At 49.2% G+C, this 204855-nt stretch overlaps 2 protein-coding genes across 7 annotated transcripts; one reads left to right on the top strand and one right to left on the bottom strand.

Moving 5' to 3' along the window:
• Positions 1–4897: 4897 nt before the first annotated feature.
• ZBTB21 (zinc finger and BTB domain containing 21) lies at positions 4898–28221 on the bottom strand. 3 transcript variants are annotated; one of them, XM_005548630.5, is made up of 3 exons: positions 28103–28221; positions 10555–12170; positions 4898–9951 (listed from the first exon to the last, which is right to left on the bottom strand). In XM_005548630.5, the coding sequence occupies exons 2-3, from the start codon at positions 12155–12157 to the stop codon at positions 8957–8959; spliced, it is 2598 nt and encodes an 865-aa protein (XP_005548687.2). In that variant the 5' UTR covers positions 12158–12170; positions 28103–28221; the 3' UTR covers positions 4898–8956. The 3 variants fall into 3 exon arrangements, with proteins under 3 accessions (XP_005548687.2, XP_005548684.2, XP_073890077.1); XM_005548627.5 differs by having other exon boundaries at positions 4898–12170; XM_074033976.1 differs by lacking the exon at positions 28103–28221 and adding an exon at positions 20225–20334 and having other exon boundaries at positions 4898–12170.
• UMODL1 (uromodulin like 1) lies at positions 27100–165310 on the top strand. 4 transcript variants are annotated; one of them, XM_074033974.1, is made up of 22 exons: positions 27100–27419; positions 99377–99619; positions 106039–106200; positions 107327–107448; positions 110347–110533; positions 112335–112475; positions 121245–121499; positions 124727–124839; positions 126455–126674; positions 130907–131044; positions 132209–133174; positions 135734–135991; positions 138295–138407; positions 141675–141888; positions 143617–143754; positions 145399–145718; positions 148969–149114; positions 149633–149869; positions 150179–150338; positions 152223–152307; positions 159597–159799; positions 164417–165310. In XM_074033974.1, the coding sequence occupies exons 3-21, from the start codon at positions 106182–106184 to the stop codon at positions 159776–159778; spliced, it is 4014 nt and encodes a 1337-aa protein (XP_073890075.1). In that variant the 5' UTR covers positions 27100–27419; positions 99377–99619; positions 106039–106181; the 3' UTR covers positions 159779–159799; positions 164417–165310. The 4 variants fall into 4 exon arrangements, 3 of the variants coding, with proteins under 3 accessions (XP_073890075.1, XP_015302307.3, XP_073890076.1); XM_015446821.4 differs by lacking the exon at positions 27100–27419 and adding an exon at positions 94784–94859; XR_012431973.1 differs by lacking the exon at positions 152223–152307.
• The last annotated feature ends 39545 nt before the right edge of the window (positions 165311–204855 follow it).

The following is a 204855-nucleotide window of genomic DNA, read 5'->3' as shown; positions in this document are numbered from 1 at the left end:
GTTTTTCACTGTGAATGAATAAAATAGGCAGATTTACTGTGAAGCTGAAGCTCCAGGTGCCTCAGCTGTCAGGACATTTCCAGGTCATAAATATCTCATTATTTTATAATTTGTAATATTTTATGGCTTTGTAAAACTGTGACCATGCTTATACCAAACAGGAGAGAGATGCCTGTCTCTTTCCATCCTGATCTTCTCTCCCATAATTCCTTTCATGATGGTTGCTGCTGAAGTGACCATAGGCTTTTTCAGACCTGACTAAAGGCTCCGGAGCTGAGGAGGAGATAAAGTTAGTCTGAATTTAGTGAGACGTGTGTAATTTTTTTTTGTTAAGTTTGAGAAAATCTCTACTGAGTTCTTTCGTAAATGAGCTGCTTAGAATTTGGGAGAATTTTCCACTGGCAAACTTTTGGCATAGCATCCCCAGACATACAGGCCTAGGTGCTTTAGACCATATTTGCTAACTTATCCATAACAAAGTAACAAGTTCAGTTCCACTTCTGGGCAAGATGAAATCATAGAGACTTGATTTTCCATCTTGCATGAAATGACTAAATTGCAGACAAAGCATATGAAAGAGTGATTTTCAAAACATTGAACATAAGGCAACAAAGAACAGTGATCACTGGGAGATGAGAAAGAGATGAGATAAAGCAGCAGTGTTCCTGAGTTGAGGGGATGGAGCTGGGAGCCCAGGGAGGGAAAGGCGGCTAGGGCTCTAAGCACAGTGTGCTGGAGAAGAGAAAGCCTGAGAACGAGCAAGCGAGCGAGCGAGCGCACGAATGAATAAGAACTAACTCTGGAGGTCTGCAGAGAGGTCCCTTGACTCTTCAACATGTAAGGAAACATCTTGAAGCTGGTCAAAAAAAAAAAAAAAAAAAAAAAAATCAAAGAAAAAAAACTCAACAAAACACATAAGCATTAGAAGGAACAATCCCTGGAGTTCATACAGTGCTTGAAGTAATTCAAGGGCATTGAGTACAGGGGGTGTACTTGCCTCAGTAATGGAACAAAATCAGCCCTCATCTAAATTCTGCTCTGATCCCATTTAATACCATTTAAAAGCAAAACCTGGATAAAATGGTTTCCAAGTAAGTTAATTACATCCCCCCAATAAAGCTCCAGAATATTTCTAGAAATACAAAAATAACCAGCACCATGGGGTAAAGTTCACAATGTCTGCAATTCAACAAAACATTACCAGACACGCCAAGAGGAAACAAAAAGTCACCCATAATGAGGAGAAAAATACATCAATTTAAAACAAACCCAGAAATGGAGTAGATGATAGAATTAGTAGACAAGGACATTATAAAGGTGTTCTAACTGTATCCCATATGTTAAAGAAGCCAGAGGAAAGATGGAATGTGTTAAGTAGAGACGTAGAATATATACAAAAGATTCAAATCAAACTTCTAGAGATGAAAACTACACGTCTGAAATGAAAAATACACCAGATGGGGTTAGTGGCAGATTAGACATTGCAGAAGGTTAGTGAACTAGAAGACATAACAATAGAAACTCTCCAGAATGAAACATAGAGAGAAAAAAGAGAACAATGCAACAGAACAATAGTGATTTCTGAGACAATTTCAAATGGCCTAATATAAGGTTATGCATCATAATCAAATTGCAATAAAACTGGTAATAAACTGGTTTAAAAAGCAGCCAGAGTAAAAAAGACACACTGTATACAGAGGAACAAAGGTAAGGACAGTAGGATTTCTCACTGGAAATAAAGCTAGAAACAGGGAGTAACGCATTTTAAGCACCACAAGAAAAAAAAAAGCTATCTAGAATTCCATGCCCATCAAAAATAGCTTTCAAGGTTGGCAAAATAAATATTTTTTAGATATACACGAGCTGAAAGAATTCAACATCAGTAGACCTACACTGAAAGAAATGTTAATGTCTTTTGAGCAGAAGTAAAACGGTATCATAGGAAACTTGAATCTGCAGGCAAAATAATGAGTACCAGAAATGGAAACTTAAATAGGTAACTATAAAGACTTTTTTTTTAATTAATTAAATATCTTTAAAAGACAATTGGCTATTTAAAGCAAAAATAATAACGATGTATTTTGGAGCTTATTACATATGCAAAAATAAAATGGCTGGTTTCAGGGCTCTGGCAGGGAAAGAGGGAGATGAGTCTGGAACATCTTGTTGTAGCAGAAATTAAGAAAAAAACTCAAGCTCTTTGAGCATTTTTCTTACTTTGCCGAGAGGACATGTCAAACTTTGCCAAGAGGACATGTCAAAGCTTGCAGCAGCCTGGTTTGAAATTCCTACTACTAAATTTAGGAAAATTTGAACATCAAAAAAAAAATGAAAAAGGTGGGAACTGATTAGAAAACAATGAACAGAATAGGAATCTATGAATCCACAACACATATACATGTAAATGAGTAAGTTAATGGGACTTACAGAATTTTTTTTTTTCTTGCAGTAGAAAGCCCACAAATAAATGAAGAGGGAATGATGGCACGAGAAAACCTCCATTTGGCAACAACTGCAAAAATAAATTAATTCAGGCAAGGAACATCAAGAGATGCTAAAGTTAGCGGGTAGAACTGAGATGAGGAGAACTTTACATAGTCTCAAAATATCTCCCCACGAAATACTTATTAACTACAAATGGGGGCAAACATAGTGAAGTTGGCAGAAGTCCACCTTAGTCAAAGGATTAAAATGAATGCCATCAGCAACAGGGCATACAGGCATCAGATGCCATCCATAGGTTGAAATGAAGAGAATACAGATTCTGCATATTTTGACCGCAAAATGCATAGTGATGGTTCAGCCACGAGAAAGCATGGGACAAACTCCAATTAAGCAACACTCGACAAAATGACTGGTTCACAGTCTTCCAAATGATCAAGGCCATAAAAGCCAGAGAGAGAATAAGGAATATTCCAGACTGCAGGAGACTGGGATACCTGAGAATGGGGAATCGGAGTAAAAAGTTAAGAAAAACAAGTCTGTTAATGGTTTACAAATACCACCACATGCCTGTACAGTGCTTCACACACAATAAGCACTCAGAATTAGTTACTATTCCTTTTCTTAGGTTTACTGATGAGTTTGTTAGGCAACTGTCCACACTCGGGTGTCGTAAGGGGGGACCTTGGCAGTGCCAGTGATGCACATGGATTGTCACACATCCAAAACAATCATGGCAGCACAGAGCGCCTGGGATTCATAAAGTTCCAGGAACTTGTCAATCTAACACCAGCCATTCGAACATTTTCATTTTCCCTTGAGCATACTGAGGATCATATGAAAATTAAAATACGCTATGGGTCTCTCACTGTGTAGGTGAATCAAACTCTGGAGATTATTTGCAGAGATCTTCACTAACTTTCCCGTATCAGCTAAAAACAAATTGGTTGACTGCTGCCTTGGACAAAATTTCTTTGCTGTATTTGTTTATCAAATACTTAATAGGCACCTTCCCTTTGCCAGGTCCTGGAAACGCAAGGAATAGCCCCTATCCTTGGGTCCCTCCTAGTCCAGCAGGATAAACCACATGCGGATGAAATAGAAAGTAGCAAGTCAAATGACAGGCTGATATCAGGGTGTTATGGGCAACACTTAGGAGGAGCAACTGCTGTGGGCTGGGGTGAAGAGCACCTGGAAAGGGGCCAGGAAGTATTTTCTGGAGGAAATGATGCCAACCACAAGGGGGTTTTAAGACACTGCACAAAAGGCAGACTTGCATTATCATGAGGGGGATGAACTGACCAAGGACTCTCCTGTGGAGGACACGGACTGATGATCAATAGCATGATACCCAAATTAATGCTGCAGCAGTGTTTCCCTGTGCTGCATTTGTAAAGTGCCTCTATGACAATATGGCAAATCTTCACACATACACCATGTATGAGGAACACCTGCCACTCAACTTTCCAAGTTCATAGAGCTCACGTTCGTAAGAACTGAGCCAAGATCTTGCCTCTGGCTGGGGAAAATATTAAACACTGGGGACATGATTTTGCTACCACACTATTTGCTGTCTTGAGTATGTGCCAAAGATTAAGAGGATGCAAAGGAGTGCAGCAATCCCAAATCTCATAAAGCCTGTTATTGCTAAAAAATAAAAAAAACAAAAAAGGTTAAAGCAGATGATTAAAATATATGTGTGTATATATATGTGTGTGTGTGTATGTGTGTATATATATAATTTGTTCCTGGTACAGTGTGTTCAAGACACTGTGGGCAGAGGCTCCCGAGAAAGGCTAGTTTAGGATATCAGTAAAGGAAAACAGAACCATCAGAAGCCAAGAAGTGCGAGTCCAAGCAGGTGAGAAGCAGCACTGATCAACCCACTGTGGGGCTCTGTACCTTCTCTCTAATTCCTTATTTTCCAGTCAGCTTGGTGGCATTAATTTGATTATCTACAGTTCAGCTGTTCACGTTACAGGGAGAGCTAATAAAACTTAAAAAATGATATACCCCAGTTTTACAGAAAAGCCTCATTACAATGGGAAAAAAAAAGCTATGACATTAAATTCTTTAGATTATCAAATAAAACTGGTTTATCAATTGCTATGCAGAAATATTAATGCAGGGTACTTAAAAATGTTCTTTTTCTGCATTTACCCCCCTGCCCCATCACCTTAAAAACTACTAGTGTGAATAGTAAAGGAAATGGCAGATGAGCAAAGATGGTTGCCTATCTGGTTTTAACCATCATATATTTGTGGTGCCCAAATAACTAAAGCTTTAATACAACCTTAATTCGATAAGCAACCTGGAATGGGGGAAAATTTAATCTCTCACAACTCATAAGTGGCTACTCACATTACCCAAATAAGAAGATTTTAACTTTACTTTCATAAATGTAAATGCTACACATGGTTACTATCAAAGTACAGAGCATACCATTGAGACTGACTCAAAGCAAAATACAGTACAAATTTATTGACTCCAATCATTCTTAGTCAACATTTAAGCAAAGTAAACAGACAAAAGAATTGAATACAAATAAGCAATGGATTAACATTAGATAGAAATCCTACTTTACCATGAATTTTCAGTTCGAAAAAGCTTATTCCTAAGTAAAACTGAAAAATGACTTACTCTGCTAAGGCATATGACAAAATATACAGAATTATAAAACCATTCATTTGTTTTTCTTTTAACCATAAGCATATATTCAACGGAAAATTTGAAATAGCCTTGGACTAATGTTCTGAAAATTAGTAATAACTGAGTATAACTGTGTGAAAAATCTGGACAGCACTAACAAATGATGAAAGAGCACTGAATTCTGTTATTTTAAAGATTTACAGTAAAATGCTTTGGTTCCCAAAAGACTGTCTCTAAAAGGAATTTTTAAAAACACCTGACATTGTAACTCATTTTTTCTCCTCCAGAATCTAAACACCGACTTTGTCTTCCCCCGAGTCACATGGGAATGCCATAAGCTGGAGTACCTGCTGAGATGCACTGAAAGAGCATATTAAAAATTACAAAAATCAAACTTCTTAAAGTGCTAAAACCACAAAAAGCCATAAATGAAAACCTATTTTTTAAAACTTAAAGTTTAGTAGTCAGTGTTAAAGAACACTTTTAAAATGTGTTAGCATTATTTAAATCAATAATGCATTTCACAATTATTGCAGAAACATCACTGAGACATCGTAAATTGACAAACTGACTTGTAATCCAGTTAGATAAAATTTATACAGAAATCTATTGGAATTATACCTAATTACTTTTTACTAAGAAATTTCAAATAATTTTACTTCTTAAAGTTCCAGATTACAGTTGTATATACGCACACATGCACGTGTGTACAAACCCAATTTGAGGCAACAAAGGCCAACTTTAGATCTGTTAATTCTCACATCTCTCCCTCACCTTGATCAGACAGTTGGCTTTGTAGATGCAGCCACACTGCACCTCCGTGAACAGACACATTTTATTCCTGTTTCACAGCAGCTACTCTCATTAGCACCATGGGACTACATATGGATTCAAACGGTCACTAATTAAGTGCTGGGGCATATTTTTACTGGCAAGGCTATAAACATTCCATTCCAAACCAGAATACCAAGAACATCACATATCTCCCCACAAATGTAAAGAACATCACTGTTGAATTGTTAGTTGTATATTCTGGTAAAATTATAAATGCATACTAACTAGTTTTAAAGGTGAATATTCTACAAATCTTCAAATATTACTGTTAAAATGCACAATATTTGTTACCTCCATTGCTTACTTTGAGTGATAAAAACACGTTTTGTTACTCCCTCCTTCTCCCACATAAAGAAAATGATTCAATATCAAGTTCTCAGATTAACAAAGAATATATTAAAACATTTTACATTCTTTCCACAACTGCATAAAAAAGCAGGCATCCTGCATACTTACATGGAATAAAGAGCTTTCTACATTTTCAAAATTAATTACAATCCTAAAAGATATTTACATGAATATCTTCACTAGCTAATGAGTTGCAACAATTTAAGACCAACTTGTTTTACACCAAGTATTTGCCTACTGGCTGAGATAAACATTCTTAAAAAACTTTACTGAATAAAGTAATTAACATATCTTTCATTATTTTACTTCTTAACATTTAAAATAGTTACATGAGTGGAAGCATATTTTTTTTGACCACCAAAATAAACTCTTTCAGCCTAATGCTTTTAAAGTACAGTATAAAAAGTAATAGAAAAACCAGAACGGCATTATAAATGTTTTTGGTTCAAAATTTTATTTGAAATCTTATATTCCTTGCTTAGACAAAAATGTGAAGACAAAACACCAGTCATTTTTAAAATCTAACAGATATGCAGAACCTATGTTTAGATCAAAAATATTTTTTTTCTTTTTTTTACTGATTAACAATATTATTTTTTAAAAATCTTCAAAAATGTAGCATAAAGGTTCAAGTCCTGGGATACTGAATTTATAATGCCAAGATACTCTGTATCATGGAATTATCACCAATAGATACTCTAATGGCCATGTAGGTGATGATCACTCAGGGAAACTGTCTTCTTCTGAAGTGACAGCTACTAAGATGGTCAGAGTAAGAAATACCACATTATACGGGGAATGAATTCAATGTACAATAATCCATCCTGATGTTTCATGTAAAGCCATATGCTTTAGTTTTATCCTTAAAATGCATAGATTTCTTTAGGAAAACAAAGATGGCAAGAATCAATAACTGCAATTTATTTTCCCTTCTCCATCAAATTTAAGAAAGAATAGGAAGTAACTACTAAAATGTGGAATTTTGGAGTTTTTTCAAGTGAAAGAATACAAGGCAAAATTTCATATATAATATTTATAATGTACAAAGTCAATCAGTATTTTATAAAAATGTCTGGTTCAATAAAAAAATGAGAATTCTCTTTCCTCCCAGTGGGATGGAATGTTGGCAATAAGACTGATGGGTACGGAGTTATTTCTTAATGATAGTAGTTGACTTTTTAAAAAATTTTGAAAGAATACCTTGTAACACAAACTAGAGTCTAAATTGGTATTACTTTCTTAAAAGGATTTTATAGTTTCATTTTTTTAAATACATCTAATTCCCACCCCTACAAGTAAAAATTTTCCCTTTTGAAACACCACACTGAACTTTGGATATCCTATTGAAAGGCTTTCAATTACAAATTATACATAGTATTCTCTGAAAAGCCCAAAACCCACAGACCAAAATAAGTAGCGAAAACTAATTTTGGACCACTGATAGTGCTTTAATATCTATTTCTGAAATATTAAGCAATGATGTAGAGAATGGCCTTGCTGATTTTAACCACCAGACCACCAAAAAATTCTAACAGAAACTGTCACAAAAGAGAGGCAGGAAAATGTAAATGTTGTATATATTGTTTTTGAAAAGAATGTTGAAACTGCAGTGAGATGTTTCTCCTCTGCTCTGAATTATCTAGAAGTAAATGGTAATTTAGAATTTTAGATCAGCTGTGCTAACTCTTGAGTATCTGGGATCTATTTAAATATATGTCCCGACCTTATTTTTTAGACTAATGTTAAAATCAAAATTAGTGCCATATGGTTAGCTTTGTTTTTGGTCCTAACTACACTCAGATTTTCAATTTGTGACAGCATAAATCAGAGGAAATGAAACATCTGCAGTCCTTCAAATGCTGGTCTGAATTTAGACTGTGGTGCAGTGTACATGTAACATGGTACAAGTTTTTATCACAATGTCTATCACTACTGAAACCCTTATAAACTGACTGTAGGGGACTTCCATAAATTGCATTCATTTCCCAGGTCTTCCTTAGAGTTTATCGTTTATTATATTGACTGAAAGCAAGTTTTTGTTAGTTTATAAAGATCTAAGTGTTACTATTGCTGATTTAAATTTCTCACAATTGTCATACAAAAAGAAGTTCTACATGACCACAAAATACCAAATATTTATTTTTATCAAGTGTCAGGATAACTTATCAAAGTTGAGATTTATCTTTTATTGCTAAAGTAGTCTAAGATACAAATCAATACAGAAAACTACTCCACTTCTTCCTGATATATTTTGGACTTAAGAACATGGTTAAGATTTAACTAGAACTCAAGTGTCTAAAATAATCAAAAGAAGGAATACTTTGATAGTATTCCACTAATTACAAATCAGTAAAAAACCAAAAACCTCAATTAAATGATTATATTGACACCATGGAATGAGGAACCATGCACACAATCAAGACTAATCCAATTTCAACATTAACGAAATCAAACCATCTTGTTCTTGTAAGGTCCAGAATCACAATATTTTAAAAGGTGTATTTCTAAAGTTGATTAAGGACTTTACTAAGTAATTATCAATTTGTCTCAAACTTCATTTCAAGCGTAACAATCTCCAACCTTTATTATTCTTGTTTAAAAAATATTTTGTTTCTTATGACACATTTCACAATTCCGGTTGAAATCTGGGGACTGCCTCCCATAGGTAAAAAGTGTTGGTCTTTCAATTGTGTGTTTGTTCGTGACTCCAAAGACTAAATGCAGTCTTGAATGTCCTGTGGCAAAGTTTACACATAAACTGTCTTTTAAATGTGATTGCTGAAAGGGGTGGGGCATGGTAAAAAAGGGTGTCTGATTCTTGGGGCACAAACAGTTTTTCTGTGGCTGGAGTTGGGTTTTCGGACAGGCCTGTGGGGCTGTCAGGCTCCAGAGGCTGGATCTTGGGCAGTGGCGGTGGCGGTGGCAGAGGTGGTGGAGAGGGAGAGTTTGTGGGAACAGGGCACACCTCAGATTCCTTATGTGCCGATTCCTCTGAAGCCTGAGACATGTGCGACTGGAAGTGACTCCAGAGTCTAAAATTAGTGCGAAAAGCTTTGTTGCACACGTGACAAATAAATGGTTTCACAGAGCACAGAAGCTCCTGGTGACGCTCCAGCTGCTTGTGCACTGTGAACATCTTCCCACACTTCTCGCAGGGCCACAGGCTGGCTTCTTTGCTAGGACCCGCTTCTTTGGGGGCTGTGCTGGCCTCGGGTGCCTCTTCCTCAGCCTCCTCCACAGGCTCCTCTTTGACTTGGATTTTCAGTTGCTTGGAAAGACTAAGATCTTCAGGGAGACAAGAGGAATCTTCCGAGTCGAAGTTAACTTGTTCTGAAGAATCACTGAACACGTTATCATCTTTTGTGGTGACGATGTGGTTTACTTTATTGGGCTCAGGGTGGGACTGGGGCCTTGAAGAACCAGTTACATCACCATTGTGGTCCAAAACGGGCAAAGAAAAGTTTTCGGTGGGTGCCATGTTGTTCTGATTATGGACTTCAACCTGGTGCCGCCAGATGCTGAAAGAGGACTTGAAGGTGCGCATGCACTCGAGGCAGGTCAGCTTCTTATACTCACACTTGCTCTCGTGTTCTTGCTTCAGCTCGGGCGAGAAAAACCTGAGGCTGCAGTAAGGGCAGACGGCCGCGTTCCGGCACAGCCGCTCGTGGCTTCCTTGCTCTAGGAGAGAAGAGAGCTTAGCATTACAGAGACGGCACTGGTAAACCTCCTTGTTTTCTACTGGACTTGCAAGAGGAGCATGCTCTTTTGGTTTAGCAACTTTATTTACTCCAAGGGGTTTTTCTCCTGGATGCATTTTTATGTGCTGCTTAAATTGAGAGAGAAAGCGGTACGCTTTTCCACAGTAAGTACAAATGTAAGCTCCTTTGGCTCGAGATCTCAAGTTCCTCTTGATGACTTGCTGCGCTTGGGAGCTACTCTGTCCCTGAAAACCAGGCTTGCCGCGCCTTAACTTAATGATCAGGGCCTTCTTAATTTCTCTCTCTCTCACTATGTCAATCAGCTTTCTTTGGAATTTTTCATCCAAAACAGCATGTGAACTAGAGGCTGGTGATGGGTTCTTCACTATGCCATGTTGGGTCTGACAGTGTGTCCACACTTTGAAGTTGGTGTGAAACCTCTTGTGACAGATGTCACAAGCGTAGGGCTTTTCTGGGTTATGGTACATGTTAACATGACGGTGAAGACCTGCTGTTGATCTAAAGATCTTAAGGCAATGTTTGCATTTAAATTTTTTGTTTGGTCTCGTCCCCTCCAACTCACCAAATTCGTCTTTATTCAAATCAGAATCTGGAAAATCTGCATCAAGGATAGTAGGGCTTGAGCCTTCCTCAAAATTATCTTCTGACACAGGAGACCCATGCTCATTCACCTTTAACTTCTTAAACGGCAACCTTCGGTCCGCTTGGAACCTCCTTTTTGCTGGGAGTCTGCTCATGTCTTTTTGGTCATCTTCTGTTTTCAGAGACAGGTCTCTTGTGACCGATGAAGATGAGGCAGCTGCTGTTGCTGCCGCATCTCCCACAGTGACGCGGATGATGTCCGAGGGGTCCGACAGCGGGCTGCTGGGCTCGGTCTTTATGCGCACCTCAGTCACAGGGGAGGCTCCCTCCCTGTCTGTTGACTGAGAAGCACTAAAGGACCTGAGGCGATGCGGTTGTAGCACTTGAGGCCTGTCATCTAGGGCTGTTTTTTCACTACAATCTTTTAAAGATGACTTTTGAGATAAAGCACACAACACATTCCCTGGTGCATCACTGGACACCGAAGATGATCCCTGGGAAGATTTCAAATCTATGGAAGGTGAATAGACAGGAACCTGGCTATCCATCGACAAAGACCGTCTGAGGAGACTCTTAACAAGTGGGCCACTCCTGTCAATGCTTTGGTTTCCAGAACCAGATCCACTGGATGGGATCACTAAGCCTAACTTTGAATAATACAACAAGTTTCTATCTTCACCTTGACCATTTCCTTTGTTAGTTTCTTTTAATACATAGGGAGTCTCTGATGAGCTACAAAGAGACAAAACAGGTGGCCGTGGTCTCTTCAAAGCCAGCTCTAGAGCTTTTCCTTTTGGAAGCTGACCACTCACACCTGGTTTATCATCCATAGCTTCTCTGTCTTGCAGAGGCTTTGAAGGCAATACTGCATTTCTTTTCACCAAACTGATTCTATTAGGATCATCCAAAGATCCAGAATGCTCAAGAGACTTTGCATATCCCACAGAACTATCTTTCGGCCAACTCTTTTCAGTTAATGACAAACTATGAAGCGGTTCAATTGGTTTTGGGACATGTGGCTTATTGGTATTAGCCTTGACTGCAATGCTAGGAGAGGGCCGGGAAGTATGGCTTACATCAGGTTGATTTTGACTAACAGTTTTTCCTTGTGCTTCGTTTCTACTTTGACAAACAATGACACTTCTCTTTTGAGAACTGTTTTCATCATCTTCTACAAACACTTTTTTTCTATTAGGACACGCTGGAAAGGGGGCTTGAGGTGTTTTAGAAACGATGTTTGTCAGAAAGGAAATCCCAAGACTATAGCCAAGTTCTTGCACAGCAGCAAGGCTGCTCTTCTCAACAAATAGAGAGGAAGAATAAATGTAGTTTAAAACATTATCAAAAGCATCTGGCTCACAGAAGTCAAGCTGAAATACAGCTTGTGACTCATTTTCCTTATTTGTGAATAAACTCTGAAAGTATTCGCTGCTGGCAGCCAAGACATTTTTATGAGCTCGGAACTTTTGGTCTCCAACAATCAGCAGCACATCGCACAGCTGTCCTTTGAGACGCTCCTCATTCAGGGCACTTAGGAGAGAAATGGCGTGTGCGGGGTTGATGTAATGCAGTAATCCCTCCATGGCTTGAGTTTATCTAAAAGACAAAATGTAAAATTACTACAGATATTGCAGTGAAAAGTTCCCTTGGAATGAAGGGCTCCTCAAGAGCAGGGAACATCAGCTGTCTTTGCAAAGGTACCAATATTTAGCAGACCGTAGGCTGACAGAAGCTTTATGAATGAACAATCTTATTTAAATAATGGTGAAAATGTAAAATAAGTCTCGTGGTTTAAGTAGGTCCTCATTAAAACAGAAGAATTGCAGGAACTATAACATAGGCATTTGTATACCATCAAAAAGGCTGCCAGAACTTGGCAGGTGGATATGGAAGCAATATTTGAAAATAAAGGTTTATTATTTAGGGTCCTTATCCATTTGATGCTTGGCACTATTCCTTATCAATTCAGAAAACAAGTATGAATTATCAAAACCCCTGAAGTCTATAATTTTGACAGAAAATCAGCTTTATTACTACATATACTTAAACATAATGTGAACTGTTAACAATTGGTTGCAAAGCAGGTCTTGTGAGACCCTTATTTTTTATTTTGAGATAGGGTATCTCTCTGTCACCCAGGCTGGAGTGCAGTGGCACCATGATGGCTCACTGCAGCCTCAACCTCCTGGGCTCAAGCAATCCTCCCACTCAGCCTCCTGAGTAGCTGGGACCACAAGCATATGCCACCTCGCCAGGTGATACGGTTTGGTGGTGTCCCCACCCAAATCTCCTTTTGAATTGTAACTCCCACAATTCCCACATGTCATGGGAGGGACCCAGTGGGAGGTAACTGAATCATGGTTTCTTTCTTTTCTCTTTCTCGTGCTCTTCTCATGATAGCACAAGTTCTCTCTTCCCTGCTGCCATGTGAGATGTGACTTGCTCCTCCTTGCCTTCCATCATTACAAGGCCTCCCCAACCACGTGGAACTGTGAGTCCACTGAACCTCTTTTTCTTGTAAGTTACCCAGTCTTGGGTATGTCTTCATTAGAAGTGTGAAAATGTACTAATACAGTAAATTGATACCAATAGACTGGGGCACTGCTGAAAAGATACCCAAAAATGTGGAAGCAACTTTGGAACTGGGTTTCCGGCAGAGGCTGGAGCAGTTCAGAGGACTCAGAAGAAGACAGGAAAATGAGGGAAAGTCTGGAACTCCCTAGAGACTTGCTGAATGGCTTTGACCATAATGCTGATAATGATATGGACAATGAAATCCAGGCTGAGGTGGTCTCAGATGGAGATGAGGAATTTGTGGGGAACTGAAGCTAAGGTGACTCTTGTTATGTTTTAGCAAAGAGACTGGTGGCATTTTGCCCCTGCCCTAGAGATCTATGGAACTTTTAACTTGAGAGAGATTATTCAGGGTATCTGGCAGAAGGAATTTCTAAGCAGCAAAGCATTCAAGAGGTGACTCAGGTGCTGTTAGAGGCATTCAGTTTTATAGGGAAGTAGAGAATAAAAGTTTGGAGAAGTTGCCGCCTAACAGTAAAAAGAAAAGAAAATCCCATTTTCTGAGGAGAAATTCAAACTGGCTGCAGGAATTTGCCTAAGTAACGAGGAGCCGAATGTTAATCACCAAGACAATGGGGAAAATGTCTCTAGGACATGCCAGAGACCTTTGCAGCAGCCCCTCCCATCACAGGCCCAGAGGTCTAGGAGGAAAAAATGGTTTCGTGGGCCAGGCCCAGGGACCCCTTTCTGTGTGCAGCCTAGGAACTTGGTGCCCTGTGTCCCAGGTGCTCTAGCCGTGGCTGAAAGGGGCCAAGGTACAGCTTGGGCCATGGCTTCAGATGGTGCAAGCTCCAAGCATTGACAGTTTCCATGTGGACACCTGTATGTCCAGGAAGAAGTTTGCTGCAGGGCTGTGTCCCTTCCATGAGGGACAGGGCCCTCATGGAGCAACTTCTGCTAGGGCAATGCAGAAGGGAAATGTGGGGTTGAAGCCCCCATATAGAGTCCCCACTGGGGCACTGCCTAGTGGAGCTGTGAGAAGAGGGCCACCATCCTCCAGAACCCAGAATGGTAGATACACTGACAGCTGGCACTGTGTGCCTGCAAAACCCATCGACACTCAATGCCAGCCCATAAAAGCAGCCAGGAGCGGGGGATATACCCTGCAAAGTCACAGGGGCGGAGCGGCCCAAGACCATGGGAGCTCACCTCTTACATCAGCTTGACCTGGATGTGAGACAGAGTCCAAGATAATTTTGGGGCTTTGAAATTTGACTGCCCTGCTGGATTTTGGCCTTGCATGGGGCCTGTAAGCCTCTTTGTTTTGGCCAATTTCTCCCATTTGGAACGGCTGTAGTTACCCAATTCCTGTACCCCCACTGTATCTGGGAAGTAACTAACTTGTTTTTGACTTTGCAGGCTCATAGGTGGAAGGGACTTGCTTTGTCTCAGATGAGACTTTGGTCTGTGGACTTTTGAGTTAATGCTGAAATTAGTTAAGACTTTGGGGGACTGTTGGGAATGCATGATTGGTTTTGAAATGTGAAGATGTGAGATTCAGGAGGGGCCAGGATGGAATGATATATTTTGGCTGTGTCCCCAGTAAAATCTCATTTTGAACTGTAGCTCCCACAGTTCCTCACATCTGGGAGGGACCCAGTGGGAAGCAACTGAATCATGGGGGCAGGTCTTTCTTATGCTGTTCTTGAGATAATGCATAAATCTCAGGAGAGCTGATGGTTTTATAAAGAGGAGTTCCCCTGCACAAGTTCTCTCTTCCCTGCCACCATGTGAGATGTGCCCGGCACTCGCCTTCTGCCATAATTACACGGCTTCCCCAGTCACGTGGAACTGTGAGTTCACTGAACCTCTTTTTGTTAGTTACCCAGCCTCAGGTATGTCTTTATTAGCATTATGAAAATGGACTAATTACACCCGGGAAATTTTTTTTATTTAGAAATGGGGCCTCACTATGTTGCTCAGGCTGGTCTCCAACTTGTGGGCTCAAGAGATCCTCCCGCTTCAGCCTCCCCAAGTGTTGGGATTATAGGCATGAGCCACTGAGCTTGGCCAAGAGACCTTTAAAAATAGATAAGAATTTGGAAAGAGAAAAATTATTTGCTAATTACTAACGAAAGTGTTTATGCCGGGCATGGTGGCTCACACTTGTAATCCCAGCACTTTGGGAGGCCAAAGCGGGCAGGTCACTTGAGGTCAGGAGTTCGAGACAAGCCCGGCCAACATGGTGAAACCCCATCTCTACTGAAAATACAAAAATTAGCCAGGGATGGAGGCATGCGCCTGTAATCCCAGCTACTCAGGAGACTGAAGCATGAGAATCACTTAAGCCTAGGAGGTGGAGGTTGTAGTGAGCCAAGACTGTGCCACTGCACTCCAGCCTGGGTGACAGAGCAGGACACTGTCTCAAAAAAAAAAAAAAAAAAAAAGATTGTAAGTGTTAAAGAATAAAAGAAGTTTGTTTTCTTTCTTAATGCTATTTGCCTTGCAATCTCATGAATACTATTTTCTTACCAAATCACATTTTCAACAATAGCACAAAGGAAACTTTAGCCCAGTTCTAAATTTAATTAAAGAGTTTAAACTGAGATTTCACTGAAATGCTCTTCAAATCTAAACATGAAAAGAGGAGGCCAAGTGGTAGAGTGCAAGCTCTGGTGCCAGACACTTGGGTTGAGATGCCAGCTCCTTGCAGGCTGGTTGATTGTCCTTGGGTGTTTCTGTTAGCCTCTCGGTGTGGCAGGTCCCTCACGTGAGATGGGAATGACAACTGTGCCCTCCTCTTGCAGGGTTGTTGCAAAGAGTTCATCTAAAGAAAACTCAACAAATTAACTTGCAGAAATTGCAGGATTAATAGGCATCTATTTGGTATCAAAGAAATAGGGCAGATTAACCCCACCATATTCTCGATGCAGACAAAGCCATTTCATGCGGAGACAATGCCTGACTCTGTGTATCTGACCCTTTATTTAGGCTTCTGTTCCTCTAACACCTCATCCTTTTCATTTTTTCTTTTAGACGGGGTATCGCTCTGTTGCCCAGGCTGGAGTGCAATGGCTCAATCTTGGCTCACTGTAACCTCTGCCTCCTGGGTTCCAGTGATTCTCCTGCCTCAGCCTCCTGAGTAGCTGGGATTACAGGCGTGCCCCACAACGCCCAGCTAACTTTTGTATTTTTAGTATAGATGGGGTTTCACCATATTGGCTAGACTGGTCCCGAACTCCTGACCTCACGTGATCTGCCTGCCTCAGCCTCCCAAAGTGCTGGGATTACAGGCGTGAGCCAATGCACCTGGCTCATCCCTTTCATTTTATAATGCCGTATTTTCTTTCAAATATTAAGACATTTATTTCTAAGACTAAATGTATCCCAAGTAACTAAGAATATTTGTGACGGTTTTATCTTTCTCTAGAGGGCAAACTGTAGATGAACCAAACTTGACCCCAGCACATTTGTACGTTCTCTTTTGGCCTTTGCTGGTTACCCCAGCCACCAGGCTCTTCAGAAGAGCCCAGAGTCTCCTAGGCTGTCAACCTGGGAGTGGCCACATGCAGTATACAATTCCTTCTGACTCCCTGATAAGATGCGACTCAATTTAACTGACTGCAACACAGGACTTTGCTTCTAGAGATGATGCCTTTAGCCTGTCCACAAACAACTGCTTTGGTCAGACTGTACCAAGTTTCTGTCCATTCCCGCCTACCATCCTTTCAAAGTAAATGGTAAATTTTAATTCTTCTATTTTTAAAAAATTATTCTATTTGTGACTACTTGATAGAGATAATTTCCCTTCCTCTTTCTTCTGTTAGTCATTCAAATTTTCCTTATTCCTACCAGACGTTCTTTACATCTATCTGTATAAAGAAACCCTTATCATATTTTACAGAGGTCAGCAGAAAAAGACATAAGCTTATAATGTTACATGTATTACTCAGCTGGGTACTGAGGAGTTTTTAGCACTAATAATTTTTGACAAAGCTAGTTCAGATGTTGCCACAGGGAAAAGCTGTAACACAGAATTAACGATACAGAATTAAAGGCTTGGATAGTCTCTGTCAAAAGGGGTTCTTAAACTCAATTTGGTGGTTTAAAATTAGCATTTAAAAAATAAATGACTAGGACAGAGCAGAAAATATCAGAATGCATCAAATGTCTTAAGGTTAATTACGAGCTTGAGAAACTTTTGTTTCTATTATATATATGTACATATTCACATAAGCAAGCACGGACTGGATTGAGATATAAAATGTATTCCTTCCTGTGGGTCAGTCAAAATATTTTGAGAGCCAGTGTTCTAGGCTAACCAACCTCTTTGAGCCTCAGTTTACCTTGCTATAAAATAAGGATAATGCAGCTACCACATAATGCTATTGTGGGAATTAAATAAGATAATAGTTGCTACCATTTATATAGCACCTAACTATACAAGAACCTACACTATAAAATGTACCAGGAACTTCTCATGTCATTTACTCATCAAAATGGGATCAGAGAAGGTATGAAGGAGGCGAGGGATGAGCCATGGAGATAAATGGAGGAAGAACATCACAACAAAAGGAGAAGCTAAGGCAACAGAAGGGCTGGAGCAGTGTGTGCTGGGAACCATGCAAGATGACATCTGAGAGGCAAGAAGAAGAAAGACTGTCAAGGGCTGGGAGACCTCCAGAAGAACTTTCTTTCTTACTATGGATGAAATGGACAGCCACTGAAGATTCTGAGCAGAGGAATGACAAAGACCTGAATTATGCTTCCAAAGGATTGCTCTGGCTCTGTTGTTGAGAGTAGACAACAGAGGGTAGGTTAGGATGGAAGCTGCGGGCCGGCTTGCAGTCCACTGTAATGACTCAGATGAGAGAGGATAGTGGCTGGGACTAGGGTGGTAGCAATGGAGGTAAAGGCAGAGTCATTAGGATTTCTAGTGGACAGACTGCAGGAGAAAACAGAAGGTGTGGAGTTAAGCATTCTGCCAAAATAACTGGAAGGGCATCCTTAGGAGAGACGAGGTTTGACAGAAAAAACAGGAGTTTTGATTTTTTTTAAGAATTCAGTTTTGATATCCTACATGTGAGCAGCAAACCTGTTCATCAGTGTACCCTTTATGAGCCTCCATCTCTGCCTTACTGTCCCTACTTCCTTTCTTGTGCTTCCTGGGATCACTTCCCAAATAAACATCTAAATCTGAATCTTTATCTTAGGGTCTACTTTTGGGGGAATCCAAACTAAGACACAAACAGAACTTGAAGCACAGGTAAAGGCTAACCACTTCAAACCTCCCTTCCAAGGGCTTGTCCTGGCTCTTTAGTGTGAAGACTAAACCAAGGGGAGTTTTCTACATCCCTGGACCTGAAGCAAATGATATTCCACAGACCGTATGCATCCTGTTGCCAAAAAAGCAGTATTTGTGTCCCTGTTCTTTGTTTAGAAAGGTTTCCTTCTTTATGCATTATTCAAAGTATCATGATCCCTATTTCTGCTCTAAGTCACTGCTTCAAATTTCTTGGATCACAGACTTCTATCTTCTTTGAATGAAAACATCTATGAACTAGGGGACAATAATAAAGTCACTCAGAGTTAAGTTGTAAGAGAAATACTCACTGTCCCTGAAAATTATTGGGGACTTAAAACTTAACTTTCCTATAACCTCCATTTAGAGCCATCACACCAGCCTGAAAAGTGCCTTGGGATGTCCAAATTCCTGATACACAACTGCAGGACAACTTTACAGAGTATTTACTTTCCATTCCATTCAGTAGAACAGTAACTAGGTACTTAATAACAACTAAAATTTGCTGTTTATTCTGTCACATACACAAAAGTAAACACTTTTTATGTACTAACTCCATATTTACATCAACCACAGGAGGTAGGTACTATTATCCCCATTTTACAATGAGAAAAACTAAGGCACAGAAGGTCAAGTAACATGCTCAACGTCATAGAGATAATAAGTAGCAGAGCAGGATTCGCATCAGCTGGCTTGGCTCCAGAGGCTAAGCTCTTAACCCCTACATGACACTGCCTCTAGTTTCCTCTTCCAATTCTCGTATCATCCTCTGAACTAGAGTGTCATCAATCCTTTTTACAAATGAGAAAACTGAGGCATTGAGAGGTCAAGTCATTTGCCTAAGGTTACCCAGACAGTTATAGACTTATGGCTAGCATCTGTCTAGGGTGTGCTAGAACCCTTCTAGACATGGAAGATACCAATTTAACAAGTACGGCCCTGCCTTATGGAGCTTAAGGTCTTGCGCAGGAAGAGGACAGGTCAATTCATCAGCCTAGTCCAGTATGCTAAGCAGCAGATAGGATGTTTGTAGAGGTAGAGATGCAGTATGGATGACAGGCATCAGAGCCAGGTGAGATGGAGACCAGGAAGGGCGTTATACGAAGAAAGTTTTATAGGGAATGCGGGGAAGAGATAGGCAGGAAGGATGAAGGGCATTTCAAGGGATAAGTATTTATTTTTCATTCCATTCAGAAGAACAGTAATTAGGTACTTAATAACAGCTATAATTTGGGTGCTTATTCTGCCATATACACAAAAGTAAACACTTTTTATGTATCAACCCAATATTGACATCAACCCTAGGAATTAGGTACTATTATTATCTCCATTCTACAGATGAGAAAACTGAGGCACAGAAGGTTAAGTAACATGCTCAATGTCAGACAGATAATAAGTAGCAGGGCAGGATTCATATCAGCTGGCTGGGCTGCAGTACACGCACCACCACAGAGACAAGACAGAGCAGGAGGAATCCAAGGGAACCACAGGTGGCTTTGTCTGGTGAAAGGTAAAGGTACACATGGGGGAGGAAACGCCCATGAGGCTGGAGGAAGAGGGAGGCATTAGTGCCTTGGGGGCTAAAATATGTTATCTGAGGATCTTGCACAGGAAAGCAACATTGTCCATTCTCCCCAGTACCCCAGGATCTGGAGACTCTAGATGTCTAGAACGAGATGCAGATCCCTCACCTTTATATTAAGGCCCTTGCTTTTTTTACATTTTAATTCAATTAAGCTTTGAAAACAACGTACCCTTTCCTACTCTGGCTGCAAACAGACAACATACTGAATTTTTGTGTTTTAATGACAGTATATTTGAGTTTAACAATTACCTAAAAATACAAAATGCTCCATCAAGAATGTAAGTAAAAGGGGGAAAATCACAACTGCTGACAATCACGAGATAATCCAGCAAGACTGTTTGTGGCTGGTGGCTGTGTAGACCGAATCCTCAAAAACTTTTGATTTCTCTGCTCTTGTGCTGTCAGATAAGGCGAACTTTGTTGCTGGGTGTACTTTCTCCTCAGTGTATTTTTTCAGATCTAGACCGGTAAGTTTGCTGGCACATCACTCCAAATTTCCATGCAGGTTTTCATTATGAGTAATCAGGGCCTCCGACTTACAGAAGCAGTGCATCTTACATATAAACATGCACTGCTGCCACCATCATCTACGCCCCTCCTTTCCACGGCTCATCTCCACCTGACTCATCACGGCAGAAGTTCTGCCACTTCAGTCATGGCGGAAAAACCTTGGAGCTCTTAAAAGACAAGTGGGTGAAATTTGGAAGAAAAGGTCTATTTATGAGCAACAGAAAAAGCTAAAAGGAAAACCCCCCAGGAAAACCAGTTTCTGAAACAGGGCCAGCTTGCTTACCAATTTGATCCTCGCACACAAATAGGTTCCCAAAGCCTGCCTGGATTGTTTCTACTTCATGTCTTCTGAAATTTCAAAATGAGAGAATCTTTATGGTTAACAATTCACGGAGGACCTTACAGTTCCATGGAAAAGCCTTTCAAATCAGTCTATTTGTCTCAAATCCTGGCTCTGCCACCTAGTAGGCATGTAACCTTCTAAAGATGACTCAATCTTTCTGACTAGTTTCCTTACCTGTTAAACATGGCTAACACTACCCACCACATAGGATTTTTATGAAAGATAGAAGAGGCAACATGTTCGAAAGCCCCAGTACGTTCAGCACTTCCCATGTGGCACATGCACATCTTCCTTCCTTTTCCTCTTCCCCTCACAGATGCTTGTGTGGGCCTGCTACCCACCATGTATCACAACAGGTGCTGGTGATGGGAAGATGAGTAACTGGCCTGCTTCTTGTTCTCCTGTAGTTCACATTTCCATGGTAGGACAGACAACAATTAATGAAGGATGTGAAGAATGCTATGGGGATACGGATTCCAGGAAGCAATTAATTTGGCCAGGGGGTAGGATGGTGGATGAGTGAATAGTGGGAACTACTCACTATTAACTATGAGTGAATAGTCCTAAGGAAGGCTTAGGACTCATCACTCCTTTGACAATTATAATACAAGCTGAATATCTCTAGTCCAAAAACCCAAAACTACTTTCTGAGCAATGACATGATGCACAAAGGAAAGGCTCATTAGAGCATTTTGGATTTTTGGATTAGGTATACTGAATCACCGGGTATAATGCGAATACTTCAAAATCCCAATCAATCTGGAATCTGAAACACCTCTGGTCCCAAGCATTTCAGAAAGGAATAGTCAACCTATAATACTAAAGGTTCCATTCTTTACATTTCTACCATAGACACTTTTCAGAAATGCTCATCGGCCTTGCTGGAGCTTAAAACCTTGCAAGGGCTTGCCTTGGCCTCAACTTCCAATTCCCTAGAATGGCTACAAAACCCTTCAGAACTGGATTCCAGAAGATTATTTCATACCATCACTTCAAATTCCTCAGGTAATAAATGCTAAGGGGGTGGGGGACTCATATCTCACATCTTTTTTTTTTTCTTTCTTTTTTTTTTTTTTTTTTGAGATGGAGTCTCACTCTGTTACCCAGGCTGGAGTGCAGTGGCACGATCTTGGCTCACTGCAACCTCTGCCTCCTGGGTTCAAGCAATTCTCCTGTCTCAGCCTCCTGAGTAGCTGGGACCCCAGCCACCAGGCCTGGCTAATTTTTGTATTTTTAGTAGAGACAGGGTTTCACTATGTTGGTCAGGCTGGTCTCGAACTCCTGACCCCAGGTGATCCGCCCATCTCGGTCTCCCACAGTGCTGGGATTACAGGTGTGAGCCACCACGCCCAGCCTCATATCTTAACATAAATTAATTCAATGCAAATACTTTCCTCTATAGAGTGTTAAATCAGTCGTATGGAAAAGATTTTTGAGGGAGGGGGAAGGTAGGCAATTTTGAATATAGAGCATTCTAGTGATAGAAGCAGAAGACAGCAAAGCATGAGCTGGCACTCAGAAGGGTACCAGGGGGTGAGTGAGGGGTTGAGAGAGAGAGATGGAAAGGGATCAAAATAGTCTCACCTACTACTTGGACTAGTGTCGTAGCTAAAGGTACATTATAAATTAAGTTGGCTCCCAGACTAGCCACAAAACTGCTACTACCAGTTCTACAGGAAAATGTCTCTTTACATCCAGCATCAACCTACAATTCAACTCTGGGAACATGGGTCCTTTGGATATTGGGGATTGCTTCTATAGTCCTAACCATGATACTAGAAAAGAGAGGGAATGCACGTAACACAAGGCAAACACCTAGTTAAAAAAACAAAGCATCTACATTTGACTCTGGAATATAAACACACACACAGACTGCTTATCCCCAAACCCTAACCTCAGGATTTAGCCATAACACCTACCAATGGATTTTACTATTCGATGGTGATAGGAAGCTGCCTCTGAGTTTCAGTCTTATCATCACTCACTTGGTGACAATGCAAATATCCTCAGATTTCAAACCTAGACTAGCTTATCCAATCCTTCAAGAAGAGTTATGTTATTATCTTGTATTCCATTTCACCACACTTTCAGTCTCTACCAAGGGGGTTTGATTTTGGTTTGATGGTTTGTTCTCTGCCACATTCAGCAGAATGATCCTACTCTAACATAGTTCAAGCTCCTTTGCACCTTAGCAGACTCTGGTCACAGCCTTGGCTGTTTTCTTCCAGCCACTACACAGCCATTCCATCCCGTTAACAGCCCCATGATTTTGCTATAGAAGAACTGCTCTTGTCCCACTGTGTGCTACAGCCTGATGTGCTACACAGCCTGATGTGCTCCTCTCCCCTAGCTCTGGGCTAACCATACAACCAAAGCCAAATCAATCAGAAACTTTGTCCTTGGAATATGAATCCTGAGAAGAATGACAAAGGCAATAAATAAATGAAGCTGATTTATCTCAGCGGAGGCCTGAAAATGCAACCTTGCTAGTGCCTGCTACATAGATTCCTGGAGTTAGCTTGGTTTTTGTCCTTCTTCCTGGCCCAGTTTTTAGCTCTTAAGTCCTGTATCTTTACAATAAACTACTTTTTCCATTCAAGCCAGCCATTTTCTGTTCTTGTTATTAAAGAACCCTAATATATTTCCACGTGGTATTCACTGTTCCTGTCATGCCTTCCAAACCCATCCTAATACAGCTGCTAGCCTGAGCTTCTTAGAACAAAGCTTTGATCGTTCACCCAACATACACATTAAATACTCCTATTATTAATTCAATTTATTTACTGAATTCCAATTCTGTACAAGGCATGGTTAGATTTATCTGAAATATAGGGGTGCACCAAACAGACAAGACCCCCACTTTCTAGTGAGATAAATCAGATGCTAAATAAGGAAACAAATAAAAAAGATAACCTCAGATTCTGCTAAGTGTTATGGTAGAAATAAACAAGGTGCTATCGCTGGATGCAGTGCCTCGAGAGGATGGTCAGAAAATACCTTGATGGAATATTTCAGCTGAGATCTAAGATCTGAATGAAGAGAACCAGCTTTGATCCTGTTTAAAAATAAAATAATAAAAACAATTGTTCTCCATTAGGCTAAAATATTTAAAACAATGACTACAGGGCTCTATAAAATCTGGTTTCAAATGACTTCTAAAATTTTCTGAGCCGGGCGCAGTGACTCATGCCTGTAATCCTAGCACTTTGGGAAGCCAAGGTGGGTGGATCACCTGAGATCAAGAGTTTGAGACCAGCCTGGCCAACATGGTAAAACCCCGTCTCTACCAAAAATACGAAAATTAGCTGGGTGTGGTGACGGGTGCCTGTAATCCCAGCTACTAGAGAGGCTGAGGCAGGAGAATCGCTTGAACCTGGGAGGTGAAGGATGCAGTGAGCCAGGATCGTGCCACTGCACTCCAGTCACCACTGGGTGACGGCTGAGCCTGAGTGAAATTCCATCTCAAAAAAAAAAAAAAAAAAAAATTTTTTTTTCTTTCCCTTAGTTATTCCCTAGTGATACCTTCCTGCTCCAGATACTCTGTCTCTGAGACCTAACCTGCACATCTGACTTCTTCCATTCCCCAATCTGGAAAGTCCTAGAACTCACCTAAACCCCCCCCCTCAGCACACTACTCAGAACACGAATCACCTTTCAAAGCTCAGGTCAAGTCCCAGCTCCTCCATAAAATCCTCCATTATGGGTTGAATTGTGTCCCCACTCTTCCCCCCCAAATTTATATGATAAAGACTTACCCTCCAGCACCTGGAGAATGTAACTGTACTTGGAGACATGGTCTCTAAGACGTAATTAAGTTAAAATGAGGGCTTTAGGGTGACCCCTAAACTGATGTAACTGGTGTTCTTACAGATAAGGAAGATTAGCACAAAGACATGAACAGAGGAAGGACGAAGTAGCGACAAGAAGATGTAACCTATAAGCCAAAGAGAAGCCTCAGAAGCAGCCAACCCTGCTGACACCTTGATCTTGGACTTCTAGCTTCCAGAACTGTGAGAAAAGAAATCTGGTAAGTCATCCAGTCTGTAGTACTTTGTTATAGCAGCCCAGGCAAACTAACATACCTTCCTTGACTACTTCAGTTTATAATGGGCAAATACCTCCTTTCAACTTCAGCACCATTTACATGTTTATTCACTGCCTTTATTGTTAGTCATTTGTGTCTCCCCAAGAGGACTGAAAGCTATTTAAAGACTGATAATCTATTTAATATCTTTTGGCATTCTTATCAATGCTCAACACGTTATCTTCCACAACAATAAAGATTTGATTTTTCTGTATTCTTCACTCCAATTAAATGCAGGAGTGAAAATTATGGCTGTTAGTTGTTTTGCTGAAGTAAAGCACATTACATCACTGCCCTGCTTTGGAGTACTGTACTGATTTTTCTATTTCTAAAGAAAATCCAAACTATAGACTGGCATACAAGACTTTTCATACTTTGGTTACAATTCATCTCTCCACCCTTATTGGACACTCCTTACCATCTACTCTACAAACTTGCATATCCAGCTTCTGCCACCCAAGATCTCTCTTCCCTCTCCTTTACTTGGTTAGCTTCTATCGAAAGATCCAGGTGAAATGTAACCGACTCTACAAAGCTTTTGTAGTTGCCCCTAGCCAGCAGCTCAGTCATCTAAACCACAATACTTCATCTCTCTGTAATACCACCACAACTTCTTCAATTGATCTGCTTTTACATGTGTCTCCCTCAAGGGGCTCCCTAAAGAAAGAACCCTTGCTTGCATGCCTGTATCCCTGATGCCCAGCACAAGGCCTAGCAAGCTAGGTATTGGGCAAAGAGAGAAATCATCAAACTTGAGGCTCAAGACCTGGACTAGCTCACCTTTATTTCTCCAGCATCCGTTACTGAGCCCCAACACGGGGCAGTATTCTTTGCTTTTTCTATCAGACCTTGTGACTTTAATCACTACTGGACGGTGACTCCCAAATCTGTATCTCTGCTTAGACTCTTGAGGCTCCACCCTCTCAGGTACCTACTGAACAGTTCCATCACAGTATATCCTCAGGTCCAGCATGGTACTTAAACTCCACACCTCTCGTCCCTGCTCCCACATCTGCTTGTCCTCACATATTCCCGATTTACTTTGGTGTGTTGCCAGCCCCTAAGTTTCCAAAACCAGAAATCTCTTCTCTTTCCCTTATAGCCTACCACTGCGACCTGGTCAAACGTAGCTCTTAAATAGCTTATGATCTGCTCTCTCTACTTCCATTGGCTTTAGGGACAACTAAAATTGTCCCTTCTGCTGGGCGCAGTGGCTCATGCCTGTAATCTCAGCACTTTGGGAGGCCAACTGGGGTGTGGATCACGAAGTCAGGAGATCTCAAGACCATCCTGGCCAACAGGGTGAAACCCCTTCTCTACTAGGAAAAAAAAAAAAATTAGCTGGGTGTGGTGGTGGGTGCCTGTAATTCCAGCTACTCGGGAGACTGAGGCAGAAGAATCGCTTGAACCCAGAAGGCGGAGGTAGCAGCGGGCCGAGATCATGCCATTGTACTCCAGCCTGGGGCAACAAGAGTGAAACTCCGTCACAATAAAAAAAAAAAAAGGAAAAGAAAAAATTGTCCCTTTAATTATCTCATTTCCATCGAGACCTTCTTAATAACCCCAATTTTGTTATTTACAATTTTTCCTTACCAGTGTACACATCTAATATTCCCTCCTAAATAGTGTAAGTTACTAGAGGGCAGGGGTTATATCTTCTTCAATTTCTGTTTCAACAGAATGAAGCACATTATACTTTCAATAGTGTTAAAAAGGAAAAATAAACAAAAAGTTACTTTTAAGTAAACCAGCACTTCAAATTTTGACTTTCTTTTCAACATCGATATTTAGGGGTGCTTAAACTTAATGACTACTAGTCCTTAGAGATCATGATTTACTCCTTCAAGTACATGAGGAAAGCTTTAAAAGATAATTTTCCAAGAGAAATCTTTCTAAAATGGATTAACCCACTTTCTTGTCTTCTTAAACAAGGTATGAGGACCATATGTAAGCTGCTTAATTGAGCGCTCAGGGTCATCATGTGAACAATCGCTGGACTATGCTGTAATACACGCGTGCCCTCGGAGGCTCGGTGCCAGGGCTGCGAGTGCTTGCACGAAAGGAAAAACCCCAGGCCGTGTGAAGTCTAACTTTCCCCCTCCTCTTGCTCAGGCAATCCCACCGGGATACCTGTCGAAACACACCCCGCCTCCGAACGCGCTCTCTGGCGGAATTCTCCTGAACCGCAGAGCCCTCGTGGCTGGAAGCGCATAGCAACCGGGGGCAGAGTGCGAGCCCCCAGGGGTGTGCTAGGATGGAAAGGCAGGAGCCTCTGAGGATGGACTACTGGGCGTGTTCCCGAAAAGCCGGGAAGAGATGTGGCGGCGCTGCCGCAGGGTCTCTAAGGCCGGCACGGGCTGCGTCTTGACTCCCTGCCCCTACAGCCGCAGACTTCGGCCGGGGGAAGGGGCTCCTCCAGCGGGGAGACGGTCGCCGGCCGAGCAGCAGAGCTCCTGGCCAGCGGAGGGTGCTGTGCTCTGCGGGACCGCCGAGAAGTCCCAGACAAGGTCTGCAGGGGGTCTGGAGGGGAAGAAACGCGCAGCGAGGTCCAAGCGTCCGCGGGAGGGGCCGGGCGGGGAGGCGGGCCGGGGGCGGGGAGCGAGCGTCCGGCGGGCACCGAGCGGTCACGCTCCGGCCACTACGCCGAGGACGGGGCGGCGGGGCTGGGTCCCGGACCGTGAAGGGAGCGGCGGGTCGCGGCAGGTGCGGGGTCCCCAAGGCCACCGGCCAGCTTCCGCACGCACCTCGCGGCCCGGACCGCCGGCCCCCAACCCCTGCCCAGAACCGGAGAACGCGCCCTTCTCCACGAGGCATTTCAACCGCTCCGCGCGAGGGGCGCGCGCCTGGGCCAAGCGAGTCCCCTACCCCGGGGCAGCTCGGCCACGGTGACGAGTGAAGCCCGCGAGGGAATGGAGCATGCGCATTCGCGAGGGCGAGGCCAAGTGCGGGCAGGGAGTATGCGCAGTGTGAGGGTACAATCGGCTACGTGGGAACCCGGGGCATGCTCGGTGAGCGCCCAGGCCCCGCGCACGCGCAGAAGCGCTCGGAGCCCGCAACCCGCTGGTGGAGAAAAAAGAGGAGAGAAATCACCTCAGAGTTACGTCAGGAAAGGCCGCGTTTTGCGGGGAGGCTGTAGCCTCCCAGGGGGCCCCGCAGTTCTCCTAGAGCGAGGGGCGTGACAGTTACTCACCGGTCTTCAGCCCCGAGGCAGACGCCGGGCCCCTTTCCGCTCACACTCGGCTCGCGCGCGCCGCAGCCGCCGCTGCCGCTGTGATTCCATCCATCTTGAATTTGACGTCATCCCACACCAGGGATGAGGTCATCGCAGGCAGCGCTCGTCACGTGCGCGGCACTCTGATTGGGCGCCGGGCGCCGGAGGGCGGGGCGGGAGGGGCTCGCGGCGCTGGGGGCCGGGGAGGGCGGGCCTGCCGGCAGCCGCTCGCCGAACGGACGCCTCCGCGCTGCAAGCCCGCGCCCTCGGTCCCTGAGGGGAGCCTGCGGCGGCCCTGAGGGGAGGCGGCTCGGCTGGTGGCCACGGCGAGGAGACCGAGCGCCCCGGCCAGGTGGAGTCCGTCGCGGCGAGTAGCGCGCCGATTCTCAGGGAATTTTGCCGCCTGCCGGAGGCGCCCTTGCCGCGGGGTCGCCCCAGGTCATTCCGCCGCGGTCCTGCCCGGCTGGTCCGCCCCTAGTCCCCGCTTCCGGCGCGGCGGGATGCGTGGCGCGGCCGCTTAGTTCCTCGGAGGGGAGGACGCGCTCCCATGCACCGGTGGACGGTGGGCGACGCCCCGAGCCGACTACCTTGACAGCGATGGGAGCGACGCGCGGCTTCCTGACGGGCGCGGGCGGCGAGCGGGGCCCTGCGGTCCTCGGGTCGGCGGCAGACGGTCCCTGCCCGCGAGGGAAGGCCGCGGGGGGCGGCGCCGGCCTATAGTCGCTCAGAGCGCTTCCATTTTCTTCTCCCGACGCGACCTGGCCACCTGGCCCCTGGGCGGGGACCCGGCGGCCGCTGCCGGGGCGTCCGGGCTCCTTCGCCTCTCAGATGGGGGTCGGTCCGAGGGTGACTCCTGTTGGCCGGCCCTGACCCCCGTCGGGGCGTCCACAGCGGCCGGCAGGCAGCCCGAGACTTTCCATAGTGCCCCGCTCATCGGTGTCTGGGAGGGCTGTGGTCAGTTTTTTTGCAGAAATGTTACAAGTCCACTGATGAGAAAACTCACTTCGCTTTCAGTCAAAACCAGAAATTAGATAACAGAAATGCCACACTGTCAACACCGACCGGGAAGAAAGCCTCGCTGGCGGAGAGCGCTCAACAGAGCCCTTCGTGTATTCTCCCAGCCCGGGTCGCAGGTGGAGGAGTGCCTCCTGCAGGGACGGGTTCTCCCGTAGACACTCAAACTCCGGGATATAAAACCCCTGTTAATAACTGTCAAGAGTGTTACTTCCCAAATACAGTTTTTGAAAGTTGTATGCACTAGGTAAAATAATTTATGTAATGTTTGGAAGTATGTGAAAGAGCATTAGATTGATACAAATTGAAAACTTATTCCCAAATTAACAGCTCTGTTGTCGATTGTTATTAGTTTGACTAATTTTAAGAGGACTGTTAGTCTTCCATAAAGGATCTTGCACCTAAAAATTTTCTCCTACAACCTTAAAAAACTTAAAAATTTTTTTTTTTTTTTTTTTTTTTTTGGGACGGAGTCTCTGTCACCCCTAGGCTGGAGTGCAGTGGCATGATCTCAGCTCACTGCAGCCTCCACTCCCTGGCTCAAGCCATCCTCCCGTCTCAGCCTCCGCAGTAGCTGGGACTATGGATGCATCCACCACACCTAGCTAATTTTTGTATTTTTGATAGAGATGGGGTTTCACCATGTTGCTCAGGCTGGTTTCAAACTCCTGGTCTCAAGCAATCTACCTGCCTCAGCCTCCCAATGTGCAGGGATTACAGGTGTGAGCCACCGTGCCCAGCCTAAAGAGTGTCTATATTTTGAACTGTATGATGGAAAAGCACAGAGTGGCTCTGTTCTGAAAGTAGAAGGCAACAGTGATTATAAGTTTTCAAAGAACCTTGAGTTTTAGGATCCCCTGTGATTAGGCTGGGGGAGTGTGTGCTGCTATCCTAGTTTCATAGGTGAGAAAACTAGTACTCGCTTTACCACATGCTGGAAGCAGCCTCCCTTGAGCGATCCCTTTGTAGCCACTTGCTTAGCTGTTTTTTTGTTTTGTTTTGTTTTTTGTTTTTTCAGCCTTCCTCAGGACGATACGCATTGGTGTCTCTGCTTTGAGCTGTATGATCAGGCTTTCGGCCTCACCATTTCACTGGAATTGACCCAACTGCCAAATCTGGCAGAAACCGTTGCATCTTTCAGTTGCTCTCTTTGATTTGTGACACGCTTCCAATTGCTTCAGCACTGATTGCTTCAGTTACGCCTCATTCCCTGGATTTCCCACCTCTTGGCTGACTGCTCCTCCTGGGCCCGCTGTGTTGGCCCTTCTGCCCCTGCCCATGCTTGCACTGGGTTTCTTGGCACACACACCCTATGCAGTCTCATCCATGCCTGGAACATATGCCCAGTTGCTGGAGCCAGGAATGTGGGCACCATAGTGGGCTCCTCCCTCATTTCCAGTATTGGGTCTATCCCCAAGTCCTGTCTGTCCGACCTCCTGAATGTTTCTCTGGGAATGTAACCACTTCTTCCCCGCCTGAATGGCTTCCTAACTGTTCTCCCAGCCTCCAGGTTTCCCCCTATAATCCACCCTCACATTGCAGCCGAAACGATTTTTCTAAACAGCAAAAGGAATCATGCCACTCCCTTGCTTAGGGTTTAGTGACTCTCCATTGCCTAGGTGAGAGTTCAAACCACAATGCCCAAGTGCCTGAGGACTTGGCCCAGCCTCCACCATCTCTCCCCCACCTCCGCTCTGACATGCATGCCTCTAGTCTTGCTCTGTCTCTTGCCTCTGGGTTTCTGGGCTTCAAGTGTGTTGTCCCCTCTGCCTGAGCTATCGCCCCTACCACTAATACCCTATTTTAACGGGATAATTTTATCTTGATTGGTGCTTCTTCCTCCCGGATTCCACCACCTCCCCACCCCACCCGACTGGCACCTTCTCAGCTGCATCTAGGGTTGGTGCTCCCTCCTCTGTGCTCCCATAGCACCTGGTGTAGGTTTTGTTGACACCACTCGTGTAGGTGATACTGGATTTGCCAGCCAGGACCCTCTCATCCCCCCAACAGGTTTCTTGTTTGCCTGTGCCTGCCCAATGCCTGGCTTTCGGTCTAAATTCCTTGCCGCTTTCAGCTTCTGGTGGTTGCCAGCATTTCTGAGCTTGTGGCTGTATCACTCCAATCTCTTCCTCTGTGTTCACATGGCTACCTTCTGTCTGTCAAATCTCCCTCTACTTCTTTCCTTTTGCCTGGACTATAGGAGGAGCTCCACACATTTTTATTGGTGTTATCCATACACTGAAGCACCCCAAACAGGATCTCTCACACCATAGACACATATGTTCTTTTATACAAAATGCACATTGTTTATGCAGCCACCTCATTAGACACCCTGCAGACAACCCACAGCTGTGCACACAGCAAGCTCACAGTTGGACTTCCTATTGACATTCTATCTGCCTTTGAATCATTTTTTCCATCCTTGACCGTGTCCTACTTAGTTAAAGATGCTGCTGTCTGCCTTGCTACCCAAGCCAGAAACTTGATGGTTATTTCTCAATATCTGCATTCAACTGTCACTAAGTCCTATCAATCTGCCTCTTAAATGCCACTTAAACCTGTCCTTACCAGCCTTACTTCAGCTGTTTCTGGCCTGGAGCATCTCTGTCCAATCTGTAGCCATTGCAACCAAGTTCCTGCCTCAGTTTTGCTTCCTTCTCTTCCCAGTCTAGTCCATTTTCAGTCAAACTCATCTTTCCAAATGCTGATCGGGTTAACTTGCTCTGGTGCTGTATACCCACCCATCCTCCCATGTGGCTTGCAGATGCCTACGGCCTCAGTGCTGGGCATGGCCTGTTCAGTGCTGCCAAGGTGGCTTTGTTTTCTGCTTGCCTTGCCTTTGCCAACCACTCTAGCCATGTAGCCTGGCACAGGCACTTCCTAGGATGGCCTTTTCCTATTCAATTTGCAGGCAAATCCAATTTCAAGTGTCAGACCGAGGCTGCCTCCCTCTGTGCTTCAGTGACTCCACTGTACCATCTATTTCACCTATTCCCATCTGCTCAAAGGCTGGTTTCTCCACTAGTTTGTACACCCCTTGGCACAGAGTCCATGTCTGTTAACTTGTGTATGCCTGGAGCTTTGGGTCTGTTGCTAGGGCTGTGTCCTGGGCCATCTGTTCCCGATAGCTAGAGTTTTCTCTCTGAAACTGTGACAGTGGTAGCTGATTCTCCAGGGTTAATGGTATGACTCAGTTGGTTTGCATTTCTTATAACAAACACAAACAGCCCTTTCGTAATTTGGGGGAGGGAAGTCTATATGGGGTTTAATGTATCTGCTTCTGCATATTTGGAAGTGGGAAGTTTTAATCAGCTGCGATTCTCTTAACCATCACTTCATTGGAATGGATACCTGGCTGTCCAAATTTGCCCAATCTATGGGTTGGGTGGTATCTCTTTAAAAAATTCATTAGTTTCCTGTGGCTGCTGTAATAACTTTCTATAAACTTGGTGGGTTAAAACAATAAAAACTTATTATTTTACAGTTCTGGAGGTCAGAAGTCCGAAATTTGTCTTATGGGATGGAAATCCAGGTGTGAGCAAGGCCACATTTCCTCTGGAGGATATAGAGAAAGTGCCTTGCTTTCCGTCTCTGGTGGCTGCCAGCATTCCTGGGCTTGTGGCTGCATCACTCTGATCTCTGCCTTTGTGTTCACGTGGCCTCTTTTCTGTTTGTCAAATCTCCCTCTACCTGTTTCTTTCTTTTGTTTTGTTTTTGTTTTTGTTTTAGACACCTAGTCTTAGTCTGTTGCCTAGGCTGGAGTATAGTGGTGCACTCTTAGCTCATGTAACCTTGAACTTCTGTGCTTAAGTGATCCTCCAGCCTCAGCCTCCCTTGTAGCTAGGTCTACAGGTGTGCACTACCACACCTCACCTTCTCTGCCTCTTTCATAAAGGGACACTTGGGAAGGCATTTAGGGCCTACCTGGAGAATCCAGGATGATCTCCCCATCTCAAGATATTTTAATTTAATTAGCATCTGCAAGACCCTTTTATCATATAAGGTAATATTGGAGGTTTCAGAGATCAGGACTTGATATCTTTAAGGGTCATTATTCAGCCTACTGCAGATAAGAACAGTATTCCTGTGTGCATGTAGCAGCATGGGAAGGCCTTTGAAAGGTATGTGAAACAGAGAAAGAGAAAAGAGAAGAGAATGGGAAGTGGGGAAAGTGAGGAAATAGGAACACATTGGGTTGCCGTGTAAATGGTTTCCAACAACCACCTTCACAGTGAATATCACTCCGCATACTCAGAACTGGAGTGTCCCGAGTCATAGTGCCTCTTCAGCATAGTTGAAGTTGGGTAGGATTGAGTGTTGATCACACTGGGTTCTCATAATTGAGAAGCCGTCTGTAAACATTAGCATAAAAGAAAAGTGGTACTAAGCTTAAGGATCTCCCAGCCAGAAGCATTAGTGCTGGTTTTCTCCAAAGGGCCTAATTGCCTCTTCCTCTCTCTTCTGGTCACTCCATCCTTGTTCTTAAAGGGCAAATGCCTGGAGGATATCCCTCCAGTTCAGCATACAAATGCCACAAATATTACTTGCATTGCATTAGATCCACACTAGTTTCTAAGAAACCCTTTTGTCTTAAGATTGGGAGAGGGGCCGGGCGCGGTGGCTCAAGCCTGTAATCCCAGCACTTTGGGAGGCCGAGACGGGTGGATCACGAGGTCAGGAGATCGAGACCATCCTGGCTAACATGGTGAAACCCCGTCTCTACTAAAATATACAAAAAACTAGCCGGGCGAGGTGGCGGGCGCCTGTAGTCCCAGCTACTCGGGAGGCTGAGGCAGGAGAATGGCGTGAACCCGGGAGGCGGAGCTTGCAGTGAGCTGAGATCCGGCCACTGCACTCCAGCCTGGGCGGCAGAGCAAGACTCCGTCTCAAAAAAAAAAAAAAAAAAAGATTGGGAGAGGACTGTGTGTGTGTGTGTGTGTGTGTGTGTGTGTGTATAATAACAGTAGTAATTCTATATGATTATAAACTTTGTATGAATTAAGAAAATTCTTATGTGCTATTCCTTAAGTTGCTATCATGAAAGGTAAGGAAGACCGTTGCATTCAGATCTGCACCATGGGCGTCCTTTGGTAAAAAAAAGATGGATTCCACATCCCCAAAACTGTGAAGTGGGGTGAAGAGTGACTGCTTCTGTTGTTACAAGCATCTGCTGCGTGTCCTCGACTGTGATCTCATTTGCACTGGGATCCTGCTTTTTAGGAATAACACCAGGAAAGGGGGCCTCATAAAAGCTGGGAAGTGGAGGAAGGGAAGTTGGAACTATTTGACATCAGTGTCCCTGTCAGTGTCCCTGACCTTCCAAATATAGCCAGCTGCTCTGAAAGCATTTCAGATGTGTATGGTAGAATTTGTTAACTGGTCAGCCCTTTATCTTATTTTTTCCTAAATGGGAAGTGGTGAACGTGGAGCACAGTGCTTTGGTTAGATCATTCGGGAAGGTGAAAGGTTTGTGCAGCTGGGAAGAGGCTGAAAGGAGGCTGGAAGCAGAAGGCTGCATACGCCAAGTCCTGTGTCTGATCACTGAATTTGTTTACGTGTTATTTATTCCATAAAGAGTGAGGTACGTGGGAGGTGGACCACGCCTACCTTTTTACCATCTTTGTCTTGCTCCTCCTGTCTTCATCATTGTTATTCGTGTGTGTCATGGCCCCAGGCTTTGGGACTGTGAAGGTGACTACCAGATGATCTCTACCCTCAAGGAAATGGCACCAGCTCTGTCTCCTGGAAATAGACATGACAGGAACTATCGATACAAGTGGTAAATGCTTGGAGACACGTGTGCGCTCAAGGTTATGAGGCACAGAGGAGGGGAGACTATTCTGCCTCTCCCAGGGACCCAGATCCAGCTGGCCTGAGCCTGCAGATGGTGGTGCCAGTCTTTGGTCCTCTCAGTGCATTGAGCTCCCTCGGCCGGGGCCTGACAAGGACAAGCGCTGGAGTCCATCAGTTACCCCCTTCCATGCAATGGCCACGAAGAAAGCGGAGGCAGCTTTGCCCCAGACAAAGGCTTTGCTGATTCCTGGACAGGCCTGAGCGGGCTGACAGTGGCTGTTCTGGATTCACAGGCTGGGACATCAGATTGTGGGCAATGTGAACTCACCAGAAGGCATTAGTCTAGGTGGCCTTTTCCAAACGGCAGCATGTATGGTGCATCTGCAAGGCAAACGGCGGTGTTTCCTTCCCACAGTGTTCAGGGCAGCCAAGGCCGTTTGTTCAATTTGGACATCAAGCTTCATGGGCCCCTGCACACATAATGCATCAGTGGTGAAAAGTGCTCACTAAATCATCTGATCCGAAAGCTATTAAAAAAACAACAACAACAACAACAAATGGCTGGTTTTTGTTTGTTTTTGTTTTTAAATCTTGGAGAGTTTAGAGCTTTACTCCTTTTGTTAAGAGTCAACCTTGTTGACTCATGAATCACCTTATTGAGAAAGACGTGAATGTGTGTTTAAATTTGATTTAAAAAGCATTTACTGGCCGGGCGCGGTGGCTCAAGCCTGTAATCCCAGCACTTTGGGAGGCCGAGGCGGGCGGATCACAAGGTCAGGAGATCGAGACCACAGTGAAACCCCGTCTCTACTAAAAATACAAAAAATTAGCCGGGCGCGGTGGCGGGCGCCTGTAGTCCCAGCTACTCAGGAGGCTGAGGCAGGAGAATGGCGGGAACCCAGGAGGTGGAGCTTGCAGTGAGCCGAGATCGCGCCACTGCACTCCAGCCTGGGCAACAGCGTGAGACTCCGTCTCAAAAAAAAAAAAAAAAAAAGCATTTACTGTGCTTTTTTATTTCCAAAATCTATTTTTTATATTTGGCATGCTTATATTATACCTTTGATACATTTAAATATCTTAATAAATATATACCCTCAAATTTGAATTAAAACATCCACTTTAGAACTAGATTTAATAAAACATTATAGAACTTATACTTGGTTTGCTTATAAAGCCCTCTCACAAAAACTGGGTCAAATGATTTAATCTGTTTTCTCCATTATAGAGGAGACTTTCTCCCCGTCCCCCAACCCCTCCTTTTAAATGTGACTCAATTGATTTGGTACACTGTCTGCTTCTCTGATATCTGTGAAATTACTATGTCTAAAAATAGAAACTGAGTTCTCTTTATGCTTTCTTTCTGAGGTAGGCCGATTGTTGATGTTGCAGCACTTTAAAAATTGTTAGCTGGTGAAGACCAATGATCAAGAACCACAGTGATGCCTTCTGAGGTTTCACAAAGTTTGCATATTCAATTTGTTTTACATATTGTTGACGATAATAACTCTAGAATTTTCTTTCTTCTCTTTTTTTTTTCCCCAGACAAGGTCTTACTCTGTCACCCAGGCTGGAGGGCAGTGGTGCAAACATGGCTCACTGCAGCCTCCAACTCCTGGGTCAAACAATCCTCCTGCCTCAGTTCTCCAAGAATCTGGGACCCCAGGCGTGCACCACCATGCCTGACTAATTTTTGCATTTTTTGTAGAGACAGGGTTTTGTCATGTTGCCCAGGCTGTTCTTGGATTCCTGAGTTCAAGTGATCCTCCCGTCTTGGCCTCCCAAAGTGCTGGGATTACAGGCATCAGCAACCCCGCTCAGCCTAAGTCTGGAATTTTCAAATGATTCTTGGAAATATTCCCCCAAATTGTGCTTTATAAAAATCAACTAAGTTTGAAAAATGAGATGACTAGGGCATGTGATAAGGGCGATAAGGGAGAACAACATCTGAACATCTCTATGAAATCTGACTTCCTTTTTAACTTTAGTTTTTTCCTTGCAATCAGTGGACTGGAGTGCTTATTTGATTTCATTATGGTGGCATAGTTATCAAGGTAGTATTCTTACTAGACTTTATTATCAGCAATGTAATACTTATTCTAAAATTAAGCCCTGTGTTCTTTCTCCTGGGCTTGAAGTTAGTTCAGCAGAATTCTCTGTTAAAACTAAAATCCCCATTTCTGCATTCACTGTCTTTTACTGGCCAGTACAGTGAGTGGCCTATCCTCGATTCAGGTACCAAAAACAACAACAACCAAAGAAACAACTAGGTGGCCACCATGACAATAAATCTACGGTAAAAAAACACCAATTGTGGCCGGGCGCGGTGGCTCACGCCTGTAATCCCAGCACTTTGGGAGGCCGAGACGGGCGGATCACGAGGTCAGGAGATCGAGACCATCCTGGCTAACCCGGTGAAACCCCGTCTCTACTAAAAAATACAAAAACTAGCCGGGCGCGGTGGCGGGCGCCTGTAGTCCCAGCTACTCGGGAGGCTGAGGCAGGAGAATGGCGGGAACCCGGGAGGTGGAGCTTGCAGTGAGTGGAGATTGCGCCACCGCACTCCAGCCTGGGCGACAGAGGGAGACTCCGTCTCCAAAAAAAAAAAAAAAAAAAAAAAAACACCAATTGTTTTATCAAGTGTAAGCTACCCTTCAGAATAACATTGTTCAGATATTCTGAATAGGACCAAATATGTGCAAAAATGTCAAAAGACCATCAACAAGCAAAAATTACATCAAATATATTATAAAAGACAAAATATCACAGAGCAAAATTGAACTACTGCAAAGCACTTTGAAATTGAAATGCCTTCAGGCCCAAGAATTGATATTAATTGTATTGGAAGTGAAGAAGCTTCACTTGACGCGTCACAGGATCTGAACGGGAGGTTTCCAGTGTCATCCCCACTGTAGATCTGCTCTGTGTTGTCACTGTAGCCCCTTGGAGCACAGGCCCAGCAGCACGTGACTGAAGGCAATCAGCAATACTGAGACGAATTGCTCGAGGCTTCACTGAGTTAACCCCAATGATACTCGCTCAGTTAACAATCTCAAAATCATTTTTGGTCGTGGAAATCATTACTGAATTATAGTGAGGATCTAAAACTTGACCATTGGGTTGTAATAATGGAGGGGAGATGTAGATTCTTTGATAATCAGGAAATTCTAAATTATCTTTCAGAGATTTCTAATATGTTAATGACTCAGAAGGTTTTACATGCAAAATCTAGAACTCTGTGGAAGGATTTTACAGTGTAGAAGACAGACCTTACTGTTGCCCTTCTCTGATCCTCCAGTTGGGCAAGGCAGTTACCACTAGGCAATACTAGAAGTCAGTAACACGCTAGGGCTCCAGCGTTGTCCTATCTCCAGGGCAGGTGGCCTGGAGAACTGCAGCCCATCCTTCTGGGCCACAGGCAAGTGTTACTGCCTTGTAGTTCCCTCTCTGATCCCCTCAACTGGAGCAGCAGCCACCAACACCTGGGGGCCCAGGACACACCTCTGTTAAAGCACTGGGCTGGAATGTTGGCTTATTAGCTGTCTCTACTTCTAGACCGTGAGCTTCTAGGCCAGTGTGCACCTGGCCCCAAGTGAGGGCTCCTGTGGGATTTGCGGGTGGAATGGGATTTGCTTTTGAGGAGAGCAGCAGAGACTTTCTGTGCTTCTCTCTGGGTCATCTCCCTCCCCACAGGCAGTCATGATAGTGACATGGCCAGCCTCCTGCCCTTAGGTAGGTTGTGTGACCAGTGGTGGCTGGTGGATTCTGAGAAGTGACATTGGTCAGCTCCTGATTTCTCATCAACGTGATACCTGCATTTGATGAATATTCACTGAGTATGTACCAAGTGGTGGCTGCACGCTATGCTGGCTGGCAGGGTGCAGAGAGGCATGGGACTCAGGCCCCAACCCGAAGGAGCACACCAGCCAAGGGGCATGCAGACACTTTAAACACAGTGTGCTGAGTTCCCTTCAAGGCCTATGTGTCCCTGTCTGCATCTCACCTCCCGAGTGCCAATCAGTCTTCTGGAGTCTCCACGACTTGTCAGGGTCACCAGTAGCCTCTGTGTGACCAAATCCAGAGTCATGTATTTGTCTTCATTCATTCAATCACTCATGGTTCTGCACCCCCTACACGCACTGTATGCATGGTTCTATCCCTTAGGATACTTCAGTAAGCAGAACAGAGATTCCTGCCCTCATGGAGTCTCCATGCTTGTGGACATCCACAGGTGTTGAGCCATAGAGCAAGCCCTCATTTACCTCCTGCAGGAAGCACCCAGCCCCAGACCATGCCTGTTGTCCCTTTCACCACCTCTAGCTGCACTGTTCTCTGCCTTCCCTCCTGCTCAGGGGCCTTGTGTGGCCTCTTTTCTCCACCTGGGACATCCTTCCTCTTTGTTCTTCTTATGTCTCCTTCTTTCAGTCAGTTCTTCCCATCTTGATCCTGAATTACTCATTGTAGCTCTTACCAATATCTGCTGCGTTCTTGTGTCTTTGTTTACCGTCAGTTACCTCACCCAAATTTCAGTTCCATGGTGTATCCCTGGCACCTAAGATAGGTCCTGGACATGGCAGGTGCTCAGTGAATACTTGAAAGAATGGACATCGGGACGGGAGTTCTAGATGGAAAGCCTGGCATAGGGCTTAGAGGACACTCTGGACCTGAGGGTTTGGGGCCCAGCTGGAGACCTGGTGTGAGGGCTGAGGATGGACAGGTAGGGGCCTCTGTGCACATGTGCCCAGGTCTGGACTCCCCTTGGGTAACAAGAACACTGGGTGGAGTTTCACAATCAGGAGAGACATGTTCAGGTTTTGAGGCTTCCACAAGCCTTCTCCTTGTGGAAGGTCAAAGGAGAGGAAGAGATTAGAAGCGGGGTTGGAGGTGGGGGCCTTCTGCAATGCTTTCAAGAAGGAATTAAAGAGCCTGAACAAGACAGTGGTGATGGTATGGACACCGGCATCCAGGGCAGGCCTGTGGCTCATTGGACTTGGGAGGAGCCTGCAACAATGCTGGTTTGAGGCTGGGGGACCAGGTGTAACCAGAGCCCTACCCTCAGACAGCTGCTTCTTCACCCCCCGCCCATGTTCCTTCTTCGTGCCCTGTGCCTGCCCTGGAGCTCTACGCAGAATCCTGCCCCCAGCCCCACCAAGCCTGCTGTTGAACCCCTGCCACAGCTGCATTAGTCTATCCTGGGTGTTTATCCAAATTATTGGAATGAGGCTCTCCAGGAGATGTCTGCACTCCCACGTTCATTCCCAACAGCTAAGATGTGGAGTCAGCCTGAACGTCCATCTACACGTGAACGAATAAAGAAAGCATGGTGCGTACAGCCAGTGAAATACTATTCGCCCTTACCAAAGACAATTCTGCAAACCACGACAACACGGATGAGTGACACAGGCCAGTCACAGTGGGACAAATCCTGCAGGATTCCACTTATACGAGCTGGCTAACGCAGTGAAACTCATAGAACCAAAGAGTGGGAAGGTGGCTGCCAGGGGCTCAGGGAGGGGAAATGAGAGGCATTAAGTTTTAATTAAGCCAAATGAATGAGCTCTAGAGATCCGCTGCAGAACATCACACCCATAGTCATGATGCTGCAGTGGACACTTAGCATTTTAAGAGGATAGATCTCATGTGTTCTTACTAGAATAGAATAGAATAGAATAGAATAGAATAGAATAGAATAGAATCCTGGAATTAACATCACCAAACAGGCATGATGGGATTTGATTATATTGCAAAGTATGCTAAGAAGGGGTTATTCATCTGTGACAGTGGCACACACCCTGCCATGGTCTCCGGCAGCTGCCCAGAGCACACAGCAGTCCGGGAGATATGCTTTAAATGCTGTACCCAGCACTGCATGGGAAATGTGACTTTTTAAAATGGAGGGTGAATACGTGAATTCACAAGTGTTCCTGGAAATCAGGGATGTGTAGTTGTTCACATGTCACTACTGTGGAGCGCACTGTGTCTGGGGAGGGCCTTTGTTTGAGACAAGACGTAGACTGAGGACAAGAGAGCCAAGGCAAGTCCTGCAAAAGAGGAACAACAGGGCAGGGAGCAGGTGACCAGGCGGCAATGGAACATAGAACCCGGACTTTGCTGTGCAGTGTGTAACGGGCAGGAGCCAGGCTCTGGAAGCCTGGCATTCCAAGCTCCTCCAGGGTCTTTAGTCCCTGGGAGGAAGGGGACAGGGCACAGAACTGTGGGAAGGCCCATACTGGCATGCACCTCAGGCCGATGACAGTGGCAGTGCACAGGGGCACTGCAGGAGGCCGGGGAAGACGAGGTCACAATAGGCACAATAGGGAGTCGTTGCCAGGCAACCTCTCTAGGCTTCTGTTGTGATTCTGCTTTAGTTGGGTCTTAGGGGTCTCTCTGGAGAGTGACTATAAATGCTAGCCTTTGTGCAGGGCAGCAAAGCAAATCATCGGGAATAACCCAGGAGCCTCACAGGGAAACCACTGCACTGTGGAGAGGATGCTTCCAGATACAGAGGACAAATCAAGTGAAGGGATGGAGCAGGTCACACTCAGAGCGGCACAGAGGTGTGCAAGCTGTTCCCACGGTCATCAGAGTCTCTGTTCCAACTGTCCTCCCGCTGGGCTGTCTTGGGTCCCCGGTGCATGGGCTGGAGTGTGGTCCCTGGCGGAGCCCTGGAGGCCGGCTCTGCTTCCTGCGCCCTTCCAGCCTGGAGCAGCCCAAGGGCACAGCATTCCTGGGGCAGGCCTGAGCTCTGTGGTGGGCTGAGTTGAGTCCCCAGAAAGGTAGATGGAAGCCCGAACTCTCTGTATGTGTGAACGTTACCCTATTTGGAAAAACAGTCTTTGCAGATGTATTCAGGTTCAGATGCGGTCATCTTGGATTAGGGTGGGTCCTAAATCTAATGGCTGTGACCTTATAAGTGGGGGATGCACAGGGAAAGGCCGCGTGAAGATGGAGACCAAGACTAGGGCGATGCTGCTCCAAGCCAAGGAGCACCAAGGACTGAAGTCGCCTGAGAGGCGCTGGGCAAGGCGCCTTCCTGGGGGCTTCAGAGGAGGGTGGTCCTGCCCGCACCTCACTTTTGGACTTCTACTCTCCAGAACTTTGAAAGACCATATTTCTGTGGTTTCAGACACCTGGTTTGTTGGCATTTGTTGTGGCAGCCCCAGAAAATGAATATAGGCAGCATCGTTTAGTGCTTAAGAAAAAGCTTGTGCCCAGGTGCTGATGCTCACGCCTAGAATCCAGCACTTTGCGAGGCTGAGACAGGAGGATCGCTTGAGCCCAGGAATTTGAGACCAGCCTGAGCAACAAAGTAAGTTCCTGTCTCTACAAAAAATAAAAACATTAGCACACCTGTGTTTCCAGCTAGATGAGAGATGGAGGTGGGAGGATTGCTTGAGCCCAGGAAGTCAAGGCTGCACTGAGCCATGTTGGCACCACTGCACTCCAGCCTGGGTGACAGAGTGAGACCCTGAAAAAAAAAAAAAAAAAAAAAAAAGCTTGTGGACCCAGATCTCACATCCTGACCCTGCCAGCGATCAACTGTGTGACCTTGAGTGAGTTACTTGAACTCTCTGTGCCTCGGTCTCCCCATGGGTTGTGGAAGAGTTGAGTTAATGAGTGTAAAGTACAAGACAAGAGTGTAAAGCAGACAAGAGCCGGCTGCCCAGCATGATGTAAGCACCGCAAGAGCACTGGGTGTTGTGAAAGGTGCCGTGTTTAAGAATTGGAGTTTCCCAATGGGTTCAGTATTAGTACCTGTTCTTTAAGGCACAGACTTGTTCTCAACTGGAGTGATGATTCAACCCCTTGTTCCACTCCTTTTGTTTGGGGTCTCTGTTAGTTTCCTGTGGCCGATGTAATTAATTACCACGATATAATTAATTACCACAAGCTTAAACATCAGAATGCATTCTTTCACAATCTGGAGACCAGAAATCCAGGTGCAGGATTTTACAGGGCCACGCGGCCTCTGAAGGCACCAGGGTAGGGTCCCTCCTCGCCTCTCCCAGTTTGCTGGCATGCTGGCAAGGCTCAGCGCTCCTTGGCTGGCACCAGCCGTGCTCCAATCACTGCCTGACTTTGCGTGGTCTTCTTCTTGTGTTTCTCTGTATCTCTCCTCGTATAAGGTCCTCAGTCATTGGATTCAGGACCCACCTTACTCCAGCATGACCTCATCGTCACCTAATTACATCTGCAAGATCCCTATTTCCAAAAATGGTGACATTCTTAGGCACTGGGGTTGAGTATCATATCTTTTTGGCAGAATGCAATTCAACTCACAACACTACTTCTCACAAAAATAACTAAAAATGGTCGGGGAGGCATTTTCAAGAACTTTCACTACCACATTTTAGAGAATGGACTTCACTGTAAACCTTGGGCGACCTCTGAAGAATGTGTTGGAACAGGTGCTGAGTCGGCTACTACTGGGTGACATTTTCTTAACGGCTGGAAGAGTGAAGGAGTTAGGGCTGAACGTGTATGCACAAAAACTTCTTCTGTTTTGACTCTATGGGCTTCTTCCATTCATTTGTTCATTTAGTAAACACGTATTGCTGCCTTTTGTCTTCCACGATCTATGAAAGATAAAATGTAGTGTGAGGACATGGCCCAATGCCACCATCGTCTTCCTGGACTCCCTAGGTGGCACCATGCTGGGGGTGCTGCTCTCCTCTGTGTCCCGAACGACTTTGCGCCTCACTTTGTCGAGTTGTGGCTGTGACTCGAAGCCTCACCGAGCTCCCTTTTCCTCTGTCTCCCATTCTCCTCTCCAGGCCAGGGTGGCTTCCCCAGGCCTCCTCCCTGGGTCCTGCCTGTGCGGAGCCTTCTTCCCAGGAGGGAGGTGATACTGACTTGAGATCTTATGGGTGTTTTGTTTGTGACTGGGCCTGACCGACCCTCTCTCCATGGCCTTAGATTGCACTCTAGGTGGACAGGACAGCCGTTCTCAACACTGAGTCTCTTTGGAACATACCCACTGATGGTGGTTCACAAGCTACCCACGCCCACAGGCTGACCCAGATCTCCGTGAAATTAAAACATACTGTGAAAGGAAAAAGAGCCAATGTCATGTGGATAATGGAGTGTCAGCCACTGAAAAATCTAAAAATAATAAACATGGCATGTTTGTCGGGGTTCTCTAGAGAAACAGAAGCAACGTGCGTGTGTGTGTGTGCATGCACACAGAGAAAGAAGGAGGGAGGAAGACTTATTCTAAGGAATCAGCTCATGCAGTTGTGCAGCCTGGCATGTCCACAGTCTGTAGGATGGGCGGGCATGCTGGACACCCAGGAAAGAGCTGCAGTTTGAGTAGGAAGGCTGTGGGCGGGAGAGTTCCTTCCTGTTCAGGGGACCTCAGTCTTTCTCTAGAAGACCTTTGGCTGACTGGATGAGGCTCACCCACACTATGGATGCAAATCAGCTTTACTCAAAGTCTACTGATTTAAACGTTAATCTCATTTACAAAAAGTACCTTCACAAAAACATCTAGAACAATGTTTGACCAAATATCTGGGTACTGTGGCTTAGCCGGGTTGATACATAAAATCAACCATTACCTTATGCTTAATCTACTTTTTAATTTGCTTTTACTTTTTAAACAAGTTAAGTTTTTGTAAGCCTCTAAGTTAAGATTAATGATGTGAGAAAGAGAATCCATAAACTTTCCTGTTGAAAAAATAGCAGATAGATTTTTTCAGGAGGTGGGGACCACATAGGGCTGGCCTGCTATGACGTGGCAGCTGCAGAAGGGTGGCATCTGCAGCAGACAGTCTCATGTCCTCAGCCCTGCCGACGTCCAGATCACTGTGGGGTGTAGCTATTACTCATGCCTTCTTCTTTGATCTTTGCCTGTTTCCTTATTATTTTTTTCCTTGCTGAAGATAAAAATAAAATGGAAGTAATAATAAAACCACAGTTCATAACCTAAAGTGCCACAAGGATTAATGACAAATTGGTGCCCTGGATATGTTGGTCACACAGCCAATGTCCCCGCTCCTCCTGCTCGCCCCTAAGTCCCTGCTGTGGGTGACACTTGGTTCTGCGGCTCCCTGTCCACCCCCACCCCCACGGGCTTAGTGCCATGTGTGCCCTGAGGAAAGCTGGGCCCCCCCATGGAGGACGTCAGTCAGGAAGTGCCTAGGGCAAGGGTTCCAACCTCAGCACTCTTCACACCCTATCAACACCAGGGATGGATATGCCATGGTTGTGGGTGGGAGGGGCAGTCCCGTGCACTGTAGGGTGTTGAGCAGCATCCTTGGCCTTGACCTACAAGATGCTAGCTAGTATCATCTGCTTCTAGTCACAACAACCCGAGATATCTCCAGGCATCGGGGAGGAGGGGAAGCCGGCCCCAGCTGGGAAGCACTGGTCTGGCCCATCTGACTGTGGGCAGCAGCAGCCAGGATGCAAGGAGGTGGGGAGGAGCTGGGGTCATGCTGAGCTCACGTTAGGAGGCTGCACAAAGTGTGCAGGAAAAGACCAAGAACCTGGCAGAGGGCAGCATAGGGCGCCTGTGGACAGGAGCCCCGGAGCGGTACCGCGTGCAGCTGTCACGGAAGGGCCCTGGTGGGAGGCTCCAAGGCTGCTGCCCTCCACGTGGGGTCCAGCCCTGCTCTTCCCATCCACTGCCATGAGTGGACTTGCTGACAAGGTCCCTGTTGCCTTCACAGCCATAAGAACTGTGTTAAGATCCGTCAAATCTGGTCACCTCTCTGGGCCCAGCATCAGGTAGGCCATAGGTTCTGCATGATTCTAAATGTGCCGGCTGTGCGGTCACCACGCTCAGAAAAGCATGCATGGACACATCATGACAGTCACTGGACTACGTCCTCCCCATAACCTCAATGAGAGGGGCATTTATGAACCTCACAGCTGATTAGCACAGAGTGCTAGGAGCTTTCACCCCGAGAGGCCTTTGTAGGATGGCTGTGGTCAAACGGTGTCCTCCAGGGCATCATTAGAGGGCACAGGAAGGAAAGCCGCAGTAACAGACACGTTGGGATGCCTCCCACATAGGCCCCACCCCCACCACTCATCAGCACCGGGTATGAGAATGCGTTTAAGGGTTGGGCTCGACAGATATGTCACCAAAGAAGAGATCAAACAGCACAGAAGAACATGAAAAGGCACTCAGCACCGATGGTCATTAGGGAAACACAAATTCAAATGATAATGAGATACCACGATTAGAATGGCTACATTAAAAATACAAGATCAAATGTCAGCAAAAATGGAGAGCAACTGGAACTCACATACATTGTTGGTGAGAATGTGAAATGATACCGCCACTTTGGGCCACAGTTAAACCTACTGCACAGGAAACTTGCCACGACCCAACACTTTCACTCCCAGGTGATTACCCAAGAGAAAAGAAAACAGCAGCTTTATCACCCACATTGGAAGCAACCCAAAGGGCCCTCCACTGGTGCTTGGATAACAGTGTGATATCCAGCCAATAGAATGCTACTCAGCCATAAACAACTGAGTACTGCTCAGCCACAAACAATTGCTGATACAAGAACATGGATGATCTCAAACGCATTATGCGAAGTGAAAGAAGCCAGATGCTGAAATCTACATTTGGTACAACTGTATTTGTACACCTTTCTGGAAAAGGCAAAACTATAGGGACATAAATTAAGGTTGCTGAGGATGGGGGGAGGTGATTGATGGCCAGGGGAAGGGGAGCTTAGGGGGTGATGGGAATGATCTATATCTTGATTGTGGCGGTGGTCACATGACTGGCTACATTTGTCAACACCTATGGTGTGTGCACCTGAAAAGGATGGATTAAACCGTACATGCATAATGTACCTCAATAAATCTGTCTTAGAGACAAAAATAGAATGCAAAACCTCCAAAAAGTTTGAAAGCTCAACTCACATGGCCCTGCAGCCCTCTGCAATCTTACCGTGCTCCCCAGAGAAGTTCAGAGATAACAAGCTCAGAGCCATCCCCCCCGAATCTTTGTTTCTGGGTTTTCAGTTTTGGGCATAACCCACAACATCTCTTTAGAAATAAGAAGGAATAAAACTTGCCATGACTCTGTGGCAGCTTCCTTCATGCAAGCATCAGCCCCTCTGCAAAGCTTGCCGGGACTCTGTGGCAGCTTCCTTCATGCAAGCATCAGCCCTCTGCTCTTTGCTGAGCCTTTGGTCCAGATGCTTCATTTTTCTATAAACAAGGGTATTAAGAAACAATATTTTTGGCAAGCATTGCTTTCAGAGACTTGTTTTCTTTGGAATATTTCTACAAACAGAAATGTGAAATCAGTCCCTAGTTCGGTATTTTTGAAGTGAAAAGTCAAAACTTTGATCATGATATTTATATGCCCTGCAATAAAATGTTGGTTTGAACACTATATCCATTAGAGAACTCATGTTGAACACGGAGACCTCAGAACAGGGAAAAGGCGAGGTGATTGTGGTTGTGCAGGGCTGGGTGGGCGGCAGGCCCTCGGCCTCCTGAGTCTTCCCCTTGGTCTTTGTCTTGTGCCACGGTCTCCCTGTTTCTGCCCCAGGCCTGGCCACCATGGGAAGAATGGTCACTTTGGTGGGTCCCAGGCATAGTTTGCCAGAGGGCAGGCTACCCGGCCCTGATGGTCAGCGCAGGAGCCTTGAGCCTGATTCTGGCAGGGAACTCACATTGCCTGGGCCCAGAACCATCTCTTGCTACCTTCTAGATATTTCCTTGGGAGGCAGAGCCAGGCTGTCACCTTAGTCAGGTCAGAAGATGCTGTACTGGGCCTTACTCATCTCCCCTTCCCTGCAGATGCTCTTGAACAAGCTGAGTTGGGGTCTGGAAGGAAGTAGGGGGCTCAGGTCAGCCGCCAGGCCTCAATCATGGCCTCCAAACCAGCTTTTGCCAGAGTATCCTGTGTTGGGGACAGATGCCGAGAGCCCCTTTCCCAGGCATGAATACTGCAGCATACTGGCTTCCCCTCTCCAATTTGCGTCTTGTTGCTTGCACATGGCTTCCTCCTGAGGGGGCATTCTGGGTCCTGTCCCTCATAGCACCCCCACTCCATGTGTCCCACCCCATGGGGCACAGGCTGTGGTGGAGTCTGAGATGGGAGCTCCTCAGAGAGTTCCTGGGCCTCCAGTGAAACTGTTCTGCTGTTGCAGCAGGAAAAGCCCTGGGCATTGGGAGAACAGGATGGCCGGGCCACTGTCCCTCTGGAGGGTGCCCAGGCCACTGTCCTCTGGAGGGTGCCCAGGCCATTGTCCCTCTGGAGGGTGCCTGGGCCACAGTCCCTCTGGAGGTCCATGAGGGTGGCTCTGCAGGGTGTTACCCTCGTGCCATCCAGGCTGAGCTTTTTTGTTTTTAGAGAGAGCATCTTAGGTGGAAATTATCTCAAACTGCCAGCAAAAGTTGCAAGCACAGGACGAGTACAGAGAACCCACCCTCTTCACCCCAGCCCACCTGCCGTCCGACTGTGCCCGCTGCCTTCGCCCTTGCTATCCCTGTCTCTCTTGGCACCCCATATACACAGAGCAGGATCATTTCAGAGTCAGTTGCGTACATCAGGACCCTGACCCCTGCCTACTTCAGTGTGTATGTCTTCAGCATCAGAATATGCTCTCACATAAGCACCGGGGCCGATTCTTGGCAATGAGACACTGGTAGAAAGCTTCTCACTTGTTGGAAGAGGTGCTCCTCTCCTTCTCCTTCCAATTATTTCCTCCAGGAGCCATGTCATGTTGCTGCCTGCCTCTTCTGAGGTTGGCTCTGGTTCCTTGTTCTGTGTCTCTAGCCTCTCATCATTGGATGACCCTCCTTGGCCTGTAACCCTGCAGAACTGCCCTGTACTGTTGAGCAGTCTGTGCACTGCATAAAGGCTCCAGGTGAAGGGGCCGCTCTTGCTCTCCTCATGGCTTAGGTGCTCATGGAGCTGCATTTGCCCAGAGCAGAGGCTTTTCCTAATCCCCACAAAGACATCCTGGAAGCCTGGCGTGGCCGGTAAACAAAGGTGTCTTAGGAGGTGGGAGCGATCATGGTGTTCCATGCGGCAGAGTTCAGAAAGAGGCAGACTGAGAGGTGAGTGCTGCACTTATCACAGGCTGTCCTGGGTGACTTTGAGATTTGTTTTGGCGGAGTGGTGGAGGTGACAGCCTGATTAGGGTTGTTTCAAGAATTTGAGGAAGCAGTTAGGACATCAAGAATGTGTGTGTCTTTCTGTGTGTGTGTGTATGTGGGTGTGTAGTGAATAATTTTATGTTGTGCCAGATCCGTTTTGAATGTAAGCTGGACTTTCACCCCGACAGAGTTTCCAGTCCTCTTCCTCCCAGGTTCTCAAGGTGGCCAGTCCAGACATCTGCCTTGCACTACTGCCTCCTGGTGACCCCTCCCCATGGGACAGTTGGACACAACCTGCGCGACTCGCCTTCAGACCCCACACTTCACATGGACTCTGCAGACCTATGCCCCAGTGACCCTTCAGTCACAGTGGGACCCCACGGAGCTCTGGCCTGCTTGCTCCAGACCCACGGATTAGAACTCCCGTGGGAAACCTTCCTGACTAACTCCTTGGTCCCCATAAAGGCGTTGGCCCCTGGGTCTCCCTGTCTTTCCCCCTGCCCGGTGGTTGAGTGTGCATGTCCCCAATGGCTCCCCACTCCTGTCAGCCCTGCGAGGTGGGCTGCCCTCTCCTCTTGCGGCCCTGGGAGACCAGCTGCTTCTGAGCTCATGAACTTTGCAGCACCGCCTTGTGTGTCTCAGCCCCACTCGCTCCTGGTCAGGGCTAGAATTTACAGCCACTCTCAAGAGAGACCTCAGGCCAAATTAGAAAAAAATGAATATTTACAAAACAGTGTGTGTGTATGTGTGGGTGTGGGTGTGTGTGGAGGGCTGTGTGGAGGGCTGTGTGGTGTGTATGTGTATACATGTGTATGTGTGTGGGGTGTAATGTGTATATGTGTGTGGGGTGTAGGGTGTGAGTAGTATAGGGTGTGTGGGGTGTGTGTATGTGTGTGGCTATGTGTGTGGGATGTGAGTGTGGGTGGTGTAGGGTGTGTGTGTGGGGTGAGTGTATATGGTGTGTGTGGGGGGTGGTGTGTGTATATGTGTATAGGTATGTATGTGTGGTGTGTGTATGTGGTGTGTGTATGGTGGGTGTGTGGTATGGGGGGTGTGTGTGGTGTGTGTGTAGGGTGTGTGTGTGGTGTGTGTGCATGTGTATGTGTGGTGTGGTGCATGTGTGGTGTGTGTGCAGGGTGTGTGTGTGTTGTACGATGGGTGTGTAGGGTGTGTATGTGTGATGTGGGGTGTGTATGGGGTATGTGTGGGGGGTGTGTGTGGGGGGTGTGTGTGGTATGTGGGGCGTGTGTGTGTGGTGTGTGGTGCGTTCATGTGTATGTGTGGTGCATGTGTGTGTGGTGTGGTGTGTGTGTGGGTGTGGGGTGTGGGGGGTGTGTGTGTGATGTGTGTAGGGTGTGTGTGTTGTGTGGGGTGTGTGTGTGGCATGTGCGTGGTTTTGTGTGTGTGTGGTGTATGTAGGGTGTGTGTGTTGTGTGGAGTGTGTTGTGTGGGGTGTGTATATGTGTGGCTTGTGTGTGGTTTTGTGTGTGTGATGTGTGGTGTGTGCGTGTGTGTGTGGTGTGGTGTTGCGTGTGTTGTGTGTGGTGTGTGTGGGGTGTGTCACACATATATTGGAATCTGAACCAGGTGCTGTTTGTAATCACCCGGCCTCTGGTACTTCACTGAAGCAGCCCACATGGACGAAGGGGCCCTTCCCAGTGCTGCAGAGTCTTGAGCTAAGAGTTCACAAAGTCCAAGACAAAGCGTATGGGACATGGGACTTTCTCCCCTGCGCTCCTCCTGTCCTCCGCCTCCTTGGTGAGCTGGCCGTGTGGGGAGACCCCAGACCTGGTGCATGGCTGGTTTTGCTCTGCGCCTACACAGACTGGAGATGCCCTTGATGACACCATCTGTTCCTCCCGTGCTTTCAGACATGGTGGGTGCCCTGTACCCAAGTGTGTGTCACGCAGGGGTGCTGGGGTCACTTTCATCTCTATTCCGCATTAAACATCTTTTACCATTTTAACATGCAGGCATTTAGAAACTCTTTTTTCATATAATAATTGTCTGAGCTCAGAAAAGCCAGCAGCGTTACTCACTGTCACCAAAGTCCAGATGGTATTTTTATTCTGCGCTCAAATTGGCTTCCTCGTTTCTTTCCAGGCCCTGTAAGCAGCTTAAAATTTCCATTTTCCAGGTCAAGCTGTTCTTTAATCAACCAGAAAGCGTAGGACACACATATTTCTTAGTTTCTTCCAAACTGAGATAGAGAAAGGAGGATTTTTTAAAGTATGTATAAATTCGTATTCATTTTATGAAGAGGGAAGGAAAGGCCCACTCCGCCAGTGCCCCATTACAGCCCATACACCCTGCAGGTGGCTGGGGCATGCAGAAGCGTTGGGTTGCCTCTGGGTGACAGGGGGCCTAGAGCCCTTGCATCTTGGCTGTGACTGTGGCCTTGGATCGAGCACAGTGGGTGAGGGCCTTCTGAATAAGAAGGGCACTGCCACGCCCTATGAGGCTGATGAGCAAGTCAGTTCTTCTAACACAAACTCTGCGTTCCTTGTAGCTCCCCAGAAAAGTTAGAGGACTTGGGAGATGGAAAGGAACCAGGTCTTCTAGTCCAACTTGCTCACTTTTCAGATGCAGAGTTCAGTTCACCGAGGCCGGGGCAGTATCAGGATCAGAACTCAGACCCTTTGACCCCAGGGCTCTTTGCCCCCAGCATAGGGAGGCTGGAGAGGGCCCTCTGCCTGTCCCCAGTCTTGGGAAAGTCCTCTGTGAGGAGTTGAAACACTCAAAGAGAGGTGAAGGCGGGGCCTCTCTGGGAAGGTGAGCTGGGGTAAGGAGCCTGGGTTGCAAGTTTCCGGGAGTTAGCGGGACCCCGCCGTGCCCTTGGTTTTTCCTCTGTGGCCCTTCTTCAGCTCAGGAGCTCTTCACTATGCTGTTCCTCGTGCCACCTGTCCCAGAGGTTGTGAGCTGGTACCGTGTTCTCCTCTGCCCTCGAATATGACTTCCATCTGTTTCCTCCTCAGTATTTACAATGCGGACAGAGATTGCCTGATTCTGTGTTGCTGCCCTTCCAATCCAGGCTGCCTGGGTCAGCTGCGCGCCTGTTTCTGTAGATTTGGAGGGGCCTCATCTGGGCTGGCTTTGCATAACGAGAACAAACAACAGCTGTCCAAACTGCCGTGGAACCAACTTGCCTTGCCTTGAGAAGAAGCTGGAATTCAAGGTGCTGCCTGAACTTATTTCCAGACAGGTGGTCCTAAATGGGACCTCTTGCATGGATCTCAGAAAATGACAGTCCCTAAAATAAGTCCATTTGTTTTTCCAAAATCACCAAAAACCTGGGAGTGGAACGTGGTCACCTATGAGGCACAGCTTGACTGTGACTGTGGCCTTCGATCGAGCACAGTGAGTGAGGGACTTTTGAATAAGAAGGACACCACCACGCCCTAGAAGGCTGATAAGCAAGTCAGTTCCTCTAAGGCAAACTCTCCTTGTGGCTCCAAAAAAGTCAGAGGACTTTGGAGATGGAAAGGAACCCGGAGGTCTTCTAGTTCAATTTGCTCACTTTTCAGATGCAGAGCTCAGCTCACCAAGGCTGGGGCAGCATCAGGATCAGAACTCAGACCCTGTGATCTCAGACAGGTAGTCCTAAGATTATTATAAGCTCAGTTTATGACAACTTCTGGGAACCAATCATTTGAAGCAGAAGGTAATGTTTCCTGCTCCGGTGAAATGAAGACTAGTTGAAGAAACAGTTTGCAGAAATATTGAAGCATAGCTCTGTTCAGCTCTGTCTTAAATAGAGCTTGTGGCAGCAGTCAGGCCTTGAGGGGCATTAAGGGCTGAATTGCATCCACCCCAAACTCATATGTTAAAGCCCTAACTCCCAATACCTCCCAATGTGACTCTATTTGGAGGTAGAATCTTTAAATAAGTGAATAAATCAGTCACTAGTGTGGGCACTAATTCAATCTGACTGTGTCCTTATCGAAAGAGGAGATGAGGACACAGATACTCACAGAGGGACGGCCACGTAAGGACATGGAGAAGACACCATCTGCAAGCCAAGGAGAGAGGCCTCCCGGGGAACCAGCCCTGCCGATGCATTGATCTCGGACTTCCAGCCCCCAGAACTGCTAGAAAATAAATGTCTGTCATTTTAAGCCACCCAGTCTGTGGTATCTTGTTATGGAAGCCTTTGTAAATCGATACAAGGGACAAGGCAGTCAGAAGTGGCATTTGACTTCCAATTAGAAGTCTTACAAATGCTGTAGGCTCCAAGCCCAGGGTCAACGTAGGAGACTGCATGCACTCGGGAAGTGCTAAACAAATGGCTGGTCACTACTGATTGGTCCACACATGGGGCCATGGGTGCAGAAACTGCCGTTGTTTTTAGCAACACCCTCATAGACCTAGGAAACAATGCTGTCATCACCAACTACAACTCTGCCTCTCTTCACATGTTAACTTTGTTAATAAAGGAAGATAACTTTGATAATGATTGCCTATAAGGACTTTCTTTTGAACAGGATAAATCTCTGTGGCAGAGATCGCTGGTTCCCACCCCCACATCCACCCTCCACCTCCCCTTCCTTCTTAGCAACAGAACTCCGTTTTATGTGTTTAATGTGCCCAGCGAAAAGACCACCTTTCCCAGCCTCTTGTTCCTTTTGGCCCTCATAAGATGTTCTGCCAAAAAGATGTCCATGGAAACGTGCTGTGGGGATTCTGGGAAGTCTTTGTCAAGGGGAGGGGACGCTTCTCTTGGATCCCTCTGCTTCTTTCTTTCTGTTGCCTGGAATATGTATGCCATAGCTGGTGCTCTAGCAGCCATATTGTTCCATGAGTTGCCTCTGAGGAGAGAAAGCCACATGTGGTAGAACACAAAACCAGAAGCAGCCTGGGAGTCTGGTGGCTTCCATATTTTCCTTGGAACACCTGCTTTCACACTTGTTTTATGTATGACAATGAAAACTTTCTGTGTTTAAGCCACCACAGTAAGAGCTTTGCTACGTCCAGCTAAGCATAGTCCTAACATTGTCCGTGTTTCAAGATGAATGAAGGCATCTTAGTCCAAAGAGTTTTTTAAAAGTACCCGAGTATACATTTGGTGACTAGAAGCGCCTCCCTCTTTTCTGGCCCGAAGGGGTGTGAGAACCTCTGGGTTACATGAATCTGGTGCACTCAGATACATGGGGTGTCCTTCTTGTTCCCAGATTGACGACTCTGCTTTCTCTTGGTCCATGATGGAGGAGGAAGCCAAACGCATGCCTCTATCAGCAATGCTGCAGCCCCACACTTGCCACTTGAAGAAAGTGCTTTGAAAACCCAGACAGCCGCATACCATTAGAAACAGCTAAGAGGGCTGCAGCTGGCAAAGGCAATGCGTAGCTTTTTCCTTTCTTTTCACTTGTGTTTTCTTTTCTTGGCTTTAGCTTGATCTTAATCCATGTTAGCATTTCCATGTGTTTTCTCTGTAAAAGGAGTGACTTTGGAGCTTTGCAGATTGGAAAAATACGTGGGGTGAAGGGAGGGTGAGACCTGGGTGAGCCCAGACCCGGTGGTCCAGGATCCAGGCCCTCAGCATGGACTGCCCTTCCCCCAGGCAGGTCCAAGCCCGGGGTTGGGGACCGGGTTCGTGGAAGAGACCCCAAAGACACCCTGGAGAGGCAGCCGTGTGGTTCCTGGCAGCCACAGTGCAGAGACTCACTGCAGGAAACAATGGGGCACCTGGCCCAGTTACAAATGGGATCCGTGGGCACAAACAAGGGCAGAGCCCAGCGAGGAGCCAGCTAGCGCTCTGGAAATAGCGTTGTTGGCTGATTGAAGGCGTTTGTGGTTGAACCAGGTGGCCTATTTCAAAATAGCAACCTGACCAGGCGCAACTGGGCTCTCCTTCCCTCCTTGCAGATGTTGTGAGGACCCAGAGGCAGGGCCAATCCAGTCACTTCCAGAGGCTGCTCTGGTCCATGCCCCAAGGGCAGGAGTTTAAGAGGTGGTCCCAGGAGGCAGTCCTTGGTCTCAGTCTTGCCTGTGGGGGTCCCTGCACTGGCTGAGGCTCAACACTGCAGGGGAAGGCTGACTCCATCTCCAGCCATCCCGGAATTTCCCTTCATAGGCAGCCAATAGCAAGCTGGACCCCACAACTCTCTCGAGTGCTGACCCACGTGGGAGGTGCCGCCCCGTCCTCAGAGGGGCTCAGACAGAGGAGCCTGCCTTTGAGGGAAGCAGGTGCAAGTCCACCTCATTGCAGCCTCTTCTCTGCTCCTGTGTTTTTACCTATATTGCTTAAGACTTGGCCTTTGAAAGCTCATGTTGAAAGCTAGAGTTCCATGAATCATGAGATGTCACTGTTTGCAGAGGTTTTTTGTTTTTTTTTTGTTTTTTTGAAATGGAGTTTTCCCTCTTGTTGCCCAGGCTAGAATGCAGTGGTGCAATCTTGGCTCACTGCAACCTCCACCTCCCAGGTTCAAGTGATTCTCCTGCCTCAGTCTCCCGACTAGCTGGGATTACAGGCATGTGCCACCACGCCTGGCTAATTTTTGTATTTTTAGTAGAGACGGGGTTTCACCATGTTGGCCAGGCTAGTCTCGAACTCCTAACTTCAGGTGATCTGCCCATCTTGGCCTCCCAAAGTGCTGGGATTACACACGTGAGCCGCCGTGCCTGGCCAGGTTGCAGAGTTTAAAAATTTTTTTAAATTATATGCCCAGGTTATTATTGGTCCACTGAGCATTCTCTTGAACAAAGATGAAGCTCAGAAGCCCCTCTGCCCTGCAGAAGGCCCCCTCTGGCCCAAGTTCTGTCTCATCTTGGCTTTTGATCAGGCTTCCCCTGGGAGCCTTCCAAAAGTCCGGTGCCAGGCTGCACCCCAGGCCACTTGGGTCCTGTCTCCTGGGGAGGGTGTGGGTGCTCCCTGCCATCCCAGCATGTGCCGGGGCTGAGGGTTATTGCCAGATGTGGACACAGGGCACAGCCAGGGCCAGGTGGGTGCTGGAGCAAGGCCCTGCTGTCAGCTCAGGAAGCCTGACCTTTCAAGGGGCCCAGCCTTGCCGATGGCAAGTGAGCTTCAGCCTCCGCAACTCAGATTGCTGTGACCTGGGCTACAGTTAGAGACCTGGGCAAGGACGGGTCTTCACTGATTAGCAGCCTTGGGCACATCCTTGCTCTGAGCTGTAGGGCCCTCCTGTGTACCCAGGGATGAAAGCAGCCCCTTGCAGGCTCACTGTGAAGGTGGAGGCGAGAGCAGTGGGGGCCTTGCACAGTACTGGATCCATGCTGCTCCAAGTCTCTTCCACTTGAACAGTGTTCTGAGAACACTCAGATCTGGGTGCTCCCTGGGCTGGCCTCCTCCTTTATCTGCTGATCTTCTGATGGACTTTCCTAGCTCCTGAAGCATGTTTTCTCCTTCAAGAGATTTTCGGCCGGGTGCGGTGCCTTGCGCCTGTAATCCCAGTACTTTGGGAGGCTGAGGCAGGCGGATCACCTGAGGTCAGGAGTTTGAGACCAACCTGACCAACATGGCGAAACCCTGTCTTTACCAAAAATACAAAAATTAGCTGGGCATGGTGGCAGGTGCCTGTAATGGCAGTTACTCAAGAGGCTGAGGCAGGAGAGTTGCTTAAACCCAGGAGGTGGAGGTTACAGTGAGCCGAGATTGCGCCACCACACTCCAGCCTGGGCAACAGAGCGAGACTCCATCTTAAAATAAAATAAAATAAAATAATAAAATAAAAATAAAAAAAGAGATTTTCACTATTTTCTCTGTCCAGTTCCTTTGGGAGCTGTTCGCCTGTTGGGGGAGGTCACTGCCTTTCCCCATGCACTGGTTTGCTCGTATTGGAGACCAGCAGGTGCCTGTGGGTTTTTCCTTCTCTGCTTTATTTCCCCTTCCACTGACATTTCACATTTCCTCAACTTGGCCTTTCTGCTTTCTTTAGGGCCCTCCCCCACTCAATGCTCTGTCCAGGTGAAGTTGTGGGTTAATTATAATAATAACCCTCTGTTTTGTCACTATTTCCTCCCAGAGTGTTCTCTAATCAGCAGAACTTTTCTTCTGCTGGTTCTAAACCTCGGGCTAATCCGACCATGGTTTTCTGAGCGATTTGGTCTGTGTGGCCATGAAATCCCCGCTTGCTTGGCTGGGTCAGTTCACTGAGTACCCTGCCCATGGTTCCTTCTTGTCCTCCTAACCCCAGGGGGTCTTTGACGGCCCAGGCAGACAAGCCAATGCTGCGTGTGCTGGTGTGTGCATGTATGTGTGACGCGTGTGCACGTGCAGGCATCATACATCATAGTCTGTCATTTACGCACAGCGAGTTGCTTCTCCCCTTCCGCTGGTCGCTGTTTCCTTCTTTCCCTTGGGCCTGATGTTGCACAGTTACTTGGCAGAATTCCCGCTCATTTCCCGGCGAGAGAGCAGAAGAAGTAATCAATTAATCTCCGAGGGATTTGGTCTAAGTGAAGAAAGCACGAGTGAGAATTTTACATCACCCTGTGGCGAAAGGTTTTGGTCCAATAATTTTCTAATGACAGTGTTTGGGTGTGGACATCGTGCCCAGCAACGTGAAAACATGATGTTTTGATGAGGGGTTATGAAAACTGATTCTTGGATGTATAGACACTAGCATTCACGAATTGCCAGATTCCATGGTATGGTGACAGGAGGGCCTTACCATCTTGGTTTAAGTGAAACACAGTGTATTAGTTCATTTTCACATTGCTGATAAAGACATACCCGAGGCTGAGCAATTTACAAAAGAAAGGGGTTTCGTTAGACTGACAGTTCCACGTGGCTGAGGAGGCCTCACAATCATGGCAGAAGGCAAGGAGGAGCAAGTCACGTCTTACATGGTTGGTGGCAGCAAAGAGAGAGCTTGTGCAGAGAAACTCCCATTTTTAAAACTATCACGGCTAGGGGCAGTGGCTCACACCTGTAATCCTAGCACTTTGGGAGGCTGAGGTGGGTGGATTGCCTGAACTCAGGAGTTCAAGACCAGCCTGGGCAATATGGTGAAACCCCATCTCTACTAAAAAATACCAAAAATTATCTGGGCATGTTGGCACATGCTTATAATCCCAACTACTGGGGAGGCTGAGGCACAAGAATCACCTGGACCTGGGAGGCAGAGGTTGGAGTGAGCCGAGATAGCGCCACTTCACTCCAGCCTGGGCAACAGAGTGAGGTTCTGTCTAAATAAAATAAAATAAAATAAAATAAAACCATCACATCTTGTGAGACTCATTTACTGTCAGGAGAACAGCACAGGAAAGACCCGCCCCCATGATTTAATCGTCTCCCAACAGGCTGCTCCCACAACACACGGGAGTTATGGGAGCTACAGGATGAGATTTGGGTGGGGACACAGAGCCAAACCATATCACATAGTCATGGGGCTGTGGAGACCCAGGGTGGCTGCCTTTATCCCCACCAGGGCTGCTAGACACCCTCTCCAGGATTTGAACTGATGAACAGCACAGTCAGGGGCAGGACCTGGGTGCAGCTTCCCCCACTCTCGTGCATGTCCTTAGAAGGTACTTGAAGCAAGGCGCTAGCCCCAGGCTCCAAGAGATAAGAGCGCTGGGGTGCCTCATCAGGAACTGTGGTGCCCCTGCAGCTCCTCTCTAGGACGGCAGAGAAGGTACCCATGTCAGCACCTTTCAGCTGGTGCCAGGTCAGACAAAGGCACTGTCTCCACTGCAAACAAACACAATTCTTTTTTGATGAACCAGAAGTCAAGAAACCAGGGCTGCAACACAGTAGTGAAGAGGTAGAAACAGCCCAAAAGTCCAACAACAGCTGCACGGGTAGGCAAAATGCAGGACATCCATACAGTGGAATAGTATTCAGCCATGAAAAGGAATGGAGTACAGGTACATGCTACAGCAAGGGTGAACCTTGGAAAAAGTGTGCTAACAGCAAAAGAAACTATCATCAGAGTGAACAGGCAACCTACAGAATGGAAGAAAATTTTTGCAAGCTACCCATCTGACAAAGTCAAATATCCAGAATCTACAAGGAACTTAACAAATTTACAAGAAAAAAACAAACACTCCCATCAAAAAGTGGGCAAAGGATATGAACAGACACTTCTTAAAAGAAGACATTTATGTGGCAAACAAACATGTGAAAAACAGCTCATCATCACTGGTCATTAGAGAAATGCAAATTGAAGCCACAATGAGATACCATCTCGTGCCAGTTAGAATGGCGATCATTAAAAAGTCAGGAAACAACAGATGCTGGAGAGGGTCTGGAGAAATAGGAACCCTTTTAAACTGTTGGTGGGAGTGTAAATTAGTTCAACTGTTATGGAAGACAGTGTGACAATTCCTCAAGGATCTAGAACCAGAAATGTCATTTGACCCAGCAATCTCATTACTGGTTATATACCCAAAGGATTGTAAATCATTCTACTATAAAGACACATGCACGCATATTTATTGCAGCACTATTTACAATAGCAAAGACTTGGAACCAACTCACATGCTCATTAATGATAGACTGAACAAAGAAAATGTGGCACATACACACTGTGGAATACTATGTAGCCATAAAAAAGAATGAGTTCATGTCCTTTGCAGGGACATGGATGAAGGTGGAAGCCATCTTTCTCAGCAAATTAACACAGGAACAGAAAACCAAACACCGCATATTCTCACTCATAAGTGGGAGTTGAACAATGAGAACATGTGGACACAAGGAGGGGAACATCACACACTGGGGCCTGTTGGAGGGTGAGGGCAAAGGGAGGGAGAGCATTAGGACGAATACCTAATGCATGCGGGGCTTGAAACCTAGATGATGGGTTGATGGGTGCAGCAAACCACCATGGCACATGTATACCTATATAACAAACGGGTATATGCTCTGCACATGTATCCTGGAACTTAAAGTAAAATTTAAAAAAATAAATTCAAAAAGAAAAGAAAATATTGGGTTAAGTAAAAGAAACAGATACAAAAGACCCAAAATTGTATGGCTTAATTTATATGACATGTCCAGAATATGCAAATTCATAGAGACAGAAAGCAGACGAGTGGTTGCTTAGGGCTGAGGGTGACAAGGAGATTGGGAGGATTGAAGAAGTAACAGCTAAAGGGGCTTCTTTTTGGGGGTGATGAAAATGTTCTAAAATGGACGGTGGGGATGGTCACACAACTCCATGCTGAAAAGTGAATTCTACACTTTAAATGGGTGAATTGAATAGCATGTGCGGTATAGCCCAATAAAGCTGTTACAACAGAAAGAATCAAGAAACAAACAAAAGTGGCAGGGTTGGGAGGACGGCTCTGGAGGTAGCAGGGAGGGTCACAGTCCCCAGGGCCCACCTGGGAGCTCTCCCATTCCCCGGAAGACATGCTGCCACGGCCCCTCCCACCAGTTGTCACTTAATCTCTGGAAGAGTCACCACAAATGCCCTGTTGCGATGGCTCTTCCCAGCAGAAGGGGAGAAAAAAGAGGCCCGAGTCCCTGGGAACTGATCAAAGGTCTGAGCTGTGCTGGCAGTGACCATTGTGCAATTGAACAAACACGTGGCAGGAATATAAACAGACTCCACCTTTCAGCATCGAGGTTGGTTAGGAACGTGGCTTGACAGCCAGCTTTGTCTTCCTAAGCTGATGTTAAACTCCATCCATCACTTTCATTCTTTGCATGAATCTTGTTCTTTCCATTTGGAGCCATGTACTCTGGGTCTTAGAGAATGGAAACAGGCCCGAAAGCCTATCAGATGCACTTAGGATAAATGAGAAGTCATTCCGTTTGTCATGGCATTAGGAAGATGACGGTGACCCTGCAGGTAGAGATGGCCTTCCAGAGCATATTGCCTGAATCCTGCCTATATCCAAGCTGGTGAACTCTGGCTGCCTGCCGGCTGAATGATGGGGTCGTTTTCAATTCCACCCAGCTCCTAGCTTGCTGTTCTTTTCCTTCCCACTGGCCTGCAGCTCTCCCTTCCTTGGGTCCCCGGCCCCTGCCCTCAGCCCCACAATCCTGGAGCTGCATTCAAGTCCCTTATGGCCTTCTACACTCCGTGAAGACAAGCACACGAACCACTGTTCATTCTGTGGTAGACTGAATAATGGCCCCCCAAGATATCTGCATGCTAATCCCCAGATATGTGACCCTACAAGGCAAAGGCACTTGGGAGAGGTGACTAAGTGAAGGATCTTGAGCTGGAGAGATTTTCCTGGATATCCAGGTAGGCCCCAAATGTCATCGCAAGGGTCCATGCAGGGAAAGAGGGAGGGCAGGAGGGTCAATGAAGGAAGTAGAGATCAGAGCTGGAGAGAAGTTTGAAGAGGCTGCCCTCTGGCCTTGAAGATGGAGGAGGGGCCACAAGCCAGGGGATGCAGGCAGCATCCAGGAGCTGAAAAGGCAGGAAATGGATTCTCCCCTGAAACTCCAAAAGGAATATGAAGCTGCTGACACCTTGATTTTAGACTTTTGACATCGGGACCTGCAGTGTAACGTGCTATTCTGCCTGGGCTGCTGTGACAAAACACCATAAACTGGGCAGTTTATAAACAACAGATGTGTATTTGTCACAGTTCTGGAGGCTGGGAAGTCCGAGATCAAGGCACTGGCAGATTTAATGTCTGGCGAGGGCTGCTTCCGGTTTATAGCTGGCATCTTCTCACTGTGTCCCCACATGGTGGAAGGGGTGAAAGGTGTCGTTCTAGGGTACCTTTTATAAGGGCATTAATGCCATTCACGAGAGCCTCATCCCTATAAACTAATCACTTCCCAAAGGCTCCACCTCCTAATACCAGCACCTTGGGGGTTAAGATTTCAACACGTGAATTTGGGTGGGACATGCTCTCAGTCTGTGGCAGGTAATAAGCATGTGTCCTCCAAGCCCTTGAGCTTGTGTGCTTTGTTACAGCATTGACGGGAAACTGACACATGGGTTTTCCGCTTGGCAAAGGCAGGGAAACAGGCAAGGTTTCACAAGAAAGGAAGCTGTAAGATCCCAAAAGTCACTAGTTCTGGAGGACACTGTCCTTCACCCAGTATCAACAGGCCCAGGTCTGTTTTCCACAGTTCTTCTCTGACTCTCTGGTTGAAACTTATCCAGGGAGTTTCCCAATTCTTGTGTGTTGGGGGGGTCATTTTGCCCAACCTTGACCAGGCTGGAGCTTGGGCTGGGTGCCCTGGGCAGGCTGCAGGGCAGCTGCTGGGGGTGGCCTGGCCGCTAGTTCTGATGGAGCTCCAGCCTCTCTCCTCACCTGTCATGAACATACCTGCCTCTCCCCATCCTGAGATGCTGGATGCCCACATTTTCTTTTCGCCGCCATTTCAGAGTCTGCTGGGGAGGAGGGTGAACACTTTGCCCGCCCCCCCCCCCCCACCGTTAGGTGGCCCTGCTTATCTCTGCAAGTTGTCTCTGGATGCCTCACAGGAGTCTTTGTGACTCCAGGCCCTGGAGGTTGGCCTGGCCCTTGAAACTTCCCCAGCAGCCCTGGGGCCTCATTGCTGGGTTTCAGTCCTGGGGCCTCATTGCTGGGCTTCAGCCCTGGGGCCTCGTTGCTGGATTTCAGCCTGCCCCACTGTTCCCTGGGGCTCTGGGCTCCTCCCTCCCTGGGGCTCAGTTTGCCTGCAGTCTGCTCAGCAGCTGGAAGAGGAGGCGGTGCTTCCTCACTGAGGCTCTCTGCCTCCCGTATTTTGCCGTCTATGTTCTGAGCTGATGTCTTAACAAAGACTCCCTCCTTGGTCTCGAGTGACAGAGCAGGGGCCAAGCTCCCTGTGTCTGGTGACCTTGAGCCCCTTCTGCCATGCCCAGTGGGCTTCTGTCCCTTTTGCTTCCAAGTTTCTGTTTTCCACTTGATGGTAGCTTTGAGCTCTCTACTCCTTTGAAACTCCGACCCTAATGATGCCGGAGGGAGCCCTCCATGCTCAGAGGACCAGCTGCAGTCATCTCTTCAAATTCCTTTTGACTCATTCTTGGTCATCACTAGATGCGTGGTTGAGTCCTTGCTTGGTAGCAGGGGCTAGGGATTCTGTGGTTATTCCGGCCCTCTAGGAGTTTACAGTGTCATGGAGACTACCAAATACAGAACTATACAAACATCTAATTCCATTGTGATGAGGGGTGTGATAAGAAAGTTCAGGGCAGTGCAGCGGGGCCCATATGATTTCAGGACCAGTGAGGCCATCCATGAGTGTGATGTTTAGGCTGAGAGTGGACATTTGAGCAGCAGGGAAAGGACTGCATCTGTGTGTGTGCAGACGTGTATGTACATTTGCTTACCACAGGGCAGGACGCGGCATTCCAGATATGTTCAAAAGGACGTCCGACTGCTCGTTCACTTATCTGTCTGGGAACTGCTCGTGGAGCACCACGATGCCAGGCCCCGGGCTGGCGCATGAAGCAGTGTGGACTCAAATGGGGAGTGGACGCCAGTGAGTGGTCACTCCCTTCTCTCTGGAGGGAAGGAAGGTAGCAGCTTGGGCAAGAGCGATGGCCAGGAGAGCAGGGAGGCTGCACGGAGAAAGAATGGAGAATGGTCAGAAGGTCCTGGGTGCCCCAGGGCCAGAGGCAGATTGAAAGTGCAGGACAAGGCGCAGGGCAGGCCCCAGGGACCTCTGGTCTCCAGCATGAACAACTGGGGGACCTTGGGGTCCCTTGAAGGAGAGGGGCAGGCAGAGAAGTGATTTGTGGGGGCAAGGGGCTGTGAGCTCCTATTCCCACTTCTCCTGGGGTGAGTGATGGTGGGGAAGCAGGGAGTGCAGCAGAGAGAAGGGGGGCGCCTCAGAGAACCCCATGCAACTGTTCTGTGGCCCTGATGTGACTGTTCCGCAGCCCTGATGTGACTCTTCTGCGGCTCTGATGTGACTGCTCTGCTGCTCTGATGAGACTCTTCTGTGGCCCTGATGCGACTGTTCTGTGGCCCTGATGTGACTGTTCTGCAGCCCTGATGTGACTGTGCTGTGGCCCTGATGTGACTGTTCTGCAGTCCTGATGCAACTGTTCTGTAATCCTGAAGCTACTGTTCTATGGCTCTGATGCGACTGTTCTGCGGCTCTGATGTGACTGTTCTGTGGCTCTGATGCGACTGTTCTGCGGCTCTGATGTGACTGTTCTGTGGCTCTGATGTGACTGTTCTGCGGCTCTGATGCGACTGTTCTGTAACCCTGAAGCTACTGTTCTGTGGCTCTGATGCGACTGTTCTGTAACCCTGAAGCTACTGTTCTGCGGCTCTGATGTGACTGTTCTGTGGCTCTGATGTGACTGTTCTGTGGCTCTGATGCGACTGTTCTGTAACCCTGAAGCTACTGTTCTGCGGCTCTGATGTGACTGTTCTGTGGCTCTGATGTGACTGTTCTGTGGCTCTGATGTGACTGTTCTGCGGCTCTGATGCGACTGTTCTGTAACCCTGAAGCTACTGTTCTGTGGCTCTGATGTGACTGTTCTGTAACCCTGAAGCTACTGTTCTGCGGCTCTGATGTGACTGTTCTGTGGCTCTGATGCGACTGTTCTGCGGCTCTGATGTGACTGTTCTGTGGCTCTGATGTGACTGTTCTGTGGCTCTGATGCGACTGTTCTGTAACCCTGAAGCTACTGTTCTGTGGCTCTGATGCGACTGTTCTGCGGCTCTGATGTGACTGTTCTGCGGCTCTGATGTGACTGTTCTGTGGCTCTGATGTGACTGTTCTGTAACCCTGAAGCTACTGTTCTGTGGCTCTGATGCGACTGTTCTGCGGCTCTGATGTGACTGTTCTGCGGCTCTGATGTGACTGTTCTGTGGCTCTGATGCGACTGTTCTGTAACCCTGAAGCTACTGTTCTGTGGCTCTGATGCGACTGTTCTGCGGCTCTGATGTGACTGTTCTGTGGCTCTGATGCGACTGTTCTGTGGCTCTGATGTGACTGTTCTGCGGCTCTGATGCGACTGTTCTGTGGCTCTGATGCGACTGTGCTGTGGCCCTGATGTGACTGTTCTGTAACCCTGAAGCGACTGTTCTGTGGCTCTGATGTGACTGTTCTGTGACCCTGAGGTGACTGTTCTGTGGCTCTGATGTGACTGTTCTGTGGCTCTGATGCGACTGTTCTGCAGCTCTGATGTGACTGTTCTGTAACCCTGAAGCAACTCTTCTGTGGCTCTGATGTGACTGTTCTGTGGCCCTGATGCAACTGTTCTGTGGCCCTGATGTGACTGTTCTGCAGCTTTGATGTGACTCTTCTGTGGCTCTGATGTGACTCTTCTGTGGCTCTGATGTGACTCTTCTGTGGTTCTGATGTGACTCTTCTGTGGCCCTGATGTGACTGTTCTGTGGCCCTGACGTGACTGTTCTGTGGCCCTGATGCGACTGTTCTGTGGCACCAGCATTCTTCAGAGCCACACTCAGATGGAAGCTTTGCCATGTGCAGGAGATGAAACCAACTGTCATTCATCCTTCTGGAGCGTCTTTCCTAAAGACGTTCTCTCTCTGGCCCTGTTCACAGGGCAGGCTGAAGGACAAAGGACAGGAGGGTAAGGTCCCAGGAGTGACCCCCAGCTGTGGAGGATGAGAGTCGTTGGATAAATGTCCCAGCTCCCTTCTCCCTCCATGGGGCAGTTCTGGGGCATGTTCTGCTCAGACCTCAATGCAGTCCCAGTGGGATGAACCAAAGTTCCCTCCAGCAGGGACCCTCTCTCTAGGGTACTTGCCCTCCTGCCTTCACTGTGCTTCCTGGGATCACCCCCAAAATCAACTGCTTGCCCCCAAATCTTTGTCTTAGAGTTTTCAAGGGAGGGAAGTGAAGCAAAGACACTCGTGAAAGTTCTTCATATATACTATGATCAGCTCTGTCAGTTTAATGGAAAAGTTGGTAATGGTGCGTCATTATTATTATTATTTTGAGACAGGGTCTTACTCTGTCACCCAAGCTGGAGTGCAGTGGTGCAGTCTTAGCTCACTGCAACCTCGACCTCCCAGGCCCAAGCAATCCTCCCTTCTCAGCCTCCCAAGTAGCTGGGGCTACAGGCACATGCCGCCATACCCGGCTAATTTTTTTGTACAGACGAGATTTTGCCATGTTGCCCAGGCTGGTCTTGAACTCCTGAGCTCAAGTGATCCACTTGCTCTGACTTCCCAAAGTGTTGGGATTACAGGCGTGAGCCACTCCATCAGCTGCATAATTTTTTAAAATGAGAAAATATCTTAGGAATAGTGCTCAGTGAAACGTTTTATTGAGTCATAAAGATTCCAGTTTACTTATTTGGAGCTAGATTTTTCTGACATTTAAAAACTTGTGTCTCAATTAATTTGCCCTGTAAAAACAACACGTGGCTGCACACTGCTGTCTCACCCAGGTTAGGTATGAGGAGGAGGAGGGGAGCAATCCTGCAGGCATGGATTTGGAGGCGGGGTGACCTTCCTAACATGTTTTAAATTACACCGTGGAGGCACCTTCAGCTGTGCCTGCATCTGAGGTCAGTTCCAATCCCCACGTCCACCCCCCTACACGCACCTCTTCGCTCCATTCCATCCCGCTCGTCTCCCCTGCAGGGTGAGATCCGAAATAAACAGAAATACTGTGGATGTCAGAAAGCAGGTGTCTAAAGCACCCTGTGCTCTTGAGCCTGTGGTTGCTGCAGGTTTTTAAATTGATAGCAGGGGTGAATCAAGAAGGCAGATGCTTTGCTGTGGCCCTACCCAGAGCCAAGGCCAAGCGGAGGTTCTGCTCACGGTCACCCTTCCTTCTAAGGCTCCAGGTCTGCGATGTAATTACCACCAAAAGCAGAATCAAGCCAAGTTGTCCAATATGACATAATTCATTATATTTCACCTGTAAGTTACTCACTGGTCCATACTTGTTGGGCTGGCTCTGGTGGATGGCAGATTAGTCTCCGTTGGCCCCTTGATGCTCATCTGTGCTGCCTGAGGATGTGGCAGAAGCCCATATTTTGGAGCATCTTTTCACCCTTTTGTTATGGAACGGTTGTCCCATCCCCTGATTCTCCCAGAGATCCCTCGCCTCAGTGCTTGGAACTTGCTTGGTTTAAGAAGTCAGAACAGGAGGGCTGTGATAATCACACACTGAATATTGTGATGCACAAGGGTCGGTGGTCTCTGCCCGAAGGGTGGAGAGGGCAATGTGCGAGCCACAGAGCGCTCACCAACACTGAGGGACGAGGTACAGGGAATTCCAACCTCCCAGCAATGGGCGATCAGCACGGGATCTACTTTCATACCATGAATAGTGTCTCCAGTGACATTACAGTGACAACAGCAACTAAAAGCACGCTCCATTTTACAAAGTATCTCACATCCATGGTCTTGTTTGATCCTGACGATAGCTTGTGAGCGAGGTTTTCTTTAGCCTCATCTCACCCAGGAGGAAGCTGGGGCTCAGAGAAGCTAAGTGTGGCCCACCAGCTAGTAAAGGATAGTGCCGGGGCCCATGGGACCTTCCGAGCCTCATGGCTGGGCTCTGGCTGGGTTTGGTGACAATGGCTCTTCTCTGGACAATTGTGGGTGCACAGGAAGGTGGCCCCTTGGGCCGCCTGGCTGCAGCAGCTCCATCTGTGAGTTCCCATCCAGTCCCCAAGAGCCAAGGGCATCACTTGTCAGACGAGCGACCAAGAGCCACATGAAACCTTGGGCCTTTGCTGGTATCTCTTTAGAGGCTTGAAGATAGCCCACGTGTCTCACTCTTCTTGGCCTGAGGCTGCCAGCCCACCTCATGTATCCCATTCCACGCTCCTCATCACCCAGCCTGCCCCAGCTTAGTGTCTTCTGGGCTCTTCATTCCAGCCTCAGGGCACCTCCCTGCAGCCTCATGCCTGCCTCCTGTTGGCTGTGGCTTTGAGCGCCTGGAATGGGTTTCTTTGGGAGCTGGTGGTCTCCAGCATTGGAGGTAATCCTATAGAAGCTGGACGCCCAACTTCCATCATCACATGGATTCGACGTAGCTGTTTATATCTTTAGCCTGGCAGCCTCAGCATGCGTTTGGTTGAAGGGAGAAGAGAGAAATTGATTTCAAAAGTTGATAATTAAATTTGTATAATTTTCTTATTTTTCTCTTTCTAAGTTTAAGAGGATCTTCTTGGTCACAAACCCTGGACTATTTTATTTTACTTTATTTTTGAGGCAGAGTCTCACTCTGTCAGCTAGGCTGGAGTACAGCAGTGTGATCTCGGCTCACTGCAACCTCAGCCTCCTGAGTTCTAGTGATTCTCATGCCTCAGCCTCCTGAGTAGCTGGGATTACAAGTGCCTGCCACCACGCCCAGCTAATTTTTTGTATTTTTAGTAGAGATGGCATTTCACCATGTTGGTCAGGCTGGTCTTGGGAACTAATAGAGTGAGAACTGCTCACCCTCAGGGAGTGGCATTAGTCCATTTACGAGGAATCTCCCCTCCTTATCCTAACGCTTCCCATTAAGCTCCACCTCCAACACTGAGACCACGTTTTTTTTCCCTCAAATTTCTTTTTTCACTGCAGCCTCAACCTCCCAGGCTCAGGTGATCCTCCCACCTCAGCCTCCCTGACAGCTGGAACTACAGGTGTGCTCCATCATGCCTGGCTAATTTCTGTATTTTTTTGTAGAGGGGGGGGTCTTGCTATGTAGCCCAGTCGAACTCCTGGGCTCAAGCAATTCACTCACCTTGGTCCCCCAAAGTGCTGGGGTTATAGGCTTGAGCCACCATACCCGGCCTAGGAGACCTAATTTCAACATGAGTTTGGAGGGGACAAGTATACAAACCATAGCCCTTGTTTCTTAAAGGATCTGGACCTGGCAGATGACTTTAGGTCACTATGGGAATCCTTTTACTTTTATACAGCTGCAATCTCCATGCCCACCTATGCTTAAACCACATGGAGACCGGCTGCCCAGCAAGTTTGAGAGCAGCACCTTATGAGTTTTCCACTGATCATTCCCCTAAAGCTAAGTACAGCGATCTAAGGTAGTGATTCAAAACCTCTGCTCAGTGCCCACCTGGCTTCCTATGCCCAAGACAAGATGACTTGCTCAGGAAGAAACACCTGCTTCCCCAGCGGCAGCATTGTTGCAGGGCGAGGAGCAGCATCCGCTACTCTTGTCCTTTTTCTCTGTGTCTCTAAATACAAAGGCAAAAGATGGGACATTTCAACAGACTCAAGCCAAGCAGAAGGTGGGAGAATCATAGTCTTTAAAATTTGTTTTGGCCAGGCGTGGTGGCTCAGGCCTGTAATCCCAGCACTTTGGGAGGCTGAGGAGGGTGGATCACGAGGTCAGGAGTTCGAGACCAGCCTGGCCAACATAATGAAACGCTGTCTGTACTAAAAATACAAAAAATAGCTAGGTGTGGTGGCACACACCTGTAGTCCCAGCTACTCGGGAGGCTGAGGCAGGAGAATCGCTTGAACCCGGGAGGCAGAGGTTGCAGTGAGCCGAGACGGCGCCATTGCAGAGTAAGACTCTGTCTCAAAAAAAAAAATGTTTTTAAAACAATAAGGCAGGATTTAGACATTGGCAACTGACTATCCCATGTTTATTTGAAGTACCATGGAATCTTTAGTGGCAGTATTTATTCAAAACCTGTCTCAGTGAGAAAAAAATATTTGGTTTCCCAGAGACTGCGCTGAGGGAGGAAGGATTCCGGGAAGCCACAATTGGGCTTAAGCATCTCTAGTCCAAACAGTTGGGGAGCCATCGGTTTCCATGTCTGTCGGGTAATTGAATGACATCATTGGGCTGACTCCGGGGGCACTGTGCCGCAGGGGCTTTCTGCTTTGAGGGAGAGAGTCTCACCATTTCTTACCTATAGGAAAGATACCCATTGCGCATCTGAGAATTTAGAGGGTAAGTGGTGCCCAACACCAAGCTAGAATATTAGGCCTTGGGGAAATTTATTTTGGCTGAATGGGATTTATTTTAAGATTCTGAAGTCATTACCACTGCGCTTTATTTTCTGAGTAATGTGCCTGTCTTGTAGACTCTCGGGAGGAAATGCTTCACTCCAGCTTTATTTAGGTCATTACCACAAGGCCAAAGTGGAGACCACGTGTGAGGTCACTGCCTAGCTGCTGCCAAGGGCAGGTTTATGACCATGTAGTGGATGCCTTCCCGGCAGCCCCGCCACCAGGCTGGCTGATGCACGTGCCCAGCTCCCGCACGATGCTTTTTAGCCTCCAAGGTGCTGGGCTGTTAAGGGGTGGAGGTTTGGGGAACAGGAGCTATGCCAACGCACAGGTAGACAGGGGCTGGGGGGCTGTTAAGGGGCGGAGATTCGGGGAACAGGAGCTATGCCAATGCACAGGTAGATGGGGCTGGGGAGCTGTTAAGGGGCGGATGTTCGGAGAACAGGAGCTATGCCAACGCACAGGTAGATAGGGGCTGGTCTGCTTCCTGTGAGGCTTCAGGAAAACATTTGAATGTTTCTTTCCCAGTAACAATGAGCAGGTTGCTCTGACCACTTGACGGGGCCATCTAACCGACCTATTCTACGACAGGGATATTAGCTGCTTGTCACGGGTCAGGGACAGATGGAGTGGACGGTAGTAGGAATCTGTATTGGGAATCTGTGTCCGAACTTCCCCTATTGCTTCCTGGGCTTAACAACCTTGATTAAAAAGTTCGTCTCCTGGCTGGGCGCAGTGACTCTTTCCTGTAATCCTAGTATTTTGGGAGACTGAGGCAGGAGGATTGCTGGAGCCCAGGAGTTCGAGATCAGCCTGGGCAACGAGGCAGAACTCCTATCTCTACAAAAATAAAAATAAATTAGCCAGGTGTGGTGGCTTACGTCTATAGCCCAGTTCCTTGGGAGGCTGAGACGGGAAGATCACTTGACCCTCCCACCTGTTTAAGCCCAACCAGGAGGTTGAGGCTGCAATGAGCTATGATCACACAACTGCACTCCAGCCTAGGCGACAGAGCAAGACTCTGTCTCAAAAAAACAAAAACAAAAAAAAAGGCTTCTTTCTTTTTTTTTCCTCATAAAAGGCATATCCTACACCAATTTTTCCTCAAACATGAATAGGCCCAAGAATCACCTGTAGATCTTGTAGAGCTGCAGATTCTGATTCAGTAAGTCTGGGGCAGGGCACAGGAGTCTTGCAAGCTCCTAGGTGACACTGATGTTGCTGGTCTGGCCACCTCTACTGAGATTAGGCAGTGTGTTTCCATAATGATTCACACATTAGCCATTGTGATATATAATTTTAGCTTTAGAAAAAAGTTGTAAGAATAGTACAAAGAAATGTTTTACACTTCAACAAATTCATTAATTGTGAGCATTTTGTCTCATTTGCTAAATATCCTCTCCCTCTAGTATAATCTCTGTATCTTTTCTTATATATAGTATCATCTCTGTCCATGTATGTATCTTTTCATATATATGTGTGTGTATATATGTGCATATACATAGGTGTGTATGCAAATATATGTGTGTATGTGTATATATAAATATATGTGTGTATATGCATATGTATGTGCATGTACATATGTGTGTATATGTGTGTGTTTATATGTGCATATACATATGTGTGTATGTAAATATATGTATGTATATGTGTGTTTGTATATATGTACACACACACATAGATTTTAGGGCAAGAACTATTTAAAGAGATTGCGGACATCAGGTTTCTTCCCCCAAGTGCTTTGGTGTGTATTGCCAAGGATATTCATTCTCTTACATCACTGACATTGCTATAGCCTACCCATGAACCCATCATCCTTATTCAAATATAATGCCCTTTGCAACCACTTTTTTTCCAGTTTTGTATCTTTTCTCAAATCCATGCTACATTTGGCCTCATGATCATGACGATACTGAGGGAAGGATTATTTTCATTTTCTTCAGTAAAGAAAGTGCAAAACTGGAACCAACAACATCAAAGTTGCTCTTATTGAAAGGCTTGGAATCCACAAATCCTTCCCAATTAATCAGCAAAATCCAAAAACCTATCCGCTGGGTGGATCTCCACACGTGCCTGACCTCCGGGGAGCAGGTGGGCGCAGTGGCCTCTTTTCAGGTTTGCAGGGTATGAGGTGAAGCCATCTGGATACTGGCCTCCTCCGAGTCTGTATGACTCAGAAGGCAGCCCCTGGTTCTCCAGTCTTGACTCTGGTTTCAGATGCTGCTCTTGGGTTAAAAAGCAGATTTCTGGCCATGCTCTTTGATCACAAATTTAGTTACAAAATTTGCTCTAACCCCAAAGGAATGAAAACTTACCAGCTAAATGAAAGCTGCAAGTTGCTAGATTTTGACTTGATCAGCCTGTCTTTCTATAACCAAATAATCATGCTTTGTCCTGATGCAATGTTGGTCACCCTCAACCTCAAAGCCCTTTTGTGGGGCACTTTTATCTCTCTGACGGCTTGTGTGATGCAGATAAGGGGAGTGAGAGGCAATGATGTGATTGCTCTTGGCCCTACTCTTAGATCCCGAGCCAGCTGTGGGACTTAGACTATAGCATCCTGACCTGACTTCCAGGCTCTGCTTCCAGCGGGTGAGCTTCCCAGCAGGCTGAGGATACACGCAAAATTAAGATACATTTCCAGGCTGACTTTTATGTTAAAAACCTCAACTTAAAACAATTTTTTTCCATACGTTATTAGGGGGCAGATGGTATTTGGTTACACGAGTAAGTTATTTAGCGGTTCTTTGTAAGATTTTGGTGCACCCATCACCCGTGCAGTATACACTGCCCCATATTTGTAATCTTTTATCCCTCGCCCCCTCCCACTCTTCCCCCCAAGTCCCCAAAGACCATTGTATCATTGTTATGCCTCTGCATCCTCATAGGTTAGCTCCCACATATCAGTGAGAATGTACGATGTTGGGTTTTCCATTCGTGAGTTACAGTACATAGAATAATAGTCTCCAATCTCATCCAGGCTAGGTCACTGCAAATGCTGTTAATTCATTTCTTTTTATGGCCATGTAGTATTTCATTATATCTATATCTGTATCTATCTATATCTATCTATCTCACAGTTTCTTTATCTACTCATTGATTGATGGGCATTTGGGTTGGTTCCACGATTTTGCAATTGTGACTTGTGCTGCTATAAACATGCATGTGCAAGTATCTTTTTTGTATAATGACTTCTTTTCCTCTGGGTAGATACTCAGTAGTGGGATTGCTGGATCAAATGATAGTTCTACTTTTAGTTCTTTAAGGGATCTCCACACTGTTTTCCATGATGGCTGTACTAGTTTACATTCCCACCAGCAGTGTAGAAGTGTTCCCTGATGACCACATCCACGCCAACATCTACTGTTTTTTGATTTTTTGGTTACGGCCATTCTCGCAGGAGTGAGGTGGTATCGCATTGTGGTTTTGATTTGCATTTCCCTGATCATTAGTGATGCTGAGCACTTTTTCATATGCTTGTTGGCCATTTGTGTGTCTTCTTTTGAGACTGTGTATTCATGTCCTTAGCCCACTTTTTGATGGGATTGTTTGTTTTTTCTTACTGATTTGTTCAAGTTTATTGTAGATTCTGGATATTAGTCCTTTGTCAGATCTATCAATTGTGAAGATTTTCTCCCACTCTGTGGGTTATCTGTTTACTCTGCTGACTGTTCCTTTTGCCGTGCGAAAACCCTTTAGTTTAATTAGGTCCCACCTATTTATCTTTGTTTCCTATTGCATTTGCTTTGGGGTTCTTGGTCATGAAATTCTCGCCTAAGCCATTGTCTAGAAGGATTTTTCCAATGTTATCTTCTAGAGTTTTCATAGTTTCAGGTCTTAGATTTAAGTCTTTAATCCATCTTGAGTTGGTTTTTGCATAAGGGGAGAGATGAGGATCCAGTTTCATTCTCCTACATGTGGCTAGCCAATTATCCCAGCACTATTTGTCGAAAAGGGTGTCCTTTCGCCACTTTATATTTTGTTTGCTTTGTCGAAGATCAGTTGGCTGTAAGTATTTGAAAAACCCCAACTTTTAAATGTTCTTTACACATTTTACCTAACAGCAAAATATCCAGAATGCTTTATGGATAAATAGGAGATACTTTAAATGAACTAAACCTATCGCGCCTCTGCACTCCAGCCTGGGCAACAGAGCAAGACTCCGGCTCAAAAAAAAAAAAAAAAAAAAAAAAGAACTAAACCTGGCTTTGGTCACACATTAGATTTTTCCACGTGGGGCTTTGGACTGGTCTTGCCTTTCTAAACGTGCCTGGATGGTGATGATAGAAACAAACGTTTCTAGAACACTTGTTCTTATTTGCAGGAGAGGAGGATGAGGTGCAGAATGTGTAGGAAGCTTGCTCAAGGTGATCCAGCCAGTAAAGGGCAGAGCTAGGCTGTTCCAGAAGCTGCCCCCCAGAGGTCACGTCCCAGAGTTTACCAGCTCAGAGGTCGCCATGCTACAGTGAGGTGGGGCGGGGGGGGGGCGTGCTGGAGTACTCCAGTGAGTGGGGAATCTGTTCCCAGGCACCCCCTGAGTCCATAGTTCTATACAAAGCACCCAGGTCCTTGTAGAGGCAGGGTGGGGAGCAGGAATCAGATGATCTTCGTTCACAGCCTCATTTTCTACCAAGAAACGAGTGCATTAACAGCTGGCCTTCTCAATTCAGGGGGCTGTTTTAAGGATTCATGAGGCCATGCATATAAAAGCACCGAGCACATGGCTTGGATCTTAACAGGTGCCCAGGGAGTGATGAAGCAGCATGTGGGGAGGACACAGGAAGCCCTGTGAGATGTAGAGTGCTCTCCCTGCTAAGGGCTCCTTGCCCTTGACCAGGGAACACAGGTGCTTCCCAGGAGCAAAATTGTATTTGAAACATTGTATTATGAAAATTTTCAAACACACAGAAAAGTGGAAACAATTGTAAAGTAGACACTCTAGGTTCTACAGTGAATATTTGCGGTACTTTGTCACGCATCTACCCACCCATTTATCTCTCATCCATCAACTCTTGGCATCTTGTGTTTAACACATTTCAAAGTAACTTGCAGACCTCCATTTGTTTCCCTAAATATTTCATCTGGCATATCATTAATTAGAGCTTTGTATTTGTTTATAGTCCTTTTTTTGAGGTAAAATTTAGATACAGTGTAATGTGCAAATGCTAAGTGAACATTCATTGAGTTCCGGCAAGTGCATAAGCTTCTTTCAAGGCTTAGAACATCCCCAGAACTCTAGAAGGTTCTCTAATGCCCTTTCCAAGCAATACCCCCTTCACGCTTCAGAAGCAAGCACTGTTCTTATTTTTTCTTCACCATAGATTTGTTTTGCCTGTTCTAGAACTTTATAGAAATGAAGTCATATCGTATGTAGTCAGTTCTATCTGGCTCCTTCCATTCAGTGTGTTTTGTGCAATATTCATGTCATTTGTGATGTGCTGAGGATTCATTTCTTTTTGTTAGTGAGTAGTATTCCATTTTAAAAAGATATCATAATTTGTTTTTACGTTCTCCTCTTAATGGGCTGTTTCTGGGTTTTGGCTATTGTTCATAAAACTGGTGTGAACAAATATTTTTGTGGACATAAATTTTCCTTTATCTTGAGTAAATATCGGATTGAAATGGTTGGGTCTGGGGTAGGTGTATTTTTGGTTTTATAAGAGACTTCCAGGCCCTTTTCCAGATGGTTGCACCACTTTATATCCACCAGCAATGCTTGTGCGTTCCAGTGGCCCCACAGCAGCACTACTAAAACCTTTTTAAAATGTTAGCCATTCCCAAGCGCAGCATGGACAACCTTCCCAAAAATTCAACATCATCTTCTGCTGTGTTTCCATCCATCTGAAGCCTGTTAAAATTTACCCAAATCCAAATCCGTAAACCCAGAGTCAGTTCTCCAAAAACTGTGTGGAAAATCTAAAATTTATCTTTACTACTGCTGGCTGCCCCTTGTTGGCACTTCTGTGCTCTCAGGCACTAGGAATTTGGTAACTTGGTTTCTCATCTCTTCCCTTGTTTTGTTTTGTTGGAGACAGGGTCTCACTCTGTCACCTAGGCTGGAGTGCCGTGGTGCCATCATAGCTCACTCCAGCCTCAACCTCCTGGGCTCAGGTGATCCGCCCACCTCAGCTTCTCAAGTAGCTGGGACTTCAGGTGCACGCCACCACACTCAGCTATTTGTGTGTGTGTGTGTGTGTGTGTGTGTGTGTGTGTGTGTGTGTGTGTATTTTTTTCTACAGACGAGGTTTCGTCATGTTGCCCAGGCTGGTCTCATACTCCTGAGTTAAAGCAATCCACCTGCCTTGGTCACCCAAAGTGCTGGGATTACAGGTGTGAGCTACTGCGTCCAGCCCTCTTCCCTCATTTTCAGGGAAGGATTGGGGTCAGCTGTTCACATCTTGGTACGAATGAGTTTGTCATTGGATCACCTCTCTTGGGAGGAAGTCTTGCCCTGGGGATGTAGGAACAAGAACTAACATGCTCAGTGCCTCCTAACAACCCCACTTTACCTAGTGTGTCAATTCCCCACAGACAGATAAACTGAGGCCCAGGAAGCATCATTGCCTGAGGTTGCAGAGTTGATAAGCCAAGGTCTCAGTCCCCTTGAACTCAGATCCCGGGCTTCTCCCCTGGGACCCTGTAGCCCCACAGGCAGTTATTCCAGCTTCCTTAGCTGTTGGAGGCTTGTATGGAAACTCCTTGCCTCTGTCTCTCACTCAGCCCTTAGAAAACCTCCAAGAGATGGCCACTCCTGCCTGTGGTGCAGAGAACGCCCAGGCGGAAGACCCTTGGAGGCTCAGACAGAGAACTCACTGCACTTTTAGTCATCCTGGGCTTGCTCCCCGGCCCCTCTCACATTATTTATTTATTTATTTATCTATCTATTTATTTATTTATTTATTTATTTTGAGACGGGAGTCTCGCTCTGACCCCCAGGCTGGAGTGCAGTGGCCCGATCTCGGCTCACTGCAAGCTCCGCCTCCTGGGTTCACGCCATCCTCCCGCCTCAGCCTCCAGAGTAGCGAGGCGCCCACCACCATGCCCGGCTAATTTTTTTTTGTATTTTTAGTAGAGACAGGGTTTCACCGTGTTAGCCAGGATGGTCCCCTCTCACATTCTTTATGGCTTTGGCCCAAAGTCTTCTAGATGGATGGAGCTGTGGGCACTGAGTCTGGGAATGTCTCAGCCTACCTTGGCTCCCTTCTTCAGCAGGAGTGGGTGTGTGTGATGTCAATGAGGCCCAGCCTCTCTCTCAGACCCGGTTCTGGGTCCGTGCAGCACCTTCTTCCTGACAGCAGAAGTGGCGGTAAGAGGATGCCTGTGGCCTTTGAATGTTCTCGAGCGATCCAAGTTTGGAGTATACTGTTGCTGTCCTCTGTCCCTGAAGCTTCCCTCCCACTCCTTGGACAAACTCACTTCCCCCCTCAGGGACTTCTTTCATGTAGCAGAGTGTACCCCTGCGCCCCAGCAAGGCGTTCACAATGATCCAAGCCCGGCCTGTTGCTCCAGCTCCTGGAGCCTCCCATGGCCTTCGGTCTACTCGAATCCTCCTGAGGCCAGGTAGCTCATCACTGCCGGAGGACCTGTTGCCACTCACTTCTAGCCACGAGAAACTCCTTCCTGTCCTGAGCAAAACCCACCTTGGAGGAACTACTTTACTCCCTTGTTTAATTTTTGGCTCTTCCAAATAAACATGAATTCCTTCCCTATGACAGACCTCCAAACACTTTCCTCTGCCTGTGTGATGTTAATCAGTGGTGTAGCTGAATCCAGGGGGAGGAGGACCTGCGTTTTAGCTGGTGTTAGCCAGAGTGGAGGGAGGATTAGGAGTGGCCTTCGGGTGGACAGGAGGCATGACAGGCTGCAGATGGTGGACCAAGCCTTGCTGTGCCCCAGACCCAGCTCCACATGCACATGTGGGTGGTTCTGGCTCCCTGGGTGGAAAGAATGGTGGAGTGGGTGGGCATTGTGAGCCTGGCAACCAGACTCCATGGAATAGCAGGGAGGAGGAGGAAGGAGGACCCCCTCCAAGAAACGGTGGCGTGAAACCTTAGCGCCTACTTCACTGCCCATCTGCAGTCTCTCCCTGTTTGCTTCTGGGAAGAGGGTGTTCATTATACCACAAGCACAACCCCGAAATGTGCTGGAGCAGGAAGTTGAGCAGGGCCTCGGTCCCCCGACTTTCTATACACGAGGAATGCAGGGCTGAGCAGGCCAGATGCGGCGGTGGGAGGCATGCCTCCTGCTCCCCTCTCCTGAGTCACTGGGGTTTTGGTCTGCAGGCGGTCAGAAGGTCTCATTTTGGAGGGTTCTCAGCAATAGATGGAGATACAGTAGGAGGGCAAAGTCACAGAAATTCTCTGCTGGAAATCCAAGACACAGGGGCTGGGAGCCGTCTGCAGGGCCAAGACCCAGACTTGGACCAGGATTAAAGGGTGGGGGATGTGGGGTGCCGAATGTGAGGAACAGAACGGAAGTGGAGGAAGACGGCCCGACCTCCAGGAGACACCATCACTCTCGGTATTTCCCTCCCTGTGTTTCTTTCTTCCAAGAAAGGGTATTTCCAAGAGGACGGATTGGATGACCAAAAGGCCACTTTATTTCTACTTTATAAAAATAGATGAAAGGAGATTTGAAATTATTTTGCCTCTTACATCACTGGGTTTGGGTTCTGGAAGGCCCTGGAGGGTGCACCTGTAGCCCAGCCTTGACAGGTAGACATGGAGGTCACGCAGGACACATGGCTGGTTGACACCTGTGAAGCTATGATGGCCAAACCGAATTTTGCCGGGTATCTCTGGTCCTATTCCTCCCCCACTCCCCGGGTCATCTACCTCTTTCCTGGAACTGATTGATTAAGTGCTGTCCCTCCATTTTGTATAACAGACCATGGGAACGATAGGCCAAACAAGAAGAACCTACTTCAACTTACAAGTTAAGCCAGGGTTTCAGGACACCTGGGCTCCAACCTCTGTCCTCACCACCAGCTAGCCCGACAGTGTCCTCATCTGATTTTCTCAAAATAGTTTGGGCGATCTTGAGGGCAAATCCCATTAAATATCTGTACCCAGTCTAGCATCCAGAGTTGTCAGCGTTCGTGAGCAAACAGATCTCAGAGGCATCAGTGTTCGTGAGCAAACAGATCTCACAGTTGTCAGCGTTCGTGAGCAAACAGATCTCAGAGGCGTCAGCGTTCGTGAGCAAACAGATCTCATTCTTAGAGTGCTTCTCCCCTGGAAGCTGTTGGGGAGACGCCCTCCTTGCATCTTCCAGCTGCCAGTGTTACCGGCAAACCGTGGTGCGCCTTGGCTCACAGCCACATCTCTCCAACCTCTGCCTCCTCGGAGTCCTTTTCTGTCGCTTAGAAGGACGCTCTCCCTGGATTTGGGGCAATGCTAGGCCAGGATGATCTCATCTTTGTCCTCACATCTGCAACAGCCCTTTCCAAATAAGGTCCCATCCTAAGATTCTGGGTGGACATGAATTTTGGGGAGACATTATTCGAACATATCTTTGTTACCTCTTCCTTCTCAGGGTGTGTCCCACCCCTCACAGCTTAATCTTTTTCCCTTCAAACACTCTAACCCTTACATGAGGCGGTTTCCCCAGACACCGCATAGATCACTCCTTCCTAACGAGTTCCGCAGGCTCCCTGGAAGTCTCGCTGGAAATGCTCTCTCTTTTTCCTTCTGGGATGGAAAAACGCTCCCCATGGCTCCACCAGTCAGTCGGTGAGACGTTCCAAGCTGGTCTTTCCACCTGGGCTTCCTCATCTGTCTATCTTTTATTTATATAAGCCTCGAACCACTGAACACTGCTTGGTAAACATTCCCTCGTTTACTATGCAAATGCTAGCACGAGGGCCCACGCCCGCCCTTCCCCGGGAAAGCCACTCCAGTGCTGAATGCAGATGGACTTTCTTCACATTCTTTGGGGTTTTCGGAAAGGGTTTGTTTTTCCTAATGTCACTTCAAATGTATTTCTTAACAAAAACCTCTTAACCTTTGGAAAATGGAAAAGAAGTTACTCATCTGGAAGGAAACTGCAAGTTTCTAGGACCTATAACCAAACGGTCACCTCGCCTGCCAGCATGCTAAGAAGGCATTGTCCTGCCGCGGGGCTGGGTTTCTGGCAGCGGTTTCTGCGCATGTTATGTCTGGGTTATGTGTTTGAATTCCTGGCCAGGATTTTCCAGTGGATCTCCCGACCTGCCGTGAAAAGCCCCCCGTGCCGTGCCAGCCCTGCATCGTGGTTCTCACGACCCACGCCTGAGCATTCTGCAGGCCTGGAAAGGCAGAGCAGCTGGGAGGATGAAGGGCCTTCAGCTTCTGAGTCCCTTCTCATCTTTACGGCTCAATATCGAGAGTCTTTTTCTAGGCCAGTGGTTTGTAAAATGGCCAGCTTTAGAGGGAACCACCGCCCTTCTAAGAATTGTAACTATATAATCACACGGCATTTAAATATATTACCAAGACCAAGGGCATCAGTTTCTCAGCTGGGAGTGACTTCCTCTCACTCCTGGATTCTCTTGGCAGGAGGTAGATGAAGAGAGCTGCTGAAAAAGTGAGTTTCCTGGTGTGTGATCTCCATGGGAAAGAACGTGCGACCTGTCTGAGTCTTGAATGTCGGAATGAAGTGTTTTCCTGCTGGTCACGGCTATTCTGGGAAGCATGGCTGTCGGTCTGTGAGACCATGGAAGAGGTCCTTAAAATAAGATGCATGCCCGGGAGGTGGGAGCGATGAGTGGCTATGGGGAGCCCTCTTCTGCCTGCTTCTTCCTGGTCCTCCCCTAATGTGTATGTGGGCTGACCCCAGGCCATTCAACAAGCACTTATTAAGTACCTACTGTATGCCAGACATGGGCTGGGCCCCAGGAGGAAGTAGTCTTAGGTCCTGATTCCTCCTTTTGTTTTTGTTTTGTTTCTGTTTTCGAGTTAGGGCCTTGTTCTGCTGCCCAGGCTGGAGTGCAGTGGCCTCAACATGGCTTATTGTAGCCTCGACCTCCTGGGCTCAAGCGATCCTCCTGCCTCAGCCTCCCGCATAGCTGGGTCTACAGGCACACACAACCATGCCTGGCAACTTTTTTCTTTTGTATTGTTTTGTAGAGACAGGTGTCTCACTATGTTGTCCAGGCTGATCTCAAGCTTTCTTGGTGTGAAGTGATCCTCCTGCCTCAGCCTCCTAAAGTGCTGGGATTACAGGCGTGAGTCACCGCACCAGGCCCTGACTCCTCCCTTTGTGGTGCCCTCACCTATCAGGGCAGGGGAGACCTTCACTCACACTGTCACAGAATAAAGGGACCAGTGACCTCAGAGAGGCAACAGCGAAGTGCTGTTTTGGGTGTCGGGAAGTGGGATGGCGGTGGGCCGAGAACCAAAGGGCCGCAGGGAGGAATGAGAATCTGAATTGGTGCTGAGTGGGATGAGTGTTGGAAACGGCACTGATTGGAATGAGTATTTGGATTGGCACTGACTGGGTTAATATTGGTTCTCCCCTTTTGGGTTGATGCTGATCTGTGGCCCTAGTGTCCCCCTGGGCAGGGCCCCGATTGTGCAGATTGAACGTGGCCTCTGACCCCAGGCTGACGTGGACCCTGGATTTAGTTGCTGCCACTTGGCTCTGCCTCTGTTGCGTTCTGGTTCTGGTCATCTGCTCAGTGGTTCACCCCCTCTGGGGATGGCTCTTGCCATGTTTTGTCCTAGTGTCAGGAGTTTCTGGGTCTGGAGTCAGCCCTGCCACTCCCTGGAAGAGCTTCCTGAGGCCAGCTGCCTAGTCCCCAGCCCCGATCTCCTGTCTGTGGCCCTATGTCATTGTGATCCACACTGTCCTGCCCACCACGCTGTCACCTGCTTGCCTCAACCCTGGCCGGCTACTGCTGAACACCCTTGGAAGCCCTGACCTGGCCCAGGCTGAGTGTCCCCTCCCCTGACCATTCGTGGGGACACCTCCTCCAGTGCCAGCCGGCTCTCATCGGGGTCCACTGGGGGCCACTTCTAGGCTAGGCCCTCACTGCCTGCCTGTCCCTAGAGACCACCAATGGCAAGGAGTCCATCTGGCTAGTGGTTCCATGGACAGTGGACCGTGGACAGTGACAGCAGATTGGACAGTGACTGCGGTGGACATGACGCAGCCCTTTCTAGCAGGGAAGGTTGATTTCAGGGTCACTCTTGCACTTGCTCTTCCTAAACAGGAAGCAAGGAAGCCAGCCTCTCTGAAACGCTGATTGCATCCTGGGGTCCCTGTGCAAGCTGGCTCAGTTGCCATCTTTAGGCATGTACTATTCTTCCATTCGCCGATTCGATACCGGGCCAAGTGTCTTCCAAAGGCCACCTAGAAAACAAACGTCAATGGATCTGGGTTTAGACCTGGCTCTGCAAGGACCCAAAGGCCACGGCAGCCCTCTTCCTCCTCCTCTTCCTCAGCGGTCAGCAGCTCCTGATGTCTCTGTTCCTCAATCGCTGCGTCCTTGTGCCTCAGAGCTGAGATTCTTATCTACCCTCCACTGACGCCGCCCACTCGGGAAGGAGCCTCTCTTGCTCACTCAGGTACGGAGGCTGGAAGGCCCCGTTGGGGACAGACAGGGTGGGTAGGGGAGGGCTGCCTGCCTGGCAGATTCATCCAATGCCAGCATTTCTCATCACAGTGCCTCAGACAAGACAGGCTGGGGCTTAACAGCCCTCATTATCTGACCTAAATTCCTGCTGAAATTGAATCGGCCTCTTCTGATTCTGCCCCAAGTGATCTGGAGGCCTTGGTCACCAGACCCCTGTGAGGGGTCGCACCCTGCTCAGGGGGGACTGATGGTGACCGGGGCCACTTTCACTGATGCCCTGCCTTGATGCCCACTTCTAGAGAGGCAGACCTCTCAGCACCTACATTGTCCTCGGTGCCGGGCAGGCCGGGGCCTGGCGTGTGGCTGGAAGGGTGGAGTGATGGGGTGGTAGAAATGCGTCTTGTGTCCTGTGCTCCGGGGTCCCTGCCCTCTGCATGGGTTCCTGGGTGAGGCCAGCTCCCGGCCCCAGCCTCTCTGGAGGGTCCAACTGACCCTTCTCCCTTCAGGCTTCAGTGTTGGTACCACGGACCCTGTTGTCTAGGCATAATTGGGCATGGGATTATGTTTAACCTACAGGTGCACACCTGTAGTCCCAGCTACTCAGGAGGCTGAGGTGGGAGGATCGGTGCCCAGGAGGTGGAGGCTGCAGTGAGTCTAGATACCGTCATGCACTCCAGCCTTGGTGACAGAGAGAGACCCTGTCTCAACAAAACAAAACAAAACAAAACAAAAACAAAAACAAACAAACAAAACCAGCCAATTACCAAACAAGCAAAAAAGGAGTGAGGGTTGGACATGGTGGTTCGTACCTGTAATCCCAGCACTTTGGGAGACTGAGGTGAGAGGATTATGTTTAACCTGTTTAACCTCTTCCCCATTAGACTCTGTGTGAGTCGGCTTGGGCTGGGAACAAAGCAGTGCCAACTCAGAGCTTAAACAACCGATGCTGATTCCCTCACAGCTCTGGAGGCTGGAAGGTCTAGATCCAGGTGTCTGGGCAGAGCCCTTCTGGCCTGTGCTGGTGCGGGCAGGGGCTGGTGGTCCCTGGTGTGCCCTGGCTGCAGCTGCCTTGCTGTCCCTCCACCTCTGTTGTCTCATGGTACTCCCTCCTCCATTCATCTGCATCCAAATGTCTCTCTTTTTATAACAACATATTAGATTTAGTGTCCACCCTACTCCAGTTTGACCTCAACTTAACTACACCTGCAAAAACCCTGTTCCCAAATACAATCACATTCACCAGTTCAGAGGGGTAGGACTTCAACGTATCTTTCTGGGGGACACAATTTAGCCCACAAGAGACTTGAAGGCTTTTGGAGGCCATGAGCGGGTCCCACTGAGGCCCTGGGGTGGCCTGCAGCAGGCAGGGTGGTGAATATGTGTGGATGGAGTGGGGCAGGGCAGGGGCTGGCTCTCAGACAGGCAGCCGAAGAAAAGCCCAGCACATCCACGGCGAGCTCCTGCTGGTATCTTCTCTCTCTGTTTCCCTCTCCTTTCTTGTACGTTGGGTTCTTCTTAAATGTGAATTTTCTGTATCAGCATCCCTCCCGCTTGCCCACACCTTCCTCCCATCACCCAAGTCTCACTTCCTGTTTTCTGCCTTTCGCCTGAACTGCTTCAGAAGTTGAAACCCCACAGGGCTTGGCCTGCCTCTGCGAGGCGTGTTTTTTTTTTTTTTTTTTTTTTTGGAAGGAGGAAGCGGCGACGGGTTACAGGCTGGAGGCTGTCTCTGTGCTCAGATCCCACACATGTCCCCAGCAAGCCCCAGCACCTGCCCTGCAGGAAGCGGGGTCTTGAACACTGCCCTGTGGGGGCGATGTGGCCTCTGGGCTCTCTCAGCGGCAGGCAAGGCAGTGTCTTCTCGCACCCTCATTTCCTTCCACTTGTCTCCAGGGCAAAATACTACACAGTGGCACCCAGTGGCCGGCCCTGACTTTGATCTTGGGAGCTTTCCTCTCCACCCAAGAGGATCTGAGGTCATTTCTGTATCAGAAAATCAGCAAGACCAGCAGCGGGACAGTGGGGACTGACGGCCTCTGTCATTAGCATCATGGTGAGCACTTGAGCTATGGTTTCCTTAGGATGAATCGGCCTTCCCCACATGAACTCGTGGCAGGCAGAGAATCTGGGTTGGGACCCTGGACTGCACCCCGTCCTGGGCTCCTGGCCTTTTCCCTCTCCGCCCTGCTAAGACCGCTGTGCCAAGCCCTGGGATCGTCCAACAGGGAGAAAGTCCTTGGGACAAAAATGACACGTTCTCAACATCACCCACTGTTGAGGTCACAAGAAGCAGAGAATACGAGAACGTTTCCAAATGAAAGTGGGGGAAAGTTTGCAAAGAAGCAAGTTAGTTAGGGCTGTGCCCATCCAGCACCAGCGCCAACACCAAGCCGTCTCTGCAGAGTAAACGGAAGCAGATGTGGTGAGATACATCCAACCCTGAGCACTACTCTAACCTGCCAGAGGCGGAGGGTTCTCAATGAGATGAAAGCATTACAGATGCGTTAGATCTAAGGGAGGGGCCTACAGAGGCTCAGCTGGCAGAGAAACCAGGGAGGGGCTGAACTGTCAGTCGCAGCTACCAGGGATCTGAATTAGTTCACCAACAGCCTTGGGGACATTCACCTTGGGCTCCACAACCTGTCAGAAATGCCCCCAAGCCCAGAGGCGTCGAGGGAATGGCCAGGTTATTTCAGATTGACACACATCCTAGTGTAAAAGTCAGCCCACACACCCCACGTGCACTGAGCGTCTCTTGTTGTTCACCCCAAATAAACTCTGCTGGAACTGGGGCGGGACTCGCAGGGGTGGAGAAGAGGGGAGATAGGCAGAGGGCAAAAGTGGGTGGTAAGAGGCGATGGAGGGGTCCCACGACAGTGACGAGGCTGCACCCCTAACCAACGTCCTAGGGGTACTGTACAAAAAAGAACCACAGGCTGGGAGGCTGAACAACAGACCTGCACTCTCTCGCAGCTCGGAGGCGGCAGGTCTGAAATCAAGGGGCTGGCAGTGCTGGTTTCCTCTGGAGGCTGCGAGGGAGAAACCGTCCCCTGCCTCTCCCAGGCTCTGGGGTGAGCTCTTCCTTGCATCCCGGGCTCGTTGTCGATGGATCACTCCAATCTCCATGGCTTCTCAGGGCTTCCCTCCCTCCATGCACCTCAAATCTCCCTCTCCTTCCTCTTGTAAGGATGCCAGTCACTGGATTTAGGTTCACTTTAAATCCAGGATGATCTCATCTAAATTACATCTGCAAAAAGACCCTATTTCCAAATAAGTTGACATTCACAGGTACCTGGGGTTAGGACTTGGACGTATCTTTTGCAGGGGGTCCGGGGGTTGCCATTCAGCCCACTGCACAGGATGACCTTGTGTCATTCAGCCCACTGCACAGGGTGACCTTGTGCCATTCAGCCCACTGCACAGGGTGACCTTGTGCCATTCAGCCCACTGCACAGGGTGACCTTGTGCCATTCAGCCCACTGCACAGGGTGACCTTGGCCAAGGGCCCTTTGCTTTCACTTCCTCATTGGTAAGCTGCCCTGTGTTTAGACTGGGTTGAGGTTGTCAACCTTGCTGCTCCTTGGAGTCGCCCCAGGTGTCCCCCAAAGAGATTCTAAGCTGCTTTCCTGGGGCTAGAGGCCAGGCATTGGGATTTTTTAGAGAGCTTCCCAGCAGGTGAGCAGCCCATCCTCGGTATCAGAAGACTTTCCTGGCAAAGGTGGTAAAGGTCCTTCCTCCTGAGCGATGCCTTAGACCCAGGAACCCAGGGAGGCTGCTCACCTGATCGTTAGGGCAGGAGTAGTGGAAACCTCTGGCCTCAGTCCCCCTGGAGGAATCCCCTCCCTCTAAGACTCTGGGGCTGGTGCATGCTGGGAGCCATCATGAACAGTGCTCCCAACTGGCCACTTGCTTGTCCCCTGGCTCCCCTTGTTCCTGGTGGTAGCTTTGCCTGAATTAGAGGGTGTGAGAGCCACCTGTGTCTCAGCACTGCAATTAAAGCAGGAAGCCCTTTCGGAAGCAGCCGTGTGCACCAGCCTCCCATGGGTGGAGCACAGCAAACCACCCACTTCTGCCCTCTGCCCTTCTTCCCTCTTCTCCACACCCTGCGGCCCCCCAGTTTCAGCAGAGTTTATCTGGGGTGAACAACAAGAGACGCCCAATGCCCGTGGGATGTGTGGGCTGACTTGTACATTAGGACTTGCGTCAATCTGAATAACCTAACCATTTTATGGATGCCTTTGGGCTTGGGGGGTTTCTGGCAGTTTGTGGAGCCCAAGGTGAATGTCCCCAAGGCTGCTGGTGAATCAGATCCCTGGTGTTCTCAGTTGACAGTCCAGCCCAACAGTTTCTCTGCCGGCCATGCCTCTGCAGGTCCCTCCTCTGATCTGATTGGATTAATATTTGAATCAATAGACTGAGTCAAGCAGAATGTGGGCCTCGTGCAATCAGCCGAAGGTCTGAAAAGAGCAAAAGGGCTGCTGCCCCTGCCCCCGAGGAGGAGAGTACCCCTCCTGCTGGATGGCCTTCACACTGGAACATCAGCTTTTTGCTGCCTTTGGACTTGAACTGAAACGTTGCCTCTCCCTGGGTCTCGAGTCTGCCTACGTCGGCACAGGAACTACACGTGGGCTCTCCTGGGCCCCAGCTTGCTGACTCACCCTGCAGGTGGTATTGGACTTGTCAACTCCATAACTGTGTGAGACAATTTCTTATAATCACAAATTTCTTTCTTTCTTTTCTGGTTTTTTTTTTGTTCCCCCTTTTGAGACAAAGTTTCGCTTTTTTGCCTGGGCTGGAGTGCAAAGGCACAATCTCGGCTCACTGCAACCCCTGCCTCCAGGTTCAAGCAATTCCCCTGCCTAAACCTCCTGAGCAGCTGGGACTACAGGCGCCTGCCACCCTACACCTGGCTAATTTTTGTATTTTTAGTGGAAATGGGTTTTTGCCATGTTGATTAGACTGATCTCTAACTCCTGACCTCAGGTGATCTGCCTGCCTCGGCCTCCCAAAGTGCTGGGATTACAGGTGTGCGCCAACACCCCTAGCCCACAAATTTCTTTCTTTTCTTCTCTTTTCTTTTTTTCTTTTTTTTTTAAATCAGTTTTCTGTTTCTCTGGAGAATCCTGACAAAGAATCCTGACAAATTATCTGATAATTTAAAAATCATTTATTGGAGCTATTGAATCTATTGTATTCTGTTTTTACTTTTGAAAATCTTTAGGGCTGGGGGAATGTACACCTTCTCTCTTTTCCTCTTAAAAATTAAAGGCTGATTCAAGGTAGAGGCAACTCACTGTTGTGGTGTCCTTTTATCCCAACCTCAGCCCCGGTGGAAAGTCTCCGCACCTTGGGACACTGGTGTTTTCCAGGAGTGACTATCCTGGAGCAGCTGCCTGTTGCGATGAGGACTGGCGGGGAATGGTCCCCTCTGAGTCTGGAGTCACTTATTTGGAATCCTCCAGCAGAAAGCCTTCTAAGATGTCACACTATAAACTCATTCATGTGATTATTGTATTTCAGTTCAGATTCTATTGCTCTTGCTTCATTATTTCAAAGCTGTATGATGATATCCATTACTGGGTGCAGAATGGCCCTGATGGATCTAGAGGCACCATGGTCTGACCCATCCTGAGAAATGATCCAGTCATGAAATGCTGGTGCAGATATGGATCGAGCCAGTTATCTTCACCCTCTGGAATCAAGACCCTGAAATCCAGGTGGCCAAGGACTGCATCAACTCTTTTTTTTTTTTTTTTTTTTTTTTGAGACGGAATCTTGCTCTGTCACACTGACTGGAGTACAGAGGCACGATCTCAGCTCACTGCAACCTCCAACTCACTGGTTCAAGTGATTCTCCTGCCTCAGCCTCCCGAGTAGCTGGGATGACAGGCATGCGCCACCATGCCCAGCTAATTTTTGTATTTTTGGTAGAGATGGGGTTTCACCATGTTGGCCAGGAGGGCCTCGATCTCCTGACCTCATGATCTGGCCACCTCAGCCTCCCCTCCCAAAGTGTTGGGATTACAGGTGTGAGCCGCTGTGTTCAGCCTGCACCAACTCTTACAGACAGGCCAGAGTCCTGTCTAGAAGTCGGGGCACCAGGCCTGGCTGGCACTCTGTTCTCCAGACCACACCGCCCTCCACAGCCAGGTCCCAGGACCAAGACATGGGTGGATTTTTGTTTCTGACTTGCATTCTGTCCTTTATGTGAAATGTGAATTCTTTGTCCTGATGTTACTTGTTAGCACTGACAGCGTTCCTGATCGTGGTACTTAAGCTGCTATCAATAAGCTCCAAAGCTTATCCTTGATGCTAATGATCTCAGAGTTGGAAGAGGCCCTGGCAGGTACCGAGGCCAACCTTGTCTGGTAAGTGCCCTGTGCCCTTGAGACCACCCCATGCCCTTCAAGGACAGAGACAAATTAAAAACAGAGGCTTAATTCTCCTGATTGAAAAGAAGGGAAGAGATTTTTCTCTCCTTTTTCTCTGAGCATGACTCTTTTTTCTTTTTGAGATGGAGTCTCGCTCTGTCACCCAGGCTGGAGTGCAGTGGCGCAATCTCGGTTCACCACAACCTCCACCTCCTGGATTCAAGCGATTCTCCTGCCTCAGCCTCCCGAGTAGCTGGGATTACAGATGTGTGCCACTGTGCCTGGCTAATTTTTTTGTATTTTCAGTAGAGGCAGGGTTTCTCCATGTTGGCCAGGCTGGTCTTGAACTCCTGACCTCAGGCGAGCTGCCCAGCTCGGTCTCCTAAACTGTCTCCTGGCCTCTCTGGTTTCCGAGGGAGGCCAAGAGCCTAACTTAGTCCGTCTTGCTCCAAGCTGCAAAACTACCTCCTGTCATGAAGATAGGAGTTTATTCTTCCTCTGGATACAGGCAATTAACAAACACATGGTAACCCCAATGACCAGGTGGCTCTGGGGTCAATGGTGTGTGACAAATGGCACTGTCAGGGCCTCTTCCTTAAGGACTAGTTATTGTTTATGTTGAAAACACTCATGCAGTGCGTTGTATCTGTTTGGGTCTTTAAAAGGATGAGATCCTTTCTTTGCAATCTCTTCGCCGTTGCTTCTGATGCATATCACCTTCTGGCTTAATGGCTATTCAACAACGGAACTTTTCTCTTCTACCTTTGTGGAGAGGTTTTCTGGATTGGGAGCACACTTTTTTGTTTCTTTTTCTTTTTTTCTTTTCTTTTCTTTTCTTTCTTTTTTTTTTTTTTTAGATGGAGTCTCACTGTATCCTCCAGGGTGGAGTTCAGTGGCACGATCTTGGCTCACTGCAACCTCCGCCTCCTGGGTTCAAGCAATTCCCTGCCTCAGCCTCCCAAGTAGCTGAGATTACAGGCGTGTGCCATCATGCCTGGCTAATTTTTGTATTTTAATAGAGATGGGGTTTCACCATCTTGGCCAGGCTGGTCTTGAACCCCTGACCACGTGATCCACCTGCCTTGGCCTCCCAAAGTGCTGGGATTATAGGCGTGAGCCATTGTGCCTGGCCAGCACATTTTATTTGTAATTATATTTCCCCAGTAATGGCCTTACCTACATTTAATGACAATAAATGATGGATACTTAAAATATTCTCCAGTTCTGGAAGGCATCCCCGTACATTAATTAATTTGGTTTTCATAAAATCAGGAGGCAGTAAAACACCACTAAATTAGAAGGCATCACTATTCCCTTTTGGTAATTTCCCGTTTAGGAAACCGAGGCGCTGAGAGGATAAATGCCACCCAGGGGACCCTGTCCAGCTGTTGGCAGAATGAGGACTGGACCGAGGGTATTTGGCTCCTAATCCAGGGCTTTCCCCAGGTTCCGCTGTGAGGCACACGGGGTTTGAAAACACAGTGGCATGTGCGTGTCCACTGCCCCCCGGTCTTAGATACGCCTTTGCTGTGTTACAGAAGCACCTCTGAGGGCCTGGGCACCTCTTCTGGGAGTTTCTTGTGTCTCTTCGCCTTCCGCTCTGCTCTGGCTTCACCACGAGAAAGCGGCATGCCCGCGCTGCTCCTAGGGGCCTGCAGACAATGTCCCGACCCCAGGCCGCACCCTCACTTTCCATCCAACCCCGCAACTGTTGCCCATGGAGGGCCACAGTCTCCGAAGTGGAATGTGAAAAAGGAAAAGTCATTTGGGCTGTGATAAGAAAGCTGAGCTTCTGCAAAGGCAAACAGAAACAGCAACAAACAGAAACAAAGACAAGGGCATGTGTCTGTATGAGTGAGGGAGAGAGAGATGGGGGAGGGGAGCAAAACAGAGGTGGCCCGGAGAACTCTCCAGAAGGGTCCGAAGGCTGCCACATGGAGGAGTGGCACTCACTGTCCAGTGTGAGGGTGGACCAGGCTCCCCGGGTGTGGTCGTTCCAGTGGGAAGGCCAACCGTGATTCCACATCGGGAGGAATTTTCTGGCAGAGCCATCTGTCCACAGAAGGGTCCATCCCATGGATTCATGGCCTGGTGTTCAGGAGGACGGAGTCCCATCCTCAAGGCTGTGTGAGCACCGAGTCACCGGGATGCCGGGGGCCCATGCTCCAGTGCCTGAGTGAGCGACGGGCAAGGCTGGGAGCCTGCATTTTCTATAGGTCCCCTCCCCATGCAGGTGGTCCCCAGCCACACCCCGAGAAAGAGGGTGTTACGTCACGGCCACTGTCAGAGAGCCACCTGGATGGGCTGGATGCTGGGCTGGGTGACTCAAGGTCTCCTCCAAGTCCAAAACATTTTTCGATTGCATGACTCTCCTCCCTAGCTCTTCCTCACATTCTCCAACACAACCAGCTTTCCCTGAAAATAAGCCCACCTGGCCACCACTTGGAGATGAGGGCTTCTCCCGCTCTGCCTCTTTCTGCCACGCACCTGCCTGGCAGCCGTTGCCATGGCTGCCTGTCGTGGGGATACGAAGAGGAGGCTGTGAACGTTTTGGCCGTAGGGTAATGACAGACATGCGATTTTGCAGTGTGACTTGTTGAGCCTCTGTGAGCTTGCAAACATAGGGTCCTAGAAGTCTGACCTGAGATGAGAAAGGCCCCTTGGAGGCCGTTGAGTTCAAATCGCTCCCTCTAGAGATGGAGAAAACAGGGCAACTGCCGGCCCAGGCGCCACTGCTGAAGACAGGAGGTGTAGCACACGCCCAGGGAGAGGCTGCATCCCGGGATGGGAAGCACTTCCTTGGTTCCCGCGTTGTGCATGTGAGAGTGGGCAGCTGTGTGTGTGCGAGTACATGAGTGTGAATGTGATTGCGAGTATGAGCATGTGTGTGGGTGTGCAGATTCAAGAGTGAATGTGAGTGTGTGCGAGTGTGAGGGCGAGAATGTGTGTGTGTGTGAATGCCCATATGCTTATGGGTGTGAATATGTGCACATGTGTTAGTGTGGGCATGTGTGAATGAGCATGCATGAGTGAGTGATGTGGCATATGAGTTTGTGTTTGTAAGTGTAAGTGTGAACGTGTGTCAGTATGTGTGTGGACTTGTGTGAGTGTGTCTGTATGTGTCGGTGCACATGTGAGTGTGGATGTGTCTGTGTTTATGCCCAGTGTGAGTGCATGTATGTCAGTGTGAGAGGGTGTGAATGCCTGGGCATGTGTGCCCTGAAAGCCAGCACGGCACACCAGTGGCCTCCATTGGCTCTCCAGCCCTTGGATGCTGTGTGGGGGATGCTGGCCTTTCCGCACAGAGGCCCTGAGCGAATTTGGGGCTCTCTGCTGGATGGACTGTGGAAGACACACCCCGGCAGCGTCAGACCTCTAGTGCTCGAGAATTCTCTCCCTGTTGGGTTACAGTATGGGGTTGTTTTTCTCCTCAGAGTGTTTACATGGACAGTGCAAACGTGCAAAATCCCTCTGGCCATCATGCAGAAAAACATGCATAAAGGATAACTGCAGAAAAATTCCTTCTGTGGACAAAACACAGACAGAAACACACACATACACACACACACACACACACACACACACACACACACGGCAGAGGTATCTTTCTTTGTGCCTCAATGAAAGGGAGGTTGAAGGAGAGACCAAGCTAGAAACAGACTGTTAATTTTGAGACTTTTTTCTTTAATCATTTAATATAAAGAGACAGCATGTTACAATGACATTTTATGGACGATTGTAAATTATGATGAAGTCCTCAATTGGTAAAATGTCTTGACTTTTTTCCCCTGTCTTGGGGTCTGTGGTTAAATCATGACAGACCAGCAGTGGAGTGGAGTGTGAAGAACTGCGGCTTGAGGCTTGGACAAGTCTGGGTTTAATCTCTTGTTTACTGGCTGTGTGGCCTTTCTGAACCTGTTTTCTCACCTATTTAATAGGGACAAATGACCTATTTCATAGAGTAATCGTGAAGATGAGAGACAATGGTGCACCAGACAAATTGGGTTTTAACCTGTAACATTATCCCTGATTAACCTTAATATTTTATAGAGACATTCATACATTATAGTAGCAAACATTGAGATGGTATATACAATATAATACACATTCGTCTTGCATTTTAAAGTGTTCAGATTTACTTGTAATACTTTTAATTTATTCTTTTAGTGTTGATCAAATTTCACATTTTTGAGTATTATACAATAGCTTTAACAGTTATTCTTTTCCTATGAAACCTTTTTTTTTTTTTTTTTTTGAGACGGAGTCTAGCTCTGTCGCCCAGGCTGGAGTGCAGTGGCGCCATCTGGGCTCACTGCAAGCTCCGCCTCCCGGGTTCACGCCATTCTCCTGCCTCAGCTTCCTGAGTAGCTGGGACTACAGGCGCACGCCACCACGCCCAGCTAGTTTTTTGTATTTTAGGTAGAGACGGGGTTTCACCGTATTAGCCAGGATGGTCTCAATCTCCTGACCTCGTGATCCACCCGCCTCGGCCTCCCAAAGTGCTGGGATTACAGGCGAGAGCCACCGCGCCCAGCTGAAAACTTTTTGTAATGAGCCGATTCTGCGTGAAGCTTTTGGTTTTCTATAAAAGCTGCTGTGTTCCAAGGACACCCGTGGTACGCAGCCCCTTTGCTGTGTGATCATTTCCGTGTGTGATCATTTTTGTATTCTTGTTATAGCATCTGACTTTTAGTCATTAGCCAAGCAAATGCAGCAGTTCATCATCTCAGAGATTAATCTACGGAGAATAAAAGAGGTAGCGTCATCAGTGCGGGAGTCAGGCGAGAAGTTCCCTTCTGGAGGAATTGTTTTGTATCTAGAACACCAAGGAATTATGCTCCTGAAACATACAGCCAGGATGAATCTTTGTTAACTCATCAGAATGTTTCCTCAGTAAAATCCACAAGATCTTCTTCATCCAGTGTTAAAAACTGGGCAGCTGAGGCAGGAGAATGGCGTTAACCCAGGAGGCGGCGGAGCTTGCAGTAAGCGGAGATCGCGCCACTGCACTCCAGTCTGGGTGACAGAGCCAGACTCCATCTCAAAAAAAAAAAAAAAATTGAGCTTCAGCAGTCAACACCAAGCAATAAGAGGCAATCAGCAGTGCGATATGAAAACATCATGAGCTTGAAAGAACTTAACATGAAATTTAGAAATCTATGTCACATATACCATGATGGTTACTGAAATAAAACATCAATCACCCGTATTCTTATCACTCCTCAAAATGTTTTCTTCCCATCCCATGGCCCTTTCTGGAGTTTTCTCCATGCTTATATAACTGTACAGAGTTGTCACTTTCATGGAGATGAAATTGCATGCGTTGCTGTTTTGGCTTCACATTGTTGAGTATTTTTTTATGCTACTAAAACTTCATGGTGAGCATTTCAACACCCGTGTAATGCTGCATCCAGATGCTCTGTAATAATTACACTCCCGTTCTCCTGTGGCTGTTCAATTACGTAATTTTCCACTTGAAGTCATAATAAGTAATGCACATCCCCGTGACCACAGCTTCGTGCTCTCAGCCCAAGCTCCAGGAGGAGAGGACTGGGTCAAAGCACCTGGACATTTTTGTGACTTTTGAACTGCATTGTGGAACCGTGTGAAGGACACTTTTCTCAACGTGATGTACCACTTTGATTTGACGCTGTTTTCTCCTGCCAGTTCAGAATGATAGGGTAAGAGAATACCCTGTGTTGATGGAGAGACTCAGATTTGGGTCTCAAATGTGTTTTCTGCGTAACAACGAGATGGGATCCAGTGATGCGGTCTGGGCTGTTGGGTACTCACTTTTCCTAAAAGATGCCATCTGCTTGGAGCAGAATAGGCTGTGACACGCAGGAGCCCCCAGGGAAACGGCCACGGCAGTGGTGGGTGTTAACGTGCAGGCATAAGGGACTGCTCCCAGCGGTGCTGCCTCTGAAGCCATTGCCACCTGCAGCAGCACAGGAGACAGAAAGGCCCTTTCTCCGGGTCCAGGCGGCTCAGGCCCCTATGTGCCCTGGTGTAGGAGAGACCCAGGCTTCTTGGTAGAGGCCCAGAGCCCTGCGCTGCCACCACTGCTGGATGATGCTCAGGACCTCGGGGCTGGCCCTGCTGGCTCTGGTCTGTGCTGTGGGCTCAAGCCAGGCCAGCGGCTTCACAGGTGAGGGATCTGGGCTTGGCATGGGCAGTTCTTGAGGAGGGAGGCTCCCTGGCATGGATCTCATGAGGACAGCCTCCTGCTGAGACCTAGGTGGGTAAGGATGCCTCTGCTTGAAGAGGCGACATCTGTTCCTTGGTGGACAAGCTTTTCCGTAAGCGCACATGGTAGCAGCTGTGGAGGTGGGGCAGGCGTGCCGGGTAGGGTTTTGGGAAGAGGACTCCCTAGTGGGAACCTGTTGCTGAATCACCGGGGCGTTCATGGGGGTAAAATGCAGATTCTTAGCCAGCAGGTCTGGGGTGCAAGGCCTGGAACTCTGCATGTCTGTGGGTGATGCAGATGCTGTGGGTCCTCAGATCCCACTGAGAACAGTGAGCTCCTACAAATGCAGAAGAAAGGTCTCCTGAACCTTGGTGCATTCAAGTCCTCACTTAGAGATAAAAAAAAAAAAAAAAGGAGACCTAGTCTGGGCAACATCATGAGACCCCATCTCTACCAAAAAAAAAAGAAAAAAAGCCAGGCATGGTGGTGCACACTTGTGGTCCCAGCTACACAGGAGGCCGGGATGGGAGGATCGCTTAAGCTTGGGAGGTCGAGGCTGCAGTAAGCTGAGACTGCTCCACTGCACTCCAGCCTGGGCAGCAGAGCAAAACCCCCCTGATAAACAAAGAAAAGCCACAATACAAAAACAAAAAAGAAAGGGAGACCCAGAATGGATCAGGGACTCGCCCAGGCCACACAGCTCACAGGGCAGAGTCACCGCAGGAACCAGCGGCTGCACCAGGGCTCTGTCTGGAGTCTTCAGGCATGCAGAGAGCAGAGCAGCTGCTAAAAAACACATGGGGGTTCTGAAACCCCGGAATCCAGGGAAATGGGACTGCAGAATTTTAAAATCATTTCCCTCTTAAAATCTGTCTTATTCAGTTACAAATTTAAAGGAATCCATTCTGTTTCTAAAATCCACTATGTTTTTGTACTACCTTAAAGTTTTTCACCCAGAAGCAGGATTTTGCTTTGTGATTTGTGAAATGGATATTCCCATTGGAACAGGTAGTGCGTAGACCCCACAGTTCAGATACATAATGGGTGGGAATCCTGGGAAACTGGAGAAGGTCTTAGGAGGTGTTTCCAGAACCCCTCATTGTAGATGAGGACACAGGGCAGAACCTCAGCAACCCCACATGTGCCCGCCCCGAATCTTCCCCGGGTGCCAGCACTGCCTTCACAGGCATGGCCCCACTTCAGCCTTCTGCTGCCTCAGAGCATGGCTGTTATTTCACAGATGACAAGAGGGGGGCACTGGGAGGGCATGACACGAGTACAATCACGTAGCAGGGTGTGAGCGCAGGTCCATCTGACCCCAGGACTCTTGTTGGCCCCAGAGCATTAGGCTTTCCCACGTCTGAGACCGGAATCCAAGACCCCGCGCTCCTGCTCTGATGGCCCTTGCAGGGCTTTGCAGAATGGCAGAATCTGCTAAACGCTTTCTTCTCTGGGCTCTGCCAAGAAGCCAGGCTTGGGATGGCACATGGCCTCAGATAAAATGTGAAAAACAAAACAGGACAAACATCTCCTGGGTTCCACAGGAGACGAGTGTGTGTGTGTGTGTGTGCACATGCGGGTGTGCGTGTGTGTGCAGGAGGGCTCTGCTGCGGACCAGCTGGGGTCATGTAATGGTCAGGTGGGGCCCTAGCAGCTCTCTGGAGACCAGGAGCTGCAAGTGTCCTTAATGTGGTTGGCATCTCTGCTCAGGTTACGATGAAAAACACAAGCTAGATCCACCCTGCTAAATTCTTGGTGCAGGAAGTCCTTGGCCTTTGCCTTGCTCAGCGTGGTCACTGAGTAGGTGAGCGTGTTCCTTCTGGCCACATTCCACCGTTCCTCATGCAAGTCACCCCTAGGCTCTCAGCCAAGCTGCCCTGGCCCGGGAAGCTGATTTGTCCTGTTCCACCCTGTACGACAAGGACCTCCCATTCCTTTGCAGAGCTCACGGTAACTACCCCACTGGTGATGGCAAACAGCAGGTGGTCCCCATCCCTAGAGGCCCTGCTGAGCCCGCAGGGTGATTTGGGGTTCAGACCCCAGAGGAGGTTGCGGCTCCAGTCCCTGTTGCTTGTGGAGTGGGGTCACTCTGCGCAAGCGTGTGGTCCAGCACCTGTGTTCCGCCTAGAGCAAAGCTGCAGCCTCATCCCTCACCTGGTTTGAGGGCCAGCTCTGCCCTGTTTCTTCCTGGGGTGAGTAACAAGCCCCTGGAATCCCGCTTTCTGCACACTTATAGGTTGCTGTGAGGTTCAAGGAGGAAATCTTCAGAGATGCTGCCCCAGTGGAGGGAATAAGGACAGCATTGGTTTTGTGATCATTTCTGCTCCCATCTCTGTGTTCCTCCCCAGAAATCAATCCAGCTACTCATTGAGGGAAATAAACTCTAATACTGAGCCCCCACCTCTTGGCTGTACAGTCTAGTAAAGCTTAGAGCTCAGGAGTTGAGTGTCTGAAATGCAAGCCCTGTATGTCAAATCCTCCGTTCATTAGGCACTGAGAGTCCATATACTCAGAGTCCCCTGCTAGGTGCCACAGGGGAGCTGGAGGGGACCCTTCACCATCCCTGTGTTCACTGGCTAGGACTGCTGAAACAAAGAAACAGCCTGGGCGGCTTAAACAGTGGAAATGGATTCAGTCACAGTTCTGGAGGCCAGAAGCCTAAGATGAAATTGCGGGCAGGGCTGGCTCCTACCGAGCCCCTGCAGGAGTCTCTGCTCCGGGCCTCCAGCTTCTGGGGCAATCTTTGGTGTTCCTTGACAGTAGAAGCACCATCCCAGTCTCTACCTTCTTCTCCCTGTGTGCCTGTCTGTCTCCACGTTTCCCTTTAGTATAAGGGCCGGTCATATTGCATAAGGGTCCAGCCTAATGTCTCCACTTTAACTTGATAACCTCCAGAAGACATTACTACAGACAAGGTCACATTCTGAGTTACTGGGGTTTAGGACTTTAACATACGAATTTTTAGAGGAACACAATCGATTCAAATTAGGCAATAGCGTTCTCCCGGGGAGATGGGAAGCCCAGGCACACGTCAGGGGATGTCCATGACAAAGAGTCTCCTGGTGAATGCCATGGGGCCAGGAGTCTCGAGAACGGAGTAATCACGTTGATGGAGGGGTGATGGGCCTTGTGTACAGGAACCAGGCTCTGGTGAGAGATGCATAGGGCCTGATATGGTAAATCTGGTGCTTGTCCTGCAGCGGGGGTGATTGTGCCTCCTCCTGATCACAATGGTAACGGCTGAACAGTTGAACTGGTCTTTTTTTGAGACGGAGTCTCGCTCTGTCGCCCAGGCTGGAGTGCAGTGACATGATCTAGGCTCACTGCAACCTCCGCCTCCTGGGTTCAAGCAATTCTTCTGCCTCAACCTCCCAACTAGCTGGGATTACAGGTGCGCCCCACCACACCTGGCTACATTTTTTCTTTTTTTTTTTTTGAGAGGGAGTCTCCCTCTGTCACCCAGGGTGGAGTGCAGTGGCACAATCTCGGCTCACTGCAACCTTAACCTCCCGGGTTCACGCCATTCTTCTGCCTCAGCCTCCTGAGAGCTGGGACTACAGCTGCCTGCCACCATGCCTGGCTAATTTTTTGTATTTTTAGTAGAGATGGGTTTTCACCGCGTTAGTCAGGATGGTCTCGATCTCCTGACCTCTTAATCTGCCCACCTTGGCCTCCCAAAGTGCTGGGATTACAGGCATGAGCCACTGCTCCCAGCCCACACCCAGCTAATTTTTAAAAAATATTTTTGGTAGAGATGGGTATTTCACCATGTTGGCCAGGCTGGTCTCGAACTCCTGACCTCAGGCGACCCGCCCACTTCAGCCTCCCAAAGTGCTGGGATTATAGGCGTGAGCCACCACGCCCGGCCTGAGCTGGTCTTTTATCATCAACAAACTTCTCACACGTGCTTTAAGTACCTGCTTACTTATCTTCCAGCTCACTGAAAAGAAAGCCGTCTTTGTCATGTCCTGGCCGCAGTATCCTTCAGTTTCCACTGTAGCGGGAACTGCTGCTCGTTCACTTCCCATGTGGCAACCTTGAGGCTCAGGGGGACGAAGAGATAGACGTGCATGAGATTCTACGGCTGTAGAATGAGCCCACACAGAGCAGAACGAAGGGACATGATCTCTAAGCGTTGATCCCAGTGCTGTGCTCTTTCCTTCGTATATTGGCTGTGAGACCCCTGTGCTTCAGGAAGCGTGGGGCCCAGGTGGCACCTCCCCCTCGGTCACAGCAGCTTTCTTAGCAGGCCAGGCTATGTCGATGCTTTATTCTTCTGTGCTCACTCATGCAACAGCCTTCCTGGTGCACTAGCAGGCAAAGGCCTGTGGAGAGGGCTGGTGGGCAGCTTCCGAGAGGCCTGCCTGAGTGCGGGAGGTGTGGTCTTGCTTGCTGTTGCAGAAGGACGCCTTGCGGATAACCGCTCGCATGGATCTGATCCTGGTGTTCTCAGTCGCCTCCTTGCTTGCCTCTTTTAGAAAAAGGCCTCTCCCTGTTGGGCTACCAGCTGTGCAGCTACCGTGTGACCCACACTGTGCAGAAGGTGGAGGCTGTGCAGACGTCCTACACGACCTATGCGTCCTGCGGTGGCTGGATCCCCTGGAGGCAGTGCCCCAAGACTGTTTACCGGACCCAGTACCTGGTAGTGGAGGTTCCCGAGTCCAGGAATGTGACCGACTGCTGTGAGGGCTATGAGCAGCTCGGCCTCTACTGTGTCTTGCGTGAGTCCAGGGCTGCCGGGCTGGGGCGGGGCCACCCTTGCCGTCGAGACTCCTGATGGGACAGTCACCGTTGGCACCCATTGGCCTGGAACTTGCTAGATCTTCCAGGAGCACGGTTCCCAGCCTTGACCAGGCAGCAGGGTCATCGGCAGGGCTTGTCCCTGGCTCCACTCTCAGGTTTCTGAGTCCGTGGGTGGGGGTGAAGTACAAGAATTTGCCCTCCTGACAAGTTCCTGGGTGACACTGATGCTGCTGGCCCAGGAACCCCACTTTGAGAACCTCTATTGTTCTCAGAGGGCCCCAAGTCCTCCCGCTTCTCAGTGCAGTTTGAAAGCTGCTGTCCTGTAGGATGCTTGGGGTCAGTTACCAGGGTGACCAGTGCAGTTAGGCCAGGCCAGGGTCTGAGCCGTTGGGAGGGGGCGGGGACTCAGGGCTCAGCCTACTGACACGCAGGTGATCTCTTTCAGGGGAGGTGTGTGTGTGTGTGTGTGTGTGTTTAGTGGTTGCTAATATCGAGTCAATACCAGATCTGCAATGAGTTTCTGTATAGTCAGAAGGTCCTGCCTCACAGCCCCACTGTGGAAGGACATGGGGGTGTGTGGCTCCAGCTTGGTGTTGGCCAGGGTCACTGAGACACAAGGGCTGTGGCCTCCAGAGTGCAGAAGCCACCAGCTCCTGGGTGCCCCAAGGGGGATCCTACAGGACCCATCCTTGTGGCCTGAGACCAAGACACCAGCAGAACGGAGCGCGGACTCCCCAAACCAGGGTGCCTGCCTCCTCCAGAAACCAAGGGCCCGAGGTTGCAGAGTCTGGGGTCCGCATAGACCTGCATGCTGGGCCATCCTGAGTGGGCCCTCCCTCAGCCCCCAGTGCGGTTTCACAGATGACGGGGAGAGTTGACGCATTTCTGCTGCCCCGTTCAGAGGGCCAGGCACAGACAGGGCCCAGTGGTTTGGGTGTGCTGTTAACAGGCACACTTCTCTTTCAGGAGTGTTCAAACAATACCACCATGACCGATACCTCCATCACCAATAGAAACCAGGCGGGGCCAGCTGACCCCAGAGCAATGGCCCTTCTGTACTCCCATTGCTTTCCTAGAGGGCCACCGGCAGGATAAGGCTATGCCTTGGCCATGCTGCTCAGGTGCTGGTCTAAGGAGACCCTTCCTGTCCTGATGCCTGACCCCATTTCCACTTTCCCTTTCTCCGAGGGCCACACACATAGAGGGGCCTGCTGAGCCACAGTTGCTGCTGTCCCTGCCCTGCAAGCAGCCTCCACTCCTAGTGGATGGCAGGGGCCGTTAGGACACAGGTGCTGATGCCACAGCACCTTGGTTTAGAGCATGTGGACTTTGCAGCCAGGACATGCCCTGTCCTGTCCTGTCCTGTCCTTTCTTACCTGTGGAGGCCACACCTCTTCCTACCTGTTGGCATTGTCAGGACTAGTGAGGGGAGGAGGCTCTGGGGGAGGCCGATCAGCAGCCCCTTCCTGCCCCCTGCTCTGCAGGGCCACACCAGCCCCACCCATGCCCACCATCACCTTCTGTAAGAGACCCTGGCCTGCTGCAACAAACAAGTTAATTCCCTCCCAGAAGACAGGGAGGCCCCTCCCCACCACCTGCCCTTCATCCTCCTCCACAGAACAGCCTCCAGGAACTGCCTCTTGTGGGAATCAGCCGCACTGTTAGAGTGTTAGCACCTTTAATTAGGGGCTCACCCGGGCGATGCTTTTGCAGTCAGGGAGTCCTGTGGGTGAGAGTGGGCTGCCATGGGGAGCTGCAGGGAGTGGAGGGCGAGGCCACAGGGAGGGACGTGGGGCATGAGGGGAAGTGGACTCACTCTGCGGGCGCTGAGCCCCTCAGTACATGGCCCCTCAGGTTCTAGAAGGCTCACTCTGGCACAGCAAAGAGGGGGCAGACCTAGAAGGAGGAAGGAGAAGAGGGAGGGGAACAGGCATTGCCTGAGTGCATTCTTTCTAAGAGGCCAGGGCAGGAGACCCTCCAATCCCTCAGGCGCCAAAGGAATAGGCATCCCTGGCTCTGCAGGTGGAGATCCAGGCTAGGGGAGGCCCGCGCCCCCACCACCATGGCACAGCTCTGGGAAGCCTGGCTCGGGACATGGACCCGGGGCTCTCTGACCCCCAGGCAGATTTTTGGGGGTTTATCAAGCTGCACTTTAGTGTAGAGGAGTTTGTGGCATTTGAATGCTGTGGCTGTGGCGATTGTGGGAGAAGGAACGTTTCAGGGCACTGAGGACACGGAGTTCTTTCTCAGAAAGGTCCCTGACTGTGCCGGGGCCTGGTGAAGGGCATAGCCCACGAGGCTTCTGCAGCTCCTGCTGCTCGGGGGCTGTATCCCGTGGGCCTCCATCTCTTCCCAGCCCCAAGGTCGGAGACATCACGCTGGTAGTGTGAAGGTGCCTGTGGTGGGCAGATTTACACCCCGGATTTTGGCAGCACAACCTTCTCCATGCTTGCACAGTTCTTTTCATCCAAGCTGCTTTTTCTGGGATGCCGCACGGCAGGTTGACCCCTTGGAGCTGGACGTGAGATGGTCTCAGTAAGTGACCTGTTGAGCACTGCAACTCTGATTTGTACGGAATGAAGCAGGCCTGAAGCTGGACCTGGCAGATGTTGGAGGCACCTGGAAATACTGGGAGGTGTGAAGGGCAGGAGATGCTCCTTCCTCTGCAGCGGGGCCTCCAGGTCGCTTGAGTGTGGGTGACTCACACCTCAGCTGCCCGGGGGTCTGCGCCTCGGAGTCCTATCCCCCAGACAGTGGCAAAATGCCAGACGTGGTTCCTCCTTTCTCCTCCCGCTCAATCATGACTTACACAAAAAAGCGAAGGGAGGCATCAACACACACGTGATATGATTTTCAGTGACTTTTTCAACTTTTTCATTCCAGCATTTGGAACGCAATGACACCTGGTGCATTATTTTAAGTTTTTAAAAGTATAATTACAGAAATGAATACATGAGCCATGCAGAAAATTTGGAAACACAGGAAACAGGAGGAGGAAACGATCCCAAGCCTGCTGCTCACGAATAACCACCTTTCACATGTTCTTTATCCAGGGCAGACATTTCACAAGGGGATGGCCACTGTGTCCAAGACGTTTGTAGCATGATTTTACTACTCAGCAATGTATCCACAGCAGCTTCCATGTCCATACACATGGCTCCACGGCATGCTTTTACGACCACATGGCATTACCTCATATGCACATCAGCATTCACTGAGCAAGTTCTTGCCACTTAACATTCAGTTGTTTCTAATTACTCATTAGCATACGTAATGCTGTGATGAACAGTATACGGTACAAACGTGGCTGTGTACAAGTTGGATTATGTGCTCAGGATGAATTCTGAGAAGTGGAACCCAGCATCTTAGCCATGCTCCCTAACTCCAGTGACACCCCAATTCTGCACAGGATCAACCTCCTAGCAAACTCAACCTTGTTAGGCAAATCCAGGACCCCACGGGACCAGGAGACTCCCCAAAACTTCTTGTCCTCGCAGGCTGATGACCAGGGGCCCTTTGGTGAGAACCTCCTGTCCTGACCAGGCGAAGAGGCACTGAGGAAGGAGGAGGGAGACAGGAGCGACTCCTCCCCAGCTCATCCAGTCCTCAGCCCTGGGAGCCTTGGGTTTTACTGCTCCAACAGAAAGCTCCCCTGTTGCTTCACTGGACCATGACTAACAGTGTTGCCAGGAGCTGAGCAGTTCTTTTATTGTTTGCATTGAGTTAGGGAAGAAGGAGATTTTTGACTTTCTACCAAGTTGGACTTGTTCAGCTTTCTCAGGGCACTCAGTCAGCTGGCCGGCTCCAAGGCATGGAGGGGCTTCCCGGCAGTGCCCAGTTAAGATGCAAACCTTTCACTCAAAAACACGCCTCTGATGATTAGGCAACTATTTTTGGAAGCCAATTTTGGGGGGATTACTTCTATTTAAATAGCCTTTTAGTTTAGAATAGTTTTAGATTTGCAGGGAAGTCTTTATCTTTCTGCAAAGATAATGCAGAAAGGTCCTGTACCCCCCAACCCAGCTTCCCCTAACGTTAGCATCTTACAGCTCTCGGGACAACTTGTCCTAAGGAACTAGCACTGGGCATTGCCAAGAAACTCCATACTTTATTTGGATATCCCTGCTTTCCCCAGAATGTCTTTTTCTGTCCCAGGAGCCCACCTTCCATTTAGTCCATACATCTGCTTAACCCTTAGGCCTTTGCTTTTTGCACTGGGAGACAAAGCAGAGACCATCAGACGCTCAGCAAGCCTCCACCAGGCTCCTGACATTGCCCTCCTCGAGCTGCACCCAACGTTCATTTTTCATGCACGGCCATTAGTAGAGCTGCCTGGATGATGAGGAGAAGAAGACTGAGTCAGGGACAACACAAGAAAGAGAGTGTGGCTGAGAGGAATGCCCACAGCAAGGCCGGGCGCTGGCAGACAGGGCTGTGTGAGAAGAGCGGGGATGCAGTCTGTCCGCATATTCCACGACTCTGGCTCCCCCTACTCTGGCCAGCTGAGCAGTGTCCTTGGTGATGTGGTCCCAACAGAAACCAGGGCCACCACCTTCTTTCTTGGTTGCGGAGTGCTCTGCAGAGACCCTGGGGGACCCAAGAGGCGGGTCCCTGGGATTGCAGCCTGTTGAGGCTGCCCTTCCACTTGGCCAATCCCACAAGTTTTCCCCACCCTCGTGGAGGTGAGTCTCGGACCCAGTTACCAGCTGGCCTCCTCTAGTCTTCTGGGCTCTGAGAGGTCTCAGGCTGTGCTTCTAAACATCCCCGGGCCATAGACACACAAAGCTTGCCATGCATCTGGGCATGAACTGGACAGCTCTGAGTAAAACCCCAGGGGGAGCACGGCACCCACCATCAGGATGGCTGAGTTTGGAGGCCACAGAGCGGGGCAAGCCTTCTCTGGGGCCCTGAACTGGGTCCCTCCTCCCTGTGTGTCCTCCTCATGGCTGCCCTCTGCCTTGTGGAGCTCCCATCTTCTCAGCTTCCTTCCGTCCTGGGAGATGGGGTCGTCTCCTGCCCTGGGCCCACCTCTGCTATCTTGGCAAAGGCACACTGCAGGCTCTGCGGCATTGGGCACAGGCTCCACTGTCTCCTGTCCCCTGGGGTTCAGTTTCTTCTCCTTGCCCTCCTCTTGTGTTTCTCGGAGCCCTGAGCGTCAGCCCCCGGACTCATGAAAGCTTCGCTTTGGGTGGATTCTCAGACTCCTGCAGTGCTTTCTGAGAGCTCTACAAGCCCCTTTTCTGGAAAGCCCACCGTGGCCTCCCTCTGCAGCCCTGACTGAGGTCTGGTCCCCAGGACCAGTGTACCTCCCACGGGGACCCCACCGGGCTGGCCTCTGGCCCCCCTCATCTTTGCCTCCTGCAGAGGCTTGCTGTGTTTCTGTGTCTGGAGCTGCATCTGAGCTGCACTCACACTGTGAGGGGCTGGGGAGCTGTGCAGCCAACAGCCGGCGGGCTGGCCTCAGTGGCCACCTCCAGTGCCACTCTGCCGTGCGTCTCCACGTGGGCAAACAGTGAATGTGTCCAGCTTCACATTTGTGCTGCCACACCTGGCCTACCCCAGGCCGTTCTTCCCACAGCTTTCCCCAGCTCAGGAATGGAGCCCCAGGGATGCCAGCCCCGAAGCCTGGGAGCCTTCCTGAAGCTTATTCTTCTCTTATACTCCATCCCATCTGTCAGCACATCCTGTGGATGCCCCCACCTGATCTCCCCAGGGTCCCATGCTACAGTCGTCTGCACTGTCACCTGGGCCAGCCTCCACCACACCCCACACCAGGCCTGTATCTCACCTCATGGGCGCCAGGGCTGATGTCTGCAGGGCTGCTCCGAGCTCCCCTCTGCCCAGCCCAGGCACGAGCCCCTCTCCAGAGCGGACTTCCCAGACCTCCATCCCCCACACTGCTTCATCCCTCAAGGCTCTCACCCTGTCTGAATGTCTGTAGATCGCCTTGCACTGCTGTTCCCCCACTGGAATATAAGTTCCCTGAAGGCTGGGCCCTGGGCACCTGGGATTGTGCCTGGCACATAGTAGGTGCTCAACAAATATTGAATGAATGAATGAATGAATGAATGAGCTATCAGGACTGGAAACAGCAAGCAGCCCTCTAGGGGGTGGTGGAGCCTCTTGGACCTGGACTCCTGAGGCCTGGAGGAAACAGAGACACCTAGGACCTCAACTGAAGCTGCCCTGGCAGGACAGATGGGCAGAGGATATGAAAGCCAAAGCCAGCGGCCCTCCAATGGGGTGGGTGTCTGCCCAGGCATGGGGATGGGCCCTGAACAGGCTACAGACCCACAGGCAGACTTCAGTACCAGGAAGCACCGACATGAGGCCCCTGTGAAGCAAATCAGGTTCGTCTTTTATCACCAGCATCATTAACTGGACCATTTTCTCCCAGCTCTGAATCAGTCCAGGGAGTTCACATCAAGACCCGGGGTCTGCCCCGCAGAGGGGCCTGAACCATCCACCTCCCCCTGCAGCTTGGACACCGACTGTCCTGGACTTGAGAAGTGCTGCCCCTGGTCAGGGGGGCGCTGCTGCATGGCCCCTGCACCCCAAGGTAGGCTGCTGCAGGCCGTGCTCACAGATAGGCAGCAAGGGAGGGTCTCGGTGAGGCTGATCTGTGTGAAGGTGCGGGGAGGAGTGTGTTTCTAGGAGCAGCGACCGATTTCACCAGGAGCCCCCACTGTGTGCACAGGCAGCGCCTGCTCTTAGACAATTTCTTAGTCAAAATCTGGCCCCTGAACTCTCGGGGAGGAAAAGCTCATGGCGCTCTCAGGGGCCCTGAAATGGGAAGACACGTCTGGTGGGGCAGAGACCCGGATTTCCCAGTTTGCCTGGAGAGGCCAGGAGCTCCAGGTAGATTTGTCACAGGTGCGGAGCTGGCTGGGCCTGCAGTGCCACAGGGGCCTGAGGAGCGCCACAGCGTCGTAGGCAGGTCCTGCCGTCTCAGATGCGCGCCTGCCGGTCTGGAAAGTTCTCTTTCGATTAGGGTCTGCATCCAGGAGAATGGGATGGTCTATATACATATATTTTATATATATACACACACACACATAATTTAATATTTATACATATTATTTAATATGTATACATATTATTCAATATTATTTAATATTTAAAATATTTAAATATATATTTAAATATTTATATATTTAAAATATATTATAGCATTAGTATGGTATGCAGTAATAAAGCAATAGTATACATAATATCAAGTATTATGTGATAATACTATATCATTACATTACATGCTATTCTTTAGTACATATCATATTACATATTATTATACTATCCAATATTTGTAGTATCAATAAAATAATGACACAGTATAAAGTAATTTTCTATATCAACATACTATGACAGTATAATGAGGCTGATAGGCTCTATTTACCTCCTAAGCAGATCTCTTCAAGGCAAGGCCCACTGCTGTGGGTCCCAGGCCCAGCTCACCTCTGAGCAGGGATCAGTGGTCTTCAGGGACATTAGGATGGAGAGGAGCAAGGGGCAGGCAGTGGGGACATCCCCCCGTCTCCTGTGGTAGATGTCTTTTTGCAGGGAGGTAAATGCAGAGCAGGGCCTCTCATGGCCTCTGGTTCCCTCTCCTGCCCCCTCTCCCACCCCAGCGGCTCTCGTGACTTCAACCTGTCCTGGGTCCATAATCATCAGTGTTTGCCCTTGTGCAGCTCCAGAGAGGGGCCCTGTGGGCTCCTGGTACAACGTCACCATAGTGGTGAAAATGGACTTCAAGGAACTCCAGCAAGTGGACCCCAGGCTCCTGAACCACATGCGCCTTCTGCATTCCTTGGTAGGTGAGAAAGACAGGGGCTCCCTGCATGCTCCTTTCAGCAGCTGCTCAGGCAGACCCGGGTGTGGGGCCGTGGAAGGGACCTGGGGATGGGGAGGGTGATGTTCCACAAGTGGCCCCAAATGACTGACTGTGAACCAAATTCTAATTCTTAAACAAATCAGCTTCAAAGAGGTATGATTTACATGCAACAACAGGCACACAACTGAAGCGTGTAGTTGGCTGAGTTGTGATGTGTGTACCCTCGTAGGCCCACCTGTTGTGGTGGAGAACGCGGATCCCTAAGCTTGCAGGAGTCTGGAGTCCCAGCAAAGACAGCCTAAGCCCTAAGCTCTTCCCTCACCACCCTCACTCCCAAAGTTCTCAAGTTCTGGCTCCTGCTTCATGGAAGCCGGCACCATCCTGGGAGCGCGGAGATGGGAACTGTAGCCTAGGGCTGGCGAGCACCCTGGGGTCCCATGGTTAGCAGCGCCCCTGGCCTCTCCACACAAGTCAGAAGCACACCCCAGGGTGACATGCAAAACTGTCTCCAGATGTCACCCACTGTCCCCTGGGGATAAAAACAAACACCCTTGCTGACCCCTGCTGATGACACAGCTCACACTTTCTGGCCCATCAGCAGTGATTGCCAACCAGGATGTCTTCTCCAGCTCAGGCCACCATCAGTCTCGGGAATCCCAGCGTGGACAGGGCACTGCGTGCCCCCAAGGCGGCGCTCCCTGGGGGATGGTCTGACTCTAGGGCCGGCTGCTGACAGGGGCCTGTGCTGAGAGGGGCTCAGCTTGGTCTAAAGTGCTGCCGTCGCCTCTGGAAATGCCAACACTTTTCAGACAAAGGGCCCCGCATTTTCCTTCGGCATCTGTGTAGCTCTTCTGTGCTTCAGATCTTTTGTGTGTCCCACGTGTGCCTGGGTGTCTTGGTGTTAGACCCAGGGTTGGGGCACTCCTTGGCCTTTAGACTAAGCTGGCTGGAAGCCCAGATCAGATGGTGCACACCTCCCGTTGTTCTGGGCTGCTGGCCAGTGAGCTGCTAGACGGGTAGTCTGCAGCCTCGGTCTTAACAGCCCGGGCTAGGAGTGATTCCTGTCTCCTCTTAGCTTGTTGAGGGGCTGTCCAGCTGGCCAGTAAGAAGCTAGCTCTGAAGCCACACTGCCTGGCCCAAGTGTTGCCACTCATCAGCTGTGTGACCTTGGGCAAGTCACTTAACCTCTCTGTGCCTGAGGTACCGCCTCCATTAAATATAAATAACCGGCCAGGAGTGGTGGCTCATGCCTGTAATCCCAGCACTTTGGGAGGCCGAGGAGGGCGGATCACTTGAGGTCAGGAGTTCAAGACCAGCCTGGCCAACATGGCGAAACCCTATCCCTACTAGAAGTCCAATAATTAGCCAGGTGTGGTGGCACCTGCCTGTAATCCCAGCTACTGGGGAGGCTGAGGCAGGAGAATTGCTTGAACCTGGGAGGTGGAGGTTGCAGTGAGCCGAGATCATGCCAGTGCACTCCAATCTGGGCTACAAGTAAGACTCTGTCTCTAAGTAAGTAAGTAAGTAAGTAAATAAATAAATAAATAAATAATAAATAAATAAATAGAAATAATCACAACCCTGCCTGAGACAGGGCCCATTGAGTTTAAATCATACATGTAAAGAGCTCAAGATGGTTCCTGAGCTTCCTGATATGTGTGGGGCCAGAGATGTTGTGGTTGTTGTGTTTTCACTATTGCTGTGTGCCACCTGCTGTCTCCTTGTGTATGCAGGTTTCGTGTCTCCAACCAGCCCATTACCCCCTGTAGAAGCGCCTGCCTTGCCCAGGGGTCAGGCGGCAGCAGGGGCTGGGCTCCGAGGCCTGTTTCTGCTGCTGAATAAGGGGTTCCAATGAGGCCGGGGCTGGTTCCCATTTCTGTATTCTAAATTACGAGTTGCATCTCCTCCCAGGAAGAGGCTTCAAGTGTGTATCAGAGGACCCCAGCTCTCCCCAAACCTCCTTCGGTGTTCCCAGTGGAGACTCGGGGGTTTGCTGACAAAGTTTGTTTTGGTGACCGCTGGTCTGGCTGTGCAGCTGCCGGTTTGCCCGGCTTCCCAAGGGTTGAGATTCAAGATATTAAACTGAAATAAAAATAATGCACTGAAATGAGGAAAGTGATCATTAAACCTCAAAAAGTAATTGGATGTTTGGATATACACAACAGGAGACCATGGCTTGTGATCTCAAATTGTCTAATTCTAGTTCTAATTCTCTGTCGTCAGCTGCAAGAGACCTGCAGTCTTGGCAAGGGTGGGAGACCGGGGGGTCCTGGGGCTGGCTGCTGTATTAGTGTCCTGGGGCCACCGTTACCAAGGACCACTGACTGGGGGCTTCAAACAACAGAAACTTCCTCTCTCACAGTTCTGGGGACTGGAGAGTCTGAAATCAAGGTGTCGGCAGGGCTGGTTCCTCCTGAGGCCTCCGGGCCTCTCTCCCTGGCCTGCAGGCAGCTGTCTTCTCTGTCTCTTCACACTGTCTTCCCCCCATTCATATCTGTTTCTGTGTCCACATTTCCCCTTTTTATGAGGGCACCAGCCATATTGGATTAGAACCCACCTTCACTAGTTAGATCTGCAGTGACCCTATTTCCAAATAAGGTCACATTCTGAGGTGCTGGAGCTTAGGACTTCAACATATGGATTTTAGGGGACAGAATTCAGCTTATCACAACTGGTGCTAAAAGGTATTGATAGTTCTGGTTTGTAGGACTTTTATTAGGCTAGTGACGGATGCATAAGTACTGTAGAGGTTCTTTGCTGAGGAGCAGAATGGTGTGTGTGTGTGGACAGTTCACTTCAACTCTGCGGGCCTCAATCTCCTTGTCTGTCTGACAGGGTGTCCTTCTGCCGTGTGATGCTCTGATTCTGGCTTCACAGGTCACCAGTGCCCTGCAACCAATGGTCTCCACCATCCACCACCTGCACTCGGGCCCTGGGGATGCCTCCACCACGGTGTCATGGCTGCTGCTGGGCCTGCTGCAGCCACTGCCTGTGGCCGACGTCTCTGCCCTGCTGGGTGACATTGCGAAGCGTGTCTATGAAGTGATCAGCGTCCAGGTGCAAGGTTGGGCTTCCCTCGATCCTCCCTCTGGGGAGGCTGCAGGGTGGGGCCTGAACAGTCAAAATGCAAGGTGGACGCTAAAGCCAGACCAGTCCTTTGTCTTTTAAAGGAGGTTTAAGTTCAGGAGTGAAAGAATAACCGGTTCAAGTGTGTTCATGCCACAGGTGTGGGATCTGCCTTCAGCTCACCCTGTAAACTCCGAGTCCCCAAGTACAGACCTCGAGAACTTATTTTGCCCCCCATTTCTGGCCCCTCTCCCCTTCCCTCCATTTCTCCTCAGATCCCTCTGGACTCCTTCCGCCTCGGCAGGCTTCTCCTTCCATCCTAGTGGACACTGGAGGGCAAATCCCAGAGCCACACACAAAGAACTTGTTTCTTCAGTTCTTTGGTTTCCTGAATTTCCCTCTCACCTCTTTCCCACCCTTGCCAAGGACATCCTTGTACTCCAAAGGCTCCTTCAGCAGAATTTGTCTAAAGTTGAGTTTGTATCTGGCAAAGCACATAGACGTGGCCTTGTTTCTGGAAGAAATTACCTATTCTTTGTTGTTGTTGTCCTATGTCAGGAATTGGCAAACCTGATCTAAAAGGGACCAGATAGTAAATATTTTTGGCTTTGTGGGCCCACGTCGTCTCTGTCTCAACGACTCAGCCCTGCTGCGGTAGCAGCCACAGACAGTCCGCAAGCAAACCGCCGGGCTCCTGTACGGCTTCCTGTACCCAAGCAGGAGGCAGCCAGGCTAGTCTGCTGCTCCCACGGCTTTGCGGGAGGGTAGCTGCCTTGGTGAAGCCTCTTGTATGACACTGAGGAGGCACGTGACAATGCCAGGGCTCAAAGCCATGTGAAAGCTCTAGCGATTGCAGTGATCTCCCTTCAGATCCACACACGTTCTTCAAAACCAAACTGCATTGCTCTAGTGCCATTAAGCAAAGTGTTCGTTCTATCATCCGCTCTGTCAATGACGTTCGGCCAGAGGTTGCAGGAGCACACCTGTGGGTGGACCAGTTGAGTTTATTATTTGAGGCAGCAAGGGAGAACCCATAGCATGGAAAACCATGAGGTCTCTCAGTAAGAGATTGTTAGAAAGAAACTGTTACAGGATGTGGGTTGTGATCGGGTAGTTTGGGGAGGGTCTAGGGAAGTGTGATTTTGTTCTGAATTGAATGCTGTCAGGAAATGAAGGCAACTCCATGATTGGGAATCTCAGTACATCTAAGCAAACGAGACGGGCACAATTGCATAAACATAAGCTATAATTTGTGAAGAACTAATAATCACTCATTTGGGCCAAGAGAGGGGCGTTAGTATTTTGTGGATGACACATGAGCTTATCACTGTCTGTGCTTCGACAGCATTATGAAGAGGCTGGTTGCTGTGAGATGGTTCTGTCTGGGAGGCCTGGGCCAGCCTCAGAATGTCATGGGTGACTCTGGGTTTCCTTGTTGGCACAGAAAATACCCATCAATTTGCTTTACCCTTGGGATGGGATGTTTTGGCCCCGTCTTTTCATGACCACCCAGTCTCAGTCCAGCCCAGAGTGATTTGCTCGTGTGAGGCTGCCCGGTGAGCTAGCCGCGAGCCCTGCCTGCACGTGGGCCACTGCTTGGATGAAGATGGCCAGCAGCCGCTCGGGGCCCTCTAAGATGAGGCTTCCATAGTCCCTCTTGGGCCCACTGCCCAAGGCACCCCTCAACCGACGTGGCACAAATCCATGGCAGGAGTCCACAAAGGTCATGTGTGCAGGTAGATGAGGATGGCGAGGTGGCAGCAACTGCTGAGTGTGGGTCCTGCTGTCCGTCCCTGTAGATGTCAATGAGTGTTTCTACGAGGAGCTCAACGCCTGTTCTGGAAGGGAACTGTGCGCAAACCTGGAGGGCTCGTACCGGTGCGTCTGTCACCAGGAAGCTCCAGCCACATCTCCGCGGAAGCTCAACCTGGAGTGGGAAGGTAACGGCTAGGCTCTCTCAGATGGTGTGGGAATGGCTTAATTCCCATTTGCCCCCGGAATACTCACCAGCAGTGCTTGCAGCTGCAGCATTTGCCCCGAGATAACTTTGCCATGAAATGTCTTGCTTTTATTATTATTTTCACATCACTCTGGTATGTCGACTTTGGAAACAAAAGACACAATTCTCCTTATAGCATTCTGTTTTTAGTAGTGGTGTTTCCATTTACAAAATATAGTGACTCTTGATTGCTGGAAATGTCAAATCCTAGAAAACAGCATTCCTACGTGTGTTGTTAACATTGTTCTCAGACAAGTTGTTGGCCGACAATTCATCTGCTGAACCTGTTTTTCTGAAATAGACGATTCTGATGATTCAGACGATTCTGAGGTTAGTTCTGTTTAGAAATAACTCCAAGAACAGTTTTTATATTTTATTTTCATATTGAAAATCAGTTAGATTTGCTTTAGCCCCAAAGAGTGTGTTGATGTAAAATTAAATGAGTGTTGGCAGTGAGCTGCCCTTTTTGTCTTCGAAATGGGAAAAGGGTGAAGGCATTTTTCAAAGGCTGGATGGTCTTCAGACCATAGAGACTCTTCTTGCTGAGAGGGAACGGCTGGCTCACAGGCACAGGATACACTTAGTTCTCTCAACCATCATTGGTCTCCTAGTGGGCCACTCTTGCCTCCGTTCTTTGGCTTAGGAAATGTTGATGTAGGTGCTATTCACTGTGCTCGGTGCTGGTAATGGAAGCATGCAGAAGCAGGTCCTAATCTCTATCCGTCTAGTGGATTGTGGAAATGGAGACATTTTAGCGCATGAAAGGGCATGACTGATGTCTGCATTGGAACCACGGGGATAAGCTGGGACCTTCCCTAGCATCGCGGGGTCAGCCTGGGGAGCAGAAGAGCGGGCTGGGCGTTGGGGGAAGCACGTAGAAAAATGTGCCCAGGTCTGTCCCTGTTGGGAGTGGGGAGGGATGTACCAACCAGGACTGGCACACGGGATTGGCTCTGCCATCAAGCAGCTTGGAATAAGAAGTAACTGTGTAATCTGAAATGTAGGAAGGCGCTATAAAGATGATACACTGCGTGCAGGAGTCTAGGGTGTAGAAGGTGGTGGAGAAAGGGATTCAGGCAACATTTTAGAGGTAGAACCTCTGGAACTTACTGATTAATTCAGTGAAGAAGAGGACAAAGGAAAGAAGACGGAATCCAGATATCTTGACTGAACAATGGAGGAGAGGGTGTTTCCACTGGAGTGGATGGGGAAGATGCGAGCTGTTGTTATTATTGTCAGTAATAGTTACAGCTGAGATGGAGTGAGTGGAGGTGCCAGGATGCTGACTGAGTTGGACACGTGGTGCTGGAGCGCAGAGGTGGGGCTGGGCTGCATATGTGAGTCCAGGGTCACTCGCCTCCAGGTGACACTTAAACCATGGCGTGGCTGAGAGAAGGGAAGAGGCCTGGGGCCTGCGGCCAGAGAACCCCAACAGTGCCAGGTCAGTGCAGGAGGAGAGGCTGCAGAGGACAGGGGTAAGGCAGGAAAACAGCTGGACGGGCGTGTGCAGCCAGGTCAGCAGGGAAGGCTCAGTAAGCCCCAGGCAAGCAAGCAGTAAGCTGGATGGCAAGCAGGGAGGGCACACGCGTGGGTAACAGCGGGGCAGGAAAGTGCCCGTGGGAACTGCGGGGATCTGGTGCCGGCTTCAGGAGAGCAGGAGGGAAGCAGCCAGCAGCCCAGGTTAGGAAGACAGCTGGAGGAGAGAAAGAAGAGAGAATAACTGAGAATCCTGCAGGGAAGCTTGACTATGAAGAGGCTAAGGGGAGGAAAGCCTGGTGTGGAGGAGGCTGTGGACTCCCAGGGGGTCTCTCAGGCAACACTGATCCCAGCTCTTTCTATTCCCTGTTCCTTTCCAGGTTTTGACTTTATTGAATACAAGTTTGTTTGGTTTTTTTTAACCTTATTTAAATCCTGCTGCATGTGTAATTTTATAAGCTGCTTTCTTCAGTTCCTATAGTGTGTACAAAGTTTCCAAGAAGAATCCTGGTTTTCACCATGACAATTATTGGTAGTTGAAAACTAACAGCTTTCTAAAGCAATCATATAATATTCTTTCCCCTCACGGGAGTACTTCTGTTGCTTCCAGGAGTCTGAAACTGTAGCATTGTGACAAGCGTTACAGAGAATCTCTTTATACCCAATTTGAATTCGTTAATCATTTAATTTGCATGTTCTTTTTCCTTAAAAGGACTCAACAGTGAGGACCATCCCTTTGTTCACAATAACAGCACGGCTGGCAGTTGCCGGCACTTCACATACACTGGGCTCTGCTCTCAGCACTCTGTGGGTATTGCTTCGTTTAGATTCTTAGAATAACCTCAAGAGGCAACTACTCTTCTTACGCTATTTTTTCAGAAGAGGAAATTGAGGGAGACGAAGGTGATTTTCTTGCATAAGATCCCAAGACTGGTTCTCTGCAGACGCACATGAACCAGCTGTTCGTGACTCCCTGCCACCCTCGTCATCCCGACGTCATCTTCCCTAGCAGCCCTCTGGAGGGGACCTGCCTGAGAGTGTGATGGCCTCTCCCCCGTCCTCTGGGGCTGTCCTTTGTCCTGGTGCACTCAGGGAAACCGCCATGCCCTTCCCACGTTCATGAGTGCTTAGGACCAAGAGTCAGTGGAGCTCCAGAAGACTCGAATTATTTTCTTTGGTGTTCCAGAGCCCAACTAGGAAAAGGAGTCTAAGGTTGTGGTTTATTTATTTAATTAATTTTATTTTTTGTAGAGACAGGGTCTTACTCTGTCACCCAGGCTGGAGTGCAGTGGTGTGATCACCGGTCACTGCAGCCTCCAGCTCCCAGGCTCCAACCTCAGCCTCCAGAGTAGCTGGGACCACAGACGTACACCACCACAGCTGGCTCATTTTTAAATTTTTTGTAGAGACGAAGTCTCACTGAGTAGCCCAGGCTGGTCTTAAGCTCCCAGCCTCAAGAGATCCTCCCTCCTTGGCCTCATAAAGCGTTGGAATTGCAGGCAGGAACCCCCATGCTCAGCCTAAGGTTCTGATTGGCTCTTCTCGTTGTCCTGTGGGCGAGGGGTGGAGGGAGTGGACCAGTCCCCAGAGCCAGCTGTGGATGTGGTGGGCTCCAGGGTCAGACGTTCCCCCTACCACCAGGAATGTTCCCCTCCTATCAGAATGAGGCTGTGTGGGGAGAGTGGCCTTGCCTTCCGCCTGCTGGCAGATGAATCCCTGGTGCCCCGCAAAGAGCAGGCACTCCACAAACATTTCCTGGATCAATCACGGAAAGAGAGGTTTTTCACAGTGGTCATCCCAAGGATCTCCAGGTGTTAAAAATTTCCAGCCCAGCTCTGGCAGCAAAACACTGAGAACACTCCTGTACCTCGCAGCACGTGGCCTTGAGATCCACTTAGAACTTCGCACCCCATGCACACCCCACGGCACCCCACTAAGTTCTGCAGAGAACCGTCTATAGATTCCTGCTCTGTGGCTTCCAGGATGAGAATCCTGTCCCTTTCGTGAGCGCAGAAGGTTAGAAAACAGGTATTTTCCGAATAGTTATTTTTACCCTCGTCAGTCATCTGGAAAAATATTAGATTCTATTTACGGTTAGGTCTGTTGGCAGTCACACTCTACCGTGTTGCTTGGCGCAGTGAGCTGCCAGATTACGTCAGGATACACGGCCGCTCGAGCGACCGCCAAACACAAACAGGGGAGGCTGCGCGGTCCTGGCTTCACTTCTAATAGGGCAGGACACACTAATCCAGTGTTTCCAGTTCAGCAGTTTAGAGTGAATTCCAATTGCACATTGCTAAGGAAACAGCATCCCTGGCACCTTCCCTGCTGAACCAGAGATGAGTCATGGCTGCCCAGAAGAAACAAGGGCCAGACTGTCAGACGTGGAGAACCCAGGGTGCTTTACCCAGATAGCAGCAAAGTTCTGAACTTGTGTTCCTAGCTGTGGATGGGGAGGGCTGTGGAGCAAGGGCTCTGGGGCCTGAAGTTTAGATTAACCACATTGCCGTGGCCTTGGGTCATGCAAACACAGAGTCAAGAGCATCATTTTCTAGGCCACATTTAAGGGGGACACTGAAAAGGGTCCCCATTTAAGGGTGACCAAAAGAAGGTGTTCTGGCTAATGAAAACCAAAAACCAAGTGATAGGGGCCTACCCTGGAAGAGAGGAGTCAGGGGTAGAAGGAAGATTTCTAGTTTTAAAATACCGCAAGGTCTGTCCAACAAAAGAGAGATTGGCCTTAGCATGTTAGAAGTTGGTTGGTTGGTTTTACAACACAAAGAAACTCTCCAGGCTGTGCTGTCCAGCCACGGGAACAGCTGCAGTGAAATTTCGCTAAAGAAGGATTGGGAGAGGCCGGGCGCGGTGGCTCAAGCCTGTAATCCCAGCACTTTGGGAGGCCGAGACGGGCGGATCACGAGGTCAGGAGATCGAGACCAGCCTGGCTAACAAACCCTGTCTCTACCAAAAAAAATACAAAAAACTAGCCAGGCGAGGTGGCGGGCGCCTGTAGTCCCAGCTACTCGGGAGGCTGAGGCAGGAGAATGGCGTAGACCCAGGAGGCGGAGCTTGCAGTGAGCTGAGATCCGGCCACTGCACTCCAGCCTGGGCGACAGAGCGAGACTCCGACTCAAAAAAAAAAAAAGAAGGATTGGGAGATATGTAAGTTTCCTGGGTTTCCTTAACAAAGACCCATGAACTGGGTGGCTTCAAACAAGAGAAAATGTATCCTCTCACAGTTCTGAAGACCAGAAATTTGAAATAGTTAGCACTGGGCCCAAATCAGGATGCCAGGAGGGCTGTGCTCCCCAGAGGCTCTGGGAGAATCCATTCCTTGCCTCTCTGCCCTCTGGTGGCTACCGGCATTTCTTGGCTTGTGGCTGCATCCCTCCTACTTCTGTTTTTGTTTTGTTTTGTTTTGTTTTGTTTTTTGACAGGGTCTTGCTCTGTCACTCAGGCTGAAGTGCAATGGCACAATCTCGGCTCACTGCAGCCTCCACCTCCAGGGTTCAATTGATCCTCCTAGCTCAGCCCCCCAAGTAGCTGGGACTATAGGCACACATCACCATGTATGGCTAATGTTTGTGTTTTTTTGTAAAGATGGGGGTCTTGCTATATTGCCCAAGCTGGTTTAAAACTCCTGGGCTCAAGCCATATGCCCACTTTGGTCTCCCAAAGTTCTGGGATTACAGATGTGAGCCACCACGCCTAGCCCTACTCCATCTTCAAGGTGAACATCTTTGTTCTTTCTCTATTCCAGCTTCATACTGCCTTCTCCGTTGTGTGTGTGTGTGCATGTGTGTGTGTCTGTGTCTGTGTGCAAATCTCCCCTGATTCTCTCTTATAAGGACACTTGTGATTGCATTTAGGGTGGACCTGGGAAATCCAGGATTATCTTTCCATCTGAAGATACTTCACTGAATCACATCTGCAAAGATTCCTTTTCCAAATAAGGTCACAGTCATAGGTTGCAGGGATTAGGACTTGATATCTTTGAAGGTTGTTATTCGGCCTACTACTGGTGATAGGAAAGCTTAGTAGTAAGGCAAATGAACTTTGCTATTTCTTATTGTTCAGCTTTGCCATATACTACCTACTTGACCTTTCTAGGCCTCAGTTTTGTCCTCTGTAAAATGGGGATCCTAGAAGAACCTATTACTTGGGATTGCTGTAAGGACTAAATAGGATAACATGCCTGGTGCACACAGCACCCAGGAAACATTACCTGTAACTGTGTCACCGATAGCATGGCTGGTTTGTGACATGGAGGTCGTGGGAGGGAGTACTGTAGGGGGCTCACACCAGGGAGTTAATTTATAGCTCCCTGCAAGTTCCTACTGCTGCTATAATGTATACTGCGCAGGTTGGACACTGTAGACATTAACTCATCCTTGTTTCCTCAGTGTTTATGGTGATGCTGGGTGCATAGTAGATGCTCAATAAAAAAAATTGAGCCGTAAGAAATTGGTGCCCTTGTTGGACAAACATGGTCCAATATGGACAATTCCAAATGCTTCAAGGCAACAGACTGGAAAAGGGCCACACAGATATTGGATGGGAGCGTTGTCCTCAGGGATAATGCATTTCTTTGGATTAGATGAGATTCTCTTTCCCCAAATGCTCACGATCTCTCCTAGAAATCACTGATGGCAGCTTCTGCAGATGCCTCCGAGGGCTTTCACAGCATTTGAAATGCCAGATTTGCAGGTCCCCATCCAGTGATCCAAAAACCCACTGGCATCTTAATTTAAAGAGTAAACATATTTATTAAAAGAGACAAAGCATGCATTGCCAGCCCTGTACCCTTTGAGACTTCTTTCCAAACACCATTCGTCTGCGTTCTTTTCAAATAAGTACGGGTGCCCTTTTAATTTTAACTCCGCTCTGCTGAGAAGCACCCCCCTTATACAATGCGCTTTTAAATGGCCCGTAATCTGGGTGGGCCATCTGTTGTCCCACCCATGTGCTCTCTCACTCTGCATCAAGTTTGATATCTGAATGGCGACAAGGAGGCAAGGTTGGAGCCCTGGGTGTGGACTGGGGGCTGCTGTTCAAGCCGCTGGGCTTGCTCGTGGCCGCCCCACTTTGCTGTTTGCAGGGCGTTTTGCTGTCACACCATCCTCCACTGACATGGATAAAAAAATGCTTGGGGCTGTGTCCTGACTGTACAAAAATAGAACAGTCAGTGCTTTTAGCAGACTTTTTGGAAAAGAAATTGTAGCCCTTCCTTCCTTTTTCAGTGAGACATACGTTCCCAAGGAACAGACTTTAAAAAGCTGGGTGGTTGTTAGAAGGCCAGGCAGTGGGGGGTCTTTTTGATTCCCGGGTTCTGGTGACCCTGGAGATGGGGGTGCCACCCACAATCTCAGGTCCCAAGCTTTGGGCGACCCTCAGTTGAAGCATTTCTGCTTTTCTTGCCACTAAAGAAAATATCATAAAGAATGAATCCATGTCTGTGTCTCTGATCAATATGCCAAAAATCACTGGATAATCCTGTAAAAAGTGTAGATGTGTCTTTTAAAAAATACATTCTACCCCACATCCTAGGAGTGTTATTAGGACACATCAGAATTTGGATGGATGTCACTGATCCCGTCCGAGTGAAGTCTGTGCAGATTCCCATAACAGATGCTCATCTACTGGGAGGTGGAGCGGCAGGGTTTTCAGTGGGGGAGCTCACCTACACAGGGCCCAAGATTCAAAAGAGGCAGCTCAGTCTCGGATTGGAAGGAAGAGACAGCAGGGCTATGTCGCGTGGTGGTGACTGGGCACTAAATTGGATTCTGAGCCTCTTGGCAGCCAAGGCGAAAAGGGAAATGAGCTGGATAGTGTTGGTTTTTTTTTTCAATTTGTTATTGAGAGAAAGCGGGCACATGTCTCTAAAAACAGAATTTTTTTCATGATACTAGAAAGTGTATATCCTACCAATCCTTACATAAAAGGCTTTGGGAAGTCACACATTATAAAATTATTATTTTCTTTACCATGGTTTTGCAAAATATATTTTTTAAAATTCTTCATTGCTTGTTTTTATAGAATTTAAACTCTCATGTGAAAATTTTGGTGACTAGACTGGGGGCCATCTACTTTTTATATAATTCTTGCTGCCCAGATACTTGCTGTACAGCCAGAATTTTTTTTAACCAAAAAAGAGCTTCAATGCTATTTGAGCACTGGCATATATGTAGGTTGGTACATCAGAGCTTTGCTCCCTGAGGCATGGATTTCAATAGGAAAGCATAAAAAAGGCAATAAAGGAAGCTCAGCCTGGTTTCTGAGTCCTGCTTCCTGACGAGGCCATCGTTCACGGCGTGATGAGTCAGCCCAGTGCAGACGTTCTCGTGCAAATGACCAAGTGCTTGTCATGAATCAGAGCAGCCCAGGGCCCTGGGAGAAGCTAGCAAGGCAGCATTTGTAGACTCGTGGCCACTGCTACAAATGTTTTCTGTACAATGACTGCCAACGGGTCCCCAGAGAGAGTGTCCTGACTTTCTAGTAACCACCGATTCTGGATCCCAAGGAGCCCCACGACTCAATGCTATTCATTGTGTAGACAGAGGCACACTTGGATGACTCCTACACACTAACTTGGCTCAGTGATAGAGAGGCTGAGATTTCAACCTCAGACCTCTTGCTTCTCCATTTCATCTCAACTGTCCCCATCACTGAATGCAATCCTGAGCTACCTTCCAAAATTACTCAGAAGCCTGGAGAGAGAGAAGATTGATATTCTGTTTTGAATGAATGGGTTTCATTTATAATTGGAAAAAAATAAAAACAAACAAAAAAACAGCAAGTGGGCCAGGCGTGGTGGCTCACACCTGTAATCCCAGCACGTTGGGAGGCTGAGGCGGATGGATCACGAGGTCAGGAGATCAGGATCATCCTGGCTAACATGGTGAAACCCCATCTCTACTAAAAATACAAAAAAATTAGTAGGGCATAGGGGTGAGCACCTGTAATCTCAGCTACTTGGGAGGCTGAGACAGAATTGTTTGAACCGGGGAGGTGGAGGTTGCAGTGAGCCGAGATCGCACCACTGCACTCCAGCCTGGGTGACAGAGTAAGACTCTGCCTCAAACAAAAAACAGAAAACAGCGAGTGCTGTCCTGCATGGGTCAACTTGATCAATAAATCAGTGAAAACCAAGTTGAGACGAGGCTGTTACCTGCTTCAGAAGATAAAGCCGCCCTCGCCGACCCTTTGCTCGTCTTCTCTTCCTGTGCTTTCGTAGATTGTCCTCCACTCAGTGACTACGTGGTCCTCAACGTCACCAGTAGCAGTTTTCAAGTATCCTGGCGTTTAAATTCTACGCAGAACCACACTTTCCATGTCTGGGTTTACCGGGGTACGGAGTTGCTCAGGAGCGTCAAGACACAGGGCCAGGCACTGGCGGTGGCTGGGCTGGAGGCTGGAGTGCTGTACCGGGTGAAGACCAGCTACCAGGGGTGTGGGGCCGACGTTTCCACCACGCTGACTGTCAAAACTGGTAAGGCCCCCAGTCAGAGACCCACGTTAGCTTGTGCACTTGTCTTTCTAAACCAGTTCCATGGCCTTAGCACGTTGCATTGTTCTTCCTATAACCAGGGCACCAGAAGTCACTGACCGTCCCGCACTTCCTCCCTCCCCTCCCAGTTATCCCATTGCCTGCCCGGCATTGCATCGGCCCGCTGGCGCCTTCACGGGCTCCCTCGCTTCCCCACATCTCACCCTGTTCGGGGTTCACTCTGCTGTGTGAGGGGACAACATGTGGAATCGGAAGAACCAATAAGGCATCAGCTAGAGTGAAGCAAAGGAATAAAATAATAATAAAGCAGAAGGCGGCAGCTCCTGGCAGGCAGATCAGGACCCTGCCTGCTTACCCCACAGCACTGAGGCCGTCTAAGTTCCCTCCCTGACAGGGGAGAATCGCTGACGTTTTCATGCCTCGCTTCCCTACTGATGCATGTAAAGTGAATGCCTTGCCCACCACATTTGTGCTGGGACGAAATGTTTTTGCTTTTCGAGACAGGGACTCACTATGTCACCCAGGCTGGAGTGCAGTGGTGCGATCACAGCTCGCTGCAGTCTTGACTCCCTGGACTCAAGTGATCCTGCCACCTCAGCCTCCCTAGTAGCTGGGACCACGGGCACATAGCACCACACCCGGCTAAATTTTTTTATTTTTCGTAAGGATGGAATCTTGCCATGTTGCTCAGGCTGGTGTCAAATTCCTGGGCTCGAGTGATCCCAAGAGGAAACTTTTGTCCCCAAAACACATGATGCACACATGAACTCGGCACTTTGTCGGGAAGGAGCCGGTGTGGCCCATCTGGGTCTGTCCCATGTGGCCCACTTGGCTCTGCCCGTGACTTGCTCCCTACTTGCCTGGTGCCCAGTGGTGCCTAGACTTGGTCAGGTGAGGCCTAGCTGGTGGAAGTTCTCCCCAAGGCTGGCCTCCGTGGCTGTGGGATGTGAATGTGGGGTTGCTGGGACTCCGTTCTGGTCCTGGGTTCTCGACGTGTGTGTCCCTGATGTAGAGCTGGTGGGAGCCCTGGGCTGTGGGCTTTGGGCTTCACGTCTCAGCAGAGAGTGCAGAGCATAGAAATCGCTGCATAAATACCGTACTGGGGCCTTTCTCACTCACAGAGGTTAATGCTAGTGACAGTGAGTGGTGGCGGAGAATGAATGGCGGAATGTGGCTCAGCCCTACATCCTTTTCAAACTGATTTGGGGTGAACCTCAAGCTAAGTCCTCATAGCAGCCAGCATGGGCATCCAGAGAGCCCCGAAGCACCCCGGCCATGCTCGACACAAGCCCTCCACTGTGCACGCAGCTTCCCATTCCAAGCTGACTCCACCTCATCTTCTCATTTCATTTCCAAAGTACGCCGGGACTAAGGGGAGGAGGAACTCTTTTCCCTCTTTGGAAACTGAGGCCTGAGAGGCAGTTCCATTATAGAGCCATCCTCCAGGTGCAAAATTGATCTCTATGGGAAATGCAATAGGAACTTGCAGCTCCCTGCCCACCCCACCAACCCCGTGCGCTCACCCTCCCCACCCTACCAAGCCTGTGCCCTCACCCTCCCCACCAATCCCGTGCCCTCACCCTCCCCACCAATCCCGTGCCCTCACCCTCCCCATCCCACCAACCCCGTGCCCACCCCACCCTCCCCACCCACCAACCCGTGCCCTCCCCACCCTCCCCACCCACCAACCCGTGCCCTCCCCACCCTCCCCACCCACCAACCTGTGCCCACCCCACCCTCCCCACCCCACCAACCCCATGCCCTCACCCTCCCTACCCACTAACCCCATGCCCACCCCACCCTCCCCAACCCACCAACCCCATGCCCTCACCCTCCCTACCCACTAACCCCGTGCCCTCACCCTCCCCACCCCACCAACTCTGTGCCCTCACCCTCCCCACCCACTAACCCCATGCCCACCCCACCCTCCCCACCCACCAACCCGTGCCCTCCCCACCCTCCCCACCCGCCAACCCCATGCCCTCACCCTCCCCACCCCACCAACCCCGTGCCCTCAGGAAAAAAATACCTACATTCCAATGTCAGGCACAGATAATTTGGAAGACTCTAGAAGACTCCTGAATTACCAACCTATTCCACTTCCCAGCCTTGATTTTCTTTCCTTTTCCAGATTATAAAAATGCCCTTCTTTTGTAGAGCCCTTTTTGAAGGAGCCCAATTTGCTTTAAAGGCCTTGTCTAATTCCACCTTGTCATGAGCCTGTGACACCAGGAGGCAGCAGGGCAGGTGTTACAGTGGCACCTGATGCCCAGAGCCTCCAGGGAGTCCAATTCCCAGGGTCCTGGAGGAGGCCGCTGGTCCACGAGGCTCTACGATATGTCGGGGCCTGAGAATCGGAGGCCACAAGGAGTGCTCCTCCCTCTTGCTAAGATGGGAGATTCACAGGGGCCCCAACTGGAAATATACAATATACGACATTAGTGGCATTTCTGCAGCCTTAAGTGTGGCGTGCATAGGTGACACACTCTCTGATGGCCCATAGTTTGCCAGCAGGGAGAGAGCCAGGGTGGGGCACAGCTGCGGGTGGCTGTTAGATAACCAGAGAAATGTGCAGAATTGCAGCCGACCTGCTCCTGTGCCTGCCGACGCTTGGGTTGTGCATGCTGAGTTTCTTTTCATAATGAGAGACGAATATTCCCGTGTCCCATCTTGAACCTTTTTTCCATCTTTGCTTATGTCCAAAAATAATGCAACCTCCCTTGTAAGTGAGCAACCCTACCAGTTTGACTGGCTGAGTACGTTCTTGAGAGATGGGACTTTCAGGGCTAAATTCTGGAACGTCCCAGGCAGGTTGGAACCCTTCGGTCACCCTGATGTTGGGGGCCTGAGTAAGGGCCCTGTGTGAGTACCCACTGGGCCCTGTGGTTATGAATAGGGCAAAGGAAAGCAGCAGCCACCCCATGGGAAAGGACCCTCCATGCACTGGTTGAATCCCAGTTCCTGTGGGTACGGGCTGTGTGTGACGTTTGCACCTCCTTCCTGGGATGTCTCTGCCCTGGACATAAAAGTGATTGTTTATTCTTTCGTTTCTTATGTTTATTTTTCCCAATTAGGATACCTCAATCCAAGATTCATGCCCCAACCTATTAAAAAAAATTCTCCGCTAAAGAGTAGGCTTCATGGAAAACATTAACAGACAAGTGTGTGACTTTTGACCACAGGCTAATTTGTTTCACTGTCTGTCTCAGATGCCCAGGTATTTGAAGTCACAATAAAGATTGTAAACCACAACCTGACAGAGAGGTTACTCAACCACAGCAGCATGGAGTTCGAGGACTTTTCTAGACAACTGCTTCACGAGGTAAAGCCACAATGAGACATAAAAATCTTTTCTTGGGTGTTCTGAGTGAGGACATCAAACACAAGCCAATTCCTGCCTAGCTCTTCCTCTGGGATTGTGGCAAAAATACATGTTACTGCAGCTCCAGGGGAGGCCAAACCCAAATTGCACAGTGATTACTCAAAAGCTTCCCCCCTGCTTTTATGGGGTGCTTAATCCAGATACGGGGCCGATCCATCTTTAAAATATGTGCCTTTATTCAAATGGTCTACACCATTTAATCCCACTGCTGGATTTTCTGTGGAACCTTCTGTCTGAGGGCTCTGTCTTCCAGCTCTGGGGTAGCTTCATTAGCAAAGTGTTTACCAGCAATCACGGCATCCATTCCTCCCTCGTGACTAAAGGGGGACATCAGCAGACAGCCAGGGAGAAGCAAGCCAGTGGGAAGCACATCTATCCACAGATGGTGCATTGGAGGGAAAAGTGACTTCCTAAGCTGCCAAGAATCACATACGGTCTGAGGTTTTACCCTCCCTGCAAACTAACAAGTGAGTCTACCACAGTGTCATGCATGCTGGCAGAAGACACGAGACTTCTGGGCCAGAGACAGAAGACCGTATTACTCACAGCACAGCAGGCAGCATGCGTGTGCTGTTGTGCCAGTTCCCCTTCCTGCACCAGAGTCCCACAGAGGTGATGCAGAGGGGCCCAGGGGCATGAAGCACATAAAGTGGGTCTGCACCTGAGCTGAGGAACCCCAACCCTAGGGAACCTGAATCTTTTATAATGGGCGCAAGCACTTGCTCCAGAAGGACACATTATCTGTTACATCAGACAGTAACAAACCTGCCCTTTGCTTTGGAGGGAGCCATTATCTCTCCCTCCCAAGGCTGTTCACTATGCAAACATCCTTGGAAAGATATTCTGGAACAAAAGGGCAGTTAGTGCTTCTACTTGCAAGATGTGTAGAAATGCCAGAGACCCACAGAGCGTTGCTTCCCAACATTCGCCTGCAGGGGGAATCCAGTTTTCATTGTTTTCAGAGAACTCCCTCCCTTTTTTAATGTTAACTCACTTGTGTGTGCAAGTATGGGTTGGCAGAAAGGCGGGGAATCAGGCTGGTATCTCCCTTGCTTGGGCGTGGGTAACCCTAAGCACCTGGCTCTGTGTGCATGTTTTCTGTGGGATACAGCCTAGTAAGTGGGGGGACAGCTCCAAAGAGCCGTAGGCATTGTCCCTTGATGGGGCCTCTCCATCTATCAATCCATTTATCAATCAATCCAATAGTCTTTCTCACACACTCACACAAATGACCTTCATACCAGTTTTCAGGACACTCGGAGGGGATTGTCCATCTGATGCTCCATGACTGGGAGCTTGATTGCAGTGGTCACTGTGAGTCCCCAGCACACACCAGGCCAGGCCTGGCCGTCCCAGGGAAAGCCCAGCTAAGGTGCTGTGAATGGACCTCCCTACTTGCTCTGAGAGGTCGGTCGCTGGGTGCCTCCTCTTGATTGTAGAGGAGAGAAATGGCTCCATGAACCTTCCACTGGTCACACCTGGAACCCTGCTTAACGGTCGTGAAGACGTTGATGGACGTCTGCTGTCTGAGTAGCTGTTGCCTCTTCTTGGCTAGGTCGAGAGCTCCTTCCCGCCGGCGGTGTCTGACTTGTACCGAAGTGGGAAACTGAGAATGCAGATCGTGTCTCTCCAGGCAGGAAGCGTGGTCGTGAGGCTCAAGCTCACCGTGCAGGACCCTGGGGTTCCCGTGGGTGTCTCCACGCTGGCCCCCATGCTCCGGCCCCTGTTGGCAAGCACAGTGTTCCAGATTGACCGGCAGGAGACACGTGTGCAAGGTACAGCCCAGCCACCCGCCCTGCTGCCTGGTGCCCTCCAGCTCAGAAATCCTCTTGGTGACTTTGAGTCAGTCTTTCCTTTATTTAAAAGGGTAAAGAAATGCAAATCCTATTCTATCTTCCTCCACCGGAACCGGGGGCCAGGGCAGTAGCCCTGAACAACCAGCCTACCTGTGTCTCCTCGGTCAGCCCAGACCCTGACCCTGAGTGAAATGGGGCTGGAAGGTCCTCTCGGGGAAAAGGGACAGAAGTTCACTGTGTCTGTGGTCAGGGCCCCCCAGCACTTCCAGGCAGCTAGACAACTGCCCACATGTGGGTCTCTTTCTTTTCTTTTTTTTTTTTTTTGTTGGGACAGAGTTTTGCTCTTGTTGCCCAGGCTGGAGTGCAACGGCACGATCTCGGCTCACTGCAACCTCTGCCTCCTAGGTTCAAGTGATTCTCCTGCCTCAGCCTCTCCAGTAGCTGGGATTATAGGCGCCGCCACCACACCTGGCTGCGGGGCCAATGGGAGCAGTGTGCAGCGTCCTGCCCTGGGCTCCTGCCTGCTCTGCGCCCTTGCCTGGCCAGCCCGGGAGGGTGCAAAGGCTTGCTGGCAGCTCTTTCTGCTCCCACACCTGCCTCTTCCTCTGAACTGGAGGGCCGGCAAGCCTCAAGGCGTAATGCAAGACTAAATACAGCTGTCAGCGCCTTCCTCTGAGCTTGCTTGGGAGCTGTCTGGGGGGACGGAGGAGTGAAGACTAGGTGAATCACCACACACCAAAATAGACACGAGGTGCTTGGTGGTTTGAGCCAGCGGCTTGCTTGGTGCCTCTGCTGTCCTTCATGGACTGCAACCCAGCCAGCCTAGGCTCCAAACCCAACCCGGAGCACCCCTAGGAGAGTTACTGGTCAGCTGGAGGTTGAGTAGCACCCCAGGAAGAGGTGTGGGTTGGCACCAGCAGTGTTCTGATGGCAAGGCAGCCCCCAGGCCATGCCAGGGTGGTGGCATAGCTGTTGTGGCAGCTGACGAGCTTGCTGTTCTCCAGGGAGGCTGCTTCCGTGGAGACCGCAGGAAGCACAACAGAAAAAAAGCCACGAAATGAGACTCTGAGCACTCAGCGGCAGGGTTTTCTTTGCACAGAACTGAACTGATCCCACATCGTGGCTTAAATTCCAACTGAATTGGAACTTCTGTGGCATGCTGGGTGTGAGTTCGTTCCTGAGTACCTCCACCAGCAGCTCTGCAGAAGCACAGAAGGCACTGTCACCACCCAGCGGGGCCTGGCCCCTGATGAGCTCAGCCACCCCCCTGGGAACTACATTGTCCTTGTCCTCCCCATTTCTCCCCAAGGCGGGCCCCCCAGTGACATGACATCACATGTCTTTGGGGCACAGGAGGAGGAGCACACCTGTGGAGACACGTGGGTGCTCTAGAATGGCGTGGGAAGTTCATGTTATACTCAGCTGGACCCCACCCCGGGCATGGGAAGTTCATGTTATACTCAGCTGGACCCCACCCCCGGCGTGGGAAATTCATGTTATACTCAGCTGGACCCCACCCCGGCGTGGGAAGTTCATGTTTACTCAGCTGGACCCCCACCCCCGGTGTGGGAAGTTCATGTTATACTCAGGCGAACCCCCACCCCCGGTGTGGGAAGTTCATGTTATACTCAGGCGAACCCCCACCCCCAGCGTGGGAAGTTCATGTTATACTCAGGCGGACCCCACCCCCGGCGTGGGAAGTTCATGTTATACTCAGTTGGACCCCCACCCCCGGCGTGGGAAGTTCATGTTATACTCAGTTGGACCCCCACCCCCGGCGTGGGAAGTTCATGTTATACTCAGCAGGACCCCCACCCCCGGCATGGGAAGTTCATGTTTACTCAGCTGGACCCCACCCCAGCGTGGGAAGTTCATGTTATACTCAGCTGGACCCCACCCCAGCGTGGGAAGTTCATGTTATACTCAGCTGGACCCCCACCCCCGGCGTGGGAAGTTCATGTTGTACTCAGGCTAACCCCCACCCCCGGCGTGGGAAGTTCATGTTTACTCAGCTGGACCCCACCCCAGCGTGGGAAGTTCATGTTATACTCAGCTGGACCCCCACCCCCGGCGTGGGAAGTTCATGTTATACTCAGCTGGACCCCCACCCCCGGCGTGGGAAGTTCATGTTATACTCAGCTGGACCCCCACCCCCGGCGTGGGAAGTTCATGTTATACTCAGCTGGACCCCCACCCCCGGCGTGGGAAGTTCATGTTGTACTCAGGCTAACCCCCACCCCCGGCGTGGGAAGTTCATGTTTACTCAGCTGGACCCCACCCCAGCGTGGGAAGTTCATGTTATACTCAGCTGGACCCCACCCCAGCGTGGGAAGTTCATGTTATACTCAGCTGGACCCCCACCCCCGGCGTGGGAAGTTCATGTTATACTCAGCTGGACCCCCACCCCCGGCGTGGGAAGTTCATGTTATACTCAGTTGGACCCCCACCCCCGGCGTGGGAAGTTCATGTTATACTCAGTTGGACCCCCACCCCCGGCGTGGGAAGTTCATGTTATACTCAGCAGGACCCCCACCCCCGGCATGGGAAGTTCATGTTTACTCAGCTGGACCCCACCCCAGCGTGGGAAGTTCATGTTATACTCAGCTGGACCCCACCCCAGCGTGGGAAGTTCATGTTATACTCAGCTGGACCCCCACCCCCGGCGTGGGAAGTTCATGTTGTACTCAGGCTAACCCCCACCCCCGGCGTGGGAAGTTCATGTTTACTCAGCTGGACCCCACCCCAGCGTGGGAAGTTCATGTTATACTCAGCTGGACCCCCACCCCCGGCGTGGGAAGTTCATGTTATACTCAGCTGGACCCCCACCCCCGGCGTGGGAAGTTCATGTTATACTCAGCTGGACCCCCACCCCCGGCGTGGGAAGTTCATGTTATACTCAGCTGGACCCCCACCCCCGGCGTGGGAAGTTCATGTTGTACTCAGGCTAACCCTCACCCCCGGCGTGGGAAGTTCATGTTTACTCAGCTGGACCCCACCCCAGCGTGGGAAGTTCATGTTATACTCAGCTGGACCCCACCCCAGCGTGGGAAGTTCATGTTATACTCAGCTGGACCCCCACCCCCGGCGTGGGAAGTTCATGTTATACTCAGCTGGACCCCCACCCCCGGCGTGGGAAGTTCATGTTATACTCAGCTGGACCCCCACCCCCGGCGTGGGAAGTTCATGTTATACTCAGCTGGACCCCCACCCCCGGCGTGGGAAGTTCATGTTATACTCAGCTGGACCCCCACCCCCGGCGTGGGAAGTTCATGTTATACTCAGCTGGACCCCCACCCCCGGCGTGGGAAGTTCATGTTGTACTCAGGCTAACCCCCACCCCCGGCGTGGGAAGTTCATGTTTACTCAGCTGGACCCCACCCCAGCGTGGGAAGTTCATGTTATACTCAGCTGGACCCCACCCCAGCGTGGGAAGTTCATGTTATACTCAGCTGGACCCCCACCCCCGGCGTGGGAAGTTCATGTTATACTCAGCTGGACCCCCACCCCCGGCGTGGGAAGTTCATGTTATACTCAGCTGGACCCCCACCCCCGGCGTGGGAAGTTCATGTTGTACTCAGCTGGACCCCCACCCCCGGTGTGGGAAGTTCATGTTATACTCAGGCTAACCCCCACCCCCGGCGTGGGAAGTTCATGTTATACTCAGTTGGACCCCCACCCCCGGCGTGGGAAGTTCATGTTGTACTCAGCTGGACCCCCACCCCCAGCGTGGGAAGTTCATGTTATACTCAGGCGGACCCCACCCACGGCGTGGGAAGGTCATGTTATACTCAGCTGGACCCCCACCCCCGGCTCAATTACTTTTCCGTTTCTTGGTTGAGACACTAAGTATTGGAGAATGTTGGCACAACAAAGAGAGAGGAGAAAGCATTTCAACTTTTGGGGTGTGGAAACAGAGAATAAAGAAGAGAGGGTTAGATGCGCACCTGTGGGTGCTAATATCATCCAAAGAAACCAACATTTCCTAATCTTTGCCCCCAAGTAAGCCAACCGATGTGAAGGTGGGCACGGGCAGGCCATAAGCTTGTCATGAGAGTGTTGGACGAATGCCCCACTTCTGCCCCAAAAGTGCCCCTGCTCCCGGCCGTTCACTGCAAAGATGGCTAGGAAGGACTCCTTCCAGCGTGGGTCTGTCTTCTGATCACTCTCTGGTCATTTTCTCATGGGTTTTGTCTTGTGTCTACCCCTGGCAGACTGGGACGAGTGTGTGGACAGCACAGAGCACGATTGCTCGCCGGCTGCCTGGTGCATCAACCTGGAGGGCTCCTACACCTGCCAGTGCCGCACCACCAGGGACGCCACCCCTTCCCGCGCAGGCCGGGCCTGTGAGGGTACGTGTCGACCCCCCTGCCAACTCTGAGAAGGCCTCCTGCCCGAGAATCTGGGGGTGGGGCAAGGTCCAATTCTCCATCGGCACAGCGCTGAGGACCTATGGTAATGTTAGGGACCTACAGAAATGTTTTCATTTCCATTTCTTTTAAAATCAGAAGAAAGAAATTAATAGAAGGATAGTAAATATACATAAAACAATGAATCTAGCCTGGATTACACTCATCGCTATCCAGATGTCATTATAAAATGTAATTTTTGATAAATTTTTAAGTGGAGGGGTGCAGGGGTCCATGAAGGCCAAGTTCCTTGGGCCCACAGAAGTCAGGATGCAGCCCGGGGCAAGGGATTCCTCCCTAGGTGGCCTGGAGCCCAAGAAGGGGTGGAAGCCCAGAGAAGCTGGAGAGGGGCTCGATGGGGGGCCGCTGACCTCTAGTCCTGCCGTATCAGCCCCCAGTCTTTTCTGTGGGCCAGTTCTGATGAGAGGGTTGGGGATACCTGGGGTGCTGAGCTGAGCAGCAGGAGGAGGCCATGTGAGGGCCTAAAAGGCAGTGACTGGTGAGCCATGTCGGCCCGGATGCAGGCATGGCAGAGGCGCCCAGCCACCGGCTGCCAGCCCCCACTGAGGCCTTTCTAGCTGGGAGGAGCAGCCGAGACCTGTTCTCTGGGGAGAATGTTTCTTAGACACTGCAAGTGCTGCTCTGCTTCCTAACACCCACACCTTGTCTTCTCCTGTTTTTCTTATTTGCCTAACGTCCTGCAAGTCGATGACAGCATCCAGCACCAAGTCCCACACTGAGCACAAACCTGGGGGAAACTGTCCCATTTTCCCAGAGTCCTGATGGATTAATCTGAGGCCTGTGAGAACCAAGCCCTGCATTTTCAAGTCCGGGTTTTGTAGCCCCCCGGGTGGATCCCTCACCCTCAGCTTCAGTCTCCTCATTTATCCAGTAGAGAGGCGTGACTTGCCTTCGGAGATTCCCCGGGGAGCCTGCAAACATGAGCCCATTAAACTCTCCCGAACGCTGGCTGAAGCCGCCTGCGGCCCTGGCCAGGTCCACGCGGGGATGCACAGCAGTCCTGCTAGACAGTTGTGCTGCCCTCCTGGGAGGCTCTTAGTCATGGGTGGGATCCAGCAGGCTCTGACAGTGGATATTTCTTGGCAGGTGACCTGGTGAGCCCCACGGACAATGGGCTGTCTGCGGCGACAGGGGTAACGGCCCCAGCTCTTGGCACGGGAACAGCAGCCCTCGGCCTAGAGAACTTCACCTTGTCACCCAGCCCTGGGCACCCTCAGGGCACCCTGGCAGCAGGCCAGGACTGGGCCCCAGGGCCCCCGCCCAGGAGAGGAGGCAGCAGTGTGGTCGGGTATGACAGGAACAGCACAGGAAAAGGCGAAGAGCAGGAGGCGCCCAGCACTGCCCTGGGTCTGGGGATGGACCAGGGGAGTCCCAGCGAGGTGAAGCCCAGCCAGGGGAGCCTCAGACAGGCGAGCCCCAGCCAGGGGAGCACCAGCCAGGGGAGCCCCAGCGAGGTGAACCCCAGCCAGGGGAGCCCCAGCCAGGGGAGCACCAGCCAGGGGAGCCCTAGCGAGGTGAACCCCAGCCAGGGGAGCCCCAGCCAGGGGAGCACCAGCCAGGCGAGCACCAGGCAGGCGAGCACCAGCCAAGGGAGCCCCAGCGAGGTGAACCCCAGACAGGGGAGCCCCAGCCAGGGGAGCCCCAGCGAGGTGAACCCCAGCCAGGGGAGCACCAGCCAGGCGAGCACCAGGCAGGCGAGCACCAGCCAGGGGAGCCCCAGCCAGGTGAGCCCCGGTCATAGGAACACTATTGGGGTGATAGGCACCACCTCCTCCCCGAAGGCTCCTGGGTCAACCCACAGCTTCCCTCCTGGGGCCACAGATGGCCCACTGGCCCTCCCTGGACAGCTACTGGGAAACTCCACCATGGAGCCACCCTCCTGGCTTTCCCCTACTGAGGACCCCACCGGCCACGTTGTGTGGCATGCCACCCGTTCCACCTGGGAAACACTTCTGAATCCCACGTGGCTGCAAAATGAGGACAGTGGACCCTCCAGTTCTGTCGACCTGCCATCGACCCCCACCCTCACACCTCTGAAGACCCCCGCCTGTGGTGAGTTCCTCGAATGGTGCATGGGGACTAGGACTAATAGGACCCATAGCCTGTGTGAGCCTCTGGTGGCAAAGCTCCCACAGCCGTGGAGTCGCAGGCTGCTAGCAATGCTCAGGCAGCAGCCTCATCTTGTGCGTGAGGAAACGGAGGCGCCCAGCAGCTGGTTTCTGGTTGAGTTAGGAAGACAGCTTGGTCCCCTTGCCTGTCCCAGCCCTCTCTTCCCCACGTCTTAGGGCTCCCTGTCTGCAGCCGCTGGGGCAGAGGTCTGCCTTCAGGAGCAGGCACTGGGGCTTACTTGTCGCATTAGGTACTGGAGCCATCCCTTGAGGCATTGACCACCCCCGCTGTCCTGCCTCCTAGCAGAGCTGTGCCCCCGCCTGCCCCAGCCCCAATCAGTGTGATGACAGCCCCACAACAACTCTGCACCCCCCAGTAATGCTGCCCTCCCATAGCTGTTCTGCACCCCTCCGTTGTTCCATCATCCTGCCAAGCATTCTGCAGCCCTGCAGCTGCTCTGCACACCAAAGTGGGCTGCACCCCAGCTTTTGTGCACCCCCAGCTCTCCCAGCTGTTCTGCACTTCCTCAGTGGTTCTGTTTCCCCAGCTGCTCTGTATCTGCCCAGCTGTTCTATATGTCTCAGAGATTCTGCATCTCCCCAGCTGTTCTGTATCTGCCCAGCTGTTCTATATGTCTCAGAGATTCTGCATCTCCCCAGCTGCTCTGTATGTTCCCTGCTGTTCTATATGTCTCAGAGATTCTGCATCTCCCCAGCTGCTCTGTATCTGCCCAGCTGTTCTATATGTCTCAGAGATTCTGCATCTCCCCAGCTGCTCTGTATCTGCCCAGCTGTTCTATATGTCTCAGAGATTCTGCATCTCCCCAGCTGCTCTGTATCTGCCCAGCTGTTCTATATGTCTCAGAGATTCTGCATCTCCCCAGCTGCTCTGTATCTGCCCAGCTGTTCTATATGTCTCAGAGATTCTGCATCTCCCCAGCTGTTCTGTATCTGCCCAGCTGTTCTATATGTCTCAGAGATTCTGCATCTCCCCAGCTGCTCTGTATCTGCCCAGCTGTTCTATATGTCTCAGAGATTCTGCATCTCCCCAGCTGCTCTGTATCTGCCCAGCTGTTCTATATGTCTCAGAGATTCTGCATCTCCCCAGCTGCTCTGTATCTGCCCAGCTGTTCTATATGTCTCAGAGATTCTGCATCTCCTCAGCTGTTCTGTATGTTCCCTGCTGTTCTACATCTGCCCCGTTGTTGTATACGCCCCAGAGATTCTACATCTTCCCAGCTGTTCTGTGTCTCCCCAGCTGTCCTGTGTCTCCCCAGCTGTTCTGTGTCTCCATAGGTGTTCTGCACTTTCCCAGCTGCTTTGTGCTCCCTCAGCTGTTCTACACCCACAGTTCTATACTTCCCCAGCTGCTCTTCACCCCAGATGTTGAACCTCCACAGATGCTCTGCATTGTCAGCTGTTCTACACCCCCAGTTGTTTTTTTTACCACCTAAGTGTTCTGTACCCCCATCTGCTCTACACATCCAGGGTTTCTGCACCCCTCAGCTGTTCTGCACCTCTAGTCATACCGTAACCCCAGCAGTTCCATGTTACCTGTGGAAGATTGAGCCATCACCAAGCCCCCAGGTGACATCTCAGGAGAGTCACAGCAGCTCTGTGCAGGAATTGGGTCTCGGCCATGACAGCCCTGTGAGCTTGCAGAGCTAGTCTGCCTCTGGATTTCATGCTAATGAACTGTTACATGTGATCTTCCTCAATGCATTTCCTCTGCTAAGCAGGCTCTAAGACTAAACTCTTAAGCCCATGTAAGTCAGTATTACCGAGGGCCCTGAGGTCCTCCTGTAAGAATGGTTCTCTAGCCAGCATTGTCACCAGTATCAACCCCTAGTTGGATCCTGGGTAAATCCACCCAGGGGTCAAGAGTAGACGGTCACACTTTGGGAGGCCGAGACCGGCGGATCACGAGGTCAGGAGATCGAGACCATCCTGGCTAACACAATGAAACCCCGTCTCTACTAAAAAATACAAAAAACTAGCCGGGCAAGGTGGCGGGCGCCTGTAGTCCCAGCTACTCGGGAGGCTGAGGCAGGAGAATGGCGTAAACCCGGGAGGCGGAGCTTGCAGTGAGCTGAGATCCGGCCACTGCACTCCAGCCTGGGCGACAGAGCGAGACTCCGTCTCAAAAAAAAAAAAAAAAAAAAAGAGTAGACGGTCCCTCTGAGGCGCCACCAAGAACCTGCTCAAGAGGCCTTCATTTTGGGGGGTCCAGGGGCCTCAGGGATGTATATGAGCCATTTGCTGAAACAAAACCAAACCAGAAGCGATTTGCTATCATCCTGAGGAGGGGCAAGGATGCAGGCCCAGGAAGCCCACGCTTGGGAGGTTTGTACAGGATCCTACTCAACCATCACTTTGGCGGCCATCACCTGCAAATCGCTCATGTCCCCACGGTGATGAATTTGATTTTTGGCATTGGGCAAGGCTTCTTTTCTCCTAGAAATGGCTTGATTTTTAATTTTGGTGTTTCTATTCCACTTCCCAGTTCCTGTCTCCATTGGGAGGATCGTGGTCTCCAATGTGACCAGCACAAGCTTCCACCTGGCGTGGGAGGCAGGTCTTGCTTTGGACTCCGCCTTCCAGCTCACTCTGACTTCCGCATGGAGCCCCACCGTGGTCCTGGAGACCTGGAACACGAGTGTGATGGTGTCGGGGCTGGAGCCTGGCGTCTTGCACCTGGTTGAGATCGTGGCCAAAGCATGTGGGAAAGAAGGTGCCAGAGCTCATCTGAAAGTGAGGACAGGTAATGGGCTTCCATTTGGTTTTTTGTTTTGTTTTGTTTTTTGTTTTTTGGTTTTTTTTGAGACAAAGTCTCACTCTGTCACCCAGGCTGGAGTGCAGTGGCCGGATCTCAGCTCACTGCAGGCTCTGCCTCCCGGGTTTACGCCATTCTCCTGCCTCAGCCTCCCGAGTAGCTAGGACTACAGGCACCGCCATCACGCCCAGCTAATTTTTTTGTATTTTTAGTAGAGACGGGGTTTCACTGTGTTAGCCAGGATGGTCTCGATCTCCTGACCTCGTGATCCGCCCGCCTCGGCCTCTCATTTGTTTTTAAAGAGAGGAATAAAAAGTATGAAAAAGGCTTTCCATGGGTTAAGGCTTAAGAGAGCTGGATTAGTTTGTGGGCTGCTAGATGTCATTGTTCCTCTCAGCTTAGGGACATCTGGCTGGCTTCAGCAGGCATGCAACGACGGCCAGGCAGGAGGCGGCTTATTCAGGAAAAGGCATTAGGCAACCCGCCGGCTCTGAGGTGGCGGCAGAGTACTGCAGACTGTGCCTGGTAGGCTGCGGGTGTGGCTCCCCTGTGTCCTCTTGGGGAAGCAACTCAGCTGTTGAGCTGCATCCACTCCCTCTGATCTCAACAGTCTCAGAGGACTTGGCTTTCAGGAAGGACATCAACCGACAACCGGCAGTCACACGGATGATCTGTGAGCAGCCCGCCAGAGCCTGGGGCCACAAACTAAAGAATTGAGCAATAATGAATCAAACATAGACTCCACTGCGTTCAAGCTGGGCGGTGACCACATTACATCTATTTGGATGAAATTCCTCTTTTCTTTTCATTTGCGTCGCCACCTGGGTATTTTCTTATGTGTACCTTACCTGGATAGTCAAGGGCATGTCTGATGTCGCAGGCTGGTTTTCACACCGTGGCAGTTTCCCAAGTGTTAGTAGCAGTGGTCTGCACGGTCGGGTGCGCACCCCTTGAGGGAGGTGTAAGATGGTTTTCACACCGTGGGCAGCATTGATAGCAGTGGTCTGCATGGTGGGGTGCACATCCCTTGAGGGAGGCATAAGATGGCCTATTGGGATGCAGTAACAGAAGTTGAGAACTTCTATGTCTGTGCTTTAAAGTACTAATCAGCCATGGCCTGAGAAATTAGAGAACAGAGGGAGTGCATGACGTGAACTGTGCAAGTTCACAAGCAGCTGGAGAAGAGGGAGATCAGTGCTGGCTGGACGGTCAGGCAGGGTGGCCCTGGGGTCTGAGAACCAGAGTTGGGCCACTGAAGGTCTCAGCTGCTCTGGACGGGACAGGCTGCATGGGGGACCCCGAACATGTGGGTACGCTTATACTTGCTCTCACCTGTGCACCTGTCCTGCTACTGATGGCTTTCAGACTGGGTTGCCCGTGCCAGCCATGGAGACTGAACCAGAGGCCCTCAGGGGCAGCCACAAAAATGATCTCAAGGATGGAGAGTTTGGGGTTCCCCCAGGAATGCATAGCAGAATAGCTCTGTGGTTTGTCTTAAGCCCGAGTGAGAAGCTCTGGGGAGATGGACTCTCAGCCCCCTGAGGGGAGAGCTGTGTCTTTCTCCTTCACTGTCTAGAATGCCTCTGGCACATGGCAGGTGCTTCACAAATATTTGGTGAGGGACTGACTGAACACTGGGGTGGCTGCCATGCCAGGGCCAGGAGGGGGTGGCGACATTGCTGGACCACATTTATGTGCCATATACTCCTAGAAGCCCTCCACGGAGGGAAAAGATTCAGATGGAACAGATGATGCCAAAACAGGGACTGCCCATAGACGAGGGGAGGTGGGGCTGCTGGGGAAGGAAGAAGGGCTGGCTCTAAACAAGACCCCTGGGCACCCTGTGGCCCTGTGCACTCTGAGCAGAGGCCTGGCCAGGGCTCTAAGTCCTGGTCTACCTGGGACAGCCCAGTTTGTACCTGTGGCCCTGGCAAAGTTATTTAATGGTGCCTCCACATGCTTCAAGTCATGCCAGCTTGCTGGTAAATTGTTTGAATGCCCCAGCATGGGTAACAGCAGCAAGGAAGGAAGGATGTGTGTGTAGAGGACACAGTTGCAGGGGCCGAGCTGGCTCCATCCTCTGGAAGGTTCTCCCACTGTGTTCAGGCTTGTCCTGTGTCCTCTGGCATCTGATGGACTGTGTCACTGAGCCCTGGCACTATTCCTTCTTTCTAGAACACAGGGCGGCCTTGGTGTGATGCTCTTCACGGACATGAAAATATGCTTATTAATATTGAAATGTTACTTTGTTATCCAATACATTCCAAATGTGCTTATCCTCCATCCTGCAGCGGCCTGGAAGCTCATTGGAAAGGTCAGAATCGCAAATGTCAGATACTCAGAATCCTTTCGCAATGCAAGCAGCCAGGAGTATCGAGATTTCCTAGAACTGTTCTTCAGGACGGTGAGTTGGTGATATCAGCCCTTAATTCCTTTCAGGAGAGAAAGAGTGGAAGGCTGATAGAATTCTAGGTTAGGCGCGGTGGCTCACTCCTATAATCCTAGCACTTTGGGAGGCAGAGGCGGGCAGATTGCCCAAGCTCAGGAGTTCGAGACCAGCCTGGGCAACATGGCAAAACCCCATCTCCACCAAAAAAATACAAAAAATTAGCCTGTCGTGGTGGCTCATATTTGTGATCTCAGCTACTCAGGAGGCTAAGGCAGGAAAGTCTCTTGAACCCAGGAGGCAGAGGTTGCAGCAAGCTGAGATCATCCCACTGCACTCCAGCCTGGACAAGAGAGTGAGACCCTGTATATAAAAAAAAAAATTCTAGTCTCATCCAACTAGGAATTTGACTTGTAGGTCCTATGAGCTCTTCATTTCTGAAGAAAGCCAGGACTATAAGCTCTGGCCTGGCTCCCTGAGTGTCTCTGGATCTGCCCTGGCAAAGACACGGTCAGCAGACAGGAGGCACAGCACTTCCTCTGCTGCATCCTTATTTCACATGCTTTTCCGTCCAGTGAAATCTGTTTTTCAGTTGTGGAACCTCTGAAGCAGAAAGTCCCTCCATGTTTTTTTTTAAAACCTATAAAAAATGAGATTTATTTCATAGACCATAAAATCTACACTTTTAAACTGTACAATTCAATGGTTTAGACTATTTTGCAAAATTGTGCAACCATCACCACTAATTCCAGAACATTTTCATCACCCAAAAAGAAACCTCATTAGAAGCCACTCCCAGCTAGGCACGGTGGCTCATGCCTGTAATCCCAGCACTTTGGGAGGCTGAGGTGGGTGGATCACCTGAGGTCAGGAGTTTGAGACCAGCCTGGCCAACATGGCAAAACCCTGTCTCTACTAAAAATACAAAAATTAGCCAGGCGTGGTGGTGGGTGCCTGTAATCCCAGGTACTCAGGAAGCTGAGGCAGGAGAATCGCTTGAAACCAGGAGGCAGAGGTTGCAGTGAGCTAAGATCGTGCCACTGCACTCCAGCCTAGGCAACAGAGCAAGACCCCATCTCAAAAAAAAAAAAAAAAAAAAGGAAGTCATTCTCTTCTCTCTCACCACTTCCTCCCGCCCCTGGTAATCACTAATCTGCTTTTTATCTCTATGGATTTGCCCATTGTGGACATTTTACAGAAAAAGAATCGTACAATATGTGACTTTCTGTGTCTGGCTTCTTTCAGTTAAAATGAGGTTTTCGGATTTCGTCCACGTGGCAGCATGTGTCAGCACTGCATTCCTTGTTATGGCTGGGACATAACCCATGCAGGCTCATCCATTCATTCACTGAGGGCACTGGGCGGCTCCCGCCTCTGTCTGTTATAAATAGTGCTGCGATGCCCCTGCCTCAGAGAAAGTTCTTTTCCTGCTCTTTCCTGCATTCCTCCCTGCCATCCCCTCAGCATTCTCTGGGACGCTGTCTGTTACCGTTTAGTGACGTGCCTTCTTGTGGATTTTTTGAGGTAGAGGGAGTGCCCTTGTCATAATCTAGTGATTTTGTTTGCGTGGAATCTCACATTGTAGATGTCTTGAATCTGGGAGTTTAAGGCTCAGCACAGAGAGGTATGACATCGCCACCTAGTGGCCTGTCATGCTAATATCGTACCAGGGCTGCAAAGCCCAGCGCTTCACCCACAGATGAGAAGATTCGGCTGCCTTTGGGACCGGCCTCGGTGGCTTAGCTCATTCCCAGCTCCTGGTTTGTGCATTCAAGAGTTGTTGACGGCTTGATTAACAATATGGTTTGGTTAATAATGTGATTTCATTGATAAGGTTAAATAGTAGTTACAACATTAAACAACAAACACCAAATCCTTCCACCTGGCTCTAGTGGTCAAACGAGGCAGCTCCATTTCCTTCCCAAGTTTCTTGATTAATCTTTCCTCTTTGAACCATTTCTTCCTTTGCCCATTTTTGGGGATGTTGTTTTTCTGTTTGCCTAGAATTTCAGGACAGCAAATAATTACACAACTTAATCACAGAAGTAGGATGTTAAGAGAAATTTCGGGGGTTTCACCTGCTGATAACCGCAGACGTGGATGTCCAGGAGGTGTCAGCTGCGTGCCTCAGTCCCTGGCTCTTCACCACTTCCTAGCAAGGGGCCTGGAACTTTGCTTAGAGGTTGGTTTGAAATGCAGCTAAAGGTCACATTAATCCAAGACTATGACAGATTCCTCTGAGAGAAAGAGAGAGGGAATATCTGATTGTGAAGATGGTCACGACAACAGTCATCTACTGAGCCAACCTAGGGCAGCTACACTCTCCCTGGGGTCCACAGACTCAGAGGGACAATGGATCTGTTCACCTTGGCGGCCCAGAAGCTGGGGAGTGAGTCCATGACCTGGGCCCTGAGCCACCGCCCCTGTGAGGACAAACCCTGGAGGTGCCCTTTCCATAGGAGGTTTGCATTGAGGATGATCGAAGCTCATTATAAGATTGTTTGCCTGTCTGGGTGTTTTTTGTTTTGTTTTGTTTTGTTTTGAGACGGAGTCTCACTCTGTCGCCCAGGCTGGAGTGCAGTGGAGCGATCTCTGCTCACTGCAAACTCCGCCTCCCGGGTTCCCACCATTCTCCTGCCTCAGGTGTTTTGACCAAGATGGGTTAGTGTGGAATCATATAGTGTGTGATGTGTGACTCTGTCCAAAGAGACAGAGTAGAAAGTGGGGCATTTGGGGGCAGGAACCCCCTGTCCTAATAGGGATGTTGGAAATGCTCACAGGAAGAGTCTGGGGACAGGCAGGGAGGGAGAATGAAAGGGGACATGTTCTGCAGTGTCAGCAGCAAAAGGGCTGTTCCAGAGAAGGCAGTGGGAGTGGTGTCCCTCCCCACGACCCCGCACTCAGCCTCCTGCCCTCGGTGGCTGCAAACCAGGAGTATTAGGTTCTAGAAGCCCTTGTGAGCCCCCAGCAAATTGTAAGCCCCACGAGGTAGGGTCTCTGCCTGTGTCCCAAGTCCTATACTTACCCCACAGGCATTTTTCTGAAGCTGTTTGCTGGTTTGGGGGGAAACAAGGGCTGTTCTCATATCACAGACACTCCCAGGCATTTGTGCTGGGCTTGAAAACATGGCAGACAGGAAAGGGGCCCAGAACCAACCCGTGGCTTTTACCTTTGTGCTATGGGCCAGCCCTGCTGCTGGGCAGACTGGCAGGAGGAACCGCCTTGAGACGGGCATCTGTTTCCTCTCAGCGGGGGGACCTCCTCACATGTCCTCTTTCCTCGCAGGTGCGGGGCTCCCTGCCAGCCACGCTGCGTCAGCACATGGACGCCGGCGGGGTCAGGATGGAAGTCGTCGGCGTCACCAGTGGCAGCGTCGTGGTGGAGTTTCACTTGCTGATAATCGCAGATGTGGATGTCCAGGAGGTGTCAGCTGCATTCCTCACCGCCTTCCAGACCGCGCCTCTGCTGGAGGTGATCAGAGGCGACACCTTCATACAGGGTATGAGAGGATGGGACTGAGCTTCTCCCATGTTCCGGAACCAGAGGCAGCCAGAGCGCAGCCACTACCCTTCGCTTTTGAAAGATGTTGTGTTGTGCCCATGTAGTCCTTCGTCCCCCGGAATTAGATGAAGATGTGAAATAGACAGGACCCTCTCTGTCCCTCTTATTGTGATTATAATTTTGTAAAAGTTGAAGTGTTGAAAACATCTTCGGGTAAACCTGCAGATGCCCAGGGGTGCTGCTTTCTTTTGGGGTCTACTGCTCCCCTGCTGCTTGTTTCCATGGGCTGAGGGCAGATGCATCCCTCTCTGCAACCAGACCCTCTCCCAAGCACAGTTCCCAAGGAGATCCCAGTAAAAATAATTAACGAGAAAAGCAGGGAGAAAAAGAAAATTTAGATTCTTTTCTCCTATCATACTTGAAAATAGATGATGAATGGCTTATAGTTACATGTATCAGAAACCAAAGACCTTTTAAAAATTGAAGATTAATGTTAATTTTTTGATTTTTAGAATAAGAAGGACTTCTCAAAGAAAATACGATTTTCAGAGGAAAAGGATGAGATACTGACTACATGCAGAGATAAATCAAAATAAAGGCACCATTTTAAAGCAAAGTAAACAAAAAAAATTCAATAATTTGATGAAGTGTTAGTATCCCAAATATATAGAGAGATCATACAAATAGATGATAAATATTAAGAACCTGATGGATAAATGCACGAAAGATCTACACAGACAAGGTATAAAAGAAGAAATATGAATGACTAACAAAGATGTGGTAACCCAAGACATCCCCATTAAAACGTGTTGCACTTTTTGCCCATCAAATTGCAGAAAAAGGTCTTTTTACTGCTGACATGAATACTGGTGAAAGTGTAGTGAGGCAGGTGTTTGCACAGATTGCTGGTGGCAGAAGGATTTGCTCACGCTTCCTGGAAACCAGTTTGGTGATATAAATCAAGCGCTTTCAAAGTGGCCATCCACCTTGATTCTGAAATATCAGATTCTGAAATATCCCAATTTGATCTCAGTTTGGACCATAGTTTACATACAAAGATGTTCATCTTCAGTGTTACTTTAAAAGCAAAAGAGTTGGAAGTCCCAATCATCCAGTTACAGAGAAGGTGCTAAGTTACTAGGTGTCCCTGCCCTGGGCTGTTGTGCAATGATGAGAATCGAGGTTTGCGGATTTGCATGGAGCTAGGTGGTGGCAGAGGCAAGCTATGCTCTCAGAGCATGCCTGCATTTTAAAAGGCCGGAAGGAAATATGTCCACATGCCAACATGCCCCGGTCATGCTTTTCTGGTACTTGTCCATGTTCTGCAGTAAACCTGTTTTGCTGTCAATAATCAACCAAGCATCATGGTGAAAGGCAAATGGCCTGAGGGCCTTCTGCCCAGGGTTGGGCTTGCGGCCTGGTCTGAGGGCCTGTGCATCTCCTGGTCACTCCTGGGAACTGAAGGGTTGGCCCTCCTCTGCCCAGATCTCCCTCCCAGCTCTGGGCCAGAATCCTCTTTCCAGAACAGCCCCTGCAGACCTCCCTAGCCATTCCCAGCTCCACTGGCAGGAAGCCTCCTGTACTCTCCAGAACTGGCCAGCTTCACCGCAGTCTGCTCTGGCTGGAGTTTCCAGCTTTGTCTGGGAGATGCACTCTCCCCTGAGGCTTCTGTGAGCCCGCAAGCCCCCGGGGACGTTCTTCTGTTTTGTGTTCTAAATATTGGCAGATTACGATGAGTGTGAAAGGAAAGAGGATGACTGTGTGCCCGGGACATCCTGTCGAAACACCCTCGGGTCTTTCACTTGTAGCTGTGAGAGAGGAGCCCCCGATTTCCCTGTGGAATATTCTGGCAGACCCTGTGAAGGTAATGATGTCAGCGTTTCTTTTTCTGGAATACTATCTCATAATCAGTTTTATTTAAGGACATTCACGTGCAAAGGGCTTCTTGTCCCTATGAGGTCATATTTCTGTGTCCTGGGGAAGTTTCCTGCGTGTGATGTGGGTGCACGTGTGTGTGTGAGGTGTATGTGTATGTGTGTGTACATGCGTGTGCACGTTCCTTCCCATTCTTTCATACGTGTCCAGGCTTCTGGGCAGTGCCTTATCTCTCCGAGAGCTAGCTCTGATATCCATGAAGAGAAAATACACACGTACATGAGGTGTGAACATGCAGATGCTGAGCGACCGTCTTGTGAAACACGCAGCCGTGGGACATGCGACACAAGGGGAAGGTTTCCTCTCGGCCACTCTTTCCACTCAGCTCTTTTCCTGAAAAACGGGGTCTTAGTGGATTTAGCGCTGACCCCAAGATGCCCACTGCTATCCAGGAATCTGCGTCAAATAAAGGGAGGTGGACGTTTACACCAGTGAGGGCAGTATCCAGGGGGCTGTAGAACGTGTCCTGCTTGAGGTAGAATCAGGAAGCACAGAGGAGGCTAAGTTGCTTCAGTCCAGTGAGTGTGGCCGGGGAGGGCTTCCTGGAAGGGGTGTCTCGAAGCTGGTCTTAACGGACAGCTAAGACAGCACCCAGCGGGGAGGGCAGGGCATGGTGGGTGGGTGCCGTGGTGAGAACAGAGCTGCTGACGGGCATGATCTCACAAGCAGGTACCTGCAGGAGATGGGTGGCAGAGAGCGGGAAGCAGGCTGCCCAGGGAGGCGGGTGAGGCAGCAGCCAACTGAAGGCCTCAGCAATGGTTTGGACTACAGCCTGGAGACAGGAGTGAGCTGGGTGGAGCTGCAGGGTGCTGGGGCTGGGCGAGTCCCACTCTGAGATCAAAGAAGGCACAAACCAGGCCCACAAATGACGGAGCCACTGCTGAAGGAGGGTGCAGGGCACATGCGGAGCTGTGTCTGGGGTCTGCTGCCGTATAGACCAGGGAGGGAGCACCCCGAGAACGGGTGGGTGGATCAGAAGCCTTTCTGGGACCCCTTGTTCTCCTAGGCATTGAAACTGAACCTGCTCTGGGGGCAAGAAGGGAGCTGGAGTGGGAAACTTGGGCACAAGGACCTCAAGAGGAGGCATCATTACCCCATCTTAGAGAACAGACTCAGGGCTCTGAGAGCAGGAGACTCACCCTGTGTCCACTGGCTTGGCACATCCCCGGCATCAGGTCCCTCGGTCCTTGGCCCTCGGGGGCCCATGGTGAGCCTGGCTCCCTGAGCTGGTGGAGATACGCAACACTTGCATGTGTGTGCATGTGTGTGTGTGCATGTGTGCACATATGTGTGTGCATGCGTGTGCGTGTGCACGTGTGCACATAGGTGTGTGCGTGCATGTGTGTATGTGTGTGCATTGCATGCGCATGTGCATGTGCGTGTATGCATGTGTGCATGTATGTGTGTGCATGTGTGTGTGCGTGCACACATGTAGTTGTGGCTGGAACATGTGGTTCCCAGGTGTGGCTGGTGCAGAGTGCAGGGCAGCTCCAGTCTGCTCCTTACCCCTGCCCCTCCATGCCAACCCCAAACACAGAGCCACTCTTTGCCTTTTCCTCCTTGTGCCTTGCAGGTGACTCTCATGGCAACGAAACCTGGGCCACCAGCCCAGAGAGGCCTCTCACCACAGCAGGGACCAAGGCTGGCTTTGTTCAAGACACCAGCCCCACCCCACAAGGCCTGCCCCGGCGGCTGAACCTGACGGGAGCAGTCAGGGTGCTCTGTGAGATCGAGAAGGTGGTTGTCGCCATCCAGAAGCGCTTCCTGCAGCAGGAATCCATCCCTGAGTCCTCGCTGTACCTGAGCCACCCCTCCTGCAACGTGAGCCACAGCAATGGCACACACGTGCTCCTGGAGGCCAGCTGGAGCGAGTGCGGGACCATCATGCAGAGCGTAAGGCCAGGAGAGCCAGGTTCAGGATGCACGCTAGGGCGCAGGGGGCTCTAGGTCGCATGGGCCTCTACAGGGGAGGGCCAGGCAAGACTCTACACCCCGAGGGGAACCCAGCAAGGGGGGTCAGGACAGGGTTGAGTTCTCAACCAGGGACCAGCCTGCACCCCAGAATTGGAAGGGAGCTGTGAGTCCACCCAGGAGGGACTCTGGTGCTGAGTGCTGGGGCAGGCTCCAGAGTCGGGGCTTAAAACTCCTCCCTGCACAGACAGGATGGAGGGGCAGCGGGATAGGAAGAGGCAGGAAAGCCAAGGAGTTGTGTGTGGATATGAGAGTGTGTGTGTGAAAGTGTGTGTGTGCGAAAGTGTGTGTGTGCGAGTATACATCTGTGCATGTGTGCATGTGTCTGAATATGTCTGTGTATGTGGGGGTGTGCATGTGTGTGAATGTGTGTATGTGTGTGAATGTGTGTACATGTGTGAATCTGTGTGTGCAAATGTGTATGTATGTATGCATGGCTGTGCTTGTATGTACGTGCGTGTGTGCATGCATGTGTATCGCATGCTTATGTGCGTATGGGTGTGCATGCATGTATGAATGTGTGAGTGTGTGAATGTGAGAATGTGTGTATGTGCATGTGTGCATGAGTTGAGCATGTGTGGATGTGTTTGTCCATGTGTGTGAGTGTGTATGTATGGGTGTGTGTTTGGGGGGCATTGGGTGGCATTAGTCAGAACTCCCCTGTTGGAGGGACTGTGTTCCTAGCAAACACTCTATTTCAGGGTCCTGGACGGGCTGCAGGGCTCCCAGGACAGAGGGAGCCCCAGGTAGGGAAAGCAGGTTTTCTTGGCCTGAGGCCTTTGCACCTCCGTGTGCACAGATGAGCTCCGGCATCTCCCCTTGCAGGTGACTCTGGGCCAGTGGGTCCTGGGTCTACTCTGAGCCTCTAGTGTGTGGCACCCACGAGGTGGCCGACCTGGCTCCAGGTCCCACTTCTTCCCAGGGTGCCCCTGTGTCATGGTGAATGCTCCCACGCATGCCCTCGTTCGTCCCCAACCCCACTTGGCCCCACACAGAACACAAAGGCTTCATGTTCAGGACCCTGCTGCGGGGACAAGAGGAGGGGAGAGCCAGCACCTTCCATCAGCTCAGCCCAGTACTGGGCACAGGGGCCTGGGCTGCATGGGCCTGGGCGTGCAGGGTTGATCAGGAAGCTGCATGGAGGGGTCGGCGGCTTCAGAGGGAGCCCATGCCAGCTCTGGGTTGGGGAAGTGGCCTTCTGGGAAGGGGCTCGACCTAGAAAGAAGGCCAGCGTCGTTCCAAGGGTGAGTGAGAGAGCCGTGAGTGTATCCAAGGGCCATGCCAGGGACGGCCAGATGAGGGAGGCTGGAAACCATGGCAGAGTTAAGAGTCTGCCCAAGTGGTTCTGGCCAGATGGGCAGGGATGGAAGGGTGGACTCGTGGGCAGGGTGGAGTATGAGGCCTGGTGTGAAAGGTGAGGCTGTGGATGGGGCTGAGCAGGGAGCAGTGTCTGGCTGGCCCAGGAGCTAGGGCCAGAAGGCTTTCCTAATGGGGACATTGTCCTCATTGGGAGCTAGGCAGCAATGGTGGTTCCTGGTCGTTGGCAGGAACTCTGAGCCCTGGGCTTCTGTCCCTCAGGGCCTTTGAACAGTCCAAGGCATTGCATTCTGAAAAAAAAAAAAGGGATTGGGAGGTGTGGTGCCCTGAAACTGCCGTGGACCTGCCTGACTGGGAGTTCTACATTCTACATGCATGACGATGTTTAGTCCCTTAGCGACCCCGTGGGTCAGGCATCATCATCCACACTCGGCGGCTGAGCCCTGGGTGCTCAGCAGGGTCCATGGGAGTTCAGGTTCGAAGTCGCCCTGCACCGAGAAGCAGCCCCATCTCTGTGGCTCTGCCTCTTGAGAAACCTTGAGGGGGCGCTGCTTCTGGTTGGGGCTCTGGACACACTCCCTAGTGGGGACACGGTGGCCTCTGGCCCTGGGTGGGGTAAAGCTGGCAGATGAAACCCAGAGTCCGGCATGGGGTGTCAATGTCTGGGAGTCAACAAGGTGGGAACCAGGTGAACATCCTGAGCGGGAGGCTGGGACGTGGACCTCGGGGCTGAGTAAGGAGCTAGCCCTGGGGAGCAGAGGCCAGAAAGCCCCAGAGGCTGAGGGATGAGGTGGGGAGGTGGAGACATAAGGTGGTTCCATGGTGTGGAGCCTGCTTGGAGCCTGGAGCAGGGATTGAGGGTGGCCAGGAAGCTGAGGGATTCACATGGACGTGTTTGAGGACATTGCAGAGCACAAGCTTGCCTGAGAGGCGCAGCTCACTCTGCTGAGCTCATTCCGCTCCCTCGGGGGCTCTTCGGACCCTCCCTGGGCTGAAGGAGTGACCTGCACTGTTTCAACAGCTACAAAACCTTCCTCATCCCTCAACCCCTCAAACTGCACGACTTAAGGAGAACTGCCCAGAATTAGTTTACTCCCTCAGAGATTCTTAGACAGCCACCTGGAGGCCGGGCGATGGCAGCAGGGGGGATGTCTGCAAGGGGGATGGGCAGTGATCAGTGGCTCCTGTGGCTTCTGGCAGCTTCCGTGGTGAGGGAGGTCTGGGGTGAGAGGTGCACATGAGCGGGCCACTGTGGCATCCTCGAGCCTGTGCAGGGCTGTGGGGCTGAGTGGAGGGGCTGAGGGTGCAGGACACCCTGCCTGGTGCTCAGAGCACCACCCACACACCAGCAGCTCCAGGGGGGCGGCAGCGCCTCCCAGGGCTGGGGCCCCGGGCGGAGCCTGCAGCCGGCAGCTCCCTCTGTGTTTTTCTGAGCTAGACCCATGCTTGGCTTGATTATTAAATGCAGCAGGGTTTGGGGCATGTTGAAAGAAAAGGGAAATTTGTCTCTGATGAGTCACCCAGGCCCTGGAATCCACAGGAGCTCTTGATGGTTTTTGACACTTGTCAAAAACTAAGTTTCCCAGAAAGACTTATTTGTGCAACGGCCACAGAATCCACACAGGTTCAGGTTCTGCCTCCTCTGGTCCACAGGGAAAGGGCAGAGGCCGAGCCCTTAGGCTCTCTTGGGCGATTTATGGTTGGGAGAATCGCCAGGGTCTCAATGCTCCTGGGGAGAAGCTCTAGAGAAGAATCCCCATCCTCGGTCCCCCCAGCACCTAGAGCCATGGCTGACAGCAGGGCGTGGGGGGCCGGCTGGGGCCTGGGAGCTCCTCACACCCCACTTTGTGCTCAGAATGTGACGAACACCGTGGTGAGGACCACGCTGAGGAACGACCTGTCCCCGGAGGGCATCATCCACCACCTGAAGATCCTGAGCCCCATCTACTGTGCCTTCCAGAATGATCTGCTGACGTCCTCCGGCTTCACCCCGGAGTGGGGGTGAGGGAGAAATGCCCCCGCTGTTCCACAGCCCCGTGCCTCTAGAGCACCTGTGCTTTCAGAGTTCTTTAGGGTTGCAACCACTTAAGGACCCTTCCTTTGAGATGGAATATACAAATGGGTGTGGCTGGGCTGCTCCCCAACCTTTGTTCCCACTTCCCACTCAGGGCCAGCCAGACAAGGCCAAATACGTCCCTGGCCAACCCCATGGGATGGCCCCACTTCCAGTGAGCCACGGGCAGGCCCCCACCCACGGCCTCCACCAGACACCACTATTCCTATGCTAGGTGGCCCCCCCACCTGCCACTGAGTCTCCACCAACACAAGTGAGGGAGGCAACCCCTGGACCAGCCAGTCTTGAACACATGGCCTCCGTGTGCTCTCATTGGCAGTGGGGGATCTTCTCATTCATTTGCACGCTCCTCTGGAGCTGTGTTTTGGGGGAGAAGTGGGAACGAGAGGGGCCACGATAATGCACCTCCTGAAAGCCACCTCCTGCAAGCTGCTTCCTCTTGCAGGGTTTACACCATCATTGAGGACCTCCACGGCGCTGGAAATTTTGTTACCGAAATGCAGTTGTTTATCGGGGACTCTCCCATACCTCAGAATTATAGCGTGTCTGCCAGTGACGACGTCAAGATCGAAGTGGGGCTCTACAGGCAGAAAAGCAACCTCAAGGTGGTCCTGACGGAGTGCTGGGCAACCCCGTCCAGCAACGCCCGGGACCCGGTCACCTTCAGCTTCATTAACAACAGGTAGGGCTCAGGAGTGCAGGCACCCCCATCCAGCAATGCTTGCGGCTTCATTAAGAACGGGTAGGGCTCAAGCGGGCACTGCCGTTGCCTGGCCTGGCTGCATGGCTGGCTCTGGACTCTGCAGGATTTTCAGGCAAGTGCTGTCATGGACCTGGGTTTTGGGGAATAAATGAGGTGGCCGGTCCTCGACTCCCATGGAGCCTGTGGGATCTGTGAGCATTGTCAGATGTAGTTGTGAGCAACCTTATCTGAGAACAAGGACAGCAGGACTCGCTGACAAGCAAGGAGTCCCTTTTCCTCTCTTCTCAGCTGCCCGGTGCCCAACACATATACCAGCGTGATTGAGAATGGCAACTCCAGCAAGGCTCAGTTCAAGCTGAGAATCTTCTCCTTTATCAACAACTCCATCGTCTATCTGCACTGCAAACTCCGCATCTGCATGGAATCCCCCGGGGCCACGTGCAAAATCGTAAGTGTGTTTTTGGTTTTCTAAATGTTTGGTTGGATTCACATTGCTTATCGTTATGATGCAAGACTCTGTTAATAGCAGCCTGGGGCTCGAGTGGCTCGGGGCCGACCTCTGGGAGGAGTCGCTGTGCCTGTCCTGCAGACTCCGTGTCTGAAATGGTATTTCCACAGCAGGCAGCCCTTGCACGGAGGACTCATGTGAACTGGTGGGCATTTCCCATTTCTCAGTGGCTGAGCTAATTTCCTTTTAGAGGCCATAATGTTCAACCGGCTGTCACATCGGCACTGCCTTGCCATGATACCTAGTGCTTCTAAGGTGATTTTTAGGTGTAAAAATGTTTTTTAAATATTATTTTTAACCACATTGATGGAACATACTAAATATCAGCCACTCTGTTATTTAATAAAGTTCTTTTCCCCTTTCCTTTCTTCAACATTTAGGCAGGGCTAATTTTACATTCCCGTTTCCTTAGACTTTCGAATTTGAAATAGGTTTTGTAATCCTGAGGTCTGAAAGCTGTGCTTTATATCACAGACAAGTACATGCGGTTCCCACGTGTTGGTCTCCTGTCGTCCGAGGCAGGGGACAGCTTAGGGTGCACACTGCTTTTTGCTCAGTGACCGAATGCTTCTCTCTCCTCGGAGGGAGTGCTTGTTCCTGCGCTCATCTGAGCACGCGTCGCAGAATGCGGCTGTTTTCCTGGGTGACCGAGCTCTGAGCGTCTGCGGGACGTGGATAGAGAAGCAACACAAGGAAGGCTGATTCTGTTCATGTCCGTTTTGCTCAAATGGTAGATCTTCCTGAGCAATGGGACAGAAGGAACCTCAGGTCCTAATGACAGCAGGCTGAGGGCCACACACGAGGAGCCTGCCCCTGGTTCCATCGGAGCCTCAGAGATGACAGACACACAGACGGCCACTGCCAGGCTTGGTCTCTGCAGGGAGTGGCTGGCTCTCAAGTTCTTTACAAGAGGATTCCTTACAAGAGGAGCGGCACACTGTTTTTTTCAAGCCCTTTTAGAGTGGATAGTGTATGAGCTTTCCAGGCTGCTGTAGGAACGTACCACAAACTGAACGGTTTAAACAGTGGAGACATGTTGCCTTGGTTCTGGATGTCCAAGATGGAGGTGTCAGCCGGCTGGTTCCCTCTGAGAGCTCTAAAGAAAGGATCTGTCCCAGGCCTCTCTCCCAGCTTCTGGTGGCCTCAGGCGTTCCTTGGCTGGTAGACGGCATTTGCCCTGTCTCTTTGCATCACCTTCCCTCAGTACACATCTATGTCTGTGTCCAAATTTCCCCTTTACATAGGGACCCCAGCCATAGTGGATTAGGGCCCATCCCAGTGACCTCAGCTTGATTATCTGTTTCCAAATAAGGTCACATGCACAGGTGTTGGGATTTAGGACCTCCATACCTTTTTGGAGGACATGTTGCAGCCCATCTCAGGCATCTAGTGAGCAGATCCTAGCACGTCACTGAGCCGGGCAGTCTTTCTTGTGAGGCGGAGGTGTAGAGGGGAGCAAATGGCTGCAGCAGCCTTTGGAGAACACGGAGGGACTCTTAGGGCTGTGGCCAAGACACAGTCCTCAAGGGACCCAAGGAAGCAGCTCTAGGAACCAAAAGCAGCTCAAGGGGCCTCTTCCAGCCCTGCTGCTCTTTCAGGCCTCGCCCCCTTCCCCGCTGCCGCCTGGGCCTGCCTCTTGTTGCACCAGGACCCACCACCCTGGTCTCACCGGGTCGCCCACTCCTCTGTCTAATCTCAGCCCCCTTGCCTTGCAACTTCTAGCAGGATAAAATCGCATGAATCACATCAGCATCCTTGATAGTAGCTCCTTTCTCGTAAGTGGTGTTCAATTAATTTGATGTTTCTCTCCTTGGAAAAAACCAGAATTGCAATAACTTTCGGTTGCTGCAAACTAGTGAAACCTCGGCCACACACCAGATGTCCTGGGGACCCCTCGTCAGGTCTGAAGGTGAGTTGATGACTTGGTTTAGACAACAAAAGAAAAGATGCAACCAATTCCTTTTCACCAGCATATAAACAAAAAAGCAACTGTTTTGAAATGCAGAACTCTTGAGAGACTTCTAAGAGGCTTATAATAATAGAAATACTAATAGTTACTCTTCACTGAGAGCTGCTATGTGTCAGCCTGGCGCTACGTTCTTCACATGCAGAATGTAGTATGATCCTCTCAGCAACCCTAGGAGCACGACCTATTACTGTACCCATGCTACAGATGGAAACACTGAGACTTCAAAAGGCCAGGCACAAAGTTACATAATGAAATGTTTTGAGCTGCATAATATCAAGCTGGTGAAGTTTTCTGACACTGGGTAAATGATACACCCAGTGGGTTGTTAAGAGATAAGAACGCAAGCTATAATCAGACCATGTCAACGTGTGTGTGTGTGCACGCACGCACAAATGCATGCACAAGAAAAAGCTATTTTATTCAAAAGATGCAAAAAATGGCATGTCTGTTCATCCTCAGTTTAAAACTTCCATCAGCCAATTACATTGCATGTATTTTCAAAACTCCACATCAATTTTCCAGAAAAACATTTTATTTTCTGTATAGTCCATCATCTTATTTTGAAAAAAATACATTGGTTTGGGGGAAATTGTGTGCTTTGGGTATTAAGAGAGACACCACTAGTTGTCCCATAGTATCTGTTCTCCTCCCCTTTCACAGGAATAGCGACCCCAGCTTTTGCTGGTACGTGGCTGCCAGGAATAAAAACTGTAATTCCAACCTGGCAGCTAAGTGCGGCCATGTAAGTAAGTTCTGGCCAATGAGATCTAAGTGGGAAAGTCATGTGACAACTTTTAGCGGTGCACCCTCCTTAAAAGATGTCTGTGCCTGTCCTCTGCCTCTTTCTTCTTTAAGGCGATGGGGCCCAGTCCGTGGAGGGATCCGGCTTCCCCAGGACACTGTGGGCAAGTGGCCAAGGCAGGCCTGGGTTCTGACCCCCCACTTTTTTTTTTCTGAGACGGAGTCTCGCTCTGTCACCCAGGCTGGAGTGCAGTGGCGCAATCTCGGCTCACTGCAAGCTCTGCCTCCTGGGTTCACGCCATTCTCCTGCCTCAGACTCCCAAGTAGCAGGGACTACGGGCACCCGCCACCACGCCCAGCTAATTTTTTGTATCTTTAGTAGAGACAGGGTTTCACCGTGTTAGCTGGGATGGTCTCGATCTCCTGACCTCGTGATCTGCCCGCCTCAGCCTCCCAAAGTGCTGGGATTACAGGTGTGAGCCACCGTGCCCAGCATGGCCCCCATTTTTATGACAGAAAGAAGGAAACTTCCATGTGCTTTAAGCCACTGCTATTTTGATTTTTTTTTCTCTTTCTTGCTGCTTAGCCTAATCCTAGTTGGTTTTCCTTTTTTGTTGTTTTTTTTCCCTAATCGTGGTGACCCTCTCCCTTCTCTCCCTGTATGAGAACTTCTGAGGTTTGGATGCAGGGTGTGAACCGGAATCTGAATGCTGCTCAGGTCTTGGCCACGAAGCTGAGGAACAGGAGGAGGGAAGTCTTGGCCGGTGACGGAACTGCTGGTTCTCATCCAAAGCATTTGGGAAACTGAAAAAGTAGACACAGGTCCCAGGCCACACCCCAGGACTACACACTCAGAATCTCAGAGTTGTGTCCCAGGCCCCTGAGCTGGTCATCAGGTGACTGTTGGTCAAGGTGCTAGGACAACCTGCTTCTCCTCACTCTTCATTTTCTTAAATTGCTGGGAAGAACGGGTCAACCTATTTCTTTAACACTATAAGAAATAGCATATGTGTGAAATACATTCTCATTAATAGATAATGTGTTCTTTCATGAATAGAAATTAAACTTCCTCCTTCATTCATTGATATTATAGGGAATGTCATAACTAGGGAAGAAAAGCACTACACTTGGAGTTGGGACACCTGAGTTTGATTATAGGCTCTGACACTTATGAGCTATGTGGTTCATCCATCATCCACCCATACATCTATCTGCTCATCTTTCCATTTATCATTTATCCATCCATCCATCCATCCATGCATGTAGCCATTCATTCATCTATCCATCTACCATCCTTCATCTGTCATGCATTCATCTATCATCCATCCATCCATCCATTCATCCATCCACTCATCTATAATCCATCCATCCATCTATCCATTGGTCATCCATTCATCCACCCATTCATTCATCTATCATCCATCCATCCACTCATCTATCATCCATCCATCAATCGATCTATCCATTGATCATCCATCCATCCACTCATTCATTAATCCACCCATCTATCATCCATCCATCATCCGTCCATCCATCCATCTATCATCCATCCATCCATTCATTCAACTATCATCCATCTATCCATCTGTCATCCATCTATCTATCATCATCCATTCATCCATCTATCATCTATCCTTCTATCATCCCTTCATTCATCCATCCATCCATTTATCCATGCATCCTCCATCATCCATCTATCTGTCCATTAATCCATCCACTCACTCATCCATCCACCTACTTATTCATGAATTCATTCATCTACTATGTTTCAGACACTCTGATTTTTCTTTGCAACATGCCCTGCCTACCTCATAAGGTTGTTGTGAGTGTCTGACGGTAACTAAGAATCCTTTGTGAGGCTAAGATTTGTGAGGTTGAAACTAGACTCCCTGGATTCATAACTTGGCTCTGACACTTAACAATTTTGTGGCTTTGTGCATGCTGCATGTGAATTGTGCCTTATTTTCCTCATCTGTGAAAAGGGAATAATAATAATTCCTACTTCATAAAGAGCCTGGCCCATAGAAGTTATTGATTAAGTGCTACTTTTCACTTGTAACCAGTAGAGCACTACACTGGCATAACCAAGGCAGGAGGTACCGAATGTAATAGGGGTGTAATTACTCAGACTCAAGAACAAGGACTGTAGATATTCATGTTGTTCAACATTCTTTCTCATTGTGTTAGTAGCTTTTGCTTGATCTATGATTATCATACAAATACACAGCAGAATCATTTAGACACATGGAATCTCCCAGTTGGTGGGGACTTCACTGCATTTTAATAGTGTATATTAACAGAAACGCTGTTGGAGACTGCAGAGGTGAGAGGAGGCTGGCAGACAGGTTCCTCAGGACCTCACCACTATCCACGGCCTCTGAGCTCCCATGCTTTGTCCCTGCCATCACCATCAGCTCCACTTCAGGGAAGAAATGAGAAGAACTCAGAGATTTTAGGGAATGTGCCTAAGCTCCCACAGCTGGTGCCCGCATGAGCTGGGCCTGCGAGTGCAGATCCAGGCTATTCATAACCTGCTGTCCTCTCCCTGTCCCCTGGGGACTGGGCTGGCTTCATTTTGAGGTTTCCCTCCACCCCAGCCCTCACATCACACTCACGATGTCCTGGCACCACCATAACAAAGTCCCGCAGCCTGTGTGGCTTAAACAACAGAAATCTGTTCTCTCCCAGTTCTGGAGGCCAGACATCCAAAATCAAGGTGCTGGCAAAGCCCCAGTCCCTCAGAACATTGTAAGGCTGAGTCCTCCCTTGCCCCTACCTCATTTCTGCTGGATGCGCCCAATCTTTGGTGGACCTTGGCTTGCAGCTACCTCCCTCCAGTCTGTGCCCCCGTGTGCACATGGCCTTCTTTTTATAAAGACGCCAGTCATGTTGGACTAGGGGCCTTTCTACCTGAGTGTGGCTTTATCTTAACTACTTGAATCTGCAACAATTCCATTTCCAAATAAGGCCATGCCCCACAGTACTAGGGGTTAGGATTTCAACATATATGTTTTTTGTTTTGTCTCTTTTTTTTTTCCCTTGAGACAGAGTCTCGCTCTGTCATCAGGCTGGAGTGCAGTGGCGTGATCTTGGCTCACTGCAACCTCTGCCTCCCGGGTTCAAGCAATTCTCCTGCCTCAGCCTCCAGACTAGCTGGGGCTACAGGTGTGGGCCACCACGCCAAGCTAATTTTTGTATTTTCAGTAGAGATGGGGTTTCATCACGTTGGCCAGGATGGTCTCAATCTCTTGACCTCATGATCCACCTGCCTTGGCCTCCCAAAGTGTCAACATATCTGTTTTTGCAGGGGGTGAGGGGTTCACAATTCAACCCTGTGTATTGACAATTTAAGAAAGAATCCCTTTGGGCATCTTCCCGGAATGTCTGCTACCAACAAATAGTATATCAGCATCATAATTTTTGCATATTCAGTGTTTGGAAACCTTCCATGGCCTTTCCTAGCTGGCCTAGTTATTTCATATTCATGAGCATGTCCCTGTGCTAAATGGCCAAGAAAGCTCGAGGATAGTGTCCAGGGAGTGCTCTGTGTCCCAGCAGGAAGGGCCTGGGGCAATTACTGAGGCCACTCAGTAGTGAGGAGACTGAGGACCCCAGGCGGTGGTCCTGGAAGGGCCCTGTTTCCTCTGCACCCAGGTTCTTTTTTAATTTTTAAAATTAATTATTTATTTCTGAGACAGAGTCTCGCTCTGTTGCCCAGGCTGGAGTGCAGTGGTGTGATCTCGGCTCACTGCAGCCTCTGCCTCCCGGGTTCAAGCAATTCTCCTGCCTCAGCCTCCTGAGTAGCTGGGACTACAGGCATGCGCCACCACACCTGACTAATTCTTTTGTTTGTTTGTATTTTTTTAGTAGAGATGGGGGTTTTACCATGTTGGCCCGGATGGTCTCGATCTCCTGACTTTGTGATCCGCCCGCCTCAGCCTCCCAAAGTTCTGGGATTATAGGTGTGAGCCACCGTGCCTGGCAATTTTTTATTTTCCTTTCAGTTCTGGGATACATGTGCAGAACGTGCAGGTCGTTACATAGGTGTACATGTGCCACGGTGGTTTGCTGCACCCATCAAACCATCATCTAGGTTTTAAGCCCCACATGCCATCTTCCCTTTCCCTCACTGGGCTATATCCCCCTTTACAAAAGCAGCCATTGCTGAGTCTCCGCCATCATTTACATCTCCCTGCATCATGGACTGGTGTGTGGTCCAGCGGTTATGATGCATACGCAACTCACGCCACATGCCTGGAGCCTCCCTGAACAGCAAGATGCCCTGTTTGGCCGGATGCCTTGCCAATGACTGTGGGAAATTACCATCCACAGTTCTCAGGGCTTGCTCTCCACTTCTAGCTAATCCAGCCATGGGGAGTAACCATTCCTGGACTTTGGTGTCAGTCAGTGGGCAGCACTGGCCTGCGGACCTCCTGTGGCCAGCCCTTAGCTAGTGGTTCAGTTCGGAGCACGCAGCTGCAGGTCACAGAAACCTAGCTGGAGAGGCGGAGAATGAACACGGCTGGGTCTTTCCCGGGGCTGACAGTCTGGGGCCATTCCGGGCTGCAAGTGGCCAGGAGAAGCGGGTCTCCTTGGTCTTTCTCTACAGCATCCTCAGGGCGGCACCCCCCACTCCTTGTACTGGCAAGGTGGCCTGTCTCTGGAGGCACAGGAGGAAGGTCCACTATAGAGCCCCTGGGGGCTGGATTTAGTGGCCATGATGATTTAGGAGTTGTCTGGAGAAGTGGCGGGCCAGGATCTGGGGGCCTCAGTTGCTTGGGGAGGTTGGAGTCACTTTGGCTGGAGCGGGGGAGGTGTTCCCTGTTCCTCTCTCCGGAAGAGGAGTGGTGTGGTTCTAGCTGGCTTATGTTCAGCACCCCAGGGATCCCCCAGTGCCACTGTTGGACAGCTTTGCTGATGGTGACACCCCCATGCTGTATAACAGTGTCCAGTCTGGGCAGACTGCCCGGAAATCAATACAGGGAATGCAAATGGGATCTCAAATGCTCCTGGTTGCATAGAAAGGCTCTTTCCAAAGCAGACCTTCCTGATACGTGGGGACGAACACCCCGAGACGGAGGGGACTGCATGGTGCAGGATGTAGCTGTGACCTGGCTAAAGATGCCCTTGACAACAAGTTACACCCACGCACGGTGGGCAGAGGGTCACGTCTGCCCCTGGGCTGATGGGGGCCGGCCAGAGAGCCAGCAGGCAGCTGGCATCTTTCTCAGGTAGCACAGATTTTAAAAAATGAAACTGAGATGACATTCATATAACCTCAAGCTAACTGTGTTGAAGTAAACCGCTCAGTGATGTTTAGTGCATTGACAGAGTTGGATCGCCACCAACTCCTTGTAGTTTCTAAACATTTTCCTCGCCCTAAACGCAACTTCATACTCACGAGTCCCTCCCCATCCATCTTCTGCCCGTCCCCGAAAGTCCCTCATTTGCTTTCTGTCTGGTTCTGGGTAGTTCCTATGAACAGGATCATGTTATAGGTGCCTCTGGGGCCTGACTTCTTTCACTCAGCGTGACGTCTTCAAGGTTAATTTGTGTTGCCGCAGGTCAGTGCTTTATTCCTTTCATGGCTGTGTCACGTTCCATTGCACGGTGGGCCACAGTGTGTTGATTCAGGCACCAGCTGGCGGACACCTGGGTTGTTGCCACCCTGCGGCTGGTGCTGTGAGCATGGGTGTGCAAGTAGCTATTTGAATCCCTGTCTTCATGTCTTTTAGGGTCCACTTTCTTTCTTTCTTTCTTTCTTTCTTTCTTTCTTTCTTTCTTTCTTTCTTTCTTTCTTTCTTTCTTTCTTTCTTTCTCTTTCTTTCTTTCTCTCTTTCTTTCTTTCTTTCTTTCTTTCTTTCTTTCTTTCTTTCTTTCTCTTTCTTTCTTTCTCTCTTTCTTTCTCTTTCTTTCTTTTTTTCTTTCTCTTTCTTTCCCTTCCTTCCTTCCTTCCCCCCTCTCTCTCTTTCTTTCTTTCTCTTTCTTTCTCTCTTTCTTTCTTTCTTTCTTTTTTTCTTTCCCTTCCTTCCTTCCTTCCTTCCTTCCTTCCTTCCTTCCTTCCTTCCTTCCTTCCTTCCTTCCTTCCTTCCTTCCTCTCTCTCTCTCTTTCTTTCTTTTCTTTCTTTTTTTTTTAGATGGAGTTTTGCTCTGTCGCCAGACTGGAGTGCAGTGGCGTGATCTCGGCTCACTACAACCTCCACCTCCCGGGTTCAAGCTATTCTTCAGCCTCAGCCTCCCAAGTAGCTGGGTTTACATCCCACCCTCGTGGCTCAGGCCTCCCCAGGCTGCGCTGTCCTTACTGCAATGCTGTCCTGGGCTTGGACACCTGCCTCGCCTTTGGTAACCCACAGGCACACGGGTGCACACGTGGGCCTTGCACTCCCCATGCTTCAGCTCCATCAGCCCCAGATCCGGGTAGAGGGCTTGCTCCATCGCCTTGCTCCTGTTTGGGCAGATCTCTCACCTGTGCCTGCCTCCTCCCCCAGGTGAGCCTCCACGTGCAGAGGCAGGCCTGGATGCCAGTTATGTGGTCCTCCTTGTGGTGGCCATCTTTACGCTGGTGGCGGGGGCAGCCACCCTTCTGATTGTGCACTACCGGAGAATGAATGGGAGATACAACTTTAAAATCCAGTCCGACAACTTCAACTACCAGGGGTTCTACGAATAGGAGGCGCAGGCTGACAGGAAGGTGGGTGCAGAGTGGGGGCATCTGATATGCGTGTCCTGCCTTGGCCACCCACGGTGATGGGGACGGCAGAGCGGGATTCGGCCAAGGATAGATTTGTGTATGTGTCTGTGTTTTGTGGGCCTTTATGGGGCGTGCAGCCTCCCTTCTGAGAAAGCAACCATGAGCAGGCACAGAGGGGAAACTACAGGCAGACTGGTGAAGGTTCAGTCGCTTCACACACCCACTGGACTGGCTCCGTGATACCAGCGGCAGTGCTATGTGAGTGACCGCAGGACCCAGGGGCCTACCACAAATCCCGTCTCTGCCACCCACTCTCTGGGCCGCCTAAGCAAGGTCCTGAGCCTCTCGGTGCCTCGGTTTCATCATTTGTAAAAGAAATCATGGTAACAGTCCCGGCCATATAGAGGGTGTGACATTCAAATGGGAAGATGCCCAAGAGGCCCCGCTACGGGGTCCGACGCCCTCGATCACTGATGGATCCCAATGATCGTCCTCAGCCGGGTGTCCCTGAAACCTGGCACTCGCAGGGATTGTCACGTGTGGTGTGGATGCCACAGTGGATCCCCCACACCTTGCTACTGCTACTCAGGCCCACATCCCCAACTTACGTATGTCCTTTTGAGGCTGAAGATGCTTCTCTGATCTGCCCCTGTGGACTTTTGTTTCTCCTGGGCTTGCACATAGTTCACCACAAATGAATGATGAGCATTATGGAGGGCAGTATCATTGGTATAAACCTTCAGTGGGAAATGCCAAGACTGTGACTTCTGTAAAGATTTTCAGATTTTTTCATTTTTTGAGATGGAGTTTTGCTCTTGTTGCCCACATTGGAGTGCAATGGCGTGATCTCAGCTCACCGCAACCTCTGCCTCCCGGGTTAAAGCGATTCTCCTGCCTCAGCCTCCCGAGTAGCTGGAATTATAGGCATGCACCACCATGCCCTGCTAATTGTGTATTTTTAGTAGAGACAGAGTTTCTGCATGTTGGTCAGGCTGGTCTTGAATTCCCGACCTCAGGCTATCCACCCGCCTCAGCCTCCCAAAGTGCTGGGATTACAGGCGTGAGCCACCGTGCCAGGCCAAATTTTGAGATTTTTCTAAAAAAAGAACATGGCTATAATCCTAGCACTTTGGAAGGCCAAGGCAGGAAGATCGCTTAAGGCTAGGAGTTTGAGACCAGCCTGGGTAAGACAGAAAGACTCCATCTCTACAAAAAATGCAAAAAAAAGCTGGGTGTGGTGGCACATGCCTGTGGTCCCAGCTACTCAGAGGCTGAGCTAGGAGGATCGCTTGAGCTCAAGAGGTGGAGGTTGCAGTGAGCTGAGACTGCCCCACTGCACTCCAGAGGGACACCCTGCCTCAAAAATAAATAAATAATAATAAAAGAAGAAGAGAAGCACTCACGAGGCTTATCTAGCAGCGTGTGAGACTGCTGACTACAGATGCTGTACGGCAAGCACGGCGGCGTCGGCTTCCTGGGAGGCCTCAGGAAACTTACAATCATGGCGGAAGGCCAAGGGGAAGCAGGCACCTCTCCCATAGCTAGAGCAGGAGGAAGGGGTCAGGGCAGGTGCTACAGACGTTTAATCAACCAGATCTTATGAAAACTCTATCATGAGACAGCACCAAGGAGATGGTGCTAAACCATTTATGAAGGATCCATCCCATGATCCAACTACCTCCTACCAGGCCCCACCTTCAACAAGGGGATCACATTCAACATGATTCCTTATTTGGATGGGGACACAGATCCACACCATATCAACTGCCCACCATCTAAGCCAACAGGAGAACAAGGAAAGACGAGAGGCCAATTTTCCCTTGAATGTTTTAATTTCGAGGAGGGGGACATTCAGCATGACCTTGGCACCAACCCACCAGATTTCCTTAGAAAGCTAGCAGGACAAGTGTTGGCCTCGTTACTGGGATTCACATCTTAAATATTAAGTAAAAGGCACTGATATTTCCTCATAACTCTATCTAGAGAGGTGACTGGCCTCTAGCACTGGCCTCATCTATGCTATAAGGGTTCTGAGACCCCAGAATAATGCGCATGTTAGTTACCGGGAGTCCTGGCAGGAGAGAGGAGTAAGACAAAGCTAACACAAGCATCCGCCTCGCATGGGCAGAATCACATCCACAAGCGGGTGGCGTTTTCTCTGAGGAAGTTGCCCAGCAAGGGCAGCATGGAGGTTGCCTTTTGGAAATGTGTGCTGTAGTCTGGGTTTTGCTGTGTGACCTGGGAGGATTTGCTTGAGTTCTCTGGGCCCCATTTCCTCATTTTAAGATTGGAGCCAGTGTCTACTACACTTTGCCGTGTTGTTTCAAAAATCTGTTAAGGGGCTGGGTACAGTGGCTCACGCCTGTAATCCCAGCACTTTGGGAGGCTGAGGCAGACGGATCATGAGGTCAGGAGATGGAGACCATCCTGGCTAACACGGTGAAACCCGATCTCTACTAAAAATACAAAAAATTAGCCAGGCATGGTGGCAGGTGCCTGTAGTCCCAGCCACTCAGGAGGCTGAGGCAGGAGAATGACGTGAACCCAGGAGGTGGAGCTTGCAGTGAGCCGAGATTGTGCCACTGCACTCCAGCCCAGGTGACACAGTGAGACTCCGTCTCAAAAAAAGAAAGAAAGAAAGAAAGAAAGAAAGAAAGAGAGAGAGAGAGAGAGAGAGAGAGAGAGAGAGAGAGAGAGAGAAGAAAGAAAGAAAGAAAGAAAGAAAGAAAGAAAGAAAGAAAGAAAGAAAGAAAGAAAGAAAGAAAGAAAGAAAGAAAGAAAGAAAATAAGGACCTGAGCACAGGAAGATGGGCTTGGCTGGAGAAGCTGCCTGCCCAATGAAGAAGGTGCAGTCTGGTACTGACAATGTCTATTGTCTCCCAACATCCCTGTGAGGTTGTGCTGTTATTAGCATCCTGTGTTATAGTTAGAAATCCAGGGCAGGAAGGGATAGATGTCCCAGGTCATGTAGCCAGGAGGTGGTGGAGCTGGGCTGCATGGGATTTCCGTTTGGCTCCAGGGTCAGCTCTCTGAGCTGCTAAGCTTAGAGCCTCTCTTAGGCTAGTGTTCACATGCCTGAAGGACCCTTAGAACAATGCCCCTTGCCTTTCCGCTTTATCAGTGACCTGGAGAATTTGTATTGTAGCAGCTGTGCAAGGGAATCCATAATTCTTAATTCTTGCAGTAGAGGCACCAGGTGTCCCAGTTAGAGGCAGAAACTGTTGTGGTTTCAGGGAAGGAAACTTCCCAGGACCCCTGAGCCTCCCAGGGAGCCAGGCGCTGCTGCTCAGCTGTGGTCTGGGTCCTCAGCCACCTCTGAGGATCCCAAAGGGGCAGGGAACAGCAGTGAAGTTTCAGTTCAACTTTACACTCTAATGGTGAAAAATACGTAAGCTTCCTCAGCATGGTAGCTTTTGGCCTTTGGTTTGGGGCCCATGGGGTTTGGGCCATGAAGACCCCCTCCTCACCAATGCCATTGCCTCCCATCTGGGCAGGGGACACTGTCAGTACCAGCCTGCTCCCTTTCTGTCGGGCTGACAGTTTCCCCAGGCAAGCCCGTCTTCCCTGTGCTCAGGTCCTTATTTTCTTGAGATAACAGATTTTTGAAACAACACAGCAAAGTGTAGTAGACACTGGCTCCAATCTTAAAATGAGGAAGTGGGGCCCAGAGAACCCAAGCAAATCCTCCCAGGTCACACAGCAAAACCCAGACTACAGCACACATTTCCAAAAGGCAACCTCCATGCTGCCCTTGTTGGGCAACTCCCTCAGAGAAAACGCCACCCGCTTGTGGATGTGATTCTGCCCATGCGAGGCGGACGCTTGTGTTAGCTTTGTCTTACTCCTCTCTCCTGCCAGGACTCCCGGTAACTAACATGCGCATTATTCTGGGGTCTCAGAACCCTTATAGCATAGATGAGGCCAGTGCTAGAGGCCAGTCACCTCCCTAGATAGAGTTATGAGGAAATGTCAGTGCCTTTTACTTAATATTTAAGATGTGAATCCCAGTAACGAGGCCAACACTTGTCCTGCTAGCTTTCTAAGGAAATCTGGTGGGTTGGTGCCAAGGTCATGCTGAATGTCCCCCTCCTCGAAATTAAAACATTCAAGGGACAATTGGCCTCTCATCTTTCTTTGTTCTCCTGGAGCTCCTGTCTTTTGTGGTGAGAACTGTCTCACTAGTTCTAAAGTTCCTGCAGACATCTGCCCTTTGAAAACCATCAGCCAAACCGCCCACCCCCACCAGGCTGACCCTTGGGCAGCCCCACTCAGAGATGTTCCCAGTGTCCTGGTGGGTTCTCCACGGATGGTGCAAAGGTGCAGGGGCCCCAGGTGTGCTCGTCTGGTTCGGGTATCTGCACCAGCCACCCCCACCAGTCGGCATGGTGGGAGCGTCACTCACCCGAGAACAGGCACAGCCCCACGGCCGCCGTTCCACTGGGCACCCTGGGAGTGGCTGCCTTTTCATTTGGGGCTTGATCTGTCCCTCTCCAGTAAACACAGATGCCACGTCCTCGGGTTGGTGGTTCCTCCACTACCCATCCTCCTGGGGTTTTCGGTATTAACTTTACCTTTCCTGCATGCAGGCTGACCCAGGGGACCTCTTTCTCCACACAGGTTGCGGTGAGTCAGCCTGCCTCTAGAACCTTGGAGCTTCCCTGGCGGGCTCCCCCGGCATCCCCAGTGTCTCTCTGCACCTCCACCCATCCCTCGGTTCTTAACTCTTCAAGACTTAACGGGGATCTGCTCTGATGGATGTGCTCTGCCAGCGCCTGGGTGAACCCAGAGGGGATGACAGCAGCCACCACCTGCCCCCAAGAGGCAGGCCATCCTGTAGGTCTTAGAGGAGCCACAGCCCACAGGCAGATGAAGGGGCTATGGGAGACAGGGGCAGTGCTGGGGGTGCTCTGGCTCCACCACCACCCATGCAACCCCCACAGCCTGGACCCCCGGACCTGTGACCCTCCACACCAGCCCACCGAACCCTCCCGGGCTTGCTCTCGCTTGGCGTCCATCACCCCTTTGGCAAATATAGAATATTTCACATTCTCAGAGAGACCCGACAGTGCTCCTGACGCTCCTTTAAAAATAGGTCAGTCTTAGAAATAAACTGCCAATGTTATTTTTAGTGGATGTTTAGGATCTTTGACTTTTCTCCTGCGTACCAAGGTATTGCTTTTATTTACACAACAGTGGCTCAAAAGGCACTCTATTAATGTGACAACCTTTTTAATAAGTAGAAATAACATATGCGCACATCACTCTTCACATTTTTCTAAGCATTTTCACAGCCATTTTTTCATATAGTCCGACCACAGTGGGAGGTGTGATTTACCCGTTACACAATGAGAAACCAGAGGAGCTGATGAGTTACTTAATTGAGGTCACAGAATGAATTAGCAAGAAAATGGTTCTAAAATCTCAGTATTTTAGTCTAGACTTTTCTCCATTATATCATCGTAAGAGAGAATGCTCTGTACTATATTTGAAATAAATTGGAGTTGTATTAGGTAGCTCACGTCTGAAAGTATTTTTCCTCAATGAACTTAGAATTATAACATGGCCTTAGTTTTCAATCCACGATACTAATTTTGTTGATTGTAATTGTCATTCATACAGAACATTTGGGGAAAGGAGTATTTTGATTTACTGGATATTCTCAGAGTCAGTAAAGAATGACAGTGGGTAATACGTGTGGATCACAGATTCCGATCAAGTAGAATCAATCACACAAGACACTGAAATGTGGCTGCTTGTGCTGGATGCTCCATTTGGGATGGTCCATCACGGGCTCACTGAGCATCCACCGAGGGCCAGTGCTGTGCTGGGCACTCTGGGGAGGCCAGGAACGCATCTCTGGTTCTTCCCAAGTCATGTCCACCAGTCGGCGTGGTGGGAGTGTCGCTCGCCCGAGAGTAGGCACAGCCCCACGGCCGCCGTTCCACTGGGCACTCTGGGAGTGGCTGCCTTTTCATGTGGGGCTTGATCTGTCCCTCTCCAGTAAACATAGACACCACGTCCTCGGGTTGGTGGTTCCTCCACTACCCAGCCTCCTGGGTTTTTCATATAACCTGTTATAAGCTATTCTGAAGTCAGCTGAGGAGCTTTCACATGCCTTTCTTGGAAGAGCATGACATACTCAGTAAAACCAGCTGCTGAGCCCCACGACTGTGTGGCTGTTTGGATTTCAGATAAAGTCATTGACACATATTTTAAAACACTGTCTTTCAAACTTCATCTACTGTTTTCATGTAATTTTTTTTTTTTTTTTTTTTTTGGGACAAAGTCTTGCTCTTGTTGCCAAGGCTGGAGTGCAATGGCATGAAGTCGGTTCACTACAACCTCTGCCTGCCAGGTTCAAGCACTTCTCCTGCCTCAGCCTCCCGAGTAGTTGGGATTACAGGCTCCTGCCACCACGTCCGGCTAATTTTTGTATTTTTAGTAGAGACCGGGTTTCACCATGTTGGCCAGGCTGGTCTCGAACTCCTGACCTCAGGTGATTCTCCCACCTCAGCCTCCCAAAGTGCTGGGGTTACAGGCATGAGCCGCTGCGCCTGGCCTCATGTAATCTTAATACATATGCCATGTCTGTTCGTTTGTGTTTTCTGAAATAATGAAAACTTGGTTTACTCTCATCCTACCTCCCCCATCCAAGTCTATTCTTCGACAAACACTTCCTGAGCACTCACAGTGCCCCAGGCCCTGAGCTTAGTGCTCTGGGCAAAGTGGTGAGAGAGGCAGACCAAGCCCTGCCCTCACAGAGCACACGGCCTTGTGGGGGAGGGAGACGCTGAAATCAGGTGATGAGAGACATGGTAAGTACTGAGAGTGATGACTGCATGTGTGCTGTCAGATGCCTCTCACCTGGTCCCTTCATCCACCCAGCTAGCCATCTAACCATCTACCCATCCATTCACCCACCCATCTACCCATCTGTCCACCTCTCCACACATCTGTTCATCTGTCCATCCATCCATCCATCCATCCATCCATCCATCCATCCACCCATCCATCCACCCATTCACCCATCCATCCACCTGTTCATCCATCCAACCATCCATTCATCTATTCAACCATCCATCCATTCAACCATTCATTGATCCATTTATCCAACCACTCACCCATGCATCTACCCACTCATTCACCTCTCCATCCATCCACCTCCACCCACCCACCCACTCATCCATCCACCCAACCATCTGACTGACCATCCACTCAAACATCCATCCATCCATCCATCCATCCATCCATCCATCCATCCATCCAAACAAGGAATGTGTATTGAGTCCCAGTTTATATACTGACATGAGGAAGACAAGAAGAATGAGACAGAGTTTTTGCCCTCAAGTATTCACAATCCATCTGAGGAAAAACCCCTGTGGATACTATAACACATGCAGGAAATCCAAGGAGGCCACTGAAGGAAGGAAGAGAGAGAAATGGAAAAATGCAAGTCAATGCATATGGACTTGTGCACCTGTTCCCATTACTTCATTGGAAGGGCTCTGGGGCGCTGCCGTGTCAGGACTGCTATTTGAGAATATTCTCAGCATGCATATTGCTTGTAGTTTAAACCCTCCAATCCCAGACTGTTCCCACTGGCATGGCTTAAGGGATTAAATCCAAAGTGTATGGAAACAGAAGGAAGAAGGGAGAGCCCCAGGGTGGCCCTTAGATGTCTGTAAAAGTTGTTCACTGCTCTCCAGTACAGATGTCACCCCAGGGTTGTGCAGTGCACAATCTGTGAGGCCAGACATCAGGGCTTTGCAGACTCCCCAGAAGATCTCCTAACAGACTGAGTGGGCAACTCAAGTCCTCCTGTCTGTGGAAGCAGGAAGACTGACATAGACATATTCTATACACGCTTCATTATAAGCCCTCCACAAATGATTGTTCTCACTTCACGGTTGAGGAAATGGAGACAGTTTGCAGCGTTTCTGAAGCCAAACAGCTGGCCGGTGAAGGAGCTGCAATTTAAACCAAGCCCATTGGGTGTAAAGTTCATGCCACCCTCTGCTTTCTGTGGGGGATGGGAAGGAGGGCCTTTGCAGATTTTAGAACTCAGAGTACCTCTGAGTTGTGGAAAGAGGGCTTAGGGGTTCCCCAAGGCCAGTGGGCTTTTGGTTCCTGGGGTTTGGGTCCCTGGAGGTTCTCATGTTCAGACACTATTGGGACCTCAATCTTCCTGGCCCAGGATCCCAAGCTGTGAATCACTGGAAAGTGGAAGATCTGATGGAAGTGCAGGGTCTGATGGAAGAGAATCTGATGGAGGAGAGGCTGATGGAGGTGAAGGCTCTGAGGGAGGAGGGTCTGATGTCGGGGGAGGGTCTGATGGAGGTGGAGAATTACTGGGGCTTTCCATGGGCCCTCTGGCCCAGGTTGCGTCTCTCCATGCTGGCCACTAGATGGCGACATTAGCCGGAGTCCACGCTGGAAACCGAGGGTCCCCTGTGTTTCCACTGCAACCACAGTCCTGGGTTCTCTTGTCTGTTCTCTTTCACTGCATTTGAGCCTCTTGCGTGTCTGAAATTGTTCTGCAGACCTGCAGGGTCCGGGCCCGGCACATGTGTGCAAAGGTGGTGTCCTGGAGGCCCTGTAAATAGCTCAGAAAGTGAAGCTGTTCTTCTTCAGAGCACTGAGTGATGGCCAAGTGCAGGATAAATGAGTCTATGTGGGGGTCACAGCACGGACGTCCAGTCTCGCATCTGGATTTCCCAAGAGTGGGAGATGTCTTTTTCCTCCTTTCCCGTTTCTGGGAGGAAAGGGGCAGACAGGTGACTAAGACAGGTGGCAGAGAGCCAGCAGCCCCAGGAGCTGGTGCTGGGGAGGCCCAGGTGAGATACCTGTGGCTCGGGAGAGGACCTGTGCATGTGGAAGGGATGCCTGCAATGCCCAGTGACACCTCTGTCTATTGTGGAGGGTTACAGAGTCCACTAAGTTAGCCACATATGCACCTAAACCAGAAGTGAGTATCCAGAACAGCCGTGCATGCCATAAGCCATCAGATAAGAGGGGCTGGACAGGGGCTCCCCAAGCCTGTCCTCAGCTGTGACGGGGTGGTTAGCAACCCTCTTTAGTTTGAGCACCTGCTTTGTCCCAGAGAGGGAGTGTTAAATGTCTGCTGTTCACCCCCCGTGCCCCGTCTCTGTCACTCCTGGGGAGGAAGACTGTAGATCCTCACTTGTGACACCCAGAACGCCAAAGTGGTTCTGTTACCGGATTAAAGGTCTTGACTGTGTGTCATCCAGGCTCTTTGTGCTCAACAAAAAATTGAACAAAACACACAAAGCAAAAAAGAAGGAAGCAACGAAAGACAAAGCAACAAAAGAACAGTAACGAAAGTGCAGGTACATTGAAGCTAAAGTACACTCCACAGAGTGGGAACAGGCTGGAGCAGGTAGCTCAGGAGCCCCCATTACAATGTTCTTTAAGGTTTTTATAAAGTTCAAAGACTCTGGTAACACCCCTAGGTGCCCTTTGGAAGCCTCCAATTAGTCAGACCCTATGAAGGATTGGCCTGTGACCAATCAGAAGCTGAAGTGGAAACTTCTGTCTTGTTATTACAGGAGTGAGGATGTGGCCTGTGTGCTGCCTAATCTTGCCTAGAACCGGCTGCACCTGCTGTTCTTTTGCTTCTGCCTTAACCCTTGGTCACCCTAATCCCTATTCTCCTGCCTCTGTTCTGATGGAAAGAATGTGACAGACGACCTGGAGGTTCCTAACCCAGGGAATAGCTAGAGTTTGCATCCCACAAGCTAGTGTGAGATTGTGGGAGGCTAAGAGCATGGGCTTTGCGGTTGTGAGAGTTTGGAGGTTGAATCTCAGCCCTTCTATGTGGGGCATGTTACCCAGTCTCTCTGAGTCCCTGTTTCCTCACATTTACCCCACCTGTGAAGTGAAGGCGTTGCTAGCATTGGTTAGGGAACTTTGGGCAAGAAGTAATGGAAATGTCAGCTCTAACAGGCTTTAAGGATAAAGCCAATTTATGACCCCTTGCAAGTGAGAAGTCCAGGCCAGGGTGGACCTCAGGTGTGGCTTGCTCCTGCAGCTCTCAATGGCTGAGATTTTGTCTGCCTTTTGCTCTACGTTCCATGGTGTTAGTTTAACCCAAAGCTCCCTCTTAGCTCCCGAATAACTGCGAGCAGTCATCAGGACTAATTGCTCATTTGTGTGTGTCCAGCCGAAGACAAAACAGGTCTTCCCCCAACTGCTGATTAAAAGGCTGGGTTAGGCCAGGTGCGGTGGCTCATGCCTGTAATCCCAGCACTTCGGGAGGCTAAGGCGGGCAGATCACGAGGTCAGGAGTTCCAGACCAGCCTGGCCAATTGCTGAAACCCCGTCTCTACTAATAATACAAAAATTAGCTGGGCGTGGTGGCACGCGCCTATAATCTCAGCTACTCTGGAGGCTGAGGCAGGAGAATCACCTGAACCTGGGAGGCGGCAATTGCAGTGAGCCGAGATCGTGCCATTGTACTCCAGCCTGGGCAACAGAGTGAGACGAGACTCAGTCTCAAAAAAAAAAAAAAAAAAAAAAAAAAAGCTGGGGTTATGTCTTGATTGAAATGTCCTACGTGATGTCCCCAACTCCAGGCCTATCGCTCTGGCCAGGAGGATGTTGGGTGCTGCTGATGGGCTGAGGTGAGGCCTGGGCCATTTGCAATGTCAAGGTGAAAGACCTCATGCTGTTGGTTCATTAGTAAGAAGCCACGGGAAGGTGACACGCCAGGGAAAGAGACCAGCTTCTGTGTTTTGGGTTCACAGCACCCAAGCCTGCACCCAAACATGGAGAAGGGGACTTGAGTGCCTTTTGAACGTGTCTGCATTGACATTTGCTTCTCTGACCTTGCTCCAGCTCTGGCTCAGCTCCAGGTTCCGAAGGCTTCATCTCCTAGGACGTTTTCTGGGAGCTAGGGAAAACAGGATGGCAGCGCCTGGTCACGTAGTTCTTTGATAATGCTCTCAGTGGGCAAGCAGCGCCTTCTTACTGGCTGGTTCCTGTGAGAAGCGTTCTGATTCCCATTTAGAAGCCCTGAATGAAGGTGGGAGCCCCTGATGGTGGCAGAGGGGGGTGTGTCCAGGGTCTGGGGGCACCTGGGGTCATCTACTTGAGTCCCCTTTGAACCCTGCGTTTGGCAGCAGAGCAATGCCAAGGAAGTCACTTCCCCTCCGCGTCAAGCACCTGTGTTCATCCTCAAAGGGATCAGTGATGCTTAGGCCACACTCTCCAGGGCCTGGAGCTGCTGAGCTGCACACATGTGCGTTTCTCCATGAGGCCATCTTGGGGGACAAGTGCTGGCACCCCCACGTGGTAGGACAAAGACAGAGGCCCTGAGACATTAGTAACCTGTCTCAGATCACACAGCTGAGGCCAGACCAGAGCCCAGGCTGCCCATGGTCATGTCCTAGGCACCATTTCCCATGGGCATCATTGAGTGGGAGTCTGGGCTAAACAAGACCACACTGGTTTTGATGATGGATTTTCTGCCCCTGTACCGCATGGTAGGCCAGGGTCTCCCTCCCACCTGGCTACGCTGCACCTCCACCTTCACTCTTAGTCTCTGTAAAGAGATGTTTTGAGTGCTTGGGGCAGCGGCTGAGAATATTAAACACATAACACAGAGGCGTGCATGATGTGGGGGCCCCAGTGGGCTTGGTACAGGTTGGCTCCATGCCTGCCCTGGCTCCGGGACCCTCCTCCCCAGGGTAGAGCCAGGATAGGTGGGGAGGGGGTCACTACCTGGCATGATCTGCCAGGGGCTGGGGCAGAGGGATGGAGGCCTTCCTGGCAACAGCCATGATCAGCCAGGGGATGAGCAGAGGGACGGAGCCCGGCAACAGTTCCAGGGGCTGTCCTTGGTGGGACTTCCCCTTCCCAGGACCTCCAGTTCCCGGCTACAGTGGGAGCCCTGCTCAGGGAGGCTGGCGACCTAGGGGGAAGCCAACGCTGGAGCTCTGGCTGAGGATGGAGCAGGCACTCTGTTCAACCCTCCAGGAAGCCAGGTGGCTGGGGTGGCTTCTGGCCTCCGCTGTCTGCACCCTGTGCCCTGGAGCTGCCTTGGGAAGGTTGTGGCTCCTGCAGCTCCCCCACGCCCACGCAGGCACTGGCCTCATTTGGAGCAGGTCCGCTCTTCCCCAGTGGCAGCCCCACTTTATCGGAGTCACAATGATCTGACTTCCTCCTATTGACCACACACAGCATTTCCTGGGACTGAGTCTGTGTGACCCATCAAGTCCCTCCTGGGCAATCCTCTTCCTTCCTGGAAGGTTCATTAAACTCTGAGGTTTCACAAGGGCTGGCTGCATCCCCGTGCAGGCAGACAGGACCCCACACACCCAGGCGAGCCCTCCTCAGCAGCCTGTTCATCTGCAGGGATTCTTCTGGTTCCCCCTCTGGGCAGCCCCACGGCTCAGATGCCTCAGCTTCCCAGCCACAGATCCCTCATTGCCCTCCCCTCCTTGCTGGGGAGAGGCAGGCGCTGGGCCGTCCATGGGGCATGAAACTGACAGCTACACCCTCCAAGCCCGCTGGGTCCCTCTGCCGGTGCCTCCTGTACCTGCCCCTCTGCAGTCGGGCAGGAGAGATCTGCTAGGGGAGGAGGTGGCACCGGGATCCCCGTCGCCGTCCCAGCCTCCCCGCTGCCCTGCACTGGCTCCTGGGCTTCTCCTCGGCCCTCGGTTCCGTGTCTTCCTGGCTCCGGCCTCCTGCCTGGGGCTGCCCGGGGCTTGGTTGTTCTAGGAGACTGTTGTACACAGACAACATCTTCATGGCTGCCTGAACATTTAATATATAACTTATTGAGGTTAATTTAAAAAAAAATTAGTTTTCCTTAAGTAAACTCAATTCATGAATCTTATTTGTTTTATATTCATCTGGGAGCTTTTGGCAATCTCTTTTAGAGGGACTTTTGATTAATGTTTGACCAACTCGGTTGAAAAAAATCCTCATAAACAGTCAATTCTGTTAATTAAATTCCCTCAGACATTTACACAGAACTTACACATTTATTTGATTTTCTTTTTAAGACACTTCAGCTGCCTGACCCAAGTACTTCGGAGGACTCTGAGAAAACCACTGACACCTTTGTAAACAGGCGGCTCCCAGACTCCAGGAAACATTCCAATTCTACCGATATATCTAGTTTGTTTTGCTCACACCTTTCAACTTAGAATCACTAGTCTGTAGAGAATCGCACATTTTAAACTAGAATCAGCTATTCTGGGGAATAAACTGGAAAGTGTGTGCTGTGGGAGCCTCTAGTATGTGTCATTCTCTTACACACCATAAACACTTTCAAACACATACATGGACTGTTCCAGAACACAGCAGAAAAGTATTAATATGATAGGCTTGATTTGCTTCATCATCTGCAAACAATGGTAAACCTTCCTGGAGTCGAAGAGCTTTCTCCACTATGGAAGCAATTTCCCGTAGCAAGAATGCGGTTACTTTCTCAAAGTGTGCGTGATTTCAGTCTGGGCTTGAGACCTGGGATCACAGGCCTTCCAGATGATTCTGTGATGCCACTGATGAGAACTCTGGAAGCTGCCCTGACACAGACCTCCACATCCTCCTGAAGGGCCAGTCTCCCAGGTGTGCCCTGGTTCAGATAAATCATTCCCTGATCCTTCCATCAGATTAGTCTGTGCCCATCACCTGGTGACTTCACCGCTGATTAGATTCAACGTTTCTGCTTGTTCTCGAGTTATTTTCAAGCTCTTCTGAACTGGAGGAGTACAACTGATTAGATTCAACTTCTCTACTTCTCCTTCAAGTTATTTTCAAGCTCTTCTGAACTGCAGGGGTACGGCTCGCACAGGCAGAGTCTCCATGTCTTTTGTGCTCTGCCCAGCTAGGTGGTTCCTGTGCTGTGAAGCTGCCTGGGGCTCTGGGCTGCCCCTTGATCTGCTTCTGATTTAGCATCTGGCTCCAGCTCCTCCACTGTGGCCCTGGCCCTACCTGTGCTCCCGGAAGGAGCGTTTGGCCTATTCAAAACTAAACCCTACCACCCAGTCTGTCCACATGCGCTTAGAGAGTGTAGTACAATTGGTTGACTGTATAGGACTATGGGCTTTAGAGACCTTCATGCACGTTTGATCATCGATCCTCACAAAGGCCGTGCAGTTGGGGGATATCCTCCCAGGTTCATAGGTGAGGAATTGATGCCAAGGCACATTAAGGGGCCTCATGAAGCTGCATAACCAGTGCCCTTAGAACCTCGATAGCAAGAGCGGATATTGATTGGTGACGTTCTTAGGGCTAGATGCTGTGCTAAGAAGTTTACATACATGATCTCAATGACACCTCCCAAGAATACCATGGTTTGGGAACTGTTACCACCCCCATCTCACAGGTGGGCACTCAGGAGCTCACAGAGGATGAGCAACTCGGTGAGGCTGAGATTCCGGCCCAGGCACCCTGACCCCAGAGCTCGAGCTCAGCGTCTGCAGCGCTGCGTTTTCCCCTGACGTCAGCCCAGGCATCGCCGGCTGCAGTGGCTTTGGACACAGTTATAGGTGCCCTGCTTAACTGCATCTGGAGGAGGCAGGGTGGGTGAGCTATATCAGGACAAATCCCGGGGGTGGCCCCAGCTGCAGGCAGGACTCGGTCCTTAGCATAGTGGCCACTGTACAGAAAGCCACACCAAGTCAGAGGGCGTAGGGGGGCACTGCAAGGAAGGAGCGTGTCCAACACTCAGCACCCAGGCTGCACCTGGATGGGGGCAGCAGCACAGCTTTCTGGGCAGGCAGGCAGCTGGGGACACCCGTCCAGGGGCAGTGCTGTCCACTGCCAGGCTGGCTGACTGGGACGCAGGAGTGAGACTCTATTCCCTGACTTGGGCAGAGGCAAGGTTTCTAATGCAAATGTTTGTTGAACTTTTCTTATGTGCTGGGCGGTGATGCACTTCACAGAGATGATGCCCTTGAATGTGCTCTTGGCAGCAGGAAGCGTTTTCCTTATTCTTCAGCCAGAGAAACTGAATGCAGAGAGAAGGGAGCTTGGCCAAGGTCGTCCGTGAGCAGTGTCGGGCCTGATCTAGCACAACACACCTGGGCAGGTCACCAAGGTTCTGTGCTTCAGAAGCCAGGCTGGGGAGTCCCGGCCCATCGGCAGGAGCAGCACCAGGCTGTGTGAGACCGAGCCCTGGAACACGGAACAGGAGAGCTGATGCCCTGATTCTCTGTAGCCTGAGCCCTGGGACCTGAGCTGGGCCGAGTGTGCGTGGCCCTCTCTCAGGTCTCAGTGGCAGGGGAAGGAGGTCATGGGGACTGGGGACCAGTGTGCCCTTTTACTCACCACCCCATAGCTACCTCCTCCCAATACCCGTTGTGATACGATGTGTCAAATCTCAGACAGCAAATCCTTCTCTCATAAGGGGGCAGGATCATCTCCATCCTGTTCCAACAGAGGCTCTAGTCAAGGGCAGTTTATGGGGGAAGAAGGATGTGCTGGGGCCCCCCAGGACCACACTTAGGCTTGATGCTTCTCTGGAAAGACTCACAGACCACAGAAGTTACAGTTTCTTATAGCAAAAGGAGGCAGATTAAAATCAGCAAATGAGAAAGGCACACAGGGTGGGGTCCAGGAGGGACCGGGCGCAAGCTTTCAGCTCCTCCCCCAGTGGGGTCACCAGTCAGCACCTGTTCCCTCAGCGTCCATGTGTGACAACACTCACAATTCCTTGCCACCACCCTGGGAGCCCTGAGCCTTGGTGTCCACGTTTTTATTGGGGGTCAGCCATGAAGGCATGGAGCACCCACATGACTGCCCATGGCTTCTCAGCCCCCAGTCCCCAAGAGGTCAAAACTGATACAGTGTGGCCCAGGGCCCCGGAAGACCAAGCCAAACCTTCACCCTAAATCCCCTGGTTAGGGTAAACCGTCCAGCAGGGCCCCAGGTCCCAGGTCTACAAAGACATGCTTGTCGGGCAGGATATTCCAAGGGCTTAGAGGTCATCCCCAGGCCCAGCAGGAGCCAGTCCTGTGGAATGTGCAGGGTCTGGACGCCCAGCCCCACTGAGTAAGCCCTTCCCAGCACAGAGAACAGGTGGTCCGAATGGGAGGGGCACTAGTGTCTGAGGATGCCTGTGTCCATGGAGCCGCCCTCTGAGCACTGACATCTCATAAAGGCATGTCCCAGCTGTTGGGGGTCAGCTCCTCCTGTGTCTGGCTCTGATTTCCTTGCAGGGTGGGGAAATTGCCCCACCCCAGGCACCCAGGTGCAGCTGGAGTAAAGGTCAAGGGGGGCATTAGCTCAAGCTCAGAGCTCCTTGACTTCAGTTGTGCAGAAACGATGAGCACCTGCTGGAGGGACAACTGGTGCGTGCGGCTGATGGAACACAGCTGAGAGGAGACGCCCTCGTTTTTGGCTGCATCGTATTTTACACATCTCTGAAGGTGTTTATAATTTTTTTTTCGAGTAGCAGAAATCGCGATCAACCCAGCAAAAATAAACATATCAGTAACCATGGTGACTTCAGCCTTCCAGCACTGGGTAGAAATGACCTCAGGCAGACACAGAGGGGCACAGGCACGGATCTAAAGGCTGGATTCAATTGAAGGTGGACTAGATCTGATTGAAACCCTTCACAGCCCCTGGTGGTTGGAATTCCAGGCTCCCTGCAGGTGTCTGCCCTTGTTTTGTGACCTGGGAAGCCTCAACAGTGACAGGGGCTGTAGCTGCTGGTGCCCGGGCTGGTTTCCTGAGGCCATGACTAGCTTCCTGGGGAGGGGCTTTACCCAACTAGGACCCAGGGCCGGAGACCTGGGCACCGCTCAGCCAGGCTTCCTTCCTCGGGCCTGGACCCACAGTCTGCCTGGGCTTTCGTTGCAGAGCAATGATGCCGGGAAGCCCACATATTCCAAAGTTCACCGGTGCACGCCAGCCTTCTCTCTGTGGATTTTGGGAGAGCAAGAGCGAGAGAGAAACAACAGCAACAAAATTCTAAGGAACTAACGGTGTGAGAAAACAAATCAACATGCAGAATTTTCTATGGAAAATGGATCGATGCCACCAGGTTAGGGCCTTGCGAGTGTGAGTTAAGAGCGGGGTGTGAGGGCATGGGAGTCCCCCCTCTGTTAGGACGAAGATGTTGAGGCTTGAACCTTCTCTACCCTGTAACAGGAGATGACTGGGGTGGTGTGTTAAGCAGCAGTGGGGTAGATAAGCCACAGGACAGGGCCTTCCACAGAGGTGACAGGGAAGGGGACTTCCTGCCAGGCGGGTGGCCAGAGACCCTGAGTCTTCCAGCAGAGGGGCCCCCAGGCATGGCCTGCCACTGGCAGGAATGCGTGAGCTGGAGTCTGTGCATGTTCACATAGTCTCCGGGGTCGTAGCTGGGGTTGTGGCTGGTAGTAAGAGAATAAATGTTTTGTGGAAGCTATTTTAGAATTCTTAGACAAGCCAAGCCGCAAGCACTTGAGGTTCCCTTCCTGAGGGTTTGCAGTTCCCATTAAATGGAGTCCAGAAAGTTCTCTGGCCCCAGTGAACAGATGAAGGAAGAGGCACGAGGCTGGGTGTTGGGAGGCCTGTGCCCATGGGGCTGAGCCAAGAGGGGTCAGCCTGCCGGAGCTCCCAGGGGTGCACAGCCCAGGCACCACCTTCATAGACCCCTGGGGGTTGCTGGGGACTAAGAGGCTGGGCCTGGGGAAGGCCCAGAGGAGACAACCTGGTGACAGTCCAAGGGGGCCAGTGTCCCTTCCACTGTCCACATGACATGCTTACATCATCACGGAGAATGAGGCCATAAACTTAACCTCGAGAAGCTCAGCTTGACTGGAGGCAGTGGCTGGAGGAAGCCCTTCCCAGTTCTGTAGTGGGGACATGCAGGCCGTGCTGGACTCGGCCCTTTCTCCAAGGGCAGGTGGCCGACCCAGGCTTGCCCATCTGTGGAGTCAGAATAATTAAAATGTGTGATACCACAGGGACACTCTTAGTGGGACTCTGGGCCACATCACACACTTGATCCCAAAAGCAGGGGCCGGGGCTGTCCTGGGGGGGCCTGTCCTGGAGGGGGGGGGGGGGGGGGGGGGCCTGTCCTGGGGGGAGGGGCCTGTCCTGGGGGCGTGTCCTGGGGGCGTGTCCTGGGGGCCGGGCCCAGCCCTGCAAATGGCCCCTCTGCTTGCGCCTAGAGACATCCCGCATACACTCGGGGCATTTTGAGAAACGGCAATTGGAGGGTTCCTCCCCTGGCTGCCTGGTCACTGGAATCCCGCAGTGCCCTGTGGCTGCCTTCTTCGTGGGCAGCAGAGCAAGGAGGCATTTCTGCCTTGTTTGCAGTGAGCGTCCGTACTCCCTGCAATACCGCGGAAATGAGAGGCTGCGGGTCTCCCTGCAATTCTGGGTCGTGGACAATGTGCGTGGGATCTGTGAACACACTCAAACCTCGTCCCAAAACTGCAGACGAACCAGCAACACAGGCACTCACTACCCAGGCCGCAGCTGTCCAGGACTGATTTCACATAGCAGCCGTCCACATGACCTCCCCAGGCAAAGCTTTCACCTTCTTCCTAAGGCCCAGCCTCCTCCTAGGGAAAAGGTCATTCCCCGACCTGCTGGCGAGGGAGAGGTGGCCCCGATTCTCACACTCAGGGTCACGGAGCTTGTCCTCCCTCCCAAATCCAATCTGCCTGGACACTGATTAGACTGGAGAGAGGAACAGATCAGAGACATAAGACCAGGGTGGGCAAAGGAGGGGCCAGGAGGCAGAGGCAAAAAGGGTAGCCTGCCAGGCGCGGCGGTTCATGCCTGTAATCCCAGCACTTTGGGACGCCGAGGTGGGCGGATCACTTGAGATCAGGAGTTCGAGACCAGTCAGGCCAGCATGGCAAAACCCGTCTCTACTAAAAATATAAAAATTAGCTGTGTGTGGTGGCAGTCTCCCGTAATCCCAGACACTTGGGAGGCTGAGGCAGGAGAATCACTTGAACCCAGGAGGTGGAGGCTGCAGTGAGCCAAGATCTTACCATTGTACTCCAGGCTAAGGGACAGAGCAAGATTCCATCTCAAAACGTAAACAAACAAAAAGAGAACCTGAGATCCCCAGCTCCTGTTGCCCTCGGTCTACCCTGCTAGCAGCAAGTCCAGTCCATGGTTTTTTCAGACTTTGAGGCCCAAACCTTTGATCTGGAAGGATCTGGGATTGCCAAATTGGCAGGGACTAGAGGATAAAGGGTGGAGTCTGTCGAGGCGGGGTGTGGGGTGCCCTGGACACAGAAGACTGGATTTTGGATCTTTATCCCTCATTGTCTCCGCAGATGCTTTTGTGAAGATGAGGTCTGCTCTCCAGGTGCTCGCCTCTGCCCCTGGGTCCTGATGGCACCGGCCCTGCCTCCCCAACCTTCTCCCAGGTGAGAATGCAGGTCAGGCTGGAGCCAGACACCTGCAGATCCTCCTAGAATGCCGGCTGCTGGGGACTCCAGATGTGGGAGTCCTGATACCCACAGTCCAGCTGTGGCCGAGAAAAGGGGCATTTTCCACTTTGCTGCTCTGTTTGAAGGGAATAACACCCAAAGATGCCTTTCTCCTAAGTCATGGACAGACAAAGGCAAACACGAAAACCCCATCAGCCTGGCTGGCCGCGGGCCCTGACGCCTGTGGGGCTGAGCAGACTTCTGCTGCATCTGTTGGGAAACAATGCACAGTGGCGCTTGTCCCCAGGACGCAGGCTGCCTTTCAATCACTGCTCTTTCTGGAAAAAGAGAGCCCAGTCTTCCCAGAGAAGCAGGCTTACTAAGGACACAACCCTTCTGTACTCACGATAATCACAGCTCACGCCGCGGAGAGCTTCATAGCGCCCCATCCTGTACTGAGCCCTGCGCATTTATAATCTCATTTAATCCTCACAGCAATCGGGCAAGGTCAATACCACTGTCACTGCTCCCCTTCAGGAAGCTGAGGAACTGCCCAGGACCCCAGGATCGATCAGTGTGGGGCACGGTCAGCCCGAGCCCCCCAGCTGTTAGCCCCCAGAGCCTGGGGTCACAGCGGTGAAAGAACGGGACATACAAATGCAGAGGGCTCCTGTGCTAGGGGTTTCTGGGTGCTGTCACAGAGGACCACGTAACTGGTAATTTAAAACAATGCACATTTATTCTCTTAAAGGCCTAGAGATTGAAGTCCAACACAGGTCTCCCTGAGCTAAAATCAAGGTACTGCAGGGCTTGTTCCTCCCAGAGGCTCGGCTTAGGGAGAATCCACTTCCTGCCTTTCCCAGCTTCTAGAGCTGCCCTCAGGCCTTGGCCCTCGGCCCCTCCTCCCTCTTCAAAGGCAGCGCTGGTGTCTCACATCTCATCCCCCTGAGCTCCTCTTCCGCCTGTTCTTTCACATTTAAGGATCTTGGTGATCACTTTGGGCCCAACAGGATAATCCAAAATAAACTCCTGGTGTTAAGGTCAGTAGTTTAGCAATTTTCATTCCCCCTGATGCCTTAATTCACTCTGCCAGGTACGGCAACCGAGTCACAGTTTCCAGGATTAGGAGGCGGAAAGGGCTTCAGTTGGGTTGATGCATTCAGATCTGTGCTCTCTATGGCCTTTCTGTGCCTTGGCCTGGCAGTCCTCCTGGGGTCTTGTCCCTGCTGGCAGGGACAGGTGCTGGAGTCAGCTCACACCAGCTTGTGAGAGCCCAGTGGGGAATAGCTGAAATGTACAATTAATGAATTGTATTAAAACAAAGGTAACATGAGTTTTGATCATTTGTTACCTTTGTTTTAATACAATTTATTAATTGTACATGTTATGGTATTATTATAATATAATTTTATGATAATCATGCTGTAGCAGTTATTACCTCTATTGCATCTGTATGGCAGAAATCCTGGTAACAGGAGGTTTGCTAGGGCACACTGGTCTCTGCATTGAGCTTTGTCGTGTCCACTGCTTGGAACGTACCATCGCAAGAGCATTTACGTTGCAAAACTCAGCATGTGCTACAAATCAGGGCTTGATTTTATCGTCTTATTGATTATCTAGACTTAAGAAAATGAGGATGAAAATATTCAATTAATGCAGATTAATTTACAAGTGTGCTATGTTTGTAACTGTTAACATTGTAAATAGCACAACAAGTTGTCAAATCGTAGTTGAATTGCAGCTATAGGTTGGCTACAAATATGAGAGTTTGGCCAAAATCAACAAAAGCATCCATGTGGACCAATTGGCTCTATGGAATTTATTATAAAAAGTCCTGCATATTTATTATTTGTAAATTGTGTGCTTCCTTTTTATCAATAAAATTTAGAATAGACTGATGTACAGATGTTTACACGCACACCTTTTTTGCAGAGAGCTGGTTGTCAAACATTTACCAGCACACCACTGCCTCCCTCCCAACTCCCAACCGGCCAGCCTCACCTTCCCAGCCCTACGCTCTGTGCTCTCGTCCTCTGAGCCACGAATACTTTCCAGAGCCCTCCTGCTGTACTGATGCCCTCTTCCCAGCATGGGATGACCCACCCCAACCACCCTGTCCCCTTGCCTGGCCCATCCTACTGGTCCCTCAGGCACGGCCCAGCAGCTGTTCTCTCCAGGAGGCTGTCCTGGCTCCGGGGTTGGGTCAGTGCCCTTCTGTGTTCTGGGGGTCTCAGGCTTTCCCCCATTGCACCCTGCGGGAATCGTGCTTGCTTCTCTGTCTTTAGGACTGGCCCCTGGCTGCCTTGTTGGTGGGGCCGTACAACTTTCCTTTTGTGCCCCAGAATCTAGCACATTTCCTACATAGTAGATGCTCAATAAACACTCACTCAATAGAACAAACAGAATATTCACTTAAGGAACTGGGATTGTTCTTGACTGGATGCAGAGTTAGGTCTCCTCCCGGACACAGAAGGAAACAGACAAGGGAAGGGAAAGTGCTGATGGATACGTGGTTCTGAAGGGGCCCTGGGTCCTGGCACATGAAGACTCTTGGGCACAAGGGTGGGGAACACTGGGGATTGCCACGTCTCAGCTTCTATGTCTGGAGGGCCCTTTGGACCCTTTTGGCTTCAACAGAGCAGGCACCTGACATCCTTGACAGAGTTCATGCAGTGTTTACCTTTCTGCTCCTGGCTTATTTCACTTGACATCATGTCCTTCAATTCCATGATGAGTTTCTTGACAGAAGCGTTTCTTTCTGCAGATGCACGAGGGGTGTGGAACCCAGGACTCAGAGCGGGCAGAGTAGAGTTCCCCCCAGGGACGCCGGGAGCCACGATCCTGCAGCCAGGGGTGCTCAGAGGATAAACAGGTGAGGCAGTTAATTGGGAGGCCCAGCGCAGTTGGCCAGGCATGGAGGCCATCTGTGTGGGCTTCCGTCATGGTGGGGCACTGGGGGCCACGTGGGGTTCCTTCGCTTCACGTTGTGGGTGCAGCTCATCATGGGATGACAGTGGGGGGTTGGAGGGGAGACCCGAAGGGTCCCAGAGATGCCAAGTGAAGTCATTGTGATGATGGCGGTGCTGGCTGGTGGCCTCTAAAGCCAGGCAGGGGCAGCCCCTTTCCCTGCGTCCAAGTCCACATGGACATTCTCAGGGCTATGCCCATTTGACACATGAGCAGGGAGAACGAAGTCTGCACGCCTGGTGGATGTTGGCACCAGGACAACCATTCCATCGGGGTCCTGAAACCACCAGAGAATACTCCATATCATGATCGTAAAACACTCAGTGCCACCCGCAAGCTCCTCTGACGGAGGCTGTGGTTCCCGCAGAGCCTAGGCACCTGTGGCACCTTCTGCCCTCCCGCTCCATCCGGAGCCCTGGTGGCTGTGAGGCGGGGGCTCCTCTCCTGTCCTTGCCACCCCCACCAGGTGGTGCACCCATCCTGGGAGGCCCCCGCCTCCTCTGCCTCTTCTTCTACCCGGAGTGTGAAATCAGTGGACATGCGCTGGGACAGAGTGCGGCGCTGACCCCCGTGCTCGCTCACTCTGCAGGCGCCGCAGGCAGGGGCTGGGTGGGGGGCCGCTGAGCCAGCGTGAGGGCCCTCCCCACTTCTTCACCTCGGAAGGAAATGCCCTCCCTGCAGCCCCGGGGCAGTACTGAGGCAGCACAGGCGTTGAGTGTCTGTCTGGTGCCAGGCCAGGGGGCAGCCCGTGTTGGGGACATGGTGGATGCCTCTCTGAGTCCTGGAGCCTGAGTGGCTCTAGCCCCTAGATGTTCTCCAGGAAGCTTTACTGGCCTGGGGGTCGCTCGGGAGGAGAGATGGAGGGGAGAGATGGGCCCTTCCCACTCGGCCTCCAGCAGCTCGGCCCAGCATCTGCCCCCTGACGACCCCCTTTTTCAGGTCTCTTTTTGGAGACAACAAGGTCACTGTGGCATGAGGACCCACAGTTCCTTATAGTCCAGAGAAATTTAGGGTGGTGGACGGTAAGCTGGGGCAAGAACTGTTATTGGGCAGCCCTGGCTGGAAACATCACAGATTTGTCAATGAATTTGCAAACATGATTGAGACACCTCCGCTCAGGAGTCCTGGGCTTCAGGTGACAATGACTCACTGGCAAGGGCTACCAAGTGTGTGTGTATTTGACCTCAGCGTGTTACACATGCACAACACAGACACACAAAGACACAGACACACACACATAGACACACAGACACACACAGAAACACACAGAGAGATACACGCAAACACACACACACACTGACACACAGACACATACAGAGATGCACATAGATACACACAGACACAGAGAAACACACAGACACATACACACACATATAGACATATGCACAGAGAAACACACACAGAAGACATACAGACACACACAGCCACATACAGACACACAAAGCCTCACACACAGGCACACACGCCACCCTGAGGCCACACAGGCCACACTTCGTACGCGGCACCCACCTTCCACAGGCCTCTCTGTTTGTACAAACACCGCCAAACACATCCCCTTCATCAGCCCATTTGAGTTTTCAAAATAGTTACGATATCCTCACTCCAACAATGTCTGGAGGAAGGCTGCCTTTCCCCAATTTATTTTTTAGACAAAGAAACAAAGAGTCCAGGAGACGCCTGAGAGAAGGTGGAGGAAGTGGCAGAGCAGGGGCGGGGAGCGGAGCATCCAGAAGCCCAGAGAAGGGGAGCAGGGGAGGGGGGACCCGGTGGAAGGCACAGAGTCACCCATGAGGTGGAGGACCAGCACAGCCATGGATTCTGCAGGCGGACTTGTCAGGACAGAGTGGAGTGAGGGTGAGTGAGGGGCAGACTCAGATGGCTGTTCAGGGGCAAGTAGGGGGAGACTCCTGTGACTGTGCAGGGGTGAATGGGGGGAGACTCGCATGGCTGGACAGCAGTGAGTAGGGGGAGACTCGCATGGCTGTGCAGGGGTGAGTTGGGGGAGACTCACGTGGCTGTGCAGGGGTGAGTGGGAGAGACTCACGTGGCTGTGCAGGGGTGAGTGGGAGAGACTCACGTGGCTGGGCAGGGGTGAGTGGGAGAGACTCACGTGGCTGTGCAGGGGTGAGTTGGGGAGACTCACATGGCTGTGCAGGGGTGAGTAGGAGAGACGTGGCTGTGCAGGGGTGAGTGGGGGAGACTCGCGTGGCTGTGCAGGGACAAGTGAGGAGGAGACTCACATGTCTGGGCAGGAGTGAGTGAGGGGTGACTCACATGGCTGGGCAGGGATGTGTGAGAGAGCGAGACTCACGTGGCTGGGCAGGGGTGAGTGAGGAGAAGACTCATAAGGCTGGGCAGGGGTGAGTGAGGAGGAGACTCACATGTCTGTGCAGGGGTTAGTAGGGGGTGACTCCTATGACTGGGCAGAGGTGAATGGAGAGAGACTCCCATGGCTGGGCAGGAATGAGTGAGGGGAGACTCACATGGCTGTGCAGGGGTGAGTGAGAGAGGGAGACTTACATGGCTGCACAGGGGTGAGTTGGGGGAGACTCACATGGCTGGCAGGGGTGAGTGAGAGGAGACTCAGAGGGCTGTGCAGGGGTGTGTGAGAGAGGGAGACTCACATGGCTTGGCAGGAGCTAGTGAGGGTGAGACTGCATGACTGGGCAGGGGTGGATGAGGCATGAGGAATGGAGGCAAAGAGCAGATTGCTCCTTAGGGACCTGGGCCGCTAATGGTAAGAGGCAGCCAGCTGCTGAGGAGGCGCCTGGTTGCAGGGAAGGGTTTGTTTTCGCCTTGTGCAAGATGGGCAGGTTTGTGGGCTGGAGGGCAGGAGGCGAAAACAGAGCCTGGATGAGGGGGAGGGGGAGGGGCTTGGGGAGCAGCTGCTGGAGACATGGGGAATGGGTCGCTGTGAGCAGAGGGCTCTGTCAGCTTCGGATGGAGAGGCAGTGGTGAATGAGGGAACGTGAGTGGACATGGAGATGTTAGGGCTCAGTGTGGGGTGCGGGGTCCAGGGTCAGGCCCGCTGGTGGAGTGGAAGTTGGTTATGGGGGATGTGCCAGGTGCCCAGTCCTCAGTGCAGCCAGAGCTGAGCCCCAGGTCAGAGTGCATGGCCTGGGGAGTGTGGTGAGTAGTTAATGGGTGCCAGCCTGTTGACTTCTGTCATTAAAATATTTTTATTTTGAGACAATTGTTATAAGAAGGGTAAATAAGATACACTGCACTCCCGCCTGGGTGACAGAGCAAGACTCTGTCTCAAAAAACAAAAAAACAAACAAAAAGAGAAGAGTAGATAAGATAGTAATTATCAGAAATAACACAGAGATCTCATGTGCCCGCCTCCCATTGCCCGTGATAGCATCCTGCCTGACAGGACTCTCTGCCCTGTGCTCTGGTCCCCGGGCTCTCCTCATGGTGGCCATGCCCCTGACTTTCCTGTCCTGGATTTCTAAGCCATCTTTGACCTAATTAGAAAGCCTGGTCTACCAACCTGCAGACCAGCTGGGAGAACCCTTAGCCCTGACCCAGTGTCTGGCGTGGGCCTCTGGGTTTTAGAATGGGGCTAGTGATCAGAGGAGTTACTCAAGGTCTTTGGTTGCAAGCCACAGAATATGGATCTGGCTGAGAATCCAAGAGGCCAGGGTATGTGGGAACTCAGAACTGGGGGAATAGCTAAAGAACCAACCAAGAAAGAGCAGTTTCCAGGCAGCGCTGGGGATCCAGGTCGTAGAGTCTGCAGGTCACTGCCCTGGGAGGAATTGCTTTTGACAGTTTCACTCCCATCCCTCCATCACCCTGATAAGGGTTCCAAACTAGAGTCTCCTTGGCCTGATTTGTGTCCCAACCCCACACTTGGCCAGGAGGTGGAGCTGCTTGATTGACAACCTCTAAGCCTGCACACAGCATCAAAGGCAGCCGTCCAAAGTCAAGCAACTGTGACTAGAGGAAGGAGAAAGAAACAGACTAATCTGACCCCCAGATCTTGGTTCGATGTTGGGTAAAATTATGGCTGGCACCAGAGCCCAGAAGTTGCAAGGACACTCAAGTGAGAACGTTTGGGTGCGGAGGTGCAAGACGAGTGCATCTGAGAGTTCGAGTCCCAGTGTGGACGTGTCTGACATCATGTAGACAGGCAGACTGTGCTGAAACACGTGCAGATCAGTTGCAGAGAACAAAAAGACCTTTAGTTATCTGGGAAATTGTACTTAAAAGTAGTTATGCATCTCGCCGTCTTGAAACAGAGTCACTTATTGCAAGTAACTTCCCTATGAGAGTCTGTTCAAACTCAGATGGTTTATTTTATGTAACTTTAACCTGGAGACTATGATGTTTGTTTTACTTACTTGTGTGGAGAAATTATATTTACTCATGCTTTGTTCCTTTATATGAAATTGTGCTTACCTACCAACCATATTGCATTAACCTATGGACTAACTTAGTAACACAAGCAGCAATATAAAAGAATGGCTTTAGATTCTCTTTGAATACGGAAAACATCTGTTTTTCTTCTTAAATAGAAAAAAACCCAGTAAGACTATTAACGATGATTAAAGCTGATTTAAAATACACTGCAAGACTTTCAGTTTAAAAACAGTGTTCTAGGTCAGGTGTGGTGGCTCACACCTGTAATCCCAGCACCGTGGAAGGCCGACAGGGGCAGATCCCTAAGGTCAGGAGTTCGAGACCAGCCTGGCCAACATGGCGAACCCTGTCTCTTCTAAAAATACAAAAATTAGCTGGGTGTGGTGGCACATGCCTGTAATCCCACCTACTTGGGAGGCTGAGGTAGGAGAATCTCTTGAACCTGGGAGGCGGAGGTTGCAGTGAGTCTAGATCCCGCCCACTGCACTCCAGCCTGGGAGACAGAGCAAGATTCCATCTCAAAAAAAAAACAAACAAAAACAGTCGTCTGAAGGCGTAATTTCCCCCTTAACATCTAGGAAGACCCGCACACAACAAGAGGAGTAAGAAACATGAACTCTATCTGTAATAAAATCAGGGTGTACGTGAGACCTCAAGCCTAGGAGGTGGAAGAGATATCAAAAGCGGTAGCTGGCCAGGCCCGGTGGCTCACGACTGTAATCCCAGCACTTTGGGAGACCGAGGTGGGTGGATCACCTGAGGTCAGGAGTTCAAGACCAGCCTGCCCAACATGGTAAAACCCCGTCTCTACTAAAAATACAAAAATTAGCTGGACGTGGTGGCGGGCGCCTGTAATCCCAGGTACTTGGGAGAGTGAGGCATGAGACTCTCTTAAACCCGGGAGTCAGAGGTTGCAGTGAGCTGAGATCACGCCACCGCACCCCAGCCTGGGCAGAGCAAGGGTGCAGGAAGAAATGGAGACAGAAACTTGCAGCTGCACATTTCAGAAAAGGCATGAATGATTGCGTCACGAAGGCGAAAGCTGGTATGTAGCAGGGAGATGAGGTCCGTGTGCAGGCAGAGGGGCACCTGCACCTGTGTTGGTTCTGAGAAATGGAGGATGTGGGGCTGAATGAAGAATTACCCAGCAAACCATACAATGAGGAAGCTGTGTGTTGATGTTGTACCTTTTTATTATAAAAAGAGAAAGCGTCCCATGTACAAGTATGAGAGAATCAAGATCAAACATGTCAGGTCATTTAATATAAATGAGATAAACAGAAGAATCAAAAACTCAATCCCGTGCCGGTCCAGGAGACAGTTCTAAAGCTCTGTGACTGAGAAAGCTTGTAAAATGAAAGGATGGGCGAAGAAGGGATGGACAGCCCCAAACAGAAACAAAGCTGGATTTGTATCCTTAAAGTCAGGTAAGGCTGAGTTCAGGGAGAAACGCACCAAGGAAGACCAGAATGGGTTCTTTAGAATAATAAAGAATGCAGTTGACAACAGATATGTCCCAACTACAAATATTTATGTACAAAAAACGTTCTTCAACATGCACAGGGTGAAAATTGTGGGGGATATAGTGAGATACACGTAGGGCCACAATAAAATAGGACACTTTAAAGAAAATAACTGTTGTAACGTATTTAATTACTTTTTGTATTTTCCCCAATATTTTACTATGAAAATGTTTTAAATACACAGAAAAGTTGAAAGAAGTGTACGAGAAACACCCACATGCCCTCCTCCTATGTCAGGGGTCAGCAAATTATAGCCCATGGGCTAAAGCTCACCCACTACCTGTTATTGTGTGGGCTGCAAGCTAACAATGGTTTTTCTGTTCTTAAATGGTTAAAAAGTCAAAAGAAAAAATATATTGGGACACATACAAATTATATGAAATTCAACTTTCAACATCGATAAATGAAGTTGCATTTATTTTACAACAGAACCCAGGCGCACTCCTCATTTGCATAGTGACTATGGCTGGCTTCTTGCAACCACAGAAGAAGAGTCGAGCCATTGTGACTGAGATTGTCCGGTCCATAAAATCTGCAATATGCATTTGGCCCTTTATAGAAAAGTGTACCAAACTCTTCCTAGATTCTAAAATGAACATTTTTCTATTATTGCTTTATCACACATTTTTGTCAATTCCTCTGTTGACAAATCCACTGGTTTTTCAGATGCATTTTAAAGTAAGTTGTAGACACCAATACGTTTCACTTTGCAAACGCTTCAGCATTCACATCATTCATTAGAGTTCATTATAAGTTTATAGTTCTTTTTTTAAATAAAATTTACAAACAGCAATGTGCATAACTTTTAAGTCTCATCCAAACCTCTCTCACAATACAGACCTTTCCCAGGCACTATGGAACCACTGAGGCAACCACAATCTTCTTCCCTGGGGATGAGTTTTGCTGGCTGTAGACCTTCATATAAATGGAGTTGCAGAGTCTGTACTCTTTTGTGTAAGATTTCTCTCACATGGCATGGTGTTCTGAGAATCACACTGTTGCACGCAATGGTAGGCCAAGCCTTGGATGCATGAGTATTGCTCCATGGCATGAATGCACCGTGGCTTGTCAATTCGCTCTCCTGGTGACGGACACACAAGTTGAGTCCAGGATTTGCTTTGACTTGTCTTGGGTAAATATCTAAGAGTGGGAGGTTAACTCATGGGGCTGGTACATGTTTAGTTTTGTAAGATCCTGCTGAACATTTTTCCAAAGTGGCTGTGCCATTTTGCCTCCCAATGTGTGAGAGTTTTCATCATACCACATCTTTACCAACAATTGATGTTGCCTTTCTTTCTAATTTTAGCCATTTTGTTGTGATCTCTTTGTGGCTTATGGGTATTTTCCTGATGCTGATGATTTTTGCATGTGCTTTTTGGACATCATGTATCTTCTTTCGTAAAGTAAAAAGTTAGATAGGCTCATGCCTGTAATCCCAGCACTTTGGGAGGTTGAGGCGGGTGGATCACCTGAGGTCAGGAGTTTGAGACCAGCCTGGCCAACATGGTGAAACCCCATCTCTACTAAAAATACAAAAATTAGCCAGCCATGATGGCACACACCTCTGATCCCAGCTACTCAGGAGGCTGAGGTGGGAGAATCTCTTGAACCTGGGAGGTGGAGGTTGCAGTGAGCTGAGATCGCACTACTACCTGAGCGATAGAGCAAGACTCCGTCTCAAAAAAAAAAAAAAAAAAGAATAAAAAGATTAGATCGATTCTTGTCATCTAAATGCTCTTGTGAACACTCGTGTATCAATATTTCTGTACTTGCCCACTGTGAACATTAGTGTATTTGCTCACAGATGAGTAAGACTAAGAATAATAGTCTTGAAACATTCATCTGTGAGGAAATTCACAAACAACACTGGAATAATCAGTGAATTGGTTAAAAATAAACAGCACTTTCTGAAAAATTCACTTTATTGAGATGTAATTTGCACATTCAACAATGCACCCATTGTAAGTATACAGTTCAATGCCTATGTCCTGAGGGAAGGTTTGAGGTTCCTTTTTCTTGTTCTCATATGGACCCCCTATTGTTCCAGTACCATTTGTTGGAAAGACTATCCCTTCCCCCATTTGATTACCTGAGCATTTTTGTCAACAATTAATTGAGGGTATACTTCTGCACTCTCTGTCCTGTCCCATGAATCTTTACGTCTATGTTTATACCCATACTACAATGCCCTGATCACTGTGGCTTTATAAGCCTTAAAAGTATGTAGTGGAAGTCTTCTAATTTTATTCATTTTCAAAAAAACTTTTGGCTGTTCTAGGTCCTCTGCATTTCCATATTAAATTTTTGAATCAGCTTATCAACTTCTACAAAAAAAGAATGCTAAGCTTTTTAAAGAGTTTTACAGAATTCATGTTACTTCTTCCTAAAATGTTGAGTAGAATTCACCAATGAAGCCATCTGGGGCTAGAGTTTTCTTTCAGGAAAGCTTTTAACTACAAATTCAATTTCTTTAATAGATAGAGGAACATTCAGGTTATTGATTTTTTTCTTGAGTGAGCTATGGTAGTTTGTGTTTTTCAAGAAATGTTTTCAAGTAACTTGTCAAACTTATTGGCATAAAGTTATTCATAATATTCCTTTATTAATCATTCTTTTAAAATTTATAGTATTTATAGTAATGTCCTCTTTATGATTCCTGGTATTGGTGACTTCTGTCTTTTCTTCTTTTTTAAAATTTTTTTGTTTTCCTGTCTAGAGATGTATTAATTGTGTTGATCTTGTCAAAGAACTTGGTTTTATTTTCATTGATTTTTCTATTCCTTTTTTTTTGTCTCCTGTTTCATTGATTTCCACTCTTAGGTTTATTATTTTCTGTCTTCCTTAATTTGAGTTTAATTTGCTTTTCTCTTCCTTCTTGTGGATAATTGATTTGAGGCCTTTGTTCTTTTTTTTTTTTTTTTTTTTTTTTTTACATAAACACAATGCTATCAATTTCCCTTTAAGTGCTACTTTAGCTGCATTTCACAAATTTTGATATGGTGTGATTTTATTTTCATTCAATTCAAAATATTTTCTAATTTCCTTTGTAATTTCTTCTTTAGCCTATGGGCTATTTAAATTTGTGTTATAATTTCCAAATACTTGAAAGATTTTCCACATATTTTTCTCTTACTGATTCCTAGTTTAATTCTCTTATGGTTAAAAAATAAATATTACATAATTTGAACCACTTTACCTTTATTATGATGTGTTTAGTGGCCTGGGATATGGTCTATCTTGGTAAGCATGCTACATGTACTTGGAAAGATTGTATATTTATTTGTCAGTAGTTGGGTGGAGTGTCAGTAATTGTGAATTGGGCAAGCAGGTTGATAGTGGCTAATACTCTGTTCCTGAGTAAGGAACATATTCTTGCTAACTTCCTGTGTACTTGTTCTATCAGTTACTGAGAATCATCAACTCTAATTGTTGATTTGTCTGTTTCTTCTTTGAGATTTGTCAGCTTTTCCTTTACGTATTTTTGAAGTTCTATAATTAGGTACATTCACATTTAGAATTGTTATATCCTCGTAATACATTTCTTCCTTTATCGTTCTATAATGTCCCTCTCTATCCCTGGTAATATTCCTTGTTCTAAAGTCTACTTGGCCTGATGTTAACATAGCTATGCCAGCTAATATCATGCCTAGTATATGCATGGTATATTTTTTCCCATTTTTTTTAACCTTTAATCTATCTGTGTCATTATGTGGATTTAAAGTCAGTTTCTTGTAGGCAGCATAAATTTGGGCCCTGCTTTCTTGTACAGTTTGACAATCTTTGTCTTTTAATTGCAGTGCTTAGCCCGTTTATATGTGAGATAATTTGGATGTGGTTGAGTTTAAGTCTACTATCTTGTAATTTGCTTCATTTGTCCCATGATTTACCTGTTTCTTTTTCCTTTTTTCCTCTCCTATTTTGATCAATTGAATATTCAGTATCTTTTTTAATCATGATAAAATATTCATAACCTAAAATTTAAATTGAGTGGTTTTTAGCGTTTCATTTTATCTCCACAACTGGCTTGTTGGTTGTACTTTTTTTGTTATTTAGTGGTTGCTCTGTTGCTTTTTAGTATTAGACTCTAGGCCATCTTCAGTTTTGTCACAGGCCACCTCCAAATCACAGGACACCTCTTCCGCATGTAGTGTAAGAACCTTACAACTATAACTGTATCCTTTCATTTCTCCACCCTCCCTTTGTATTATTGTTTTCATACATTTTAGTTTTACACATGTAGGATACACATGAATCCTACAATACATTCCACATCGTTTTTAAGCACTTCTTTTACAATCACAAGTTAATGGAAAAACAATTTTTAAATACAAATATTAACATAAGACATCAAAATGACACAGTAACTACATGGCCTCTTCCTCTTGCTTCTAGAATGTACTGTTTGTACTTCAGTTGCAGCATTTTTATGCTGTTATTATTTATTTGTCTTTCTCTTGCATTAGACAATAAGGCCCTTGAGAGTAGAAACAATATCTATTCATCTCGTAACCTTAGCACAATGCTTGGCGCTCAGTAGGAGGTCAACAAATGTTGTACCATCACTGATTTCCTGACTGTCCAAGGGACTGACTGAATGAATGAAGGAATGATAAGCCTGCGGAAACACACATACCGCACGCAGGTTGGGGCAGGCTCTAGCACACACAACCAGATAAGCACCCTCCCCCTTGATAACTTTTATGTGCGCCTCCTCCCCTCTGTCCTCACCTCTCAATGCTCAGCTTCTCATTTAAAATTTGGCAAGAGGAAAGAGGAAATCGTGGACCATCAAAGAGTGCCTTAAAGAGAATGGACTTTTAAAAGTCACAAATAGGACTCAGGTGGACCCTAAGTTTGGCTGCCTGCCAGGAGCTGCTGAACGTGGCCCTGTTCCGTGCGTCATTGTGTTTGGAGGCCTTGGGTGTGTCTGTGTTGTGAACAAATGTGACCGTGGGTGGGGTCTGGAAACAGAGAGTGGGTCACTCTGGATGGGTGTTCTAGCTGGGCCTGGAAAGTGTCCCAGAGCCCATGCTTGCTCCTCATCTCATTGGGGAAACTGAGACATCTTAGCAGCAGCATCAACTGCAAATAATTCTCTGCAACTGAAGTGGAGCACTGAATGCTTAATAACGTGGGTGTTAGTTGTTTGGGATATAAAAATTTCATGCCTAAAGCTTTAAAATTATACACCCCAAATGCTTTCTAAAGCGGTTGTGTGCCACAGGAATAGTTAAAGCTGCCTCACAGTGTACAACAGTGTTCTCAGTTCTAAAAATGAGGATGTGGAAGTATTTCTATTCTAGCATTTTGAGTTCAGAACAATGATAGCATTATGTTATATACTTCACTCTGCTTTACTGACCTTTCTCTAATTTTTTAATCCTTGAATGTTGGAATGATTAGAAAAATGTTCACAATGTGCTTTAATAAAAGTTTCTACATAAATAAACAAAAAACCAAAAACAATAAAAAAATACTCTTGCCCTCCCTGGCTAGTTTTTTTTTTTTTTTTTGGAGACAGAGTCTCGCTCTGTTGCCCAGACTGGAGTGCAGTGGCACGATCTCGGCTCACTGCAAACTCTGCCTCCTGGGTTCAAGCAATTCTCCTGCCTCAGCCTCCCATGTAGCTGGGACTATAGGCCCCCACCACCACGTCTGACTAATTTTTGCATTTTTAATAGAGATGGGGTTTCACCATGTTAGCCAGGATGCCCTCGATCTCCTGACCTCAGGCGATCTGCCTGCCTCGGCCTCCCAAAGTGCTGGGATTACAGGTGTCAGCCACTGCGCCCGGCCCCCAGCTGGTTTTAACTTTCTATTATAGAGGAGGACTTATTTCACAGAGAGATCTTTAAGGCATCTATAACATTATTTAAAACACTAAAGAATTTTCTTTCAAATGTAAAATTAAAATTAAGTTCAACAGTCTTCCTGTTTACTGTTTCATTTATTGAGCACGGATTTCTTTTGCATTTTTGATAGGGAGAGGTGGGTTTTGTCATCCGTGACTCTGATAGAAGACCGATGGGATGACTCGCTTGAAGGGAGGCAGGAAGGTCTCTGTCCAGTGATCAACATTTGCTCCCGATGTGCTTCTGTGTTTCCCACACATGTATGGATCATAGAAACGCCTCTTGCCACTGCATCAGGGAACCGGCAAGCCTTTGAAGGCCACGCGCCATGGCGGTTCAGCATTCTTCTGTAGCCCGGGACCTGCTGCTCAGTGATCCAAATGGAAGTGGAGCCGCAGGTCGCAGTGGGGCAGGGCTCATGGCTCTGCCTCTCACCACCTCCCCGTTGCTCTCCTGAGACTTGGGCGGTGGGCTGTAGAGAACCACTGACCTCGGCTACTGCCTTCATTTAAACATGGGGAAACTGTGGCTCCGTGAGCTTCTGTGACCTGCCAAGGTCCCCTGCACCCCTTCCTCGACCCTTGCTGCGACAGAGCTGGCCTCCATAGGGGTCTTCTGACTCCTGGGCCTGTGTGGTTTCCCTTGTACCCGGATTCTGGGAGAGGGCAGCAGTGGTGGTGTGGAAGAGAGGGCATGCCTTGAGAAGCACCGGCACCTCTGAGCATGTGGGTGAGGTCCTGACCAGCTGAGCAGTGGCAACCAGCTGAATTAGTGTCCAGGGCTCCCAGCATCCAGGGAGTCTTGGAACCCAGAACCTCTCTGAGTTTGAAGGCTAAGGCTAGGATCCCGTGAGAAAGCCTGTTCTCGGTCCATTTGGGCCCTGGCCAGTGTGGAAACCTGCCAGGTGTGGTGGCATGGGAGAGGGGACTTCTTGTTTAGAGGTTGCCCAGAGAATGGCAGGGAATGGCAGAGAGCCCAGGAGATCCTCCAAGGGGAATCGGGACAGGATTTTTTCCGCAGGAAACACCCCATGTGGTTCATCAAAGAAGAGAGGCAACCCATCTGTTCCAGAACATTCCAGATCATCATTTAAGACCTCCAATGACTCTGTCACAGAAGATAGGGTCAGTATCTCCTTTGCCTTTAAAGAGGCCATTACCCCTAGAGCTTAGAGTTTTCTAGAAGTGTTCAACCTGATTCAACCAATTCAAAAACTACTCTAAGAAAGCGAACCAGGTATTGTTTTAGAAGTTCCATGAACTCTTCCAAAATGATCAGCTACCATTTAGTTAATGACTACTCTGGAGTATTTAATGACATTCCAGCACCTGAGAACATTGGTTTCATCTCATAACACTCTCTAAAGTGCGCGTGGGTGGGAGAGAGAAGGAGAGAGACACAGAGAGTTACGTTAGAGAAATAATGTATAAACGCAAAGGTTTCTCTACACCTCTAAAATGCAGCTCATTCCTCTCTCGGTGGCCTGAATTAACGGCTAGTTCTGTTTCTATTTTGGGGAATTATTAGCTGGAGTTTCTTTAAGAGGTCGTTTATCACCCCCTTATGATTAAAGGCTGTATTAGTCTGAGCAGCAGCCGTCTCAAACCAGCCTAGGCAAAACAGGGAGCCCCTTGGCTTACACAAACGGAAAGTCCAGGTGCACCCAAGTGGCCCTTGGCCAGGCTCTAATGATGTCATTAGTCTCCCCCAGCCCCTTCCGAGCCTCTTCCCTTTCAAAGGCACTTTCTGGGCCAGGCTGGAGAGGCGGCAGGTGGACCCTCGGGTTTCACATTCCTCTTGGTGCAATACATCCAAGAAGGGAGTGAGCTTTTCCCATTGGTTCCAGTGCTGGCCAGGAGAGAGTCTGATTGGCCCAGCCTGAGTCACGTGAGTGGGTTTAAACCAATACCATAGCCAGGAGGTGGGGTGCTCTGATTGGTCAGGTCTGGACCATATGGTTGGCAAGATGTCAGCCCCGTCTGAGCCAGGTGGAGAGGATACCCCTTGGGAAAAGGGGTTGGTTGACATCAGAAAGACGCAAAAGGGTACTATACACACAAAAGTCACCAGACCCTGTTTTTCTGGCCCTTAGTTCATGTCTTAAATGACCTTAATCTTGACAGTCCTACGAGTAGTGTGGATGATACCCTCCTAATCCTTCCCGGAACAAGGCTGGGTCTCAATACATAAATGTATAACTATACACTGTTTTATTTTAAAACCTCGTTGCCTGCTGTCTCTGTTGTTACTGCCTTGATTGTGTTTAGCTTTTAGTCTGGCTTTATTTCTTCATATATAGGTCATTTGTTCTAGCGATATATACTTCAAACTCAATTTCAAGAGTTCTGAGAGGCCACAGTGGCTTACGTCTGTAATCCCAGCACTTTAGGAGGCTGAGGTGGATGGATCACCCAAGGTCGGGAGTTCAAGACCAGCCTCGCCAACATAGTGAAATCCCATCTCTACTAAAAATACAAAAATTAGCTGGGCGTGGTGGCAAGTGTTTGTAATCGCAGCTACTTGAGAGTCTGAGGCAAGAGAATTGCTTGAACCCAGGAGGCGGAGGTTGCAGTGAGCCGAGATCACACCATTGCACTCTAGCCTGGGTGACAGAGCGAGACTCTGTCAAAAAAAAAAAAAAAAAGAAAAGAGAGAGAAAGGAAGGAAGGAAGGAAGGAAGGAAGGAAAGAAGAAAGGAAGAAAAAAGAGTTCCGAGAGATTTAGCAAAGTCATCCCTCAATGCCTCTAAGTAGTGAGTTTTTTAACACTGGAACGTCCTGGCAATTTCTACTGTTCTATGTACTGTCCTTGGCTATTTGAATTCCTTAACAGACTGACCTTCAACCTGCCAGGAATGCCTCCTGCAGAGGAGCTCCATGGATGTCCTTACTCTTCCCAGCAATGGCCTTAAAAATGTAAATCCATTTCCCCAGTGGCCTGCAAGCACTTGTCTGCACCCCTTCACCCAAGCCACTTGCCTGCGCAGAAGCCTCCCGATCACTCCAACTTCCCATCGAAGCTTCTCAGCTTCTTGGCTCCACGTGCTTTCTCTTGGCTACCATGTGGATTTTTAAAATCTGATTATTTTAGTAAGAAAAGACCTCAAACCACAGTTTTGAAGCTGGCTTTATGAAGCACTAACACACCGCTTTAGATCTTTAGTCAGGGAACCTAACCTTGCTCCTTTGCTCACTTGGCCATCTGCTGAGTGGTTTCTTCCCTGCATACAGTGGGTGTGTGATGCTTGCGGATTTAACCCCAATATAGACATGACACACTTCCCTCTTCCATCTAGAAGGGATCCTGCTCCATCTCGCAGCAAGTTCTGTCTCCTTTGGGCTTCTGCAAAATATGGACGTTTGATCAAACGCCGCTTAAATGTTTGCCATGTGTTGGATGCTCGAGTGGGCATGCGCATTCGTGTGTCTGAGCGTGTGTGTGCAAGTGCACAAAACTTAGCTCCATTACTTAGCCTGTCAACTCAAGGTTGGGTACCAAGTTTTCCAGAACTTTGGATTCTGCACAGTTCCTTCCTAGCCAGCACTCAATAGACACTTTTAAATGAACTCAAGACCTACTTCAAGATTTACAAAGGTGTTTTCCTTCTATTCTACTCCCGGGTCTGCACCTTGCCCTCACAGATCTGAAGCCACAGTACCCCCAGCACCAGCCTGCTCTCACACCCGCTCAGCTGCCAGAGACTTGTGGGGGTTTTTGATGGCCACACAGTCGCAGGGGGAGACAGTGCAGCTGCTTCGGTGTTTCTTTCTGGAACCTCAAAATGGTGCATGCTTTAAGATTCAAGATCTGAACATGCAAAACCCAACACTGAGGTATCAGTGCATTCCCTGGAAGAGCTGAGGCTCACCGGAGCCTTCCTGCCAGGCTGCCAGTGCGCTTCCCAGAGCGGAGAAGGATCACAAGGTGACTGGGGAGACACGATCGCCAAAGCCTAACCTCAGACTCACAGTGAAATAGGGGGAAAGACAGAGGATTTTCCTTGTCTGCAGAAAGGGGTTGGGCTTGAGGATTCCCATGTTCCTTCTTTTTTTTTTTGAGACGGAATCTCTCTTGTTGTCTGGGATTACAGGCGCCTGCCACCATGCCCAGCTAATTTTTGTACTTTTAGTAGAGACAGGGTTTCGCTATGTTGGCCAGGCTGGTCTCGAACTCCTGACCTCAGGTGATATGCCCGCCTCAGCCTCCCAAAGTGTTGGAATTACAGGCATGAGCCACTGCACCTGGCCCCCACATTTCTTCAGCTAAAAATCTTAGGGAGACAAACACGTGGGCAGGATTGGTGAGGAATCATTTAAAAGCAACTCCTTACATGATTCAGCCCTTATAGGATGCAGCAATCCAATTTGACTTCGTAGAAGCATGGATTTCCTCCAGCAAAATACATTTGGTTTCTTTTTAGAAAACAGGCCATTTTTAAGTGGTTGAAATGTTCTTGGAAACATTCTCACATGATTGCACTGAATACTTTGTGTTAGCATTAAAGCTCAAAATACACCCACTGTTTTTTTTTTTTTTTCTTCTCCGCTTGTAATATTGACATCCCTTGTATCGACACACTCAAGGAGTTAACATTTGATGATTAGATTTTCCATTTGGATTAAATGCTTTTGAAATTTCTTTTTTATAAATTATGAGAAAATAAACCATGAGATCATGAGAGTGAACAAAACATGGACTTTTAAGAATGTCCAAATGCCATTAGAGATTGATCATCTCACATAATTAATCTTCTTGTTTTGAGAGGCAGGGTGCCTAATGGGCAGAGCAGAGCCCTGGATGGAGCGGGGCACTGCCAGGCACTGATTTTGTAATCTTGACCACCTGTGTCTTTTCCTTTACCCTTAAAAGGACCAGGTTATAGAGGATATACATCGTCAAATTCACCAAATGTCATGAACCTGCCCTCCAAGGTGGTTGTACCATGCTGTTCTCCGCTGAGAATGTACTAGAAATCCTGTTATCTGCATGCTTGGGTACACTTGTTGTTGACAGGCTCAAAACGTCTAAGCATATGAACAAGTGTGACATGGTCTGTCATTGTTTTAAGTTACAGCTCCGTGTTTACTGACAAATTTGAACATCTTTTTATGTGTTTGGTAGATATCTGAGTTTCTTCTGTGAATTTTCTGTTCATATCCATTGCATGTTTCAAATATCAGTTTTTTGTTTTGTTTTGTTTTGAGACAGGGTCTCTGTTGCTTATGCTGGAGTGCAGTGGTGCAAACTTGGCTCACTACAGCCTCAACCTCCTGGGCTTAAGCAATCCTCCCACCTCAGCCTCCAGGGTAGCGGGGACTACAGGTGCAAGCCACCTCACCCAGGTAATTTTTGTATTTTTTGTAGAGACTTGGTCTCACTTTATTGCCCAGGATGGTCTTGAACTCCTAGGCTCAAGCAATCCTCCAGCCTTGGCCTCCCAAAGTGCTGATATTACAGGTGTAAACCACCATGCCTGGCCTGAATTTCTTATATAGATATTAAATCTTTTTGGTTGAATTGTACATGTATATTCCCTTCAACTAGCATCTTAAAAGCGTTGCTATGAAGAATAGTGTTCTGCCAATACTCTTCAAATTTGATTTCAGGGATTCTGAGGGATTTAACATTTTTATAAATGCTAATGTGTGTATGTATAGCACAATTTGTGTATGATAAAGATAATCTATTTCTTGAGGATTTGATAAAAACTCATCTGAAATTCTGTCTAGGATCTCTAGAAGGGTGGGAGAGTTTTGATTATCAAATCAATGTGTGTTAATGGTTATAGGTTTTTCCAGGAGTTTGATTTCTTCTTGATTTGATTTTGGTGATGTTTACTTTTCTGAAGATTATCCATTCCATTGCTGCTTTCAGGTTCATTGGACAAAGTAATTCATAGTGTCTCAGAGATGTGTTTTAAGTCATAATTTGTTCTCTTTACTCCCTCTTCTTCTCCCTCTGTCTTCTCTGTCCCTTCCCTCCCTTTCTATGTCATTCTGGCTGGATGCTTGTCTATTTTATTAGTTTTTACAGAGAACCCACTTTTGAGTTTGTTGATTTTTAAAGTTGCTTCGAGGGGTAATATTCATCTATGACAATATGACGTGTTCTTGTCATCCATCCATTCAGGTGGAGCTGGCATCTCCTAACCCAAATGATTCTTGGGTTAGAAATTGCCATTTCCTAACCCCAGAGTCATTTAAGAGGACATTTTAATTTCTTTCTTTTTTTTTTTATTGAGACAGAGTCAGGCTGGAGTGCAATGGAGAGCGATCTTGGCTCACCGCATCCTCCGCCTCCCAGGTTCAAGCAATTCTCCTGCCTCAGTCTCCCGAATAGCTGGGATTACAGCCATACACCACCACGCCTGGCTAATTTTGTATTTTTAGTAGAGACGAGGTTTCTCCATATTGGTCAGGCTGGTCTCAAACTCCTGACCTCAGGTGATCCACCCGCCTCTACCTCCCAAAGTGCTAGGATTACAGGCGTGAGCCACTGCACCCGGCCCTTAATTTCTAAACATACTTTTGAAGTGCTTGTATAGTTGATTTCTAACTTAATTGCACTGAAGTTTGAGAAAGTGCTCTGAATGGTGGTAATTTTTAAAATTTGCTGAAATTTTTTTTAAAAAAACTTCATTTACAGTTAATTAATCTGGTTCCACGTGCTTGAAAGAATTATTTTATTTCTTGGATGCTAAAATGTTGGCCACTGCTCTGAGCAATTGTTGAATTTTTTTTTCTTGACCCTGCTGGGACCTACTGAGCAGGGCATGGAATTCCCTCAGACTTCTTTGTCCAGGTAACAAGAGAGGGCTGTCAGCTGGCAGAGAATGGAGCCCCCATGCAGCTGTTGGCTGAGGCCACAGCTGGAACGAGACAGAAACTACATAGATCTGAGCTGTGCACAGGGCTCTGGTGCAGTTTGCTTTCTGATTTATCAATGTCAATTTGGTATTATTTTCTTCCTTGTGATATTTTTGTGCTTATTTGCTTGGTCTTTTTCTAATTTCTTATATTGGAAGCTTAATTCTTTTTTTTCTTTTTTTCTTTCTTATTTTTTTTTTTTTTGGCCTCTCCTGTTTTCTAATGTAAGCTTTTAGGTTTCCAAATATCACTTTAAGAAACATTTAATCTGCAGTCTTTAAGATTTAAGATCATTTATTATGCCTAAACTATTATTTTCTGATTTCTTTTTAAAAAATTTTACTCTAAGTTCTGGGATACATGTGCAGAATGTGCAGGTTTATTATGTAGGTATACATGTGACATGGTGGTTTATTGCATCTATCAACCCGTCATTTAGGTTTTAAGCCCTGCATGCTTAGATATTTGTCCTAATGTTCTCCCTCCCATTGCCTCCCACACCCCGACAGGCCCTGGTGAGTGACGTTCCCCTCCCTGTATCCATGTGTTCTCATTGTTCATCTCCCACTTATGAGTGAGAACATGCAGTGTTTGGTTTTCTGTTCCTGTGTTAGTTTGCTGAGAATGATGGCTTCCAGCTTCATCCATGTCCCTGCAAAGGACATGAACTCATTATTTTTTTATGGCTGCATAGTATTCCATAGTGTATATGTACCACATTTTCTTTATCCAGTTTATCATTGATGGGCATTTGGGTTGGTTCCAAGTCTTTGCTATTGTAAATAGTGCCGAAATAAACATACGTGTGCATGTGTCTTTATACTAGAATGATTTATAATCCTTTGAGTATATCCCCAGTAATGGGATTACTGGGTCAAATGGTATTGCTGGTTCTAGATCCTTGAGGAATCGCCACACTGTCTTCCACAATGGTTGAACTAATTTACGCTCCCACCAACAGTGTAAAAGCGTTCCTATTTCTCCACAATCTCGCCAGCATCTACCATTTCCTGACTTTTTAATAATTGCCATTCTGACTGGTGTGAGATGGTATCTCATTGTGGTTTTGATTTGCTTTTCTCCAATGACCAGTGATGATGAGCTTTTTTTCATATGTTCGTTGGCTGCACAAATGTCTTCTTTTGAGAAGCGTCTGCTCATATTCTTTGCCCTCTTTTTGATGGGGTTGTTTGTTTTTTTCTTGTAAATTTGTTTAAGTTATTTGTAGATTTTGGATATTAGCCCTTTGTCAGATGGGTAGACTGTAAAAATTTTCTCCCATTCTGTAGGTTGCCTGTTCACTCTGATGGTAGTTTCTTTTGCTGTGCAGAAGCTCTTTAGTTTAATTAGATTCCATTTGTCAATTTTGGCTTTTGTTGCCATTGCTTTTGGTGTTTTAGTCATGAAGTCTTTGCCCATGCCTATGTCCTGAATGGTATTGACTTGGTTTTCTTCTAGGGTTTTTATGGTTTTAGGTTTTACTTTTAAGTCTTTAATCCATCTTGAGGTAATTTTTGTATTATTTTCTAATTTCAACATAGTTTCTCTTTTGACCCGTAAGTGAGTTAGTGTGTTTATTAATTCCTAAACATGCGCTCCCTCTCCCCAGGTATCTTTTGTGTTTAATTATTAATTGTGGATAAATAACAAGATGTTAATGAAACCAAACTTTTAACATTTTTTGAGTTTTGCTTTGTGTCCTGGAATTAGGTAAATTTTTGTAAATGTTCTGCTTGTGCCTGAAACATGCCTGTGTTCTCTCATGTCACAAATATGGCTGGTGTCACCTATGTCTCTGGGGCCCTGTCATTTTGGGATGTTCTGTATTACTTGTAACTAGCAATGCCTGCATCTCTGTGTCAGAGGGCTTTTCTGGAACTACAGAAGGCAGGGCAGGCCAGAAGTGCTTGGGAATTGACACTCCCAAGAAAAGCTGAGACAGTGAGGATGAGAGCTGGGGAAAGGCCCCCTCCTGTCTGCAGACATGTTTTTTTTATTGTCCTGGTGAACTGAAGCTTTGTCATTGAATACTGATACTCTATTTATTGCTCATGGTTTTGCCTTACATTTATTTTTCTGATACTTACATGTATTCTTTGGTTACTTTTTTTTTTTTTTTTTTGCTATTTCTCTTCTCTCTTTTTAGTTTTTTATATAAAAATGTCTAAACATAAAAGTAGAGAGAATCGTGTAACAAACTACAATGATGCAGCTTCAAGAATCAGCAGAAAACCAACTTTTGTATTTTAAACCTGTTTTTAAAGAACGAAGTTGACTTCCGAATTTTCTCTCCTAGAGATGTTTTCCAAAGAACCAGACCATTCATTCATTCTACCTATGTCTGATTTCTAACTCAGTAACTTCTACTTTTATTGATATTAATTCCTTCTTTTTACTTTTTTGCCAGGTGTAAGGTTTTTTTAAAAATTTCAATTATTCTACTCTTCATTTTCAAATTTTTAAAGTGATTCTCTTTTTATATCTTTTTTCTGTTTAATAATTTCTTCTGCTTCTCTTATACTGAATAATTTCTTCAGTACTTCTACCAGAATGTCCTACAAAATTAATTTTATTTTATGTGAATGCATGTTTCTAACGTTTCCAATGCTGGTTTTGGGGGTTGCTCATTTGGGCTGGAATCCAGGTCTGCTGGCCCTGGTTTTCAGAATGTTCTTCACTCAGCTATGTGACTCCATGGCATTAAAAAAGGCTTTAAAAGACCAGGTGCAGTGGCTCACCCCTGTAATCCCAGCACTTTGGGAGGCTGAGGCGGGCAGATCACTTGAGGTCAGGAGTTTGAGACCAGCCTGGCTAACGTGGCGAAATCCCGCCTCTACTAAAAATACAAAAAATTAGCTGGGCGTGGTGATGCACACCTGTAGTCCCAGCTACTCAGGAGGCTGAGACAGGAGAATGGCTTGAACCCGGGAGGTGGAGGTTGCAGTGAGCTGAGATCGCTCCACTGCACTCCAAGCTGAGTGACAGAGTGACTCCATCTCAAAAATAAATAAATAAATAAAAGGCTGGGGGTGGCTTTGAAAGCATCACAAATTAGGCAGACAACTGTAAAAACTTATATAAACTATTATGAAACGACTTAGTAAGGTATTCAAAGCCAGTGGATTGTTAGATGTCTCCATGTGTTTTAGAATTGTGGTTTGCAAGCTCATGTCGCATGAGAACTTGGATTTCTGTTTTTTTGTCCCCCGACCAAGGAGCAGCTCTGGGCCCTCTCTCTGCCAGCTCCCCCGCATCCCAAGGCTCACTTGGGCCAGGCTCCTTCTCCCCAGGGGCTGGGGCTTGTCTAGCAGAGTTCTCAACACTGGTCTGACACCCATCCCCATCTATGACACGCATCCCCTCCCTTGACCACAGTGGCCTCGGCTGAGGCACCCTAGCCCAGCCCAGCCAGCAGCAGCAGCAGCAGCAGTTTTTTCTCAGTCACTTTCGCCAGCAGGGCTGGCCTGACCCCTGCCCTGCTTTAAGCAGGAATGCTGCCTCCATCCCCATCTCACTCCAGACCCTCCAGCACCTGCCTGCAGCCCCAGAGCCCAGCCAACCGTGGCTCTGTACTTCCGTGCCATCCTCAGCCATGACCTTCCCAAACCTGGCTTTGGCTATGGATTTGTTCTTCTAGGTTTTATGTTTGGGAAACACCATGTCCACACACCATCCTGCCTATTCATGAAGAGGTCTGGAGAGGTGGTGTGCCTGCACAGCATCACGGACAGGTCAGCTGAGGGACAAGGGCTGGAATCCAGGACTGCTGGCCGCACTCTCAGGGCACTCATCACTCTGGCGTGGGACTTCATGACATTAAACAAATTAGGCAGACAAGTGTAAAAACATACAAACTATTCTGAAACTACTTAGTAGATAAGCTATTCAAAGCCAATGGTTTATTAGAAGAGGGAAAAATGTATGTGTGTGTGTGGTGTGAGTGTCTGTGGGGTGTGTGTGTAGTGTGTGTATGTGGTGGGGTGTGTTCATGTGGTGTGTTTGTGTGTGGTATGTGGTGTGGTGTATGTATGTGAGGTGTGTGGTGTGAGGTGTGTGGTGTGTGATGTGTGGTGTGCATGTGGTGTGTATGTAGTGTCTGTGTGGTGTGTGTGTGGTGTGTGTATGTAGTGT

This window comes from Macaca fascicularis, chromosome 3 (assembly GCF_037993035.2).
Source record: "Macaca fascicularis isolate 582-1 chromosome 3, T2T-MFA8v1.1".
Lineage (NCBI taxonomy): Eukaryota > Metazoa > Chordata > Mammalia > Primates > Cercopithecidae > Macaca > Macaca fascicularis.
Note: the sequence above shows the minus strand (reverse complement) of the source record. Positions and strands in the feature narration are given on the sequence as shown.

Excerpts from the sequence above, each read along its gene's own strand:
- ZBTB21 (XM_005548627.5), bottom strand. The coding sequence starts at position 12,157 with ATGGAGGGATTACTGCATTACATCAACCCCGCACACGCCATTTCTCTC.
- UMODL1 (XM_015446821.4), top strand. The coding sequence starts at position 94,784 with ATGCTCAGGACCTCGGGGCTGGCCCTGCTGGCTCTGGTCTGTGCTGTG. Across the intron at positions 112,476-121,244 it reads GCTCAACCTGGAGTGGGAAG|ATTGTCCTCCACTCAGTGAC; the intron begins GTAACGGCTAGG and ends GTGCTTTCGTAG. Across the intron at positions 126,675-130,906 it reads GCAGGAGACACGTGTGCAAG|ACTGGGACGAGTGTGTGGAC; the intron begins GTACAGCCCAGC and ends TACCCCTGGCAG.